The following is a 288358-nucleotide window of genomic DNA, read 5'->3' on the forward strand; positions in this document are numbered from 1 at the left end:
TAAAAGGAGTTTTGTTGTTTCTACTTAAGACTTGAAAACATCAGAACCCAGTAGGGAATATTCCCGACTGGCCGCTAGCTACTCAATAGTTGGTTCTTACTTCAGCCCGCAGTGGAAAAATCACATAGCCAGAAAGAGAAATTAAACAGGCTGCCCTGTCCTCCAAAATGGAAAAAAAAATCTTCCTCTGATGAAAGCCATTTGCTGTGGTCTCACACAGAACGTCGCTTCATCAAAACCCTGTACAAACAAATTAGTCCTTACAACCCTTTTACAGGTTGGGAAACTGAGGCACGGCGAACTGAAATGATTTACGGACGTCACACAAGTCTGTGCCAAAGCCAACACTAAATTTCCAGAGCTCCCGACGCCCAGTCCTCCAGACCACACTGACTCCAACTGTCTTCTGAATTTTCCACCTCGCTGTAGCCGTAGGAGCCTGTGCGGTTGTTTGTGTACACCCGTGTAGTTCCCTGTTGGTACAATAGAAATGCATTCCTACAGCAGATACTCACTTCAAAGGGCCTGTCTGTATTTCTAAGGGGGGTTTGATGCCAGGACTATAGACACAGTGAGCTTGCTTCAGCTTCCAATTGAAGTCAATGGCAGTTTTGCAAAGGGGGTTATTTAACAGGCCAGTAATATTAACTCGTGTAGAACTTTACCGTGAATTTGCTTAGGGGAGCCACAAATGAATATGATTTCGATAGGCTTTTCTAACCCTCCGAGAGGGGACTCTTCCTATGGCCCCAATTCAGCAGGGTGCTTGAGCACGTCCGTAGCTTAAAGGCGACAGAAAGCCAAGTGTGTGAATGAAGAGAAAATAACAGTCAGCGGGATAAAAGCTGCCCCTGGAAAAGGCGAGGCACAGTGACAACCCCCGTTCCCCCGCACCCAGCCCCTCAGACACCGTGTTCAACACTTCAAAGGGTTGGGGGAATCCTGCACCAAGCTCAGGCTGATGCTGAGCCCTGGGTCGGTCTCCCGGCGCCTGCAATTCCGCTGCTACATGTCCCCAGCATGTTCCACCCGGACACCACGTGTCAGCCATGTCAACCGGTGACAGTCGGCGTGAAATCAGCTGTAGACACGCCCCGCATCCCCAGAGGTGGCTGTGCCCGAGGAGTGAGCGGGACCGCTGGAAACGGACGGGCTGCAGGGCCGCTGCAGTGCACAGCACCAGACAGGCTCCCTTATCGCCCTCCACTAACCGCTAATTACCACCGCACTGATAACGCGGGCAGCCCTAACAGCCTGCGGTCCCAGGCGTGGAAGCCGGTGGGTTGCTAAAAACAAACGGGCAACAACACAAAAGACTCCCTAGACACGCCGTAAAAGGCGTCATTTGCTAGTGGCTCTTGGGGTTCCAGGCTAACTAGTGGGTTACAACAGCTTCTGGGGTGCGGCAAAGGGTTAAATGTACCAGGATCCCCCACCTCTAGCCCCCACTGTGCCCAAGAGACATTAAATCCTTCCTGCAACCCATGTTCCCCTCTGGATTAGCATTCGGGTGTTAATCAGTGTAAAGGTCACGACTCCCTAGTTTATCGGCTCCAGCGTCCTCTCAGGCTGGTTTAGACAAAAGCCCCTCTTCTGTGCCAGGAGGCGAGGTTATTTGCGTATGGAGGCTCGGGGCATGCCAGGTTTCGTCTGTCCCTGTTCACGTAACGCACTCAAACCCCAGGGGTCAGTGCAGACCGCTGCCAGCGGTCTGTAGGCATTCAACCCAAATCTCTCTCTGAAGAGCCAAATTCCGCAGCTTTTCCTCGAGAAAACGCCCGCAGACTTCACTACATGATCACCAAGACCGTAGACTGCAGGCATTGAGCGAAGAGCGAGCACCATTGCTGGCAATGGGGACTCGTTTCAAAACCGATGACACAACGCGCCCCGCTGGCTTTAATGGGAGTTTAGCTTGGATACGAGTCTGATTTTGGCCCTCAGTAAACTTTCCCACCTCCTGTCCTACAGACAACAAACCTTCCCCCAAATCCGCACGCTGCCCTTTTGCCAAGTGCTCACCCAGTTACTTTAGTGTTACTCACAGGAGAATCTTTTTAATTAAAAACAAAAATCCCGTCACAAAATCCCCACGCCCAAGGAAAACAATTTTGCTAACAAAGTTAGGAGCTTGTGTTTCTGTTTAAAAGAAGGCTTATTAAACAAAGACAACTTAGAGGTGTCAACTTTTCAGACATTGTGCTGTGTTTTATTTTGATTTTTGTAAATGTTGCCAGGTTTATAGAGTGCAGATTATTTTTTTAATGTTGATAGATGTGCAGAAAGATCGTTCCAGCGCTGATTCTATTAAATGGTGGTGGTTGGGCATGAACTAAGCTGTGGAAAGGCAGCGTTTGCGCTGCGAAGTTGATCGCTGTTCCTGTTGGGGCTCTGGGATGGCAATTGCTTTTGTATGTCCGTATCCGTCACGAAAAAAAGCCCGATACATAATTAATACAGCCATTGTAACTAACTGTTAATCTGATTTTTATTGATGGGAACTTCGTTTCTGCATCTTAAAAAGAAACTTGCCAAAATTCCCAGTCACTGGGGAATTCTGCCTTGAAGAAAATCCAACAATCTACAAGGCTTTTCGCAGGTTCTCCTTTCTCTCTCCCATTCCTTTCTCTCGTTAATAAACTCTTAAAATCACCTTTATCCTTCCGCTCTCCTTTCACCCTCACTGAGCCCTGGGTGCACGGGTTTTATTCAAGTATATTCCTATTGATCCGGTTGCTTGAATAACTCTCCCCAAAACCATTTATTTTTGGAAGCGTCTCTCTTCTAACCGTTTTCGTTCTAATTGGTTTACTGGACCCAAGGAAATACGCCTCTGAGGATAATTCGGGGTTTTGCCTATCTTCTAAATTACAAAGCATCAAAACCTGAATGCTTGTGCAGTTCTCTTAACCGGGAAAATGTCTCAATCGTTGTCCAAATGAAATAAATAATCTCTCCTGCTGCCTCTTCTTCGAAACTCTTTACAAACAGTAATTGCTTAACTGCCCCTGCCCAAGTGCGCGGTAAAGCACCTCTGGAGGTCGAAGGTGCAGCGTTAGGCGCTAGTTGCAAGCATTATAAAGCCTGGCCGGGCGAAAGGGCAGGTGTTTCTCTTGATACGGACTTTTCGCCTTCGCTTAATTGACCCTTTCCTATGCAGGGGAGGCGGCTCTGTCCCGGCACCAGTTCTGGTGGTCGGACCCGTTCCCAGCCCATTGTTTGAGTTAACAGGGACGCTTAAAACCGCTGGTAAGTTTCACACCAGCCACGACGATCCAGGCAGTAGCTGGTTGCTTGATTTTGCTGTTCAGTTGCAGCCAGTGTATTTAGTTTTCCCACTTTCTAGTGGGCTCCGTTTCAATAATTTGTTTTTCTGCCCCCTTCCCAAAAAAAATAAAATAAACCCCTTGGTTAACCCTGTTTGCAAATGTGGGGTTCCGCGTGAGAGGAGAGAAAAATAACCCCCTCAAATCGTCAGGTCGAGCCTAAACTCCTTCGGTCTTTCTAGCCAAATTAAAAGATCCCACTCGCTGACTTTCCTCTCAGTTCGATTTGTCTAACGGAACCGGCGCTCGGATGCATACAAAACCACAGCTCCTCAGCGGCTCTAAATCAGCCTAGCTCCGTGGAAATCAATGGCCGATTTACACCAGCTGAGGAGCTGCTGCTGCTTCCTTCAAGGACTTCGGATTTAAGTCTGGGGCTAATAAACCGAATTGATGACTCGTCCCTCTCTCGATAGTGTCACCACCCTCTGGGTGTGTAAACTGCCGTTCACCAAACAAACGAACAAGAGCTCTTCAAAAAATGGATCGAGATGTCTTAGTTAAAATGCTGAACCCCCCCAAAACCCGCCCAAAACAAAAACCAACACGCGGAAACTAGATTCTTCTTATGCGCACACACAATTAACTGGCTTGAGATGCAATATTAAATATACAAACACATATTTGCGTTGTTACATTGGTGAAATGGACACCTGTGTTTACTGCACAAAACACTGCGGAGACTCAATGATAGATCAATTCATAACGAGGAGCCTTTGTTGACAAAAAACGGGAATTTCCACACACGCTTTTCTGGCTACATTTTGATCAAAATTCTGTCGTCGGAACCTGGGAGCATTGAGTGACAGGAGAAACTGAACTAGGGACAATTAATTATAATTGCCAGGCTAACAATTAATAACGGGTGGCGGGGATATTTCTTCTCCATCCAGAGAGACTAGCACGGAATATAAATATGTCCCAGGCGCAAATATGCAGAGGGAAGTGAAATCATTAAAATCGTGTCTCTACATTTGAGCCTTCCCCACAGCTCTTACTGAGTCCTGCTGGAGGAAGCAGAGTTGCAAGGTTCAGTGCCTGTTTTCCATGTGTACCGCAGAAGTGATTTTCGCTATCCCTTCGGCAGCCGATTTCCCATGGCTCCTGGGCAGCCGGTTCTGTTACATACCGGGCCATGGATCCGCTCGCTTTCCCCACTGCCGTGGAGACGCGCGGAGGAAATAGGTAGAGAGACCCCAACCCAGGAAAAATATTTCGAAGTCTAGACATCCGTGTAGCTGTCCGCCCGGATTCCCCCCTCCCCTCTCAGCCCCAGCCTAGCTAATACCCCCGGGAGAGGGCTCCCCTGGTGGCGTGCATGGGATTTCGTGAGTGACTGAGGACAGAAAGGTTCCAGTCTGAGTCGCGTCTCCCGTGACAGGGCAGCGTCCGGGGACAGCAGCCAAGACAAGAGATAACATGACCTAGCCCAGCGGATTTCAGTCCCTGACACTGATAACTCCGGAAGGGGGATGGGAGAGGGGGTTATTTAAGCAAACGCTATCGGGTGCTTTATCTTCCCGGATGGGAAGTAACTTTCAGGAGGAGAAAAGATCTGGGTTAACAGAGACTAATCAACAGCTTGTGTTCGACGTGGCTACAAACCTCCCGCTTTTCCCTGCCCTAGAAGTGTGTTAGTTTGCGGTTCTTGTTTTAGTCGTTAGTCATGTGGGTCCGGCGCATGGAGGACGCTGAGCCAGATCGCTTGTCTACCTCGGCTGTTTCCCGGGATTTGGGAGGCCGGGGGCCTGGAACCCAGCAGCTGTTTCTGTGCTACTGACTGTAACCTCGTAGCACGGAACCCTGAGGCTGGAGCTGGGCTCAGCCCCGCCCTGCTCTCGTCACAGTGGAAAGCACGCACTGTGACATCGCAAGACTGATCGGATTTGCACGGCCAGAAGGAAGTATCCAAAAAGTCAGAGCTTTATCTCCTCTGGAAAACATCGTGTGGACAGACAAGCTGCAAACACCCTGAGATCCTTGCACAGACGTCAGGCTTCCCAGCCAAGCGCTTGACCCAATTCCCGCTGAAGCCGAAGGGGAATCTTTCCATGGCATGGGAGTTAGATCAGGCCACAGTTAAGAAGGGAAGGGAGGGGAGCAGTTTGTCTTACAAACCTCATAACCCTACAAGCCTGCTAGGTGTATAGTTTTCTCCTTCAAAACAAGCCCCCTCTAAGGGGCTTTGTGAGGTATTTCATTTCCAACCATTTTTCCTGTGCATCCATAGAAACAGGTGTATCCCAGAAGTTGGACTTTTCTTACAAACAATTGCAGCCCTTCCCCCTTTTAATTCAGTTATTGTGAAAGTTACTGGGTTTTATTGGGCCCAGGAATAACAATTTTTTCTCCCCCTTGTGTGTTTCCATTTGAAACATAGCTGATAATTACTTTTTAATAAGCTGCCAATGGTCAAGCAGGAAAAAGCAGAAATAAATGGTGTATTGAAATAACTGTTAAACACAGGGATGGACAAGTGCCATATTGGGTCTTCACTTGAAAAAAATGCAGGAAGACATGTTTAAAAGATCCTTCTGTCCCCATCCTCATTCTCTACACAACAGGCCACTGAAGTGCAATTACAGTCAGAAGAATGGCATTTACAAAGGAGGCCTTTAACTCAACTGACCCACTCCCAGCTGCATTTCCTTTCACCAAGAAAAATAAGTCTCTGTTATTGTTTGATGGCAATGCACACAGCTATGGGAGGGTGAGCTGGCCTCACCTATCATGGCCCCTGTGATCAGCCTTAGCCCTGGGATGCACAAAGCAGGACAGGCAACTTGATGGACTGATCCCAGGTTGAGTGCCCAGTAGTAACAGTCACAATGGGATTTATTAACCTAGTAAGACTGATGAAGCCATCGAGAGAAAACAAATACCAAGGAACCTCATGGCCACTTTTGTGCTATATCCACAGTGTAAGGACAGGCCCCTGAGGACCTACAAAGTTCCCTATTTTATGTTTGGCTTCAGCTGTCCGGGTGCATGACATGCACATTGCTATTTTGTATGTTTACATGTTGTGCCTTAAATGGAGGGCCTGACTTCTATTATTTGTAGATTATAATTTCCACTGAGAGCACATGGATGGGGGATGAATCATTGCCATTAACTAGTCTGTCATGGTGCAGCTGTGAAATGTGTTTTATACAGGGATTCTGGGATCAGATGATTACAGGTATTAACAAAGTAGTATTGTGGTAGGTCCAGGAGCCCTGGTCATGGACCCAGATGCCACTCTGCTAGGCTCTGTACAAAGACAGAACAAGGAGACCATTCCTGACCCACAGACCTTACAAGCTATATAATAATACTTAGTAATTATGATGTCTGATGGGTGATAATGATTTTTACTCCTTTACTATTAAGCCATCAGCTACCCTAGCCAGTGGCTGTCCTGATTAACTGTGCAAGTTCTGTAGTTTGTAGCTGGGGAGATTACAGCTCTATTGTGCCTTAAGCCTGGTCTACACTTAAAAATTATATTGACCTCACTATCTTGCTAAGGTCTGATGTGAAAGATTTCCCACCTGGGTCACCTAGTTAGGTGACTTAACCCCTGGTGCAGGTAGGTGCATGGAAGAATCCCAGTGTGTGCACTATGTGTAGACTGTGTAGAATTGTAGCATGTGCAAAAGTGAATGGGAGGTGGCAGCCCTGACAAAGGGATCCACACAACAGCTCATAATCAGAGGAGGGATCCTGCTGCCCTCGAAGACAATGGAAACATTCCAATTTTCTTGACTAGAAACTGGATAAGACCCTAGAGGGAAAGGGCCTTTAGAATTCAAAACCATTCACAAACCCTCACTAGAAGTAGTGAGCTGGTCATCCAGAAAAGGGTCCCTTATTAGAAAACATTAAAGCAAAATGGATAGTTTAAAAATGTAACAGGAAAGGAGCCTCTCCTAGACAGGCTGCAAGCATGACTTGCTTGGACAGCTCCATTTTCCTCTACAGAAAGCTAGAAGCAGGCAAGAAACCACTACTGTCTTCGTGTCAAAAACACCAAGTTAGCAACATAAAGCTTAAGGATATATACATGTTAATGCCTCTGATGTAAGCCTGCATTGGAAGCCCCAAAATGCTCTCCCAGAATCTCTCTCTTCCCTGACTCTAAAGATTCAGGCCAAATTTTCAAGATCAGGTGCCTAAAGTTAGGCACCTAACTTCAGCTTTAGATGCCTACATAAGTGGCCTGCTCTGCAAAGATGCCTACATAAGTGACCCGCTTCCTTTAATGGGTCCTACCCTCACTGTTTCGAGTTTGTAGAATTTGACTTCTAGATGCTAAAATTAACACATATAGCACTTCACATCTTCAAAAAACTCTACACACATTCACCAATGAATCCTCAAAATGAAATGACAATATCCCCATTTTACAGAGGCAGAGAAGTTAAGTGTCTTGCCTAGAGTCAGCTGGCAACAGACCCCAACTGTTCTTAATTCCCAGTCCCTGATCAGACTTCAGACCACCCCACCTATCTATTTGTCTCAGTTGCCGATTGAACATTCATTTAACAGTAATAAAAGAGGCACAACTTACATGATAATTTAAGTTAGAATTGTCCAACTATTATTATTTTATATCAAGCTCTTTCCAACCTTTGTTCTCTTGCAGAGTTATGTTTAAAAATCTCTCTAACTGTATAAAACAGAGAACTAAGGACAAAATCAGGAAGCCAGAAGTCACCGATACAGACCCCAGGACAATTTATCCAGTAGCTTCTGCAGCCAACAAGGGGGTAACTAGGAGATTTGCAAAAGTTTACTCAAGGAAACCCTAATAGCCTATTTCTGGAATACTAGCTCTTAATAAATATACTGCACCTTAAGTGTTAGCACTCAATTAGTGACAAGGTTTCAAACCCCCAGCGTTTAAACAGAGTCCTCCAACAGATAGCAGCAAATTCAAAGGGCAGCGGGGAGCACGAGTTAGACATTTACACCAACTGGGATTAAAAACAAAATAAAATCAACTGTCTAAAACGAGAGGTTTCAACATCTTAAAAGAGAGAGTGAGAGAGAGATGTTTATTTCCTAAACTGACTGCAGTAAAAAAAAGTTAAAAGCAAGGGAGGTGGCAGCCCTGACAAAGGGAGTTTAAAAATCAACTGTATTTAAAATCAAACCTAGACATTGTTCTATGCCGCAAACAGACGGTCTGCAGATGAACAAGTGTGAACGCTACCTATATGTACTATAAGGAATGAAGGTCTGGCTCCTGTTTATACCAAGGTCCGGATAAAGGGCAGCTTTGACTCATCAAGGAGTGCCCATATATTATGTTGGGTTTTGAGTTGGTAGGTTTTTTTGTTTGTTTGTTTTATTCATTTTCCCCCAAATGTTGAAGAGTTGATTCTGTACGGCTGCTTTCTGCTGGACTCGGAATGAGAAATTGCTACAGGATATTTATCAGATTCTGTGTTTTCAGTTATTCTCTTTGTATATATATCTGCGACCTGATTCTACTGTCATGTTTACCGCCCTGAATCAGAAGTAACTCAATTGAAGTCAATAGTGACAACGAAAAAACCTGCATACTTGAGATCAGAATCAGGCCCTGACTTCCCTATTAAGGAATCCGGATTAGGTATAATCACGGTGACTACCCTGATGTTGTCCATTGTCTGCTTTTTACAGAGTAAGCCGATGCCATAAAACTGAACAAGAGTAAAAACTAAGCTAATTTGTGCGAAATAAGGAGGATGCAGTTAAAAACACTGGGGTCTTTGGCAATTAGTGCCATCTTCTTCGGCTGAACTGAATACCCCTGTGACTAAGGAAATTGATTTTAGATCAATCATTTTTGGGTCACGGCTTGCATTCCTTAAAGCCCTAACTCCTACTGAAAGCAGAGACAGGTAACTCAGGACCTGACCCTTCAAGTGGAACAACAACAAAGATAATGTCCAAAATATTGGCCAAAAGCAAAGAAAGAACAGAACCAGGGGAAAGCAGGTGAGTGCTGGAGAGTAGGAACTCTTATGGGTATATTAATGCCACTTCCAATGCCTAAATAGTGGGCGGATGGACACAGCAGATACAGCTAAAAGAACGCTGCAGCAACTCCAATCGCACACCCACTCCCCTGTTCCGCATTGGACTTGCTTATGCCAAGGTTAGCCTATAAGGCCTTGCCTTGAGGGAGGGATTCCTGTTTGGCATAGGTCACAGACTGTCCTACACCAATGCTGTATCGGAGTTTCTTTGGCTAAGGCAGAATGGCTCTTAAATGTTTTCCTACTGAAGGACTGATTGCCCAGCCCCGCTTGCTAAGTCACTAACTCGGCTTTGGGTCCATCTACATGAGGGGAGCTCTCCTGGAACTCAGAACAAGGCTGGGTGCTCTGGTTCCCCTTCTCCCTCTGTCCTCCCAACACCTCCCTCTTGCATGCTTAGTGGACTGGGGGAATTATTTCAGCGGGATGAGGGGATTTAGGGGAGGAGGGTGATGAGCCCCGACCCGGAAAGTCCGTGAGCTGCTGTATGTCAGTGGCTTATTCATCAATCAGCCGGACACAGAGCAGACCCGGCCTCTCTTTACGGAGTGTTTGCTTTTTCACCAATTATTGCGGCCCTGCAGCTCTTTTTGTTGATACAGTAGTTTTAAAAAGTGCTAATGTTCATTTATCAGGGGGCCGAGCCCGGGACTCCCACTCCTTGTGATTCTTCCAAAAATATAAACACGGCAGGGCAGGGCTGAGTCGAAAGCCCCCATTTGTTTCTAAACTGCAGTATTAAAAGGGATGCATTGTTGAAGATAAAGCGGAGGATAACGCTGTCTGTCTCCAGCGAATGTCTCGCTAAAGCATTAATGACATTCCAAATGAGCGCTCCGGCTTATCTTTCAATTAATCACATCTACCGCTGCAGCCGGGGCCCTATCGATTGGGAGGGAGGGTGTGATTCGGGCCCGCTAGGAACTCTACAGTTTCCAGTTCATAATATTTTATATGCAGGCAGCTTTCATCTCTAGTACACAAAGGCCGCGCTAGCTACAGACTCCGCATGAAGTGAAGACCGACGGAAGCTGCAAGCGCATAGCAAGGACAACACGCGCCCGGATGCCGGGGGAAAGTTTGAGAACCTCTGACCCTGCAAAGACGGTGGGAGCGCCTAGTGAGCCCAGCCGAGAACAGAGCCCCATTGGGCGAGACACTGCACAAACGCACTGCAAGGGCTGGTCCCTGCCCCAAAGATCTTACAATCTAAACAAATAAGACCTAGGAAGGGTGGGAGATAGGGGGCACTAACAGCCCCATGTAGAGATGGGGAGCTGAGCACAGAGCAGTCTATACAGAGAAACGCAAGCGCAAGCAAAGACAAAATGTTTCGTCCTGACATAGGACGGAACCGGAGAGGAGTTTGCACAGACCTAGCATACTGTATTCTGAAGCGAAGTTTTCCCGCTAAAAGAAAGAGGGATGCCCTCTAAAGAAGAAAAGACCGCAAACATGTTAGTTCAGGAAAGCTCTTCACTTCATGCAGCGTTAGGAAGACGAGAGAGAGAGAAGCAGAGAGACTTTGATATTTTCGCTGGGCTAAACTGTATAGTCATAGAATAGGATACTAGACTAGTCACAGCAATTCCTGTGATCCTAAACGTTATGTCCCTATACGTATTTTTAAATGTTAGTCAGATGTATGTATATATGTTTGGGGAGAAGCACCCTAAACGCGGAGTTTGCATTATTTCCCACGCTGCTACCCGATGAAGTCGCATTTATTTTGCACACCCGCACCCGCGCACACACCCGCCTCAGAGGGACTAGCGATGCAAGGGCAGCCTTAATAGTGGAGTTTATACATTCTAGATGGAACCAACCTATGAAGGCGTCTGGAGGGTTATATTTAGTCTCTCCATATATTGATGTATATACACACACCATCCGCACCCTATTTTTGAATAGTCGCTCGAATTGATCTAAGAGTTGCTCTTAATTCCGTCTACATGAATTTTCTAGAGAAGTGTCAAACATTTTCTGGGAAAGAATAGCTGAAAATAAGCGAGCTGTAATGGTTGCGTTTCCCTCCATTAAATAGCAACATTTCAGGCCTCTCTGTACACTCTAATCTCTTACACTGTCATAGCAAGTTCCAGCTCGGATTCACCAACGAAAAGGTACCAGGACACTAGCAATCCTTTGCAGCAACAATTTTAATTGAACCGGATGTTGTTCCTTCATCGAATAGCAGCAACTTAGGAGATAAAGCGAACTCCACATTCAGGGAGCTTTGACCCAGGCTGCGAGAGTCGATACACTGCAGGCTAGAGCGAGTTAATTATTTTTCTCGTTGGAGAGAAAGTTACATTTCCGCCTTAAGAACCAGGAGTGCTTGTGGCACCTTGGAGACTAACAAATTTATCTGAGTATAAGCTTTCCTGGGCTAAAGCCCACTTCATCAGATGCATGCAGTGGGCTTTAGGTAGGAAGTAGGAATATATATACAAAGAGAACATACAAAATGGATGTTGCCATACCAATTCTAAAGAGACTAATTAAGGTGGGCTATTATCAGCAGGAGGAAACAAATTGTAGAAAATACAAACACATCTGAAGCCACTAGGGCGGAGGGGCTGGTAAACGACAGATAAATGTCAGACTCCAGATCCCCCATGGGAAAGAGAAGAAATTGGGCCGCTCTTCGGATAAAGTGGCTGATCAAACAGAAAGAGATAGACAATAAGCTCCTCGCCATCGAGTCTAGTTCGCTGGAGGGAAAAACCATTTTTTATAAATAGGGGCAGGTGCTTCTGGGTAAGGTTGTTATACCGCACGTGTTCGTGGGCAGCTGGGGCTGGCTCCTCTTGCTGCTCTTCCTACATTAGCTCTTTCTGGCTCTGATCACGCACCCGCCTTTCCCCCGTGGCCAAGCACCCGCTGCCCAACACAAGGGCCCCGTCCAGTAACGCTAAATTCCACCGCAAAGCCTAAAGCGCCGGGGACATCCACATTAGCACCGGGTGGCTTCACCCCGGGCAGTTCCATGACAAGAAATGCCAGGCGAGTTACTGGAGAAGAGGCGATGCTATGTCAGGCCGGGGAGCTGGGTTTTCATACACCCCAAACAAACGTCTCTTCTCGTTTTATTGCCAATCGGAATAAAAACCCGAGAGATGCCTTCGGCCATTCTCCCTTCTTACAGATGGCTGCAGTCGGCGCCCTAGCACGAAGGCATAGATGGACATATTCAAAATGGCTCTGCTGCTGCACAAGAGCTGAGACATTACCCCTCTCCGCCTCCTAAAAATCCTGACTCTGCCTTAGGGGGAAAAAATAGACTGGCCACCCCCCTTCACTAGTATCTCTGCCCAGGAAGGATATGTCAAAGGCCAGGCGAACTCACCATATCACCCGAAGACTCTTTTCCGCTCCACTTTTCCACATGGAGCCACAAGTCCGTTTCCTTATCTCTTATCACCCTGGATTGAATTAAGAGATCATTAGGGAGATGTGCCTGGGAAGAGCTGCTTTCCAGTTGCCTTTTAGAACCTGCTCTTCTCCCCATGCAGTTCTGGGGATTCCACACACCAAATACTTTCCCCAAGAAGTTACTTACATGTTTTTGGGTTGTGTGTGTGTGTGTGTTTTTTTAATTGAAAGCATCGCAACGCCCCCTCCCCCAGCCGAATCCTTCGGAAGGATTTGCTGCTGCGGTTTATTTTAGTGGCAATAAGTGCATGAAATTAATGGGCTCTCACTTCTGGTCCTTGAATACAAGGAGCTGCAGTGATCCACAGTCATAGCATTCCACTTATGGAAAGCCAGGCCCCGAGACTGGGATTCAGATATTTACTCTCCAAGGCAGATAATAGAGATTAATTTTCCAATTTGTATTTGCAAAGAGCCCATACTTTAGTTGTTCGCTGCTGAGCGGTTGTTTGTGTTAGCGAACACAGTGTTTTCCTTAACAGCTGCTGTACTTAGTGCTTTTGCATCACATATATCTTGCCTCTGATTTCCACAGTCACCACAAAGTTGCACTTTATTGCTTATTTATCTCATAACCCGCTCTTTAAATGCGCTGAATTACTAATATTGACCCTGAGTCCGCTGCATTGCAGAACACTGGGTGGCAAACGTTAAAAGAGAACAATTACAAGCGGTAATTTTTACAGGAAAAAACAGAGTCTTGATAGTTTTTGTCCTGAACAGAGTTACAATCAAACGGATGAAAAAGAACCACGTGTGGTCTCTTTGGCTACCTTGCTATACACCATACACTGGCGTTGTAGATAATATGCCTCACTAGAATCTCATCGATTTCTTCTTCAATTGCAGACGTAAATTTCCCCTTAAATGTGTCCCAATGAATGGTGCAGGCTCTTCTGTTATCATTTGGATCACATAGTGCAGATTACTAAAATCCAAACTTCCATTTTTTAAATTGATGTCAGCACATATTTGCTTGATGGTTTCCTCCAGGCCTGTTTATTTAATCTGACTGTATGATAGATGGCATCAGATAGGGGGTTTGTACACATAAGGCCTTTCGGAATTTTTTTGTTAAAAGATCAACAAAGTCTGCGGGGGAAAGCTGGATAAATACAATGCTGCCCCTTTAAATGAGTGGGGATGTTTTTGAGTTGTATTACTATATTAGGTGACATGGAACTTTGCATCTTTTATTCCATCACTGCTCAGTTAGCCAATGGAAAGCTAAAGTCACCCCCAAACTGCCTAGTCCCTCCTTCTTTTCCTTTATGGTCTGGTTCTACCTGCCTCCAGTCCACAAGTCAAGGCTAATTGCTGGAATGCTATGTGCCCCTTTGGAGAGCTCAGGAGTCACCACCGCTGCAGGTTGGTTGTTTCCAATCCACCTTTACATGAAGCTGGGCTCTGGTCGCTGCCTCACTTGCCCCCACAATGTTTCCTAGTCCCGTGACTACTACGCCCTTTTCTGTCAAGGATATTTTGAATCTGGAGCAGCATCAGACTGGCCTGGCTTCGATGGAGCTCTCCACTCTGTCCTCCTCCTCCTCCTGCATGCTGTCAACCTTCAAACAGGAGACGTACACGGCAGAGACGACAGTCCTCCCTGAACTCAGTGAGAAGCAGACTCAGACTCACCCTTCCAAAAACTCCACCACCTTCCCCAGCTCCTTCTATGTTAAAAGCTACATGGAAGTGGACTCGGCCAAGGACTCTAAAGTGGACAAGAAAGGTAAAAGGGCACCACTCCGAGGAGTGTTTCCAATAACACCGTGGGGGGCTCTTGTGAAAGTACAACCCCAGGCCTTCATTGGCAACTGGCTGAGGGTTGTTATCTAGCGGTGAGACCGTTTATTGGGGCGCGGGAGGATTTTTAGATGCTCTGGTAAGGTAAAGCCTCCAAACAATGTCTATCTAGTTTTCTTTCCCTACCACCGGCCATCAGACCCAAGCTGCTAAAAAGGAGAGGAAAGTTATAGGGGAGAAGAGATCACTTAGCGGCTTCCACTGCATATGACTGAGGGAAAAGGCCAGACCCCTGGACACTCCTCAGCTCAGAGTGATGGAGGGGAAGGGGGTTGTCTCCTGATAGCAATGTTTGTCAGTAATTCTTTCTGAAGTAAATTAAAGCAGATTACTTACATAATAGCTCCAAGAATATAAATAGAGACGTACAGGTAGGTAGAGCAATTATTAAATAGTACCAGAGAAAACAGTCTATCTTTTTGATCTTTCCGAGAAATAGGACCGGTTATTTTAGCGATTCCAGACCAACCCCCGTGGAAAGGCCATTTTGACTGAATTCTGGGCAGTGTCTTGCTGCTTGTAAGATTGTCCCGTTTACAGGGAATGCTACTGGAAGGAGAGACAAGGAGATAGTACACGAAGAATATTATCCTTTTTTTCATCTCTGTGGAGCCTTCCAGACTATGATCTGCGGGCGCTCAGCAACTCCTGTTTGCTAGCTAGCTGGATCCTTCGAGCAGGGGACTGGAGAGGCTTAAGATTTTGGGGTGGGGTAGCAGGAAAAAGAGAGAATGTTGCCGAGAAGTTTCCTGTTACCTGTAACTTGTTTCCAGACTCGTTTACAAGAAGATTTTTGGTACAACAGCAAAAATGAAACGGTGTGTTATGAATTGCGAGCGAAGTGAACTATCTGGCAAACGGAAAACAACGATCAGCTAGTAAAATCAAATGAATTGCAAACTGGCAACTTTTAATTCTGGAGAATAATTCCAAAAGCTATTACTCACTCAACATTTTTTCTGCTGAAAGAATCATAGCCAGTCCCTGCTCTTTAATGTTCATAGTATCAGTAAGGGATATCCGTGGTTGCCCGGTTTACATTTAAGGCCCGCAGCATTTTGAAAACTACTAACAAAAAAAAAGCGACAGACATTATTCCTGTGCAATTAAGAAACAACTGAACCGATTTCAGTGCGGTCGGTGGATACTCGCTACAAATACAGTATAAAACGAATCAACTCTGAATAAACAGATTAAAGATCGAAATAGTCGTTCCGATTTTTAAGTAATTACCCATTAATCTAATTTCTCGCTTACTATGGCGCTTTCATAAATGTAGTAACATTTAATAATATATTTTAAGAACTCCACAATGGAAATAACATCTTGGAGAAACTCCAGCGGCAACGAACGGGCTTTTGAAAGTTATTTGGAGTCTGTAGCTCAAACAGAAGCAGAGTTTAGTTTAGTGGAAAGTCTGTGATACTCATTTACACGGGTTACAACGATTCACATACATTGATTATTGTGTGTTGGTTTCTTTGCTTTGCTTCAGAACTGTGCTCTCTTCACAAGACCCTGGAACAGGAGAAAGGGGGCTTGGAGGATCCAGAGCGCCCCAGACAAAGGAAGAGGAGAAAACCCCGCGTCCTCTTCTCTCAAGCTCAAGTCTATGAACTGGAGAGAAGGTTTAAGCAACAGAAGTACCTCTCGGCCCCCGAGAGAGACCATTTAGCGAACGTCCTAAAGCTCACCTCCACCCAGGTCAAAATTTGGTTCCAGAATAGAAGGTATAAATGCAAAAGGCAGAGACAGGATCAGACCCTAGAAATGGTCGGGATCCCTCCACCGAGGAGGATAGCCGTGCCTGTTCTGGTAAGAGATGGAAAGCCCTGCTTAGGGGAATCTTCCCCCTACAGTTCACCCTACAATGTCAGCATTAACCCCTATAGCTACAACGCCTACCCTGCTTACACGAATTACAACAGCGCAGCCTGCAATGCCAACTACAATTGCAACTACCCTTCCATGCAGACCATGCAGCCTGCTGCAGCCGGCAACAATTTCATGAACTTCAGCGTAGGGGACTTGAATTCAGTGCAAACATCGAGTCCGCAGGGTAACGCAGGGATTTCCACGTTGCATGGGATCAGAGCCTGGTAGACTTACTTCACCCATCCCTATTCTAGACCTCAGCGCAACGGTAAAATGAGGACAATGTTTCACATGGACTGTAAACTGATCAATGGACCGAACAGCGAGACGTTGGACTTGAGGCTAAGGGAAAGGACAGGCTTCCCCCACCCTGCCTGGGATCCCTCAGAGAAGCAAACAAGCAAGTGTCTCGATATATTTTCAAACTGCTGGGAGGACTGGGAGGGAATGGGCCTCTTGCAGGTTAATGTAGTGTCCTCGAGAAATTCACCAGCATGCTTGTCGGCATCTCCAGTTGGAAGTTTTGAAAGTTCTTTGTACAGATTATTCTACCCCATGTAAGTTAAAGAGCACACGCACATACACACATACAAACACACAATTAGATGTGGGGGTTTATATTAAAATTGCCAGGGGCTTTGGAGAGCACATTACCTATCCCATTTAAAGCTACACACAGATCCCTCCTAGCTTCTCTCAGAAAAGCTGTAGGAAGCCTTGAGAGCTGAGAAGGTCTTGCACCGTTCGCCTATCCAACACTGGGCCGTTTTGCGCTACAGGAATGGCTCCTTCAAAAAGAGTTTGAACAATATTGCCGTGGCAAACTCTTCGATTTATTTAAAAAATCAAAGTTCATGTTTCATTTTGCACTTCCTGCATGGACACCAGATTTCGAAGAGTCCTTAAAGTTAAGTGTATCGCTTGTCCTAGATCTTCAAAAGCGGCCTTTTGGTGAAAACCATGCGGTCTGCTATTTTATTTAAGATGTAACTTTCCTTGCCCCAGAGATAGAGTGGGAGAGTATATCGTGTATATAGATCTCACCAACACACAAAGACTAAAGACAAAGCCCCGAAATGAAGGAATTCAGATGCTGTTACATGCTAGATCCCCGTAGGGTTATGCACTAAAACGTGATTTAGTATTTAAATACACTGTCTGTTCCTTGTCCAGCCGCCAGTTTGTGTCTCCCTTGGCTGTGCAAGCTGATGGAACTCGGTGACTTGTCATTAAAGAGAGTGGCTTAATGTTGCACGGCTCCTTTGCTTTCATTCTAGCCATTATTACTCCCGTTGCTAGCTTAGTACTTCTGGGGTGTGCAGAGGGAAAAGGCATTTCTCTACACTGCGCCGGGGCAGGTCCACACCAGCGCAGGAGACTGAGGCCTATTTGCCCTCAGTTAATTCACTGGGTCAGATTCGTCTCGAATGTAATTGAAGGAGTGAAGCCAGACGGATTTAGCTCATAGCACAGTGTCCCGGGCGGCATCCCCTTGCAGCATTTGTACTTTACCTGTCTTAAGTCTGCATCTGTGTTTACAGCAACGCAGGAGACAAAGCCAGGAGAGGTGTCTGTGTTCATTATTTGGGGGCTGGGGTGAAAAACTGTATTTCATTTGCTTTGGGTCTCTCACATTTTACTCCCTGATTTCATCAGATCGGAATAATTATATATATATAAACTCTGTATTTTGTAACTTGTTCTGCGTGAAAACCAAAGCAGTAACATTTTTGCTGCGGATAAATCCCGGACCTGTGGAAATGCCGCTAACTTCACTATTCAATTTTTAAATCTCCGTTTGGAACAAGAACTCGTTATATATAACATCCATTCTGGGAGAAATCACACCCCAGACTTATTCATATCAACATTTTCAATCCCTTTTCATTCTGGGGCGATTGACTATCCAAAGTGCTAACAGCTTCTGCATTTATGTAGGTGGCTTTCTAGTTCTATTTCTGATTAATTGCATGGCGATGGTTATGATTGTATCTATGGCCCCTCAAAAAATCTCTGGGTGAAGCCCTTTGGAGTTCCGAAACATGGTTTGTGCATCGGGGAATTAGAGATTTTAAGTCGAAACGTCTGTTTTACAAAATATGACTAGAGCAGACAGCTCGGGACACGGTATTCAGCGAAGGCACGAATTATAAATAATACGCAAGTCCTAGTGAGATTTCAATAGCCTCTGGACTAGACACTGACACAAACCCTAGTAATTTTCCCATTCTTTTCGTCTAGTCACTTTCCATTCATTGCCAGTTCAGCTTTTACCCCCCTCTCTCCTAGTTGAAACTCAATTTCTTTTCAGGACACGGACGTGAGCTTTACAGAAGGGGTGGGGATGACACAACCGTTCACACTGGTTTAACATCAGGAGTGGGTCCCAACAGCAGCTATCGGTTGGGCATTAAAAGCGCTATCTTGCTGAAACAAGCATTGAAGAACGGATCCCAAAAGTTCGCTCGCGGGGCGAGCAAGCAGAAGTCTTCCCAACAGGGAGGCTTCTTCCCCCAGCTGTGGAGGTGAGCGCGGGCCACAAGGATCGGAAGAGCAGATGCTCTATCCAACCCGGCGTTTTTACAGTAGTCGCTATCAAATGTCAATTATTGGAGTGAGAAACAACAAACCTTGTAATTCAGCGCAGTCAAAACATCCTCTAAGTGTCTGAGATTGTGCCGGTTGTTGATAAGGCAATTAGGGGAACCTGCAGCCTCTCTCCCGGGCTCACCATATCGGCCCCATCAGTAAACAGGGATGGAGACAGGGTGGCTGTGGCCCTAGGACACAGGATGAAAGGTTGCCAATACATGGAGATCTTCTGCCGCCACTAATTCCCCTCACTCCCCGAACGGGACCGATCCGCCCCCCCCCCGCCCCCCAGCAGGTAGGATTGCAGAGATAAGGAGGTCGGGGGATGGTTTCTATTTGCAATCAGTGCTGCAGCTCGAGCCCCTGGTGGTCTACAGTGCATTCACCTGTCTAGGCCTCAGGGGTTTTCCACCTTTGGAAACCGTCTGTCGGGCTCCCTCTATCTTTCAAACATAATTCTGTTTACATATGTTGGAGGGATTGCCACAGACAGAGGCACAATGACTTCGGAATCCCGCTCAGAAAAAGCTGAGAGCCACCTCTTTAAAATATCCTGTAAAGAGGAGGCAGTGCGGAGAAGCTAAGAATGACTGGCCATTCGGGAGCTGATCAGCACAATACAATTCCTATATTTCTGACTGGAAAAAGCAAATGATGCTACTCTCCGGGCAGGGACAAGGATTCCATTGCTGCAGTTCCCTAACCCTGAACATTCATATCAGAGCGTTTGATCAGGGTTACAACTCCTGAGGTCTTTACCCAGGCAAAACTCCTGTGAACTTCAAGCCAGTTTTCTCCAGTAAGGAGCAGTAGTTTAATGAAAGAGGATTACATTGCAAAGAGGTCACTGGGTGCTTCCTTTGTGTATCCCCAGGCAAACACATGCTCCCTGCTCTAATTCCAGGAGTCTGTGAATAGGGCACATGCAGTGAATTCAGGGCCCCTGCACCTTCTGCAGCCAATGCAGAATTTAACCAGGATGGGAGTTCCATTTAACATAGGGAAACCCTCAAAATTTACATTAAGAGCAAGTAGTGAACTGCTTAACCCAGGGGAAAGGCAGTGGGAATTTGGCCAAGTGAAGACTGAGCGATGCCCACAGAATCTGATCCTTAAAGAGTCTCTCAGAATCCAGCATACTAATATCTGAGGGCAAGAAAAATGGTCCAAAAAGAGTAAGGGAAAGAAGAGGCTTCCCAGAGCAACAGGTCATGATGGGATTCTCACTCCAGCAGTGCTCTAGGCAGTAATGTCCTTAACATACACTGGGGATGTGGTGGGATTGCCTCCTGTTTCATCCTTTCTTGGCTGCACTTGTAATCCCATGCGAATTTTTCAGTGGCAGATGTCTACTACTAGCCAGTTAAATCCCATCTCTGACTCTACAGTACAAAATCAACTCTCAGCCCAGTGTTTGGGACTGATTTCTAGTGCTGCACTAGGCTCATGGCTCAGAGGGATCAATGCAGGAGGCAGTGTGCCATGTATTGCTACAGGCTCTGCCTACAAGGCCTCTCACATTCTCCCCTCCTCTCCATACTTCCCAGTTCCTGTGGGAATTGCATCACAAACAGATGCAGAGCAGGATAAGACAGGGACTTGGAAAAGCAACCGGAGCCTTGGAGCTGGTTCAGAAAGCAATTTAGGCAGAGGACACAACTGCAGCTGGCTGGAACAGTGTCCTGTATTCCAGCCTGAACCTGGCAGCAGATCAGGGATCCGCAGAATGAGGCATAGTGTGAGACTTTGATTACAGGGATTCCTTGTTAAACTGCAGGGATTGATCACAGGGATCCCTTCTTAAATTTAATACCAGGAGAGAGTGCTCACTGCCCCCACCACCTGCCCAGGAGCTGAGCCACCTTGCTTCTATTTTGGGCCAAATTCATCTCGGCCATCAATCCTCTGCAGCCAGTGGAATGGCACCGGGGACCAATCTGACTGGATGGCTCCGCACTGTTACAAAGACTATAGTGGCGTTTCTCAAAGTTGTTTAGGGTATTTCGACACCCAATTCCCATTCCTTGTAATGACTAGTCAGCTTTGAAAATCTGAATGTATGTAGATAAATTGATTTCTCTGTCTGAGCCAGCATCATTTTACACCCATAGGATATTGCAACAGACCCCTGTACCTACAATAACCTATTTTAGAGGAGAGTGTGGGGCAGCAGGGTTTCCACTGGGACCTTCCACACTCCAGATACTATAGTAATGCTGTGGGCTCCTGGCAGGGCAGGGAGTATAACAAAGGGAGACCGATTGCAGTTTGGATTTGAGGTCCCCACTCCTCCTTAATTGTACACTTTAGGCCAGATTTTCAGGGGCCCTGAGCATTTACTTCTCAATCTGAAATCAACTGGAGTAAATATTGCTCAGCATTACTTGACTTCATAGGACAAGTGAGCTATAAAGTTAAGGGCTTTATATAAAAAAGCTAGAACTCACCCAGTTGTTAAAGTAATATGTTGAATAGGGAATGACAGGAGACTGCATTTTTGCCTTTTGCAGTTCTCCCCAAATAATAGCTACGTAGTTTTCAAACTGTGTTATAAATCAGGATTTTATTTCTTGAGTCCCGTAACTCCCTGCACCTTGTGTGGAAAGTTACTCTGTTGGAAGAAATGTAATTCCTGGGGTTTTTGCCTGCATTCCTGCAACACAATACAAGGAGCCCTGGTTCTGGCAAAAATTAAGTAAAGTAGCTTAGTGTTCTTGAACACGCCAACTAAAAAAACCCTCTGCTTACTCCACCCAAAGTGCAGCAAACAGTACTGATCATAAGCAATATCTAATGAATATCATCAATTATTCTAATCAGGATTGTTTAAAAGGAGTAATATCTTTAAGAGAATCTTGCAAATATCTCTGAGTGAGAAAGGCAAAGTGCTTGCAGACTGGGATTTGAATCTCCATTGTTTTACACCTTGGTCAGTCATTTACACCAGTATAAACAGAAATGCTGCCATTTTGATATGGTAGCATTTTCTAATCAGTTTCTACTCATGGAAATTACTAACCAAGGTGTAGGATAAGGGAGAATCAGGCCCAAGGAATTAAAACCGTTTCCCCCAACATAAACAAGAATCAGAACATTCTCAGTTGCTCAGACATCAGAGTTTCTTTTCTCTCTCCTGCTCAGTTTAGAGACAGAGGGCAATGGAGGCCTCCACGCAGGACTGAACACTAGTACCGTATATTTGAAAATTAATCAAATCAAGCAAATTTTTGTGAAGTGTCCCAGTGGGAGAACATTGAATACTATTTAATGAAACAGTATATTCCATTTGGCAGCCACCAGCAGCCTCTCAAAAGAATTTTAAGTCCTGCATCCTCACAATCAGAGAAGGCTCCATTGAATGACAGACTCATCAGGTACAGGACCAATCATCCAAAAGGCATCTCCAACACATTCTCCTACCTCGCTTCCTTTTTCCACAGAGAAAGGAATCTGAATACTGTTAATTAGCCTCACCGATTATTTTCTATAAAAAATCCATTGTTGTTGGACTGGAAACAGCTCCAGCCTGCATGCAGATCACAGTATTGCTACAGCTTGTGCAACTTGCTAGGTGACATATTGTCTTATGCAGTTCCCTCCTCCCATACACCAAGAAAGGAAACATTTTTGTAGATCAGCCAAACTCATTTATTTTCTTTTGCGCTGCATTTTCGGCACTAGCCCTGAGAAATGCAGTCAGACAGCAGAACAAGAAAATGTATTTTATTTTATTTTATTTTATTTTATTTTACAAATCAGAGGCACCAACTGTAAAATAGATTAAATTGTTACCGCTGATTCTAGATACGGTGAAAGCTGCACTAAGAACTGTCTCCCCTACCATAAGGGACAGTTTTAAAATACCCCTGACATTTCCAGCACATATTTGGTTGACTTTTAGGTGAGAACAGCCCCTGCAGCTGGCCAGTTTTTGCTGGTCTTACTCTATTAGGTGTGTACCTACTATTGGCTGTTGTCAGAGACAGTGTACTATGGACCAATGGTCTAATCTGGTAAGGCAAATCTTATGCTATTTTTCCTAATTTTGGCCACCTGTATATCTTGGTCATGCCAAAAGAGATTCTGGAACTGAAAACCGTGTGTGAGTGAAATTATGTTGGTCGGTCCTGACTTAAAAACAGTAAGAAGGGGGGGTGAGACAGAAAATCAACTATTTCCAGGACACGGAATAAAGAGAAAAGCTATGGAGATCCAGAAAAATAATTTAAAAAAAAAGAGAGAAACAAAGCAGCTCTACATTCTGAACAATTGACACACCAGCCCCAGTGAGAAATATCTGTTAAGCCATCCCTGCTTAAAATAACATTTGTTTGGTGCCACCGAAGGAGCATTGGCTAAAGCACAGGATTATGATTCAGGAGGTCTGGGCAGTTTTCCCAGCTTTGCTATAGACTTAGGTCCCGAGCCTGCAACTGGATCAGTGAGGGCAGACTCTTAGATTTTCACAGGATTCAGTGGAGCTCCACCTGGGTCATGGGGTTCATCCACATGACTTCTGCAAAACTTACCCATTTGCTTAACTATATACATCTGAGAAGTCCCATCGAGCTGAATGGAACTGCCCATGACTGTAAAGTTAAAGATGTCTCCAGGATCAGGACCTTGCTGTGTGGCCTAAGTCATTACAGCACTTGAGCCTCATTTTCCCTTTTCTAAAATGGGGATAATATTTACCAAATTCATGGGGATGTTGTGAAGTTGAATTAATTTCTGTGAAACACTCAGAGCTTTGGGTGGAAGGTGCTATAGACTGCTAAAGGCAAATGCTAGCAAACTTACACTGGACAAGAAACTATGTTTGAAAAGTGCTTTGAATGATGAGAAGTACAGTGAGGGCGAAGTATTAATTATTAAGAGGAATGGAATTTCAAAATACATTGGAGTGATTTTTGTCCTAGATCCAACTAATCAGTTTAACAACTAACAATACTTAAAAAATTGAAAAAAATTGATGTTCAGAAACACTTTCTAGACCTTCTACCTATTTGGGAATAGTAGTTAGAAATGCATGCTGCTGCCCCAAAAATATACCATGGTTTATTTTAGTACAACAGATGTTTCCTAAACAGATTGCATTATCCTTTGTATATTTCAGCATAAGCTTTGAGTAAGTCCCAGTACCAGCTCCTAGAAACTGGCCCCAAATCCCATCTTCCTGACCAGTATATTATATACTGTCCCTCTTATTATCGGCAAGAGATAACAGCAGCTTTCAAAGTGCCCTTTGCAGTCTGAGGAGGCTGCAGTGTACAAATGTGCACTGCCCACTCTGTGAGTCTGTCATCAGGAAGGTTTCAGAAAAAGGCTATCAAAAACTTTCAGTCCAATGAGTTGCCAAAAAGCTGTAAAATACTAACAAAACATTAGAGCCAAATACTAGCTTATGATGATAGCTCTATTGATTGATCTCAGTGACACTACTTGTGTGAGTAACAAAAGCAGGACTTGATTCTTCCTGACTTGGGTTCAGTGGATTAGTCAGTACATTTTGCAGCTGCTTGTCTTACATGCAGATTTAGGCCCAGATCCTGCACACAGGTACACAAACACATAACTTTGTGCACATGGGTAGTCCCACTAAAGTCAATGGGACTGCTCGTGCATAAAATTACGCTTGTGAGTAACTGCAGGATCTGGGCCTTATTTTATATATTGGCTTTCTTACAAACAAGCTCCCAAAATAGTTTGCAGAGGTAAATAATAGTTCTGAAATTAGCTCCTGATCCTGAAAACCCTTTGCACCCAGAACTCCCATTGGAGTCAATCCACAGATAGAACACTTACTGCAACAGACAATTATATGGTAGAAGAGGGGAAGAAAAATGAAGTGATACAGAGCAATAAGAGATGCCAAGATTTCATTGGAGATTGAAACAAGATGGAGAATTGATGAAGTAGGAGGGGCTGCAGAGAAGATTCTCTTACCAACAGTGGACAGAATGTGTTATGGATCAGAGAGAAAGTCAGTGAAAGACAAGCAGACAGACATGCTTACACCAGTCTGTGGCATCCTTCTGGGTGAGGCTTTATTTTCAGTTTAAGCTATTTATTTCTGGCTGCTGGGTAAACAGAGAATTTTTCTGCACTCCCCCTGGGATCTATTTGGGTCTGTCTAGCTATGTTTGAAATTCTTCTTCCAGTTACTCTGTATAAAGGTGCTCTGAGGGTTTCAAGTCTGAACACATATATAAAAATTGTTCATGGTCGGGTAGTAAATAAAAGGTCCAACCCTGCAGCCATTCCTTGTGCAGAAGTCCTGTTGACTTCAGTAGTTACGCTGTGTGCAGATGCGAGGGGTAGAGACACCCCCACAACTCCCTCCTATTTGGACAGGCTTTTTAAAGTTATGTAAAAACAAACTGTTTTGCCCAATTGTAACTCTGAAAACACCTGTGTACAATTTCTACAATTGAAAATGATAGTTCTACAGCTCCTTTCATCAAACAATCACAGGATACTCAACATACTGATTTATGATCTATGGGATAAATTCTTCCTTGAGATGCATGTATGCAGGTTTCAGTTAAGTCAATGGGAGCCATGGGTGCTCAGAACCACAGAAAATCAGGTCCAAGATGTCTTGATTTGTCCATCCAAAAAATGAGGTTTCCAAATCTTCCACTTTTGAAGATTTGGACCTAAGTGCCTTGCCTCAAGTTACACAAAGAATCAGTCAGAAACAGAGCTAGTTTCCTGATGAAGTTCCCTGCTTTAATTGCTAAGCACAACTGCCTCTCTCTATATATACACAAGGATTACTTCATCCAGCAATGAAATGTAGCCATTTCTTGGGTGAAACACATCAACTATTTAACAGCGCACAATACAAAAACACCACACTGTAGGATACAAACTACAGAGGCAATTTTAGGTTAGTTTTCAAATGACCTATTTTTCTTCCTCAATCCCAATCACAGTTTTTGGTCTTATTTGTCTCAATATTGTGCCTATAAAAACACTACTTTCTGCCCTTTGATCAGCTAATGAAAAGCCCTTTCATGTCCTGCTGTCTTCATTAGCTTACATTCTAACTGCTGGCCTTGTACAGGACAGGCAGTGTTACAAGGTCAAAACAGGGGATGATGGATGACTTTTGGCATTTCGTGTCCAGATTACATATACTGAAATCAGCGTACAAGGCAGCAATCTGTAGTGCATTGTAAGGTCAGCTGTGCATGCATAATTCCCAGAGGCCATGTTCACCAAACATAGAACAGTTTAACTGCTGCTGTTTCAGATCCAAATAGAAAACAATAATGCTCTACATTTCTCCCCATCCTCTCACCCTAGGATCTCAAAGCACCAGACAAACATTAGTGAACTAAGCACCATAGCGTCCATGGAAGGTAAGGGGTACTATTGTTATCACCCTTTTACACATGGGGAAAGTGAGGCACAGAGAAGCTAAGGGACTTACTCAGAGGTACTCTGCAGGTCTGTGAGAGAGCCAGGGATAGAACCCAGAAGTCCTAGCTCCTAAGCTCCTGCATTAACCACTGAGCCTGGGTATTTCAGATCTCATTTTTATTTTACATGCATTTACAGGATCCCCGCTTAAGTAACCATTTTGAATACAAACCTCTGGTGATGTGGAAAAAAGTGAGAATGGGGAGCTTACATTGCCCCTTACACACAAGCGTGGGAAGACAAAGCCAATTTAAGTTTTCTTGGATGATAACATTTCTTTGCTGCAGTCAATAACATCCAGTAGGTTGGACTTGGTCACATTCAAGCTCTGTATCTCTTTACACTAACATTGGGCAAGTGTGGATGCCGTTCCCCATCACAATACATAAGATAATTTGACAGAAAAGGCATCTTACCCAGCCTGCCTAGTTTCTGGTTAGGACAGGAATCAAATCTAGGCTGTGGAGAGGACAGTCCTAAATGTGGACCAGTAGGCTTCTGTACTGTACTGGCACACTACAAGTCCCCTGTAAACAGATAAGTGACAAGAGAACAGAAAGGGGAAAGATGGTTTGGCCTGTGATATACAGGAGCTCAGACTAGATGATTATAAAGGTCTCTTCTGGCCTTAAAATCTATGACTCTATGATACAAAGAGAGCAAGTGGTCCTCAGAAGTGAAATTTAGACCCAGATCTTACTTTTTCAAAAGCAAGGGGAGTTTGGCCCCAGAACTTTAGTTCATGGCCCACCTCTAGTTTTGCACCAACATACAATCTAGTCTTGGTTCTAGTGATCACTCTGCAAAGAGTGAAGCTGTTCTGGGAAAAACTGGATTGACTATAACTAGCTTGCACTGCATGGAAAACTAATTTTGATGTTTGCTGAATAGCAGATCTCCTCTGAATAATCACAACAAAAAGGGAGGAGTTATGCTGTTAAAATCTGACATTCATTTGCTTCTAATAATAAAACCTGTCCTTATTATAGAAGCAAGATTAATATGTATAAGGAGTCTTCCCAGGAAAGCTAGCTAGTTGGCCCTCCAGGAATCATCTTGAAAGGCAGAAAGCCTAGATTGAATATGTAGTATAAGGAAAGGCCTCCTAACCATTCTCTCCCCCTTCCCCTATTCCAGATGGTCATTCTTTTCATTTTCTGAGCAGGTTTGTTCTCTACATACAGCTGTTCCAAACTGCAGCTGAAATCGAGATGTTGGAACTCATTAGCTCTACTCTGTTCTTTCATCCAGAAGTCAACGTGGCACGTTGAGAGAGCATAAACGACAGGAGTCAAGTTTAGGCTGAAGTACAGGTGTCTGGGGCTGGAGAGGCCATGCAAGCAATTAGTTCCCACTTACACCATCTTGTTGCTTTTTATGTTCAAAAGCATTACACCAGAAACCTTGCAGATTTCGGTGTGTGCCAGTTGAAGAACATCATCCTCTTAAGAATGCATTAGACAGTCAGATGTTTTCAAACCAAAGGTCTTCTTTGAGACCATTTCCTCTGCTATTGTATCAACAAAGATACTAGAATACCATTTGGCCACTAGAGGAAAATGAAAATGCTTAACAGCACAGGTTCAAAATCAGGTGGGAAGAATCACATAACTAGCATAACCTCCTTCATGAAATCTGCTTGTAACAGAAACTAGCCCACTTTCAGTTTGAAATACTTTTAAGAAGTGGCTAATGTCCCGTGGAAAACTTTGAAAATCATTCTATTAATATATTTCCTATTGTATATATTTTCTGTGTTCTCTTTCTGTATTTTGGTATTGTCATGGTATTGGGTTTTTATAAGTCCATCAAAGAGGCAGTGAGGGCTCAGCATGGATTGAATGGAGTCACTAAATTTCAAGTTCTAATCCTGGTTCTGACACTAACTTGCTGCAGTGTCTTGGGCAAGTCACTAAACTGAACTATCATGACACAAGCAGAGTTTAATAACCTCAGGTGAGGAATTGATGCTGCACAAAACACAGAGAGAGATATTATCCGTGCTTCAAGGTGCTTGCATTCTAAATACATAGGCAAAATGAAAAACTCTGGGCAATCCAGACAAACCCCAGAAGTAATACACAGTAGAGAGGTTTAGGATTAATTTTTATGATAAAATACGTGATATTCTGTAGGGGCAAAACTGTTGCATAGATCTATAAGTCACTGGTGAGATAATGAGATAAATCATTAGTTAATTCCAAGTAGTCCTGAAAACACACCAGGGGACCAATTCTTTCCCCACAACAAGCAGTGATTCCCCTTCGAGGGTCAATCTACCTGCCACACTAATTAATAATAGAACTATAGCCCAAAGTAACGCAGATGCATTTTTGTTTTATCTCTTTGACTTTTGACCTTGAAATGGTCATTTGACACGCCCTGCCACGAATACTATTTCCTTCCATCTCAGACCATACTCCTCAAAAGGAGAATCCTAGTGATAGATCAGTTGAGACCAGGGGTCAAGTTTATGTTGATCTACAGGTGTCAGAAGTGTATTAATCTAATGATAAAAGTCCCTGAAAAGTCACCATAAATCCTCATACCATACAACTTACTTGCAGATGTTACAGAAGTAGCCAGATAAGGTAAAGCGACTACCATAGTAAATGCTGACAGGAAAAGGTAGAGCAACAGGTGATGCCACAATGTTATTTCCTGTAAGCCAGGATATCTAAACATACAGGAAGGTGAAAACTGCAAGTTATTAAAGCTCCTGTCAGTAGAAAATAAGAACTTTTCTTTCAGAATAACATAGGTTGTAACTTCAGGAGGACTAACTGGCTCACACCATACATGAGACACTGTTTAATACAAATATCTTGCCCTTGTTGCCCAAGGTTTTTCATACACCTTACTAATGTTAGTTGATTAAGCTTAACACTCCTCCTGTAGTGAACAGAACTATTTTACAGATAGGGAAATTGTTGCTCAAGGTCATAAAGACAGTAAATGGCAGAGTCAGGAATGGAATCTAGCTGTCCTGAGTCCCAGTCCTCTGCCTACCCACTTTTAGACCATTTTTTTCAAAAGTAGCCAATGAGATTGAGTGCCCAATATGAGATACATTGAGCGTGCCTGATTGTCACAGATTATTAAGCACCAAAAGCGCAGGTTGAAGCAGTGAGTGGCTGGTAGTTCCGGAAATCAGTAGCCCAAGGCCCATAATATAAGTGGCTACTTCTGAACATTTTGTTTCATGTAGCAGTGTATTACATTATCATTTAAGCTCTACTTATGGCAGAGTTCAATGAGCATTCTGCCCAGAAATTGGTGGCATGGTATGGCTTATGGTGCATACAGAAAATTACAGATTTTACAGTCAATGGCACTGCTGTTGTGTGTAAAGGTAAGCACATGCACAAGTGTCTCCAGGATTGGCGACCCAGTCTGTTTCTTTAGTCAAAGTCAGGTGAACTGTAAAAAATTAACAAAATCCATAAATGATGACAAGTCAATTTTATTTTAAAAATTCTTTCAGGGTTAATAATCAAAGATGTTTTATGATGATGCAGTAAAGAGCCTCTTTTGCATGCAGTTTTTAACCTGATAGTGTTCCTTTAAAAGAATACTAGTTAACACGATAAATCACATGTGTAAATTTCCCTGGGCATCAAGCCAAATCAAAATCAGAAAGAAAAATCAAACGAGAAATAAAATTGATCCCTTTAGTATAAGTATCTGACAGGGGAATAAATCTGCCACTATATAAGAATTAACACATCTCCCAAACTAAAACGGATGTCCAAAAGGAATATATATGTTTGACTGCAATCTGTGTACAAATCAAACCAAATTACCTTGCTATAAACAGAGGCTTTCTACATGGACAACTCTGAGGGGGAAAGACCTTTTATAGGAATCCTGTTCAATAAATTAATCAATGCAGCATATTTCAGTTATACTAATGAGATGTCACAATGAAAGCATGAAGTCTAATCATTTATATTTAACAGGTCTCAGCTCCACCTTTAATTGAGTTTCTGCAGTCAGCTGCAAGCACAATTAATTGTCAGCTAAAATGGCAGCATTTTGGCCCTAATCGCCCAGGCATGTACTTAACTTTAAGTATGTGAGGTGTCTGAGAACACCTTGCTGAACAGGGGCCTTATTCATTTAATATCTGAATGGTAGCTTTTGCACCTACAGCTAATTTGGTCTGCAGTTAACTGTGACACAACATTAGAGGATGTTTAAGAAAAATGTAGCCCTTTATTGTGTGTGTATGCTTACACTTCCCCTGTCTTATTTGCACCATGACAATCCAGGAATTTTGGGATCCAATTCTTTGTTCTGATGTACTGAGATTGGTTTAGACAAAGTATTAAAATCTTGTGGGATTGGGTGGAACTTTATTTTGCAGTGCCACCTAGTGGTTTCTAGGCTAAGAACATCAGCCGTCCAATAAGGACATGCAACATACAAACTCAATACAAATATGCCACTTGACAAGGTCTAACTCCGGTGAACAGTTACAGTTGCCTGGGAAATGTGCGAACTACTGTATTTAAGTTGAAGCTGATAGGAGGAAAAATCATAAGGACACTTGCAATCAAACCAAGATATTTCTGAGTGCACAGTGTACATTCACCTGTACAACACATTATAGTGAACATCAGGACAGCCAGAATTTTCAATAGCTAACCAGAACTTTCTTTCATAATTAGGGTGACCAAATGTCCCGATTTTATAGGGACAGTCCTGATTTTGGTAGCTTTTTCTTATATAGGCACTTACTCCCTACCCCTGTCCCAATTTTTTACACTTGCTATCTGGTCACCCTATTCATAATCATCAGAGGCATGTTAGAGAGTAGACTGGGAGTCAAGACTCATGAGTTCTAATAGTTTCTCTGACCTGATGTCTGCCGTCAGCAAGTCACTTCAACTGTCTGTGTTTCAATTTCCTGTGTCAATACATTGTGACCTACAGATGAGAAAGGCTAAATATAATTAGGAATTGTATACTCACATATTCACATATAAATGAATAAACAGAATAGACAGACAGACAATGGCTGACTGTAATTTGGCAATAGTAACATTTGTATAAGCCCACTAACCACTTAACATAAAACAGATAATCTCCTGCTGATAGCAGGACACACTTGATGTATTTGTATAATTATCCAAGGATGTTTATCTCATGTGAATTAAACCCTGACGTAATTTTCATGTGATGCTATCATTCCGCAGGGTTAAAAAAGAATTGATCTCAAATCTAATCATAAATTTTCCTTGTGTATATAAACTAAGGGACTAAACCATCCAGGAGCCAGATGGGGCAGAGTGCAGCTAGTCTGATCTATGAGTGGATCATGGGAACGTAAAGCAGTTTTATTTACTCAGAGAACTTTCTTCCCCTCTAAGTCATGGATAAGATGTCTCATAGGAAGAAATGGATTTATATATTTTAATGAACAATAAATAGTCTGGTTATTGGTACAGCAACTCTAAAAAATATCCAAAGTGTTGAGATGAAGGTTTATAGGCCACTGTAGAAAGGACTGTATCTGTTGGCTTTAATCCACAAAAAATAGCTCTGCCTCTGGTCTCTGCAGCCCCAGTTGCTAAACATTACTCAAGAGTTAAACATTTATTTGGCTGGGGTTTTTCTGCATTCACTCTGCTTATTGTTTTAGCTATTAGCACGGTAAGTCCCTGCATCCTCTTTTTGCAGAATCTCTCAGTGAAGTTATAATTTATAAAGCCATCCTAATCTACTTCTGAATAGGAGGGAAAGATGCGGGGGGTGAGATGGGTGTGGGAGGGGGATGGGAGGGGGTTAAAACTTTGTTTAAATACACAGGCCCAAATTCAGTGCTGACTTACTCCCTCCATACATACTGAAGGTAATGAGGTTCTATGTATTGAGGGAGTATAAATTCCCAACCCTTGACTTTAAGTATGTGCATAGTCCCAGTGAGTTCAACTGACCATGTATGTGCTTAAAGTTAAGCAAGAGTGTCAATTTTTTCAAGATCAGGGCCTAAATTAGCACAGGAATTGACCCAAAGAGCTTCAGGAATTGGCAAATCTGACAACAGGTATTTTAAACAAATCAAAGGGGAAAGGGAGATGAGCTGATATTTGTGAGTATGAAAGTCCCTTTTAATTTTTTTAAAAAGGTTTCTTATTAACAAGCAAACAGATTGCAGGCAGAAACCACTTATATTCAATGAATGCCTGGAGAAGCCAGGATTTAGCTGCCCATATTTTCTCTCTAGGTGTTTTCAAATACTGTGGCTTTAGTTTTAAAAAGCATAACAACATTATGACCCTTAGCAGAATTTGTAGTTATACATCCTAAGGAAAGTAATCAAATTTTACGCTTCAAGGAACAGGGGTCAGGAAAGAATTCTCCCTTTATCCAATTCAAAATGTGCGGTATTGTACAAGAAACCAGCTTCATGATGATGTTTTTCATCTTTCTTAGAAGCATTGGTCAATGATCTGATTCAATATTGCAAATCCTGTACTAACCATGGATGACCTTGCACTAACATCAGCACCTAGATACCACAGAGACTGGTGTCTTTATAAATATCTAGCCTGACTGAAGTAAAAGCTAGTTGTGTGTTTTCTCCCCCAGGTAATGTTGTGATGCCTCTTAAAGGGCAACTATCCCAGCAGAAAAACTGCATTTTATTTTACTATTAAGTTTGAAGGTAAAGAGAAATCCTTCTACAACTGTCTCTTCTTGGTGAGTACATGTATCAAGTCTACAAAAACAAATGTATTTGCAGTATGTATCAATTTCATTTTCAAATAGCCATCCCCTCCCCCTCTTCTAGTTTAGGATAATGTGAACTGAAGGACTTGTGGATACAGAAAGACCAGACCCTTGGAAGGGTCAGGTTAAAAAGCGTCACTGTATGTGATACTTAACCATCATGCTGTTGAAAAGAAGAAAGTGAAAAGCTTTCATGTTGTTCTATATATATGTGGTTCTATCTATAGGGCCTGGTGTGTACTGATCCCTGAGGAGACGTTTTCTCTGCTTGCCCTTTGGGCACTTATCACAGGAACAGAGGGACACATGCAGCATTATCGCCAGCCAAGGCTCAGAACAGCCGAGTGGCATTTTCCTTTCATGCATAAACTGACACCAAATGCAGAACAAAATGATTCTCAGCACAACACCACAGTTTGTGACCCCAGCTGGAGAGTCTAAAAGCTGGAGATATGCAAGTTGGTTCTGATGTTGCAGTAGAAGAGAAAGGTCAACAATGATAATATCTGATCAGTCTCACATTGTGTGTTTAAAAATAAAAGGATGCCTGAAAGGAAGAAAGAAACTGCGACCGCCTTAATTATGGAGAAAATCACATCTCTGAACCAAGTTTATTCTTCATGAAACCTCTGCCAAAATTATTATTGAACATCACTTTATATCTGTATAGACTAATAGATGTACTCTGGTCTTTGCCATCTGACACTGGTCACTTAAAAATACAGATAGATACATACAAATAAGAACCCAATCATGACTAAGATATTACAGCAGTGTCTAGAGGTCCCAACTGGGACTAGAGCACCATTGTGGTAGGCACTGCACAAGCAAAGAGGCCCAGATTCTACGTTTTTACTCACACTGTGTAAATGGACTATTCATAGAGTGAGGTGCTACTCAGCATAAACAGTATTGGCAACAGCAAGTATTCAAAAATTGTGAGTTAGGATCGCACAAGATTGGCTTAAAAATGATGATGTAAAAAATTTTTGCTTCTTTTTATTTGACTTCTAGTTTTTGAACCTTTGTGTTTCATTGTCAAGGTTTTAGCTACAACCATGAGGGCTAAAAACTTTCTATTTTATATGAAATCTGTGATTTATATGATCACACGATTCCAGGAGCTGTGGGATTATATCAAATATTGTAAGAGCTGGCAACACTAAAGAGTGGTAAAACCCAGCCCAAAGTACAAGATTTGTTCACCCTGAGTTTGCAGGCTAAGTGCCCAAATCTCCATTCTACTGCACTATGTGTAGCCATTTACACCTGTACAAAGTTGGCAAAAAAATCCTTCCAAACCAAAATGGTAACATTTACCCCCCCACTTTACAATGGTGCAAACAACTATAGATTGTGCAGGGCAATAGAGACTCAGGCCCTAATAATAATTTCTCTTGTAATCTTCTGCTTTTATCAGATGTTTATCTGAGTTCAGACAGAACAAAAACAAATGGCCAAATCCTTGCTAACACCTGCAATGTATAATTCATATTTTGGAGAACAGAAGTTCGTTAAAGATTCAACACTTCTCACCTCCTCAAGGTGTGAGAGATCACGATATGCATCCTCTGAAACCCTCAAAAAGTCATCCAGCAAACCCAGGAAAGATCACAGTTGACATCCCTGATATTTGTAATGTAAAAAACAAGCAAAAAACCCCAAACAAATCTCATCATTCATAAAGCAGAAATAGCACAAGCCCAGTATTTAAAAAAAAATCCTTTGCAGGTCACTTTTAAGGTGCAATAGCAGTGGCTATAACAGTCATAGAGTAACATTGTAACTTCACCTAAATATTCCTGAAAGAGCTTTGATCAGTATTATTTATATTGCAACAGCAGAGAGAAGCCAACCAGGTCAGGGCCATGCTGTGGGAGGTGCTGTTCAAACATTTAGTAAATGACAGTCCCTGCCCCACTGAGCTTGCCCTTTTAAATCTCTCTCACTGACAGACAGTTTGGCAGAAGTCATTCAGGTGACATCAGGTGACATATCACAGAATGAAATAAAAACCACTTTGTGTTACAGCTGTGCCTAGGGTTGAACCTCTGGGTCTCTTCTCACTTAGGGACTGATCCAAAGCCCAGGCCCTTTGGATCAGGCCCTTAGTATGATGTAAATCAAGAGCAATTCTACTGAAGTCAATGGTGTCACAAGGGGTGTAAAACCAATGTAAGAGGTAATGCGAATTAAGCACAAAGACTCAAAGATAGCTCTCTTTTTCCCCAGGGAGAATTCTTTCATGGAAAAACTGAAAAATAAATCCTGCTTCTTACATGGAGTGATACTTCAATACCCACTTTATGATTCATTCCTCTCCTGCATAGCAATAAAATGTGCTTCTTGCACAGGAGAGGTGATCTACTGAATATTTCTGTTTTAACTGTGATAATTTCACCCTGTTCATGTTGCAAGGACATATAGGAATTGCCATTCCAAAAAAGACCAATAGCTCATATAGCCTGGTGTCCTATCTTTCTGCTCATGTTCATTGTCAGCTCCTGGATGTTTAGTAGGACTTGCTGTTAGGAGACATCTCCATCAATTCCTGGCATTTTTTTTTTCCATAGTGCCATGTGCTTCCCATTTCAGAAAGCCAAACCTGAGTTTCAGAAGTTCAGATGGACATTAAACTTGCAAGATGCAGTTCAGCTGTTCCAGGCCAGCTATGAATTTAGAAAAGAAATTCACTTCATCACAGTAACTCCTCAGTTTGTTTATGAGAAGATGCACTTCTAGCTAGAGCTTTTGAAACCGCTGTAAAAGCTGCTGCTGTGGAGCTCATGCGGATGACTATGATGGATGAAATGTCAGGAACAATGGAGATTTACAGCAGAGTAATTAGCGAGAAGCAGAAAGGAGGTCTTCTATCTCTATTAGATCTTCAGTTTCTTAGATGCCTTTCATTCTAGTTATCATAGGCCTGAACCCTTGTGCTCAACCACTGGTAAGTGCAGAGCCATTTCTGCATAAGGGTAGAGGGAAACAACAACCCATGGCTCTATCTTATGTGACTGAGAAATGCCAGTGGTGCCATGAGATGTAGACAAAGGTTGGAACAGAACTAATAGGTCATTTCATTCCTGGCCACTGACAGTGCCTGGATAAGAGTACATTGGAACAGCCTGTAAGTGCATATTTGAAGAGGACCACTAGTTATTTACTGGAACATATGTGTCCTCCTCGGTTGACATCAAACAGCCAGCTTGGTGAGTCTCCTTTTAACATCACAGTATTCTCTCAAAACCTGAAGTAGAGGCTACAAGAATATTACCCCTTGGAGTGAGGACATAATTCCCTTACCCCTGTTTAGGGGCAAGTAGACTAGATCTCATCTACATTCTGACTACCTATCAGCCTCATTCTCTGCTGGAGTTTGTCACATAGAGAGTGGGAGAGGAGAGAAGGCTTATCCCTGCAGATAACTGAACTAACTGTATAAAATAATCTTCTTCTGTCCCCTAGAATGGATGAACTACATAGGCCATATAAGGTCTTTTCCACCTCTAGCATCCATGATTCTATGACATGGAGCTAGAAATGTAAATAACTGAAAAGCAAAGGTGACTTTTCTGTCTGCAGCTTCTCTTTTCTGTTTCTTCCCTGAATGGGAATCTTTCTTAAGAAGGTTGCAACATAGCAAATGTGATCACAGCTATTGACAACATATTGGTGGTGTTTATATTTTTCAATGTTCCTGTCTAAGTCATCCAGATATGCAAGTATTTATTCTTGGCGTCTTCTCTTCTTTCAGTCTTCCTTATTAGTCCATCCTTATCTCTTCTAGCCCAGAGAGATGATTAAAATTAAATCTACTTGGTAGGGATACTGAATGTCACCTGAAATCTGTTGTTACAGTTTGAAACGCCAGCTAAAATACTCCTGTGACGATTACACAAATGTTACCCTGTTTCCTAAAGCTATTATTGATTTTTATTATTATTACAGTAGTACTGACAGTCCCCAGACGAGAGTGGGCCCCATTGTGCTAGATTCTGTACATACCTAGTCAGAGCCACTCCCTTCCCCAAAGACCTTTCAAGTTAGAGACAAGACAAACAAAGGGTGAGAGGGGAAGTGATTTGCCCAAGGTCACTCAGCAGATTAGTGGCAGAGCTAGGAACAGAACCTTTGTCTCCTGATTCCTAGTCCAGAGACCTAGTCACTACAATTCCCTACTGTTTCTCTATTTAAAGAGTGGGTGATACCACTGGGGTTTTTATGCATTTGCAAGGTTTTTAATTAATCTGAATTTCATTGGGTGAATAATTCATCAGAAATAATTTATTCATATAATTTTGCTTTCTCATCTGTTTGCAAAGTGCTCCCAAGCTTCTCAAATGTGTCCATTATTAAAATGATAAATTTGTGAATTTCTTCAGAATTCCCTTCTCCCATTCCCTATTAATAGCTGACAGCCCGTTTGTGGTGAATATTTATTTGAAATGCACACTGGGTTGGTTAATTACTGAAGTCGGTTGGTATTGTTTCTGTTCCCTAACTGGATTGCTTCTGTAACTGACTAACCCAATGTAAATTGCAAACATGTCATTCAAAAATTGCTTTCAGCAACCATTTGTGCTTAAAAAATTCACTATTCCCAATATTTGTGCTAGCTAACCCTGAGCACTGAAATGTTCACAAAGGTAAACATGAGTCATAATAAACTCAATTGTCAATAAATTTTGGAATCAAAACATACTTGCAAACAATTTTTTCCATTATTTGCTCAGCTATAATCTGAACCTACTAGCTCCTTGCACAATGCAAGATTCTATAACTGCAGTGTTCCAAGCCACAACAGGATTAAGTTTTTGATAACTGATCCCATTATTTCTTGAATAAACATGTCTCAAGGTTGACAAGACTGAACAATATTTAGATGAAATATGAGCTGTGCATTCAGAAGAAAGAAAGAGCTAAATATTGCATTAAACTCCTACAATATTTAATACAGGGTTGTTGTTTTTTTCTTTTAAAAAAAAAAAGCTGGACATTTCTTGATGAGCATAAAAAAATTACACTCCATAGCACAAATTACTGGCAAATATATCCAGTGTAAAATATGCTCCTTCATGGAAGGTCAAATGAATTATTAAGAGACTTAATGTTTTTACAACAAAGCAGAAGTGCTTCTAATTGATGTGCGAACACTTTTTTTACACTTTAATTGTTAATTTAGGACTTGCAAGAGATGCCAGAAGGGAAATAAATCTAATTCATGTCAGCTGCCTTGCATACAATATTTTTACCTACGTGAATGTTTTATTTTTGCCACATAGGATCTTTTGCACATCTGAGCTCTTACACTAATGTTTTGCAATCTGTTTTCTACTTTTGTATGTTTGATCAATCAATGAGATTCAAGATGTCATATTACATACATAGAAACACACATTTTATATATATGTACATATGACCCATAAAATAAATAATACCTATCTTGTATATAGTACTTTTCATACATAAACCTCAAAGTGATTTACAAAGTAGGAATCGTTATCTCCCATACTGATTGGGAAACTAAGGCATGGAGAAGTTAAATGACTTATCCAAGGTCATCCAGCAGGTCAGTGGAAAGCCAAGAATAGAACCCAACTTTCCTGAAACACAGTCCAGTACTCAATTCACTGGAACACAGTACTCCCTTTAGGTTGTAAACTAGAAAGAAAAGAAAGAAAGAAAATGAAAGACAGATCTCTTCTGAACATCACCAGGGATTGGGGGAGGGGAGAAGGGGTGGAATGAGAAGAGGGGAATAGAAATTGCAGAAAGAGTTGATTAAAAGTGCAGGGAATTTTGCTATTTTTTGTAGAACATTACATAAGAACGGCCATCCTGGGTTAGACCAAAGGTCCATCTAGCCCAGTACTCTGTCTTCCAACCGTGGCCAATGCCAGGTGCTTCAGAGGGAATGAACAGAAAAGATAATCATCAAGTGATACATCCCCTGTTGCCCATTCCCAGCTTCTGGCAAACAGAGGCTAGGAACACCATCTCTGCCCATCCTGGCTGACATGCATCCGATGAAGTGGGTGTTCACCCACGAAAGCTCATGCTCCAATACGTCTGTTAGTCTATAAGGTGCCACAGGACTCTTTGCTGCTTTTACAGATCCAGACTAACATGGCTACCCCTCTAATACTGGACATTGATGGACCTATCCTTCATTAATTTATCTAGTTCTTTTTTGAACCGTTATAGTCTTGGCCTTCACAACATCCTCTGGCAATGAGTTCCACAGGTTGACTGTGCATTGTGTAAAGCAATATTTCCTTTTGTTTTAAACCTGCTGCCTATTAATTTCATTTGGTGACCCCTAGGTGCTTGTGTTATGAGAAGGAGTAAATAAAACTTCCTTATTTAATTTCTCCACACCAGTCATGATTTTATAGACCGCTGCCATATACCCCCTTAGTTGTCTCTTTTCCAAGCTGAAAAGTCCCCATCTAATTAATCTCTCCTCATATGAAAACTGTTCCATACCCTTATTTTTACAATATACCATTACATTATTTGGAAAAACACCTCAGCCAAAAAGCCTTGGGAACATTTCCTAGCCCTAAAATATATGTTAGTGAGACATTGATAAAATCATATCTATCTATTTGGAGATGTATATTAATACTCATTGTTTTGGCATCTAAGTGCTTTGTCTTCAGTAACAGCAGAATATAATGAAGCTCCCCACTGTTTGCCAAAACAAAAACTCTTTGATTATTTTTTATAATAAACTCCTGGCCAAACAAATAATGGTTACACAATGCCCTGCCTCACCAACCCCAGGCTCTAACAAGCCCCCAGAGGGAGCAGTTTTCAGAGGTGTGGGCCCTTCACTGACATCTCCCTGTGCAGGCCGTGGGGAGATTAAACCTGAATCCAACAAGGAGAATAACACCGAGGGTCTCTGTCAGGTAATTGGGGCTATCCCAGTACAGTTAAGGCAACCTCACTAAATTCTACTCCACCATTTGCTCTCGTTGAATTTTTGTTTTGTTTTTAAATGAGTTTAAAATAATCCTTTTTAAAAATCATTATTGTGGTAAAGACCCATTTTCATGATTTTTTGCAAAGTTAACTGAGTGATTATTGATTATAACCAACATCCTTGAACTGTAGCCTAAAGCAGACCGGGTAGCTGGTATGGATCGTGCAGCACTGGAGATACATGAGAAGAACAGTTTCTTCCACTATTTTAGATACGTTGCTAAGCTTCATAGTATTTTGAAAGCATGTAGCATCTTTCAATTGAAAGGATTCAAAAACACCTTACAAACGATATAATTTTATAAATGTAGTTATGTTGGATGGTGTTAACGGTTTCCATCAATCACAGATCTGGGTAGGGTCAATGGGTATACTGAACACCTTCATTCAGGCTAAAAGAATGAGCAATTAAGTGCCCCTTTGTGTTGAGAGACATGAAACAATAGAAGCCACTCCCAAAGCACTGACCAGCGTAGCAAACTGAGCAGAAGCTATACCATGTGAGCCAATGGTTTTTCCTGTGGACTGATTGCAAGTGCAGAAGCTGGGGCATTAACTGGTTGCAGCTTTCTGTGTCTAGGTGCGTCAGAGGCAGAAAGAGAAGCAGTTGTAAGCATGGTTCTGAGAAAGAGCAAATAAAGAGCATCTTGGGGCACAGGACTCTTTGGAAAGACAGGGCTGTAAACTACAAGCAGGAAACTGCATGTTGTTGCTGCTGTTGTACTCAGAGAAACGGGACTTTGTGCACATTGTTTGTAAATAATTAGGATTTCACTGAAGAAATATCTGGTGCCTATTAAATTTCTCATCAATGGAAACAACCCAGCACGGCCCTGAATACTGGCTAATTACTCGAGTTCATGGGCAACTACTGAATATATATCACCCCTCCCTACTACAGGTATGCAGCCACCCAGCAGTAGCAGCCAGGGTGACACCAACAAATGTCAACAGTGCGCTAAGGAAAATTTTGACCAAGGACAATGGAGAACACTCACACTTATTGTAAGTGTCCTGGAATATGAACTGAATGTTGAAATTCTCTTCTTTAGTAGATTCCTATCTATCTAAACTACCTGAGAAAGATGAAGGGCTGCCTCAATCCCACAAAGATTAGAAAGGAGTCTCAGTATTTAACCCCTGATGTTTATGTCTCTAATCACCTCCAAATGACCATTATTGCAGATACCACCTTGGGTTTACAATGTATTTGGTTCATTGCGCAACCAGTACTATGAATGAATAGTTAGATAATAGCTCACACGAACTAGAAACCTGGTAAAAATTCAGCTAGAAATTATTCAAAAGGATTGATGGCTGGGTGCACTCTACGGCTACAATGAATTTTAAAGACCCTGCATAACCTGTATTTGCCAGATTTTTTTTTTTTCCATTTGGGGGATTTCAGGCAACAAAAAATGAAGGCAAAGCAACATTCTGGATTCACCGTTCCTCTCTCTTGAAAAGGAGTTCTGCATATTTGCAGACAAGTATGCACATGCATCCTGGATATTCTCAGCCCCCAAAGATTCCAGACTGACTTGCCTAGCCCTCTTCCTGCTAGCATGTGTCTCTGGGCCACTTGGCATGCGATAGCAGCCACACACATTTAGTGATGACATTTTTAAAAGTTTTCAAGCTATGAATTCACCCTTCCATTCTGGTAAAGCCCATTATGTGGAAAGCATTTAAAAACAGTTCAAATATGTACTTAGATTTTTCCTTCAATTGGTTTAAAAATCATATTCACTTTCCACATAATTTATTTACTCCCATGCACAGAGTTATCCCTACACTGTTTTTATATCAGTCTACTCTGTAACTGAAGTCAAACAATGCTTCCGATGCAGTGATTTTGCAAATCAAGTAAAACCTCAGGCTTTTCAGCATAGCTACACTGGAACTGTTTCTATTTATTTCCTCCCGATTCTAATACAGTAGAATTGTAGTCTGGTAGGAAGCCATTCAAAGTTCACTCCTCCCCTCATGGAAACACAGATTTTCACAAGTAGTTCAGAAAGAGCTATTTCAATGTCCTAGGACAGGCAGTTTCCCTTGGATACATCCCTCTGTACACAGCCTTCTCTTCGGCACCAATCTCAACTGTAGTAGTCTGCCTGTGAGCCCCACTGAAGTTAATTTAGGCTCTGCATGGGAGCAAGGATCAGTCCACATGTATGAGCTTGTAGGATTAGAAAAAGTCCAGACATACTCAATATTTGGAGCAAAATATGTATTGAAATTCCCAGACATTTCTCTCCCGACCCTGCAATTGCCCATGTTGTTACAATGTATCAATGTGGGGGAAGAAAGTAAGGATGTAATGGACCCCTGCTAAGAAGTCACAGATACGGCTGTGCCTGAATTAGGATTTCCCTCCGATAGCCATACTAGGGAAGGGAGAGCAGAACATAGCTCTAAATGAAACTGCAGCTTTGGTCAATAATCATTTACGGTACTGTGCATGCTTGACAATTAATTAGCTTCAAACATTTGCTAATAAAGAAGCCTGGAGATACCTGCAAAGCTTGTTTCTTCTTGAACTGTAGACCTCACTGCAGTGAGGCATTATTAGACAGAACAATGCAAACAAAATAAAAATCATGTTGCTATCAATACACCAGTCTAAAATCCCAACAGTAACTCCCATGACTTTTTGTTGTCTTATTCCAGTCTGTACCTTGTCTCCTTACTCTTTTCTGGCCAGAGATCATGTCTTCTTAGTCCTCTATAAAGCACTGATCACACAGGTAAATAAATGATCTGACGGAGCGTGGGCGCTATCAAGCCCCTCATGAACAGGGGTTTATTCTCAACTCAGTTTCCCCCTCCTCTCACACAGCTGTGCATAAGAAGGGCCTGGGAAACAATGCATGGTCGTGTGGACGCTTATTACCTCCCAAGCACCCCCTCATGGCAAGGGGTACCTCTGAAGTACTCTACCTCTGTTGTCTCTTTCACAGGTCTCCTTAAACAAATTCCACACAGTCCAAAGGAAAATTAAAACATTCCCCACCTAGACTCTAATGTATTTAGTCTTCAGGTGCACAATGGACCCTCCAGACCCCAATACCAGTTCAGAGTTTCTCTCTCTCTCACTTTCTCCCCTTAATTGGGAGGGTTTCCAACCCTCTTCCTCAGACCTGGGTCATAGTTCAATGTTTCTGCAGTAGACATGCTTGCTAGCATGGATGGTGTTGTGGGGTGGCAGGGAGGGGCATTACACACACACCCCCACCAAACTGCAAGCCTCAGGGCTTGTCTACATCAGAAAGTTGCAGCGCTGGTGAGGGAGTTACAGCGCTGCAACTTAGGAGGTGTACACATCTGCAGGGCACCACCAGCGCTGCAACTCCCTGTTTGCAGCGCTGGCCGTACTCCCGTTTTGTCTCGGGTGTAGAGGATCCAGCGCTGGTGATCCAGCGCTGGTAATCAAGTATAGTCACTTACCAGCGCTTTTCTTGACCTCCGTGGAATAAGCAGGTATCCCAGCATACCTGAGGAAGCCTCTGGTAATCAAGCTGGTCTCCTTCCCCGGCTTGCTCTCGCGTTCCCCGAACCCCGAGCAAGCAGGTCTCCTTCCCTGAGGTTTGCTGGGTGGTTCCGGGAAGGCGAGAGCAAACCGGGGAAGGAGACCAGCTTCGCCGCGGTTTGCTCTCGCGTTCCCCGAACCCCGAGCAAGCAGGTCTCCTTCCCTGAGGTTTGCTGGGTGGTTCCGGGAACGCGAGAGCAAACCGGGGAAGGAGACCAGCTTCGCCGCGGTTTGCTCTCTCGTTCCCCGAACCCCGAGCAAGCAGGTCTCCTTCCCTGAGGTTTGCTGGGTGGTTCCGGGAACGCGAGAGCAAACCGGGGAAGGAGACCAGCTTCGCCGCGGTTTGCTCTCGCGTTCCGCGAACCACCCTGCAAACCGCAGGGAAGGAGACCTGCTTGTTCGGGGAACGCGAGAGCAAACCGCGGCGAAGCTGGTCTCCTTCCCCGGTTTGCTCTCGCGTTCGCCGAACCCCCGAGCAAGCAGGTCTCCTTCCCTGCGGTTTGCAGGGTGGTTCGCGGAACGCGAGAGCAAACCGCGGCGAAGCTGGTCTCCTTCCCCGGTTTGCTCTCGCCTTCCCCAAAACCCCTTGAAGCCGCCCAACAGCGCTGCAGTGTGGCCACATCTAACACCACTTGCAGCGCTGGTTGCTGTAAGTGTGGCCACTCTGCAGCGCTGGCCCTATACAGCTGTACTAATACAGCTGTAACAACCAGCGCTGCAAAATTTTAGATGTAGACATGGCCTCAGGCAGGCAGCCTGAGTGTGCAATGTAATGAGTTCTGCAGAGGAGACTTCTCCCAGTGTGGGCCTCTGAGGCAGAGAGTCAGAATTTTGTTTATAAACACAGTGATTAACAGGTGATTAAGATAAGAAAGGGCTGTTAGGATGTTTCCCAAAGCTAAATGATCTCTTCCAAGCTTGGGGAACTGCAAAAAGCAAGTAGCCTAAATGATAGAAAGTAATTGTAGATTTTTCTACAATTGTTTCATTTGTTGGATTCAAGAGGTAGTAAAACTAATATCTATCTTTTTTTGAGAAAATAACTGATTTTTTAGGCAAAGGAAATGCAGTAGATTTAATCTACCTGGATAACAGTAAGGCATTTGTTACAGTTCCACATGAGAAATTATTAAACTGGAGAAGACGGGGATTAATAGGAGAACTGAAAGGTGGATAATGACCTGGTTGAAGGGGAGACTGCAATGGGTCATACTGAAAGGTGAATTGTCAGGCTAGGGAAGGTTACTAGTGGAGTTCCTCAAGGATCAGTCTTCAGAATAATCTTATTTAATTTATTACTGACCTTGGCACAAAAAGTGGGTGTGTATTATTAAAATGTGCAGATGACACAAATTTGGGTTGTATTGCAAATATGGAGGAGGAACAGAATATCATACAAGAAGATCTGGATGACCTAGTAAACTGGAGTGATAGAAATGGGATGATATTGCAAGTGCAAGGTCATGCAGTTAGGGACTAACAAAAAGATTTTTTGCTATAAACAGAGGACATATCAATTGGAAGTGACAGAGGAGGAGTAAGATCTGGGTGTATTGGTTGATCACAGGATGACTATGAGCCGTCAATGTGATGTGGCTGTGAAAAAGGCTAACATGGTCCTGGGGTGCATCAGGTGAGGTATTTCCAGTAGAGATAGGGAAGTGTTAGTACCATTATACAAAGCCCTGGTGAGACCTCATCTGGAGGTTGCACTGTGTGCAATTTTGCTCTCCCATGTTTAAGAAAGAGGAATTCAAACTGGAACAGGTGCAGAAAAGGGCTACTAGGATGATCTGAGGAATGAAAAAACCTACCTTATGAGAGCAGACAGAGAGCTTAGCTTGTTTAGCCTAACCAAAAGAAGGTTGAGGGGCGATAAGATTGCTCTCTATAAATGCATCAGAGGGATAAATACCAGGCAGGGAGAGGAGTTATTTAAGTTAAGCACCAATGTGAACCTCAGAACAAATGGATATAAACTTGCCATCAACAAGTTTAGGCTTCAAATTAGGTGAAGGTTTCTAACCATCAGAGGAGTGAAATTCTGGAGCAGCCTCTCAAGGGGAGCAGTGGGGGCAAAAAGCCTGTCTTCAAGACTGAGCTTCATAATTTTATGGAGGGGATGGTAGACAAGACTGCGTACAATGGCCCATCAGCAACTGCCTGTAGCCAAAATCCCCAATGGCTAGAGATGAGACACTAGATGGGGAGAGCTCTGAGTTACTATAGAGAATTTTTTCCCAGGAATCTTCCTGGTGGATCTTGCCCACATGCTCAGGGTCTTTCTGATCACCATATTAGTGGGCAGAGAGGAATTTTCCCCAGATCAGATTGGCAGACACATTGGTGGTTTTTCACTTCCTCTGAAGCACGGGGCATGGGTCACTTGCAGGTTTAAACTAGTGTAAATGGTGAATTCTCTGTAACTTGAAGTCTTTAAATCATGATTTGAGAACTTCTGTAACTCAGTTAGGGGGTCTATTACAGGAGTGAATGGGTGGTATTCTATGGCCTGAAACATGCAGGTCAGACCAGATGATCATGATGGTCCCTTTTGACTTTAGTAAGAGTATCTGAGAAAGAACATACATTACAATTTTAAACCAAACCAGTCCCTTAAGTGACTTGCCACAAGATGTCAGAACATGTTAGTATTAGAGCTGAGTGGGAATAATATTTATTTTATTTTATTTCTTGATATAGGAATTAGATACGTTGCTCCTGCCAGATAATTTCTAAGTTATCTGCAAAAAAAAAAATATAGTATTCAGTTGCCTCAGTAGCCCCTGGAATCATGGTTAAAGTTGCCCCATCCCCTGAAAAATCTGAAATGGTGCCCCTGTGGACCAAACCAGAATTTGTCCCTTCCACACCCCCATGCGGCTGGACTGGAGCCGCACTCCCAAATATGGAAGTCTAACTATGCTTGCTAGCTACATCTCCTCAGGTTTCTGTTTCCTGAGCATCCCCGAGCTTTCTACCTCTGGCAGCCTCAACAACCCTTTTTGAGCCACACCCCTGCCTTGAATCTGCCTGCTGTCTTTTCAGTTGGAATCTCCTGACTCCTCTCAGTCTCACCTTGTAATAAAGGCTGGCTTAGCCCCAGCCTCTCCAATCCAATTACAAGCCACCCTGTTACTCTGGGGAAAGACATTGCCTTTGGACAGATAGGCCTCCATAGCCAGGGCCATATGAGTGGGTTAACCTCTAGGGAGCTTTTCTGTTTAGTAGTTTCTGCTCAGGTTAACTGGCTTCAATTTCTTAGCAGAAACATTGTTTCTTGATAAAAAGCTTGACTACAGTGAGTCATGCTGCCAGCTTACAATGACTGATACACATCTTGTGGCAGACAGTCTAAACTACAGGAGTGCATCTGACCCACTTCTATTACATATCTCTATTTTTGTAATGCTAAGTGCCATCACAGTAGTACCTAGGTGCCATATACAGTACAAAAGTAAATCACATTTTATGTCTCCAAAAGGATTTAATTTTCACTAGCTAGAGTGTCATTGTTCTAGTCCAGTGGTTCCCAAACTTTAACAACCTGTGATCTCCTTTCAATAAAATGTCAAGTCTCGTGAACCCCCTCCTAAAAATGAATATTTCCAGGAATTTTCTCCTTTACCTGACTACAAATTATAAAAGAAGTGATATTGGAAATATAAAATTTGTTTTATGACATGCTTATTACACACTATTTATAATTATTTATCATCACAGTATTTTTATTACATTATGAAAATGGCAAAACTCTTTCAAGATCTCACTTCCATAGCTTGTATCACTTTGAATAAACGTGTTATAAGACAGGGCTCCTATGTTTCATCAAGGTGTATCAGATGTGAAACAGCATGAAGATACTTAGGAAGCCAAATCAAAGAGTTCCTCCTACACAAGCATTCAGGTCTTGAGCAGTCCAGGCAAACAAACAAAGCTTAAACTTGTTCTTCATAATAATTTTAAAAACAATACTAGCTGCTTATTTAATTTTAAAAACAGCAAAAAATATCCACCTCCCTTTCCATTTTGTAAAAGGAGTCTTGAAGTTTAAATTTCCTAAGTGAGATAGATATGCTTGCTTTGATCTGCTTCGCTCTTGGAAGTCCAGGGGCTCTGGGCTACTGGCCCTGTGCTGCCCAAGGTCCCTAGGGACAGCTCTGTCTGCCATTAGGGAATTTTTTCCTGAGAATCCCCTGTAACATTCAGCAAACCCCCAGCGGTTCATGAGCCCCAGTTTGGGAACCAGCCATAGACTTCGGGAAAGCCAAAGCTGAGCTGTTCCATAGATTTGTTAGTGGGGAAAGGCCTCCTCTAATTATCACCTAAATTGTGATGATTTGGAATACAATGACTTCATTCCACACTTCTGGAGAGCATTACATTCCACTTTAATATCACATCAATAATATTCTTATTGTATAGTTTGTAGTCCATTGGTGGTCTGGCACCATTCTTGATGGTCTGTAGAATAAAATTTCTTGAAAATCAAGCAGTGATGGAATGGCATAATGGGAGAAGACTTGGGTCAAAGAGCAGCTCACATGCTCTCTCACTCTCTCTCAAAGGATCTAGTTGGTCATGGCTGCTGTATGACCATTTTGCACTAGTATAAATCCCCCAGCTTCTGGAGAGTACAAATCTAATACATTAAAAAAAGACTAGAAACCTTTTTTTTTTTTAAATGAAAGCTAATGCCATGAAAAGGGCTCATAATTGTAGTTGGCCTTTTTTTATTCCTACGATATTCTAATTGCCTATTTCTGGGATCCATAACTCAGTAATATCAAGTCACAAAGCCAACAGAGAAACAGGACAGGAGCATTTAACAATGGATTTTTACTAAATTGCTACATTTTCAATCTCCATCAGGAAAGTCTGAACTCCTTATAAAACAAAAGTTAGTGAATCCCACAGTGCTCTGCGGAGGCCATTTCTTTTATGAGATACATTTATCTTCTGTACTGAGAGGGCAAAGCAGATAAACCACAAACTTCCTGCAGGGAGAGTTGCACTTCATCATTACTTACAGCATGGCTCTACTGTCTGCTCAGCATTCCACTATCTCAGAGATTAAGAGCAATCTATTTTTATACTGCTCTCACATTAGGGAGGAAACATTGAATCAGCTGTAATGTTTGACCACCTGCAGGCATTGTGCTTTTAGAACATAAGACCATTTCCCCCAAGGCAAGTCAAATCAATGAAGCAAAACTGCTACAGCTGGTCCAGAAACTTAGCAGGCTGGAAGGGAGAATTCTTCTCACTTCTTTAAACATGTATAAGATGGTATTGCATTACTAAATCAGAAGCCAGAGACTCTGCTGCACGGAGGGTCAACTAGAATTTTCTATATTTAAGCAGTGCTTTTCAACATCAAGGACAGAGACCACTTTCATTTAGTTGTGATGTTGTATACATTTTTGATGCTTCTGCATTCAGAATACAATAGTTCATGTTTTCCTTTACTGCCCAAAAGAACCAAACCTCAATCTGCTCATGAGAACTCCCCTAATAAAACACATAAAGGCAATCTTGGGACTTTTAACTATTTTCTGTATATAATAAATACATCTATTTGTGATGAAAATGAAGAATTTCCTCCTTTATTCAGGAATGGAACATTCTTAATATCACTTTGTTCTAAACTCTAAGTCCCCTAGGATGCAGCTATAGTGGAAAGCTTCATGTCAACTGCCCCCATGAGGGATAATATAGAAAATCCTACACTAGATAGATAGGCGGTGTATACATGCCGAGATAAGATTGTATACATGCCGAGATAAGATACAGATAGGATCTGACTGCGTGAAAAACAGTAACTGTTTCATGATTCACCTCATAAGAAAGGCTCATTACATGTGCACACAATACTGCCCTCTACTGGATGTAACAGGAGGCCTGCTGGCATATTTATCACTTCTTTTTCTCCCCATGAAGGACTGGCACAGCTCTTTCAACTCACCACCCAGAGGCCTCTATTTTTGGAGCTGCTGATGAAAAATTCTAGCTCCTATTCCATGCTGGCAGTACCTGCTCATAATGGCAACTGTTTAGAGGTGTTGGCTTAAATGATAATATACTTTGGTCCACCCTCATTACATTCTATTTCTTACCAAACTCAAACGCATGTTGACAGTTGGCAAAAAGGGGAAATTATGCCAGCTGGTAAAATCTGGTAAGGGAATTTTACAAAGACAGGCCCACTTTGAGGAGTTAGTGCCACTTCCTCTTTCAAGGTCTCCCAAATGGAACCCAGCCTTTAAAGGGATGTCATGCTGGATTTAGCCCAAAATCTGATATCCACTAGAATACTGAAATGTAACTGGATTATCTAGATTCTATTTGGAAGGGCCTTGGTTTTTATTTAACTTAAGTTCTAAACAACTGATTAAAAAAAAAATAGCCACCAGTTTCAGACATCCCTGTACAAAAACAGCATTTCAGGTGTTCCTACTGGTGCTAAGGCAGCAGTTAAATACTTTTCCTAGAGCTACACAGACATCAGTTGAAGGTTCAGCTCAAAGTTCTTTCGGTATAAGTTGCTACATCGAGTACTGCATATTGATAATGGTGCTGTTAAACCAAACAGGCACGTTCATTTTTGCTCCATTCAGAACACAGGGGAGAGGAAGGCAACTCAAGTTTGCCAGTCAAAAAAGGTCAAACTGTAGGAGGAAGGAGGAAACATTTTCACATGTACAAGCAGACAGCACTCTGAAGATGTAAATATTAAGAGGAAATGTATAAAGGGAAACTAAGACAAAAGACTACAGAAAAATTTCCTTGACAATGTGCTTTTAATAAAACATTGCACCAGTAAGAAGAGCTATAACAGACTTCTGTTTGTACTTTGGTCTTTTGATAAATGCAAAATTCTTTTTTAAATGTCAAGAGATGTAATGACCAAAGATATACTCCAAGTGGACTCCAGGGTTCATGTTGAGAAATACATGATTTTCTGCTGTGGTTTTTCTAAGTTTTTTTTGTATCCTCCACTGAAATCTCTTTTTTGTAACTCCAATGTACTCCTTAGGAATTAATAATATGAAATACACTCCTATGCCTCTTACACAAGCTGTGCTGAATCAAGGCAAATGGGCCTTTCGACTCAAATATCAACTGGAGTTCTCCAAGTGCAGCCCTGAAATGAAGCCACAGAACATATCTGAACTACATTCTCAAAGAAAGACAGTAACTTTGGCCTCAAGAAGGCACAAGATGCATTTCCCATATTATAAGACTCTAAATTTTGGAACTCGACTTGCAAAAAGGTGGCATGACAGTTTTCATTCTATTTCATTTCACTCCTGTAGCAGCCATCTTTGTAAGTCAAAGGCAGATTCAGTTTTAAAGGCAGAAAGACCTTGTATATACAATTCAGTCTCCTTCAATACAGGTGTAATTCCTTCTTTTAAATAAGACTCAATTCATGCAGACACTATAAATAGTTTATTAAAGGAATGTATCTAAGTTTGGGGGTTTTTGTTTATTTGCATCCATCCTCTTTTCTCTTCTCATGTTCCTCAGCTTAATTCTCAACATCTTACATACAGCTGATAAGGCACCTCCTGATCAGATCGTTAAGAGACAGGTCATTTCATGCAGAGATGGGAAAAGGGTTGAAAATTAAGACTAGCACCTGTCTGGATCACGAAGTGCTTCTCTGTTTCCCCAACCCAGCAGAGAAAAGGGTGTTGCTTCTGTCCACCTCATTCTTTCTGCTCCTGCCCCTACATGTGTGAGCAAGCTTGCTTGATATTTTAGCCAGTATCATACTCCATATGATAAAGACCTGTCTGCTCTAACCCTCTTTCAGCTAGAACAGTGCTTGATCCTAGTTACACTGAACTTCATCATTATTACCCCATCTCCCTTTCTGGTCTTTCATAATATTTGGTAATCCATGAGCTTTGGAATTTTACAAAAATGGAAAGAGTCTCTTTTTCAGGATGTAGAGCACAGTGGCCAAAAATAAGGCCAGGGCAAGAAAAATGAGCAGCTTATCAGTCAGTTCTCTGCGGTTGTACTTTGTAATGAGCTTTCGCCCCAACTGTATTGTTCCCGACATGGACTTAAATTCATCATTCGCATCCAGGATGGTTCGTGAAGAATTGGCTGAAATGAGAAAGTGTAAAGTTTCAGCTGAGTGTGCTTCAAAACATCTTACAAAGGAAACATGCATAAAGGAAACTACAGATAGCGATACCCCCATGAGTTAGTCTGACTAGTGGTGACATCAATGCAGATCATGTTCCTGCAGAATCTTTGACCACAAAGGAGCCCTAATATGCCTTGGAAAAGAACACAAAGCAAAATAAACTAGGAGGGCTGGATGGTTCGCAGATTTGGTAACAGGATACAGGACCATTCATTTTTAGATTACTGGATCATCAAATCTAGTTCAGGTCAATTGTGAACAAAGGTCATTGCCTTTTAAGGTCTGTGTGAAACAAGTTTGGTGGATTTAGCTCCATTCTTACTAGAGAGAAACTGCCATCACAACTGGCACCATTACTGGCAACTTCAGGGCAGGCCAGCATCTCAGTATGGTCATGGAAACCAAATTGCTCTCTCACCACTAGAAGTGTCCCTCTGAGCCAGGACAATAGTTCGATGAAAGTCAGGAGGAGTGATGAGTCATGAAGCAGTTAGGGCCTCAAGGGATTCCTTAATGGTTCACTTCCAAACATTTGGCTTTCTTTTTAAAAAATGTACAATTTCTTTGTAAAAATTTTAATCTTAGGGAGCTGGACTCCATTGAACAAAGAGTTAGTCTGAGAACATAAAATAATGACATGGCATACAGGGGCTTTTCAGCTTGTGTTTTTGCAAAATAATTCTTTCTTTAGATTATTAAATGATGAAAAGCAGAAGCCTGAGTCTCCATTTTCTTGCATTATAAAATCCACATCCTGTAACTGAGAAAATGCAGTTAAATGTGTACAGAGCTAAATGAATAAAAAAGGTCAAACTTCAAATGTGCTGTTCACTTATATGAGCTTGTAATATCTTATGAAAGAAATATTATCATAATCCATCGTATCACAAACTTTGATGTCCCATCCTTAAAGAAAAGTCCTTGATCCAAGTGGCAAAGGGAAAATTGTTGTTGTTTCCCATGGTTAGTGACAAAGCATGGCTTCCTTGCTCCACAATCAAATACTGGAAAAAGGACTGCTATTTTTTAGAAATTAAAATTCTAATTACAGACTCAAAATCTGCAGCTGGTTTTCTCACAGCAGACAATCTTTGATAGCTCCTCCCATGACAAACTGTAAGCACTATTCAGCCAGAAAATGGGTGACAGAGTGACTGCCAAAACTGTCTTATTTAAAAGGAAAAGAAACATACTTTTTCCGCATGCGGGAACTGTGCACAGCTGCCATCCCCAGATGGGAGTAGATAGTGAGGGGGAGAAAGTTGCATTATCTAGCCTATCCTTTAAATCCCACTCTCTTTCTTCTTTCTTTCTTTCTTTCTCCAAGCACAGCAAATATAAGAGGCCCAGCTGGCACACATCCGACTTCTAAATGGTTCATGAATCATCAATTTTGACAGTCCACTTAATTTATTGTTTTAGGGTCTAAAGGAAAGAGCTGGCCAAATCCTGGTTTCCTAGTCCTAGACGCATTACTGACACAGCATGTGACCTTGGGTACATATCACTTGATCTCCTCCTGCCTTAGTCAACCCAGCTGGAGGGCTGGGTATAAGCAATCTTCTTGTATCCATTAAACTTCCTTCTGTGTGTGGGTATGTGCCTCTATTTAAACAGACACACCCACACACCATATTTTCATATTTCTTTGATACTACACCGTGCATGCTAGGAAAACAGTGTAAACTAATAGCAAACCTACTGTCCCTGACAAACACTAACCAAACTTGTTGCTGTCCCATCAAATTTGCTGTGGAATGCCAGTGATCTCATATCACAGAAAAGATTTTACACAGAACCAAGTGTCTCCAATCAGCTTCTTCCTCTTTCTTCTTTTTCTCAGACGATTTTACAAAACTTGCCACCAGTCAGGAGGATGGTCTGAAACACAACTCCAAGCCACAGCCAGTTGTTATTCTCTGTTCTGTGTGAAAATGTTAGCCCCGGTGACAGGTACTGACTGAAAGTCCTGAAACAGAAGTCGTCTATGTATCTGCAAAATAAGTTCATCATGGGCAGCAGCACAAGTTTCCACTGCACCCTGCCAAGTTTTCTCACTCTATCCTGGAAGAATCACCTCTAGGAATAGAGCATCATTCTCCTTTAAAACAGGTTTGAACCCAGGTCTCCAGAGGTAAAAGACTACTGCAATAATCCTATCCAAAAGAACAGCCATATTGTGTCCCACCAAAGGTCCATCTAGCCCAGAATCCTGTCTTCCAACAGAGGCCAATGCCAGGTGCTTCAGAGGGAATGAACAGAACAGGCAATCATCAACAGATCCATCCTGTTGTCCACTCCGACCTTCTGGCAATCAGAGGCTTGGGACACCCACAGCATGGGGTTGCATCCCTGACCACCCTCGTTAATAGCCATTGATAGACTTATCCTCCACAAACTTATCTAATTCTTTTTTGAACTCTGTTATAGTTTTGGCCTTCACAACATCCCCTGGCAATGAGTTCCACAGACTGACTGTGTGTTGTGCGAATAAATACTTCCTTTAGTTTGTTTTAAACCTGCTGCCTATTAATTTCAATCAATTTTTTATAATCCATAACCAAAGACTTGGATTGCATCTGTACCTAGTGTTTGCATGGTCTCCTCACTCTGCTTGACCTGCTGAGACATCATCCTGCTAATAGCCATCAGGTTCTCTGTAATTGTACTTGCATTCTCTGCCAGGCTTTCCTTTGTGGTTTTTCTGAAGGAAGAAAGGAAAAATAAAATGGTAAGGAATAAAATCATGTCTTAGGGAGTTTGATGCTTGCTGCTTCTGATAGCAATAGGGTGTTTAGAGCTGGAATTTGGAGCCAACCGCAGCCGTCTTCAGATGTACAAAGCACACAAACATATTATTTTAATGTGCTCATTCAAATGAGGTAGTAGATTTTGGTTTGCACCCAAAATCCTCACTAAAGCCCAAAGTCACTGAATTTTAGAGCAGCAGCCCCTGAGACAGTTACTGGGCAATGGCTGAGAGAAAGGGTCCAAGTGTCATCAGGTGCTGGTCCACAAATACATTATTTCATGACACAATATAGAAACACTGATGAAAGCCATCACATTGTTACCTTTTATATCTAGTTTGATGTTCCTCACTGATTAAATAAGACACGTGTTTAATTCACAAATTATATAAAACAATCCAATTTTTGGCATGAAATAATGATAGCAGGTAGATTTGTAACTTGTACTTTATGTCTACGACGTACTTGATGTAAATCACACAAACTTTGGAGCAGTCTAACACTTTCCTCCTTCCTAACAAGCCAAAGGTGGGAGAATGTATAGTTTAACTGAATATTACAAATCAACCACACCTTTATTTACACAGAAGTTAATAGGTGTTAATAAAAGACCCACTTTCTAAATCAAACCATGTAGTTTACAGTACACATATACACACACAATGTATCACTATTTCTTTTTAGAATAACTGGATACAGCATCTATTGTTTAAATTCTCTAATTACAAAGGAAAGATTTAGTACCTTTGTCTTAATGAGTCTCCTCCTGGCAGCAGTTCATCCTTCTCAGAGTTGTCTATAGCAATTTTGCAAGCTAGATTTGCCTTTCTCCAAGCTGTCTGATTGCTGAAATCACAAGTATACAATGTTTTGGAATGATGGCAACAGTTTGCAAAGCTAGAAAGATTTTCAGGTGCCAGACAGATAATCAGAAGGCAGTTGGGCACAAATAAATACTGCACCCCAAATACTGCATCCCACCTGCTTATCAGCAACAATTAACCACATGTAAGATATATTATGTTAACAACTTCTACATCATGCTAAGAGTAGAAATATCCCATTCCCTCATCCATTTCTCCTCTTCTGTATGTTTAGAGAGCAAGGCAAAGAAGAATATTGTGCAAGTTGTTGAAAATCTAATTATATTCCATCCCTGTTCTGCGTGTCATCAGGAATAACTATTCAAACACAATTCCATTTGACAGAAAGGTATATCCATAAAACACAACTGGGAGATTTGAACAAGAGACTGTGCCTCAGGAGATCTGAGTTCTATTCTTGACTCTATCATTGATTTATTCTGTGACCTTGTGCAAGTCACTTCACCTAGGTCAGTGGTTTTCAAACTTTTTTTTCTAGCAACCCAATTGAAGAAAATTGTTGACACCTGTGAACCAGTGGAGCTGGGAATGAGGGGTTTGGGAGGGGGTCAGGGCTCTGGGCTGGGGGTGCAGGCTCTGGGGTGATGCCAGGAATGAGGGGCTTGGGGTGCAGGAGGGGGCTCCGGGTTTGGGAGAGGCTCAGGGCTGGGGTGCCGGCTTACCTCTGGCCGTTCTCGGTCAGCGGCACAGCCAGGGTGCAGAGACAGGCTTCCCACCTGTCCTGGCACTGTGGACTGTGCTGCGCCCTGGAAGCGGTCAGCAGCAGGTCCAGCTCCTAAGTGGAGGTGCGCAAGCAGTTCCCTTCCAGTGGTAGTGCAGAGCCGATTCTCGGGGCAGCGTGCAGAGCCACGTGGCCCCCTGCCTAGGAGCTGGAACTACTACTGGCTGCTTCCAGAGCGCAGCACGGTGTCAGAACAGGTAGGGACTAGCCGAGCAGCACTGCCAACAGGACTTTTAATGGCCCGGTCGGCAGTGCTGATCAGAGCTGCTGCAACCAATGCCTTACATTCCGTGACCTGGTACTGGGTTGCAACCCACAGTTTGAAAACCGCTGACCTAGGTGACCCCATCTGTAAAATGAGGGTAATGATGCTCACCCACTTTTGTAAAGTGCTTTGAGATCCTAAGAGTGTATGATTAAATGAAGAATCCGTATATACTATCATCTTTACCTACCTGAGCATTTGTTTTTTATGGTTCTCTACTTCTTGGAGTAAGGCTTGTTTCTCTGATTCTTTATCTTGCTCCTTAGCCATCTGCTCAAGCTCCTTCGATATAAAAGCAGACATACTAAAATCTGAGCATAAGCTGTCATCATCTACAGTCATTACTTTTTTCTCAGTCAGAGAGGATAACCGATTCTGTAAATTAGCAACTAACTGGATACTGCTGATACCTTTGGTTTGGATCTAGATTAGCTTAGAATGACTAGTCATGTGCATCCTAACCAGCTGGCTCTGAAAGGTCCCCAATAACAAGACAAGAATCAACTCTCTATCACATAAGCCAGAGAACACAGAGCAATAAGAATGAATGAAGTAGACTGGCAGGACAACTTCATTCCTGCTTTACAGCAGACTACTGGCAACAATGGAAATGACAAGAATCATGCCAGTTTCCCTCTGCTGATTTTAGAGAAAGCTATGAGTCTCAGCCCATTTCGAAGGTTACCACTCTAACTAGTGTTTAGGAATTAAATTTTTCTTTTAGAAGTAAATTTAATTTCTGCAGAATTTGTCAGGGAAAGTATACTTGCAAGACACATATTTGTAGGATGAGACTTCAGAATTAACTATTTTTACGTATCATGCTCAATATATAAACAATTAGAAATTCTCAATATTACGGTTTATAAATGGCTCCAAGACACTAGTTCTGCAGTGTCACCCTGGTACATTTTAACCTTCATTCTACCTAACGCACAGGCAAATAAGACTTCTGTTTCTCTAGAAAATCCGGTAAAACTCTAGTACAAACACCATTAACACTGTTGCTGTTACCTGCCAGCACCTCATTTTTGTGGTTATTTTGTGCCTCACCTGTATTCTGAGACGTAAATGTTGAAACTTTTCCTTTACTCTGGCATTTAATTCTGTAAGCACACTTAAGGGCCCTTGACAATCACTGATATCCTAAAAGAAATAACAGACATGACCACCATGCTAGATTAGGAGCAGTTGGTTATGTAATGTAATTGAATTTGCTTATTAATTTATTTAATTCGTTTTTGAGAAGGGTGTCTGCTGAATGACATACAGACAGAAACGCAGGACTTTTCAATTTGTGGGGAATGTGAATGTTTGCAATGTGATTAACAATGAAGAACGGGATTCCCCCGTGGGATCAATATAAACATTATCAGTATTATGTTTTTGGTTGATTTTTTTTCCACCAGGGACACAGGGCCCATTGCACTAGGCACTGCACAAACACACAACCAATGGTTTTGAAATGCTCAATTAACCTTTTAGTGGGGCAGAACTGACACAATTTGTGAAAATTAGTTAGCCTGGGCACATCTGAGGACCAGGCACCAGAGAATTAAACTAACGTTTTTACTCTCCTTCCACAGACCTGCAGGCTCCTAAATGTCAGTTCTCCAACCCCTGCCAAAGGAACATGACCAGGGCAGAGAGGTTCACAAGAGACATGGGTTCACATATCTATTTGCAAAGACCCTAGCTGGTGGGTGGGGAAGGATCAAGTTTTTGGGAGAGGTTTCTGGACTAGGAAGAGGTCAGGGTACTGGCCAACTCCACAGAGGCGACCCCCCCCCAATCCCAAATGTAGTAGGAGACCAGTGGGCTGAGAGCTGCTGCCCAGGGGTCACCCCCCACCTACTAGGAAGGAGGTGGAAGGAGGACGGGGCTCTGGGCGAACTCCTCAGAGGTGACCCCCCCCCCATATGGCAGCACTGCAGGGCGCTAAGCGAGCTCCCCAGCGGCGACCTCCCCCCCAGGTATGGAGGGAGGTTCAGGGCGCTGAGCGAGCTCCCCAGCGGTGACACTCCAGGTATGGCGGGAGAGCCGGGCGCTGAGCGAGCTCCCCAGAGGTGACCCCCCCCCCAGGTATGGCGGGAGAGCCGGGCGCTGAGCGAGCTCCCCAGCGGTGACCCCCCCCTCCCAGGTATGGCGGGAGGGCCGGGCGCTGAGCGAGCTCCCCAGCGGTGAGCTCCACGGTGGTGACACCCCCCCCAGGTATGGCGGGAGAGCCGGGCACTGGGCCCAGCTGCCCCGAGGTGACCCCCCCCACACGGGGAGGGGGGTGGCAGGAGAGTAGGGAGCCGGACCCGGGCTCTAACTGGGCGGGAGCCATGGGGCCGTGACCCCTTCTCCAGGAAGGTGCCGTGGGGGCGGTGTCTGAGGGGGCGCAGGAAATGGGCTCAGGGGATGCGGAGACGGTACCTGCACCGTCGCTTTAATCTCCAAGTCGAATTTGACAATCTCCTGGTTACAGGCCCGCACAGGCACGTCCCCGGCCGCCGCCATCTTGAGAACTACAGGGAGCTAGAGGGATCAAAATCAAGACGGAATCCCCTCTCCCGCCTCGGGCGGCAGCCCCGCCATCTAGTGGCAGCGCCCTGGAGGCGCGGGATGCGAATACAGCGCCTCCTTTCCTGGTCCTAGGAATGTACTTGCCTGCGACCGCTGCCCCAGGGCTGTGGGCGGCAGGAGCAGGGTCTGGGCCCAGCTGCTTAAGTACAGCGGAGAATAGTAATGGTTGCAAACCAGCCCCAAATAAATTCAGGGGGTGATGCCACTTTAGGGTGACCAGATGTCCTGATTTTATAGGGACAGTTCTGATTTTTGGGTCTTTTTTCCTCACATAGGCACCTATTAACTCCCACCTCCTGTCCTGACTTTTGACACATGCTAGCTGGTCAGCCTAGGCCACTTTCTGTCCAGATACCGAAGTTTCAAAATCTTGATATTGCTACTTCCAGGCCCATCATGAGCCAGGCACTTGGCTTAAAAAAAAAAAAAAATTTCTGTGACTAAGTTTCAAGCTTTTTTTCTCCCACAACCAGGAGCGTTTGAACCATATTTGTTTTTTAATTTAAAGATGGGATTCTCATGCAACCTCCTGGTTCCAGCAACTGAAAAACATCAACTGATTGAAAGACTCCTGATAAACCTCCAGGATTGTGGCAGGGGAGATTCTACATTTGTCCTTCAGAAGGGCTAACAGAATGTTGTGAATCATTAAGAAAGGGATACCCAATAAGACAGAAGATATCATATTGCGTCTATATAAATCCACGGTATGCCCACATCTTGAATACTGCATGCAGATGTGGTCATCCCATCTCAAAAAAGATATATTGGAATTGGAAAAGAGCAACAAAAAGAGCAGACAAGAACAACAAAAATGATTAGAGGTATGGAATGGCTGTTACACACTCTCCACCTGAGAATACAAAAAGACAAGAGTGTGAGGATCCTGCTTTTTCACCACCTCATCCTAGCATGCATAAAGGGATTCCTCCCAGCCTATAGTATGCAGTTTGCTAAACATACCTTGAAAGGGCAGCAGAGACCAAAGTCCACAGGGACCATATCATAGCCGTTTTGTGGTTTTTGTAAAATAACTTGGTGGTTCCAGTCTAGGTTCTGCTGGAGAACTGTCCACATCACTCTAGCACCCTTTCAGCTAGTTGCTATTACTATGCCAAGGACTGAATGGGCCTAGAGATTAAATTATCCTCATATCTAGTAATGGTCCCTCCAAGAGGAATATTGAAGCATGATAGTGGGGCAATGGGAGGAGCTTACCCTGTTGATGACTGTGCTGTCCCTGTTCTATGGGGGCGGGGAAAAGGGTTGCAAGCTTCCTGCAATGTCACTACAACATTCTACAGGGGAAACCCACGTAATTTTACTGGAGAACTATAGAAACAATGCCTCAGCTGATGCACTGCGGGAGAGAGAACATACCAAATGGGAAGCACAAGAATTTGAGAACTGTTTTTTCTCCACAATTTTTTATTTTAAATTACAAAGGATGTTGCATACATTGATGAGTTTGTATCTGAAGAGAAGTGCTAGGGCTCCAGGGTGACAGAGTAAACAAAAATCAGTATTTTAATTGTGCCTCTTTAAAAAGAAAACTGTACAACTATTAACCAACATTAAACATTGCAACTCTTAACAGATCATGCTTTTAACAAGGAAAAAATATTTTCTGACAGAGACACAAGACTTTCAGTAAGTTTTTCTGAGCTCCAGTTGGAAATTGACTACAGAATATTGAGGACAGCATTACAAACATGACCCCAAGCATAAGCAGAGCAGGTTGCCACGTTTTGTTAAAAAAATATTGTAATTTTTGCCTTTCAGTCAGTTCACTAAATCCACCATGTGCCATCAGCCTTAGAGTTCATTCTTAGCCACAATTACTGAACTACAAGACATCTTTTAGACAGATGGAAGTTTTCTAAAAAGGAGAGGGGAAAAGGGTGGTTCAATCAACAGAAATGCAGTTAGTAGAACATAGTGTTCTAAGAAAGATTAAAAAAAAGCAGCTACATTTCTACCACTACATTTGTTTGGTTTTTCCTGTCTCTTCTCCATGAAGAGACAGGAAAAAAAGAGGAAGTATTGTGGTAGAAGATGCATTTGTAATTATGAAGTCCAAGCCAAGAGAATCCTACTCTAACCATTCTATGCACCCAAGTTTGGCTTATCCAGATGTTCTTAACCCATTCAATCTTTAAATGCTAATACAGTACTACAGTATATATTGCTTGCTTAAAATAAAGAGTTTAGGATTTTTGTCCAGATTAAACAATAAAATTGAGATTTGTCTTAAATGGATCTGGCTTTATTTTTGGCTCCATTGCTCAACAGAACGACAGTTAATAAATGCATAATCAGCATTTGTCTTTGTGTAAGTTCATGAATGTCTAAGATGCTGAGAGGTATAAATTCAGCACACACACTTTACCATGCTATATCCATTAAAAATCATGGCCTATTGTATAATGTAAATCAATCAGCAGCAGCAAGGTATCATTCAGTTTTTGGATGCAGGGAAAAAAAAATACTCTAGAGTACCACTTACGCCATGTGGACATTGAAATATCTCCAATGTAAACTGGGATATTAAAAAAAGTGGTGTTTTCTCAACATGATAATACCCTTTATATGGTTACAACAAGAATCAGCCACTTCAGCAGTAACTATTTGAAATGTATTTTGCATGATCCCTAGGGTAAACAAAATGAACTGCAGCTCTGTGAATAAGTGAAGGTTTCATCTGGTAGCATACTGAACTAGTGGTACTCAACTGAAACCTTTAATTTTAAAATAAAAAAAAAAAAATCATGATTAGACACATTCTTGAAATTCAGGTCCCAAGGCCAAATAAAGATACAAACATTCATGCTATGTAACTGGGCTATGCCTCAACACAATTTCAGGAAGACTGCTAAGCAAGTTTGAGGAACAAAATTATATTTGCTATTTCTGCTGAAGGCAACTGTATACAACCCTTTCAAAGTAGGTGGAAAAATCTTAGTTTTTTAAAAATATGTTTTAAAAAGATTTATGGAAGATAAAAGCACATCCATTCTTGACATTTTTGTGAATAAATTAATAGTTTTATTAAATAAAGGCAAACATCAGATAATGGTATAGATTTTAAAAATGAAACCCAAACTGGCAGTATTGAATTTCAGAAATATGTCTGGTCCTTTAGATTACTTAAAAGACCTGCCATGGATTTTATAAAGGAAGAATTTTGCTTTTTACTGCTATTTTTCTTTAAACTGGAAAAAGAGCTTACTAAACTTCAAGCTGATGAACTGAGCACACCTGCACCCGATCCTCACATCACTTTTACATCAATGTATATCACGGATGTCAGTGTTGTTATTCTTGATTTATACTTCTATGGGAGGAGAATCAAGCACATCCACATCTATCTGGAGACTTAATAAGCACCCCCCAAAAAATAAATCAGAAAACGTGTTTGATACACTCATGAAAGTCAGAGAAAGCATTAGCTGAAGGGATGTAGTGGAAAATATTTTTTATTTTATTTGTTTAGCCCTAGCACCCCCATCTCCCAAGGCCATTCAAAATTGCTCTTCCATACAAATACAAAGTAACTATTAAGAGAATTTGAAATCAGATTCATCTGAAGTTCCTTCATGATGCTTTTATCATAGTTCTGATTTTGCTTTCAAAAGGGTCAAAGGATTTAATAGATTCAGGGGAATGAAAAATACAAACATTTAGTTCTAAATGTACAAGTAAGGCACAATATAAAGCCACATCATAATCTGGCATGAAGGAAATAGGAACAGACAAGAATCATACATGGTACAGTAGAACACGCAGTCCATCATACTGATTCAAAAAGTGTGGCACCCAAATTCAGGCTGACAAGATCTTAACAAGAGCAGTTTGACAGCATGCTTTAATATGGAAACAAATTCTAGAGAATCCAGTGTATCAGAAAAAAAGGAAGAACTTTTAGTTTTTATTAAATCAAAATGTATAACTGGTTTTGGATGACAGAATTAAAGTGAATATTCACAATGCCTACACTCAAAAATATTCAAGGACTTCATTAAGATCCACATACCATGTATGAATGCTGAAAGCCTTTAGAGAACTATTCTCTAAAGATCATCCAAAAATGCATGCCACAATTTCCAAAAAACAGAACATGTACATTTGTATTTTTACCCTTATAAGATTTGTTTGTGATAAGAATACACTAAACATATATATTTTAATGACACTAGAGGAAGCAGATTGTTACTGGCATTAAAGTACAACCATTTCTAGACGGTTTAAATGCCACAGAGTCCCCTGGTTAAAATGTAAAGCTGCACAGCTTGCCTATGTCATCTTTATGATAAAGTTAAACCAGCAAAGGTCTTAACTTTACTCTACATTTTACTGCCAGGTTTTATTTAGATCAAGTATCGCTGCAGCATTCTGACCAGCCCAGAGTTAGCAGCAAATGGCAGGAATCATATAAAAATGCATTTTTCTTCTTCTTCTTTTTAAACAAAGTGCTTTTCTAAGATATACATACTTATATAAATAGGTACAAAATAAAGTGTCAACATTAAAAAGCTCAACTATTTAAAAGCTTTTAACTATTTAACTTAAAATAATACATAGAAAACACTGAAATGCAAGGGTACGGAATCCGCTAAAGAGATTCAAAGTCTTTTTTGAAATGCTAGACCAAAATCATATTCTGGTTTTCAGACAAAATAAAAACTATAAAGCAATGTTAGCTCAGTATTCCTGAGCAGCTAGAAAAGGGCATTTTTCTACCTTATCGTCAGTTTAATTTGTCATGTAAATCCTACCTGATTGCAAAACTGCTGTCATTGTATTTTAAAATACTGCCTTGTCTATACAGTTCTGATACAGCGTTTGCACCTTTCTAGCATCACAAATGTTTAAACACCAGAGAGGACTAACATTAATTCAAATTTAAGTATAGCCATGACTTTAAATTTACATGACATTGACATTCTTTGTCAAGATTTCAATGGCCAAATGCATCTCTGGTATAACTCTTGGTATTGGCAGAATTACAGCAGGGATGCATCTGACCCAATATGTTCTGTTCTGAAGCTACAAACCTGTGCTTCTCCTCCCACCACATTAAAAAAAAACAAACACACACACACACACACACACCATCCCCCCCCCTCAAACATACAAGACAGTTTTGCTAATCCTTTAAGAGAATTTTCTAAGTTTTGACTAGATAGTATTGGGTACTTTTTCACAAGTCTTGAAAGAAAAACTTGTGACACAGTTCAGTGGTATTTTGGCTTCCTCCACCCTTTTAAAATTTTCAAAATATCAAGCTGTAGCATAAGTTGTGGACACACTACAAGCATGTAGCAGGATTTCCATTTTCATCTTCCACTCTTTAGTTTACTACTTTTGATTCAGACCTTCTTACACTAAAAGTTTAGGTATAAAAATAATCCTACCTATACATAAAAGGAGTCACAGTACAAACTTAGATAAGCTACATGAAGGAGAGAGATTTCCCCAAAGGGAGTGGAAAGAAAACCTTCATGGACTTTTTTATTTCCTTTCCATTTTTTCAGTAGCTACATTTTAAAGTATTTGGTATTTCTATTCTCAGTAGACAGTGTTTTGTCATTATCTTTAAATAAAAAGGAAAGGGGAGAAAAAAAGGGGTCCATGAAACCAGAGAATGATCTTGCCTTGACATAAAGGACTTTCTCGTCAAGAGATAAAGCTTTTCATTTATACTCTAAACACTAACAAAGCAAACTCTTATGAGCAGAAGAGCAAATAAGAACTAACGTGTGTTAGTATTTCCTAATCATAGAAACTACTGAATTAAGAATAAGTCACATATAAGTTTGAAGAAGCTAGTTTTGAAATTTCTGTACAAAAATATAAAAGAAAACTATAAATTTTGTTTTTGTTTTAAGCCTGTGCTGATCCTTTGAAACATCACATGCATAATAATACATCAACTGGAAAAGTGGCAACTAAGGAATTAGATTATTTGTAGCTCTTTTTCTTCTTTACATATATACATATTACAATAAAAATAATTTTATTTTGGTTGTTTGGTGGAAGTATCCTACAACAAGCTAAATAATTTTTTTTAAATTCTCAAAGTTGAAAACTATTTTTCCAATAGCCTTCTAAAATCCACATATATTAAAAATTTCCTACAGCAAATGCAGAGAAAAAAAAAGATTGAAAGACTTCGAGATGGTCATCAACTTATCTACTATGGAAGCGAACTAGAAGAACAGCAAAATAATATTATGTATGAATGCTCCTTCTGTAGATAATTGGACCCAAACAAAAAAAAATTCACAGTTCAGTAAGATCCCTAACCCTGACCTTTAATTTTTTTTTCTTTTTTTTGTTTTTTTACATTCAGTACAGTATCATGTAAGCTGTGCAAAACTTTACTTAGACTGGCAGTTTGCCATATCAGTTGCATTTGTCTTTGGTACAAAAATAAACAATCGCATTAATGTGCAAGTATTTGTTTTCTTCCGGCCAAGTACCGAAATTGAATTTTCTAGAGCCATCTTTTATACAATACATAGACTCTGTGGCATATATCTACATTTTCAACATATTCTTATATACATTCAAAAATTTGTAAGAGCTGGAACAAATACATGAAACCCCATAATCTTACCATCTATACATCTTGTTTTTTCCTCAGGGTTTTCATCGTACAAAAACTTTACTAGCTTATATTTATAGCTCTCCCCCAAAATACAAGGCACAAAGAATATACGTTTTTTCTCCTCTTACTTTCACAGACATTTAAATACAATATTAAGCTCAGAAAATTAAAAAGTCTTATATGGCACACTAGCTCTAAAGCCGTGTGCACTATGTACAAGTTAATGGGTGCAAAGAAAGCTTATTGGTTTTATTTTTCAGAAGAAAAAAAGCAGTAATTCTAAAAAAACCCACTAAACTTTGACAGTTTACAAAGAATGCTTCCTCTTAATTTTTAATTTTACTCAGAGCATAAACCTGCCACAATGTTCAGCATTTTGCTAAAATTTTCACTAGCACAAAATGTGTTTTTGCTTCTAAAGCAAATTATATGATCTGGTTCTAGGTTTAAAAACACCTAATCTCTGTATTTGTGCCTGAAGCAGCTTTAATACTATATGGTTTATGCTCCAAAAATGCTAATTAAGCATTTTATATCGTGCGTTTACTTATCCTGTTACATTGTTATTAAAAAACTATGGAACCTAATTTTAAGTGTTTACATAATGCTAAACTGACATGCAGACCAGAATGAAATTTACAGTGGAGTACTTAACACAGGTAGAGCTCTGACCAATGAGATTAGGTGAAATGATATCTGTTAAACTTTTGATGTTGGTATTCGCAGCCCTACAAGGCCACCAGTGGGGTCTCCTTCCGCAGTTTTCTCTAAAACTTGGTTCACAAATTCTGATGTTTGACCAGCTACAGGTAGTCCTGGAAAGGAAAATTAGGGATGTACTTTAAGATCTCTTTTATTCCCACACGTGTATATTTTAATTAATACAAAACCTCTCAGAATTCCTGTTGTTGGTCAGTAACCAAGCAGAATGCCTAAAGCTCTGTGATAATTGGGCAACTGCTCCCATAGAAATACTAGGCTGAAGGGACTCAACACTTGCTACATAACAGTTTTGGAGTATGTAGTTGATTAAGTTTATTCCTTACCAAGAGTATCTTTAATAAGTACATCAAGCTTCTGTTCCATGTTGGTTCCTCTGTCATCTTTAGGACTCTGCACTCGATTAACAATTTCTTGTTTGATAGAGTTGATCACAAACAACAAATTATCTACAGAAAAAGACAACATTGGATCACATAGTAATCTCTCTGGGGCAGGAACTGTGTTTCCCTATGTGTATGTACTACACTTTATAGCAATGGGCCCTATAATAGCACTACCACAACACAAATAACTAATCAAAAGCAAACCAAAATATCTTTAAGCACTACCTACAAGTTAAATACCAACACCCTTTTCTGCATGAAAAAATGTCCAAAGTATGACTCTGGTGACATGAAAATACAGAACATACAACCGTTTGTATTAAGACAAAGGGAAAATTGCGAAAGTGAAAAAAGTTAATTACCATATTCTGTGTTGAGACCCCATAGCTTCACTTTGTTGGCTTCATACTGGGCTTTCTTCTTTAGTCTGCAAGCCCTGTAATGGAGAGAGTCAATATGCCTCTAATCGCTATAGAACATTCATTACCAATAACTTCCATCCGTGCTGCCAGAGACTGTGGCTTATTATCTGCTCCCACGTCGTCTCTACAACCACTGCTTGTATTTGGTATTACTCAAACACAAATAAATGCAATATGGCAGCAGTTCCTGTAGCCTCTCAGATTCCTGTTAGTTAAGTTAACAGGATGGCTTTCTGAGTCTGTGTCAAAATCTATCAGCTAGGCCTGCTTCCACTGGAAAGAAAGTACAATTTAGTTTGCATTTTTCAATGTGAATCAGATGCCATGGTTGTTTTGGGGGATTGTTTTTATTTTTTTTGTTAAAGCAATACTAACCTTACAATGCTTGTCAAGGATGAAGCAGCCTCTCTAAGAAATTCAAAGAGGTCTCACTTGTAAAGCATATGTCTAGAATAATCCCAAATAGGATTAATTCACACAGGTAAAAGCCATTTAAAGTTTACCTGGAAGCTAGTTTGTTCTTTTCTTTTCTTGACCTCGGTCTGGCAGTTAAGGGAAGTTCACTGACTGGTGTCAGGTCACTAATCACCTTATTCAGTTTCCTTAGTTCATTGCCAATCTGGAGAAGTTTTTTGGGGTTAGGAGTCAGGTCTTCCACATCAGTCCTCCGTGACTTCTTTACTGCGTATTTTCCTATTTGAATACACAGATGACAGGGCTGAGGGGTGTTAGAATACAGAGACATACAACTGAAAAACATTCTTAAAAACTGTATCTGGGGAGAAGGTTGTGTGCATCTGGGGAGTAGGTTATGTTTTCATCACTGGAGACCTGGGTGCAACCTGTCAGGTCCCTGTGACCTTCTGCAATATAAACAGGACCACCACACAATTTGGCACTACTGACAATCCATCCAGAACCAGGACAGCAAACACTGCTGGTTAGGACTGAGATACAGGAGCAGTGATGGGTGGGATGCAGGATAATCTTTGAACTGTGGATGCTACACGTCAGCAAGGACTGGCACTATCTCTTCCCTGGATGCACTACAGATTCCAAACAGTTAAATAAAAGTTATACTGTTTCAGTGATTCCTTCTCATATAGCATAACAAGAGCTCCCTTACATGAAGTCAGAGACAGCATCGGTATGTGAAGATGACAGCATCAAAGACGCTAACTGGTTACTAGAGAACTACTCTTACCATGATGGAGCCCATTCTTCTGATACATGTTACTTGGTAGCGTATCTCGACTCCACTCCGACGGCCTCAGCATTCTTTCTTGTTGCGATGGTGTCAGTTGCTCACTATATTCCCAAAAGTATCTTCGTTTGCCTCTTTTTCGGCAAGATACTGCAGCACTTTCTTTTAGGTCTTCCACCGAATCATTTTCGTATCCTACAGGGATAAATTGCATTAGTCAGCTTATAAACTCAAGGTTGGAAATATTCTAATGTGTCTACAGGTACCAAACAAGCCTTCAAGAAACTACAAGTGAGAAGACTTTTAGTTAATGTCCCAAGACACAAGGAGAACAGAAAAAAGTTACCAAACATAGATTCTCCAGATAATGACATGGTGGGGTAAATATTAGACATTCAGGGCATTCTGTAAAACAGATGGATTATTAGTTTTTAGTTAGTTGGACCCATTTTTTTCAAGAGTTGCTTTACAAGATGATGTATTGGGACCACTGGGGAGGGAAGGGAAGAGAAAATGATCCAGTTTGATTTTGACCCTGCCTAGATCAAGTCATTCCAGAGGGGCAGTTATCAACGCAAGTGCCCTCAGTTTAGAGTCTAGTACAGGATTTCTCAAATTGGGGTCTGCGAGTCATGTCCAGGGCTTCCAGCCCCACTGATCAACTCCTCCCCCTCTCTCCCAGTGCCTCCTGCATGCCATGGAAGAGCTGTTCAGCGGTGTGCAGGAGGCGTTGGGAGGGAGGGGGAGGAGGTGGAAAGAGATGGGGAAGAGGAGGGGCAGAGGTGGGGCCTTGGGGGAAGGGGTGGACTGGGGATCCGTGACAAATTTTAAATCAAAATGGTGGTCCTCGGGTTGCTGAAGTTTGAGAACTGCTGGACTAGTATAAGAAATGGGTACTGAACATTAAGAATATGATCAACCCTACCAAATACATTCTCTGCTACATCCTATGTGCAAGAGTAAGGAAGTCTGCATCCCATAAGCTACCCGCAATAATCAAGAGAAGCATCTTTCCTCAAATCAGTGGTTTCCAAACTTTTTGAGCTGTGCTCCCCTTTGAGTTACAATTTCTAGTTGTGTCCCCCAACCCAGATAGAAATAGACACAATACCTGCCCCTCCCATCCTAGGTTCTCAGGGTGGGGAAAAAGCACGTGAGATGGTCTGTGGGGGAGGAGCCAGTGCTGGGCACGGAGTCTGCCATGAGCGGAATTCTGCTCAGCTGCAGCAGATGTTGACACTGACCCATAGGGTGGCCCTCTGAGATGAGTCAGGGAGTGGAGGTGGAGCTCCTTCCCCGAGCCCTGACACATGGGGCTGGAGTCACCACTTACCCCCCTGAATGTTCCTCCATTTCCCTGTAGGTTGGCACGTGCCACTATTTGAAAACCTCTGCCTCACAAGTCTCAAAAAGCTTTGCACATATTAAGTGATTTAGCCTTGCAACACCATATTGAGGTAGAAAAGTATTTTACCAAGACAGAAACTGAAGTACAGATAAGTTAAGAGACTTACCCAATGTCACACAAAGTTAGTGTCTAAGCCAGAGAACATGATCTCTTAACCATCAATTGTGCATTGTAAAAAACAACTACAACAAAAAAGAGTCCACAAACAAAAAACCCAGACATGTATGTCTGGTAAATTTTTCCTGAACAGTGTATGAGCCATCACCCTAATCCCAAAAATCACACATAATTCACGGTAAGGATAAGGAAAGACCCTTGCACTCTTGTTTAGGATTTAAAATGCACTCTGTGACCTACCCCATTTTGTTTCCCTATAACTACCCAGTATTATTAGGGTTCAGGGATTTGAAAAAGAAGTATACAAGTCTGTAGAAATCCTTCTGGACCTGGTTTTCTGGCAAGAACATTTTGGAGCTTGAGAAACTTTGTAGGGTGAATAAAAATGGATAATTTAAAAACAAGTATTTTACTCATACTTTAAAAATAAACTTATTTAAAATTAAATTTGAAATGCTAACCCAGCATTTGACACCAGTAGTAGCTTCTGCAGGTTCAGAGAGAATATTTTTTAATTTCAGTTTGTTCAACTACGTCAGTTCAATGACTAATTCATTAAAAGTCAAGAAACTGAGTGGGAGCTGCATGAGATCTACTAGTTCTAAAATCTTGAAGAACACAGTGATAAGAAAATCATTTCAATTCACTAACTACAGATAAGACTTTATTTAATAAATCAGTTTGAAATATCAAAACATGTTTTCATAAATCTTTCTTATGTACCCAGAACATTTTAGGTAGGTTTTTTTTAAACTAATAAAAATATTGTGCAGTTTTGGGGCATTTTAATTGAATTCCTATTTCCATCCAAATGCATCTGGACACAAATCATGAACAACATATTAATCTAGTAAATAATATATGTGTCATTCATCATTTTCTAACATAACAAAATGTAATAATTAAGATACTGAACAAATGTATTTATTTAAGCAATTGTATAACTTAACATATGTATAGTTATGCTCCTGGCTATTCAAAGGATCTATTAAATGTAGCCATTACACTAAATTTAACTAGTAAGTTACCATTAAAAATGTTGATCTGCAACTAATAAGAATCAACCTTTCTTTAGAAAAATAACTGAGTAAAATGCAGATCAAGATTAAATGTTTCTTGCTTGCTGATCTATATCATGATTGAAAGTTAAATCAATCCACCCTGACATCTTGCTAAATCAGCAGTTCCCAGTCTTTCTAAGCAATTTACCAGCTAGACTTCAGATGAACCAGCTAGTGCCTCCTCTTATTCTACTGAATATTCTAATCCAGCATGGAGCTTTGGCCACTCCAAAGTGTATCCTAGCCTAAATACTCCTAGGTCGGTAGGAGAAAGTGGTGCTGCATCAATTCTCAGTATTATAGGAAAGTAGAGCCTAGAATGCCCAGAAATGGTACATATATCAATTTAGGAAATAGTGCCCTAGTTCTATTACCTGTATAATGGAAAAGGCATAGAGAAATTCTGTTTTAAAAACAGCTGGTCCTCTATTAGCTAGTGTGAGAGAGAACCTAGACAACCCACCTGGAATCCCATGCAATGTCAGTTGACCTTTGCTGAAGTTTGGGCTCCTAATGCTCTTACCATACATTAGCTACACTCCTGCCCTCCATGGCAGAAAGGCAGCTCAGTGCTGGCCTGACAAAAGGAGAATGTAGTTAAATAGACTGAGTCACCAACCCCTGCCCAAAGTGTAAATTTCATTTTATACTAGATTATCCCTCTTTTCAGCTGCAGATGCAGTGCACATAAGATGTGCCTCTGCAATGACTGGGTGAGGAGGATAAGACCTCAAAACAGTTGTTGCTCAATAGAGAATGGCCATCCACTTTTAGGATGTCCTTTAAAGCAGTGCTTCTCAAAGCCGGTCCGCTGCTTGTTCAGGGAAAGCCCCTGGCGGTCCGGGCCAGTTTGTTTACCTGCCGTGTTCACAGGTTTCGCCAATTGCGGCTCCCACTGGCTGCAGTTCGCCACTCCAGGCCAATGGGGGCTGTGGGAAGCGGTGCGGGACAAGGGATGTGCTGGCTGTGGCTTCCCGCAGCCCCCATTGGCCTGGAGCAGTGAACTGCAGCCAGTGGGAGCCACAATTGGCCAAACCTGCGGATGCAGCAGGTAAACAAACCAGCCCGGACTGCCAGGGGCTTTCCCTGAACAAGAGGCGGACCAGCTTTGAGAAGCACTGCTTTAAACTATGGATAATGAAGGAGCATGCAGATTATTAATTTATCATTGTTTCAGATGAGTCAGTGCTTCATAAACCCACAGAAATACAGTGCGGGGAGTGGTGGAGGGAAAGGTGAATCAAAGTAGAAAATATACATGATAGGAGTCAATAAAAACAGTATGTTCTTTGTCCTTTCAGTGAAATGCATCTCTGTATCAAAATTAACTCTCTACCTTTAGTTTCAATATAACAGAATGAAAAACCTTTCTGCTCTATGCTTGTTTCACCACTCCTTCCTTCCCATCTAGGTGTGTTTAGCCTGGGATACACTTTAGCGAAGCCAAAGCTCCATGCAGGATTAGAAAAATAAAGAAGCAACACAAATCCTGGTACAGTGTAATTAGACTAGATAGTGATTTAATCTTTTAGTTCCACGCTTGGAATAAATGACCTTCATTATTTACTTGAAGCTCCAGTGAGCTTTTATAGGCCAAGAGGTTTTTTTGTTTCTTAGTTATGCTGCATGTAAGAGCAGTAGTATTTAAGAGAAGGTGGAATGGATTGCTGGTCAGAAAAAAAACTTTCAAAAGAGCAATTAAAGCAATGCCACTAACTGAAATTCTAGCAATTAAAAAAAAATCCTTTTCAAGATTACATATTATTAAACATGGGAACCTAATAATGTGGCACAGTGGTCCAGGAGTTATACAGTACGGTAATCAAGTCAGACCACACAAAAATGTAACAGAAGCCACTCAATGCTTCAGAAAGAGAATAAGTTGCGTGGATTCCCTAAAGAAGCAACGAAGAGGGAAAGCTTAGAGGATGTTAATAAAGACCCGTAATGTACATGCAGAAGTAATATAGAGCATACTGAATACCCAATACACTGTTTTATACAAGGTCTACTCATGACTTCTTCCTTACAAACGTGCTTGACTGAGATTGCTGATTTAAAGTGGAATTTTTTAACTGCCTTTTGAGTTTCCTCCCCAAAGTTATATATTGTCAAGTGTCTGTAAAAGCTGTTAATGTCTATTCTATGCTAGAAAGTTGTAAGCCCACTAATAAAACTAAGCCCCTTAACTACAGGCCTCTTTCCTTACAGTTAACCTTTACAGTAACAGTTACTGCATTGTCACCTTCCAGATGAGGGTTAGTTCTCTGTTTTCTACTTGCAAATCAGAGAAGAGTTCTGTCTCCACAGTCCCACTGAATGCTTGGTCTCGGAGACTGACAACAGCAGGCCAATTAGGGACAATTATAGGATTGATCTGTGTATTATGGACAATTGTCCAGTAGGATCTAGACCAGGGGTCTCAAAACATGCAGCCCGGGGAGTTATTTCCTGCAGCCTGCCATAGGCGCCGACTCCACCAGCAGCCAAGCTCCCCCCCCCAGACCACATAAGGAATAGTTTCAGGTGCTTATATTTTATTAAAACCCGCTTCACATTACAGTTTTTAAAAAGTTAATATATTGACTTTTAATAGCATACTATATTACTTTTCATTTCTTTCATTTTTGACTATACTTTTGTATCGTTGCATGAAAAGGTTTCAGAGATGCAGCCCTCGGGCCAATGTACTAGTCCTCATGTGGCCCTCGTGGTGATTTGAGTTTGAGACCCCTGATCTAGACAGACTATCAACTGATTTCACATGGGCTACCCAGGCAACTGTCAGGAGATAAAAATTCTCTTGATACACTAAGAGAAACAACCTATCACAGAGCTGTAAGGCTCCGTGTATCCCACTATCAAGAGATTGACTCAATACATCCCAGCCCAGGAAAGGGATGGATAGACACATGCAGTAGTGTCTAGTAAGCTGGGAGTCAAGAATTCTACACTCTCTTCCTGATTTTACTACTGACTGTGTGACCCTGACCTTCTCTGTGAAACAGGTAGAATACCTACCTAATGGGGTGCTCTGAGGTTTCATGTTTGCATCTGAAATCCTTGGATGGAAGATCCTATGTAAGAGTAAAGTGTTGCCATCTATATCTATAAATCATCCAAAGCATATTTCCCCCCAATACTTGCTTGGCAGAAAGAGCTGCCCACCTCTTAATATACCACAAAATTCAACAAACCTGGTTCAGAGAAAGTATCACTGATGTCATCATCTTTGTCTTCCTCATAATCTTCTTCCTCATCATCATTTTCAGACAGTTCATGCTCACTGCCAAACCCCTCATCATGGTCCTCATCTTCAATATCTTCCTCATCCTCCTCATCCTCTTCAGGGTCTCCTTTGGTTGGCTGCTCACCCAAACCGTCTGTGACAAAGAGAGAATAATTGTGCTCTTCTTTCTTCTGTGAAGGATCTGAGACAGATGTGCTGGCAGAAAGGCTGCTCTCCCCCACGACTAGCCCTGGAGGTTCCTGGGGTGGGCTGAGGAGCAGCTCCTGAGTCTCTTTAAAAGGCAAAATAGGCGTATTATGACTCTGAAGGGAATCTATCCCTTTCCTCTCTTGTCTCTTTGCTACAGCTCCACAATAGCAGGTATTCTCCTTTGCCGCATCTGCATGTGCCTGGCTCAACACTGGTCTGCTTTGTGGTAATGGACTGATCTTTACTTTTGCCTTTTTAACATAGTCTTTACATTCCACATGACTGTTCACCTTCTCATTATTGTACACATTGGTCTTCATGATTTGTGTGCTTGAAGTGGGCTTGCTTGCCTTTTGAACATAGTCTGACAAAGGTGCCTCAGCCTGAATGTTCTTTGAGGAACACACAGGGGCTGCAGCTCTACTTGTGATTTTTTTCCCAGGTAACAGAGAAGTTAAAGGGTTTTGTTTTACACTGAAGAGTGAATCTGAGTAATAAAGTGAATCTGACACAGGTTGAGAGTCCTCACTGTTAAGCTGGGCCAGAGTTGGAGTTTTACTTATCACCTCTTCATCTTGGTATGGGCTTGAGAAATCATCAAGGCCCAGGTAATCCACTTCCTTTGTTCCCCAGATGTCACAGCTGGTTAGTTTGGTGTACTTAGTTAAGTCTTCACAGTTTGTGTCCCACTGCTCCCAGTTTGAGGTGAAAGCAGCTTCACTATCCAGGACGTCTGTAAAAGACTCTAGATTTTCAATATCTTTGCAGTCCTCCATAGAAAAGAAGTTGTCTCTGGAGGTCTGCTGATAGTCCATTTCTCTGTCCTGTGCATAATAAAACAAGTTAACAAGGCACACTTTATAGACCATCCAGCTGCCTGGTCTATAAAAACAAACAAAAAAATCCCCAAAAACAAACAAAGAACCCTCCCCAAACACTGAGTGATGGTGAAGTGTACCAGCCTGATGGCACATGAGGCCTTTTTATCCCCAAACCAGACATAGCACAAGTAGCTCAGCATTGAGCTAAAGCAGGGGTGTGCAAACTACGGCCTGTGGTACTGCCCCCCCGTGGCACCGCAGGCCTGGCGCCACTCTCAGAAGTGGCCCCTGGGCGGGGGGGGGGGGGGCAGAGGGCTCTGCGTGCATTGCCCTTGCCACCAAGCACTGCCCCCCCTACAGCTCCCACTGGCTGGGAATGGGGAACCGTGGCAAATGGGAGCTTCTGGGAAGGTACCTGGAGGCATGGTAAGGGCAGTGCACACAGAGCCCTCCGTCTCCCTACCCCCCAACTCCCTGCCCTAAGCGCCCTGCCTGCACCTCGCACCCCTCCTGCACCCCAACTCTGTGCCCTGAGCCTCCCCACACACCTCTCCTGCACGCCATCTCCATGCCCTGAGCTCCCTGCTGCACCCTGCACCCCTGTGCACCCCAACCCCCTGCTCTGAGCCCCCTGCCGCACCCTGAACCTCTCCTGCACCCCACCCCCCTGCTCTGAGCCCCCTGCCACACCCTGAACCCCTCCTGCACCCCAACCACCTTCTCTGAGCCCCCTCATACACTCTGCAGCCCATCTCTGCCCCAATCCCTTGCCCTGAGCCCCTTCCTGCACCCCCCTCCCACACCTCACACTCCTTCCTGCACCCCAACCCCCTGCCCCAGCCCTGCATACAATTTCCCCATCAAGATGTGGCCCTCAGCCCAAAAAGTTTGCCCACCCCTGAGCTAAAGAATCTTTTTACGAGAAAGGCAGGAGCATAGTTTCCATGCACCATCAATTCTGGGCTTCTCTGCTGAGACTGCCAACAAGGGTACTGGCCAATTGTGCTATGGGGTTTTGCACACCTGGCCACTGGGAACTGGACTAAGACCAACAATTCATTTCATATATAAAAAAGCCAGCAGATGGAAATTACTTTAGTTCCCTACTCACCTGGGTCAGATTTATACAAGTGACCAAGAAAAGCAGGGCTCCACATACCAGCCATTACCAATGCCAGATATCCCAACCCTGAAGAATCTTGTTCTAGCCAGATCAGTCAAATAATGAATATGAGCAATCTTTTTCCCTAGTCCATGTAGGTCTGGTATAGGAAAAATTAGTTATTTCCAACATAAGCTTAGTTTACATTTTGTTCTGTTCATGTGTCATCCTCAACTTGGGGGAATGTAATGTCTTTCCTAGACAAGACTACATTGCTTGGGACTTATGTCTGCAAACAACATCCCAGCAGCGATACACCTATCTGTCAATCTGAGGCTCCTGAACATAAAGCCTCTGCTGATGGTTAGTTTTAACAGCTTCCTGTAAGTGAAACATCCCAGTTGGTGGCCTGGTGGTTGGGGGCTAAGTCAGAAATAAGTGAATAATCAGACAGCAGACCTTCACTGAACAGCTCCCTATAGACCATCCCCTCATTTACATAGGAAAGAAAGGTGTAACCCAAAGGGAAAAAACAAAGTAACTTACTAGTTCATACATGAAGTCTGGATCTGAACTATTTGCCAAGAGATCTGTGCTCGTCAGCGTCTGTTCTGAAAATGTGTGGCATTGAAAGGCATCCCCAAAAGGAGGGTCCATTCCGCTCACACTGGGCTACAACAAAATCGTTTGATTTTGTTAAGCAAGCTACGAAAGTTATATAAATATATACATATTATATTATATGCGCACTCCTACACCCCATATACTTCAACTTTGAACTTGTTCTATACTTGCATTTGGAAGACTTTTAGATAAACAAATAAGCAAACAGCCAGTAAACGATATCCAGTGCTTTTACCCACATGAGACACTAAAATTTGTATCCACTATGTAGCTGCTAGATAGTTGCTCATTTATTCTTTTTGTTGTTGACTTGAAATTCTCAGTTGTTTGGTGAGTTTAGTGAAATTTTAGTGCTTGTAGAAGTGCCAGACTAGTACCCCTGGCTCTAGCCAATACTCTTGTGAATGGGCACTATCTAAGTTTTTCATCCACTGCTTCATCAGTGGGCCTTAATCTTGCCTTGCAGCACTCTTACTATTCTAGTCCTGGAAGCTTTAAGTACACCTCAGTTATTTCAATCCTGGGGAGAGATTGATGATTTTACCAACTTGTTCCATTACAAACCAATTGCACACGTACTGGGGGAATAGGTGGAACTTTGCGTAGAAACATTTTGCAGTTAGGTTAGGATTACAGGCCACAGAAATTATAAGTAACAAGACTACTTCCTGCTTTTTGCCCTTAGTCCTTATTTTTTACTCCTGCTTTACTGTTTCCACCCTGTCCCCAAAGAGACATCACTCATTAGTCCTGGGAGCTAGGGAGGAAGCAGCATTGGATTACTCTCACTCTCACCTAGAGCTGGGCTGGTATGTGAATCATTGCAGTAATAAAAGGCTGTTCCAGGCACCTACCCTCATCAGGAAGACAACTTTGCTGAATCCTGTTTTGTGACAGAGACTACATGACCAGTCATATCACCACCAGGGCCCAGAAATTCTATGGAATTTCTATACTGATTTTCGCAGCAAGGGTAAGCATTTAGTGCAGTATTCCCAGAGAAGTCACACTGGGATACAAGACTGTCAGAGAACGAGACCAATTATATCTCCGTATTTGTGTGCACAAGCATGGGGCAGTGTAATGCTCCGTCAAAACCAACAGCCAATTTAAAAACAAACAAAACAAACTGAAACAATGCTATGAAGCAATGGCAGCTAAGGTTGAAATAAGTTACTGCTACAAGCCTGATTTTTGGTCTCCCTCTAAAATCCACAAAAGAAGTCACACTGGACTCAGACTGGTAGAAGTCAAAATTTCTTCTATACAATTTGAAATGAACTGGACAAGAGGTTTCTGAATTAGGACACTAGCAGGTCATAATTTGTGGTGTTTGCCTGAAAACCCACCTTGCTAGTAGGTGGTGATCTTGCTGGAACATGATAAGTGTGTTTCACTGGCTCACTCTGCAGGTGGCTCCTACGCCCACAGACAGAGAGGTAAAAGTGGCTCTCTAGAATGAGTACCTAGAGTATGGGTTAAGCAGCCATGAGTTAACAACTCTAAGAGCGGTCAAACCGGAGGAGAAAACTTGAGTTTTTAGTTTTGTTTGTCCATTGATGATTACTTTATTATTAAATAAAGTCAAATCCGAGAAGGGGACAGTTTTGACTCTACCCAGCATCTTGGCTTTAACTTAAAGCAGATTGGGAAAGGCATCTCACTGGTTATAATTTATACTCTTCTTCTGAAGGTTCCTCATTGGCTCAAAAGAATCCTGTAATTCAACTGTACTTTTAAAAATACAGCCGTGTATGCATGTGGAGGGAATACTTTACGTAAGTAAATCAACCATAACACGCACACCAGGCTTACCTGAGGCATTTCCAAGCCCAGATCCCCCAAATCCAATTCCAAACTTCTTGTTTTCTTCACTTTTGGATTCCTTTCCAGCTTTACTTCAGTGTCAGTGGGTAGCATATAACTCATGCAATGAAAGGGATAGAGGTTTTCCCTGAAATAACTTCAGTTCACACACATGGAGCTCTTCTCTCTTTGTAGACTTCTGTGTAAAATGAACAGACCAAACACCAAAAGTTAACCTTTATTACACTACAAATTAAAGAGCCACAAAAAAAAAAAAGAAAGAAAGAAAGAAAGAAAAATACAGGTGCTTTTTTTTCCCCTTCAGAAAAAAAGTTATTATCCCAACATGATCATTTCTGAGGAGGCAAAAAACAAAAATCCCCCGCAAAACTGAATAGACCTCATGCTGGAACATGCTACAAGAATTAGTTCTCCTCTCCTCCCACACCCTAGTGTAAATGAAAAAGCCTGGAACAAACAATACCTGTGCAAACCTTACTGCTAGTTCAGACTGTTTTCCATTACCTTTTGCCTCACTGTGTTTGTATGTCCTCTAGCTAGACTGCGAGCTCTTCAGGGTAGAGACTGTCTTTTCACATGTCTGGAAAGTGCCCAGCATAGTTTTGGGTCAATACAAACAACAGTCTTCATACAGTTAACAACACAAAGTCAATAAATTCTAGAATGAGACTCATGTAATCATCATCTTTTCCAAAGTGGATATTGAGGGCATACCTGTTTTAGTGTTTCCCCCATCCTTCTCTTACAAGTTCAGCCCATCCACCTCCTGCTACAGTTTAATCAGTTTCTCATGCAGTAATATCTAGTGCCAGAAGGGAAGTGTAGCAGACACACTCACTATTAAAAAGGGGAACTTCCTTATTGGAACTTTAAGTCTGGGCCAATTCCAATTTCGTTACTCTTCCACTGACTTCTGCCTGGGCCTGGATTGTTTTGATCCAATTTATTCAATAGTAATTTCCTTGACTCAGTATCTTCTGTAATCCCTTGGATAGTTCAAATGCATGATTGGAAAGGAGATCTTATTTAGACAATCCTGCATTTGTAACAGCATGAGGAAGCAAGGCTATGAAAAAGCGAAGTACTTGGTGCAAATATGACAAAAAGCTCAGAAGATAAATGATGGTGAGTGCAGGAGAAACCGATTTATACATCAGAACTAAAGAGCCATATTCATTCCTGGTGTAATTCCACTGACAAAGGCTGTTACAGTGGGAATGAATTTGGCCAAATATTTATTGGCCTTCCTTCTCACACCCCCAAAAACATGAAAGTCTCTTCAAGGAATGATATGCAATGCCTAGATAAATCAGACAGCAGCAGTGTTGTATGAGTATTGAACCAAAATCCCAACTATGAGCCTTGAAACAACAGTGCAGGAATATCAGTTGAAACATATTTCCATTTCTTTGAATGTAATTTTTTTATTTTGCACACAATTCCCTTTTAAAAGTTTGTCGTTTTTTAAACGCAGAAATAGCACTAGACATGTTCTAGAACAGCAGAGTAAACATAGCAGGAAAAAAAGAACCCCTTTATAGACAAACTAACACAGGAAGGTAAATTATTCCTTCCCACTGAGTTAGTCTAACATTTTGTATATTGAATTTAGTATTTTTAAAAAGTCATTTATATCTTAAGGTAAGTGAAACAGAATGCAAATAAAGCTCGTGCCACCGCAAAATAAAGTGGTTTTTAAATCACAGAGTCACAAATATAAAACAAACATAAAAACCCACAAAGTTAAACATAGCCCAAATTTTAACTTGGTAAGACAGGTCCTCAGTAAGACAATGCAAATGCTTCCAATGAAGCTACCCCTTTTAGGGCCTAGATGTCAAATAAAAACCAGCCAGTCTTTTCTGAAGTAAGCTTTTCTTTCTACCCTCATATTTCCAACAATCTCTTATTTTTGTGTCAACTGATGTTTAAACTTTTTGGCAGACTACCTCAGGGCATCACGTCTGCAGCCCTTGTCTGTCTCAGTGCACTGAAAAGAGACATCTACAGAGCCGGCTTGCTCAATGCTGTGAAATTTCACATTAGGTCGCAAAATAGATTTGCTCATTCATCTAATGCAGGAGCAAAACTTTGCACTTTAATTTTAAAAAAAGTATGGAAACTCATTTTGGAGCCTCGCTTTTAATATTTGTAGCGGGGGGGGGGCACAAGGGTTCAGGAAATGGATCTCGTCTTTCAATACCAATCTGCATGTCAGAGTCTCTTTGAAATTCTGTATGTTCAAAGGGATCAATTTTATCTTCTATAAACTTAATATGCCAGCATCTAATGATTTTTGGCATCCAGAATATCTGAAACTGCAAGTCTATGGAGTGTTAAGGTCAAATTCTGCCTTTTTACAATCCAAAAAACTTCACTGCCTTTGATACACAAGGTATAAAGTTGGGACAGAATTTTGCCCAAGCCCTATCACAATGGGTTCAGTAACGATTTGACACTTCCCAAAAACTTCTCTGCTCCTCAATCTCCTGAGTCTGCAAGTGTTATGATGGTTATTAAGAAACATATCAAATTCTCATAAATTTAAGTACGGTAGTTGTTGATCTCCAACATAAACTCATAGCATCATATTCTCAAACATCTTGTGCCCTTACTTGACTAGGCAGAATGTATTCAAATAATCATTCTTTTTCATATACAAATACAAATTTGAATGAATGAAAGACCTGAAGGGGGGCCTACAATAGGAGTATAAGTAATAGTGAAGATCAGCACACTTGCAGAGTTGTATGGGAGCACTTGCCCTTTAAGAGAGTTCCATTAATTCCTTAAATAAACATTAAAGGATGCTGGGCATTGGTAATGTAATACACCCTTTCACTTCTAAATCACTGATGCCCCACGTGGATTGTGATCATAAAGTTATAACCAACCCCTGTTCAATAGAGTTTGTAAAAAGGAAATATTAATGTAAAATCAGTTCCTAAACATAAAAACACACTTTTCTAACTGATTATCTTGCTGGTGATCTTAACAGAAATGCTAAATGAACCACAGAGACAACTTTCAAGCTGGACCCTCCAATGTCAGGGTTGTTACACTACTGTGGTAGTGCAGGGGAGCTCCCATTGCCACTTCCTGTGTTGTATTTTATTCTCCCAGGTCGTAAATCCATCACCTTTCACCAGCATTAAATTCACTCAAAAGAAACCCCAAAGAGAAATTTCCAAACAACTGCAGGATAATCTAGCTGAATGGCTTTACAAAATACAGTGCACCTCAATTTGCAATATGAATTTTGTACTTTAATTAGTTATGAGCAAGATTGCTATTTCATGTTTGTGATGTTAGATGCACATTTGGTACAGTTTGAAAATAGTAAGTATAGCTATATCTTTTGTTAAGGACTTGCACAGTGTCTATTATCACAGCAGCTAAGCACTTAGTTACAGAGTTAAAGTGCATTACATAAACAATTACATTTTCACTATCATGAGAAGTGTTTCAGCTGCTATTAATGTCAAAGTTCCATTTTTAATACCAGAAGAAAGGCAGGAGAAAACAAGTTTTCATGACTTCCCATGTGTACTAATCAATATTTTATTGATATTAATATTTGTATATGATTTGGAAGATGAAGAAATATAGTTTGAAAGTTTCCCCAAACACCTATTAGGCTGAGGACGAAGCCTACCAGCATAGTGAAGAATGCCAGAGATGTCACATCCCCAAATACTATGTCCATGTCATTTACGAAGAACAACAGTATATACTAGGTGTGTGTACTGTACTTAGCTGTAGCATTAACAATCTTTTTTTTTTTCCCCAAGTTAACTAGATTTGTCTCCTGTGTTTTTGTTACAGCTTCTTTCCTCTTCCTGAGTTTATTTCACTTTGTTTTCTGTTATGGACAACATTATCCATATCTTCCCCCTGACCCCCATTTGTCTCCCTACATTAAGTTCTATTCTATACCTCTTCTCTTATATTTTAAGTCTCACTCCTGTTTCTCTCCCCAACCCACTCAAGATGGATCTTTTTTTTCTAGGGTGGAATGTCTTCCTCCAACAACAGGTGATCATGATGGTCCCTTCTCGCCTTAATGTCTATGAGTTTATAAATACATGTTGAAACTTCCCCCTGCCAAACCTGTATATGCATCCACCTGCACCTGCATAGAGGCTCATTTCCCTCACCTCCTCCAACACCAAGATCCTGATAAAACTGCAGCAGCACAATCTGAACCACTGTGCCTTTTGGCTTCTCCTCCCACCCTGAAAAGCAAGCAACAGCTCAGGACACTCTACTCCCCAGCTCTCCTCCCACATTTTAAGAAAATGCTGCACTGCTGAACTCTTCTGCTAGCAAATTCTTCCACTCTTCATCTTAAAGTAGTAGGCCCTAGCATCATATTACTTCCAGGTTTGCCTTTTTCCCTCAGAAGAAGGAACCAGCAGCTCCAGTTGCTTTGCCCCCTCTCCCAAGTGAGATTACGCTCCCAACATTTCTATTTGACAAAATCAGACTGATTTTTGAGATCTGTAAATGATACTATTAAACCAGGGTGGGCAACCTGCAGCCCATCAAGATAATCTGCTGGTGGGCCACCAGACAGTTTGTTTATATTTGCACGGCCACCCACAGCTCCCAATGGGCCGCAGTTCGCCGTTCCCAGCCAATGGGAGCTGTGGGAAGCGGCAGCCAGCATGTCCCGGCCACTGGGAACTGTGGGCAGCCATGCAAATGTAAACAAACTGTCTGGCGGCCTGCCAGCAGATTACCCTGACGGGCCATGCGCAGCCCGTGGGCCATGGGTTGGCCACCACTGTATTAAACAGAACGCTTTGTCTGCAAGCAGGCATCCACTGGGCTATAACTGCACAAAACAGTGATCCATACTATTAATAACTTTAACGACTACAACAAATAAGAAGAGTATGGTACTAGATTATTAAGACTAAATTCATAGTTTATTTGAACGCATATCCTTATGCAAGAATTTCAGCCAAATAGCTCAAAGGTTATTTGGGCATGCTTAATTTCTGCATATTACATAAGCAGACTAACAGATGCCAGCAACTGATCACTGCTTTTTCACTGCATGTCATATTTCAAAGAGACTTTAAACAATACTGTTACACTTAAGATTCTTAAAAAACCCTCCAACCACCTATCCCTTTTGTAATAAAGTGTTAACTTTTCTGTGCATTTTGGGGTGGGCAAAGGGGCTTGATGTTTGAACAGACATATCGGACTAATTAATATTTTTAAATCATTGAGCACCACCTGCCTCACTGTTTTGCTGCTGTACGTGCTAATAGCAACATATTTCAAACAGTAGCATCTTACGCCCAAGGATCTCAAAAGGTAAGCATCATTATCCCTCTTATAAAAAGATAGGGAATTTGAAGTACAGGGAAGTTAAGTGATTTGTTCCAGGTCACGGCAAGTCTGTGAAAGAATTGAGGATAGTACCCAGATATCTTGATTCATATTCTTGCTATAACCACTACACTATATTCATCTTTAAACTCTAATACTACCAGCACCACTTTCCTTTGAACACCTGCTGCATGGACATCTTAGTCAAGAAAAACCTCATCAGACCAAGAGGAAAACTGCAGCAGGTTAGGTGCAACAGTGAAAGTCTGTTTTGTATTTTCATCTGTATTCAAGTACTAGAGATTACACTATTTTCAGGCAAGTTATTAAGAGCTTTCAATTAATTCTTAAGATCTTTTTATACTTTTAGGAATCAATTTTAACTGTGAAAGGGATTAATTAGTATATGGATTTTACCAAAGTATTGTAAAACTAGAAAAAAAAGAGTTACTTTCACAAGAGATAATGATTTAACTGGTTTCTTCTGCTTACGTTTCAAGGGAATTCACTGTTAGAAACAGAACAATGAAGAGAGGAAACTAAAACAAAACTAGGCAATTATATAACTGATCTTTTGGAAGGCGTGTCCTAGCATAAGCAATGCTATAGAGATGTAGAATATGAAGTCATTGTCTCCACTCTTCTGCCAGTGCAGGGTACAGGGTGTAGAGCAGAGTCTTTGAGGAGGATGTGAGGGGCGCAAAGAAGGAAGAAATCCTTAAGCTCAGAAAACCCCTGAGTAAAGGGAAATGTAAACTTATTCTAAGTCCTCCTATTGTGGAATTATATTTTATATTTACAGAAACAAAAAAAAAAAAGTTATGAGATTAATTGCGGTCAACACAAAATGCTTCAAACTCACATATTTTATAGCCAAGAAGTATGAAAGTGTAGTCAATTTATCCATTAACAACTCATAAAAATATAATCCAATTGCCTATGCCATCCAAAAACCTGTAGGAAATGTAAATGAACAAAAACTGAAGTGTTTATTTTTTCTTAACATGAGTTATGGCACAGGATACACTTAAAAGCCTAAGGCAATAAATTCAAGTAATCATCCCCTAGCACCAATCCGTTAGGCAGATTTTCCTAGATATTGGTTATTCTCTGTTGTAATAGAACCTCGGAGTTACAGACACCTTGGGAATGGAGGTTGTTCCTAACTCTGAAAAGTTTGGAACTCTGAACAAAGAGTTATGGTTGTTCTTTCAAAAGTTACACCTGAAAAATAACAATACAGCTTTGAAACTTTACCATGCAGAAGAAAAATGCTGTTTTTAAACCATCTTAATTTAAACAAAACAAGCACAGAAACAGTTTCCTTACGATATCAAATCTTTTTAAACATTCACTTTATTTTTAGTAGTTTGTATTTAACACAGTACTGTACAATATTTGCTTTTTTTGGTCTCTGCTGCCTGATTGCATACTTCCAGTTCCAAATGAGGTATGTGATTGATCGGTCAGTTCCTAACTCTGGTGTTCGTAACTCTGAGGTTCCACTGTACCTCAAATAAATGCTCTCATAGAGTTTTATATGCTTGATCCTCAAGGAATCTCTCTGATGCAGATAAATAATTTTTTCATTATACAGTTGGGAAAACTGGGGTATACGGTTAAGTGGTAGGATGAATCAGAGATGGTCTCCTCTGACCACTAAATAATTCCTCTATCAAACATGGATAATCCTTTATAAGTTAGCTAGTGTTTGTACAGCACTCGAAAAGTACTCAGAATTATAACTCATTTCTCACTCCAGGAGCTATACCATCAAGCAATGAGTTTTATAGACCATGTGATCATAATCCACTGTCCTTCAACATCAACTATACCAGGTTAGTTGACAATCCCAAGTATACCAACCACCTAAAATATCTCAGACCTAGCAGTTTCCACCCCTTATTTAGGCTGCTCACAATGAACATGCACCAGGTCCCCCACCAAAAAAAACTTCTGTATCTACATCCATTATTCTTACTCAAAAAAAAGAAAAGAAAGTGTAAATGTTATAATTAAAAAACCCAGTACTTCAGCTGTGCTCAGACGCAAGCTGTCTGACATATGCAACCTAGATGTCAGCCCACCTTTTTATTACTCTGTTTCGAATTCAAGTCTCTTACAGCTTGAAAGACCGTAGAGTCGAGTCTCATCACACTTATACCGGTTTTACACCAGTGTGACTTCAAGGAGTTACCCCTGATTTACACTGTGAACAAAACAGGCCTAATGTGCTTTCAATCCAGAAATTAATATTTCAGTATGGACAGTTAAAAACTTAAAATAAAGAATCTAGTCTGTACTGGAGTTTGAAAAAAGTGGAACGTTTTAATTGGTTAGTTCAGAATGAAAGGTAGCAGAACTCTGGTCCTGAAATTAAAACACTAATTATTGGATCAATTACTGAAAATAATCCTCTAAAAAAATAGTGTGCCTCACCTATGCACATGCCACAGTTGTATTAAGGAACTGTTAAATCACATGGATGAGATTAGGGCAGGGGTAGGCAACCTATGGCATACGTGCTGAAGGCGGCACGCAAGCTGATTTTCAGTGGCACTCACACTGCCCAGTTCCTGGCCACAAGTCTGGGGGGCTCTGCATTTTAATTTAATTTTAAATGAAGCTTCTTAAACATTTAAAAAACCTTATTTACTTTACATACAATGATAGTTTAGTTATACGTTATAGACGTATAGAAAGAGACCTTCTAAAAATGTTAAAATGTATTACTGGCACGCGAAACCTTAAATTAGAGTGAATAAATGAAGACTCGGCACACCACTTCTGAAAGGTTGCTGACCCCTGAATTAAGGCATGCTCTTAACTCAAAGGGACGGAGTAATTCAGTAGGAAGGCCCTAATCATACAAAAAGCTCCCTGGCAAGCAGATGCCAGCTGAAAGCCCACTGAAGTAGAGGAGAGTCCTTGTAGGTGCAGAAGTCTACCTATTTGGTGACCCATTGATTTGAAAGAGGTTCTGTGCCAGGATCCATCAACACAACGCTCCTTATAGGAATGATCTCATGGAATGTTAATATTTGCTTATTTATAAGAAAAGAAGGACGATCAGAAAACTCATGCTTAGATAAACACCTTAATTTGTTTTAAAAGGGAAGTGATTCAGATTAATATTGAATTAAACTCCACATTCCTAGAATAGTTAGCGAACAGTTTATGACATTTTCTGAATTTTAGATCAAACTTTTTTTGTAGAACATCAATATTGTGTATGATTATTCCTCATTTACAAAAGCCAGAAGTGAACAGACTCATGAGGGAAGGAGGGAGGGTTTAAGTATGCAAAGAGAGAGAACATAACTTTAAAGAACTAAGTTATGGAGAATCTGTCTCCTTAACAATAAATGAAGATGTTTTACCCTCAGTTTTCTGATACAAACAAACAATATTAATGATGAGAAGTCCTGCGAGCGACAGCAGAGAATTAGGGCTGCCCTGAGTCTGAGGGTAACTAGGGGAACCGGTCTGGATATGTGTGGGGTAGTCAGAAGAAGGGGGTGTTCCCAGTTTTGTAAATTACTTCTTGTCCAGCATGTGCCTCCTGACACCCCCTTGGCTTCAGACAGCAGGAGCTCAACCTTCCAGCCCAATCACCTGGATCAGGCATGTCCCCCTTCTGCATCGTCCCGGAGCCCTATCTGTGCCTCTCCCCACCACCTCAAAGGGGAAGGGAACTACCATTCCTAGCACATCCCTGGCTGCGCCCCCCTGCATCCCCCACCTCCGACCCAGCCCCCACAGGCGCTGTCTCCCCTCGCCAACCCCTTATGCCTGGGCCTCGCCCCCTGCTCCTGACCCACTAACACACCTCCCAGCCAACATGGCCGCCCCACCAACCAGCACAGAGCGCAGCCTAACCCGTGACACAGCCAGCCCCACCCCCTCCCCACCCTGATTGGCCAAACAATCTCCCAAGCTCGCACCCATTGGCCTGCACCGCCGCCACTCAGCCGCCCAGCGGCTCTTTCAAGCTAGTGTGAGGCAACATGTAAACAAATCACTTTCATAGGCTCCTCAGCTAGGCAGTGCCGCTCCCCCACTTCCAAAGGAAAGGAAGAGGAGGGGGAACTACTTCGCTTCAGAGGGAAGGGATAATGGAACCTACTCTCACCAGCTACAGCCTCCAGGCATGGGGGGCTGCCCTCGCCCCCTGGGGTGCCCGTAGGCAGCAACTCTTCTCTCCTGGAGGAGGAAGACGGGGCAGGAGGCTCGCAGGCAGCTAGGTTCGCCCCACAAATCCCCCTATAGGGGAGGAAATAAGGACGGCTCTCCAGCTGCTTTCCAGGCCTGTCACAAGCCTATGATTCCTCCAGGAACCCACGGATCCCCCGCCCCACAACCACAAACTAGATACACAGAGTCACAGGGCTGAGTTGGGAGACTCCCTCACCCGTTTCCCACCCAGTTGTCGCCTGTCTCCCCTGTTTGCACTGATCCCTTATATACTGAGGGCTAAGCAACTCGTTCATCCATACTACCAGAACCCACAAAGCCCCTGGAGGGAAGGTGCTTTAATCCCCATGATCCTACAGTGCAGGCTCTGCTCCCCTTGCCACGGCACAGACGCCTGGTAGACGTAGCTTGCAATGGACGCCGACAAGCCACTGCTAACTTAGTGCACGCCCTGCATGCTGCTGCTTTCCTTTACAGTCTCTTTCAACTCCTTCTGCTACTAACTTGCAGTCATTCATTTCAAAACATACCAAAGGCCTAAGAAACGACAGCAGTACAATCAACTGTGCCAACGGATCAGAAATCTCGAAAGCAGAGAAACTCAGACATCTGCCTAGCACGGGGCTGTTCCTATCATACTACCAACAACTACCCCCTTGAATGAGCACGGGGAAGTGTCTGCTGCCCTCCACATCTCTATCAGCGTGGCACCTCCCCCATCCCATGCGCCTCTCCAAAACCAGGAGAGGGAATCGGAGGCAGACACACCCCTTTTTCATCCTGGGATTGCCCTGGCCTCAGAACCCTAGTCCTTGCTTGTATGTATCAGCGACTCTCCTGACCTACTCTGTATGCAGCCCCTGTACCCCTCTGCTGGGTTAAAAGGACAATAAATGCAGCCCCCCTCCCGCCTCGCCAAGGACTGTACCAGCCTCCACACCGCTGCCCCCAGCCCTTGTCCTACCATGGGCTACTAGAGCAACAGTCTCTATAGCCTCCGCCCAGTCAGAGGCTGCTGCTACCGCCACCCCCACGACCCCTCCCTGCCCAGCCTGTCCCTCACCTGGCGTCCCCCCGACCCAGCGGGGGAAAGGGATGTCTCAGTAGGGGGCGCCGCCCATCCCGCTCGAGCCCGGACCCTCCATGCTGCTTTGGGGTTTGTTTTGTTTATGTCTCTTCCTGACGGGTTCCCGGAAATCGCGTGACTCGCCCTCCTCACGTGGGAAGGGGGGGGTCTGAGAGCAGGCCAATCAATGCACAGGGTCTCTCTGAAGCTGCATAGCAGGGACTCCTCTGTCATGTGATATGGATAAGTCTGTGGAGGGGGTGTGTGTGTGATTAGTGCCTCTACCCATACAGGATATTCCAGGAGAGGCCAAAGTTCCTCACCCTTGAATTCTGAGCTGCATATAACAATCTTCAGAAGTGCAAGTGCTGGAGTACGCCTGCCAGGGTTGGGGGGTTAAGCTTTGCAGGGGCTTCAGCCCCATGGGAGGGATCTGCTGGGGCTTGGGGCGCCCCTGTGGGAGGCACCTACAAGGGCTCGGGTTTTCAGACCTGCAGGAGGCACATGCTGGGGCTGCGGGGGCTTTAGCCTTGCTCCTGCTGAAGTCCCCAGCCTCAGCAGGTGCACTCCACAGGCTGAATCTCTGAGACCCTCATACCTGCAGGGTGGAAGGCCCTAACTCTACCACCACTGTGAGGTCTTCCAGGGAGTCACTGGAGGGGAGTCAGGGCTATGGGACGCCAGGGAGTTACTGGTGGGGATTATTTTGATGTAGCTTAAAACCTTAAACCCAAGAATCGTATTTCTGTTGCTCTGTTGAACTTTTGTCCTCTTTATCCCTGTACCTATATGGCAGTGGTCCCCAAACTTTTAAGGGTTATGCACCCCTTTACCCCAGTGTGCCCCTAACCCCCAGGAGTAGGGGCAGAGGCTGGGGCCACGGCTGGGAGTGTGGCTGCAGCCAGGGGCCAAGGCTAGGGGCAGGAGCAGGAGCTGAGCCATGGACAGGCTGCAGTGAGGGCTGGCAGCCAGGCCCCCAGCCTTGGTTCCGGAGCTGGGGACAGCATATGACACAGTAGGGTGACCAGATGTCCTGAATTTATAGAGATAGTCCTGATTTTTGGGTCTTTTTCTTATATAGGCATTTATTACCCCACCCGCACCCCCAGTCCCGATTTTTCACATTTGCTGTCTGGTCACCCTAGGACACAGTAGGGGTGAGACTAGAGCAGAACTAGGGGTGAGGGGGCCTGCTGGGTGTTGCTCTCTCATCACCCCCCCTGGGGCTTGCCCAGGCCCCACCAGATGTTCCTCCACCCCTCCTTAGGTTGGGCATGCCCCACAGTTTGGGGACCTCTGCCGTATGGTATAAACCCTCAATAAAAAAAAAAAAGTTGAAAGTTGGAGCCACATTTGGTACCTAAATCTCTCCTGCAGCTGCTGCTGCTGCAGCCTATAAGCAAAGGCTCTGAAGTTAGTGTGTATTGTAGTAATATGTGAGTTTATATATTTTTTCATTTATTTCTTTCCTGGCCTCCACCCTGTTAAATCCAGATGGGCATTAAACAGACAAGCAAACCCCAGTCCTCACCAGCTTTTCATCCATTTATAGCTCTCTGACTTGGAGAATGAATGGGTTTTGACTTAAAATCGTTTGATCTCAAAGTAAACTGTAAATTAAAAGACACCTACTCAGCTGTGGACAACATTACACATTTTATCCACTCGTATCCTATTTCTGCTCCTCAGTGCTGGCTGCTCAAACTCAGTATTTCCTGTTGGCTAGATGCAAGTGGATGCCTATATTGTTTACTGATTAATTTAATTCTATTGCCTATAAGTCTAGGTCTATTAAATAAAGAAGATGTAAAAAAGAGTGAAAAAATCATTGTCAGCTTCAAAAAGCCTTCCAGGTCTTACTAATTACTCCTTAGATTAAAACCAATATATTTGGAAAACCTTATTTACTTTCTGCTGTTTAGACTGCTGTTTACTTTTGCACTTACTTCACACAGGCCAACACAATTATTAGTATTTATTTGACACTACCCAAGAATGTGTGAGGCAACTATCAGTACAAACAGGAAGACGTAGTCACTGTCTTGAAGATCTTTAAATCTATTGCCCCAGTTCTGCAATGCGCAAGGCACGACCGCAGCAATCTCCTTACACACTACTTCTTGTTGGCTCCAGACCTCATTTCAAATGGAGGAGTAACAAAACAGTAATGAGAAAAAGGGAGGATGGACAGAGTTAACATCAATAAAATAACGTTATCAGAAAAAGCTTATGCACACCATGATGGAGCAAATAATTATTAAGAATAAATAAATGTCTCTCTCTCATCACAGGTCAAAGAGGAGAGGTTAGTGGCTTGGCAGACTAGTTCAAAAGGGCATTGCATGCATAGAAGACAGTGTGGGTAAAGCAGCGCAAAGAGAAGTAGACAATAGGACAAGAGTTATCTGTAGAAATGGTGACCACATGCACCCTGTATTCACACTCTACACATCACTGTAATAATCTTTGTACAAAATATGCTTTGGTATTGTTTGAAAACTAAAAGCTTGCTGGCTAATAATATCATGGTGGAATGCATGCAGCTATATGTTAGTTTGTGAACAAAAGGTGAAATCATGACTGAAGTGTGTTTTCCAGACAAGCCTGGGGAGTGGGTAAACCTGTTTCTCAAAGACAAAGAACAAGTTGAAACCTCTACCCAGGTGTCACTAAAGCTGATAGGTAATCACCTACCAAGTGGCTATTCTTGAGAAAGGAAGCAAGGCAGGAACAAACAGATCTGCATCTTAGCAAACAGCAGCATGGAGATTGTTTTCACCACCAGTCTCTTTGGCTATTGTCTACACTATGCACCTTTTAGTGACACGCTCGTGCCACTACAGCCATGCTCCTAAAAGGCACACAGTGTAGTCGCTGTTTGTCGGCAGGAGACAGCACTCCCGCAGACAAAAAAACTTCCACCCTCAACGAGCGGCTGGAGACCTCCTGCCGACAAAGCACTGTTCACACCCCCAGTTTTCATCGACAAAACTTTTGGCGTTCACAGGTGGTTCCCCCCCTCAAAAGTTCTGTCATTCAGGTTCCAGTGTAGACAAAGCCTTAATCTCCATCCTCACAGCAGGAATGAACTTTATCTAGGGATAACCCTCAGGAAAACGCAATTTCAAAGGGTGACTGAATTATAAAAAAAGTAAAAACACCCCAAGTTCTCTTTCCTTATCTCTTTCTCTCTCTCTTTTCCATGTAAGATGACAAAGAAACAGCCTATGGACTTTTGGAGCAGATTGTGACCTGAAATTTGGTCAGCCCTGTTGCTGGGAGCTTATGGTAAGAATTTCACTTTGAACCAAGTCTGGTTTGTTAAGTTTGGAAAGCATTTTATCTTTATTTTTCTTGTAACCATTTCTAACTTTAATGCCTTATACTTGCACTCACTTAATTTCTTTATAATTAAACAAACTTGTTTTATTATTTAATTAAAACTAATCCAGCATCATCTTTAAACTGAACCACGTAGGTAATTCCAATCATGGTAGCAAATGTTTGTATATTGATATCCTTAGAGGGGCAATGGACCTAGTATTGTCCAGAACACACATTTTGGGGGGAGAAATCCAGGACTGGGAGTGTGTTGGTTTCACCCAGCTAGTGGTAACCAAGGCTGCAGAATGCCAGAGTATAGCTGGTGTTTGCTAAAAGGCAGCTGGGGTCAAAGTTGCTAGACCAGTTTATGGCTAAATACAGACACTAAGGGTGTACCTGCATCCTGTTTGGCTGTTTGTGAGGAGCCCCAGCAGCAAAGCATTGAGAGACACCCAGGGTTGCAGAGAAGAGGTGACAGCCTATCACTGGTCTGGATTGCACAGCACAATGAGGGGAAAGAGGTGAAGAGAAAAGCAGACAAATAGGACAAAATAGTCATCTATAGAGATGGCTGCAGAAACAGAGAAAGCCATATTCTGTCGGAATATTCAGTTCTGTCAAAACTGAAACACTTCACAAAATTGATTTAGTTTTAATGGAATTTCATTTCAGAAGAAAACCAATGATGTCAAAATGTCCTGTTTTGACATTTTCAGAACAAGACATTGTTATTTTTTGTTTTGAAATGACTTTTCATTGCGCATTTTTGAATTTTGTCTTGTATCACACACAATTTAAAAAAGACAAAATTAAAGAATATTTTAATTGACCCAAAACAATTTTTTTTAATTTCCTTTATGAGGGATTTTGGAATTTTTGGGTTTCATTCCAATTTGGAATGGAAGTCAAATTTCAAAATCCTTTAGGAAATGGGATTTCATCCTCTGCACAGCTCTATTATTCTGCTTATAAGTTAGTTTCAGTTTTGTATTTTCATCTACCCATACTATAGTGCCACACTGTATGGGTTGCAAATAGTTCAGAAAAAAATCTAAATCCAAACAGTTTTAACTGATGTTTACATTTTTTTAATGAATTTTATTAATTTCAAATGATTTTGCAAAAATAACTGTTAGCAAGACAAGATCAACAGAAACAATAGCATCAAAATAAATAAAAAAAATCGGGCTTCAGAGAGAAAACAGTACTTGGAAATCTTGAACAGACACCAACTTTAAAAACAAGTTGAACATAATCAGCAAAGGTTAGCTGGTCTAGTTTTAGACTTAACTATATTAAATGGCAGAAAAAACAATGGTGTTAATAGGCAGTTTTGTAAATCTTTTACAAAATTTACATTTTGGGCTTCAAACTACCTGTCAATGTACAAAGTATGAGATAAAAAGAATAAAGTTCATGGGATGGGTTTCACCTGTGATGACTTTGAAACAGAGAAGTATCTCCAGAGTCCAGCTGAGTGAGCCTCAGAAATTCATCTGAAGAAAAATAAATACCAGATTGAGGAATTTCCCTATATTTTATGCATCGGCAGGGTGAGCTAACACTTCCTCTGACAGCTGTCAGATAGTTAATGTGAAGAACATTGGAGATATCTGCATTTTTTTTAAAAATGAGTATTATGTGGATCTCTCTTTGATTACTATCATGCTGTCTGCTGCATGGGTGCAATGAGTTAACACAGTCCTGGATGGCTTTTTGCATGTCTGCAGGAAGCCAAAGTCAATAGCTTTAGACAGCCCTAAGTACTAGTGCTTAGCAAACACTACAGGTGTCAAGGCCTTTAACAGTGTGTCTATCCAAGTTGAGCACAGCACCCCGCTACCATATGGCAAAGGGGGGAGGGGAGTTTATGGATCACCCTAACTGATCACTCTCCTTACAGTGTGTATGGTAACACCCATTGTTTCATGTTCTCTGTGTGTATATCTCTTCCTACTGTATTTTCCACTACATGCATCCGATGAAGTGGGCTGTAGCCCATGAAAGCTTATGCTCAAATAAATTTGTTAATCTCTAAGGTGCCATAAGTATTCCTGTTCTTTTTAAAGAAAAGGGAGTTGCCTGGTTTTAAAAAGAGATTCTCCTTGAAACTGAGAAGAGACTTAATAAAAATTTGCATGCAGTTAACCAACTTGTATACTCCCCTTTGAATAATAAATTATAGGAACATTATTTGCCTACACAAAAGCCTGCTTTGTGACTATTGCCATGGTTTCCCACTTCACCAATCCACCACTTTCCTCATTCAAATTCCTCCTAAACTCTCATCTGATACCTCCGAGTAGTTAATTTTGTAAAAGCACTGAATTATATCCTGTTCCCTAGCATGCCTCTTCATTTGTTGCTCAGACTGTAATATATGCATGCTAACAGCTGTCTTTGTGTTGTTTTGTAATACAAAGGGGTGAATATCATCATAATCACAGATTGTATTTTAGGCTTATGTATAATGGAGATGCCCCTTCAGCTCTATATAGATGTGGCTAATTGCAATGGTCACAAAATCCTGGACATGTTTTAAATAGGAAGGAGGGTAAGTGTGTCAAACCCATGTAGGCATGAACTGGGATTTTGATTACACCCTGCATAGAAGAGGTTTGTTCCCAATTTCCTGCACCTCAGTGGTTTCCAATCTCAGGTAGTACTAGATTAATCTCTCCTCATGGAGGCCCAGCTGATATACATGGCTTTCACCAGTTATGTCTTTTTTCACATTTGGCCTAGGATTGGCATGATCTCTGTTTAGAATTAGAACACCTTTGAGGATTACTTGGAAACATCAGCTAGTACAAAATAAATGTAGTCCTTGTGCTTTCTGCTCTGTACTGGGTCAATCTAAAGGGTTTGATACCATCAATACCCCCAAAAGTCCTGGCATCAAGTTAGCCAAGTAACAGTATCTCCACTTATGCCTTATTGAAATTGGCTCTCTAATCTCCAAGATCAAATTCCTAGCATCAGGCAATAGAACATTCTGGGAGGGATGCTCAGCTCTAGAACTCATTTACTCTGAAGGGTCTTTCACATAATGTCTATTTCTAAGGCACATGCATATATCTATATCTAGTATTTTTCCCTACTTGCAGTCTTTATCATTAGATAGGGTTGGTTGCTGTAGCATAACTTAAGGCAGTTTATTATTAGGACAGTGGCTTTCTATACTAACTCTTGATGGTGCTTTAGCCCAAAGCACCAAGCTCTATTTTGTCATAGGCCTTTACTATATATCATGGAAAATATAGATACTGAAGTTGAACAACTTGAAACACTACAAGAAAGGATTCAGAGGGAAAGCAGCCGCGTAATTTTCCTCAGTATAGATCACCAGCTGGGGAGTTGGAGTCAGCTAGATAAGAACTCTTACATTCAGATGGCATAGTGAAACAACAAGCAATATTAGATACAGACATACTGAAAGCTCTGAAAGTTTCAGAAGTTGAACTCTTTGACTAACTAAGCAAGATTAACATTACAGAAGTCTACCCAAAACAACTATACAACCATTAGATACTTCCCAAGAATGTTTCATATAAAGCAGCAGATTCATTTTATTCCCATGTACACAGAAATTTAAGATTAAACGTTTGAGAATACAATCCATTGTAAAAATAAATGCCATAAACACGTGGCAGCATCTCCCAGTCACCAGCTTTGTTGTACACTTTATTTTATGCAATTGTAGTCAGACAGAAAATGCCTGTGTATTACACTATAAATAGACAGCCTAGTGTGTGGAAGTTTCATGAAGCTCATGGAGAATGTGCAACACCGAGGACAAGGAAGAGGCTGCCCTCAAACTCACATATCCCAGAAAAAAAATTATAAAACTTAACTTTCAAGTGTAATTGAAACAAGTAGAAGTATATAGTACAGAAAAAGAGGTATAAATCTTACGTATTAGGCACATTGTTAAACAGTTAAAAAGGAAACCAGGAGAAAAATATAAGGCTTTGAACAAGCCATTTTAAGCACAATACAAACATTAAGGCATTAAGCAGGTTTGGTATCCAACCAGCTATGTTAAGGGCATCTTTGGATCAATGTAGTTTTTACATCTAGAGGAAATATCTTCTTTACCTGCAAAGCAAAAGGCAATTCAGTCACTCTCTTTCATAGAGGCAATTTACTAGCTGAAGATCTGCTCAGTGAATTAACCATGGCTGTTTGCTTTCTAGGAAGATACCATGCTGTAAAGAAACAGTTGTAGCCAAGTAACTGTACAGCAGAGGTGGCCAACTTGAGCCTAAGAAGGAGCCAGAATTTACCAACGTACATTGCCAAAGAGCCACAGTAATATGTCAGCTGCCCCCATTAGCTCCCCCCACGCTCCCAGTGCCTCCCACCCACCAGCAGCGCCACCAGTCATGCATCCCCTTCCCTCCCCATCAGCTGTTTCTTGGCACACAGGAGGCTCTGGGGTGGGGTGAGGGGAAGGACAAAGGGCATGGCAGGCTCAAGGGAGTGGGCGGGAAGGGGTGGAGTAGGGGCAGGGCCTCTGGCAGAGCCAGGAGTTGAGCATTGAACACCCTCCCGCACAAAGTTGGTGCCTGTAGCTCTCACTCCAGAGTTGATGCCTATACAAGGAGCCACATATTAACTTCTTAAGAGCTGCATGTGGCTCTGGAGCAACAGGTTGGCCACCCAGCTATATAGAGTATGGACAGAATTCGTCAGCTTAGGTGTTTGAAAGTTCTTTCTGCAGAAATCTATCCCCAAACCAGCATCATCTATGGTGTTAGTACATGTATCATGTTTAATTGGGTCACATTAGAAGCTACCAGCTGTGAAGTTGTGCAGTTTTATAAATGGGTCTGATGAGAATTCTGGCAGGTGCCCTGGATGTTAGTAGTGTGTGCACAGAATCTCCAAAGTAACGCCAGGGATGCACATCCAAGATCTCTTTCAGTTTCAGTCTGTATAGCAAGCTTGTTCTGGAGCAAGAAGCCCACTGAAGGTTGTGTGGCTCCATAGGTACACTGATGGCAGAAGAAATTGGTCAATACCCAGCATGGTTGCTACCAGTTTCTTCTGGTCACACAGGCAAGAATACACATGTGTAACTCAGTGATACCACATAAGCTGAAGGTTAAAAACCCACAAAAGTTGCTTTATAGCTACTTATCACAGGAATTCAAGCAGAAAGGCCCTCAAATCAGTAATTTGGATTCTCTGGCAGCATAATTTGACTGGATTCGAACTTGCTCTCTCACCATCCCTTCAGATGAGGGACTGTCTGGTCATTCTATCACAGGGGTGGGCAATAATTTTTGCAGGGGGAGGCCACTCCATGAATTTTGGAAAGTTGTCACAGGCCGTACATTTCTACTATATTAATGGAGAGGGTGCGGGGTCTGGGAGGGAGCTTGGGTAGAGGAGGGAGCTCTCGGCTGGTACACAGTGTTGGGGTGCAGGAGAGGGTGAGGACTCTGGGACGGAGTTTGGTGCAGGAGGCGGTTGTGACCTGGGGCAGGGGTGCGAGGTATAGGCTCTGGCCGAGAGGCACTTACCACAGGCGGCTCCCATGCTGCTCCTGGAAGTGGCTACAGCTGGCTGCTGCTCGTATGTCTCTGGGCACCCCTTGTATGTAGGGGGGCAGCAGGTCTACGTGTGCTGCCTGCGCCTGCAAGCACCACCCTTGCAGCTCCCATTGACTGGATTATGGTCAACGGGAGCTGTGAGGACGGTGCTGGGGGCGGGAGCAGCACACAGAGCCGCCTCTCCCCTGCCAGGGTCGTGGACAGATGTGCCAGCAGCAGCCAGCCACTTCCAGGAGCGGCGTGGGGCCACAGCAGTCAGGTAGCCTGCCTGAGTACCCCACTGTGCCGCAGGACTTTTAGCGTCCTGGACTCAGAGATCGCAAGGGGGCAGAGGAGGCTGGACAGAAATGTTAGACGGGCCACATCTGGCCTGCAGGCCGTATTTTGCCCACCCCCGTTCTATCAGACATTAATCCCCCTTCTCCTCAGTATCAATTTATTTGTAATGGTTTGGGATGCTACTCCACTAAAAGGGAAACATCTTCCAACAGATATTCTCTGGATAGCCTTACCTAGATTCCATCTCTCACTCCAGCTTGTTCTGGCTGGTAGTGGCAGCACACTCCATGGAGCAGACGGCTCATTATTAGTTAAAAGCAAGGCCCACCCTCTAGTCTGAAGTGTCCATCCTATGTAGGTGATTATATTCCAATTCCAATCCCAATCCCCTGGCCTTCTGGGAATATGCCAGCCCTTCTGCCTGTGGTCAAGGTCATTACTCAGCAGAAACAAAATCCAGCACAATCACATCAAACAAATCCAGCTTGGCCGCTGTACACTGTTAGAGCTTTCTATCTGCAGCAGATCCCAGCCTACCTTTGGCTTCTACTGAAAAAGTAGGAAACAGACTTACATACACCACAGTCTGATACTATTCAGGCTCAGCCTGATTTGGAAACACTAGAGTTATGCTTAAGGGTTAGTACTCAACAAGCTTTACAACCAACATCCAATTGAGCAGCACTGTCAGCTATCATCCAGATACTGCTGTTCAATTCTTTCAAAACATAGAAAATTATAGTAGTGAGGGGGGATTAAAGCTGCAAGACAAAGGCAGTAGAACACAGTGCTTTGAATTATTCATTCAATTCCATGGCTTTTTTTTTTTTATGTTGATGAAACTGGTCCCCACTGTGTGCTGAGACACTGCCTGTCATGCTGACAAATGCCGTCTTTTGTCTTATACTTAGAATATATCTACACTAGAAACTTAAGTTGACCTATATTAGGTCAACTTACACCACTGCATACTATGGTGGCTATATGTCCATACTACCCTCCTTGGGTCAGTGGCACACATCCTCACCAGGAGGGCTTGCAATGACCTAAGAGGACAGTGTGGGGAGCAGAGTGCCTGGCGCCTCAGCTCCACTGGCAGCTCTCTGTCAGGAGCCCAGCTGCTCTACAGGCTCCTGGTGGGCTACCTAGGGTGGTGGTAGGGGGGGTTTCATCGAGGGGAGGGGCTGAACAGGAGCAGGAGGAGGGACCCTGGGCTGTAGCTGCCCTGCTTTCTTGTCAATTTCATGTCTCCTGCCCTAAAATTGACAAGACAACCAACAGCCAATGTAAGTAACACAGCGTTTACATAGACACTGCATCGTCCTAACTACACTGACATAAGCCCTACGCCTGTCGTGGAGATGGAGTATGGCACTTGCATTGGGGAGCAAGGCTGTAATGTAGACATTAACATAATTAGGTAGATGTAAGTTGCCTTATGTCAACCTAAATGGGTAGTGTAGACCAGCCCTCAGATTGTAAGATTTTTTGGGCAGGAACCATCTTTTTGTTCTGTGTTTGTATAGAGCCTAACATAATGGGGTCCTGGTCCATGACTTGGGCTCCTAGGCACAACAATAATACAAATGATAATAATGTTACTCTGGAGAGTTAAGGTTGGAGGATTACCTGCTCTGCAGGAAGATAGTCAGGTCACCTCAACCATAATAGTGTAAGGACTTGAAGATTGTTAAAAAACAAAACCAACTTATGATAAGTGTTAAAGAAAACAAAGATATCCCTCGCCCTCTATACCCATTTTCAGGACTCTCATTTTGTTGCTAGGAGGAACAGATGGTTCCCCCAAAACCACCTGCTGTCACATGGTGTGGCACTCCCCTCTCCATCCTTTCAGAAATCAAGCATCCTAGTTCTAACATCTCAGTCTCCAAATGAGATTAAAAGCACCCAGTCCCAAACTCAAATCCTTCTTTGTTACAGACTGCGAAAACACTGCTTCCTCTTATGAAACTACCCACCCGTTATCCATGCTATTGCTTAAGTTTTCACTGAGCATTTAACAAACCCAAAGACATAACTGGAGAAGGTCTCCAACCATATTTACCTAGTCCACAAAAAAAAGGCAGCAGAGAGGACAGACATCTTTAAGGCCAGTGATACTGAAGATACCAGATTGTTTCATTGCTTAACTGTGGACCAAAGAGAGGGTTGAGCTGGGCCAGGATCGCGATCAGCCAACTGCAAGGGAAAAAAAAAACAAAAAAACGACATCAAGAGTATGGATGACTTCGCCAAAGCATAAAGGCTATCAGGAGACAGTAAGACAGCATCGCTAAAGGTCTAACATCAAGTCAAAATGCTGCTAAACCCAAACTCCTAAAGGTCTCACATTAATGGAAGAGCTCTAGCACTGTATTACACCTCAGAAGACTGTAGCATGTTTAGACTGAGAACTATCCTGTTCAATTTAAAGTAACACTGTCAGTTGGATTTTATAGCATCTTTTTAATTCGCTGCTGCTGCTGCTTCTTGAAAGGTGAAGTGCTCTGGGACACATTCCCATCCTCTGGGCCCATGTTTCAACAACACTGCCTCTAGAGCTGCTCAAGGCCTCCCTGAATGGCAGTAGAAGTCAGAGGGTTACTAAAGGACATCACCTTCCAAATAAGGAGTATGTGTCTCATTTACTTTAACCGTCACTATGCCAAAATGTTTAGATATACAGAATACAGATGAAATTTAAATTGAAGGCAGAGCCTCTTTTATATCAATAAACATTATGACAAAGATTAAATTGGAGGGATAGAAGTACAATCTAGCAGTTAAAACAAGGAACAGGAATTGGGAAATTTTGATTGTATTCCTGCCCTACTATGCAACCTCTGTGCCTGAGACATTCCCCCCAATAAATCAGAGATACTAGGCTTGGCTTTACAAGGAACATTACGATCCAATAAAAGATCTTAATGAAATGTATTGAACACGTTCAAACCACCAGCCCCCAATATAATTCTTATAAGAGCCTGAACAAAAATAGAACAAATTGAGAATGGAAGTCAGAGAAATGGGTGTCTAGATCAAAAAGGTGCAAAGCTACTGAAACAACATCAATGACAGCAAAATCCAGATTAGCAGCAGCAGCCGCCTCTCCCTCAGAGCAGCTGAAAGACTAACTCAGCAGAAACCACAGCCAGAATGCAGAAGAAGAATTTGGGATGTGGAAGATATCCAGGAAAGCTGAACAGAAATAAATTTTTCAGTATTATAAAATGTTCTTGCTTTAGCTTTTTCTGAACTTGTAATATTTACAAAAGAAACCTTCTCATTTGCATGGATTTAGATCTAAGTAAAATACTAACTATATACACGTTTAGTGAACATACTGTCTTATTCATCAGCTATTTGTAGAATCTTTGTAAGGAGGAGAAAAAGCAGAGCAGCTTTGAATGGGAGCTGCCACAAATGCATCAAAGAGTTTAGGCAGTCATCGAAAATTCCACATAAACCTGGATGCTTTGACCAGCAAATGAAGTGCTGGTCAGGTCAGCTTCAAAATGGCTACAGAAGCCTTAGGCAAAAGATGCAGGGTTAGATAAAAGGAAGGTCAATCCTCTTGGCACTGACAAAATAAATATTTGTAAATTTTAGTGGTGTTAATACTAAAAAGTAACAAGATTAAGCAGGACACTAGCTAAAAATCAAGCAAATGCTGTGCCCATAGTGTTCTAACAACCCCTCACACCTTCAATAGTATTCTGAGTGTATATCAACAACTGAGACCAGTCACTCATGCTGATATGCACAATGGATATTATGAAGTGGGTAAATGTCCACCCAGGACCAGTAGGAAAATAGCCAATTTATTTTCACTTGTAAACTGAAGAACCAGAATACTCTTATTTTGTTATCCCTAGCTACCGCAGGGAAAGGGTCGCTCAGCATCACACGCATATTATGTTGAACGTAGCCTAATCATTTTACTATATCAAGAAAATCCCTCAAGCATTCATTGATTTGATAGAAATTCTCTCCTTCATCACCAGAACTCTGTGTGTAGCCCACTTACAAGTTATTTTTCAGATACAAAGGCAGATTAGAAGAGTACCAGAGTGCATTGTACCAACTGTCATTAACTTCCTGAACTAACAGTTGATTGCTGTTAAGGGATAATTTGCCTCTTTACCCTGTGCAGAGAAAAGAACTCCAGGCACCAATGCACACGCCCAGACCTCTCCCTATGTTCACGGAGATCAGACCCAAAACTGCTGTGAAATAAATGAGCTGGAAACTCATTCTGAATATTGACATGTCCACAGCTGTACAATTAGGCTCTAGGCAAACATTGTACTGGTTTCAAAAGCTATTTGTTCAGATCATGCTGTTTACAGAACTTCTGAAGCACAGTGGCATTATAGGTCAATACCCTGATTGCTCTTCAGCTCCATTACTTCCCTGTAGTGCTGGAGGTCTGATCACTGAGAACACAGTAGTAAAAGGTAGGGGAGCACAGAGTTCAGTGCTTTGAAAGACAATTGTGGAAAGCTTCCCCACACACATTTATCTTACACCAAGCTGCTTTACACTATAATCTATCACGACAAGGAACAACAAAATGGGGCATTCAGAGCACAATAAAGGAAACCTCTATATCCAACATATAATGTTTTAGTGTTGCTACATTCCACATGCTACCTCCTGCAACAGTCAACGTTAATTATCATGCTAACTCAAAGAAATTATGGTCCATCATGATCAAGGATAACCATGTCATTTTATTACTGTATAGACTTCAGAGCAATTTTAATTCTAATTCCATTCTAATGGGTTGAACACTACAATCTGTCTCTCTCTATAGCAGAATAAGAGGTCAGATTCTGGTTTCTATTTAGATTCTAATTTGGGTAATTACAGTCAGCCCATCCAGAATTCTCTTGCAGATGCAACTGATGTAGTATTCCAAAAACTTTCTTTTCTGAACTACTGGGTAGTACTGCTGTGTCCTCCTACACAGATTATATCTTTTATCTCAGAGGTGGCTTCAGTGATCTCAAAATAGATGTAGTTGAGCACCCTGGGTTTTTGATGGAAGGTACTACAGAAAGAAACTTCTTATCAAAAAGACAATAGGAAAAAAAGACCTGGAATGGTCATCTCAGGCTTTGCTTGTATCTGGTAGAGTATTATGAGCTAAAACTATTACAAAAATGAATTTAAAAACAAACAAACAAAACAAAAACAGTAGTACCACCACTATATACTCTGCTTTATACCACCATGCTCCTGAGGGTTTGGTTACACTTCTTTTAGCGAGGTACAGCATACAGCACATGCACAAAAGGATATACAGTAAATTGTGTAAAGTTTCCCACAAAGCAACTAAATTTGTACAGCACGGTCAACAAGCTTAATTGGGATGACCTCAACCAATTCCACACATAGAGGAAGCCAATTTATTTTATCAAATGGCAATGACTGTTTTTTAATTGAGATTAAATTGGAATAAATTCATTTTAATGTGGAGGTATTTGGCTAGTGCCAGGTAGTTAAGTGGCATTTAACAGATACAAAACTGAACTTCATTAAGACTGGTGCTATCAAATGTTAAAAGAAATTAAGATAATTTTTATACCTGCATTTTATTTAATCCAGAATTTCAAGACAAAAGGTTTTGTAAAAACTGCATAATAAGGAACAGCCACTTCAGCAGAGTGGTAGATCCTTTCAGGGGAATCTCATATATAGGGGAATACACTTGTGACAGTGCAGTTAACATCAATTTGACTCTGACACCAATATAATAAATACTTTCACACAAAGAACCTTTCATCTGAAATCCCAAAGCTTCAATAGGATTAACAAATGGAATGTAAGTGCAATATTTCCAGAAAGTATTTAAAAAAAACGAACAACAAATCCATAAATATGCAACACAAGGCAATTCCACCTTGGAGCATCAGAAGAGACAACAGTTCTCCTCCACATTCATAAAAATATAATCCAATCCAAAAATGCAATTCCATATGATTGACTGTGTATTCACTAAGACACTTAGGTTTTGTCTACAATAGCACTCGTTAGTCAGGGGTGTGAAAGAACACCTCACTGACTGACATAAGTTTCACCAACAGAAGTGCAGGTGTGGACAGCGCTAGGTCGGCGGGAGACACGCTCTCACCAGCATAGCTACTGCCGCTCATTGGGGTGGTTTAATTATGCCAGTGGGAATGCTCTCTCCTGCCGGCATAGAGTGGCTACACAGGAGATTTTACAGCAGTGCAGCTGCAGTGATACCTCTGTGAGGTCCGTAGTGTAGACATAGCCTTAGACATCACGTATGAAGACTTTAGCTTCTTCTACTTTTTCCTTCTTTGCAAGGTGCAACTGAGAATGTCAGAGAATAAATCCTGAGACCATGTTTATTTGCATTTATTCAGATTAGTCAATCTATCCCTCATTCCACAACACACAAGAGCAGATTACAAGTCATTTTAATGAAGAACAGTTTTACCACTGCCCTATTCCAGTACAGTAGTTGCTAACCTCTTTCAGTACTTCCACAACCACCTTTTCTTTGAGGATTTCAAAGCATTCAATCACGCCTCAGCCATTCTGTGAAGTAAATATTTCCATTTTACAGATAAGGCGTTTGACGCACAGAAAAGTAAAGAAACTCATTTCCAGGGATTCTGAGAACCCTTCAGTTTCATTAACTTCAAGGGGAATTGCCTGTGCTCAGTACCTAAAAAACAAACAAACAAACAAAAAAACTAGCCTTAAGTGGCTTGTCCAAGATTACACAGCAAATCAGTGGCAGGGCCAAAGTCAGAAATGTGGAATCGCAATTCCCACTCGCCTCAAACTTTCTGTTTTATTTTTTATTTTTAATCAAACTAGAGAGCAGAGACAAGCACAGTGCCTCAAAGCTAAATGGGCAGAATCACTGTACCCCAAAGACCATCAAACACAGCAAAGAGAGTTAGTTACTAGTGAAAGTGAGGACTTGCTTCTCAGTTTCGCTGGTACACATGTACAGAGCACCGCAGTCTTGTCAGGGCCTACCTGATTACTTCATAATGCACTGGATTGCTACGAAACTGAGAAGGATACTCAATGGCACTCCAAAATTCAAGTTATTGGGACCACAGCACTGCTCCTAAATACAAATAAATAAGCCATTCACATTTCCCTAGAAAGAGGCAGTGTGCTCCCTCTATTAGGAGCTATGAATCTCTCTCTAAAAATTAAGATGCTACAGCCATATCATGCTCCTCTTCTTTCAAATCATAATTTATTTCATCTGCTCATAGTCTAAATGCAATTTTCATGATGAAATAAGGGCAACACATCATGGATATTTAATTTGGCAAATATTCATGTTTACACATAAAGTCTAAGGAAGTTGAATAAAGATGCCTCCATTGACTTTCTATAGAATCACCTTTATGAATTCACAGCAGTTAAGTGTATGAGAGCGTGATTTCATTAACATTTTGTGGAATACAATTTCCACATATGCCAGCTGAAAATTCATCAGTATAGGCTTTTCATTACACTGCATCCAGTAATTCTCTGACAGCCAAGTATTAAATTCTACTTGTATGCATTTTTTAGAACACACCGCTTCCCCTACCACAATTAATACTTGCTTTTGACAAGTACAAGACAGCATGATCCAGGCACTCATCCTTAAATAGGCAGATACCCACACAAGAAATAGCTTAATATAAATGTTTAAAGTTATCTATTTGATGGCATCCATCAAAAGCCCTAAGGGTATTTCAGCCAGCCAATAAGTCAAGTTAGGTTAGTATATATTTTGTGAGAGCATAATTATGCAACTGGGTGGTTATTCCTATATGAACTGCAAGTGCGACGGACAGGGCTCCCAGTGCTTATGTATAGACATCTTTTCATATTTAAATAAAGATTTTTTTAAATGGTTTTTAAAAGATAGGATGTGTCCTGGTATAGCTGCTCTTTTCTAAAAGTCAGCCAGGAGACAGATTCCATAAGGCTTCACATGTGAAATATTTCAGGCCTGTTTAACTATAAACAGAAACTGGACCTTGCTTGTATAAAACCTGCATATCACAGCATTCAACCAAGCCAAACCCACACAAGCTTGTGTCCCAAACCAACTCAAGATGGAACAAGACAGACCTTACTTTAAACATGTCATCTACTACAAATAATGCAAACACTAAAAACATGGCTTTGTGCTGGCAATCCCTGCACTCAGAGTCCCAGAAATTGAGATGTATCTCTCTAAGAGGTTATTTATATTAAGCTCATCACCATGGTATGTTATGAGTGATGGCTTGCAAATAGAGAACGTGTGAACACTCCCAAGTGGACTTGTTCTGTCATTGAATTATGAACAAGTCACCTAGCAAGATGTACCCACAACAGGTATGTCAGTTTACTGTCTGTACCAGTCTGTACTTGTAGAGAAAAAAGTGCTGTGTAGAAATGGCCTGAAAGGTAGTTTGATCTCAATCACAAGTCTCTATCAAGAGGAAGAAATCATTTCACAGAATTAAAGGTTTTCACTGCACACTGTACCTATAACTCATCTATTTATTGGCCAGGAAAGATGATAAAGGAAGCAAAGAGGGTTGCAAAGTGTTTCCAGGAGCGCAGAGGCTGCTCATAGGTGGCTAAGAGAGAATTGTTATTAATACCATAAAATAAGGCATAATCAAGGAGCACATTGATTTCAGTGGAAGTCAAGGGCTCTTGGCACCTCAAAGGATTTAGGCATGGTTGACCTGCCACTCTATCACAATAGGTACATACAAATAGTTATTACAATTAATACAAATTATTCAGAAACTGAGAAATCCTCAAGAGGCTTAAGCTGAATAATTCAAGGTCTGTAAAACAGAAAACAATATCAAGATAAATCAATATAGAAGTACTAAAACTTTGGGTATATGTCAGATTCACTTTAATATATTATCCACTAAAGGGAATTTTTTCAAGATTGTTGAAGCTATTTAGGAGCAAGAGTTCCACTGACTTTCAAAGGGACTTGTGCTCCTAAATCCTTTTGGTACTTTGAAAATTCCCCCCTAAACATTTATTTACTTCACTGAAGAGGTCTTTTTCATTTTTATCAGGTGTGCCATTATTAGGAGCAGAGGCATTATTTATACTTACAAGAGGTAACAGCAAACGGCACAGGTCACCAGCATTGTGTTGATAACACTGCAGAAAGAAATAGGAAAAAGACAACTGATTAAGAGTCATAGGCACAGAAAATAAACCTAAGAATGCATTTGGCTATGATCACATGCAAGGTGACTCAAAATATGAATGTTCTAATGACAATCTAATTTCTTGTAATGTAACAGTATAACTGGAAGATAGATATGCCTCTCTAACCTAGTCTCTGCACAGATTTAGTTTGCCATTTGCAAATAAAAGCATCTCATTTTTGTTTGTAGTATAAATATGTAAATACAAAGCACAAGACCATACAGCCTTGTCTAAAAAGGCTGTTCCAAAGGGAAGGTCTCATATAAGAAGCTTTCTTCTTTTTTACAATTATCTCTATACAGTAAATCAGAACCAAATCCTAAAGCACCTTTTCTGTTAGATTTATATGTGAAAACCCAAAGGTACAGTTTATAGAATTCTTCATTTGGATACTCTGTTTGCAGAAAGTCTCACTGAAAACCAGGAAATTAAGAGCCAATTATTTTGTTTAAAGTGAATCTTGTGGACTGTAACTATTGTCAAATTAAAGATCTTTAAAAGGACAAACAAAATCTTGGAGATAATGACAGTTGCCCAGAATGGGAAGATCCTTATTGGAGGGGATTGTCGGAGCAGGTGTTACTAAAATGACAATAAAGAAACTGAAGCTGTAATGGTAAAATCGTGGCTGAACAAACATTTCAAAATCCTGTATAGATGAGAAAATTATGTTTTCCAAGAAAGAGTCATATGTTCTGCCCATGGAGCTCAATGGAAGATGGGTATTCTGTGTTATGATCTTTGCTTTTATTAAAAAAAAAAAAAAAGGAATTTCTCTATATGCAGGTTTTCAGTTGTGTAAGAAGAGTTCAACCTAGATAATAAAAATCCTAATCAGCACCGGAAATAGGTAGATCAAGTAACTCACTTCGGCTTCTTAAGCTATAAAATGCATAGATCTGCTCAAGAACAGTAACTTTAACATTAATGCTGGTGTTGTTTCTAAAAAGTAGAGTAAAACACAATACAATTATAATGTATAGAGTATCCATCAAATACACTGTACAAGAAATTTGAGAGATGCAAAATGGTGAATGGTCTATGTATTATATATGAGAAGATGATGATGGTGTTAATTGGGTGAATAATTTATTCAATTCTTGCAGCCACAGCATCATGGGCTGTGGATGAGGGCATGGGGGGCAAAGTAGCATCCCCTCCCACTCCCTGTTGCTCCTGGATGCACGGCCTTCGTGTTGGTTGCTAGGGCCACTCACAGGGGTTAGGCCCTGTCCCACCTCCGGAGACAGATGGGGCACAAGGCTGGAGGAAAAGGCAGCTGGTGAGTTCCCCACCTTCTCAGAGGTGGTGGGGCTCGGCCTTTGGGCTTCAGCCCCAGGCTTCAGGCGCCATCCCTGGGCCCCATCCTCCAGCTGCAGGGCTTTGGGCTCTTGCTGCAGGGCTTCGGGCTTCAGCCCTCCGCTGCCTCTCCCACCCACCCACCCCCAACACCCCTGTAGCCACCCCCAATCCTCCATCTGGGGCTTCATTTGTCCCCAGGTTTGCCAGAGCTGAGTAAGTCTGCTGTGGAAAGTGATACTTGTATGTTTGTTAATAACACTTTTCACAACAGGCTTACTAGCTATCAATAAATAAGTTACAATGATTTGGACATGTATCTGTGCATATTCATTGGGCTTTCCCAAAGCTAATTAAGTATTTTAGGAAAAAGTATGAGAGCAAGTGGTCACACTCTGAGGCCACCAAAAAAATTTGTCCTCAGAACCCCTGATAGGTGCTTATGTGCCCCTTCACCCTAGGAGCACTTCCCAAGTACATAAGAACAGAACAGCAACATCTTATGACCTGGCGGATAAATACAGGGAGAGCATGCCAGGAAGCAGGATGTACAGAGAAAAAGGTTCTTGTGTCATTAAAAGAAGCTAAAGAAAAGCTACACTACAACAGCAGCTACATATCGGGTCTCAGGCTCAGTCCCTGCAGATGGTCAGCGATCACAGCAAAGCAGCTCATTAGTCTGCACCCCCCAATCACATGACTCTGTTCAGGAGGAGCAAGACAGACACATTCAAGCAGACAGAAAATAAATAAATGGGGAACTACGATGAGCAAGTGGCACAAGACCACTTCTGTCTGTGCTACTGCGATGCAGCTGGACCCCCAAACCAGGCAGGCACCTGCTGCCCTCCCACTCTCCAGAAAGAAGGCTGTATTATTATATGAGGGTCGAAATAGTTATTGGCAAGGGCCCTTCGCTGGTTTTATCGACTATGCCCTGCCCGGCAGGCCGAGAGGGAAGATTCCTACAGGCTTGTGGGGGCGGGGGAGGAATGAAGGGGGAAGTTGGGCCCCGACGCCGATTTCAGTTGAAGGAAGAAGCGGACAAGAGGCCCCAGGGGAAGGAGCCAGATCCGCTCCCCAGATGTGGGGGGGCTATGAAGGTCACCAGAGCCAGGCCAGACTCACAGCCCTGCCTCAGGAGCCTTGTTCCCCTCACAGCTAGGGTGACCAGCTGTCCTGATTTTATAGGGACAGTCCCAATATTTGGGGCTTTGTCTTATAGGTTCCTATTCCCCCCACCCCCATGGCACACGGCCCTGCCCAGTCACGGGGGGGGGACACGGGGGCAGTTCCCCCATCGGAGTGCTCCGTCGCCGGAGGGTGGGGGACACTCTCCAGCCCAGGACAGGGTCAGGGTCCGCTCCCCTTCTCTCCAGGCGGCCTGTCACTCACCCGCGGTTGGGCCCCTTGGGCACGAGCCAGGGCAGGATGCCGCCGACTACCCCCCAGAAAACGCTCATGACGATGATGGGCACAGTGAGGCCGCCGTACGCCATGGCTGGGCTGGGGGCTTCACTCTGAGACACTCGCGATGGTACCACTCCGAGGTCCTGCGCGGCTCCCAGTCGGCCGCAGCCACAGTTGCTCGCGGAGCCCCGCCCCAGCCCGGCCGACCAACCAGCGCCCGGCCCGTGACACTGGCCTATGCCCGCCCTCCCCGGAACCCGCACTCGACCCGGCCCATAGTGGGGCGAGGCACGCGCGTGCCCGGGGTGGGGCTCACAGCGCCTGCGCGGTTGGTTTACCGAGCCCGTTCGGCAGTTAGAGGCGCGGCCTGGCCGTCGGCAGCAATGTTGGCTTCGGGCTGTCGCCCCCACACGCCCAGCAGGACACCCAGGTTTCCCGACATCGCCCTTGGGAATAGCTGGTTCCTGTAGCCCCGCAGCCACCACCTGCGGGGAGGAGCTCAGGTCCCCTGCAGCACAGCGCGAGTCCAGTTTAGGGCTCCTGTAGGCGGCTTCCCGATTCCTCTCAGCGAGGGACGTAAGGCAGGCAGTCCCCCAGCACCCGGGGAGAGGACAGAGCAGGGTCGGCTCCAGCCACCAGAAGCTGGAAGGCCGCACCCCTGCTGCTCATTCTTCACTGCACAGCTACAGGAAGCAGAGAGATTCCCGCTGCCAGGCAGTGCGAAGCAGCCCATACGGACTCTAGGCTTGAACAAGAAAGGGGACCCCGTGCCAGCTGTGGAAGTAGAGGAGGGCAAGCCGTACCCTCAAGAATTTAGTTTAAAGCAAGAAGCCACGAAATGGAACAGCTAGTGAAACTCTTCTGAGCGTGCTGTGCGCTCCAGGAGCAGCAAGTTCAATTGCTTTGTCCATAAGTGGTTTCAACTTGGATTCTCCATTTCAAATCTTAGATTGTAAGGGCAGAGACTATACTTCTGTACAGCACCTACTGTCGCAGGGGCCATATCTGCCACCATAACAAAATCGATGGGCCTTGGTTGGTATAGCACGCATAGGACTATATGTTTGGAGAATGTGAATATAATCCTATCACATATCAGTGGAAAAGTGGCCCTTTGGTCTAAAGCAGTGATTAGACCAAGTAACTTTGGATTCACTTCATAGACCTGACTGCCTCCCTGGATGGCTTGGGTAGATTACCTTACCTATGCATTTCACTTTCTCCATCTAAACTTTGAGATAAATACTATGTTTCAAAGATCAAAGGATAGAGATGGACTATTTTGCTAAAATAGCAGAAGTACTCTTCCCAGTTCTCCAACATGACTATGTCAGTTCAGTTTACCCATTCCCACATGAACATAAACTATACACTGTGTTTGTAAGCATGGAAAGAGGTCCACAAGGGTATGTCTACACTGCCTGTACCAACTGACTTGGGCTCAGGCTAAGGGGCTGTTTAATTATGGTGTAGATATTCCAGTTTGGGCTGAAGCCCAGATGCTAGGACAGTGAAGTTGGAGGTCAGAGCCCGGGCTAATCTATCTCTGCAATAAACAGCCACACAAGTCCAGTCAACTTGCACAGGGTGTCTAAGTGCAGTGTAGACATTCCGAAAGAGACTATGATGAGGCCTTAATTTATGCAACAGCAGTCTACAAATTATTTAAAACATTCCAAATTAATCTTTCCTCTGGATTCTTACTGCTTCCCGTTTCAGAGTAGCAGCCGTGTTAGTCTGTATCCGCAAAAAGAACAGGAGTACTTGTGGCACCTTAGAGACTAACCAATTTATTTAAGCATAAGCTTTCATGGGCTACAGCCCACTTCTTCGGATGCATGGAATGGAACATATATTGAGGAGATATATATACACACATACAGAGAGCATGAAAAGGTGGAAGTTGGCCTACCAACTCTAAGAGGCCAGTTAAGTAAGGGAAAAAAAAAAAAACCTTTAGAAGTGATAAACAAGATAGCCCAGTACAGTTTGATAAATGTGAGAATAAGCTGATAAGAACAGACACTATACTTTGATACTACAAGGGGAGATAGATTCAATGTTTGTAATGGCTCAGGCATTCCCAGTCCCTATTTAAACCTAAGGTGACTGTATCTAGTTTGCATATCATAATTTTCTTCCCATGTTTTAGATGGTAAATCTTCAAGGCAGGGGCTGAATTTTTGTCCAAGCCTATCAATGATTGATAAGTCATTCACTGTGCCACTTAGCTATCCAGTAAACGTGAACTGTTTTCACCTTTTCTGCAACAGCTTTTGGTCATTTCTATTACATTCATGTCAAAGCTCATGGAATTATGTTTTACTTACATAAACTCTGGTATAATTTCACAAAGAGGTGAAAATGAAGGAAGCCTGTCCTCAAACTTCAGTAATAATTTAAAGGCACATCACAACTAAGTAACTGCACAGAACTAAAATAAAGCTACCACAACAGGGTACTTCAATATCTTTGTCTGTCTTCTTCTACTTCCACTTCACTATATGCCACTGTAAAACTAATACGCAGACAAGCCCATTAACTTCTTTGAAGACAAAAGTTGGCTAGTGCAAGAGAATGTGGTTGCAAGCATTGCACTCATCTGCCTTGAAAGCAAATTTTTGTAGACACACCAATTTCTCCTACTTATTTTGCCAAGTATGTGGTACTTCAAACCAAATAACTTAATGTTCCTACATCGTTTTACACGTCTTAAAGTTTTATTTTATAGAGATGGAGAGGAGAAAAGACCCAGTACATGCACTGTTCATTCTAACCATGTGTTTTCTCCCCAGTTGTCCTTCCAGCCCCTCCAACTTTTCCTGCATCAACTCTTGCTACTGTTCTTGATTTCTTATACTGTAAACTCTTAGGTATAGCGTCTGTCTTTACTGGCTTCGTAAAAAGGCATACACATCTCTTGTACTACATAAAGGAATACAAGAATCAATGTGCATGCATGATGAGAAGATATTAAATTCGCTTTAACCAATTTAAAGCGCCCAATAGATAAGAAAACAAGCCTCTTTTAAATTAGTAGAAGTGCTTTTCTGAGCATCCAATATTAACATGTGAAAGCGGTATGAAGACAAACACCAATCCAGACAGACTGTACCAATGCTTCCAAAAGTAGAACACACAACAATAGGTTTCATTTTAGTAGTTCTTTTAATGGGTGACACACAGGAGATCATTCTATTCTTGCATCTTTTCAATGGTTTCTTCCTTGTATTTGCCCTTCTCCTTGCCAACCTGGCGAGACTTTGCTTTGCGTTCCAAGATCTTTTTGCGATCCTTGTCCAGTTTTAGCCTAGTGATCACCACCTAGAGAAAAAGGAGAAATAGTAAAAATCCGTAATATTAAACTTTGGCAGAGAACTGTTCAATCCTAACACCTTGAGGGTATCACAGTTAAACCTCTGCCTCCCCAGTGACAGGTCAGGTCCTCTTAATACACAGCATGAGAGAACCAGTGGAAAGCAACAAGGGGCATTAATCCAAGATTTTCCTGATGGCCATCTGATTTCTTCATTTACACTGAATTTTCATTTCCTTGTTTCACTTGCTAGCCTACAAGTTTTCCAGAGCCCAGAGTTTCATGTGAATTGGAAAACTGCATCACAAAGGCCAGCACATGGAACAAGCTCTAGAATTGTATGTATTCATGGACCCACACTAGACAAGGTGGGTGGGGTAATATCCTGGGTCCAACATATCTGCAAACAACAATGGACTGAAATAGACATATATTCAGGTATTTGGGAATTGATAGCCCTAGTGTGCTGCGATAAATTTAATTTATAGATCTTACTTTTAAAACTTGTCTTAGCTACAGGTAGAGGTTTTCTGGGTGCGAAGGTTATTGCAAACCAACCAGTCAAAGAATGAAATTATCACTGAGATACACGATAAGTTTATTGCTTGTATTATTACCAGATGCTATACAAGGTATGTGGCTTAGAGCTAAAAAGACTATATATTTTTAACCCTTTCCCTGCTATTCCCTCATTGCATCTGCTCTACTATGCAGAGTTTTCTTCAAAGTCTTAAAGAATGTTATCTGATGAAAACCAAACATGCAAATTCACAACGTGCATCAAGCTGGGATGTATAGAATTTGGAGCTAGTGGCCATTATACCATGTAAACTGACACTATATTTGCAGAACTGCAACTGATTACATGTAATGATCATACCTTCAGAGAGCTTCCTTCACCATTCACTAGCATAAGTACCAAAAATAAGCAATTTAAGCAAAGGTGTCCACAATAACAACTTCTTCCTCTTTACAGGGCACATAATGAGGTATCCCCATAATTTTGGAAAACACTGCTGCTGTTGGCCATGCTATTGGTTTAGTAACAAAACATTTAGCATGGCTAATCCATGTATTCAGTACAAAATATTTTCAAAATATAAACAAATATGTTGACAAGTTTAAAAGACAAAGATTATAAAATAAAATAGGTTAAAGAAAAGTAGCAATAACTGATGGTAAATATCATTCATACATACACTGGGTTTATTCAAATAAATCATTCAATAGAGGACCATCTTGGGCAGGATAATCATAGGTAGATTCTCAAACATTTTGATTAAAGATTACTTTCTTGCAATTATAAATCTGCATTTCCCTGTGCTCCAGCCTTGAATAAAGTTCTCTCTTTTAGAGATTCACTCGATAGCACAACCAGCCCAAGATCAGCAAACTGCATTGCTTGTACACCCTACAGTTAAATATCTTTCCAACCAAGTTCAGCTCTTAAGTCTGTTAGCAAGTTATAGAATAGCACTTCTCCAGAAACAAAAATAGTCCCATGTTTGCATAGTGGATAAAAAGCATCTGGGAAATAATACTAATGGGAAAAGTTTGTCATGCAAACAGTGGACAACATTGCAAATACAATTTTGCTGGTCCCCTTTCTTGGAATGCAAGAGCCACCAAGCTGTGTGCGCTCTGCTGTAAATGCATGGCTGCTGTCAAAAGGTTACAGTCTGGCAAGGCAGTTATCAAACCTTATTAACACATGGGTACATTACTGATTACTTGCCAAGCCCAATTTGTTTCCAGATTCCTGACGTTATTTCATAATAAGACAGTGATATACACAAGAGTTTGCAATGGGCACCTTTGGAGTTTCCAGACCCTTGCAGCAGCCTATTACTTTTCTGCCTCTCCAGCTGGCAAGGAAGTAACATAACTGGATTAAGCAGGGCTAGAAGCCCAATAAGCAGTGCTAGAAAAAACAGACACATAAACCCCTATATTTGTAAAGTAATGAGTTAATGAGATATCTACTGTATCTCCCATCAAGCAATATTTTGATACCATTTGCTTTAAAAAAATGCAACTCGGAGGATCTAGGACTAATACAGCCACACAGATCTGCAGCAGGGCTGTACAATCTAGCCAGTATTCATTCTGCTCCTGCCAGCATTGAAGAAATAAATGCATCATCAATGGGACAAAAGGAGGAATTTCTTCTGCCATAGTGAGAGGCAGAAAACTGCAGAATTCCTGTTATCTCCCTAGAACAGTGGTTCTCAAACTGTGGGTCACCAAGGCTGGCATTAGACTGGCTGTGGCTCAGGCTTCAGCTTCAGTCCTGGGCGATGGGGCTTAAGTATCGGGCCCCCTAGTCAGAGGATGATGCCCTTGGACTTTGGTTTTGGTCCTCCCTGCCCGGGGCGGCAGGGCTCAGACAGACTCAGGCTTCAGTCACTCTTCTTGGGGTTACGTAGAAATTATTTTCTGTTGTCAGTAGGGGGTCGCAGTGCAATGAAGTTTGAGGACCCCTGCCCTAGAAGTTTACTACATAACCAGACTGTTTTTTCTCCTCTTTTGTATTTGCAGCTGGTCATTTCCTTATGGAAACAGAGCCTCCTTAGGAGACACTGCTTTCTTGGGGGTGGCCCAAGACTGGAATTAATTCCTAAAGGAACTAAGGACCATTAGAAAACTCATTACTTTTCACTCTTAAGTACAAATCAACATCTTCCTCTGGGGGAAAGAATGACAGATGTTAGTCATTTTGCTTAATGCACTACTAGAAGACACACAGCTACTATAATGACGAATGCGCTATAAGAACCTATCTAGGATAGAATGGTAGATATGATGCATTACAGATGAGGTCATATTTCCACTGTGTGTAGATTTGTGGTGGAACCCATTAGTTCAAACCCAGTATCTGGATACAAAACTGTGTTCTTTGGATATAATTCTGTTCCCCCCTATCACATGCACAATTTGTTAGAGGTTTCAGGAAACCTGCCAGATCTGGGTTCACTCAAAACTACCCTTGCCTGGTCAGTGTGGGCCAGGCAAAAGTCTTGTTTTATCGGCTTCAAACTAGGTTTCTAGCTAGCTTTGCTGTTATTTCATTAGTTCCCTATATATTCTTAAATGCCTGTCTATAATGAGCAAAACAAGTATTTCCTTCATCTTCACTGAATACAAACCACCTTAAACCATATTAGGCTGAAGCCAGATTCAACCAACAATATTCTTCCTGGCAGCAACTCCTTAAGTTATGGAGGTGTATTTAGGTATTTTTAATGCATCCATCAGAGTGGCAGAAATGTCATATGGCAAGGCTGAAGGATGGATCAGATCAATCCACAATAGATGACAATCACATTTTCACTGCTGCAGGACTGATGTATGTGTTGGGGGGGAGGGGTTCCCCAACATGGCAGTTACTACAATGTGGATGTGCACTTACAGTATTTTTAAAAAGAAACAGTACTTTTGTTTTTAAATGACCGAGCTTTTTGGAAATTTTTACAAAAAGCTTTAGCCTTTCACAAGACCCTGCAGTTCAGATGCCAATAATTTCTTCATGGTCAATCAATTCACAGCAGGAAACAACCCCAGAATTCTGATTCCTACTTCCCTGCTGCAACTAGGACATTTCCTCACTGTATAGTTATGCCACTGCTACTGCTTCTCAAACTACTATGTGTGCTAGGATAGCACTCTACTTCTACAAATTACACCTATTTCCAGAGCTAGCAGAAATTCCTTTTGGGAAAGTTCAGTTCCCATGCACATATTATACCTTGCTAGGATGGATTCCAACATGGACTGTTGTGCCGTTGGCCTTCTCACGCTGTACGCGTTCAATGTAGATGACATATTTTTTTCTGTATACCTGGACTACCTTGCCGATTTGCTGGCCTTTATAATGTCCCCGGACAACCTGACCAAAAAAAACCAGAGCATTTAACTTTTTCAAGTTTCACAAACTCAGTCTCAGACATAAATAAGAACAGTAAGATCTTCACAGGCTGAAATCCCACTTTACCCCTTGTTTGCGACATTACAGTGAGATCTCATAGGATCTCACTATGGACAATATAATGTTCAGCTAGATATAACGGAAAGGAAGCGCACCCTGTTCTGTATTTCTCCTTCAGTAAACTAGATTCAGTGAACTCTAAACTGCTTGAAGTTTAAATTATTAAAGGAGTTGCTTTTTCTGTATTTGTCCTGTTTGAGGCCTGTAACCAAGTCTGGCTCTCAAAACACCTGTGTTCCACACATTTTTTTCCTTGACATCTCCCCCACCATAGCCTATCCTGCTATGAGATTAACTCCAAAGCCCTAACAGCTATTTAAAGTTGCCTGGTCCATCTCTCCTGATTCTATATAAAAACAAGATGTCCACAAGGCTCAAATTTCACAACAAGGACTACCTGGACTTCGTCATCTTTTCGGATAGGCATAGAGCGGACATTGTATTTCTGCCTTAGCTCCTTGGAAAGGGGAGAAGACATGATCTTCCTGCGAATGTGAGAAGGTGCATTGAAGTGCCTCTTGCGGTTCTTGCTGCGGTCCGAGGTCACAAAAGGATTGAACTTCATTTTGGCTGCACAAAGCAAAAAATTGAAACTCAGAAGCATTTATAGCAAAAACAAGCTAGGTGTGAAATTCTGCATATATTAGATATGACACTGTTCCAACTAGATTTCAACAAAGTCCTTTAAGCACTTACTTTAGTTTCCATCCACAAGACTCTAGCTTGCATTAGGTTGCAACAAGGTTATATAGCATGTTCCCTGACCAGTGCGGTGACAGTTCTTCCTGAAAAACCATACTGTGAACCATCACCCTGACAATCTATAGCACTATTTTATAACACTTCTTCTGACCCAAAACTCACTGTGCACACCAGTCAGGAAAACTGTACTAGTAATAACCATAATTAAGCATGGTAGTTGTAACCAGCACAGTTCTATTTCCAGTGCGGCCATAACCTAGATATTTGAGGGGGCTTGCAGAGCCAGGGATTGCATCTTTTTGTATGCTTTTATTAAAAAGAAAAATGAAAGTTTAGGGCATATAGCAATCCTGTAATTCAGGTATGTCTTGGACTTTTAGCAAATGTTTGTGACACCCACAATATCAGTAACTTCACATAGTGTTTTAAAGGTAAATTAAGTCCTCTGTGATGCAAACATGTGCCCTCTACCTGCCTATGTGTTCAAATGTGCATGTTCCAATTTGCACTGAGCTTGGGTTGCTCAGGAATACAAGACAGGACTTTGAAACAACCCAATTACAAATAAGATACTGGACCCTGAGGCTTAGTGCTGCCCAAGCTCAGTGGGAGACGAGAGAGCATGGAACTAAACAAGAGGCAGGAATAGCAGGCCACAACATAAAAGCTCATCAGCAGAAAAGAGAATACAGGAAAGGAGAGATCAAAGAGAATCAATTACAGAATTGAGGCATACAACAGTGAGGGGAATCTGGGGTCTACGAGTACCATTCAAAACACTCTCCAACGTGCACATTTTTGGAAACACTCCACCAGACATGACACAGGAGCAAGAGGTAACAGAATCTTGGAATCAGCCCAAAATAGGGGCAGCATCTCTCCCCGCGCGGCCGACACCTCGGGGGGATGTGCAGTCTCACAGCGGCGAAACAGACTACTCCGTGGGGCCTTTAATCTCGGCTCCCCGGCTTAAGGCATTTCCCGCAAAGAGGCTAGGCCCCCAGTAGGCGATCGCCCCCAGGGCAATGGGGAGAGAGGCTGCTCGCCGTGTTTTCCCTCCACCAGCCGAACGGCCCCTACTGACCACCCTCCCATTCCCTATTGGGCATAATCCCACCCCCACAAAGGCCCCAGGCATCTTCTGCAACCGGGAGCCCCCTCCTGCCCCGCCAGGCTCCCATACAAGCACTACTCTGTCGGCCGCACGGCTCCCGAGCTCCCCGCAACACCCCGGGCACGGGATCGACACCTCATGGAACGGATGGCGGCGGATTATACCGGCTCCCCCCAGCGCCTCCCTTACCCCGCTGCTGGCTCCACTATGGCCGCCAGGAAAGAGGAGTGGATGCTGTTTCCGCCTGCCCTCCGAACTCTCTAAGTTCTCGCGAGAATCAAAGGATGAGCTGGGGAGGAAAGGCGAGCAGCGCTACCAGGTGTTCGCCGAGCCAAACGGCACCTGCGGAAGACGGGCTGTTTAAAGCATTCAATCTATCACAGATCAACTATTCCATGTATTAGCATCTCATCAAGGCTTATATGCTTGTGTTATAGATGTCATAGAATCATAGGGGTGAAAGGTACCTCAGGAGGTCATCTAGTCCAACCCCCTGCTCAAAGCAGGACCAACCCCCACATTTTTGCCTCAGTTCCCCAAATGGCCCTCTCAAGGACTGAATTCACAACCCTGGGTTGAGCAGGCCAATGCTCAAACCACTGAGCTATTCCTCTTCCCCTATAGCATGTCCATTCTCCAGCTCTATGTGGAGGTGCAGCCTGGTGGCTCTGCACACTGCGACATCCACAGGCACCACCCCTACAGCTCCCATTGGAGCGTGTAGGAGCCAGAGTGGGGCCATGCTGGCGAGCGGGGCTAAGCCCGTGGCCTGGTTTAAAACGGCTCAGCCCGCAGGACGTAGTTTGCCCGCCCCTGCTGTAACTATAGGGCATCCTTGCAAACACTGTCACAGAAATTTACAGCTCAGGCCCAAAAATCTAGGTGCACGGAGAAAAATTGTGACTTCCACTTCCTCCTCACCCCCATCCCAAAGTAAAAAGCCATTTGCCTCAAAAGTGGGAGGGCATCTTTTGAAGTGCTACTCCAGATTTTCCAGGGGGGTGGAGGGTAGTTGGTGAGTTTAAAAAATAAATGGGTGGCAGGGAATATTAAGAAAAATCACAATTTACATTCTCCATAATTACCACCATAAAAATAACTTACCTGCATGCTGTACAGACACCCTTAAACTGCCACAGTCTTCAGTAAAGCTAATATTAGGTTGGCTACAGTTGAATGTATTCTGAGGCAAATAATGTCACAGTGATGGGAGGTAATGCCAGGTTATTAAAATCTGCAAAGCACTGTTTGCACAGCCATTTGGAACAATCCCTTGAGCCTGGCTCAATAGACTTTAGCTAGCAGGGCTTGCACAAGTGCTCTAAAAGTAGGTATACAGTACAGACAGCACTTTGAAATGGCCACTTGTGCTGGAGCTTGTGCTCTGAAACCTAAGGGAGGGATGGGTATCAGCGACACAGCTGGAGCTTCTACTGCGCTGTCTACACTATTTTTAGAGTACTAGCATGAGCCCCACTACCCCAACTGTGTCAACCTGGCTTAGAAGGCTTGCTCCAGACTGCTGTGTAGATATACCCTAAGAAATCCTCAAATGAAAAGTACTATAGAAGCATGACTTTGTTTTGCCCTACCTTGATGGGGCCACTTGTAAACTGATAGGTTGTAGTACTCAGATTTATAAAAACAGCTTCTGTACTACTCTCAATTTTCTTTTTAGCAGTATAGTGAGTTCATACACAGGACTGTCACTTCTGGAAACCTGAATTCAAAACCAGATTTGAGGTCAACTGCAAGCTGGCAGAGCCTGATCCTTTCTCAGTATTTTGAACTTTCACACAAGTATAGATATTAATAAACAATATGAAAGTTAAAGGGATTGTGGTGACTCAAACAAGACAATGATCATTGTCTACATCAGGGGTCGGCAACCTTTCAGAAGTGATGTGCCAAGTCTTCATTTATTCACTATAATTTAAGGTTTCACGTGCCAGTAATACATTTTAATGTTTTTAGAAAGTCACTTTCTATAACTCCATAATAGATAACTAAACTATTGTTGTATGTAAAGTAAATAAGGTTTTTAAAATGTTTAAGAAGCTTCATTTAAAATTAAATTAAAATGTAGAGCCCCCCCGAGACTGGTGGACAGAACCCGGGCAGTATGAGTGCCACTGAAAATCAGCTTGCGTGCCGTCTTTGGCACATGTGCCATAGGTTGCCTACCCCTGGTCTACATCATTTGATTTTATAAACACCTCTTCCCTTCAGCCTGACAAACTGTCTAGCTTAATTAATACAGTGGTTCAATCAATCATTGTAACCCTGTGTTGCAAAGGATTTAAAGAAAGAGAAAGTGCTTTCATACAGCAAGATCCATATTGAAAAGGGCCAGTAATGGAAGGTTCTGAGCATAACCTGCATTGTGCTGAGCAAACACTACTTCCACTAAAGTCAGCTGGAGTTGAGGAGACTGAGCACCTCCAAGATTGAGCCCTATCTATTTTTTATTCCCTGGTAGTGAGTCAGCGTCAATTAAAATTCAAGGAGGCTCCCGACTGTTTCAACTTTCCACCCACGTCAGAATGCTTACAATGATTTCACTATACACAGCTCATTGAAATAAACAAAACATTTACAAATGAAAAACTTCATCAAACTTGGTCTTGCAAAGCTAGTGGAATGAGAGGCAAACGGAAGTGAAGGTTTATGTGATTACATCCAAAAAGACAATGTTCTTTTAATGTAAATGCTGCTAAGTCAAGCACTCAAAAGTTAAGAAATGCTAGAATTAAAATTGCCTGTGCAACCCTGATTTGGCACCTTTATGCATATGCATTGTGAGAACCTTTAATTACATGACTGCATGCTATTTTTTCCACAGGGCCCTGCCTCATTCAGTGAACCTTTGTATCCAAAGCTTTTAAAAAAAATAAATCAGTATGAGGCAGATATCCAGCAAGGAAAATTTTAACCTGAACCATCTTTTTATGGCAAAGTTATAAGCAACTGAACAGCGGGTCTTAGTTATAATGAACAGCATTGGGGAACCTTAAGTATAGATGTTGGTATCTTAACTGCCTATAATGAATATTCAGTGATCTTACTTAGTCCAGCTGGTACTCTGTTAAACCCTGGTTTGCAAAACATCTGCAAACAGACATGCACAAACCTCTTCTGAGTATTTGTTTCCACCACTTCCAAACACTAGCACCACAAGAGAGCCCTGTGTCCCATTTTCCTCAGCACTCCATGTACATTTGAGGAAACACCATAAGGCCATGACTTTTCATGGATCTGGGAATTGAAATCCTGGTTGCTTCAGGATTAAGCAAAACTTTCTGGGCCCCCATTTCTTCAACTGCGTGATAGGGATAATGCAGGTTTCAGGGGGCCTATGAGGATTATTTAGTTACTGCGGAGATTAACATCTTAAAAAGTGCTAAATATTTATTTCTAGGGATGTCCCTCCAAGAAACGCTCAAATCAGTATTTTGATGGAGGTACATGTAAAAGCAAAGTGAGGGGAATGGAAAAGGAGCATCTATTAATGTAACAGCTTTGTGGAAACTTCTGCTTGAATTTTAGGGTATGCTTTGTTAGACATCAGACTAGTGGGGTTCCACTGACTGTTTTCTTGCCACGATGGCTTGGTTGAGTTTTGTTTTCATCATTGTGTAAAATATCACTAACAGTTAACTTATTTTAACTGGTGTCTCCTAGTGTACGGAAACAAAACAGAATAAAGGGGTGAGGAGGAGAGAGAGAGAGACTGCTACTGTAAAAGACAAGTGGCTGCTACAAGTCACCTTCTCTTTTGAGAGAGATGAACAGCAAACTCCTTTATTAAACATATTCTGACATCTGGTTTCATGTTGCCAAAATATGGGTCAGCTACAGCAAGGGAATGGGGATGCCTAGAACATACAGAGCATTGGTTTGGCAAAGCTTGAGAGGCTGTGGATCCATTGCCTAGAGACAGGTCTGAGCTGTGATGTCAAGATCTGGACATTCCCTTTTTCCAAATTCATCTGGCGTTTGAAAGGCTGTTGGGGTTCTATCTCTACCAAAAACAGCTCTTTGACTGGGTTAATTCAGTGGATTGTTTTGGAAAGAAAGCAGGTAAGCTGAAACCTATTTGAAAACCAACACAGCGCAATCGGCTGTCCTATAGCCAAGGACCTCCATTTTTAAAGGGTGGGACAAAGATGCGCTGTGCAAGATGCTAAAATCATATCCTTTTAATTCTTTAATCCAACAGGCTCTCAGCTAAAGTTCACCAAACGCAAGAGGAAAAATGAGAACGTTTGCTTTAAGCTTTGGTTGGGAACACTGAATTAGAGGAAATTCCTCAGCAGAACTGATCATACTAGAAAAATCCCATGTTCCCTCTGCAAAGCAACCTCCACCACCAAGTGGGCAAAAACACACAAACACACACACTGAAATGAAGACAAATGTACTGTTTTCAACTTGATTTCTATAAATGGAAAAAATGTATAAAATCCATCCATACATTAACAGATACAGGAAGTTACAAGATCCAATTCACACCTAAAATAATAGCAATCAGTTCATTAAAAAATCATGGGAAATTCCACCGCTGTCATTTTGCAGAAGTTACTACAGGGCAGGTACCAAAAGATTTTTGTCAATACAATTAAAAATTATTGGCTATCTTCCCTACTTCTAAAGCAATGAGACAATTTCAACAGACATACTGGGCAGATTGAAATGTTTCTGGCTCTTGCATCAATGTGGAATATTCAAGATGCATATAATTACAATGCTCTATTTGGACACTTTCACCTCCAGAAGAGGGCTAAGGACAATAGATACTACTCCAAAGAAAGCCTTAACCCATTCTAGAATCTGTAAAGCTGACACACTTGGAGTTTATTGTTTTATGATTTGCAGCAACCCAGGAACAATCAAAACGTGTGTCCCTCAAGTCACACAATTCACAAATTGTGCAAGGACTTAAGGGATGTTTAGGGGCCTATGGAGAACCCATGGTGGGTCAGTCCAGTTCCCAGTGGACTGACTGATGTTCACACATCACATACAAACTGTATCTGGCAGAAAATCTCCTCTCATACTCCCATTTGTTGGAGGTCTCAGACAGGTCAAGAATTAAATGAAGGACCTGGAAGCTGAGCTACCCTTTCATGCTTAGGGTTTAGGATTACTGGCAGGAGACAGTCTGTGAGGAAAGCTTGCCCCGTTACTGCCTGTGCCGTCTCTGTGACTAGACAGAGGACTTCAGTAACTGCCAGTCTAGGGCTGGTAAAAGATGCTGGTTCAGTTTATTTTTAAAAAAGTGCTGGGAATGCAGGCACCTCAAAATCCCAAAAGACAGGCTTCTTATGATTTACAGGTGTGCATCACATACACAGACAGCATAAGGCATCAAGCTGTGTACATCCACCCAAGACAGCACAGCATTTCTGTGAACAAGTAGTACGGGTGACCCTTTCCAAATAAATCAGATCAAATTGCAGACTCCAAACGAGGTGGTCTGTGTATAAAAAAGGCAGGAGAAACGGATACAAAGCTAGTGTTGCAATGACAACTATTCTCCTTCAAAACAAAAGGCCACATATAATAGTGTTACTCAATTTGGCCATCTGTAAACACAAGACTGCATATTCAGTTATTGGGAAGAAATGAAAATATTTTTACATCCAAAAGGAGTACAAGAGAGGCTGTCGCCTTCCCCAGTTACAGATAGTTTACCAAGGAGAAGGTGGTTGGGGAAAGGTTTCATCATAATTGCTCATTTCATCTAGAGAGGGTCATATCTACAGAGGAGCTTTTCAATAAAAAACAAAACATCTTGAAATCATTTTTGCCTCTCTCCCCTTGGGATTGCTGTGAGGACTAAACACATTCCATTCTTCATCAATGGACACATCACTCTTTTTGGCACTGTAGGCAGAATTTCTTCCTAATACATAATTTTGCCGTATAAAATACATGATTGTCTAGTCATGCAATTCCAATAGCATGAAAGAGCTGCAAGAGAATTCACATATCTTTGCAACCCCTACATAAGGGACCCTCCTGACACTAAAGTGTTACTCTATAGGATCCTGGAGAGTTAATTCATAAATGCAATTTCTACATTAAAAACCTTTTGGGGGGATTTGTGGGGAGGGAGCTGATGATGCAGAGCTTTGAAATGTAGACAGATTTTTGATTTGTTGAAAAAAAGGGCTTCACCAAATAACTTGACTAAAGAATAATGTATCGATTCAATCAAACAGAAGAAACAGAAACAGGTGTGTGTAGGCGGGTTCTCATTCTTCTCTCTTGCCCCTGGAGCCTTGGATAACGGTTTCATCGCTACTGCATTTTCCCTAATTGTATCTTCTTCCAGGCTTCAGAGGCTGTGAAAATGCATGAGTCAAGGATCCCAGCTACAGTAAATGTTCCTCCAATAATGGCGCAAATCTGAAATTTACAAAAAGAGAGAGTTTAGGGATTTGTTGATGAGACAGACCTTCACACAGCTTGAAACCCAGGGAAAAGGTAAGTGCTTACAGTTATTGTACTTGATGGAGTCAACGGGTTATTCTGAGGGGGATCAATGCTGGGGAGATAGTTACATGTCAAGGCATGGGAACTACCAGTCCTGTTGAAGAGGAAAGAAACTTCTTCACAATACTATTAGCCCATTCTCTCTGCCAGCCCTACTCAAGGATGAAGTCACCATGTTAAACACAATGTCACTCATTTGGTGTGTATTTACAAGAGTCCTCTCTTTATCCCCAGTATCACAAATACAATTGGATTTTCCTCTGGAGTGTACCTTGATCCCACTTTGTCTGAACTCCCTACTGCTGTTATCTACTTGAGTAAGTACCCAGCCCCTTCATACTCCAGGTCCACATATAAGACCATTTAAAATAGTTTCAATCTGGTACATTTCAATCCAGTAGCTACCCCAAGGAATACTCCAAGGATTCACCACAGTGCTGACATCAGGACACCTCAGTCATTGCTTTTGAAATGTGCACCTGCTATGTAGGGGAGCTCTGAAGCAGGCCCTCACTGTTCCCCAGCCCACCTCAGAGAGTGTTAATATACTAGCACAAGGAAGAAAAGAATTTAAGGCAAAGGAATCTGACCCACCAGCTTCTATCATATGTTCCAATAAAAAGTACAGCCATCTCAAATGTCTAATGAAGCGCCCTTGTCTCACCTTTGTCCCTTCCCATACTCTGCCACTATTTCAGAGACAAATATCTGAGCAGCCTCCCAAGACAGTGGTAGAAACTCTATCACTTAGCACATGTTAAATACGTCTGGATAGAACACTAAAAAATGTGCCACAGGGAACAATGCTGCATTGGACCCCAAGTAACGGGAAAGACTTGTCACATCATAAATCCATCTCTAACTTTTAGAATTCTGGAATATGAATCTCTCTTCCCCTGGATGTATGCAGTATTGCTGTAGCCATGTTAGTCCCAGGATATTAAAGAGATAAGGTGGGTGAGGTAATATCTTTTATTGGACCAATTTCTGCTGGTGAGCGAGACAAGCTTTTGAACTTACACAGAGCTCTTCTTCAGGTAACCAGAATAGCTCTGTGTAGCTCAAAAGCTTGTCTCGCTCACCAACAGAAGTTGGTACAATTAAGTCTATAATATATAACTAAACTATAGTTGGTCCGCCAAGTTACTACCTCATCCACCTTGTCTTCCTCTGGATCATCATCTACGCAGAGTAGCCCTCTGGAATCTCACTACTCTCCCTTCCTGCTGACTCACTGGCCTAGTGGTGATTCTGTCCCTCCACACTCTCACCTCACTTTGGTGATTCTGTCCCTCCGTAGTCTTACTGATGGTACAATATTCTTTCCTAATGCAACTCTTATTGACTGAAACAGCCTCTCTCTGCTTCATAGACAGCTATTTTCAAATCTCGGCAGAAAACATTTCTTCTCTCTTATCGCTCTTAAATCCCCCACCCACCACCTACTAGCTTTAGTATGATGGCTTTTAACTAGGCTTGGCAGGACTTGATTTAAATGATTAGTTGACAGTAAAAGTCGATTTCACCTGACACTCTAAAATATCCATCGGTAACAATCAGCAAATGCAGCCTCCCTCACGCCTTGTGTCTGCAAAGATCCAGCGTCACCAGCCCTGCGGCCATGCATGGAGCCCCCTACCGCCAAGCTGTCATGGCCCCACTCACTCGTACACTGGCTGGGAGTGTGGGGGGCTATCCTCAGAGAGAGCCATTCAACAGCAGGATGGCCTCCCGTGGCCAGGGACTCATCCTCCTCCTTGCAGTCATCTGCTTTGCCCTGCCAGGACTGCGACCGTTCCCTCACCTTGTGCTTGCAGGGATCCAGAGTCACCAGCCCTGCAGGGCACCCCTTGCAGCCCTGCTGTCATGGCCCCCTGCAGTCCCGCTATCAATGCCCCACCATGGTTGCACAGGGAGCCTCCTGCAGCACTGCTGTGAAACTGATTGACTGAACACTGATTTAAAATCAATCAGAAAAAGGTTAAAAATAAAAATCTGTATCAGCCACTGAACTTACAAAAAAATAAAAATAAAATTCTGGCAAGCCGACTTTCAATTTAGTCACCACACAACATCTGTCCACTGCAGCTTTCTATCATCCATAGCAGTCTGCCTTCCCTTCTTTATTGTAGAGCATTTTGCAATGCAGGGTGAATGTGTGTTGTTCAGCTCGTAAAGGACGGAGCCTAATAAGAGGTAGAGCTGGCAGCGACACAATAGTTAAGGCCACCTAACACTTTCCATTGTAAGAGCCCATTTTCAGTTGTTTATGACTTTGCCAAACTAACTGTTCAGGCTGAAGTTTTCCATGCTGGGTGTTTAACTCAGGCTGAATTATTTAATTAATTAAATCAACACAAAAAGAAAGAAAAACAAGCTTAGGGGAAAATGTTTTTCTACTGTTAAACTCACAACTATTTCACTGAGAAGCTCTAGCACCTTCATGCTTTGGAGCAAGGACTAGAAATTTCACAGGAGAGCTGCCTTCGAAGTCAGAGGTGTTTTTTGGTGTCCCTATGAAAACGTACCCAATTTGTCTGAATTCTAAGCTTTGGAAAATCACCAATTGTACTTTCTCACTAGAAGTTTGCTAAGAGCTTGACAGCAAAATTCTCTGAACATTCCATCCCCACAGAGCTCTGGAACAATCCTGCTGAGCATACTCCACCCCGCCCAGACCTCTCAGCATTCTCTGGCCTGGGGCGGAGCAGGACTTTCTTTGCAACTGCTTCTCACAGCTGTTGGGGGGCACTGTGGTGCCCAGCCCCAGAACGGAGACCATGGCCACTGCCTTTCCTGTGCTCTCAGTGCTCCCACGCTGGTGCCCGGGCAGCGTGGAGAAGAAGGAAACCTGACTCGGGGAGGGTAGAGGATTAAAGTGAGGGCAGGAGCAGAGGAGGAATGTGACAGAAGGAAACAATTTGGGGAGGGCTGGGGACATGCTAGGGCAGGGGTTGGCAACCTTTCAGAAGTGGTGTGCCAAGTCTTCATTTATTCACTCTAATTTAAGGTTTCACATGCCAGTAATACATTTTAAGGTTTTTAGAAGGTCTCTTTCTCTAAGTCTATAATATATAACTAAACTATTGTTCTATGCAAAGTAAATAAGGTTTTTAAAATGTTTAAGAAGCTTCATTTAAAATTAAATTAAAATGCAGAGCCCCCCGAACTGGTGGCCACGACCCAGGCAGTGTGAGTGCCACTGAAAATCAAGGTGGCACGCATGCCATAGGTTGCCTCCCCCTGTGCTAGGGGACAGAATCAGAAGACCCTGTAATTACTAGAGCATATTCTTCTCCAGAACCTGGGATTCCAGAGTCCCAATATTCCTCTGTTGGCAAATACCTGTAAAACCACTAATACAGTGTGTCATCACATTCTAGTAGCTGGTCCACACAGCAATAGCAGGCCATAATCATCTCTCTCAATTAGCTTAAAGGGCAGATGTCTACTGTGGAACTAATGGTTCCAATTGTGCCAATGGCCCATGATGGTATAGAGATCAATATGGTTCCACATGTTTTTTTTTCCAGATTGCTTTTTGAAAATTTTGGGAAATTACATGAAAAACCCTATGTTAAAAGAACACTTAAGTTTAATAGTCACGTGCTCAAAAATTAGGAAACAACAGCACTAAGGTTGCTTACACAACTCTAATTCCCACCCTGCCCACTCTATCTGCATATATATGAACTTTGATATAGTCTTTAATTACATGATCACATACTATTTTTCACAAGACCTCTACCTCATTCAGGCACAGGATGGATGGTGTTCCAGGAATGAATTAGGGCTGTCTAGTTAATGAGACTGTTGGCTCCGCCTGCTTCATTTGTTTCAGAAGTTGCAAAGTGTGCAGTGAATGAGGCAGGGGACTACAAGAAAAAATAAGTAGTGGGTTTTATGGTTAAGGAAGTCAAACGCCACCTTGGAGAAATGGATTCTTATCCCTGCCTCTACCAGAAGTTCCAATGGGATGCTGGGCAAGTCACAACCAAACTTTTCACAAGGGGCCACTAGCTGTGTGTTCCTCATTTTCTGAGTGCCCACCTTGAATCACTTATGGCCTGATTTGTGGAAGTCCTGGGTGCTCATGGCTGTGGCTAAAAATTAATAGGAGGTGTTTTGTGATCATCTAAAATGTTAAGTACTCTGAAAAGTCAGGCCCTATGTGTGTTAGTGAGGGCATCTAAAATTAGTAGACAAGAAGTTTGGCCTTCATCTCTCTTTTATATCAATATGTCTCCTTTATATTGCTTCAGCTCCCCATCTGTAAAATGAGGTTGATACCAATCTTGCTACAGAGGGATGCTGTGAGGATAAAACAAATAAATATTTGTGAAGCATTCAATACTATAATGATGAGCACCACAGAAAAGCCCAGGAGGAAATTAATAATTCTGTATTCAATGCTAGGTTTAAACTGTATGCAGTAAATAAACAATGGGTCAGACCTGAATGATGGGGATAAAAAGAAATATTGAATAGATATCCCATCCATCCTGGGCAACAAATGAGGCAGTAAAAATACTATGTGATCATGTAATGAAAGACTGTATAATAACGCATACACACAAGGGGCCCAAATGAAAGTTGCTAAGGTTTCCAACTTATGTGTGCTTGCCTTTGCAACTTTAATATTCTTTTAATGTAGTCTTTTTGTATGTCATTCAGAGCAGCCTGGGGTGGCTCACTGAACGATAGTGACTCTTGGAGCTGGTGAAAGGTGAACGAACTGCAATGCTTCATTTGCTCAGGAAGAAGGAGGATCCTAGAGATGGATGGGAAAACGGAATAAGATTATTTAAAGCTTCAGAGCAAAGGGTCAGCAGCGATAGGGAAGTTAGCTGTGCAATTTCCCTGGGAGGAAGCCAACCCCGATTTGGGCCTATTGCACCATATCCGATTTGCCACAGAACAAATCCCACTGCTTCGCCACACGGATGAGCAGCAGTGGCGGAGTTAGGCAGGGAGTTTTTTAGAGTAATAAACAGCTCTAATAATAGACTAATGATGAGAGAGGGCAGTGGGGAAGAAATCACTCATTTATAAACATATTTATAACCAATGATATTTGTGTCCTATGAGCTCAGTGAAACAGCGAGATGCCTCAATGACGGTGGGGCCGGGTGATGTGTTTCTTGCAGCACAGCTGGCATTCTGGCAGATGAAAGCCTCGGAAACCAGAGCACCTGTCAGAGACTTAATTCATATTTTTGGGGAGCGAGTACACTCTTCGCACTCTGCCCCCCTCCCTTGCCACCCCTCTGAATGTGACGCATGGTGACTTCTCAGGGAAAGTGATAGCTGAGGTGGTGGGCTATTTCAATCCACAGGGGATCAGCTGACAGGAGATTTTACACCACAAAAAATGCTTTTAGAGTTTGCATCAGATGGTAGGAAAATCTGACTTTAGTGCCGCCACACAAGGGGGGGTGAGGAAAACCCACAGAAAAATACATATTAATCTGCACAGCTCTGTGCCGCTGAGTGCTTATGACTCACACACACCTGGCATTTGATTGGACTTTGCCTCCTAGTACACACACAACTTTTGAGTTTGCTGTGACCAACAAAAAAGGTGACACACAAGGTCTCTCTCAGGGTCAATACAGAAGTGATGCTATGTAATTTATTTATCAGATAGTCCATCAGTGAGGTTCTAATATGTGCTCAGAGTCCCAGTCTATGGTGGGATTCATGGGAAGCAGGCACCACACTGTTATTTATTTGTGTAGTGCCATGGGGGCAAAGGAGCTTTATAGATAGAAGACCAGTAGCTGCCTTAAGGAGATATTTAAGCCTACCCCACCAAGGGGGAAGACAAATAAAGGAATGGGAGTAAGGGAGGAGAGAGACAACATGTGATGATAACATGGGCACCACATTAGAGTTTTAACAGATATGATTAAGGGACTACAGTGCAGCCATTGGTAACAGAAGGCTGCATGGGTATAATGAGGGGAAGATGAAAGAAGGGCAATGGCAACATGGCTGTCTCTTCCCAAAGTGAAATACCATACTGAGGATCTTCAGGGTTTCTTCATGATCACATTTTAAGAGCAGAAGGGGTCATTGTAATCATGTAGTCTGAGCTCCTCCATAAAACAGGCAATATATGTTCATCCAGTAATCCTTGCACTGAGCTCAGTAACTTTTTGTTGAGCTAGCGCATATGTATTTAAAATCAAAACTGGGTGTTTTTCTAAGACAGCTCATGTGATGCGGAGTCCACCACGTTCCTCAGCAAGCCGTCCTGATGCTTAATTGCTGTCACTGCTAAAAATTTGCACCATATTTCCAGTTTGAACTTTTCTAGCTTTGACTTCTACACATTGGATCTTCTTATGCCTTTGCCCACTAGAATGAAGAGCCCTCTAATACTAGGCATCTTTTCCTAATCTTCCCTTGGGATTGCTCCTTTGTAACTCTCTCTGTTTACTCCTCCCACAAAGCTAACCCTGTGTACTAAAAGGCTGCTCTCTGGCTAACCACCTAGGGGAGTTCACAACTGATAAAGTGTGAAATGTTGCACACACATACACCTTTATCCACCAATGACTTGTCTACACTGCGAAATGTCACTGTGTTAACCAACACATTAACTATCATGATGTTAAAGACTCTTTAGACAAGGATTGTCAAGTTTAACGTTTTGTGTCAGCTGTTTGTGACTAACCGCAGGGTTCACAACCAGTTGACATGATGGTAATCATGGTAGCCCTGGTCTTCACTTAGTGCTAAGTTGTGCTTAACATTATATTTGTTAAAATGGGATACTTAAACCATTTTTTAGCACAGTGCTTTTTGCAATGTATAGATTAGGCCTCTTGCATGTCACAGAATGAAGTTCTTAATGCCCCTGGAAACAAAAGGTGCGGCCACAAACTAACAAGTGTTACACTAAACAGCATTACAGTTCGGATGGTAGTACTGAAGGCCAGGGCCAGCTTTAGGCCAATTTGCCCGATTCCCTGGAATCGGGCCCCGCGCTGGCGCATTTCTAATTTTTACTCACCCGGCAGCGCTCTGGGGGGTCTTCAGTGGTATTTCGGCGATGGGCCCTTCACTCGCTCTGGGTCTTCGGTGGCATTTCTGCAGTGGGTCTTTGAGTGCTGCCGAAGACCTGGAGTAAGTGAAGGACCCGCTGCCGAAGTGCCGCTGAAGACCCGAAGCACTGCCGGGTGAGTACAAATCGAGCCTCGCACTTGCTAAAGCCGGCCCTGCTGAAAGCCATAACATATGGTACAGTGCTGTGTGTTCAGATATATCAATCTCAGCTCCTTTGGGATTTTAAAAAGAAATTCCATGCTCATGCAAAATGTCAGACATCCTCTGTTTATCCACAGAACAACAGCAGCACAAGAGTCCACTGAAACTATATTGCGTAGTCCCAACACTTCTTTCTGACCTGACTTCCCAGAACCTCCCTACACACAGCTGGTAGATCTTAGCACCCACCATTCAACATCTACATCATTCTCCCAACATACACCCATGCTTAGGGTTCCCACAGACTCAGAAATTAAAAATTCAGCTGCCTTTGTGGCAACAAACAGGTTTACATTTACAACCCTGCCAAAGCCTCTCACAGCCCAACAAGGTCTTTTCCCAGCTACAACTCCAAGAACATATTTCAGTTCAACAGTGTTTTGGTGATGATTGTGTGAGCATGGTCTAGTAAACAGGCTGCTCAATACGGAATGGCAGGTGCTCCCTCTATAGCCCCCTTCTGTGGTTTTTAACCAAGCATCTGCTGCATAGCAAGAGCCTAGGGGTTTCCGAAGCCTGCCCCACTCAACAATAACTCCAGCTGTCACAAGCAGATAATCTTCTGTTGGATCAGAATGCTGTGGCTTCAGCACACCAGTGACGACAAACCAGTCTCCGGGGCAATCATGATGCAAAAGGCTAGGCTGGTAATACTACTAGGAAGAGCTAGAATGATGGGAATGACAACAGATCAGAGATTGTCATTGAGATAGGAAAAGAAAGCTGAGGACCAAGGCATCTTAATCCCCAGCAACCCTGTTCTCCCTGATCCTTTCACAAAGCTTCCCCACACCTGCATTGAGAAACCTAAGAAGCCAGCACACGCACACACAGGGGATCAAACCAAAGCTTAGAGTTCTCTGCCTAGATATACATAAAGGGGACATGACCTGGAACTGCATCTTGGCTAGAGGGTCCCATTGATATAGCAAAGATCTGCATGATAGGTAAATGCAAAAGGTCTGACACACAAGTTACATCAGTCACCCTCAAGTGACAGGACTAAAGCTGCCATGGATGTACTGTTACCCGCAGTCTCAACATAACAAAAATTAACACACACCAGCCCAAATGGAGCCACCTAAACTCAGGAGGCTAATTTGGTGGTAGTCAGGGGAGGAAAGAGAAATGTCTGGAACATTCTCCCCACCAGCTATTTACACAATTTTGAAGCACAGTGTTTTAGTTAACACAGGTGCTACAACTGTTCCCAAACATGAGATGACCTCTTAGCAACAAGCAAATAGACATGACAGTGAACAGCAGTGCAGAGTACTGGAGTATGGACTGGTCCCAGGTTCCAAACCATGTTACCTACCTCCCCCAAAAAGAAAAGACCATGGGACCATAATTTGGGAGGGAGAAGGACAGCAAGAAGCATTTGCAAACAGGTTAGTAAGCCTTAATGTTTTAACCTATTGACCACACTTTGAGACCAGGAAGACATGCTAATTAAAGAAGGGCCCAAACCATGAAGTTCTGGATCTCAACTCTTCTGCCTCAGAGTTTGGGGGTGTTTTGATCCATCTCTAACGCTGACTGAATGTTTATTGAGAACTCCAAAAACCAAACCTCCTAGGGACAGAGCACAGCACAACTGATAAAGCACCATTTATGTTTACAATTCAAATATTCAAACCCCAGTTCCAAAGTACAGGTCTTGGGCGCCACCAAAGTCAGGTTATTTCAGTCAGTTTATCATAGACACATGGAGCTTGTGTGTCCTGGCATGTAATGCTACACATTTTTCTGAGTAGCCACGGTACCCAGCACGATGGGTCCTATAATCTGTACATGCTAGCTCCCATTATTTGAGAGGAGGTCTGCTGCAATCTGCTCTTATTGTGTATCAGTTAGGTTTTGCCCCCATGTTCCTGGCATATTGCCAGTGTACCTCCTTTCCCCCCACAAGCCAATGGGCAAACAGCATGGGTACCGCTGGTGCAGGATATTTGTCTGTCTTTTATGCCAAAGCGGTTAAATCAAACCATCAAAGGTTGGTTCTCTCTTATCGGATGCTCCACTTTTCCCTCCAATTTCGATGTGTGTGAGCTGGCTAAGGCAAAGGCGGAGCTCAGCTTTACTCTCAGCTCATGTCACAGTGCTCAAGCAGGAACTCAGTTGCCAGATTGGGCAAGGAGGGCACGGGAAGAGCAGGAGAGGGCAAGAAGGAAGAGTCATAGGCTTAAAGTAACTCACCGATGTGATAAACCTGTACAAAGGTTGCCGCCTCTCTGTATATTTCACCGTGATGGGGCTCAGATCATAGCGAAACCAGATAGCGGGGATAATGCGGCCAGTGTGACTATAGGCAACATACTCCTGGAAAAGAGAGTGGGGAGAGAGGAAGGCAGAAAGCATGAGCAATTTAATTTTAAAGTTGATCTCAGAACTGACTCCCTTCCCACTAGGCTGCTCCTCATTCCTATTGGGAAATTTGCAACATACTATCAGGAGATAGTAATTACCCATAATGATTACACTAAGAAGAGTAACTTGTTCATTTCTGAATGACTATAAATCAACAATACTGACTGCCTGGTGATGTGGCGTAGAACAAAAAATGCCACTCAGTATGACCCTAATCCAAAGTCCATTGAAGTCAATGAAAAAAAGACAGACAGTTTTGGATCAGCCCCAAGTGGATACATGGATTTTCCAAGTGGTTGTAGATAGAGAGTTCTAGCACTATTAAAATTAAAAACTGCAGCTAACCCACTGGTAAGTTAAGCAATACAAAAGGAATTTGACTTACACCAGCTTGTCGGCCTGCCCCATGCATTCAGAACAACAAAGCATTTCCTGTGTCTGAGGCCCCATTCACGCTGGGATAAAAACAGTTTTAACGCTTTTTGTCGGCCCAGTGCAAATAGGACAGAACTGTGTTTAAACCATGTTAAGAAACTTGCTCTAGGCAAGGAGGGGAACTAACGTAGCAGAGAGTTTGCAAACACCATTTTAAATCTGTTCAGCAGAGAGACTCTTAGCTCCACTGTGGTCACAACTTTTTAATCCACTTCTTATAGAGCAGGTACGTGTGAAGTATCAGCCAAAGGGCAGCTCTCCAGATCATCCACCGTTATGGAGAAATCAGCACTGTGAAAGGGATTTCTAAAACCTGCTTTGAAAATACATCTTAGTTCTATCAGGTCTTACCAAGAAAATATTTAGTTGTTTTGCTGTATAATATTTTAACTGTGCCCTCAACACGAAGAGAAACACCAGCCATTGATATGAGCAGACAGACAAACAAGTAGAGGAGGAGAGTCAGCTTTGGGATACAGCAAACCTTTGAGAAATGCCTGAGCATGCTCTGCACATTCCGGCCCTTATTTCAGCAGATACCCCTTCCCTATCCCTGTGACAAGTGTGCCACTTTTGACTGATAGACCCAACTCTTCAGGAGGCAGGGACAACAACCACCCTAAAGAGATGGATGAAGCACTAACAAAGGCATGTCCACAGGTACAACAGCAACAGGACGATCTCTTCTCAGCAAAGGGAGCTGAAGCTGAGGCAGCACCATCATGCTCCATCAACCCCACTGGGATTTTTCCTCCTTTTTGAAGTCTCTTCCAGAGTTGGTGGACTGATCTTCAATGGACAGAATAGGAGGGGACCCATACCAGCTTATTTTAAGGGCTCCTAGCACAACTAATTGGTTGATGCCAGAACTGTAGTGGTGGCTTTGGGTGGAGAGAAAACAGAAGATCTAGGAGATAACATGGGAGAGGAGACAGACAGTCCACACACATCACTATCATGGTAGAGAACCACCTCATGCTAGGGCATCTATGCCAGACCATTCCAAAGACTTCCTTCCGATTCCTGCTTCCCTCTTATCAGCATGGGAGTTTAGAGCAGAGGCAGGAATCAGAGACCTTTTTAAAATGCACAGAAAATGCAGACACAGCTCCATTTGCTTGCACTCTGGTTATGAAGAGAACAGTTTTGACAGAACTGACCTCATTTTTTCCTTCCTTACCCTCCGCCCTCAGCAACACAGTCCTGATGATTCAGTCTTGGCTAAGGGCCCCAGTTGCAATCCTGCTCACTGAAGTATCAAGATCAGCAGCTCAGGCTGTACGTTTTCCCAATTAATTTCAGAACGTGTGTTGCAAGAGAATCTTATCAGAAGAGTGGTTGTAACATTAAATAGAAAGAATACATTCTATCCAGGGAGAGAAAGCTATCCAGACCCTTAGGACACTTTGTACAGCACAACCAGAAAGCACAGGAGACTATTGCTAGTCTTGGCACAGCTCAGGAGAGCATAATAAATAAGTGAATATTTTAGCAGAATGGCAGCCTCAGAACCCTCAAGTAGAATAGACACAATAAATCCACATGCGAAAGGTCTGAAGGGAAGTAAGAGCCACTCGATGCTCCACTGGGCCAATGCAATCGAGAGCTATCCTGCACAGACATCCACAGACACGAAGAGCAACAACCCTGCCCAATTTCGAGCAACTAGCAAAGGGCAGTACTCCCATAAACAATGCATTACATTTGCTCTGTGTGTTAAAATAACTGTTAATTTTTAGAGTCTTAAGGCTCTTTAAAGGGCAAATAATTAGACCCCAACCAATTCAGTTATGGGAAAGGCCTGCCAGGTACCCACACTATAAAAAAAAAAAAAAGAGTACCAGGCAATAAATCTCTCTGAAATCTCTTTAGCAAGAGAATTAGGATCTAGAATTACTTCAGGCTATGAAGGTTTTCGTACAATATATATCGGGACTTGAGTCAGTTAAGCTCACATAGGAGAGAGTCAGCTGCAAGGCAACAATTCTTCAGAGAAAGAATAATTAGCACCAGGCGCTGAGAAAAATTCCATGCTACTATAATGTAGCTGCTGCTAAGTCTAGAAGACATGACTGCAAGAGTCCTCGTTCTAAAGCAATTCAGTTCCTCACTCTTCCAGCAGAGGCTACTGCATGCCTACCAAACACAAATGCTTTATACCAGAGCGCAATACCAACAGCATGGATTGAGTTTTAAGTAAAGAGCTTCCTATGAACTCATTGGGTTTTTCTTCCCCAATGGCAAGACTACGTAACAGTCACCTCCAGCCTTACCTTGTTTGCTACAGTATACTGGTATGAGTACCGCTGTTTGCCGCTCATATCTTCATACACGGTGGGGACTATCTTCAATATATAATCGTGAGAGGCAAGGGCTATGAGTCAGAAAGGGAAAGGATAGATTAGCCAGTGAAAAAGCCCATGCCCCCAGAAGGAGGGTGGGAACTCATGACAGCTATTAGTAAAGGATAGGGGTGATTTTGGTGGTAATGGTGGTACCGGGTGGGGGTCAGAAGAGCAGTATACAGATGCAAATACCATAAGCCCCCTGCTCAGACTTGCTACAATCCATGTGATACCAACCTAATCCCTCTTGCAGCAGGTGATCATAATCAAGCTGCAGAAAATGCCAGCGACAACAAAATCCAGGGTGCAAGAGAGAGGTAGCAAAGGACCCTGTGGACTAGGCTTTCCCTAGGGCCAGGGGTGGGAATCGAAATCCCATTCACTGATGCCTGGGTCCCTTTGGTTGCTTATCTGGCCCCATAAACAGTGTTGCATTAATATCCTGGTTTTCATTTTGCTTTTGCCCACTATCAGTGGGCTGGCTAAGCCCTGGAAGCACTGACAATACATACGGTTTGAGCTGAGCTTGTCTGCTCCCCCCAGAGCATTGAATGCTCCATGAATGTTCTGGACCTGGAGAGCAAGAAGACACATACAGTGGTTATATTCTATACTTGGTTCTTTTGGCTTTTGCTTCCCCACCTTTGAAGGTTCCAGTTTGACTCAGTGTTCCCAAATGCAAAGCCTCAACCCAATGAGAAAAAGGCACAAATTATTCTCAGTGGCCATTACCACAAGGCTTGGCTCCAATTGGTGAGGTTGTAAGATCAACCTCCAAAGATCTAACATTAATGTCCACTCTAAACTGCTTCAGCCAAGGGAGCACTCCCCGAATGGAAGTGACTGGTGGGGAAACACAAGTCAGTCTGAAGCTTTGAGGTGAGTCTCCATGGCAAACTATGACATCATTGCACACCAGTCTGCGCTGGTGGGTGGTGTCATCCCATAATTAGGATCAATCTCCCAGCTGGAGAATAAAAGCTTGCACTAGCAAGCTCTCATCATTCTATCTCATGCATATACAATGTAGAGACTATAGCCTGCTGGGAGTCACACTTTAAGATTCAAATTCAGGGCAGAACTTGGAGCTGCCTACTTTCTACTCAGATGCATCCCTAGAACAACACACACTATGTCTTGGAAGAAGGGAAGGAGACATGCCAGCTAGGCCATCCATTCCTTAGCAGTTGGTTCCAGGCACGCAAGTGTTAGGCATTCCCAACCCCTCACCACAGATCAATTGGATTTCCCCATTACTCCCCACTCCTCTAAGGTAGAGGCTAATGGAATTAGTTGAAAACAATAAGCACCAACATCCACCAATAGAATGATTGATTTGGGAAATTTCTGGAATGGTGAAAGCTATACAGAAGTCCTGCAACTGTAGTCAGAGTTGCAATGTAATACATGCCACATTAAGATATACAGAAGGAGAAGAGATATCCACTAGCTGGGAAATTACTGACAGACAACAGATAAGCAGTTTTGTTTGGAGGAAGAGTTGTGTCCTTCTAGCTTTCACTGCATTAACAAGTCGCAGCACCAATTTGCATTGTCCACTGTCCTTCCAACAGCTATAAGCATTTGACTGCATAGGACATCCACCTCGTCCTACGGCATGTTTCCGTGATCACTATTCCACAGAAAGATGGTTTGGGAAAGAAATAAGCTAACAAGGTTCCTTATCAATATCTTAGGAAAGAAAATTCTAGCAAGACAAATTCCTTGTTTTTCATCAAATTGAACTGATTGAACAGGTAACATGCAGGTGACAAATATAATTGGAACCACAAATGGGTTTTCTATAATGCCTTCCAGACTGCTGGTATCTCAAATAGCTTACACAGTGCTGAGTTGGATAGTAGCAATAACTAGGCAGGCAGACAGCATTCTGTGCTACAGCTCACACATCCTTGGACATCAGTTCATCTAGAGAGAGGGGATATTTGACTTGGCAACAGGATTAACCCCAGCTCTTCTTGGTACATGCAATAGGAGTTAAAATTCTACTAGGAAAACCCTTTGAGACAGGCAGAAAGGGCATCAAGGTCTCATTTGAAAGATGGCACCTTCTTATGACACAGCAGCTCTTCCAACCACTCTTTCAGCATCAACTTCCAGTACAAGTCCTGGCAGAGAAAAAGAAGCCTGAAGCCTCAGCTCAGAGGGTAGAGCACGTCAATAGCTGAATAGTTAATCCTGGAAGAATCAAGTACTTTTTGAAGACAACCCGGAATACCTCCCTTCTCCAAAAGGAGCCACCTGCCGAAGTGACCCCATGAAGGAATTAATGGTCAAGCAGAAGTGTCCTCATATTACGGGATACTTTGGGGACAGCTCAGGACAGGAGTCTGCCTAACAACAGTGATCTCTACATAATCTAAAGAGGGAGCACGTCAGTGGGAGAGCATACATGCTTGATTTACATAAGCTGCTAGCTGCACTACAAGCGACCGACCAGCGCAATCAAGCCTCACCACTGCAACATGCCAGCATAATACCTGGCGGTTTTCAATGTCATAATATCTTGAAGAGGTGGAAAAGCAAGGCAGCTGGCAGTGTGATTAGCAGGCATAGGAGCATGGATGTGTGTATGGAATGCTGGTTTAGCTCAGCATATTTACAGGCAGCTGTGGTACTTCAAAACTAGTTCAGAAAGGATGAGCTCAGGTAAACATCTATTTCAGAGGATTGTCTGTGCATTACATAACTCCATAAACTGTCTAACCCTTCCTGAGGTACACACAAGACATCAGAGTTAAGTTTAAACTACCAGGTTAAGGGCAGGGCAAGATTTTGTCACTCAGTAATAGTTCTGACACATTATACATATAAAAGTTCCCCCAATGTCCTTGATCTTAGTGGGCAGCATGTCACCTGCTTCTGCTCCACTTGGTACTTTGGCCTGGTCTACCCTAGGGAAATTTACAAAAAGTTTCCCACCAATTCAGCTTAAGCCACTACTAAAACCAATAGGAAATGTCGTTTAGACAAGGTTCCAGCAGCCAGACCAGTCTTTAAACCACTATTTCAATTAGACTGACTTTTCAGAAAGGTTAGCTAAAATATTAGTAAAAATGGGTTGCTAGATCCTTGGCTGAACTCTGGTGATCATCTGTTTTGATGACAGTTCAGCTGAGACCGTGCTAAAACTGGTGGGATACTTTTTGTAAGATTGCCTAGTGCAGACAAGGCCTAGGAGACCATGCACAACAGCACACAGCCAAGGCACAAACAACAGACTTTGAGGGCAAACGTCCAGCATCTGAAAAACATTCCCCAAGTTTTTCCAATGTCAAAAACCCACAAGCTTTAGGTATAACGTCCTGCGAGGTGTCCTGCGTTCAAGATGGCATAGTTACTATACAAAAAAACTGCCCTTTAAATTACTTCATTCTTCTCTCTAAACAAGAAGAGCGAGGATCCCAGACCTGCACAGTTTACTGAGAGCGATGTCTCATTTTTGTGCCAAAAGTAGGTGGTGCGTGGAAGATTCCACTCCCCCACCCCAACGCACATCCCAAATTGGGCAGAAGCTAAGCCCAAGGATCCATGCAATCATATTAACAGTGAGTGGCATCTCATTTTGGTGGCTCACATGGACAGAGCTTATTTTGTGGGCACAGCTTGGAGGAGTACCACCACCATTTCCCAGCCACCCTCCAATCTGGTCACTGGTGGCAGGAGATATCCCCATTTTGCAGACAGAGAAACCGAAGCACAGAGTTGTTAAATGATTTACCAAGGTCACAAAACATCTGTATGATACAGATAAGTGACAAGACCCTGATCTACTGAACACCAGTCCCATCCTCTAACAACTAGAGCATGCTGTCATCCGGTGTGCTGGAGAGAACACCCCACCCCATTTCGAGCTCGCAGGAACTACTGAGATGAAATGTAGAAAAGGTTAATGAAGCCTAAAGTAGCACAGCCTCTGAGACTCCAGTGAGCTTTTCACTATTGGAGAGAGGGGATAAATATTCTCCTAGTCTGTCAGCAAAAGGAGAGGGGAGATCCCTTGAGGGATAAACTGCGAAGTTTTTGCAATTAGCGTTTATGAAAGACCAACATTTCAGGACATGACAAAGTAAGGAACAAAGGAATCAGGCAAGCTCTTCAACCCATTATTAGATCAGCAGATACCCTAAGATGGAGACAGGTGAAACCAAAAATAAACATTGAACAAAGAATGCTCACCTATATCCAGACCACATTAAAATAATCCACACACACCCCCTCACGAAATCACTCTGGATATGTCTTTTGCTGTAGCTGGGAGTATGCGTCCCACAGTGCAGACGCACTAGCTCCACTTCAACTAGGATGCTTAAAAAACAGGGTGGCTGTGGTGGTGGCTCAGGCTAGCCACCCAAGTACATACCCAGGAGGTCAGGTGAGCTTGTGCATGGTTGGCTAACATGAGCTGCTGTTCATGCTACCGTGGCTACACTGCTATTTTTAGCACACTAGCTCAAGCAGAACTAGTGCAACTAGTGCCTGCTCTGAGAACACCACACTGGCTGCAGCGCAGACATACCCTCAGTAGCTCTCACCAGTGCTTGCTCAGTCTAGCTAGAAGCAGAGTAGTGAACATCTCCTCCCATGTCACATGCCCTTTAGCTCATGGTTTTGCTTACTGTGCCAGCAGCACGTGAGCACACATGCATGAAGAGATAGAGGTGACTGAACAGCATGTGTTATTTAGCAGGGCCGCCCGGGGGGAGGCAAGAGGGGCAATTTGCCCCAGGCCCCGGGCCCTGCAGGGGCCCCCACGAGAGTTTTTCGAGGCCCCTGGAGCAGTGTCCCTCACTCACTCCGGGGACCCCAGAAAACTCTCAAGGCGCCCGGGCCCCCGGAGCTTCTTCTGCTCCAGGTCATAGTCAGCAATTTAGCAGCGGGGCATCCTTCCGCCCCAGGACCCGCCGCCGAAGTGCGCCAAAGACCCGTAGCGGGGGGTCCTTCCAGCAATTCAGTGGCGGGTGAATCCTCTGGGCGGCCCTGTTATTTAGAGGCTTGAGATTTCTGAATCAACTTGTAATGGCACACACCTATAGCCAGCTACATCTGGGAGAGTGGCAGACTACATGATGTGCTAAATACTTCTATGCTGGGGGACACAACGTCTGCAATCAGACATCTTCTGCCTGTTCCACTCCGTGCTCAAAGCCCTCCCATTGCCCAGCCTTCCTACCACATTCATGCTAACACTCTCCAAAGACTGCAGGATGCAGTGGTGGGAATATTCCCGTATAGGACACGTTTCCTGTGAAGTCAGCAGCAGTCCCTATTAGCACCTACCATAGTGAACCACCATGTCTACTAAAGTTAAGATTTATTTTTCATATTTTTCAAAGTGCTTTACAGACATGAAACCAACTAATCAATATGCTAATATTTCAATGCTCCAACACAAGACATGTCCTAGAGTGGTTTGAGCATTGGCCTGCTAAACCCAGGGTTATGAGTTCAGTCTTTGAGGGGGCCATTTAGGGAACTGGGGTAAAAATTTGTCTGGGGATTGGCCCTGCTTTGAGCAGCGGGGTTGGACTAGATGACCTCCTGAGGTCCCTTCCAACCTTGATATTCTATGATTGTAAAGGAAGCTGGAGCAGAATGAAATAGAGGATTACAAAGCAATGCTTCAGACTCATTAGCATTACAAAGATTTTGGAGTAAACAGGCATGTGTGGAACAGGGAGCAACGTAATGAAATGTCTGTGTTGAGGAACCAGAATTACAGAGAGGCTCTGTTTAAGCCATGTTGGGAGGTAAATCACGGAATAGGTGTGTGCACGCACCTTTGTATCCATATGAACTCAGCTTTCTGGAAGCAAGTTACAGAGGTGCAGGGCTGAGAGTTGTCTCCATTGAGAAATCAGGAATTATGTAATAACATAGCACACCAGGTGAAACCCTAGCCATAGGGCAAATGCACATATTCACCTTCTCCCCAGCTGTAGGCTGGCAGCTTTGAACAACCGCTCAATTTGTCCTATGAGAAGGGGGAAGTTGCTAGATGTCTCATTTTCTAATCTTTGATCTCCATTAGAAGCATAGTGGAAGGAAGGGTGATATGGGGCTAGAATTTGTTGCAGTACCATATGCTCTCAACCACCACTCCTGTGGTATTGTAGTCCCTTGATAAACATGCCTAGCCAGCACAAAGCCACTAACTGAAGCTACATGTGCAAAATGAATATTCAAAGCAACTTGCCAAGTGCTGTAGTAGGGAATCTGGAGTCAGGATTCCTAGGTTCTATTCCTAGTGATGCCAGTGACATCACAACCTTTTTGTGCCTCCATTTCCCACCACCATCTGTACAGTAAGCATAGGGCTACTTATCCATCTTTTCAAAAGCACTGTGAGATCTATAGATGAGAAACAGCCACAGAAGTTCTCTATTGTGAATGAGAATACAGCTCCTCCCTGACCTTCCCCACCACACTCAGCCCTTTTGTAAAATGCTCCAAAATGTAGTAAAAAGAAGACTGGTTCCTCTGCCCCTGTAGACAGCAAGATGGCCTGGAGGGAGGACTCACCTGTAACTTATCCCCAAATGAGAGTTTGTGGATGATGTGCGTCATGTCAGGATTCTGAGGCTGTGCAGTGGCACTGTGTGTTGACACGTGAAAGTTACCTGGAACCTGCAGTCAGCCAATCATTAACATAACAAAACAAAACAAAAACAAACACATGACTCTATATTTTATTTCCCTAGGTAACTGGTGTTTGAGATGTGTTGCTCATGTCTATTTCATATTATGTGTGTTTGCTTGCCACATGCACCGGTGCCGGAAGTTTTTCCCTTAGCAGTATTTGTAGGAGACTGGCTCTGGCACCCTCTGGAATGGCGCCCATATGGCACAGTATAAGGTTGCTGCCAGCTCCTCTCACCCTCAGTTCCTTCTTGCCAGAAACTCCGACAGTGGGGAAGGAGATGGGTTGTGGAATGGACGTGAGCAACACATCTCGAACACCAGTTATGGAAAAGGTAACTGTCTTTTCTTTGAGTGCTTGCTCATGTCCATTCCATATTAGGTGACTCCAAAGCAGTACCCCTGGAGATAGGTAGGAGTTCACAGACATGCAGATTGCAACACCACTCTGCTGAACAGGGCCAGCTCCAGGCACCAGCTAAAGAAGCAGGTGCTTGGGGCGGCCAATACCAAGGGGCGGCACTCCAGCCACTATCTGGGTGGCACGTCCGGGTCTTCGGCGGCGGGTCCCTCAGGCCCTCTCGGAGCGAAGGACCTGCTGCCGGATTGCTACCGAAGAGTGGAGTGGCGTGATCGCACTGCCGCGGCTTACCTTTTTTTTTTTCCTCCAATTTTGGCCGCCTGGGGCACGTTGCAGCTCTACAAATGTCCTGGATAGTGACATACACCAGGAAGGCCACTAAAGATGCCTGCATCTCATCGAGCGGCCTCTGACAATCGGCGGCAGCAGAACCCTCATCAGGTCGTAAAAGATGCCTCTTGGAAGAGAGTCGACAAACATGCTCCCCCTTGCCTGCTGATATAGAATATAGAGGCCGTGTTGTCCTTCAGAACTCTCACCACCTTGCCCGACAGGTGAGGTAGGAAAACTCCGTATGCCAAGCGGACCGCCCTGAGTTCTTTGACGTTTATGTATAATGTCATCTCCTCCAGGGACCACATACCCTAGGTCTGGAGGTCATCAAGGTGCACGCTCCAGCTGAAGTCCGAGGCATCTGATACCAACTCAATAGTGTGATGGGAGGTGTCGAACAGAACCTCCTCTAGGACTATCTTATGATTGGCCCACCATCGCAGTGAGGCAAGTACTGTTGGGAGAATGGTAATGACCTTATCCAGGTGATCTCTGGACTGGGAATAGATCATCGCCAGCCATTGCTGCAGGGGCCACATCTGGAACCTGGCATGACGGACAACGTATGTGCAAGCTGCCATCTGACCCAGCAGGTGCAGACAAACCCTGGCTGTAATAGGAGGAAATGCAGAGACCTCCAAGATGAGGTCCATCAGTGTCTGGAACCTTTCTTGTGGCAGGAACACTCTGGCACAGGTAAAGTCGAGCACTCCTCCGATGAACTCTGTCCTTTGCATTGGAACTAACAGACTTTTTGTTGTTCACCAGTAGGCCCAGAGAGTGGCATGCAGCTTGAAGCACCACGACATCCTTGTGGACCTGAGACCTGTAGTTGCCCTTGACTAGCCAGTCGTCAAAACACAGGTACATCTGGATACCCCAATGCCCAAGGTAAGCAGCAACCACCGACATGCACTTCGTAAACACTCTGGGTGCTGTTGCCAGGCCAAACGGAAGGACCATAAACTGGTAGTAGTGGGGCTCCAGCATAAATGGGAGGAAGCCTCTGTGACCTTGAAAGATGACTATGTGCAAGTATGCGTCCTTCAAGTCAAGGGCAGCATACCAGTCTCTCGGATCCAGGGAGGAGATGATAGAAGCCAAGGAGACCATGCAGAACTTTAGCCAAAGAGACCATGCAGAACATCAGGTCCAGGATGGGACACAGACTGTCCTTGGCCTTTGGGATTAAGAAATACCAGGAACAGAACCCCTTGTTCCTGTACTCGAGAGGAACTTCTTCCACCGCACCCAATTGTAGCAACCCCTTTATCTCCTGCGCGAGGAGACTCTCATGAGAAGGATCCTGAAGAGGTACAGGGAAGGGGGTGGTGGAAGTAAACTGTAGGGTATAACCCTCCGCCAGAGTATTGAGGACCCAGAGGTCTGAAGTTATAGCTGTCCATGCGGGGAGGAAAAAAGAAAGGCAGTTGGAGAACAGCAGGACAGACAGATCTGGGGTAAAGTCTGGTAGGTCACCCTCGAGTGCACCCTCAAAACGCCTGTTTGCTCCCCCTGCTTATTGTGGGTCAAGCCTGACTGGGCAGAGGGAGGAGGTGGGTGGCTCAGGTGGCACTTGTAGTCCCAACTCTTCTTATGGGGGGGCTCCTGGCGGGTTTGACTCCCTTGGCCCTGAGATTGTTGTGGTCTGAACCACTTACGGGCTAGACCGGCAAGGTACTGTGGCAGTGCAGGAGTCCTTAAAGCCATGCAGCTTACTGTCCATCTGTTCTGCAAACAGAGCCTGGCCGTCGAAGGGAAGTCCTGCATTGATTGCTGAGTCTCCCTTGACAGACCTGAGAGGAGCAGCCAGGATGCCCTTTGCATGGAGATGGCTGAGGCTGCTTGGAGGGCCACTCTTGCTGCAGCAGTGCCCTCTTCAAGGGTTGCCCAGAATTCCTTCTTGGACCCTTCGGGCAGTGAGACTTCAAATTTGGTCATAGGCTGCCACATATTGTAGTCATAGCGGCCAAGGAAGGTTTGGTGATTGGCCACTCTCAACTGAAGGCTGGAAGATTAATATATTTTTTGCCCAAACAGATCCAGTCACTGTGAGTCTTTATTCTCGGGCATAGTCCTGGGTTGACCCTGCCTCTCCCTCTGGTTAACGACCTCAGCTACCAGGGAGTTTGGGGTCAGGGGTGTATAGAGATACTCATGGCCTTTAGCTGGCACAAAATATTTGCGCTCAGTCCTTTTTCAGATGGATGGCAGGGAGGAGGGGATTTGCCATAGGGTATTAATTATTTTCAATATCTCCTTGCGTAGGGGTAAAGCCACTAGTGCGTGCCATGAAGCAAAGGACGTTGAACAGAGTCCGATGGCTCCTCAAGTTCCTCTGCCCAGAGCCCCAGGTTAGAGGTGACCCTCTTTAAAGGTTCCTGATGAGCCTTGGCGTTATTTTGCGGAACTGGGTGAAGGGGACCCATAATCGCTTTGTCTGGCAATGATAAGGACGAAGCCAGCACCAAGGGATCCACATCTCCTGATGTTCCAACTGGCTGCTCCCCTAGTTCCTCATGGCCCTGGTGGGGGGGTCTTCCCCTGTGGGGCTTCTACCTCCGGAGGGCGGGATGCTGCCGCCGATGGCCTATCTGAGGCCCCCACCACTGATCAAGTGGCCTGGGAAGGCTGGGTGAAACCATGCTGTCGGCCATTGGCTCGGAGGCCACAGACTCGATTGCAGTGCCAAGGAGGCTGACTGTACCACTGGTGCCGGGGCCTGTCCTGCTGCCAGGGACTCCTGATCAGCACCAGAGTCATAAGCAGAATGGACGCTGCGGAATGAACATGAGCAGCTGGCCCGGCGGCCCTCCTCACCGCAGTGCTGGCCGCTGTGCCTCGACGCTGACCTGTCCTGTCGGGAGATGTTCCTCCCGTAGGACCCTGGGGATCTTCGGCATTTGGTGGATCTGCGTCAGTAGACCGCTGACCTATGTCTCACACTGCTTGAGCTGTACTGGGATCTAAATAGGACTGGGAGTCTGAGCGGGCTGGTCGTCGACAGAATCTCCTCAACTGAGGGGGTTCGCATCTCAGTGACAGGTGCCATTGAGCAGGTGACCGGTGACCCTATTCTGCCAATCGGTCGCAGGACCAGTGCTGAGGCATTGGAGACCCGAGGAATCGGTCTCGACACTCATGTTGGGGGGCATGTGCCTCCGCAAGTCTGCACCAGGGTACCTGCAAGCCACACCTCAAATCCTGCTGTCGGTGTCCAGAGACGGAAGAGGGCTTCTCTGGGCCTGCCTCCCAATGTCCAAGGCATGATGCTCTGTGCAGGCAACTGCTGGCGGGATGTCCCCCACAATGGGGAGAGACGCTGCTGAGGCAGGGACACTAGGAACGGTCCCAAAGCAGGTTTACCCCGGGGTTGGGTACCGCCAGAGCTGGTGTAGGTGGCACCGGTAGCATCAGAATCTCCTGCGCTGCCTGCAGGGCCTCGGGCATCGACAGAACTTGGAGTTGACAGAGACTCTCGTCACTGTCCAGTGTGACAGGCATAGTACGGGAGGGGCTCGACCGCTTGACATGAGCTGGGGCCCAACTCCCTCACAGAGATGTTGAGCCACCCAGCACAGATCTTGGCGCTCCTCTTGCCCTCTCCTTTCCCTTATGGGAAGTGGGAAATCTTCCCCTTGTGGACCTCTTGGGCTTCTTGGCTGAGGCTGGGGAGGGGAATCGGTGTCGGCTCGTAGACAGCACCAGCGGGGCACTCCGTACCGACGCTGCACTGCTCAGGGCTGAGTCAGACCTCTGCTCCGGTGCCGGGGTCAGCATCGACTCCATCAGGAGTGCCCTGAGACGGATGTGGCTCTCATTTTTCATTCTGGGTTTGAACAACTTACAGATGCGACACTTATCACTTATGTGTCCTTCTCCTAGATACCTTAAACAGCTAACGTGCAGGTTACTGATGGGCATAGGCCACTTAAAACAATCGCATGGTTTAAAGCCTGAGGATCGGGGCATGCCCTGTCCCTAGTGGGAGTGCCGTCCGGGACCAGCTAACTAGAACTAATACAAAGAGTAAATACTTAGATAATGTTTTCACCCCTCACTAAACTATATATAACTATTTTACAAAGAAATATTTGGGAGACACACTGAACTAAGTGAAAGCTAGCCGAAGCAGCAGAAGTTCCAGCACTATCACTGACGGCAAGAAGGAACTGAGGGTGGGGGGGAACCGTCCGCACCCCTTATATCACACCATGCGGGTGCCACTCCAGAGGGTGCCTGATCCGGTCCCCTACAGATACTGCTCAGGGGAAAAACTTCCGGTACCGGTGCATGTGGTGAGCACACATACCTAATATGGAATGGACATGAGCAAGTACTCTAAGAACAGTAACTTCTGCATACACAGATCTCACCTAAGGGCTTTAGTTGCCATGACAATGTAAAGCAGCCGCTCTCATGTCATTTTTGATTGGATCACTCTGGAATTCAAAGATACTTCAGAATGTGATTACCAGAACTGCACCATGAAGCCTTTCAACAGAGTCAATGCAACTGCTGCTCTGGAAGGGCCAGGTAAATCTTCCTTCGCAGCTCAGGGCAAAGGACTCGTTGTCAGAACAAAAGGATCTTGAGTGCTGATGTGGTTGGCAACACCTAGCAACAACTGATGCATTGTAGAACAGTACAATGTTCACTGCTGCTTTCTGTGCTCCCTCCCATTCACTTGTACCCACTGTTTGTCTTGCTATATGCTATCATACACTTGTTAGGCTCCTACAGAGCAAACATTTAAGCATATGCTTAACTTTACACACACAAGCTGTCCCACTGAAGTCAACAGGACTAGTCACATATACAGAGTTCAGAGAGGCTTAGCCGTTTGCAGGATCAGAGCCTGCAATTGTAAGATCATGCCTTCATTCTGTGCGTGTAGTGTCGAGCACAATGAGATCTAAATCCCCAACTCTGGCCTCTAGCCCCTACCATAATGCAAATTAACCCATCCTTACACAGCGTGGCTTGTCTGCTTCTAGTGGCTGGATCCAAGAGGTTCGTAAGTCCATACAACCTTTTTGCTAATAGACTGGGATCTTTTAGCTCAGGCAGTAGAGGTTCATGCTTTTAGAGCCAGAGTTCCTGGGTTTGACCCCTGCCCCAAGACTGATGTATTACCCAAATAACAAAAACAAAAATTAAATAGAGAGAGTAAGGCAGATCACCCTATTCCTACTTTGTGAAAGAAGAACATACAGCAAGTCTCCTGGCTGTGACCTGTGCCAGAAAGCAGACACATTACACGTACTGGACAGGAGTTAACTACCTTAGCCCTACACTTCAGGGAGCTCTCCGACTTTCAGAACAAAAAGATGAAACTGCACCGAGCCCTACCCCAGCTTAGTATCTAGTCAGTCATGAGTCTCGTTGCCTGCTCAATGTGGGAGAGAAGGGTAAAAAGACTATGCTTCAAGAAACAAGCAAGTCTAAATCATTTTCATGCCCCAGCGTAAGCAAGGGGTTCTGTCTGTTATTTTTAGATGTGATTTAACATGATCTGGGAGGGGGAGAAGGAAGCAGGATTTGGCTGCCTCTGTGGTACATGACAAGGCATGAATAAAGCTGCTAGTGAACCACACCCTCCCAATCCTCACACCCCTTTTAGTCATCTGCAGCATTACATAGCAAGAATAACCAGTTCTGGACACACCCATCCCAGAGAGGAACCTCCCTAGGCCTGTATATTCATTCCCTCAGAGCATGCCAGAGCTCCATTTCTACACAGCACATAGGTGTGCACGAATGGACGCACATTTAGATGAGGTGGCATGAACACACAAGCCATTTCTGTCAAGCTGGCATCCCCAAGGGGCAAACATTCCAATCACTCTGCAGTCCTTGGACTAGGAGAGAGTTTGGATCTAAATGTGCCAAAGCTCTTTGCACAGCAGTGAGTCATATACTGGAGGTACTGCGGAGGGACAGCTCAGTGGTTTGAGCATTAGCCTGCTAAACCCAGGGTTGTGAGCTCAATCCTTGAAGGGGTCATTTAGGGAACTGGGGTAAAAATCTGGTCCTGCTTTGAGCATGGGATTGGACTAGATGACCTCCTGAGGTCCCTTCCAACCCTGATATTTTATGATTATGGAGGAAAAACACAGCAGCCATTCTGCATTCCCCAATAGCTCACACACAAACTAAGACATTAAAGCCTGTTTTAATGAAAGGGGCTGTTGGCCACAACACAGACCTATTTTCCACTATTCAAGAGGTGACACCTGGAATGTCGTTCTAGACAAGGGTATATGGGTGCTTGATTTAATATTTCTATTGGTCTAACTGCGCAGCCTCTCCTCCTAGTAGTATATCGCAGCATCAGGGAGCTGAGCTCACGTCCTGATTTGAAACCACAATAACTGCAAAACCATTCAGATGTAGGCTTTCATGAGTGCTTTGCATATGGGGCTTGCCAGCTGCTCCTGAACCACCCTACACCCACAACATGTGTCGTTCACACTCACCTTGTTGATGCTGAAGTGACCCTCAAACCTGCAGCCATCCCCATTATTGAGAGGTACTTTCATTGAATTGTCAATATGACCAACCTCGTGCCTTCCCATTTCATCCTGAATGTCCAGTCCAACCACTACCCAGTTGGGAGGGGGGAAAAGGAAAGAAACACAGAGAAAGTTATGAGAAGGAACAGGTGTGCACAATTCTTTGTGGGCACAAACAACTTTTTCCGGGCATTTGACAGAATCATTCAAGTAAATTCACCTGTAAAATAAACATCATTGCTGCCCATCAGCAGTGATGGAATAATCACCAAAGAACTTTTCAGCTTCAGAATATTTTATGAATATTAATTTAGACATTACACCATTGGGAGATAGGCCTAATTCTCATTTTTCAGATTGAGAAAGTGAGGCAGAGAAGTTAGGTGCTTTGCCAAAGGCCAAATGTGACATCTGAGTCAGACAGCTGTGATTAGAACTCAAAGGTTTCTTACTCCCAGACACAAAAGAGCAGACCATGAAATAGGAAACCAGATTTAGTGAGATCTCACTAAGGGAGGTGGGTCATTAGTCTGAACAGAAGGAGGACAGAGTCATATTCCATTGCTAGGTAAGATTGCAAGAAAAAGATGACTTGGCTTAGCATGTGAAGTAGTAAGGTATTTACAGAGATTCAGCCACTGCAGAAATCTGACCTCCCTCCCAAACCTGGATTGTATAAACATGGGCCACTGGATTGTGTAAACATGGGTACAACTGATGCCCTATAGTGATGACAACACATATAGAAAAGCCTCTTTCTACAGTCATACTACCCAGAAAGGGAAGAACAATACACTGGACAAGGTAGAGTTTTTATTTCTTCCCTACAAGAAAAGGGCAACAACATTTCACCAAAATATAGGGTGGGGATTGCTCTCAGATCTCATGTTAAAAGAGTAAACTTAGAGCTTTGCTCTAGAAATACAGCAAGAAATCTAGGCCTGAACAGAGACACTTACATTCACAGTGTAGGTTCGGCAAGCTGATGTTCAGATTCACTTCTATTTTACCTCCGCTCTCTTTGTCCGGGTCGTCTACGTAGAGCTCGTTAACTCTGCAGGGAGATGAGCACAGACGGTTTCACTTTGTAACTCACAGACACAGCTACTGTTCAGTAGGGGAATTTGCACAGGAAGGGAAAGTTCAGGTTAGTTTGTGTGACACGTGCTAAAAAGGCTCAGAAATTAAGTGAGAAGAAAGCCTTTCAGAGGAGATGTGAAATCAGATGGGTACGGACACTAGCAACCTGACTCTACAACTTGCACACAGCAATGGCAGGACAGAGGGGCTTTACCCACCTCACTCACTCCAGTAGGAAACAAAGTCAACTCACTTTCTCTAATTAAAAAAAAAAAAGTTGTAGACTCCCCCCCACAAGGGGTTTCCACTCGTGACATGAAACAAGATTGCTTTTTCTAGAGGTGAAAGGCACTAGCCGTCTGCATTATGGCGCTCCTACCCCCCTTAGGAAGAAGGGGAAGCCTATAATCTGAAAGATACAAAGTTGTAGCCATGACTGTCCCAGATATCTTGGATGTAAGATGTTCTGAAGAAGAGCTCTCTGTGGCTCAAAAGCTTGTCTCTCACCAACAGAAGTTAGTCCAATAAAAGATATTATTGGAGAGTCAAGGGGGGTGAGGTAATATCTTTTATTAGACCAACATTTGTTGGTGAGAGACAAGCTTTTCAGCCATACAGAACTCCTCTGAGGCCTTGTCTACACTAAAGAATTTTGTTGACAAAAGGCAGCTTTTGTCAACAAAACAGTGAATGCATCCACACTGCAATGTGACCTGTGGCAGCAAAAGTGCTTGGTTTTGGAGAGAAAATACAACCACCTCGATAAGAGACATAAGGCTTTTTGCACAATTTTTTTGTCCCATGCAGCACAATCAGAAGTCTTTTCCGTGCCCTCCCCCCAAACTCCAACAGCACAGTCCTGTCCACTTTCCAGGACTTCTCGGTTTCCCCTTCACTCCACCCCCTCAGACAACTTTCATAATGATAGCTGGATCTACATGCAGATCTGAAAGTCTGCGCTTCCCTGGTTCCTCCTTTCCCACCAAGCCTCTTTGTGTGTGTGTGCGTGCGCGCGCGTGTGTGAGCGCGCTGTTTCTTGTGCAATAAAAGTAAAGTTTTTGAAAGGTAACTCATCTTTATTTGTTTCCTACGAACTGAGATAGCAGGCACTACCAATACATACACAGGCAGTTTAACCATTTGCTTACTGGAATGTAAGGCCCCAAATTTCACCATTGCTTCTTAGGAAAACTACATGTAATATAATATTGCAGCACCAATCACAGATATACACATTACTGGTTCTCATTTTCAAAAACTGTTGCCTCAAAGCCTCTCTGATTCAAATTGCCCCCCTCTGGGCCCCTCTGATAGCCCTGGTATTTGGCTGCTCAAAATCAGCAGCCGAGCCGTCTGCCTCAACACTCCACCTCGGAGCAAACCTTTTACCATCAGCTTCACAAAGATTATGCAATGTACATGACACAGCTATGACCATGGGAATATTATCTTCACTGAGGTCTAACCTTCCATAAAGGCATTGCCAGTGCACTTTTAATCTGCCAAAGGCACATTCCACGGTCATCCAGCACCTACTCAGCCTGTTGTTGAACTGCTCCTTACTGCTGTCCAGGCTTCCTGTGTAAGGTTCCACGAGCAAGGACTATAAGGGGTATGCTGGGTCTCCCAGGATCACTATGGGCATTTCAACATCCCCCACTGTAATCATCTGATTTGGAAAGAAAGTCACCGCTTGTAGCTTTCTGTACAGGCCAGTGTTCCTGAAGACGCGTGCATCATGCACCTTCCTGGACCACCCCGCGTTGATGTCAGTGAAATGCCCACGGTCATCCACAAGCACCTGCAATACTATGGAGAAGTACCCCTTCCTACTGATGTACTCTGTCGCAAGATGGTCTGGTGGCAAAACTGGAACACGCGATTAATTGCCCTGCACACTTGCATTAACGCAGCCTCAACTGTTGACTTCCCCACTCCAAATTGATTCGCAACCAAGCAGTAGCAGTCTGGAGTCACCAGCTTCCACACAGCTATTGCCATGCGCTTCTCCACCAATAGGCAGTTCTTATTCCAGTGTCCTTGAGCCGCAGTTCTGGGGCGAGCTCCACACACAGTTCCAGGAAGGTGGCTTTCCACATCCCAAAGTTCTGTAGCCACTGCTCACATCCCAGACCTGCATAACGATACAATCCCACCATTCGGTGCTTATTTCCAGAACCCAAAAGTGACAGTCCACTGTCTGCAGCTCTTCCGTGAATGCCAAAAACAATCTGAAGTTGGTCCTATCCATATCACACAGCATGTCAGGCAACTGGGATTCTTGCCACGAAAGAAAGCTGGAAGCCCACAGAATGCTGGGATGGAAAACAATGCATCATGGGACATTAAGCCCGGTCCTAGATGCACCGCGATCCACTCTGCTTTCCCACAAGATCTAGTGGCAGAAGGTGTCGAGCTGGACTGTGGGAAAGGTACCCACAGTGCATTGCTCACACTGTCAATGATAGTGCCCCAGTTGTGGATGCACTCTGCCAACAGAGGAAGTGAGTGTGAACATGCAATACTGATTATTATAGCGCTTTTTGAGTGTCGACATAATTTTTGTTGACAAAACTATGTAGTGTAGACAAGGCCTTAGTCTTCATAGCAAATGCAAGGTGAAACAGATTGTTTAGCATAAGTAGTTGGCACATATTGTAAGAGACCATTCAAGGTAGAGTGGTCTGTTAATACCTCTGTAGTCAATAAAAGATATTACCTCACCCACCTTGTCTCTCAAACAACCTGGGACTGACACAGCTATAACATATAATCTGATACATCAGAAATGGTTTTAGAGAAAGGAGACAGCCACCTATCCCATAAGTGCATGTCTACACTGCCTACGTTACAGCGTGGCCGTGGAAGCACTGTGATGTGGGCAGTGATGTGTGATGCTTTATCACCGGGGGAGAGCTCTCCTGGCGATAAAAAAAACAAACCACCCCGAACGAGCAGTGGTAGCTTTATTGCCGTCAGCACATCTCCTGGCGATAAAGCACTGTCTATACTGGTGCTTTTCAGCACTAAAACTTTTGTCGCTCAGGGGTGTGTGGTTTTTTTTTCCACACCACTGAACGACTAAAGTTTTAGCGCTGAACGTGGCAGTGTAGAGACAGCCTTAGAAAGGCCCATTTGTGCAGCTGATAATAATCCATTTTTGCCACCCACATTGGGTGGTAGAAGCAGGGGCAGTTTGTGAGATGAGACATTTAGGATTAGTCTCACCTGTGATTAATCCTGCCTGTGCTGGAAAGCTGTCTGAGCTCCTTGCTGGAGGGGAGAAGTGTTTTAGGTTTCTCCAATTCACATGATTCCTAACTTTCGACCCTTTCTTTTTGGCCAGTGTGCCCCTCTCCCAGCTCTTCAATTACATCTCGTTCCTCTGGTGATTCACTTGGAAGTCTGCATAGCAATTCAAAACAATGGCATGAAATTGAGATGAAGAGCATTTAGGCTAGAAAATACATGGGAGAAGATTCCTGGATAGCGAAATCCAATAAACTCTGGAACAGTTTTCTGTGTGTGGTAATATTATATTATAGCATCAGGCACCTCACATGTCAGATGACAAAACACAGACTCAGGTTGGAAGAAAGAATACAAGAAAACAATGGAACATTTAGGTTGGCATAAGTCTTGTTAGTTCCAACATTTATGCTTATTTTGATCACTTAAAATATGGCAACAAACACCATGCAGATACAGTTGGGAGCCCATTTGCTTGGGAGATTTAAAAACCAGTCTAGATAAAGCTCTGGAGAAAATATTGTAGGGGAAAATCCTGCACTGGACCAAATAGATAGATAAGATTACCTAGGACAGTGCTTCCCAACATGGTGCCTGTGGGCACCATGGCGCTCACCAGGGCATCTGTGAGTGCCCCCCTACTGTGCCCCGCTGCCAAGGAGCACGGCCACTGTACAAACAGCTGCCGAAATGCCACCGAAATGCTGCTGCTTCTTGGCAGCATTTTGGTGGCAACACCTCTTGATGATGATGCTTCTCGGTGGCATTTCGGCGGCGATGCTTCTTGGTGTTGCCGCTTGTCAGCCGCATTTCAGCAGCTGCTTGTCCGGTGGCCACGCTCCTCGATGGCATTTCAGCGGCTAGTCGTCCAGCGCCCGCGCACACTGAAAGTTTGGGGACCACTGACCTAGGAGATCTTTTCGATCTGTGCTATCCAGCCACACCAGATAAGCACATTAGTGGCTGTATCTGCCAATATGTAATATATATGATATAACAGTCTATTTTTTGCAGATATGCTTTACCATCTTCAGCAGTGAGAACGCCACATTGTTTTTTATCTAGTGCTCAAAAGTGTGCTAAGCTCTTTTGACAAACAAAACGAAAAAAGGTCCCTGGCCAGAAGAGCTAACAGACGATACAGATGAAGGGTGCTAAAAGATGAGTCAAAAGTGCTTTTGCTCTGAGGGCCCATCTCTGGGCCATAAGCTTCTAGCTGGTGAATGGCATGACTTATTTATCCAGTAGGGAGTGCAGAGAGAGACGGGTTTGCCTATAGGGAAACAGGTAACTACAAGTTTGGTTGAGAAGATAATGATCACCGCATCAGTGAATCTGATTGGCATTTGATTGAAACCAAAACAGTGTTGGTGTTCAGCTCCACATTGCTACGATCTCCTCTCTGTTAACTGGCCTGACAAGCTGTTGGTAATAGTTACCTAACATATATTTCATGCGATTAATAAAAATGACACAGAGGGAAGGGCAAGTTTGCTCATCTGTGACCTGGTTAGAAGCTTCTTGGCTGGGAGCTCCCCTTCCTGACAGAAGGTATTAAACCTTCTATGTATTTATTATTGAAAGATTAAGTAGTGCCAAAAATTAAGTCATAGCTGTGACATGGATTCCAGGAGTGACCTCAGCCAAGAGAGGCATTAATCCTAACAGAAATGTTGCAGCTTTCTACACCCCATAAGTACTTCCAGCAGGATCCCAGTCTACCAGTCAGTCAGTCAGTTTCATAATAGTGTCTGGCTTTCTCCCAGCTCTTCTCTGCTGTCTGAGATTTGGGCCACACCCCATCACTGCTTTGGACAGTTTAACATTACCAATGAAAAGACGCTTCCATGCCTGAGCTAGCAATGGAATGTGTATCAGGTTAAAAAATTCATTGATCACTTCAAAGAGCTGTGGTATACTCCCAGGATATCAATATTTTTATTAAACATTTTCAGGTTATGAGCCAACAAGAAAGTCAAATGCAGCTTCATACATGATTAACCTTAATTCTCTCCAAGGTCAATTATAATAGGGTACTGGAATAGTTCACATGATATAATTTGTGCTTACATAATGCTTTTTCATCGTGGCTCTCAAAGCTCTTTACAAAGGGAAAAAAGCAGTAGAATCACTCCCATTTTACAAACAGGATACCTGTGGCAGAGAAGTATGACAATCTGCCCAAGGGTGCACAGCCAGTGACAGAGTCAGGAACAGAATCTAGGACTCCTCACTCCCCATCCCATGCTCCATCCACCAGGCCACAGCTGCACACCTAATAATGAGCTATGGGCTTAGCTTGCTAGGGGAAGGCCTCAAAGAAAATGTCATCCCCCTTCACTGAACTGGAAGTTTCACTCCCAGAAGAGACACTGGAAACATGTAGCTAAAGCAGAGCGCCCATATCAAGGTCATTCTTTCTATAAACTCCCCCTGAGCCACTACTAGGGTCTTCATGGAACTGGCAGATTTCTGTATTATGCCCCTTTATTTAAGGGCACGTCTTCACTACCCGCCGGAACGGTGGGTAGAGATCGATCTATTGGGGATCGATTTATCGTGTCTCATCTAGACGTGGATAAATCGATCCCCGAACGCGTTCCCCATTGACTCCGAACTCCAGCTCACAAGAGGCGGAAGCGGAGTCGACAGGCGAGCGGTAGCGGTCGACTCGCCGCCGTCCTCATGGCCAGGTAAATTGACCTAAGATGCGCCGACTTCAGCTATGCTATTTGCGTAGCTGAAGTTGCATATCTTAGGTTGATCCCCCACAGTGTAGACCAGGGCTAAGGCAGTCACTGTCCAGCTGCCATTTCTCCCTCTAAGGCCAAGAAGGGGAATTAAGAGTCTCATGGGTTTTTCCCATTATTTAATCACTCAACACTGATGTGAAGTGGGAAATAATATGTGCAGTTTGTGACACAGTGAGTAGCAACCCTTGCTGGAGAGCTAGAGACTCCAGCAAAAGAAAAGGCTTCGGCCCAAGGGATTATGCCACCATGCACACAGCTACCCTTCTGGAGGGCAGGCAATGGGAACGTGAGACTCCTGCACCACGGCTTGGCTCAGACAGTCACAGAAACAATAAGCATGAAGTTGGGCAGAAGGAGTATTTCAGATGTGGATTCTAAAGAGGTGGCTGCCTGTAGGGCTGCACTGTAGCCTCAAAAGCAGAGAGGCAAGCACTGCTGCTTCACAGCTATTTCTGGTGGCAGGGCAGGGGTGGTGTTTTTTTAATTGGCTTTTCTTAGGGACTACTCCTGAGGTGTATGAAAGGGGCAAGCGAGGGCACAAGGGAAGGCGGAAGACGACACACCGCTCCCACCCCAAGTGCTCGCAGTCACGGTTTCAGGGGAAAGAATGAGAGAGCTTCCTTACATGGCATAAACCATGATCCACTCAGAAACAAATCTGATCTGCTTCTAGAAATATTTCAGATTCCTAGGAGATGTTGCTAAGCTCCTCGCTCCCTCATGCAGTTTGCTTACAAACTTGCAGCAGAAGGTTTCAGGGATTCTTTGGCAAGCCTGCAGACAGTGAAAACTGCACATGCAGATAGAGGGGACAGTAACAGAGCAGTTCGTTATCACTCAAGATTTCACCCAGATAAAACATGAGCCACTCCCCAAATTGGAGCCTTTAGAACTGACATTTGGGATACAACGGCTTTGTTTCTCCAACAAAAAGAGAATTATTTTTTCAAGCGTCCCTGGTCAGTAACATTAAACACTTCTGCACTTGTAGGTGTCCAGATGCCTATGATCCTTCAGACACAAAAGGAGACATGTTTAATCCTTCTGAACCTCAGTCTCTGTCCAAGCCCTCGCAAAGTGGCTTCACAGGAATCCAGCCTCTTCTGCTGCCTTCCTCAAAGCAAGCTGCCTTTCTTCTGATACGTTGTCTGCTCCCAGGCACCACAGCCTGTGTCTCACCCCAACAGTCTGAGAAAGGACACCATGCTGTCAGCGTGCTCCCACTTTGCATTGTTCTCTCAGGTCCAATAGGTGACAGTTAGCCTTGCTGGGATTTAAACATCGTGAAGAGAGGGGTCATCTCAAGAGATTTTCCATCTTTCCTAGGGGATGACCCTCATAGGCCTCTGCAGGCCTGCTCAGTGTCTCAGACACACTATCTGAGCCTACCCATTGTTTTCCTTGTCCACCTGATGCGCTCCCAGCAGTAGAGTCCGCTGCAAAGGCTGCTCAACAATCAGCTTCCTCTGTCTGTGGGCGGGAGAATCAGTATTTATACAATGTAATGTCTCATCTTCCCAATTCCTGATAAGGAATGAAAAGTGGGACAGCAAATTCTCTAATGCAAAATAAGTTGGACGTATGTTATTGCTCTGTCATTTGTAGTTTCCTGCTGTGCCTGCGTTCTGGTCATTTCCTCATTTAAAAGGTCACCGTCCGTCTCATTGCTAAGCCGAGAGGTGTCCAAAATACCTACAAAGGAAGGAAATGCAATTCTCAGGGAGGTGGGGAAGAGGGGAGATCCACATTAAAGATGTCAACATCCATTTGAGTCAGCCATTGTAAATGACATAATGGCACAACAGTCTGTATCCTGTTAACCCACAAACACATAGATTAGGATGAACAGCATAACAACTTCCCCACCATATAACACCTTTCATCAGAGAATCTCAATGTGTTAGGCAAACATTAAAAAGCCGATCAACACCCGTGGGAAGTAGGCAACTACGTATTATCATCTTCATTCTACAAGTTGGAACAATAAGCCATAGAAAAGTTATGTGACTTGCCCAAGGCCAATTAGTGGTAGAGTTAGGAATACAACCCAAGAGTCTTGAATGTCATTCTGTTTCCTCTTCTACAATAAGTCTGTTTTTATCATTTCCCCCAACTGGATGAACTAGTGGAACTGCACCTATAGCTCACTGACCTGGAATAGAAGGTCATGAGCTCTAGCCTCCTTGCTCCCTTTGTACAGTTTGGGCTACACAGCAAGTTACTGTGTGACAAACCCGGGTATGAATCTACACTGCATCAGCTTGCAACATCCCACATGGATACTGCTACAGTGCAAAATCCAGGAGTGCAGTTTAACATGCTATGCTTTCAAGGGGTAGTATGTTAAGCTATTCTCTGGGACCTTTCACTGTGCTGCAGCATTGTCCACTCAGAACATTATAGTGTGGCAATCTGGGACACCGCAGATTTACATCCCGGCTTGTGGTGCAATAACTTGCCATGTAGACAAGCCCTTAGTGACCAACAGTAGATGTATGTGAGCACTGTAAAATGTTGAATTGTCCCATCAGACATGTGCAGGATCTTTTATATGGGGAGAGGGAGAGGGAGAACAGGTGTCCCAGTGGTAAGACTCAAGCCCTGGAGAGAATGACAGATTTGGTTGCTGACTACTCATATTTTATGTGAAGGTAATTATTTTACTGTAGGTACTTTATCCAAGTAGTTGCCTCACAGTGGGCCACAAGCTTTCATTTGACAGAAAGTCACTAAAACCTAGCCAGTTACTTCAGAATTATATAACTAACTCCATCCTGGTGCTCTTAACGCAAGTTATTTGGTCAACAATAATTGATTTGCCATATTCACACATTTGTCATATTCGTAATGGAATCAAGGCCACACTTCCACTGCACAGCTGCCAATTACTGGCAGATCAACTGGGTTAATTACCTCATTCCCTCTAATTGTGAAATACTTGGAAACATTTCTTAACACTGCTCTACTCTGCGCTGGTTAGGCCTCAACTGGAGTATTGTGTCCAGTTCTGGGCACCGCATTTCAAGCAAGATGTGGAGAAATTGGAGAGGGTCCAGAGAAGAGCAACAAGAATGATTAAAGGTCTTGAGAACATGACCTAGGAAGGAAGGCTGAAAGAATTGGGTTTATTTAGTTTGGAAAAGAGAAGACTGAGAGGGGACATGATAGCAGTTTTCAGGTATCTAAAAGGGTGTCATCAGGAGGAGGGAGAAAACTTGCTCACCTTAGCCTCTAATGATAGAGCAAGAAGCAATGGGCTTAAACTGCAGCAAGGGAGATTTAGGTTGGACATTAGGAAAAAGTTCCTAACTGTCAGGGTAGTTAAACACTGGAATAAACTGCCTAGGGAAGTTGTGGAATCTCCATATCTGGAGATATTTAAGAGTAGGTTAGATAAATGTTTATCAGGGATGGTCTAGAAAGTATTTGGTCCTGCCATGAAGGCAGGGGACTAGACTCTATGACCTCTCGAGGTCCCTTCCAGTCCTAGAGTCTATGAATCACTTCTACAGAGTATTAATTAGGTCACATGATATATGACTTATCTCACCAGTTAGAATATTGTAATAATAATAATAACAACCATCTAGAACTAGATCTGGGTTAATTAAAAAAAGGGACAGATTATTTCTATGCTCTTAATTTATGATGTAACAGTGAGATGAGCTAGGAAGGCTGTTAAAATTATGATGAGCAACTCCTGGAGGTCCTCAGCCTGCAATCGATCCTGCCCAGGAAATACCAGAGGCATTCAGCACTTACAACTTTATTTTCCTAACTGTTTGAGTCATTTTCTCAGTGGGACAGGATATGCGTTTGTGACTGACAACTTAGTAAAAGCTCAAATATGAGACACTGACCTTCTTTTCTTTATTTATCCTTCTCTGCAGAGCCATGGAGCTCTCTTAATTTCTTGTGCCTTATTATTCACAAAGACTTCAGGTCACCACCATTCTCATCAGGAAGCCCCTTTTGAGCTAATCTCTGCTTCCCCCAGCTGGCAAGAGGTATTGCAGTTGAATAATGTAAGGTGCTGCCCTCTCTCACTATGGCTTAGGCATTCTATTTCTGCAGTATATGTAACCTCAGCCAGGAATTAAACCTGAATCTTCCATATGGCTGTGCAGAGAGCTAGCCACTAAGACTATCTAGCAGGTTTGGGAAAAGAAAAGGCCACAAAATCTCCAGCATACCTAGTGGTTACTGGTCTCACAGCCATGCTAGAGTTGAAGGTGCAATTTCTTTAATTTCCCAGATCAGTCTGTTGCTATACAGAGCATGCAAGCGAAATCAATGGGCAGGGTCAAAGATATTGACCTTTCAATGGGGGAAGAGAGTTATTGACATCAGACTTCAGATGGCAGTGGAAATTTAAAGAGCATATAAGAAGTTTTAGTTGTTACAGCAACAAGAAGGCAGAAGGAGATCCATGAATGGGGTAGTCTAACCCAGGCATTGAGGGGAGTAGTACACAGACAGCATCTCGCACAGGTTGTCTTCTTGCCTACACCCATGTGCACACATACTGCACATAGCCACTCTGCAGTAGGGGGACATTAGGTAAGCAATCATACATGATCAGGTATTTGCTAATAGGAGGATACTGGCATGCCTCTGGCTAAGGCGGCACACGGCCAAAGGCTTTGGATTTCTCTCAGCTATCCATACAGTGCAGATATTTCCATGTAACCTCACTTACGGAAAGGCTTTAATACGAGTTACTTTATTGCACAAGAGAAGACAGACTGATGCAGAGTCTCACAATACAGTTGATACAAGCAAAGAGGGTAAGCTCATAAACTCAGCTGATACATCTGCACACACCAGTCAATATTATAAACTAGCTGCCACTACGAAATTTCAAGCAGGAAAAGAGATTTGTTGTAGGAGATTTCCTTATTAAAAAAAGACAACAGAAGCCTGCAAGGTAACAAAAGCTGGTTGAAAATTAATTTGCAGTTAAATAATACTTTACATCTTCAAAGCACTTGACAGTGAGTTAATCAAACCTCACAACATCCCGGAGAGGTATCTCGGTATCCTCATGGCCATTTCACAGACGGTGACACACAGAGAGGGAGATGAGCGATATGTAACCTCACCCAATAAATGCTCAAGGACCACACAGAGCTGGAACTAGGACCCAGGAGTTCTGTGCTCCTAGGCCCATACTCCAAAACACTAAACTATGCCGCCTCAAATTGTAACATTAGTCTCAGGTTTCACAGGGAAGCGAAGAAACTGAGCCCTGGTCTACACTACAAGGTTAGGTCAAATTTAGCCACGTTAGGTCAATTTAAAAATGAATGCGTCCACACAACCAACTCCATTCCATTGACCAAAGGGATCTTAAAATCGACTTCTGTATTCCTCCTCGATGAGGGGAGTAGCGCTAAAATCTACCTTGCTGGGTCGAATTTGGGGTAACGTGGACACAAAATCGATGATATTGGCCTCCGGGAGCTATCCCAGAGTGCTCCATTGTGACCACTCTGGACAGCACTTTGAACTCCAATGCACTAGCCAGGTATACAGGAAAAGCCCTGGGAACTTCTGAATTTCATTTCCTGTTTGGTCAGCATGGCGAACTCAGCAGCACAGGTGACCATCCAGTCCCCCCAGAATCGTAGAGCGTAGAATGTTTCTACACTCCCCCTATCGTCTCCATCCCTGAGGCTATCGCAGATTAGAAGGCAAAAAAAAAAAAAAAAGGAACCCGCAATGACATGTTTTCCAAGCGCATGCAGTCCTCCCGCACTGATAGGGCACAGCTTAATGCATGGAGGCATTCAGTGGCAGAGGCCAGGAAAGAATTAAGTGAGCGCGAAGAGCAGAGGCAGGACGCGATGCTGAGGCTAATGGGAGAGCAAACAGACATGATGAAGCGTCTGTTGGAGCTGCAGGAAAGCCAACAAGAGCACAGACCCCCACTGCATCCACTGTATAAACGCCTACCCTCCTCCCCATGTTCCATAGTCTCCTCACCCAGACACCCAAGAACACGGGGGGGGAGGCTCCGAGCACCCAGCCACTCCACTCCAAAGGATGGCGCAAGCAACAGAAGGCTGTCATTCAAACAGTTTGATTTTTAGTGTGGCTACAAGCAGCAATGTGGACAAGCAATAAGCAATGTGGCCTTGTCCTTCCTTCCTCACACCGAAGCCTGTCCAATCATGAAACTGGTTTTCAAAGCCTCTCTGATGCACAGTGCACCTTGCCGTGCTCTTCTAATAGCCCTGGTGTCTGGCTGCTCAAAATCAGATGCCAGGCGATTTGCCTCAACCTCCCACCCCGCCATAAACATCTCCCCCTTACTCTCACAGATATCATGGAGCGCACAGCAAGCAGCAATAACAATGGGAATGCTGGTTGCGCTGAGGTCTGACCAACAGTGCCAGTGAGCTTTTAAACGTCCAAAGGCACATTCTACCACCATTCTGCGCTTGCTCAGCCTATAGCTGAACTGCTCCTTACTACTGTCCAGGTTTCATGAGCCACAGGAGCAAGGGGTAGACTAGGGTAGGTGCGACTGTGCAGTGCTGCTGGCTGGGAGAGCAGCTTGAGGCAGAAGCCTCCAGCTCGCAACAGCGGCGGTGATGGTGAGCTTAGCAGGGTCCATGCTTGCTTGCATGCTACGTCGTCTGCACAGGTAACGCAGGAAAAAACGTGCTAAAAAATTGCCTGCCGTTGCTTTCACGGAGGGAGGGGCGACTGACAACATGTAAAATCACCCACGACAATGTTTTTGCTCCATCAGGCATTGGGAGCTTAACCCAGAATGCACCACAGTGCACCAGTCTGTAGGTCGATGCTAGCCACTGTGAAAGAAGAATGAATTATATTGTAAAAATAAGAATGGATTAAAGAAATGTTGTATGTACCTTTAAGCAGAAATAAATGTTCAAATACAGGTGCCAGGAAAAGAAACATTAGGCATAAACAATGGTACTAATGGCGAAACATTAGCAGAAGATCGGTAATAGTAAGCAAGGAAATAAGATATGCATGCCTAGCCCAGGTAAACTTATCAGATTCTGCTTCCTTTGGGCTTGTCTACATCAGAAAGTTGCAGCGCTGGTGAGGGAGTTACAGCGCTGCAACTTAGGAGGTGTACACATCTGCAGGGCACCACCAGCGCTGCAACTCCCTGTTTGCAGCGCTGGCCGTACTCCCGTTTTGTCTCGGGTGGAGAGGATCCAGCGCTGGTGATCCAGCGCTGGTAATCAAGTATAGACACTTACCAGCGCTTTTCTTGACCTCTGTGGAATAAGCAGGTATCCCAGCGTACCTGAGGAAGCCTCTGGTAATCAAGCTGGTCTCCTTCCCCGGTTTGCTCTCGCGTTCCCCGAACCCCGAGCAAGCAGGTCTCCTTCCCTGCGGTTTGCAGGGGGGTTCGGGGAACGCGAGAGCAAACCGCGGCGAAGCTGGTCTCCTTCCCCGGTTTGCTCTCGCGTTCCCCGAACCCCGAGCAAGCAGGTCTCCTTCCCTGCGGTTTGCAGGGGGGTTCCGGGAACGCGAGAGCAAACCGGGGAAGGAGACCAGCTTCGCCGCGGTTTGCTCTCGCGTTCCCCGAACCACCCTGCGAACCGCAGGGAAGGAGACCTGCTTGTTCGGGGAACGCGAGAGCAAACCGCGGCGAAGCTGGTCTCCTTTCCCGGTTTGCTCTCGCGTTCGCCGAACCACCCTGCAAACCGCAGGGAAGGAGACCTGCTTGTTCGAGGAACGCGAGAGCAAACCGCGGCGAAGCTGGTCTCCTTTCCCGGTTTGCTCTCGCGTTCGCTGAACCACCCTGCAAACCGCAGGGAAGGAGACCTGCTTGCTCGGGGGTTCGGGGAACGAGAGAGCAAACCGGGAAAGGAGACCAGCTTCCCCGTGGTTTGCTCTCGCGTTCCCCGAACCTCCCTTGAAGCCGCCCAACAGCGCTGCAGTGTGGCCACATCTAACACCACTTGCAGCGCTGGTTGCTGTAAGTGTGGCCACTCTGCAGCGCTGGCCCTATACAGCTGTACTAATACAGCTGTAACAACCAGCGCTGCAAAATTTTAGATGTAGACATGGCCTTTGTTATCTTGTTAAGTTCTCGCCCTTTTATCTGTATAAATAAGATAGTTTGTGTCTTGCATGGTGCTCACATTATCTGGATGTTATTAGCAGAGCGCTGTGCTAATAAAACAGAGTGGTCTGACAAACTGTGAGTCCCGAGTCTAACTTTAACACCACGGTAGTGAGGATGCACTCTGCGGACTTAATGCACTTAGTGTGGACGTACACAATCAACTGTATAACATCGATTTCTAAAAATCGTCTTCTATAAAATCTACCTAATTTTGTAGTGTAAATATACTCTTAGTGTTATTAACACCTGCAATATACTGGGTTTCCCAGAAGGGAGAGTAATAAGTAAAACAAAAATGCCCAGTTCACCAGAATTTATGAACATGGAAGTATCTTGTTGCCTGATATCCTGTCATTTCCCTAGATGGAGAGGGAAATTCTTCACAAATACAGTGTCCCAGTCACTACCAGTAAGAGATCCTGTTGACACCATAACGAGCAGAAGTGGATTTTCGTATTCTCAGAATCCCATGCTGGTGGTCCACAGGGAATCAGCTCCCTGCAATTACTTTGGTCATCTCACCCTCTCCCATCATGTTCTGATCCCGATTTTACTGCATTATTTCTCACAAACACCTACTCCCAGAACAATTCCCCCTTTTGCTTCCCCATTCTTTGCCACCCCACTGGAGTCACCATCTATCACAGACTTTGAAAAGACAGTCTTGTATTCTGTCAGATGGGCTTTCAAGAGATCACGGCACCTGAAGTGTCTTTGAGAAGACACATCATCAGGCCGACAATGCCAGGATCTACATCAGTTTGACAAGAGCTCAAAGAGACTTTAGTTCTTGTCACTCTGAAGGAGCTCTTAAGCCAGGAAACAAATCTCTCCCTCTCTACCTCCCTCACCCATAATCACACACAAAAAATTGCTCAATTAAATTGGCTAAGGTCAGGAAAGAAGAGTTGTTTACGCTCCTTGAAATTTACATTTTAAAAATCAAACCAGACACGACTCAGGATAACCCAGGGGAAGAGAAGTAATGTGTTACTGGATGTAGTTCTGCCCTTTCTACCTGTTTAAATTTTGTTTTAAATTACGGTAACCCCAAAGACCGGGCTCTGAGATCAGGTGTTCCTGAGCATTTTATAGAACAATGAATTATTAACTGAAGAGAGAGGGAAAGGGAAACAGAAAACATCATCTACGAAGTAGGCCAGGGAGTAGGGTTGCCACCTCTCTAATTGCAGAAAACCAAGCACTCTTGCCACGCCCCCTGCCCGAGGCCCCATTCACTCCATCCCCCCCTCGTCCATCGCTCGCTCTCCCCACCCTTGCTCACTTTCACTAGGCTGGAGCAGGGGGTTGGGGTGTGTGTGGAAAGGTGAAATTCCAGCTGGGGGTGCAGGTTCTGGGGTGGGGCCGGGAATGAGGGGTTCAGGGTGCAAGAGAGAGAGTGCTCTGAGCTGGGGCCAAGGGGTTCAGAGTGTGGGAGTGGGCTCCAGGTTGGGGTGTGGGGGGGGTGAGGGCTTCAGCTTGGGGTGCGGGCTCTGCGGTGGGGCCAGGGATGAGGAGTTTAGGGTGCAGGAGTGGGCTCTGGGCTGGGGCCAAGGGGTTTGGAGTGTGTGTGGGGTTTTGGACTCCAGGAAGGAATTTGGGCACAGGGTGCAGGCTCCAGCAGAGAGTTTGCGTGTGTGAGGGGGCTCTGAGCTGGGGCAGGGGATTGGAGTGTGGGAGGGGGCTTGGGGTGTGGGCTCTGGGCGACTCCAGCTGGTATGGTTTGTGGGGGCTCTGGAAGGCACTGATGTCAGGGGTCCCCTTAAACAGCAGCTGCATCAGCGCTGCCCTGGCATTTCCTGGGCCTCAGAGGTTGCTCTATCTGCCATAAATCCTGGACATATGGCTAGGCCAGCACACCGATGACAAAAAGTTCTTCCTGTTCTCTGGAATGTGGGGCGTGGTGGGAGAACTCCCCACAATTGACGCACACACCCCACTGCTGCCCTTGGCTCGCTGCTCCCCCAGCATAGCCCAAATCGCAGCAGTTCTAGGGACAGCACTGCTGCAAGCCCCCTTCTCCTCCCCCCGCCACTTGCAGTGACCCCCCTCTCCTGCATGTGTCCACTGCCCGGTCGCTGGCTGGGGCCTCTGCATCCAGCTGCTGCCCGGGGCCTCTGCATCCAGCTGTTGCTCGACTCTGCTCGGACCCATTCCCGGGGAGAGGAGCCCAATTTTAGCCCCATGCATCCACGCAGTCCATTCATCCCTGGGAGGAGACTGACCAGCCACAGCCCCTTACCTGCTGGCCACGTGGTCCCGAAACAAGCCAGGCACAGCAGCTTCTGGGGAGCGGGCTGTGGGGCCTGGGGCAGGCAGCCCCAGGCCCCCTCCCCTGCCAACGGCTGCATGCCATCCCTGGGGAGCCAGGCCTGCTACTCTCTCCAGCAGGCGGGATAGGGAGGGGCTGAAGGCACTTCCTAAAGGCCACAATGCCTGCTCCACAGGGAGCCCCCAGCCACCGAGGAGGCTGCTGCCCGGTGTTAACCCTGCCAGCCCCAGCCTGCAGCCAAATGTCTCTCCCAGTCCCTCTGCTGGGATCCACCTCCTACCTGCTGGGGCTAACACCGCCCTGAGCTCCACAGAGAGCGCAGCTGCAGGCCCCCTCCTCATCCCGACGACTTTTAACAGGGTCCCTTTTCGACCGGGCATTCTGGTCAAAAAACAGACACCTGGCAACTCTACCAGGGAGACACATTAAAACAAGTTACAACCTAGATTTCACTACTATTTCTGATCACCCAAGGTTAAGGTTTTCAGGGAGAGTACATGCTTGTGCCAAGGTAGTAAACACTGGAAGAGGTAGTTATCTAACAGCCACACAACGAAGCCTGACACACTTTTTAAAGTCAAGAGGTGGCTAATCAGACTCATACAGCCTGGGGGAAACACATATCCTCCACCCCAGTGGCAGATTAGGTTGCTCTTGTTATCTGGTCTATCTTCTAAGCATTGCCTCTGATGGAAGTTCTGTATCCTGGTGAGATCATATGTAATATTAACAGGATGATAGTAAATGATTCCTGGAACATAGAATGTATTTTAACTATGTCAAATGTTGCTAAATAAAGTTTATTTTAGGATAGCAGAAAAATGAGGACAGGAAGGGAATTTCAGGTGAAACAGGAAGCAGTAACTCAGGAATTAAAACCCTTGGTATTCGTGCTAATTTAAAAGAAATTGTTCTCGTTTTATTCAGCGCATGTTTTTGAGAGGTCACAGACACACCGTCAACCATATTTCTGAGTAAAGTTTGTGGCAGGGACAAGAGGTAAGGGGAGATTTTAACAACTATGCCATGAGTAGAGCATGTCTCTGAGTATCAGAGATAGGACCCCAGCTCTATTTCAGCTGAACAGAAAAGCTTTCAGCATTAACATTTACTAATGACCATTTGCACATACATCATTCATCTCTTTCAAAAGGTCAGTCTCAGAGTGTTGTAAGAAGACGGACAAAGCATTATGCCCATTTTACAGATGGGGAAATGTGAAGAAGTAGTATCTTGCCTGAGGTCACGCAGTCATGAGCAGAGCTGGGAATGAAACCTGGAGTCACAGCTCATATGCCCCTGCTTTAACCACTAAGCACCATAACATCATTACATTTTGATGGGTTGAACACCACTCACCTTTAGTCAAAAGTGTGTAAAACAAGTTCACTGCACTAGGCTGGGGTTACAGGAAACAAGCTGCAGCAAAGCCAAGGGAACTCTTACTGCAGGAAAGAGAAGGCTCTGCAACTGCAGGATATCTGCCTTGTTTAACATTCATACTACCCTTTGACTAGTCATGAGATACTTTGAAAAGGGTTGGGTTTGTGTACAAACTACAGTCTGACTAACATAACCATCACACTCGACATGAAATCCAGTATGTTGCTGGAAAGAAAGGACTGGACAGGAAAGAAGCAGCTTTCCCTCAAAGGAATGAAAGTTTTCCTAAGATACACCATTAAATGAAAAAGATGAGTGAATGCTTGAGAATTTTGTTGGAACTAGCAGGATTCCAAACACTGTTAAACAATGAACTGGACTACTGTAGTGGAATTAGACACACAACACCAAGGTTACAGAGGGATGATTTGGTCAAAGAAGGAGAGGTTACTTAACTTGTACAATAACTTCGAGATGTGTCCCCCTACGTGCTCCACATCCAGTTGCATGCATGCCCAGGCACTCTAGAGCTGAGATTTTTGTCAGCACTACCCGCGGGTCTGCAAGTGCACCCTAGACATCCTAATGCTCCAGTACCAGGGTGTGTAGGGAAGGGCAGACTTGCTGCCACTCCAGTTCCTTCTCAACCACAAAAGTCTAGTGAGAGATTCTGAGGCAGAGAGGAAGGAAGAGAGGTAGTGGAACACCCACAGGGACACACATCTCGAAGAAATCCAGTTACTGTAAAAAGTAAGTAACCTCTCCTCCTTCGAGTAGTGTCGCTATGGGTGTTCCATGTCAGGAGACTCCCAAGCAGTACCTCAATTATAGAAGAGGGTGCCAAGGAGGTGGATTCAGTACAGATCATAGAACAGCATTGCCAAAAGCCACATCAGCTCTGTAACCGAGCATGACAGCGTAATGCACATAGTAATATATGTGTGGCAAAGACCAGGTGGCTGCCCTGCAAACATCCAAGATAGGTATATTTTTCAGGATGGCTACAGAGGTGGATTTAGCCCTGGTGGAGTAAGCAATAACTCTTGGAGGGGGATGAACCCCCAAGGCTTCGTAACAGGACAAGTCACATCCTGAAACCTATTTAGACAGTCTTTGGGTGGAGGTAGGACACCCTTTAATTTCTTCTGCAATGGAGACGAAGAGTCTAGTGGAACACCTAAAGGATCTAGTCCTGTCAAGGTAAAAGGCAAGAACTCTTTTCACATGTAGTGCATGGAAGCTTGTTCCTTCTCTTGAAGAGCAAGGCTTGGGATAAAACACTAGTAGGTGAATCTCCTGATTCAGGAGAATTATATAATGAGGATGTGGACATAGTGTCACCTTATCACAATAGAACACTGTGTATGGTGGACCAGACATCAAGGCTCCAAGTTCTCATACTCTCCTAGCTGAGGTGATGGCTATGAAGAGGAATGAAATCTTGGCCTCTAATGTGGGGTAGGATGTGCTGGCAAGAGTAATGAATCACTCTGAGGTCTAGTATATTGATATGCAGCATCACCTCCTCAGAGGTCCACTTGCCCTAAGCTGTGAGGTTCTGGGAATGCGCACTCCAACCTACCAGGGAGGGGTCTGTGGTGATGATCCTCATGGGAGGAAGCTGTAGGAATGCAACTCCCATGCATATCTTTTGTGGGTCCTTCCATCAATTGAGGACTGTCCATGTTAGACACTCATCTGGATAGACTGTGCTTGTTGGGGGCATGGACATTCGCAGCCAGGCTTGAAGATACCAAGACGTAGTCTTGCTAAGGGTGTCAAACATACAGGATACCATGTAGCCCAGAAGCTGTTGGCAAGCCCTTGCTAGGGTTTGCAGGTTCTGTTATGCTGTTGAAACAAGGTTGGACATTGTGGCAAATCTGTCCTTCGGCAAGTATGCTCTGGCGGTGGTGGAGGAATACAGAATGGCTCCAATGAAGTTTATGTATTGAGTGGCTGTGAGGGTAGACTCTTCTGCGTTAAGGCAGAGGCTCACTAAGTAGAACAGAGGCAGGGCTTTGCTGGTTGCTGTCTGTGCCTTGAGAAATAAGCAACCTTTCAGGTGCCAAACCTCCAAGTAGGGAAAGACAATTATTCCCATCTAGTAAAGATAGCCTGTGACAGCCAATAGGACCTTGGTAAAGACCCTTGGGACAGTGGAAAGGCTGAAGAGTATGATGCAATACAGGTAGTGGTCTCTGCCTACCACAAAATGTATGTATTGTCCAGGTGAGGGATGCATGACATTAAGTGTCCTGAAGGTTGAGAAGATAAACCAATCTTGCAGATCCAGAGAGTGAGTTATTGCAGTAGGATTGCCATTCTGAACTGCTGAGCATGGATGAAGGTGTTCAGAGTCCCAAAGTCCACAATTGGTCTCTATCCTCCATTTTTCATAGGGCCCCGGACACCGAGAATAGAACCCTTCTCCAATGAAGTTCAGTGGAACAGGTTTGATCAGGTATCAGAGGGATAGCCGTGTTAGCCTGGATCTGTAAAAGCAGCAAAGAATCCTGTGGCACCTTATAGACTAACAGACGTTTTGGAGCATGAGCTTTCGTGAGTGAATACCCACTTCGTCACATGCATCTGACGAAGTGGGTATTCACCCACGAAAGCTCATGCTCCAAAACGTCTGTTAGTCTATAAGATGCCACAGGATTCTTTGCTGCTTTTACAGGTTTGATCAGGTCCAGTGTTAGGAAGCCCGATACCTCCAGTCCCAAGAGATCCTCATGAAAAGGTTCTTGAAGAGGGATGGGGACAGGTGGGAGGGCAGTAAAGAGCTGAACTGGATGGCACTACCTGTAGAAATCACCCCCAAGGTTTGTCTGAGGTGACAAGCTCCCAGGGAGGTAGAAAATGGGAAAGTTGATCCCCATAAAGATGGAGGAGTGCAGCACAGGATCTGGATGGGAGACAGTTTGTCCTCAACCTGTGGGTCAAAACAGATGTTTTGAGGATGTCACTGACTAGGAGGTGATGGCTATGGAGGGCATTTTCTTAGTGAATCTGGGATTCTTCTAGGGGGTTCTTAGCCAGTCTCGTGGGCTGGTAGTGGACTGGACAAGATAATTTAGCTATTGGCAATCTGCTGTATTTTCTCTTCGTTTCAGATGTATACATGCCCAAGAATTGTAGTGGAGGGAGGGATAGCTTGGTGGTTTGGGCATTGGCCTGCTAAACCCAGGGTTGTGAGTTCAATCCTTGAGGGAGCCACTGAGGGATCTAGGGAAAAATCAGTTCTTGGTCCTGCTAGTGAAGGCAGGGGGCTGGACTTGATGATGATGTTTTGGGGTCCCTTCCAGTTCTATGAGAAGATAATAATAATAATAATAATAATGGAGCTATTACCTATTAATTATTATTATTATTATTATTTTAAAATAGTGTCACCTGGTAATCTTTCAGAGAATGAAGAGACTCATCTGTGGTGTCACTAAACAACTTGGGCCCTTGAAAGGAATGTCCAAAATTGTATTTATATCTCCCAGGAGAGGCCAGAGGACTGCTGTCAGGAGGCTTGGAACATGACTACTGTCACAGCCATGGAACATTCAGCTGTGTCGGCAGCACTGAGCAAGGCCTGGAGAGATGCTTGGCACCTGTCTAGCCTCCTGTAATGAGGGCCTGAAATTGTTCTCTCTGGTCCCGAAGCAAGTGTTCAATAAAAAGTGAGAACTTAAAATAGTATGTAAAATCACATTTTGCCATCACGGCTTGGTAACTGACTGCTACTAACCTCAAAGAGTCCAAGAAATAGCTCTGGCGGCTCAGAAGGTGTAGACATTTTGGCTCTTTGTGCGATAGTGTTCAATGGAACCCATGTTGCCTGTTTTGTTGGTCAATGGCCTCAACAACTAGAGAGTTGGATATTGGGTGGGAGAAAAAGTACTCCGAGCCTCTGGGTGGAATATATTTTGTTGGCCCATTTGCATGTAGGCAGGAGTTTGCTGGGCTGGGGCCAGCAGAGCATCATTGATGGGCAAGGCAGACTTGCCCCAAGGAGACAAAGGAAGGCTGTCAAAGAAGGAATGTTGGGGCTCCCATATCTCCTGGTAAAACATCTGCCACACGGTTCATAGGTTCTTGAAAGGCCTTGATATCATCAAGATAAGATGGTGAAGGAGGCATGACAGCCTTGTCCGGTGAGGAGGTTGTTTTTCTTTCTCCTCTCCAGAGGAGCTGGCTCTTGCTTCTCTGGGAGATGTGCCTGTGGGGCAAGGCTCAAGGCCATCTGTTGTTGCTTCTGCTGTGCCTTTTTACAAGATGGAACCCTGCAGAACTGGTTACCACACAGGGCCCACAGGAAGAAACCCAGAGTTGTCATTGCAAGGGTCTCTGGATGTATCTCCTGCTGAGAATTTCCTCCTCACGGTGAGCCTCAAGGAAGGGAGATCGGAAAGTAGAAGAACTTTGTATAGATGCCTCAGAGTCAGATGAGGTGTCATCCCCACGTCCATCTGAGGGGCAAGTGGTGCCGATACAAGTGGTCGAATTAGTGCTGGGCCCTGGGGAGGGACCTGAACTTTCACTGGTATTGAAGTTTCATGGGTGGTTACATGGTGAAGAGGTACCAGAGGATGTGCCAGTACTGGCTGGAAAGCTCTCTCAGTACCCTCAAAGAGCTTGCGTGGAGGCTGTGTCGGTACCAGAGGACATGTTGCCATTGAAGCTGTAGAGATGGAGGATAAGTAGGCTCTCTGGTAGAAAGTCTCTCTCAGTACCAGTCAGCAGCAGCAATTCAGGCTCTTCCAGGGTTCAAATGTCCTCACAGAATAGGAGGCTGGATGGCAGTGAGGACTCTGGATAGGAACTTCAGGAGTGTCTTGTGTAACACTGGAATAGGTACCAAAGTACAATTGGTACATGACGACGATTTTGGCTAGGCTCAGGAGTCCCTATGTTTAGGAGGGACTGAGTCTGGTGCCAATGTCAGTGCTGCTTCAGGTGGCTTGTCAGTACATAGCTTCTCCGCTGGTGCCATGGGATCAGTACTGGAAGAAATGGGAGCCTCAGTGGTACCCACATTGGGACACAAAGTCCCCAGAGGCCCAGATCAATGGTGACTTTCCCCTTCTCTTATCTCGCTCCGGAGAATAGGATCCTTTTAATTTGAGGGTGTGGATGGTACCGTAGGACCCCCAGAGTCTTTGCTTACTACCAGAGCAGAGGTGGTCAGTGGATCCAATGTACAAGAGAGTGACTCAAACCCTGCAGGTCTCCATCAAGAGGAGTTTTGTACTCCTTCAATTTCTTACATCTGCTCTTAAATGTTGAGCAGTTCTTACATTTGGAGGGGATGTAAGTGGAGGCAGCTTGAATGTCCATGGCAGTTCTGCAGGGTTTGAAGCCCAGGATCTTAGCCATAACCCATACTCAAGGCAGCAGTTTGAGGCCTGAGGGAAAAAAACAAAAACAAAGGCCCAGATGGGGCAAAGAAAGAAGGGAAAGGGAACCCCCACCTCCCAAAAAAAAGTACAAACTGTGCTAAATAACAGAAAACATAATTAAAATAATGTAAGTAAAGAAAAACACTAGAGAACAAGGAAAAATAAGCAAGAAGCACTGCAAGCCGCACGGCTAGGTAATGAACACAGCGACACTCCACCTCAAGCTACAAGTGGTTGATAAGGTGCTAGAGTGGTGGTGGGTGCGCCCCTCCCTATATGCCCTCATACCAGAGCACAAGGACATCTAGCGTGCAGGCATGGACCGATGGACACTGCTAATGAAAATCTGCTATCAAGAGTGCCTGGGTACATGCACAGCTTGGTGCAGAGCACTCATCGGGACACTACCCAAAGAAGAATCACTTGAAAAAAAAAACCTATAAAACAAACTTTCAATAGCTTTTACTTACATTTCAGTAGCTATGAATCCGGTGAGCTCAGACAGGAAAAGAAACAGTATGAAGAGACAGCAGCAGACAGAAACTGGAAGAGATAGGTGTTGGGAGAAGGTTAGTTTAAAAAACTGTCACAAGATTTTGATTTTCATACACACACCGGTTTGCCACTGGTTTCCCCACCCCCTATTACTCTGCCCCCTAGGTATAGGTGGGAGCTACCACCCTGTTCAGGGGCATCAATTCAGGCTATGTCGGCAGAATATGATGACATCAGTAGGAAGCATGGTCTGGAATCTCAGCTCTGAATCAGAATGGAGATTCCTGATCAGTGCCTCTATTCTGAGGGCAACTTCCAGCCCTAGGTGTAATATCCACCCCCTACCCCACCTTTGACTCCCATTTTCTCCATCCTACAGCCCCTACTGCTGGCAGCCAACCCTCCCTCTGGAAAGACTGCTCCATTACATGCCTTCTTCAAAGCACTTGCCAATGACAGTAGGATAAGAGAATCTCCCGCATGGGGTTTGGAAGGAAACATCCTTTCCCCACACTGTTATAGCACTACACACTATCAAGTCACTGTCAAAGGCAGGTTCATAGATCAGACGAGTCAATGGTCTGAGACTGTGGGAGATGGAGATAACAGATTAGATGAGCTGAACCCCTACACCACTCAGTGCATCAACTCTACAATGACGGAAGATTCCCAGTAATCCAGAGAACAAGAGGCCTACAGTGACTCTGACAGCAGGTCTCTCAACAGGCCAGTGGTGTATATTTTCTCTCCTAACCTAGTGTGTATTCAGTCCAGAAGATATCTCATGGGGAGCCAAAAAAAGCAACCCTCCCTCTGTAGCTTGTGTATTATTAACTATTCCTTACCAGGACACTGGTCAGCACACTGTGCAAGCAGTCAGCCTCATGTGATAGTTACAGAGCCACTCACTCAAAGGGGTGGGGGGGACGGGAGGGAATGGGAGGAAAAAAGAGACTCAGGAGGGTAAGAGAGCCTGTAAGTGCTTGGGGAGTAGTAGGGAAGTGGAAAGGGGACACAGTGATGTGGCAACCATGGTCCGGACCTGGCTGGGATTTACATTTGTATTAAACAAACAAACATTCTCCACATTCCGGCTCCAGAGTGAATCACCACAAAGGAGTAGTTCAGGAAATGGCATGTAATCACAGAGGAACAATGAGAGCATTATGACCCCAGCTCACACTCCCTCAGTCCCTGGGAGTAACACTCCGTGGTGTAGGATCCCACCCATCAGTCCTACCAGCGTCTCAATGACTGAGCATTCCATGGTAATGACCACCTCACCCCAAAAACACAACCGCTGAGTACAGAGGACTGAGAACCATGTAGGGTGACTGTTCCCCTCAACTTTATTCCAGTTGGCTGATACAGCCTCAATTTCATTTCCATTCCCTCAGGAGACTCCCAGAATGGTTATCTGACAAAGGAAGGGGCTGTAACCACCATTGCTGTTCAAGACTGAGGTGAAGTTTGGAGGCAAGGAGAGGAAGGAGGAGATAGTTGAGGCAAAACACCAAGACGGAGTCCAGATGTCTCAAAGCTTTGTGCCTCATCCTTCCAATCCATCAGCCCTACAACTCTGTGGAAAGGCAAATTCCTGCCTTGCTTCCCCCTTCCTCAGTCGTGTCATCTCAGAGCTCACTCACGCTCTAGCAGGCGGAAGGACTAACAGAGATGGCAAAAGCCATTAAATGGGTCATTCTTTAAACAGGAAAAAGAAAGAGGAAAGGAAAACTAAGCCTGAGAATAGTAGGAAGATGGGAAAGAGAGGAGAGACTTCAAGGGAAACCTTCACAGATGTGCACACACAGTTCCTTCCATCTCTGTGCCTTTGGCAGGGAGAAGAATTCAACATTCCACTGCTACCCCAGGAAGCCTCTGGCCTGGTGCACAACAATGGGTGTTAGGAGAGGAAGCTTTTACCTAGAGCACCAAGGGAAATTCCTAGGAGAAGTACCGGGAGACCTTTGTTCACACCTAACTGAACCAGCACAAACTGGTTGGTCAGGATGCTTCTTATTCATAAGCAACCAAACAGCAGGGAGGTCAGGTCAGTGATAGGGCCACAAGTCCTTGGCAGTACACACAGGAAGTCTCTATTGCACATACTGCATACAGCACATCAGTCAGAATTTTAAACAGATAAACCCTTTGCACTGAAATCACAATGAGAGACTGGTAAAATCACCTGCCACCCGCTACTTACATGACTCTCTTCCTCAATTCCCTTCACAGGCTTCCCCTTCTCTTCCACATCCCATTCAAGACTCTTGTCTTCTTATAAAGCTCCTCCACAACACCATGCCTGGATCTTTCTCTGCTCTCATTCCCTCTTACTCAAACCCTAAGATGCTCTCTGCAACACTTCTTTTGTAAGTATCTTTCACTTCCACCTTCACACCTTCTTCTGTGCCATTATCTTTGGAACATTTTACCTTCCCCCTTCCAGAAACACCAAACATCTGTCCTCTCGCAAATCTTCCCTTCAAACCTGCTCCTCCACTGAAGATTTGCAGCACTAAACAAATAAAGTAGAGGTAAATAGTACTGGCCTAAGTTTTTAAACATAATTAGTGAGTTTGGGTGCCCAGCCTGAGCTACCTTGCAGGGGCCTGATTTTCAGAGGACAAGTGCTCAACACTTCCTGAAAAATCACACAGCTGAAGTTGCACACCCAAAAATCACTAAGTCACTTCTGAACATTTGGGCTACTATATAATTACACACACGCATGCTGTTTGGAAATGGGACCTTCCTCTGAACACCCTGTTTACCTGTATTGTATTGTCTGTCTAATTTATAACAGAAGCCTTACAGGCATAGAACATAAGTTCCTCCATACTTGCAGAATACCAAGCACACAGAACACTCCCATAATGAAGGCCTGCACAATTTACTTCAGTCAGTTATTTAACAAGGGAATCCTCTATCTGCCTCTACATGAATGTGCGATTCCCTAGGTCACACATTTGTTATGCTTGGAATAGTAGTTAAAAGTCTAGAGGCAGATAAAGAAGCTAGCTGCTTTATTACAGCAGTTAATTCAATTGCAGGAGAATGCATACTGCACTGTTCCCCTAGAGCTGTCAAGAACCAGCTCTGACCTGTTGTCATAGAACCAGTGATTTGGAGCAATCAAATTTTTGAATTGCTCCGTTCCAGCTCCGCTCTAGTTCCGAGAGAAAACCTACTGCTTCGCGCTCCAGTTCCACGCTCTGCTCCAAAGCCCTGCATAGAACTCTGCCTACAAAACTCCAAATATATTAAAGTTTAAAAGCATTATTAGCATTGAAACCTACTGCTATTGGCTGACTAGAAAACTTAAGTAGAGCTGAGTGAGAAACTGTTTTCCCCTAAAAGTTTTAGTTGTTTTTTTTAAATTTCCATATTCAATTGAGATGAAAAGTCAAAGCCTCAAATGTTCACAAACCAAAAATGCAAAATAAAATTGGTTCGGGTCCAAATGTTTAGGTTTTGGTTATTCTTTTACCCTACTTTGCTTAATTTTTAAAACAAAACTGGTTTCAAAATAGAAAACTAATCTTTCATTTAGAAAAATGTCAAAACAGACATTTTTTGATTATTTCTAAAACTTTTTTCCCAAAAGCTTTCAGTCAAGGAATTAGTTGAAACTAATCCTTTCTTCATGAGAAGTTTGGGTTTAGACAAATTGTCATTTTTCAGCTAAAAAACTCTGTCAGAAAAATTCCTGAGCAGCTCTAACCTGGAGGACAGGATGCTTGCTAGGCAACTTTTCAGCACTGCCTTTTTCAAGCTAACTCTTCTATATGTATCACATGCAACAAGCACCTCCACCTATGCACCCTAGTCCCTTTTTTCCATCCTCTTTTTAAAAAAAAAAATGACAACATTCAAAGCAAAAGCAGATTAATGTTTAATTAATGAATGCAGACTGAGAACACAGATACATGTCTGTATTATGGCATACACCAACTGCAGGCATATGTCCAATTATATAAACTGCTAGGAAGTGCAAGGAGGGGCCAAGTCACAGTTGCCATGCGAGTCATAAGTGATATTTCATGATGTGTATTAAAACTCCAGCCTGTAGAACATTACCCAGTGTGTACAACACATACATGTAAGCTATGCATTCACACCGACTGTTAAATCATAGGATTGGTAGAGTTGTTGTCTGAACTGCAGACCCCATGACGATGTCAGGCAGCTCATGCCCATCCAGATACCAGCTATCAGACTGCCCAGGCATGTGCTGCTGCAGTCAACATACCCAAACATGGCCAGTTTGTCACAGTGATACTTAGGTCTGCTGAAATGACTGTTCACTAGCACTACAGACACTGCAACAGAGGGAGGGAGACAATGTTGACACAGGGACTTAATGGAGTGGCACATGTACTGTTCACTGGTTTAGAGGATAGAAAGTAAAAAGACTACTCAATGAAGGAGGTTTTAACTGAGGTACAATATGAGGGCCTGAAACTACTATATACAAATCATCTCCAGAAACTCTATGCACTGATAAAGGAGGCAGTGGGTGTTTAGGTTTTTCCAGACCTCATCTCACCATATCTTAGTGGACTGCTCTAGTTCCTCCAGTTCTAATGAAGTTTAGATTTATATTAATGTTTGTTTTTACCTGTGGTAGGAATGATTGCATTGTGAATCTCAGACACCTCTGTTGTATGCCGTACCCATTAAATCCCCTGTGATTGCAAAGCTGTGCGTGTCAGATTATACCTCTCCCCAATATTGGGTTTCTAGCGATTAGTGACTGGCACTGCCCTGCAGGAGCACAGGTGTGATTCCCAGTCATTGTCAAGGACCTATCTCTTATTTGTGAGACAGCAGGGATAGAGTAGTAAGCATTAACACTGTGCATGAATCAGGGGACTGCTGTTCAATGCTACATCCTACTGCTACTCAGAGATTTCTAACATATGTCACGGAGCAGCTGGTTCTATTTAAAGAAGGAAATGGATGAGGAGGAGAAACAACTGTCTTATCTGTTTCTGGAAGGGAATATTTGAATGAATGAGAGCTCTTTGGCTAACACTACAAGAGCAACCAGTGCTTTGGCACTATAGACCCCAAACAAACCTGTCCACCTCTGCCCCAGTATCTGAGGTGGTGCTTTAAACGTTTCTTCCTCCCTCTTAATTGCAATCAGCAGGTCCTCACTGCACTTCAACTCCAACTTCAAGGTCACTCCATTCAGAGCAGGTAGAGCAGCCTCTCAGCAGCAGCTTTCCACTTGTGACTCTGCTGAAGTAGTGATGGCTAAGCATATGACACTGGTACTCTTCAGGGCATCTACAGCCACATCAGCTGTCATTGGAAACTCATGGACTCTGGGTGCTGGCTTCTCCTCAGTGGGACTCAGGGAGGCGTCACCAACAGCAGCACTGTGGTCGTTTTCGTCAGTGGGAATGTTGTAAAGTACGTCAGTGCAAGCACAGGCAAGCTGCAGGGCAGTACAGCAGCAGCCACTTACTGTTCATGGACTGCTTGAGGAAGGAGATATCTGAGGAGGTTGTCAAACCCTCCCTCTACACCACTGCCAGAAGTGCCTGGTCCACATAGAATAATCAAAAGGTAGACAGACACCAAAGAAACCCATCAGCTGGCTCCTGAACATCCCCTGTGTTTTAACGTGCCCCTGCCCATCGTATCAATATGGGCTAGCACACTCCCATCAAGATAGGGATGGACTTCAGCACTTTCCATGCTGGATGCTTCTGTCTCCCAGAACCTGATCAGTTCAACATTCCCTAGTGCAGGCAGCACTGAGACACCAAACCTTCCAGTAAGCTGCCATAGTGAGAAGCAGCATTTTACAACTCAAAAGTGACTGTGGGAGTCTGGCTGACAAACACGTTTCTATTCCAGAAAGCTTCAGCACCATGCAAGTTCCCTTCCAGAGGCAACACTGGACCAGTGCCTAGGCAGCATTTACATGGGACGTGCAGGAGTGTAAGCAATCAGCTGCTACAAACTGTTTTAGAACTTCAAGCAAGTAGGATGTTCAGAGATGCAACCACATTTCTATCTATTCTAGTATCATAGTCCTTTCATTTATTCTAGTGACCTAGTAAAAATTCTTTATGGGGAATTAATCATCCAGCACACACATAATCCCCTAAATACGATTATTACAACCCAAATCCCATAAAATATTTATCACAAAATCCTGCTGTCCTGACAGGCTGCAAACTGGTACATTATACTCTAGGTAGGGCAGTTGACTTGTCTCACTCCTGACTTCCATAAAAAGCCTGCAAAGCTTAGAGATGCTGGTTTTACAATCAAGAGAGTCACAGGCTGAGTCAGACAGGCAACCCATTGAGAAGGCTGTATACAGAGATCGCCACACACAGAAGTGCCAGCTGGTTTTGCATGTTGACCACCTGATTGCTGTACGCTTTCCAATCCCCTCCACAACGGGAGGGTGGCAGGCAGGAGATGTGAAGTGGTTAGAGAGGAAACTGTCAAGGGAAAGGGAGGCTTGATAAGCCAGGTACAAGGAGAAATGAGTCAGTTGATTATTTTAGTAAGGTCACTGGCCTCCAAAGTTTTCCATGACAAACTTACTGCACTAATGAAATGTCACAGATCAGAGAGGGGCACACTATCCCAGCTCTAAAAGAGTTTTTTAAAAGCTCCTTTTCAGGTGACACGGAGACAAGTGCACTACGGGACAAGCTCCCAAATGGAATCAAGATGAGGTGTGGCACTGTCACTTCCCAAATGGAAGGTAAGTTTTGGGGCCTTGACATACAACAGATCTTAGGGGCCTCCAAACTTATCAACAGGTTCATGTAGACCTTATGGCTGTGCTTGTTGGGGAGAGAGGGTGTCTATACAAACTACTGTGCTGGCACATTCGGAATAATCTTAGCAGCTGCACCATGACTACAGGAGAGCAGGGTCAATGCTGGAGGAATTCAGATGTTTGGGAGAGCCAGAGAGGCATGGAGCCTCTGAAAAAAAATGGTTCAGTGACACCAAATGTTTGGTAAAATGTCTCATCCCATCTTTGGTCAGGAGTCTCCCCAGCTCACACAGCCCTTCACTTCACATTCTTTTGATTCACTATTACTGACTCAGTTCTATTCAGCGCCCGTCGCCACCGAGGGATATGACATCACTTGCATCAGCAATGAGTGCAGAGCCACTAACCCAAACTCAGAGGGTGAGTGAATGGGGCACAACTACGTGATCAAAGGGAGTCAGTGGGAAACGGAACAGGAAAGCCGCATTAGGCATCTAATTACAAATTTGGCAGGATCAGCTAGATCTGTATTTACTGCTCTATGCAGAGCACTCAGTGATAATGATGGTGTGAAATTACATTACTCAGTCAATCTGAAAAGGAGGAAGGAAGAAGAAAAGCCCAAGGCAAGAAATTTACATCAGCCAAAAACTATGCACAGATACATGGGGTGGGGAGTGGATTGTTATAGGTAGGGCCCTACCAAATTCATGGTCCATTTTGGTCAATTTCATGGTCATAGGATTTTTAAAATTGTATATTTCATGATTTCAGGTATTCAGAGCTGAAATTACATGGTGTTGTAATTGTAGAGGTCCTGACCCAAAAGCGGTGGGTGGCCAAGGTTATTGTAGGGGAGATTGGGGAGATTGCAGTACTGCTACCCTTACTTCTGTGCTTCTGGAGGCCGTGCTGACACCAGAGCTGAGTGGCTGGAAAGCCACAGCTGCTGGCTGGGAGCCCAGCTCTGAAGGCAGAGCTGCCACCAGCAGCAGCACAGAAGGATGGCAGGGTATGGTATTGCCATCCTTACTTCTGCGCTGCTGCCTTCAGAGCTGGGCCCTTGGTCAGCAGCCACCACTCTCTCTGGCCACTCAGATCTGAAGGCAGCAGCAGAAATGTAAGGGTGGCAATACTGCAATCCCCCTAAAATAACTTTGTCACCCCCCTGCAACTCCCTTTTTGGTGAAGATCCCAACTTGAAAAACGCTGGTCTCCCCTGTGAAATCTGTACAGTATAGCATAAAAGCACACAAAAGACTAGATTTCAAGGAGGAAGATCAGCATTTGTCAAATTGGGAGTCCTGACCCAAAAGGGAGTTGCAGGGGGGGCAAAGTTATTTTAGGGGGATTGCAGTATTGTCACCCTTACTTCTCTGCTGCTGCCAGATTTCACAGGGGGAGGCCAGATTTCACGGTCCATGACATTTTTCATGGTGTGAATTTGGTAGGACCCTAGTTATAGGCAAAGTGAAAAATAAACAAAAATATTGCAGAAAATAAGTCATATTGGGCGCTCTTCACCTTGACAGCCCCATCTCTGATCCCAGAGGAATCCCATCTTTATTGCCAGCCCACCATCCCAGCTCTCTCCTGACTGATAACAGGATTGTAAAATGCTAAGGAATGTTAAAGAGGCTACAAGAGCATAAAACACAACAATAATGGGTGATTTCAACGGCTTCATATTGATTGGGTAAATGTCACCTCAGGACATAATGGAAAGTTAAAATTTTTAGATACCATAATGACTGTTTCATGGAACAGCTAGTCCCGGAACCCACAAGGGGAAAGGCAATTCTTGATTTAGTCTTAAGTGGAGCACAAGATTTGGCTCAAGAGGTGACTATAGCTGAACTGCTCGGTAATAGTGACCATCATATAATTAACTTTAACATTCTTGTGAGGGAGAGAATATTGAAGAGACCCAACACTAAAAGCAGGAACGACATAAAAATATGGTCACTTGTTAGATGGAAATTAAATGGAGCTGCCACAAAGGTAAAATGCCTGCAAACAGCATGGGGACTATTTAAAAAGACCACGACAAAGACTCAGAGTAAATGCGTACCTCAAATCTGAAAAGACTATAAAAGGACCAAAAGAATCCCACTCTGGCTAAACAGCACAGTAACGAAGGCCATTAGAGGCAAAAAAGCATCCTTTAAAATTTGGAAGTCAAATCCTAGATGCACAAACTCTGGAAGATAAAATGTAAAAGTACAATAAGACAGGCTAAGAAGGAATTTGAGAAGCAACTTGTTTAAGATGCAAAATCTAGTAGTAAGGTTTTTGGGTTTTGTTTTTTTTTTGAAAGTATATCAGAAACAGGAAGCCTGCCTGTGGCAAAGTACCTGTCTCTCTTCTCCTAGCTCAGTCCTCCTCAGCCTTGGAGACACAGGCTTGGGCAAAGCAAAAGCCCTTCACAGTCGCGCAGGGTCTGGCTGATCCCTTCTCAGTCAGGCCCTTGTTCTGTTTTCCTCTCCTTCTGGGGAGAGTGCAACCTGCCTTGCAAGAAAAGTTTTTAGAGTTCAGCTGCCTCTACTCGCTGGCAGCTACTCTACTTCTCTCCTCCCCCCCTGCTTCCCTGCCAGTGAGGGTTTAAAAAGGTCTCCAGCCATTGAGGCCAGCTGAAACTAATTACCTTCCTGGTAACCCCTGTTCCAGCTGAACCTTATTCCTCCATGGTTAAGCCTTCTGGGACTAATTACTACTCCACGCTTGGTAGCTAAGTGTCCTGAGTTTGCCACATATCCCCCCCCCCCGCTCAACACTATGGGGTTGGGCTACTTGGGTCAGAAAGCAGTGCACCCTTGTCAAGCCATCCGCATTGCCATGTTGGGCTCCCGACCTGTGTCGTACCGTGAAGTGGAAGGGTTGAAGCGATAGGAACCATCTCGTTACTCTCGCATCTTTGTCCTTGTTTTGGTGCATCCACTGCAACGGAGCATGGTCCGTGACCAGGGTAAACCTCCGTCCGAGTAGATAGTAGCAGAGGCTTTCAACGGCCCATTTTACCGCCAAGCATTCATTTTCCACTATGGCGTACTTCCGTTCCCTAGGCAGGAGCTTTCTACTGAGGAAGAGGACGGGGTGTTCGTCATCTCCGACCATTTGTGAGAGCACCGCCCCCAGCCCTACTTCAGAGGCATCTGTTTGCAGGATAAACTTCTCCCTCCAGTCTGGGGCTATCAGCACGGGGTCTGTGCAGAGGGCCGTTCGCAGATCTGCAAAAGTGGCTTCGGCCTCAGCAGACCATTTTACTATATCTGGGCCCCGAGCCTTGGTCAGGTCCGTGAGTGGGCATGCCCTGGTGGCGAAGTGGGGAATGAAACGTCTATAGTACTCCACGAGTCCCAGGAATGCTCGGACCTGTTTTTTCCGGAGTGGTTGGGGCCACTTCTGTATAGCGTCTAGCTTGTTGAGTTGGGGCCTCACCACGCCCCTCCCCACAATATATCCAAGGTATTTGGCCTCAGCTAATCCGATCGAACATTTGGAGGGATTCGCAGTCAGTCCGGCCTTTCTCAGGGTATCCAGGACTGCCTCTACCTTTCTTAGGTGCGTCTCCCAGTCGGGGCTATATATGATGATGTCATCAAGATAGGCAGCAGCGTACTCCCGATGGGACCGTAACAGTTTGTCCATCAGCCGCTAGAAGGTAGCGGGGGCCCCATGCAATCCAAAAGGAAGAACAGTATACTGATATAGTCCTTCTGGGGTTGCAAAGGCCGTCTTCTCCTTGTCGGCTTTAGCCAGAGGGATCTGCCAATAGCCCTTAGTAAGATCAAGGGTAGACATGAAACGGGCTTTTCCCAGTTTGTCAATCAGCTCGTCTATCCTGGGTAAAGGGTAGGCGTCAAATCGGGACACCTCGTTTAGCTTGCGGAAGTCATTGCAGAACCTCATACTGCCGTCTGGCTTAGGCACTAAAACCACAGGACTAGACTATTGACTATGAGACTCTTCAATGACTCCTAAGGCCAGCATCTTCCTGACCTCTTTCGTAATCTCTTCTCTCTTGGCCTCTGGGATCCGGTATGGCTTAACGTGCACCTTCACTCCAGGTTCTGTGAAGATGTGATGGTGAACCTCAGTAGTCCTGCCTGGCTTTTCTGAGAACACATCTTGGTTGCGTTTGATCAGGCTGATCACTTCGGATCGTTGTTCCGGGGTCAGCTCTAGGGATATTCCAGGTTGGGCTGATCACCTTTAGGGGATGGTGCCCCTAGCACAGCTACCAGAGCTTCTCTATCCCGCCAAGGTTTCAGCAGATTTATATGGTAGATCTGCTCCTGCTTCCGGCGACCTGGCTGCCGGACCTTATAGTCAACTTCTTCTACGGCTTCGATTACCTCATAGGGCCCCTGCCATCTGGCCAGGAGCTTGCTCTCCGCCGTGGGTATGAGCAGCATCACCTGGTCCTGCACCTGGAACTTCCGGGACCGTGCTTGACGATTGTAGTACGTCCGTTGCATCCCTTGGGCCTTCTCCATGTGTTCGCGCACAAGAGGGGTGACTCGGGCTATTCGGTCTTTCATTTGCAGCACATGTTCCACAACGTTTCTCCCTGGGTTCGGCTGCTCTTCCCAGTCTTCTTTAGCCAGGTCCAGTATGCCCCTGGGGTGTCGACCATATAACAGCTCGAAGGGAGAGAATCCAGTGGAAGCCTGAGGAACTTCCCGTACGGCAAACAGTACATAAGGTAGCAGGGCATCCCAGTCTTTTCCGTCGCGGCTAATCACCTTCCGTAACAGGCTCTTCAACGTCCTATTAAAACGTTCAACGAGGCCATTGGTCTAGGGGTGGTAGACCGACGTTCTGAGGGTCCGTATGTGGAGCATGGTACACAAGTCCGTCATCAGTTTAGAAACAAAGGGGGTCCCTTGGTCCGTCAGGATCTCCTTAGGTATCCCTACTCTGGAGAATATCTGGACTAGCTCTTTGGCTATGGTCTTGGACATGGCATTCCGTAGGGGGATGGCCTCGGGGTATCGGGTGGCGTAATCTAGTACTACCAGGATGTATTGATGGCCCCGGGCCGACTTCTCCAATGGCCCCACTATGTCCATAGCTATTCGTTCGAATGGAACCTCAATAATTGGCAGAGGTACCAGAGGGGCCCTTAAGTATGGTCTGGGCCCATGTATTTGGCACTCCGGAAAGGAGGAACAATATCGCCGGACGGCCGCATAAATACCAGGCCAAAAAAACCTCTGTAGGATCCGATCAAGGGTCTTATCCATCCCTAGGTGGGCCCCAAATAGATGACTGTGGGCCAGATCCATAACCGCTTTTTGATGCTTCCGGGGGACCAAGAGTTGTTCGATGACTTGCTCTTGGACGCGGACTACTCTATACAGAAGATCTTTTTTAATCATATAATACGGCCCTGGGCCCTTAGTTCTCCCCTGCACTGGGACCCCATTTCCCTCGACTACTTCCTTAAAAATGTTGTGGTATATGGGATCATTGGCCTGATCCTGACCAAAAGTCCCACGCGCGGTCCCTATTGGCCCTATTTCGGGGGGGTCTACCTCCGTTTCTCCCTCAGGGACAGAGCCTGGGGAACCTGGTCCAACAATTGGGTTGTAGTTGGCCGACCCCGTCCCACTGTCAGTTGAGTTCCTTCTTTCTCCTGCTAGTGTAGGTGTCAGGTACTGTGTCAGGATCCTCGTCCCCTTCCTTTTATCCGCCCTCTGTTCCCTCCGAGTCTTCCTGGACTTCCCCGGTGGGGAGAACACATCCTGGCTAAACTCGTGGAAGGTGGGGAGAGGGTCCCCGATCTGGGCCACCCTTTGGATCCCAGAGTCCTTCTTTCCTTCTCCCTCGTCCCCGGGGAGTAGGCCATCAAACCCTGGGAAGTCTCGTCCGATAAGGACAGGGTAAGGGAGTTTCGGGACGACTCCCACTGTCAACTCAGCGGGGTTCCCTAGAACTTCTATGCGTACGGGGACAGTCAGGCAATAGCTGATATCCCCATGTACACAGGATATTCCCGAGCGCTTGGCCTGGGATAGTTGGTCCGGCCTGACCAGCTTCCCTGAGACCAGTGTGACTGCACTCCCCGAGTCTATTAAAGCTGTGGTCTCTATACCAATCAGCTTAACGGGCCTAGTGTACCTATGGGGGACCATCGCAACCCCGACTAGACTTATTAGCTCGCATGGTCCCCCTATATCTCCCAGTTAACACTGCATGGGCTCTCCTAGATTAGGGCATTGGGCAGCAATATGCCTTAAATCACCACAGGCGTAACAGCGGTACTTCCCTCGGGGCAGCCCCCTATTTTTCGGGCTGCTGGGATTTATCCTCTGAGCCTTTCTTCCCCAGTCCTCCCGTCTCTCCGGGACTGCCGGCGGCTCTTCCGCCTCCTGCCTCCCCTCCATTTTCCGGCCTGGAGCTGGGGCAAACCGGGGCCTCGGTGCAGAAGCTGGTCTCCGATACTGGCGCCTTCCTCCCTCGGGGGTCGGAGAAAGTTCTTGGGCTGCCAAATGCCTCTCCACGAGAGCAACTAGATCGTCATAAGAGGAGGGATCATTTAGGCGGACCCACCCCCGTATGTCCAGCGGCAATTCTCTCATGTACCTGTCCAATATCAGGGTCTCTACTACCTTCTCCGGCCCACGGGCCTCGGGGCGGAGCCACTTCCGCGCAAGGTGTATCAAATCAAATAGCTGGGACCTCGGTGGTTTGTCCTCCCGGTACTTCCACTCGTGGAAGCGCTGGGCCCTTATGGCTGGCGTCACGCCTGCCCTCGCCAGGATTTCCGCCTTCAGCCGAGGGTAATCCATAGATGCTTCTGCGGTCATGTCGAAGTAGGCTTTCTGGGCCTCCCCACACAGGAATGGAGCCAGCAGACCTGCCCACTGGTCTTGGGGCCAGGCCTCCCGTAGTGCCATCCTCTCGAACGCGAGGAGATACGCCTCTATATCGTCATCCGTTGTCATCTCCTGTAAGTAGTTGCTTGCCCGTAGCGGCCAGGTCCCCTGGGCCGCGTGCGTCATCGTAGTCAGGGCCTTCAACCGGTTCACTACCTCGGTCAGGGTGGCTCGATCTTGGGCCGCCTGGCTCATCAGCAGCTGGTTGGTCTCCTGTTGCACCTGCACGGACTCTCGCTGGGCCGTCACCTGTACTCGGGTAGCCTCCTGCTGAGCCGCGGTGGCCTGCATCAACGCCTTCAGCACATCCTCCATTTTTCCCCAAAGAAAAAAAATTTTTTTTTCCTCTCTCTTTTTTTTTTTTTTTTTTTTTACACCTTGCCCTGTGATGGCTTGCCACCGAGCCACACTCACTAGTACATCCTACTCCTGACACCACGTGTGGCAAAGTACCTGTCTCTCCTCTCCTAGCTCAGTCCTCCTCAGCCTTGGAGACACAGGCTTGGGCAAAGCAAAAGCCCTTCACAGTCGTGCAGGGTCTGGCTGATCCCTTCTCAGTCAGGCCCTTGTTCTGTTTTCCTCTCCTTCTGGGGAGAGTGCAACCTGCCTTGCAAGAAAAGTTTTTAGAGTTCAGCTGCCTCTACTCGCTGGCAGCTACTCTACTTCTCTCCTCCCCCCTGCTTCCCTGCCAGTGAGGGTTTAAAAAGGTTTCCAGCCATTGGGGCCAGCTGAAACTAATTACCTCCCTGGTAACCCCTGTTCCAGCTGAACCTTATTCCTCCATGGTTAAGCCTTCTGGGATTTATTACTACCCACGCTTGGTAGCTAAGTGTCCTGAGTTTGCCACACTGCCAAACCGGCAGTGGGGCCACTAGACAGCCAAGGTGTTAAAAGAGCACTCAAGGAAGACAAGGCCATTGCAGAGAAGCTAAATGAGTTCTTTGTATTGATCTTCACTGCAGAGGATGTGCAGGAAGATTCCCATATGAGCGGTGTTCTTTTCAGGTGACAAATGTGCAGTATTGTCCCACATTGTAGGGGGTAAATTGGTAGAAACTATAGTAAAGAACAGAATTTTCAAATACATACGTAAATATGATTTGTTGGGAAGAGTCAATATGGCTTTTGTAAAGGGAAGTCATGCATCACCAATCTATTAGAGCTCTCTGAGAGAGTCAACAAGCGTGTGGATAAGGCTGATCCAGTCGATATGGTGTATCCAGATTGTCAGAAAGCCTATGACAAGGTCCCTCATCAAAGGCTCTTAAGGAAACTAGGTAGTCATAGGATAACAGGGAAGATCCTCTCCCAGATCAGTAACTGGTTAAAACATAGGAAAGAAAGGGTAGAAATAAATGATCAGTTTTCACAATGGAGAGAGGTGTCTATATTGGAACCTGTGCTGTTCAACATATTCATTGATGATCCAGAAAAGCGGTCAATTAATTAATGATCCAGAAGCGGCAAAGTCTCCAGACTATACAAAATTATTTAAAAATAGCTGAGTCCAAAGCTAGGGTTGCCAGGTGTTCCTAGAGGAACCCAGTCAGCAGGGCTGACTGTTGGCCACAGTAACCGGTCTCCATCACTCAGGGGTAGGAAGAGCAGCAGCTGGAGCCAAATGGAGGAGCTGCTCTCTGCTCAGCTGCTAACACCTGACAGAGAGCAGTGGCTGGCTTCCAGACCAGCCTCCAAGAGGTAGGTGCCATCGCCGGGGGGGAGGAACTTCTCCACCCTCCCCTTCTGCCTCGATTGCCCCAGCCCTCGCCCCTTGCTACGGGGACTGATCCCTCCCCGCCTCAGCCCCTTGCTCTGGGGACCAACCCCCCGCTGTGCCCCGATTGGGCAGGTGGGCAGGCTCCACGTCAGCTCCTCCTAGCCTGGCTCTGCAGGGAGCTGGTGAGTCCTGGGAGCGCTGGGAGTGAGAGTGGAGAACAAGTGATGGGGGGGTGTGGAGGAAGAGAAGTGAGCAGGGGGTAAGCCGTTGAGGGAAGAGGCAGGGCAGGAGGAGGGGCAAGAATTGCAAAGTCTGTTTGGAGCAGGCACACACCCATCAAGGGAGGGAGCTAGCAGCTCCCTATCTACTTCAGCCTGGGTCAGAGATAATTGTTTGTAATTCAGAGCCTGCAAAATTTTAACAGCTCCCTTTCTGACATTTTCCGTCCATATAGTTCTAAAACAAATTGCCGTCACAGCTCCTCCGTACAAGAGCACAGACTCGTCACAGCAAGCTGCCTCAGCTACAGAAGACGTCTTTTCTCATGTGTTTAATATCCCTTTAAAAAAATCATACCTTTTAGAGGGAGGCCAGAAGAAATACTAATTTTAGACCGGGGTATGCACAGGCAGCAATGAGAGCTGGTACTTACTAATAGCTCCTGTGTAGGTTGGCTGTGTGAGGTCTTTTGGCACCTTCCTGTAGATATCAAACCTGAAAGAGGAAAAGCAACAGCCATAAACCAGGTGGAATATTTCAATATACTTCATGTCCCTGCAGGGTTCAATGATACTCAGGATTTTTCCATTCAGGTTTCCAACAACATTTTTCATTTTGCAGAAGTACATGAAAAAAACCACAAAGCCTTTTCCTTTTGTACAGTTATGTAACTTCGTTACTTTTTGGCTCCACCTTTGCAAGCTCTCTCCTCTACTTCCCTTGCCTTGCTCTCATGGGTCTCTGCACTCTAGCTAGTTAGCTAGCATTGGAGGGAAATAGGTTATGGTGGATAAATTATAGACCATTGTATAATCAATGATGTCATCAGAAAGAGTATTCTTTTCCCTTTTCAAATTTTTTGTATTCAAACTATGGGCTCATGAATGCAAGGAACTCAGTACAAACCAGGCAGGCTCTCCACACACATGCTCACCCCCAAAGCTCCCCTGTCCTCACCAACAGCACCCACTTTGGACAGGGATGGAATATCAGACAGGCTGCTAGTGTCATGGGACTGGACAGTCACTTTCGAGGTACTGAAAAGCATACCCAGGGACTAGGAGAAGAATACATACATATATTTTCATTTAGGGAAATAAAGTTTTGAATCCAGATCTCTGGAGACTAAAAGTCTGCACATTAACCTACTGGGCCCGGTCTTTTTCTGTTTTTCACAGCACGATCCACAGAACAGATTTTCTAAAAGGAGCATCTCCCAAGCCCCAAACCTGAATTACAGAAACAATTGTCTCTTTTAAATTAATCCTGCTGTAACGAGCAAAGCTGTTCAGTCAATTAGCTCCTATGAACTAGGAAGAAAAATGCAGAAAGGCAACCTAATTAAAGAATAGGTCTGTTAAGACTGAAGAGCTCCTTTCACATGGGAACCTGAGTGGGTTCAGGTGGAACGGGGAGCAGGTATTTAGACCTTCCCCTAGCTGAAATCAATAAAACCAAAGAACCGTGACATGGCAGCAGAGATTCATGGAAGAAGCCTGGAAAAAACTCCAGGAAGCTTTGGCTTCAGTTGCCAGGAAACTTAAGGGGCAACATTCATCCAGCTGACTTCAGTGGAGTTACACCAAGGTTGTATGTGCTACAATGAGACAAACGTAAACGACTGCCAGAAATCCACAAAGCAACTTATAACTTGTGGGCTTGGGGAGGGGGGGGGGGCTGCAAACACCTATCTCCCAGCAATAATAAAAAAAAAAAGAAAAAGTCAAGGTATTGAGGTAAGAAACCTATACTTGGACAACAAATATTGGGAGAGAAACCAGCCAAGCATTTTGCTTCCTCCCTCAAGAAAAGAAAACTAGTTTAATATTAGACCATTATTTCTATTCAGTCATGTGTTTTAATATCAACATGGCTCAGCTTTGCTATTTTAAACTCCCATAGTTAAACTTTCACTGCCTTATGATCATGGCTATATAATTTCCAATCAACTTGAGCTCCACCATGCCCTGCTGCAATGCAGGTCTGACATCAGATTTTCCAGCACTCAATAAAAATTAATTAGTCCATTGAAAAAACCTTACACCATGAAGTGTGAAATGACTGCTTCCCCTCAAAAATAGCCTTGGGGTTTTTCTGTTTGTTTGTTTTTCAATTCCCTAGTGGTGCAATGAGGTTTGATGGTTCACCCTGAAGTCCTTGTTTCCAGCTGCAGCGAGATAGATAAGACCTTTCCAATCCCAAACTGGACACTATAATAACCTGCATTTTCACACAGAGAAGATACAAGGCTAAGATTCATTTTTCCACCCTCTCTTTGACTTTCTAAAATTCAATAGGTAGCTTCCTTTTAAAACACTAGTTAAAGTATTTTGTTTATAGTCAACCTCAGTATTTATCTAAGGGTCTCAAAGCACTTCACAGCACCCTGTGAGGTAAGGAAGCAACATCATCCCCATTTTTCAGATGGGGGACACAGTGGTACAGAGAAGTTAAATGACTTGCACAAGGTGACACGACAAACTTGGCAGAGCCAGAAAAAGTCTCCCACTCTAGCAATTAGCTGCCATGGCCTTGCTGTATTTTATCTACCCACTCTGGACTAGTTTAATTAATCTATGGACCAGCAGCACTTACCTAGCCTCCCACCTAGAGGGGATCTCTTTTTGAGCACTGAGAGCTCAGAGTGGAAGACCTTCACTCTGCTGCTGCAATCTGTGCTATGCCTATTATGGGTCAGAGGCCACCAGCTCCAAAATTACCTATCCAGCACCTTTCACTAGCACCAAATCTGCTATTTTGGGGGGGATTGTGAAAACAACTAGAATGCCTTTTGGGATTCTTTCATCATTAGTTTGACTAGAACATCCGCATAACAAGCTCCTTAGTCACCACTTGGAGGCAGAATGGGTTAACAAAGACTAGCACCTGCCTGCCACAGACTTACTAGAATACTTTTCTATTGTTTAATTTTATCCGGGGTTCAAAGTTGGGGGTGATGGTTTGGGAGGGAGAGAGGGAGGAGAAACAGGAAAGTATAATAATAAAAATAATCTTATGGTTAAGGCCCTGGGAACATCACGTATCTGGGTTCAGTGCCTGACTAAGCCACAAAACAAATCACTTAATCATCCACTGTCCCAGTTACCCACCTGTGAAATCCTCCCTGGTGTGCTAGGAGGCTAAACTCATTAGTGTCTATGAGATGCTCAGATACTGCACCAATGAGACCATATACATACACAGCAGGAACTGCCCCCCCCCCCCCTTGCCAGCTTTTGCTCATATGTGATGTAACTAACAGCACATGCTGTGCTGGATGCTTATAGCACTATACATTTTTATTACTCTAATCACTGCCACCCCCTAAACACATTACTAATGCTCCTGAACTAAACAGCCCATTTATGGGTCTGCAGCCACCCTGAGAACATCTGGAAAGCGCTGTTTACATTCTTTCCACATGCACCAAAGCAACAGCAGCAGCAGATGATAAAGTGACCCAGAACAGCTGATGACATCATGGTCTCACAGGAGGAGGAAATAGCTGAACTTCCTGCTCACGGCCCATTAAACGCTCAACACTGGCGTCGTCTCACTGAAATCACAATAATGGATTGGCAAGGCGAGAAAGTCAATGGAGAGAGAGGCACAGCAACGGCTTTGGAGTGTTACTGAACAACTGGAAAATAGGAAATAGTTCTATGCTGAATGTAGTAAAACCACCGCCATGTGTACACTATAAAAGGAAGCCTGTTTTTAGAGTGAGAAATGTTCACTAGTTTTAAAGTTATGACCCATCGCAGGATAAAAATAAATGCAGAATATACAGGTATTTGAATACGAGAAAAGCTGCTTTCAAAATAGCGCCCTCTCCCATTTTAGTCACCTAAATGGCACCCACCTCCTTAAGGCCTCTTTACAGTCCCCTCCCCCTCCAAAACCAAATATTTTTAGATTTATTTATACAGGAAATCTCTAAAGAGGGACAGAGTCAAAGTTGGTGGGACAAACCACCAACATAAACTGACCTGTGACCTGTCACGAGCATTTATCTATCTGCTGGCTGTAATCACCTACTGAAAAATAAATCAAGTCTCTCCATTTTCTAAGCTGCTTGAGTTGTATTCCCAATCCTCTCCCATTTAATAAAATCATAACTAGAGACAGAACTGAGCCAAAACTCTGGATCTTAAATATCCCTCAACTCCGCAAGCCTTTGGAGCCAGATCCAGACTTCAGGGCCCAAGCCTCTCTGATCACAACACTTTGTACCTCTATAGTACCTGTCACATGAGAATCTCAAAGCACTTTACAAACATTTAATACCCAAGCACGGCACAACAGACAAAGTGCACCAAGAAAATCAAGCCCTAGCCTGAGGAGCTCACAGTCTGAAGACACATGATGTCTACACAGCATTTTGGAGCTCAAGGAAGCAAGCCTCAGAGCCCAGGCCAACAGACTCATGGGCTCATGTTAGAGCTCTAAAAATAGCTCTGTAGACAGTGCTTTGACGTTTCAGTTCAGGCTGGAGCTTGGGCTTTGAAAGCTGGGGAGAGGGACAGGCTTCAGAGCCCCAGCTCCAGCCCAAGCTGCAACTTCAAAGCAAAGTCTAAACAGTTATTTTTAGAGCTCTAGCATGAGCCCTGCTACCCTGAGTCTGTTGACCCAGGCTGGGAGGCTCACTCCCATGGACTCCAAAATACTGTACAGACATACCCATATGCAAAGTGCAGTACAGAGCAAAGTGAATGGATTGCATCTGATAAGAGGAATGCTTTGTGGAACTGGCAAGCTTTTAGAAGGGGATAGGAAGGGGTCCCATAACAAACCGTGGAGGAAGGACACAAAAAGAGTGGTGAGAGGCGCTTGGATTGTAGGCAGAAAGGAGAACTTAGGGAGGTAGTACAAGTTTTAAACTTCACATGGGGCAAACGCTGATATGTGGCCTGAGTAGCAGAAAAGGTAGGTGAACTAGGCAACTACATTTAGGGGTTGGAGCAGGATGCTGCAACGGTCAAGACAGAAAGCAGCACTGGCAGGAGGGACCACACCTCTAGGGATGGATCTGGAGAGAAAACACACCACAGTTAGCCAGCAGAACTCAAGACCACACAGAAGTCATTGAGGCCAAGAGCCTAGCAGGACTGGGGTGGGGGTGGGGGGGGAAAAGAGATTGGAGATGTATAAATAAGTCTAACTTATCTCTGCAAGTGCTCACAAATTTGTAAGACATTATGCTCTAGATCATAAAGGTTTGTAAGCCAACCACTAGATATAAATAATTAATAATTATTCCCATAGCACCTACGGCCCCATTGTACTAGGCTTACAATCTACATCTGGCAACAATCCTGGATGGAGGCCACCTCTAGAGGAAAAGTTGCAATACTTGGCATTGTCCTTAGTAGCAAGCAAGTCTATTATGGAGGATCCCCAATAACGGAATATTGGTCCTGTGATGGATCTGTGCAAGGACCATTTACAATTGGTCACAGATTGCCTACTCAGGAAGTCCATTAGGCCAGTGGCTCTCAACCTTTCCAGACTACTCTACTCCTTTCAGGAGTCTGATTTGTCTTCCATACCCCCAAGTTTCACCTCACTTTTACTTGCTTACAAAATCAGACATAAAAATATAGAAGTGTCACAGCACACTATTATGGGAAAATTGCTTACTTTCTTATTATTACCATATAATTATAAAATAAATCAACTGGAATATAAATATTGTACTTACATTTCAGTGTATTGTATATAGAGTAGTATAAACAAGTCATTGTCTGTATGAAATTTTAGTTTGTACTGACTTCGCTAATGCGTTTTATGTAGTCTGTTGTCAAATTAAGCAAATATCTAGATGAGCTGATGTACACCCTGGAAGACCTTTGCATACCCTTAGGGGTACTGCTGTCCCCGATTGAGAACCACTGCACTAGGCTATCGCTGACTCCTAGGAGGTGCAGGGACTTTGGGGTTGCCGCACTCACACTGCTTTGACAGTGGAAACCATACCACAGGGATGTCAGCTACCAGCCCTCAGGTCACTCTCAGAAGACAGGCATCCTTGCTCGACACCACAGGGAAGGCATAATCCAGCAGCAGTGAAGAAAATATGACTCTTTGAACACCGATGTTGTGGAATAATATTTCAGCTCCAGTTCCGGGCATCTCTCTGGTACAGACTGTGTCTCTGCAAGGGATCTCAATAATTCTGTGAGGGCACATCACTGACCCATAATTGGCACAGTCTGCATCTAAGTCTGTACTAGTTCACTGTGCATCATTCCTGACCTAACGGCAGACTTCAATGCCTTGCCTTTGGAGCGAAGCTTCTCCCCTCCTTACAGCATGACATCTCCCTATGCCTGAATCCATGCTTGGGCTCTGCTCAGCTCTCTTTCAGTCTCACCTTTGTCAGCTCTAATAACGACATTGTTGGCATCAGGAGTGCTGGCCCTGAAACCAGCGCTGACATAAAGGCAACTCGCACTGGGGCAGTCAGCGCAGTTGGTGCCAGTTCTGACTGCATCTTCTTTCCTGCCTTCCTTTCGCTGAACCCTAAGGCAGTGTGTGTGCTCACGAGAGCTGTCACTGAAATAGACCCTTTCAGTCATTCTTTGGAGGCAGCTACCTTCTCTGAGTCTGAAGTGACAAGTATTGAATGTTTGAGTAGATGCAGCTTTAATCACATGTCCCTAGATGTACGAGCTCTCAAAAGAGAAGGATTTACACACTGAGCACCTATCTGGGATGTGACTCTCCCACAGAGAGAACAGGCATCAACTGTGCCCATCAACCAGAACGCGAGTCCATTGCAGGCTGTGCAGGATTCAGACTCAGATGATCTGGAGTCTGTCACATTAGTTGGCATGAAGCACTTTACCCCACTGTACAGAGGAGTGTACAGGGCTTTTTGGGGTGGGAGGAGTGTATATTACTGACCTGACACTTGCACAGCAGCTGCCAATCCAAAGGATCCCAAAGTATTTTAAATAAATTCAAAGGCCACACCATCGGTATGTGGCATGTAAACAACTCAGTGGTACACCTTACAGCTTTTGTAAGAGTGACATGAAATTCTGCAATAACATCCCTTTAAGATACAGTGATCTTCGTACACAAAAAAAGAAGTGCACACCTAAGAGAGTACGAAGTGTCAACAAAGGAAAAGAAATCAAGCTGCCTGGTGGGTAAGTATTAGCAGCAGAGGGGACCCTTGGCATCTGGAGGAATTTATTTGACAGGAATCAAGATGTTCTCCTCCCTACATCTAGATGAGTATCTCTGGGTAAATCTTCACTCTATTTTAAAACCAGTGCAAGCGAGTCACAGAGCTTGAGTCTGCTGATTTGGGGTTGTGCTTTTGCACTAAAAACACCTGTGCAGACTTTGCGCTTGTGATCTGAACCCCATCCCTACTGCAGGCTACAGAGTGAATGCTGTAGCCCAAGGTCAAATGTCTACACAGCTGTTTTTAGCACCGTAGTGTGAGCCCTGCAAGCCTGAGTCTGTAGACCTGGGGGCTCTAAGACTTGCAGCCACATGTTTAAAAACTCAGTGTAGACATACCCTCACTACCTAGTATACAGGAGCTGCTCCTGTCAACACATGCAGGAATAGTGAGGTTTGCAGATCCCCTCATTGGACCTGGAGGCAAACTATGGGCCCCACCATAAAGGAATGCACATGGGGAGAACAGAATAGCAGCCTCCAGACCAGAAAGGGCAAGCGATGCTAAGCATGCCACCCAATCCAGCCTTTCAGAGTAGTTAAGTGACTCTTGGGGTCAGTCTATTTCCACGCACTAGTGAATCATTCTGGTGAGTCACTACAGAGAGACATTAAATTCCTTAACCACCTACTCTCAGCAAGACCGCAGACAAAACTGAGGTTGGGGGAGGAGGAAGATGTACACACACATCTATGCTTGTTTACTGAATTTTGGGGGGTGGAAGAGATGTTCTACTTTTTGTTTATAGCGCTGCATTTTATATCTCTCAAAATTATCTCAGCAGCCAAGCAAAACCACAACACACACAACCCAGTTGCAGAATAGAATTCACACACCAGCAAATACTATCAAAGACATAAATAAATGATGAGATTTGCAAAGAGATGATTCCCTTCCCCCATCACATTTCATATGATTCAGATTTGACTTTAATGCTTACAGTAGGCTGAGCTGTTTCTTTTCCCCACTATAAGTGAAGTGTATTTATCCAAAGCAGAACTGTATGTTAAAGATCAGCTTCCTCTTCCCCATCCACCTGCTTTTTGATAGACACTGGGCCCAGAGTGGCTGGTCTTGAATTAGCACAACATGTACTGAGAAAGGAAGATGCCTAGGAAATGTGGTCAGGGCAAAGCATTGTTCTTCCCCTATTCCCCATGCTAAGAGTGGTTGTCCATTTCATTAGGACAAATTATGTATCTGATGTCACTGAAATGAAAAAAAAAATTGATTACACTGGGGCTGATGTATCTATGGCCGATCAGTGAAACTGTCATAAACCAAGCCACCTGAATTCCATGCCTATAAGAACATAAGAATATGGATGGTGAAAGAACCATGGAGTCGCCACCTTCTGCAGTAACCAGCTCCTGGCAATAGTACTACTTTTCAGCAAGTACCGTTACTTCTCATCCAGAAATGAATCCATCCTGGATTTAGAACAACAGGCTCAGGTCAAGTTTAGCCTGAAATACAGGCTGCATTAAGACAAGCTTTTTACAAAACTTCACACCATGAAAAATGTTTATTTTATTCTTCTTTTACAGAAAGTTTAAACAACATACATTCCCCCATAACAACTGCAACCCAAGCACCATACCACCATGCTAGTGCTGGAGTACCTGAAAGTAAAATGGACTAGTCTCTTTTAATTGGGTGAAATGAAGGGAATGCAAATGCACAGTCGAATAATAGATTTGTGATATCTTTCCGTTTTAATAAACAAAGGTGGTATTTGTAAGGATTTTTAAGTCAGAGTGTCCCTGTTAATTAGTTAAATATTAATAATCCCTAGACATCACCTAATGTGTGTGTTAACTATCCTCTGGGTGAAAATGCTCAGACAATTTTGGGCACGAGTGCCATAGGGCAGAGAAAAAAAAGTACGACTATGTGCAGCAGCTATATTCATAGTCAAGCAGGTCACTAATTCCTGGTGTCTCTTGTCACTCTCAAAGCCCACACTAGCACAGAGTGAAAAATAACAATTTAGAACAATCAGTAACCTTGGGATCAGTCTGTAAACACGAAAAAGGTGACATTTGCTGAATCAATCTGTGAATTTCTTTAGCAATTAACTCTTAACTTTCTAGTATCAGATTTCACAGTCAAAATCTGCTTTCATATAATATTTGAGCTAAACATTTTGTTGACCAAGTTGAGCTGGAAATTAAAGTAGAGTTCAAAAACAGGATTTTATTGAATTAAGGTATGAAAATGGATGATACAAGCATTACAATATTCCCCAGGTTAGGATATTTCAGTATAAAATTCAGGTTGCCCCTACATTTTCATTAGGCTGCACACTGTTGTACTGACCGTGCAGAACAACACTGTAGGCATTTGTATTCCGCCATGCATGCTGTGTTCTTGAGGCCTGGTGCTGGCAGAGAGTCCATCACAATCCCTGGTTCTGTAATATAGATTTAATTTAAATAACTAGTGATTGGCAAAGGTTGATTTCACCTGACACACTGAAATAGATGAAAAAAAGTCTATTGGTAACAGTTGGCAGGTGCTCTAGAGCCTACAGTGATTCAGCTTCACTGGCCCCGTGACAGCATCACTGGCCCCATCTGCAGCCCTGGTCACTGGCTCACCAGCTGGGAGCTCCGTGGCCATTCCCAGGAAAGGGCCATTTCAGCAGTGGAGTGGCCTCCCATGCAGCAGGAGGCGTGTCCTCCTTCTCACAGTTCTGGCCAGGGGTCTCTGCTCTGCCAAGCCAGGACCCTCACCTTGCGCCTGCAGGAATCAGGTATCAGAGGGGTAGCCGTGTTAGTCTGGATCTGTAAAAGCAGCAAAGAATCCTATGGCACCTTATAGACTAACAGACGTCTGTTAGTCTATAAGGTGCCACAGGATTCTTTGCTGCTTTTGCAGGAATCAGGTGTCACAGACCCTGTGGCCGTGCAGGGAGCCCCCTGCAGTACCACTGTGAAAGTTTATTTAAAGATAAAAATCAGAAAAAAAACCTATAATTAACCATCAAATTTACAAAAAAATAAAAATTTAATTCCGCCAGCTCAATATATACAAGGCCTCCAGAGGAATAAACAGAAAAATAGGATAAAACCTGGTAAGGGAAAAAACTGTGAAACTTAATACTTTGAACTGCCCCCAAAAATTTCTGGTTCAGGAACATTCTCAGTCCTCTTGCATCCTCCCTGGGTAGAATAAACTAAACTGAGTCAAGGATAGGCTCCTGCTCAGGGAGAGGGGATGTTGGTGATCAACAAGGTAGTGGTGGTGATGGTGAGGGGGAAGACAGCTGCAACATACACAGAATAAGGTTTTTTAAATAAAAAGAGACACGACTCTATGCTAGTCATGCTGAGCCTGCTTCCTGGACAGAAGTGCTCAAACATCAGGCGGGAGTCACGCAGCTCACTGTAGTGAAGTGTGTAATGAGGGTGGTGGAAAACCCACTTCACAGTGACACATCTGCACTCAAGAGGGAAGCTGAAGAGTCATCGAGCCCACACACTGCAAGGGCACTACAGTCTGTCATGACAGAACTCAGAACTCTCTAGGGCTGGTTATTGGCATTGCTTAATGGGAGGCCCCTGGGGCTCCCCCACATCACAGAACCACACAGTATTGTCTGCCCAGGATTATTTCACCTTTACGCAGTGGGACGGGGAACAAGAGCAAGAAGAGCACTGCATTTTCTGAACTCATTCACAAACGTTCTCATATCACTGGACCATTTATACACCGAGAAAGCAAGCTCCAAAACCTGGCATGCTTGCTGTCATTGAATGTTTAGGCCACACTATCCAGGATAATAATAAAAAAAAAAAAACCCAAACCAGGTTAGTAAACTGGCTTTAAAAAGTTTCATCCAAGCGCAATTTTGTTGCCAGCATGGAGGGGGGCACAATTTGGTTAAAGCCATTTTCAGAACCTGGCTGCTCTTAGGCCCTTACCCCTGGATGGAACTGTGCTATTCACAACTTTGTTCAGAAATAGCTGGCACAGCTCTGCTCCTGTGTAGGTTCATAACATTGCAAAAGAGAAGGTTTCAATGAATTCAACATACATGAAGTAGATTTTGTTAAACAAAGCCTACGTAGGACACAATCAGCTTGAAATCTTGTCAATTAAAACAAAAAGTATGATTACAAATAGTTTCAGATGAAACAAGTATTTGCCCTCGGATTCCCTGGCCCTTTTTCGTCGCCTTACAGACATTTGGGGAAACGGTCGGACAGAGACACACACAAATGCAACTCTGTAGCTGTGTGAAAGAGCCACACCAACAGGGGATGTTATTATAAAAAGGAGAAATGCAATAAACCTGACAAAATATAATCACAGAATCACAGGGTTGGAAGGGACCTCAGGAGGTCATCTAGTCTAACTCAAAGCAGGACCAATCCCCAGGCAGATTTTTACCCCAGACCTCTAAATGGCCCCCTCAAGGATTTAGCTCACAACCCTGGGTTTAGCAGGCCAATGCTCAAACCACTGAGCTATCCCTCCTCCTCACTTTATCAATCACTTTATCAATTGCATAATGTAAAATTTAATATAAAAATATTTCAATCTACTTTAGTTCTAGTAACTTTAGTTCTTCTTTCACCTATTAATATTACATTTTCAGACTGAAATGTGTTTTTTACATTTTTAAATTGTCACGTGTTCCTTTCACCTAAACTGGCAGTTTCCTTTTTGCTTACAAATCAGACAGTTTTTCTCCCTTTAGAAGCACTCAAGGGCATTTGGACTGGATTTTTGACAAACCTTCATACCAGAAAAGATTCAGATCTATGGAACCAAAGAATCCAGATTCATGGAACCAAAGAAAGATGAAATGGTATACAGTACAACTGCACTAGCAGTAGTCTCTTGAATAGAACTGGGTAGTGTATCCATCTCAAATACTGTTTTTTCCCTATTGCCCCCTCACCCTGTCAAATCTTTCCTGCAAACAAGAGAAGATGTGTGTGCATGTTTATGTATTCATGTCCATCCTTGACAGTCAGATTAAGGGAGAAACCTCCAATACCTAGAGCCTCGCTGCAAACCAAAAAGAGCTTAACCAAACAGTATTTTTCCACAGACCTCTTATATCAAGAATCCAGCAAGGCTTGAGCATAATGTTTCCTTTTTATAAAACGTTTGAATGATAAAAATGCATCTAGGCATATGCCACTGCCTGGCTGACATGACAGGGAGCATGCTCATTTCTTACAGAGAGCTCACTCATTAAAACATACTGGTCAGTTTTCTTTTGGTCACATAAATACCCCCTATACCAGAAACCTACTGACCACTATACTTACCTACATGCCTCCAGCTTCCATCCAGGACACACCACACGATCCATTGTCTACAGCCAAGCTCTAAGATACAACTGCATTTGCTCCAATCCCCCAGACAAACACCTACAAGATCTCTATCAAGCATTCTTAAAACTTCAATAACCTACCTGCTGAAGTGAAAAAAACAGATTGACAGAGCCAGAAGAGTACCTAGAAGTCACCTATTACAGGACAGGCCCAACAAAGAAAGTAACAGAATGCCATTAGCCGTCACCTTCAGCCCCCAACTAAAACCTCTCCAGTGCATCATCAAATATCTACAACCTATCCTGAAAGATGTTCCCTCACTCTGACAGATCTTGGGAGACAGACCTGTCCTCGCTTACAGACAACCCCCGAACCTGAAGCAAATACTCACCAGCAACCTCTACTAATGTGATATATGCCATCATGTGCCAGCAATGTCCCTCTGCCACATACATTGGCCAAACCAGACAGTCTCTACGCAAAAGAATAAATGGACACAAATCTGACATCAGGAATCATAACATTCAAAAACCAGTGGGAGAACACTTCAACTTCTCTGGCCATTCAGTAACAGATTTAAAGGTGGCTATCTTGCAACAGAAAAGCTTCAAAAACAGACTCTAACAAGAAACTGCTCAACTTGAATTAATATGCAAACCATCAGTTTAGGCTTGAAGAGAGACTGGGAATGGCTGAGCTATTACACACATTGAATCTATTTCCCCATGTTAAGTATCCTCACATCTTCTTGTCAAACTGGCCATCTTGATTGCCACTACAAAAGTATTTTTTTTTCTCCTGATGATAATTGCTCATCTTAATTAATTAGCCTCTTAGAGCTGATAGGGCAACTCCTACCTTTTCATGTTCTCTGCATGTATATATATCTCCTTACTATATGTTCCATTCTATGCATCCGATGAGGTGGGCTGTAGCCCATGAAAGCTTATACTCATATCAATGTGTTAGTCTCTAAGGTGCCACAAGTACTCCTGTTCTTTTTGCAGATACAGATAACACGGCTGCTACTCTGAAACTTAAACTTTGGCTTGTTTATAATCAGTTTTTAGATCACATCCTTCTAGACTACAAAACTATCTGTAATTATTCATGTAACAACTGCATAAGGACAAAGCTCAACAACTGCTGGTGAACTCGACCAAGAAACTATGTCTATTTAGCTGTCATGGAAGACACACAAATCATCTTTTAAAATTAAGCAAGAGAATGAATTTAGCCTCAAAACAAGAAAAACACAGAATCTTGGAGTTTGTCAGCCTCCCCTTCACCCAATGCACCATCCTCGCCAACTACTGTCTCTGCCTCCTTCCCTGGGCATTTCTGTCGCACTGTTGTATCATGAGGGTGCCACTCAGAAAGCGGAGTTGGGTCAATCAATCCAGATATCATATACCCAGCCAGGACAACTAATCAACTCTCCCAAGATCAGTGTAGTAGTTCCTATTTTTATATTTGCCATTTCACGATACAGAAGATCACTAGCAATTCATCAAATTAGACATCTGTGTAACACACAGGCTGTTTCTGAGGGAAAACTGAGCAACCACAATCCCAATTTAGAAAGCATTTATAAGAATATTAGTTCAGGAGGATTTCTGTTCAGGTAAAGTGAGCTGAAATGATGGCCCTACAAAAACAAGTTTTCCATTTGTCCAAAGAACAGGCTGCACCTACATAGCCACCACCACCTCAAAATTTTTCTGGAGGGAGCACCTCTAGCGCCAAGAAAGGAATTCACAGACCATGGCTCATTCAGTCTCTGCTTCTGTTCAGACTTCCTACCAAGGTGCCGCCTGTTTGTGTGGATACCTGTCCATTTGGAATTTAGAATCCACCAGCTCATTTTGCATAAATCATACAACTAATAATTTGAGGATTGGAGACAGGGAGCACAGAGAAAAAAATCACTATAAATTTGGGCCAGATTAAGTCAGAATGATTTGTAGGCTAAAGGCTCCATTCATAATTCTATTTCCAGAAAGGGTTTTATCAAAGGCTGGATATTGTATGGAGGAGATTAGAGTCATCACCAAGTTTCCTTGAGAAGTTTCCTCCTTCCCCCAAACTTCAGCGTATTTATGGCAGGGGTGGGCAAACTTTTTGGCCCGAGGGCCACATCAAGAAATAGAAATTGTATGGTGGGCCATGAACGCTCATGAAATTGGGGTTGCGGTGTGGGAGAGTGTGCAGGTTCTGGGGTGGGGCTGGAGATGAGGAGTTTGGGCTGTAGGAGGATGCTCTGCGCTGGGACCAAGGGGTTCAGAGGTCAGAAGAGGGATCAGGGCTGGGGCAGAGTTGCGGGAATTGGTGCACGTTCTGGCTGGGGGTACAGGCTCTAGGCTGGGGTTAGGGATGAGAGGTTTGGGGTGCAGAAGGGTGCTCTGAGCTGCAGTCGAGGGGTTTGGAGAGCAGGAGGGGCATGGGGAGAAACTCAATGGATGCAGGCTCTGAGTGGCGCTTGCCTCTAGCAGTTCCCGGAAGCAGCAGCATGTCTCTTCTCTGGCTCCTATGCGGAGGCACGGCAAGGTGGCTCTGCACTCTGCCCCATCCACAAGCACGGCCCCTGCAGCTCCCATTGGAGCGCATAGGTGCCGGAGCGGAGTCATACCATGGCTTCCGGGAGCCGCATGGTGCAGCCCCCAACCCTGTGCCCTAGGTGGAGTGCCAAGCAGGACCGAGCCGCATGGTGCAGCTCGCGGGCCGGCTTAAAACAGATCGTGGGCCAGATCCAGCCTACAGTTTGCCCACCCCTGATTTAGGGGGCAGAGGAGAGGAGAGGAGAGGAAAGAAGGACTGACTATATTTTTTTCCACCTTCTACATGTTTCATGGAATCACAGTAGGCCTGAGTTTAGGAGGAGGCCTTTTTCAGTCTCAGGGGACAGTCATACTGAGGGCAGAGTTGGTGTGAGAGGCACGACCTTCTTCCTAACTCCCTATGGTATTTCTGGGGCCTCCATTCTGTATCTGCTAGCTGATTTACTGAACAGCATTTGTACCCCTATGGTACATCAGCTACCTGGGCACAGAGAAAGTCATAACAGGTCAGAGAAACAAAGGACAGTCAGGGAATAAAGTAAAGTATTATAGGAATTGGAAGCAAGAAGGAGCATGAGTTAAAAGCCTACCTCCAGCTCCTCAACAATTTGAGGTACGAGGGGAAGAATGCTCACCACCATTTAAATTCAAAGAAAAACGCCCTTCACTAATGTTTTGCCAGGTAGTTCAGCATGCAAGATGGTCAGTGGAGGGCATGTGTGTACAACGCATGTGCACACACAACACATGTGCACGCTTGTTTCCCTCCTCCCACCATATCTTCTAGGGAATATAAAAGAGTAATGCAGATTTTCATGGCACAACTCCATGAAAGGAGGGGGTGTGGAGGTGCCTAATGTTCCATCATTACAACTACCTCTTCTGCCAAGACACCAAAAAATGAAACAAAACACACAAAAAAAGATGATAAATTATAGAGTTCTAGAAAAACTATATAAAGGGAGACAAGAAAAAGGAACAAGAACATATACATAAACCTTCTAGTGCTCCTCGGAGAGCAGATTTTACAACACAAAGCAAGCCACACAATGCAGGGCTAGAAAAACAAGTTGTGAAGAACCACCAACTGTTCTTTCATTTCCTTGGGTCACTGCTCTGAAACAATGACTTTGGAACAATTCATCTTTGCTTTGTCAGTAATGGTGGGCTAACAGTCCTTGAATGCTAGACAATTAGAGCAGTCCCATCAATGCCCAATGAATAACAGGGCTGCTACACACTCTACCACAGGTGGCCATCTTGAGTGGCTTATAACTAAGGGCTTGTCTACATCAGAAAGTTGCAGCGCTGGTGAGGGAGTTACAGCGCTGCAACTTAGGAGGTGTACACATCGGCAGGGCACCACCAGCGCTGCAACTCCCTGTTTGTAGCGCTGGCCGTACTCCCGTTTTGTCTCGGGTGTAGAGGATCCAGCGCTGGTGATCCAGCGCTGGTAATCAAGTATAGACACTTACCAGCGCTTTTCTTGACCTCCGTGGAATAAGCAGGTATCCCAGCATACCTGAGGAAGCCTCTGGTAATCAAGCTGGTCTCCTTCCCCGGCTTGCTCTCGCGTTCCCCAAACCCCGAGCAAGCAGGTCTCCTTCCCTGAGGTTTGCTGGGTGGTTCCGGGAACGCGAGAGCAAACCGCGGCGAAGCTGGTCTCCTTTCCCGGTTTGCTCTCTCGTTCCCCGAACCCCCGAACAAGCAGGTCTCCTTCCCTGCGGTTTGCAGGGTGGTTCGGGGAATGCGAGAGCAAACCGGGAAAGGAGACCAGCTTCGCCGCGGTTTGCTCTCGCGTTCCCCGAACAAGCAGGTCTCCTTCCCTGCGGTTTGCAGGGGGGTTCGGGGAACGCGAGAGCAAACCGCGGCGAAGCTGGTCTCCTTCCCCGGTTTGCTCTCGCGTTCCCCGAACAAGCAGGTCTCCTTCCCTGCGGTTTGCAGGGTGGTTCGGGGAACGCGAGAGCAAACCGCGGCGAAGCTGGTCTCCTTTCCCGGTTTGCTCTCTCGTTCCCCGAACCCCCGAGCAAGCAGGTCTCCTTCCCTGCGGTTTGCAGGGTGGTTCGGGGAACGCGAGAGCAAACCGCGGCGAAGCTGGTCTCCTTTCCCGGTTTGCTCTCGCGTTCCCCGAACCCCCCTTGAAGCCGCCCAACAGCGCTGCAGTGTGGCCACATCTAACACCACTTGCAGCGCTGGTTGCTGTAAGTGTGGCCACTCTGCAGCGCTGGCCCTATACAGCTGTACTAATACAGCTGTAACAACCAGCGCTGCAAAATTTTAGATGTAGACATGGCCATAGACTACGTTTTAGTCATGGGCATTTTTAGTGAAAGTCATGGACAGGTCACAGCATATAAACAAAAATTCACAGCCCGGGACCTGTCCATAATTTGTATTATACCCCTGACTAAATCTTGGGAGTGCCGTGGGTGCTCGTGGGAGCAGCCCAGGTGGCGCCACAGGTGCTGGAGGAGTAGCAGCCTGGCGGGGAGGGCAGTTCAGGGGGAGCTGCAAGTGCTGGGGGGGGGGACTGCCCAGGGTGCACTGTGGGTATGCGGGGTTGGGGGAGGGCTATGGGTGTACAGCCTTCCCTTTTTACTTCCCTAGCTGCTTCTTACAAAAAGGAGGAGAGTGTCAGGTAAAACATTTTTTAAAAGCAAATTTCTTACCATTATTATTACTAAGAACAAATGTTAAAAAAACCTTATTTACTTTTCAACATTTATGACAACTGTCCAACCTGAGGGAAAAAGAAAAGGTAAAACAATCAGAACAGTTGTGTCCAATTCACGTTGAGATTACCATGCACAAGCACAGTGCAATCTGAATCATAGAATTTAAGGTCAAAAGGGACCCTCAGATCATCTAGTCTGACCTCCTGTATCATACCACCAACACCACCCAGCACCCACACACTAAACCCAACAACCAAAATTAGACCAAAGTGTTATAACCCACGGGAGATGAAATTATTACGTGTCACAGGCAGAGAACAGAAGAGACTGAGATGGACCAATGCCTGAAGCCCCCGTAATGGAACGGAAATGGTTATGTGAACTATACCCAGATAATTCTGGCAGGTGCCCTGCACCCACACGCAGCAAAGGAAGGTGAAAAAACCCCAGTGTCACTGCCATTCTGACCAGGGGGGAAATTCCTTCCCAACCCCATGTATATGAGCACGATCAAGCTACCCAAGCACCTGAGAAAGAGTATGTCTGGTGCCACCTTAGAGTCCTCCCTGTCCAATGTCCTGTATCTAGCCATGGCCATCCGTGATGCTTCAGAGGAAAGACTTTAAAAAAAAAAAAAATCCCTTCCTGACCCATACAGGTGGCCAGCAGACACCCTGAAACACGAACTTTCAGGATCAATTTAAAGAAAAACACAGACACACTTCTGAAGGGTTTGATGGTGGGGGCGTGTTCATTTTTTTTTTGTTGTTGTTGTTTGTCTACGATTGCTGCAAGCTGTATTTAAAGTCACAGTGACTCAGATTAGAGAAAAGGTTACTATTTTTCCAGTTTCTTTACTTCGTGAATTTTACAGCAGTCTGGGTAGGGTTAGGGTTACTTTTCCTCCTCATTTGGGTGCTTCACATAGCAAATGCGGAAGAGGGGGAAAAAAAAGTGTGATTCAAAAAAAAAAACAAAAAAAACAAAAGCCCACATTTCTCAGGGAGGGTTAGTGGTGTAGTGTCTTTTTTTATTTTTAATGGTTAAATTTCAAGTTGAAGGTGTCCCTTTGGCCATGGCTACACTGGCGCTTTACAGCGCTGCAACTTTCACGCTCAGGGGTGTGAAAAAAACACCCCCCTGAGCGCTGCAAGATATAGCGCTGTAAAGCCTCAGTGTAAACAGCGCTGCAAGCTACACCTGTAGAGGATGTGGAGTACGTGCAGCGCTGGGAGAGCTCTCTTCCAGAGCTGGCGCTGCGACCACACTCGAAACTTCAAAGCGCTTTGAAGTGCAAGTGTAGCCATACTCTTTAAATCAGGGGTTGTCAACCTTTCAGAGGTGGTGTGCCGAGTCTTCATTTATTCACTCTAATTTAAGGTTTTGCGTGCTGGTAATACATTTTAACATTTTTAGAAGGTCTCTTTCTATAAGTCTATAATATATAACTAAACTATTGTTGTACGTAAAGTAAATAAGGTTTTTAAAATGTTTAAGAAGCTTCATTTAAAATTCAATTAAAATGCAGAGCCCCCTAGACCAGTGACCAGGACCCATGCAGTGTGAGTGCCACTGAAAATCAGCTCGCGTGCCGCCTTCGGCACACGTGCCATAGCTTGCCTATCCCTGCTTTAAATACAAACAAAATGTTAATGGGGAAAATGGTTTAGTTATCTATTTTTTTTCCCAAACTATTGCTATCCATGTTGTACCTATTCTGGGGATAGATCTAGGATTTCACTCGCCAGAGCTGTTAAAAACCCAGAACATACCTTTCAACAGTACTGAATTCTCTTACAAAAAGCAGAGAGGAAAAAGACAAATGCCTTAGCCTATTGCCTTAGTTTAAACTATGTGCCAAAGGTAAGCTATAGCTGTACAAACCACTTTTTCCAATCTTTAGGAAAATAGTAATTTAAGATTTTATTTTGAGATCCTTTGTTTCCAGGAAGTTCCTTTGTTTCCTATCCAAAGTCAGCTATCAGCTCTGACACACAGGGAAGAACATCTTGCACTTCTAATATAATGCTTGATAAATACTAATTATTCTTCCTGCAATTAAGTTGGCAAATGTTACCATCCCCATTTTACAGATGAGGAAACAGACACTGAGAGGTTAAGGGACTTGCCCAATATTACACAGGAAATCAGTAGCAGACCCAGAATAAGAACTCAGGAGTTCATTGTTCTTACTACTACTTCTCCTTGTTTAGACAACAGTTTCCATATTTCCCATCTAATGGGAGGGGAGAGTGTAACATGAGGGAGAGGTGGTCAGGAGAGAGGTGGGAACATATAAAGGGAGTGTGGTCCTGTGGTTATGAAGAAGGACTGGAAGTTAGTAGATCTGATTCTATTCTATTCTCAGCACTGATTCACTGTGTGATTTTGGTCAAGTCACTTAACCTTTGTTCTTCACTTTTTCCACCTGTAGAGTGGGGCTAACAACACACCTCTACCCCGATATAAAACGCTGTCCTCAGGAGCCAAAAAAATCTTACTGTGTTATATGTGAAACCACGTTATATCGAACTTGCTTTGATCCGCCGGAGCACTGCTTTACCACGTTATATCCGAATTTGTGTTATATCAGGTTGCGTTATATCAGGGTAGAGGTGTAAAGTGCTTTGAGATCTACAAATGAAAAGCTCCGTAAGTGCTAAATGTCTAAGATCAAAGGTCTATTTTTTTTAATAAATACTTTGGAAGGTCTTTACTAGGGAAACTTAAGGAGTTTGTGAAAACCTCATGATACATGTACTTTAAGAGCCGTGGCCTTGATTCATGACAGCACTTAAACATATGCATTAACCATAAATGTCATCACGAACAGGGATGCTTTCCTGAACAGAGGTCCAGTTTTCAAAAGGGTGTAAGCTAAACTGCATGTTCCTGTAAATCAAAATTTACACATGCAAACTAGACAGAGACAGAGTCTTGCCCTGACTATTTGAGTGAAGATGGACAAACACCCATTCAAAGCAGAATGAATAAGTTGCTTATTAAATACACCAGCAAGTTATTAAAACACATTTTGAAATTAGCACCCGTATAAGAGTTGATAAAATGCAAATATCTTAAGCAACCAACTGGCCTTATTTACAATACTGCATTAAATATGTACTTCAAAAGGCCAGTTTTAGAAGAATGATCTTTTTCCAGTTTCAGAATTACACAATGAAAATAGTTTATTCTGAACTGCTTGAAGCAAGTTCCAATATGTACTGGAAAATTCAGGGAGGCGGAGGGTTTAATGTAGTTTTAAATTAACTTGTTTGTTTTAAAAATAGATGAGGCTGATACTGGCACAAGACAAGTCACCTACACATGATCTTAGCCAAAAGGCCTGTCACCTCACCACTTCTCAACAGTGCCATTCCTCTTTGATTTGATAGCTCTTTGCCCTTTTAGGTCTGGGGTAAAGGACAGGAATAAATTTCTCTGCCAGCCAGTCCCTTCCTCTTAATGCTGATTCCAAAGACACATTAAAACAGAGGAAGTTTCTCAAACAAGGAGTAGTACTGAGAACAAGCTAAGGAGGTTAACACTATATAGGACTGGCACATTCCGTTTTAATACAGACAGTACATTCATTACAAGTTCAGCCTGTAGATAACTGGACTGTAAGGGAACAGGGAGGAGAGGACATCAGAAACACTCTTGGCAGTAGTGTGGGTGCTTACATAGTACAGTGGTACCCAGATTGCAGTGCCATTATTTAGATAACCTGCACCCACTGTCTATCTTCATACAGAACTCCTAGAACAATGGTCACCAACCGGTCGATCACAATCTCTGGTGGCACAGCGGGGCTGCTGCTAAGACAGGCTCCCTGCCTGCCCTGGCCCCATGCCACTCCTGGAAGTGGCCAGCATGGCCCTGGGGGCAGGCAGACAAGGGGTCTCCCTTCACGCACTGCTGCTGCCTGCAAGCACCGCCCCCACAGCTCCCATTGGCCAGGAACAGGGAGCTGTGGCCAATGGGAGCTGCAGGGGCAGTGCTTGCAGAGACAGGCAGCGTGCAGAGCCACATGTCACCACCCCCAGGGGGCACAGGGGCACGTTGGCCACTTCCGTGAGTGGCGTGGATCCAGAGTAGGCAGGGACCCTGCCTTAGCAGCAGCCACACTGTACCACCAACTGGGAGCTGCCAGAGGTTAGTGCTGCCTGGCAGGAGGCTGAACCCCAATGCCCAAACCTCTTGGAGTCAGCACCCCCAATCCCAGCCCCAACCCTCCTTCCAGAGCCAGCACCCCATACCCCCTCCTGCACTCCAACACCCTGCCCAGTCCTGATCCCCCTCCCAGAGCCAGCACCATGTACCCCTTCCTGCACCCCAACACTCTGCCCCAGACCAGAGCCCCCTCCTGCCCCCCAAACCACTGCCCCAGGCTCAGCCCAAAGCCCGCTCCACACTGAGAACCCCTCAGTTCCAGCCCAGAGCCTGCACCCCCCTTCCAAGCCCCTACCCCAACCCAGTGAAAGTGAGTGGGGAGGGAGAGCCAGTGAGGGGGGGTGCTTTGGGGAAGGGGCTGGGTAGATCCTGGGTTGCCCTTAAATTCAAAAAGCGATCTTGGGTGTAAAAAGGTTGGAGACCACTGTCCTAGATACATCTGCCTATAGAAAAAAATATACAAAACTAAACAAGTTACTTTTAGAACAAAGATACATTCACCACCACTTGGACACTTCAGTAAGAGGGTGCAAAAAACTAAGCAAATTCTCTGTTCCTTTATTGAACTGACTTCTTTGCCAACAACCTAGTTCTCCTACCCCTGCTCCTCCACCAGTCAGATTATTCTGTATTATGCCTTATTTGCCAACTATATTATGAGTTTGGAGATCTTGGTCTTCAAGTGCTTGTGTGGGTTGCTCTCCATCCTCCAGGAATATCAAATAAATCACCGTCATTGAAATTGTGCCAACAGAACAAATTGTTTCAGAGGTTGGAAAGAATGGAAAAAAGAGAGGGCTACGGGGAAGCAGAAGAACACATAATTTCAAAGGAAAAATATATTAAGCACAACTATATTTCAGTGGAAATTAGGAGGGAGACTGTATTTGTAGACTGAGAAAGACATGGCTGTGGATTCATGCCAAGGAGTGATTTTTTTTCCTTTTAGGCAGTGAGACTAAAATGTCAAAATGAGGGATGGCAGAGTGTGAGGGAGAGATTTTTTTTTTTTTTAAATAAAGTGAGCAAACCACACTGTGCTTCATCAAAACAGGAGAAAAAATGTAATGAAGAAAAAATGTTCAAGTAAGGGGACCAGTATTTAAAAGGAACCAAACCCACTGCTGGACTGAAAGCAAGAGAGAACGTAATTCTGAGTGAAGCAATTAACACAACCAACAGGCAGGATGTCCACTTGGTCTTTAGGAGCCAAGACTAAAAAGCGTTAGATTCCACTGCTGTCCTGCACTCTACAATGCCATGAAACAAAATCTGATCCAATAAAGAAAGCATCAGTACCACACAAGAACTGAAAACATGTTAAGTGTGGTACATAGCTGTTGCTAGTACTAACTTCACATAGTCTTCCTGAACAATGAAGGACAGTATTGTGTCAGGGGAATGGGACATGAGAGGGATGCTAAGAGGTGAGGAAGACAGAGGAACACTCACCTGTAGATGTGGTTTGGACAGCCATGGTTTGCAGAGAAACCATGCTCCACTCAAGGAGACAAAGATTTCTCCACACCAACAGGGAAACTGCTAGAGCTCTGCGACCTACAACTGATTATGCTCCTACCGTACAATGCCAAATACGACATTTCTTACCCCAGAGAGACAAGAACTTTGAGAACTTCAAATGAAAGGTGCTCTGCAAGTAATATGTCCCTTTCAGACATCAGATAACTGAGGCACACAAAGGTGAAATTCGTTGCTCAAGGCTACAAAGAGCTGAGTGAGTCAGGAATGAGTCCCAGGAGTCCAGACACCTTGTCCCTTGTTCCAGGGACTACTAGACAATGCTGCCTCACCGTATACACCCTGTAACCTATAGCTAGAAAGGGCTAAGCAGTTCACAGGCTAATTGACCCAGCTTCAGCCTTTTTTTATTGAGGTGTAGACACACCCAGAGAGGCCTCTTTATACCAGCTGAGGATCTCTCCAATAACTTTATTTATTATGTCCTCTATAATGAAATAGTACTAGATATAGATATTAATATTTATCAGGAGTAAATTATGGAACCAGACCCAAGTTGCATAGTGTTTACTCACATGATTAGTCCCATTGACTTCAATTTAAGTAAGGGTTGCAGAATTGGGCTATTTATTTATAGCAAGAGCTGTGTGCTAGGCCATTGTCTGATTTTTATTGGCCAAATTCATGCCCAGGTTTGATTTTGGCTATGATCTTCAGGAAGGACTATATATTTTTGGGTGCCCAACCAAAGATATCTTAAAAGAGCCTGATTTTCCAGAATTGCCAGTTGGGAGCCCAAAAATGGAGACACCCAAAATCACTAGTCGTCATCTTAAAAAATCTTGGCCATTGATTTAAGTGGAGATACACCAGAGATGAATTTGGTGCACTCATGTCTGTGCTGGAGGACCATGGATATTTTCGGGATGGAAGAAAGAGACAAAGCAGCATGCACCCATTCAAATGGCTAGCTATATCCCAATACCCTTCACTTATGTATTTCTATTTTACATAGAATGAGAAATATAGGACTGGAATCTTAATAGGTCATCTAGTCCAGCCCCCAGCATTGGGGAAGGACTATGTATTATCTAGAAGACCATCTGTATCTATTGGGTTTCCGGGAATGTTAGAAAAGTATGTAAACAGTAATTAGGGCCATTCCATGTTAGATAGGCTAGAACTCTGAAACGCAAACCTGTATTGTTAGAGAATTAGAGGCCATACTAATTGTATGTGTTTACTTATATCTTGTTAGATGTTAGCCATGTAAACAGACAGTTCCTGTCAATTACTATAGCTATTGATTCAGAGATCAAAGGGAGTATTAACATTTAGATGAATCTTGGGTGAAATAATGTCACTGTATATATCTCTCTATAAAGTTTGTGATAAATGGCTTAATGGATAAATTGCCTTATGTTAATCCGTGTAGCTAATTACTAGTGATGCTTAGGAAAATAGGTCTACTTCAGAGAGAGTCTCTATGATTGCCTATTGTTCGCCTAAGTACTGTATGGTCAAGAAGCTGCTAGAAATCTGTATAAATGACTCTTCAGTCCTGATCCTTTCATCTCAGATTTGCTTGATACTTTATGCAGGGGAAGTCTGAGTCATAAGATTGAGATCTCCAGTCCAATCTGGATCACACTGAATATTAACATTGGATTTATAACTTATGGACTAATCTGAAAGAACCCTTTGCAACTACAAAGCTAATCATCTCTACTATAAAACTGATCTCAGAATGGTACTCATGTCTGTATGCATACTGATCTTTTAATCAATTCTCTCTTTTCTAATAAATTTTAGTTTTGTTAATAAGAATTGGCTGTAAGCATGTACTTGAGTAAGATCTCAAATATTCATTAACTTGGGAGGTAATGAGTCTGATCCTTTGGAATTGGTAGAAGTTTCTTATATGATGAATAAGATTTTCAGTAATTCTCATCATATTTGACTTGTGTGTCTGTGTGGAGGCGTAAGGCTGGGTTGCTTTAAGGGAACTGTGTTATGGTTTCTGGGTAACCAGTAAGATATTACAGAAGCTGTTTTGAGGCTAGCTTGGTGTATCTAAGTACTGGAATGACCACCAGCTTTGGGGATTGTCTGCCCCATTCTTTACAGTTTCCCCTAATCAGGAAACCTCAGTGTGGCTCCTGTGGGACCCCAGCCACACACCCAAAGCACTGCAGAGTGCCCCTGCGTTCCTAAAGTAAAATGGGATAATATTGTATGGACAAAAGCCATTCCCAATATGCAAGATTTCAGGCCACAACACACCCCTTTCCCCAGGGACACCAAGATGGCTCCAAATATTTTCTGGCTACTGGTATATCAAGCAGCATCTCAGTTAAGTATCCTGCAACAAAGTTCAAAAGGTGCAGCTACTAGATAAGGTTCTCTTACCTGCCACCCTCTTCCCTTTCAGACCAATTAGAATTTAATTCCTGAGCACCCTTCTATGATCTTTGTATTCTTTTCCATTTACAGAGAATTCAACTTGGTAACCATCCATCTAAATTAACATGAACAAGTTCAGCTGGACCATCTTTTAAACTTCTTTTAAAGGCTTAGCTGGGGCCCAGTATTGGGGTCCCAGCTTACCTACCAGAAAAGAAAGACATGATAGTTATATAGGATCTCAATTTCACTATGGCCTCCCCACAAAATCCACACCTCTTAATTTATTCTCCTGTACCGGCTGTGCTACAGCCATCTATTGAAGCCAATGGAACATTAGGAGTTGTGGTTCAGTAACATTCCCTATCTGAGCCATTGCTTGTCTGCTATGGAACATTTACTTCAGCAATGTTGCTGTCACAAACATTTTGCAGCAATGAAGACAGGCAGGACTAAAAAATTTAGGTGAAACACAAAGCTAAGAGTTCCACTTACTGTGTTCAAACCCTGTGAGCTGCTTCTGAGGCACAGGCAGTGGGAGTACCTTTGATTTCCTTTTGAAACTGACTGCATTACCACAGGATTAGCTCAGATCAGACACAGCATCTGGCTTTCTGTGCGGTTCCTGTTTCTGACCCAGTTTCCAAGAAAAGTTTACGAAGGTGCTAGGCACACTCTAAAATGCCAACGAGGGAGAGGAGACAGTTATATCTTATAATTTGGATGGGACTTAATCAGTGCTCTCCAACCGGGCTAAATTTTATGACAGTCCACAGGCCCAGTTATAATCTGTGAAGTTACTCCCAATTTACACCAAACATCGGTATCAGTCCCCAAGGCTTCACCCCGGTTAGGAAACATGGTTACAAACAGATCTACACTGTAAGTTGCAACAATGTTTTAGCAGGATCCCCAAAAGTATTTTATCTGGAGCATGGATTGGCCTATAGGCAGATGGCAGGAAGAAAGGGGGCAAATGTCTCACTATTTCAAACTAAAATTGCAGAGAGATTTGAGAAAGTGGATTTGTTACTTTAACATGGATTTGTGCCCACTGCAAAGTGTTCATTCGTTATAAAAATCAAATCTATATTTCTGGCTCCTTGTGCATTTTCCTGATAAAAATTTAAAATATGCTTCATTAAGGAAGATTTTTCTTATATGCTACAACAACCTGCAAAACCAGTTCAAAAGCTGCCAGCCTTTTATCACACACTCTCCAACTGAAGTCTCTGGCTACATCTACACTACAGGATAAATTCGAATTAGCTTAAACCGATTTTATAAAACAAGATATTATAAAGTCAATTGTGCGCGTCCACACTAGGCACATTAATTCGGTGGTGTGCGTCCATGGTCCGAGGCTAGCGTCGATTTCTGGAGCGGTTCACTGTGGGTAGCTACTGTAAAATAATGAGGCCAATAACTTCGATTTGTGTCCACCCTAACCCTAATCCGATATAGTAATATCGATTTTAGCATTACTCCTCTCATTTTGTAGGAGTACAGAAATCGATTTAAAGAGCCCTTTAAATCGATATAAAGAGCAGTGTAGTGTGGACGGGTACAGCGTTAAATCGATTTAACGCTGTTAAAATCGATTTAACCAGCATAGTGTGGACCAGGCCTCTCTTTACAATGAGTGTTATCAGTCACTGAACAGCAAACTATCTCAGAGTTATTAGCCAATTAACTCTGATTTCAGAGCACTGATCACTATCCACACATTCAAGAGTTTAGAAAACTGCTTTAGGACATGGGACATTTTGCAGTGTGGATGGGGAAAAGATTATTTCAACCAGCCTTTCACAGATTAAGTTTTCCCTGCTTTTGTGCTCAATACAGTAGTAACTGGATGAAGTGCTGTGGCCTCTGCCATACAGGAGGTCAGACCGATCTAATGGTCTCTTCTGGCCATAAAAATCTATGAATCTTTTCAATAGGTTGTACATATGTTTTACACTTAAGCTCTCTCAGCTTCCACTACTCTTGCTTAATTCATGCAGCGTTGCTACAATCCTGTGTGCACTATCTGATGCGACTGTTTTTTTTTTTTAATGTAAAATCTAGAGGTTTATTCATAAAAAGAAAGAGATATAGATGAGAGTTAAAATTGGTTAAATGGAATCAAATACATACAACAATTGCAAGCTTTGCAAGTCATTTAACTGTGATGTCACAAAGGGAAGATTGTGGCTTCAATGAATGAACCGAGAAAGACAAATACCTTGGTAAAGTGAAGTCACGAATAAACAAGCCAAAGCTAACTGAAACGTAATATTTTTCTTCTGTGTTTGGAGTAAAAACCTTGACTTGAGCAATTAGATTTTAGAAGGAATAGAGAGGTATTAAGAATACCTGGAAAGAAAGTAGTATTTATATATGGATACATGGACATATGTAATCACATTACCTACGCCACAAGATTCACTAAAGTTCTTGACACTTCTAGAGGTTCTGCACATCCCAATACTTGCTCAGGTTCTCGCTTGTCTAGTTAACTCCCAAGATTCCACAATAATTCCCCTCAATTCTCCACCAACGGTATCTTGTTTATCTTAAACAAAGTTGAGGGCAAGGCAGTATCCTGACTGATATCAAACTCTGGCAATTACATAGGGTGCCCGCATCAGGTGCATTTGGAGAGGTTGTGTGTCACTCTACATTGTGCTGTATCACTGGTGAACACATACCCCTTTCCACCCCAGTGGTGACTGTGTTATCATATAAAAAATATGGAATGACAAGTACTGTGTAACCAAGTGCTTAGTTATCACTTTAACAGCTAATAAAAAGGCAGCTATCTCTGGAGTGTAAAGCAGAAGCTACTTAACAGCACAGAGCAACAATACAGTTTTTACTTATACATGCATGAATTAGGTCAGGGAGAGAAGAGTACAGCATCCAACTGAATCATATACAAGAGTCCATGGAGGACCTTTACCAATTCTGCTGAATAAAGGCATGATATGAACATCAGGAATTATTGTCACTGAAAGAAAAAAAAAAAAAGAGGCCTTGTGGCATCTTAGAGACTAACAAATTTATTTGGGCATAAGCTTTTGTGGGCTAGAACCCACTTCATCAGCAGTATGAAGTAAAAAATACAGGAGCAGGTATAAATACATGAAAGGATGGGGGTGCTTTACCAAGTATTAGGTCAGTCTAATGAAATAAATCAATTAACAGCAGGATACCAAGCGAGGTAAAATAACTTCTGAAGTGGTAAGAGAGTGGCTCATTACAGACAGTTGACAAGAAGGTGAGAGTAACAATAGGGAGAAATTAGTATTGGGGAAATTAAGTTCAGGCTTTGTAATGACCCAGCCACTCCCAGTCTTTATTCAGGCCTAATCTCATGGTATCTAGTTTGCAAATTAATTCCAGTTCTGCAGCTTCACGTTGGAGTCTGTTTTTGAAATTTTTTTGTTGAAGAATTGCCACTTTGAGGTTAATTTACTATAGGGCACATACCAACGTTTACACACTGTGTGATTCTAAAGCAAAAAAATAAGCCCAACATATCTCATCAGCAAAAAGCCATAGAAGTGGAAAGCTGGCATTAATTCCCCACCCTTACAGAAATACACACCCACTGCTACCTAGCACCAGCACTTTATATTCTACACAAAGGGCACCCAGAGCTCGCTTGAAAAAGTGTGTTTTTGCCAAATGAACTACCACTGTGCATTAATGCAGCTAGTTAAACAATACACAGCAAGAGCAAACAGATAAATTGGTGCAGTGCAAACTACTACTGGGCTATCAGCAATACAGACTCATTTGAGTCCCTACCAAGCACCTTGGAGACTCCAAATTAAAACTATCGACCAACTACGTACATTTCCATTAAGCATTTGATATTGACCTGGAAATAGCGATGCGTCATTTGGTCAGGAAGTCTATTCAAAAATACACCAATGGTGAATTTATAGAAAAGGGGATATGGAAAAGATGTTCACCCAACTCCCAACTAACCAGCACTTTGAGTGTCACATCAGGATTTTGAGCTGCAACCCTTATGAGTCTGTCAAAGAAAAGAGTGTCCAGAAGGAAAGTTGTGTGTGTCTTCTTCAGATGTTTGAGGACTGAAAACAAAGCTCTTTCCTTGGGGCTCACAAGTGAATGCAGAAGTTCTTCATGGAATCTCAGAATTCAGAAGAGAAATTTTGTAAGATTTTATAGTCAATAATCTGTCAGTTTGAAGCCACTGTTTAATATTTGGGGTACAGGGGGAGAGAAGAAGGGCAACATAACACTGCCCTATAATTCCTGCTGCAGTCTGCTTCACCAGTTTCTCAAATACTCCAGGCTGGCTAATTCAAGCATCACTTTGTCCATTAGCCATCACAATGGATGGTTTAAGCTTTAAGAAAAAAACACCACCACACATATATGCTTTACCCTCCACTAAAAGCAACAAGGTTGAAAACACGTCAACTTCAATTTGAGATGGTCCTACTGGCTTAGGAAAGACAAACAGAAACTGAAGCAAACATTTGCTCATCCTCCAACAAAAAATATGTTTTAAAGTGTGGATTACAATAGTCATCCCAGAGACAGCCTCCTTTAAAAAAAAACAAACAAACCACACCACATTTATTACAGTTGTGCTTAGGGCCAACTGAGAATAGGGCTCCATTGTGCTAGGCTCCATACTAACAGAATAAGAGACAGTTCCTGCCTCTGAGCACTTCCAGTCTAAAGCCAAGTCTACACTAGAAACTTCTGCTAGTACAATATATAGTAATTTTGGTTAAGGAGTGTGACTTTTTTTATACCGGCAAAAGCCCTGGTATAGATACAGTCATACTTGTACAAAAATGCTTTTGCCAGTACAGCTCACTTTGCTCAGGGAACTCAGTTAAGCTATACAGGCAAAAAATGAGAGGATTTGCCAATATAGCTATACAGGTAAAGGCAAACCTTTTCTAGTGTAGACTAGGCCTTAACATTTAAATCTAAATCCGCTGTAAATCTGGCTCCTTCCCCATGCCTCTGAAACCTGTGCCCAATGTACTGGTGAGCTCTATTATTCCACTCACATCATCAAGCAATAAAAAAAACCAGCAAAATTATTAAATGATGGGAAGTAAGTTCTGAATTGCTCCATTAGCTATAAATGGTGATTTACTATCCAATGCCAGAATAGCAGAGCACTTGGATCTGTTGCACATAACTTCGGAATTGCCCAGTTAAAACAAGATCCGAGTTACAGTTCCTCTAGTTTATACTTGCTCATAGGCTGAATAATAGCAGTTTAATGGTCTTGAAAGAATTCAAAAGCCTCAGCAGCTACTCCACCGCCATCTGTGACTTGCTTTGAAATGAGAACTGCCAGACACCAGAAAAGCAGTCAGCCACAAGGACAACAATAATACATGTGGCAGTTTCTCTCTCCACCTTGTTACCTAGTTCCCAATGCACAGACACGATGATATTTTTGACTTGTTCATTGTCCTGAGAATTAAGAAGAACATTTAAAACGCCAAGATCTCTTTCCTCTCAGAGATGCTGCTCTCTGCAGAAGCAGCTAATGCAAGTTGTTACATCATGCATTAAACAAGTTTTTGCCCTACCATCCCCATTCAAGATGGGCTAAAATTACATTTTAACTTAGGCTTGCTTCTAACTTTCACAGAAGTTGCACATGGAGGCAGCCTGGGTCCCTAGAAACATCTGCAGCTCCCCATAAAACCTGCAGCCCCAGTTGTTTGGCAATTGTAGTAGAAAGGGTGGTGTAGGATGCAGATGTTTTGACATGAAAAACAGAGATTGGGGTACATGTGGAAACATTTATATTCCATTTGTAGCCAAATTTTGGCTGAGAAAATAAAAAGGCAGGGAGGCTGTGTGCATTACTACGATAAGATGTTCTGTTAGATGGGTATGTACCTGAATGACATGTGCTTCAGTCTTAACAATGCAGATGCAAAGCAGTATGCACCAAAGATTTCAACCTATAAAGTAAGGCTTAATTGCTTACCTATTTCACAGACAGGTTGCAGGATTAGTCACTATGTATAAAATGCTGTGAAGATGAAAAGCACTAGATAAGTGCTCAAGTATTATTAAAACGCTAATACTCTCTGGGCCAGAGTGCTTGTTCATTCATTCCAAACTAATTTCGTTATATTTTAAATTGAAATGAATTTGGTGTTCTTGAAAATGGACAGCTTGACAGCACAGGAGATAAAAGGTCTATTTATCCACAGACAGATACTGCACGGAGCACAGGCAACAGCACAAGCTTTCCCCAGACTGCCCCTTGCCAATGCACTTGAATCCTGGTGAGGTGTTCAATCTTCATAGGCTCTTCAGGCTTTGGCCTCTCATGCAATTACTAGTATCCAGGGCCGGCGCTACCATTTAGGCAGCCCAGGCAATCACCTAGGGCGCCAGAATAATTGGTGGGCGGCATTTTGCTGGAGGGGGCGGCAGGCAGCTCAGGTGGAGCTGCCGCAGTGGTGCCTGCGGAGAGTCCGTTGGTCCACAGCTCCGGTGGAGCTGCCGCAGTCGTGCCTGCGGACGGTCGGCTCCTCGCGGGGCTCCAGTGGACCTCCTGCAGGCACGACTGCAGCAGCTCCACCGGAGCCGCGGAGCACTGGACCCTCCACAGGCACCACTTAGGCAGCTCCACCGGAGCCACGGGACCAGCGCGCGGGGCAGCGAAATTGCTGTCTGCCTAGGGGCTCAAACCCCTAGCGCCGGTCCTGCTAGTATCTGTGGCCTTGTCTACGCTACAGAGTTGCAGCGCTGGTGAGGGGGTTACAGCGCTGCAACTTAGGATGTGTACACACTTGCACAGCACGGCCAGCGCTGCAACTCCCTGTTTGCAGCGCTGGCTGTACACCCGGTTGAGCCTCGGGTGTAGAGGATCCAGCGCTGGTGATCCAGCGCTGGTCAGCAAGTGTAGACACCCACCAGCGTTTTTATTGACCTCCGTGGCATAAGCAGGTATCCCAGCATACCTTAGAAGCCTCTCTGGTAATCATGCAAACTCCACTGCCCTGGGCTCACCTGACCCCTCCTTTAAATGCCCCGGGAATTTTAAAAATCCCCTTCCTGTTTGCTCAGCCAGGTGTGGAGTGCAATTAAGCAATCAATCACTCAGCGACCATGCCTCCACGCACCAAACGAGCCCCAGCATGGACCAATGCAGAGCTGCAGGACCTCATAAGTGTTTTGGGAGAGGAGGCTGTGCAAGCACAGCTGCGCTCCAGAAGGAGAAATTATGATACCTATGGGCAGATATCGCAGTCCTTGATGAGAAGGGGCCATGAACGGGACGCGTTGCAGTGCAGGGTCAAAATTAAAGAGCTGAGGAGTGCTTACTGCAAAGCTCGTGAGGGAAATCGCTGCTCAGGAGCTGCCCCCACGACCTGCCGTTTTTACCAGGAGCTGGATGCCATACTTGGGTGTGACCCCACTGCCAATCCTAGGAGCATGATGGAGAGTTCAGAGCAGGGAGAAGTGGGGGAGGTTGTAGAGGACGGCGACAGTGAGGCTACTGGCGTGGAGGGAGACACCCCGGAGTCCCAGTACACATGCAGCCAGGAGCTCTTCTCAAGCCAGGAGGAGGCTAGCCAGTCGCAGCAGCTGGAAGTTGATGGTGAGGAAGAAGCTGAGGATCGTGCTCAGGGTAAGTAGATTTTTATGTTTTGGGAGAGGAGGGTTTTGGTTATGGCTGCCTGCATGCATGCCTAAACGTGGAATAGCCCATTGATTCGCTCTATCACATCTCTGTAATCTGCCTCGGTAATCTCTTGAAAAGTTTCAGCAAGAGCGTTTGCAATCTGCTTTCTCAAGTTGATCGGGAGAGCCACCGTGGTCCCTGTCCCGGTCAGGTTAACTCGTCCGATCCACTGTGCAGCGAGGGGTGGGGGGACCATGGCTGCACACAGGCAAGCTGCATAGGGGCCAGGGCGGTATCCACATTCCTGTAGAAGACCCTCCCTCTCTTCCCAGGTAACACGCAGCAGTGATATGTCTGGCAGTAGGAAACCCTGTTGAGAGTTTAGGGATACTTGAGTGCAGGGCGCCAGGTTCGCGTTTCCCCAGCCCATGGCGCTCTGTTGTTAAACCCCCCTCCCCCCAGCACGTAGCCAGCCACGTGGTGCGCTCCGGTGTTCCCCACCCCCCCTCCAAGCAGGCTTCCAGCTCCGCGGTGTGCTCCTGTGTTCCCCAACCCCCCTCCAAGCAGGCATCCAGCTCAGCGGTGTGCTCCGGTGTTCCCCACCACCCCTCCAAGCAGGCATCCAGCTCCGCGGTGTGCTCCTGTGTTCCCCACCCCCCCTCCAAGCAGGCATCCAGCTCCGTGGTGTGCTCCGGTGTTCCCCACCCCCCCTCCAAGCAGGCATCCAGCACCGCGGTGCTTCCCCCCCCCCTTACCAGCAGGACAGCGTGAACGCGGACCAAAGAACACTCCCCCCCCCCCCCCCCCCCCAAGCAGCTCAACACCTTCCTGTTCACTACTGTTTCCTCTTCAGGACACCAGCGACCTCCTGTACCCATTGCTGATGAACCCTAGTGACCCATTGGTCAATTCCCACTCCCAAGGGGAAATAGGGGCAAAACCACTCACCCCATTGCTCGCCATGACTTAGCTTGCCTGCCCTCTCTGTGTTATGTGAGGTATGTGAGAAGGATGCTACCAAAAGTCTAAAAAGTCCTTCAACGTGTGATAATAAACAATGTAGCCTCTGTGTATTACATGGTTCTATCTCTCTTTTTTCTAGTGACCTGGACTACTGCAGCCGGATTACCGGCCTCACGTAGGTTGCAGAACTTGAGACGGAATCCTAGAAAATCAAAAGAGGAATTGATCAAATCTGTTATGAGCCACTACAACAGAGAAAGTAGGAAGACACAGGAATGGAGAGAGAAGACGTATGAATGGAGAGAGAGTGTACATGAATGGAGAAAGAGTGTACATGAATGGAGGCAAACAGAAAGCAGGAGAAAGGAATTGTCTGCCAAAAAACCACAAAGCAGATGATAAGCCTCCTGGCTCGCCAAACTGAGTCTTTCGAGTCTCTTGTAGCCATGCAGACAAATATGTACCGTGGTAACCCACAGCCCTCTTCCTTGTTCCCCAGTATTTCCACAAAACAACTTTCTCCAGCAGCCAGTTCCTTATTATCCCCAGCTGCCCCCAACACCTGTACGATCACCTACCAGCCCTGATAACTATAATTCTTACCCTGTTCACTCCACCCCCATTATTCTGCAGCATAGTAATCCTGAAGTGCAGCAGATATTGAATAGTGATCAAAATAGGGCATATTCAAACCTGTGAATGTACAGTCCACCACCCCAACCCCCTTGCCTGTTATGTACTGTATGTTGAATAAAGGTTTTTTTTCTTTTTCACTACGTTATATTATTGCTGTAAGTGGTAAATATTATATACCAAGGTAAAGCAAAGCACATCAAATGCATCAAACATTACTGTTGGCTCTCAGCATCAAATTGTTCCCTTAAAGCATCCCTAATCCTTGAAGCCCTTTCCTGGGCCTCCCTATTAGCCCTGCTCTCTGGCTGAGCAAACTCATCCTCTAGGCGTCGAACCTCGGAGGTCCATTCCTCACTGAATCTTTCACCCTTCCCTTCAGAAATATTATGGAGGGTACAGCACGCGGATATAACAGCGGTGATGCTGCTTTCCACCAAATCTAGCTTCCCATAAAGACAGCGCCAGCGTGCTTTCAAACGGCCAAAAGCACACTCCACAGTCATTCTGCACTGACTCAGCCTGTAGTTGAACCGGTCCTTGCTCCTGTCAAGCTTCCCTGTATATGGTTTCATGAGCCAGGGCATTAAGGGGTAAGCGGGGTCTCCAAGGATCACAATGGGCATTTCGACATCCCCTACTGTGATCTTGCGGTCTGGGAAAAAAGTCCCGGCCCTCAGCCTCCTGAACAGGGAACTGTTCCTAAAGATGCGTGCATCGTGCACCTTTCCAGGCCATCCTGAGTAAATGTCAGTGAAACGCCCACGGTGATCCACAAGCACTTGCAGAACCACGGAGAAATACCCCTTGCGATTAACGTACTCTGATGCCAGGTGGGGTGGTGACAGAATAGGAATATGCGTCCCATCTATTGCCCCTCCACAGTTAGGGAACCCCATTTCTGCAAAGCCATCCACAATGTCCTGCACGTTCCCCAGAGTCACAGTTCTTCTTAGCAGGGTGCGATTAATGGCTGTGCAAACTTGCATCAGCACCATTCCAACGGTGGACTTTCCTACTCCAAACTGGTTCGCCACCGATCTGAAGCAGTCTGGAGTTGCCAGCTTCCAGATTGCAATAGCCACCCGCTTCTCCACTGGCAGGGCAGCTCTCAATCTCGTGTCCCTGCGCCGCAGGGTGGGGGCGAGCTCAGCACAAAGTGCCATGAAAGTGGCTTTTCTCATCCGAAAGTTCTGCAGCCACTGCTAGTCATCCCAGGATTGCAGGACGATTTGTTCCCACCACTGAGTGCTGGTTTCCCGAGCCCAAACGCGCCAGTCCATGGAGCTGAGCACGTCTGTTACTGCCACAAGCAATTTACTGTCTTCACAGTGAGGCGATTCAATATTATCGTCCGACTCCTCACTGTCACTGTCACTCTCACTTTGCAGCTGAAGGAATAGCTCCACTGCCATGCGCGATGTGCTGGCAACATTCATCAATAAGGTCGTCAGCTGCTTAGGATCCATTTATAACAAAAATCGCAGAAAAAGCGCTGTAGAATCACAATGCCGCCAAACTGCTCGGAATGTGTAGCAAAGCACCACGGGGCGTTGGAACAGGAAGCGGAAAGACACTCACACTTCCTTCCCCTTCCCACAAGCCACAGCGCCAAAATGGGACGAGGTGCTCTGTGGGATAGCTGCCCACAATGCACCACTCCCAACAGCGCTGCAAGTGCTGTAAATGTGGCCACACTGCAGCGCTGGTGGCAGTAAGTGTGGCCACCCTGCAGCGCTGGCCCTATACAGCTGTACTAACACAGCTGTAACTACCAGCGCTGCAAAACTGTAAGTGTAGGCATGGCCTGTGACGTATCCATGTCCACTAGCAGATGGATTGGGACTCACCAACTCATTGTATATGCTGGTTGCTGAAAAGCTGTGAAAGGGCCAATTTTGGTCATTACTGATCTAAGAGATAAGACCAACTACACCCACAGCTTCTCAAGATGATTTGTAGTCTTGGTCTCATCTCTATTCAGGGCAGCAAATACACATTCTTTCATGTTTTGATGGCCAAAAAGTGTTTTTTTCCTGGCAGATGAAGACGTCACTCCACTCATACCTTTATCTTCTCCAGTCCAGACTACTGCAATCCACTCTATCTAGAGCTTTTTTACAGGGCAACATAGTTCTTACAGAAGGGCTCTGTGTAGTTTGAAAACTTGTCTCTCACCAACAGAAGTTGGTCCAATAAAAGATATTACCTCACACACCTTGTCTCGCTAATATCCTGGGACCAACATGGCTTCAACACTGTATAGTTTTATTTTATCAGACATGACAATTAATTTCTGTACCATAAAACGACTGGCTTCTGGGATATACCAGTTTGACAATTTTATGATTGTCATCTTAGATGAAAGCTAAACAGTTTTCTTTTTTTAGTTTACATTATGTAAGATGACGCGTTAAAAGAAGTCTAATTTTAGCCCTCTGGGTTGCCAAGAAACAAAGAATGCAAAGTTTATCTGTGACTTTGAAGTCTCAAAAAATAGCTCTGAACCAACACCCCCACATTTTAGGGAAGTTTGGATCAAACCTTATAACCCCACATTTATTTAATTTCTCTGTCTCATTCTGCTGTGAACCATCAGTCCTTTCTTTTATTTTAGTGAGCTTGTGTTTCCACATGGGTTTTGAAACTTTGGAACAAGAGGAATTGCATTTATCAAGCCACCTGAAACACACTTCCCTCACATACTATTATAGCAGTTGCTCCAGCTCCCATTATAAGCCCTATTTTTCCACACACTTCTACTGTCTGCAAATAGAGGCCTATGAGGTTTGCAATTGGCAGCCCATCTCCAAAGCTGAGGAATAATTCTATCACCAAGCGTCATGCAAATCAGACAGGGAGCTTTGAAGTCACACACCCCCCAAAATCTAGTAGGACTCAGTGAAATTGCATTGTTTCCAGCTAAGCAACAATCTGTTGTGCTCATTCCACCAGAAGCAATTACCCACTGGATCAATAGTGCCTCACAGAACACAAAGAGAATCCCACTGAACTGTATAAATAAGAGTCCTGATTTCAAGTTATGGTGGGCACAGAGAAAATGACAGTTTTGTTTGGGTGATGTTCCCAGTTCCTCCGAGCATCTCATCTCCTGAAATCAAAGGTATCCCAAAGGGGGGCTCAACTAAGGTTCTATAGCTTCTTAAGTGGGAAATATCATCTTAACTTTACTTTTCTAAGTTCTCCAATGTTTACTCTGCATTTTTAATTGTAAGCCCAACACTCTTGTAAGGGACACATGAGGACACCTTAACTGCACATTTTCTGTTCTTCCACTGCAAGTTTGGGGAATTAAAAGCTCATGCTCAGGAAGAGCACAAGGACCACAGGGAACGATTTTGCCAATGCAACCTCGAGTCCATGTTAACCAAGCTTTTTAAATCAGGGGGTAGCCATGTCTGTATCCACAAAAACAACACGGAGTCCAGTGGCACCTTAAAGGTTAATCTTTAAGGTGCCACCAGACTCCTCGTTGTTTTTCAAGTTTTTGAGTATGAATCTAAGTATCTATGAGGCTATATGAAGCATGCATGGCAATCTCTTTTATAGGTCTGTGTCTCAAGACAGTTTATCTAACACGAATGCAGGTGAGTACAAGTTGAGATGTCCATGCTGTTTTGATTGATGAAAATTTCTATGCTGTCACTTTAGTTACATGTAGCCTTATTTTATCAGGCAGCCCCCTAGAGAAGCTTTAGCTTGGTAAGAGCATTATACTGGGATCTCCTTGCAAGGAGAGGAAGAGAAGGCAGAGTGCTCAACTCAACTCTTTTGTTACTGTCTGTGTCTAAAGTAATGAAGCATCCTCTCCACTGAGCCAGCTTAGGAATCATACAAAGGGTTCTACCTCCCAACCCAGCATGCCCACATGCCCTCAAAATGCTCTACAAAGATCCTTGACACCCTCTTTACACAACATTATTACATAACAGCACTGTTGGAAGAACCTCCAACTTCCCATGCACCTTCCCTCTCAAAACCTAGTCCCCTTCCCCTGGCATCCTACCCACCCCAGCCTCAAGGTGGCTTCCACACCCTATCCCCAACCTGCTCTGCAGCTTGTTTCATTTCAGCCCATGTGAGGTCATAAGCAATTTGGGTCAGGACCTCACCTTGTTTTTGCAAAGCGCGGGGCACATTTATGGTGTTATATAACAACATGTTTTCTTGCACAAATATCACACCCCTACCTCTGCTTCAGCGAGCACTACCCACTGCCTACGAGACACTCGCACAGATTGCACCCTGGGAACTAACGTACACGTGGGAGGAAGCGCTCAGCGGGTGGGGGCGTTCAGCGTCCCCAGATGAAGCCAGGCCAGGTTTAGCTGGTGAAAGGACACAACTGTGCTCTGCACCCTGCAAGGGAAGACTGTCCCTGAAGAACAAGTCACCAGCTCGGGGAGGAGGAGCAGCAGCCCCAAGGTGCCGAGGGCTGCAAGGATCCTGTGGCTCTTTTCCTCCCCCACACCATGCACGGCTGGAGGGAAGGGGCTACATCGACCCCTCCCCCAGCGCGTGACGCCCCGGCAGATCTCGCCGCGGACAGCATGGGACGTCACGGGTGTCCCCCGCCCCCGTGCACTAGGGGCCCTAGAGCCCGGGCTCGCGCCGCGGTACGATCCGCGCGCACGGAGCCCCCGGGCTCCTCCCCGCGCGCTGGGGGGCGGGACGGGGGCGCCTCGCACTCACCTCCTGAAGTCAAAGGGCATGTTGGTGGCGGGTGCGGCGCAGCCTCCGGCCCCTCCCCCGGCGCGGCTCCCTCAGCCTCGCTCGTGCCGGCCCGGCTGCAGGGCCAGGAAGTGATGGGCCGCGAACCGCATCCCCATTGGGCAGCCGGCACCGGCCACGGCAGCCGCTTCCGCCGGCGAGTTAAAGGGCCAGGAGAGGCCGGTCCGCGGCCTAGAGGAGCCGCTCCCTGGTCCCGGGCTGGCACTCAGGAGAGCTAGCTGTGCCACTGCCCTGCTGGGGGACCCTGGGCAAGGGCCTTCCCTCTCTGTGCCTCTGCTGGCCTCTCCCCGCCCTCCGGCTTCATGAGCTCTTCGGGGTAAGCACTGCGTGTTTGTACAGCGCCTAGCACAGGGGGCCTTACCTCCCTAGGGGCCTTTTAGCTCAAACTATAAATACTATAATCATCACTCTCTTTACATAATGAGCAACCCCAGGAGTAGTTGGGGCTGCACTGCAGGGAGAGCATGGGCCCAGTAATGCCTGCAGCCTGTCTCTGATGGGGATGCTTCAGATCAGCTCTGTGTCCAGCAGTAAGTGAAAACTGAAAAAGCAGCTGAGGCTTCAGAGGAAGGTGTAAGGATAATCCCAGGCCTTTTGCTGGCTACGGGCTAACTTTGGAAAGAGGGTTGACAAAGTGGTCTAACCTACAGCACAAGTTAGATCACAGCACAGAAAAGTATCGGGGTAGCTGTATTAGTCTGGATCTGTAAAAACAGCTAAGAGTCCTGTGGCATCTTATAGACTAACAGACATATTGGAGCATAAGCTTTCATGAGGGAATACCCACTTCGTCAGATGCATGGCAGTGTGACGATGCGGTTCTGGCGGGACCCAACTGAGAGTGCCAGTTCAGGACTAATTGCTTAAACAGGGCAGTTACAGCCCTAGGCTGGGGTTTTTCAACCTCTAAGGCAAACCAAACCAGCCAGACAAAAAGGACTTCGGTTTCACCCCACTGGCTAACCACAAGTCACACATGCAATTTCCTTAGACACTCCAGTCTCCCAGTATCACCACCAATGCCACCCGTCCTGGGGATGAATAGTTATGAAAACCAACACCCCAGTAAAAGAAAAAGGTTCTCTTGATCCCAAAGGACCAAGCCCCAGACCCAGGTCAATATACACATCAGATCTTACCCACAAATCACGCTGTTGCCAATCCTTTAGAATCTAAAATCTAAAGGTTTATTCGTAAAAGGAAAAAGATAGAGATGAGAGCTAGAATTGGTTAAATGGAATCAATTACATACAGTAATGGCAAAGTTCTTAGTTCAGGCTTGTAGCAGTGATGGAGTAAACTGCAGGTTCAAATTAAGTCTCTGGAGAACATCCCCTGCTAGGATGGGTCATCAGTCCTTTGTGTAGAGCTTCAGTTTGTAGCAAAGTCCCTCCAGAGATAGGAAGCAGGATTGAAGACAAGATGGAGATGAGGCATTAGCCTTATATAGGCACTTCTAGGTGTAAGAACACTTCTTTGTTCTTACTGTGGAAAATTACAGCAAAATGAAGTTTAGAGTCACATGGGCAAGTCCCTGCATACTTTGCTGAGTCACAAGGCGTATCTGCCTCCTGTCAGTGGGTCAGTTGTGTAGCTGATGGTCCTTAATGGGCCATCAAGCAGGCTAAGCGGAGCTAACACCAACTTGTCTGGGGAGTTTCCCAGAACTGCAGCACCAATTTGAAATACAGACAGTACATAGCCAATACTTATAACTTCAACTACATAATGATACAGACAAACAGACAGCACAATCATAACCAGCAACTCATAACCTGATCTTAGACACCTTATATGACCCCCTTTACATAGGATTTGGTGCCACTACAGGACCTTGGTTGCAAACCATGTTCTATATGGTCCCAGTTTATATCAATAAAATCACAGGCAGACGTCTGACGAAGTGGTTGTTCACCCACGAAAGTTTATGCTCCAATACATATTAGTTTATAAGGTGCCACAGGACTCTTTGTTGCTTATCGCAGAAAAGAAACATGGTTACAGCCAAAATACCTTCCCTTGGTGGTTAATCAAGAAAAGGGATCCAGGGGAAGAGGAAATGCACAGAACTCTGTGCATGCCACATTGCCTTCCATGGTGGTTCCACCACTTTCATCATCTTCTCATGGCTCTTGCCATCTGCCTCCTCCCCAGTGACCCACCTCTCTCCATTTTACCCTTCTCTGGTGGCTCAGCAGGAAACCAAGGCTATGGTTAGAAGCAAGAGTCTTTTGGGCTGGAACATGCAGAGAAACACTTCTTAATGCTGAGATCCATTAGGCTGTGAAATAGGTTCCTAAAGGAAGGGGTGAAAACTTTAATACGGAGCAAACTGATTGAAACTATAGTAAATAACAGAATTGTCATACACATAGATGAATACAATTTGTTGGGGAAGAGTCAACATGGTTTTTGGAAAGGGAAATCATGCCTCACCAATCTACTAGAATTCTTTGAGGGGTCAATGAGCATGTGGACAAGGGGAATCCAGTGGATACAGTGTGTTTAGATTTTCAGAAAGCATTTGACAAGATCCCTCACCAAAGACTCTTAAGCAAAGTAAGCTATGATGGGATAAGAGGGAAGGTCCTCTTATCGATTAGTAACTGGTTAAAAGATAGGAAACAAAGGGTAGGAATAAATGGTCAGTTTTCAGAATGGAGAGAGGTAGATAGTGGTGTCCTCCAGGAGTCTGTACTGGTCTCAGTCCTATTCAACATATTCATAAATGATCTGGAAAATGGGGTAAACCATGAGGTGGCAAAATTTGCAGATGATACAAAACTATTCACGATTGTTAAGTTCCAAGCAGACTGCAAAGAGTCACAAAAGGATCTCTCAAAACTGGGTTACTGGGCAACAAAATGGCAGATGAAATTCAAGGTTGATAAATGCAAAGTAATGCACACTGGAAAACATAATCCCAAACTATACATATAAAATGATGGGGTCTAAATTAGCTGTTACCACTCAAGAGAGAGATCTTGGAGTCATTGTGGATAGTTCTCTAAAAACATCCACTCAATGTACAGCGGCATTAAAAAAAGTGAACAGAATGTTGGGAATCATTAAGAAAGGGATAATAAGGAAAATACAATATTGCCTCTATATAAATCCATGATACACTCACATTCTGAATATTGCATGCAGATGTGGTTGCCCCATCTCAAAAAAGATATATTGGAATTGGAAAAGATTCAGAAAAGGGTAACAAAAATGATTAGGGATATGGAACAGCTGCCATATGAAGAGCGATTAATAAGACTGGGACTTTTCAGCTTGGAAAAAAGATGACTAAGGGGGGATATGATAAGAGGGCTATAAAATCATGACTGTGTGGAGAAAGTAAATAAGGAAGTGTTATTTACTCCTCATAACACAAGAACTAGCGGCCACCAAATATAATTAATAAGCAGCAGGTTTAAAACAAACAAAAGGAAGTATATTTTCACACAACGCACAGTCAGCCTATGGAACTCCTTGCCAGAGGATATTGTGAAGGCCAAGACTATAACAGGATTCAAAAAAGAACTAGATAAATTCATGGAGGATAGGTCCATCAATGGCTATTAGCCAGAATGGGTAGGGATGGTTCCCTAGCCTCTGTTCATTCCCTCTGGGGCACCTGGCATTGGCCACTTTCAGAAAACAGGATACTGGGCTGGATGAACCTTTGGTCTGACCCAATATGGCCATTCTTATGTTCCTTTCTTGGGATATGTGAAACTAGACTGGGGGAAGCCCTAGAGATTAGACTGTAAGGCGCAATCCTGCAAAAGCCCCTGGGAATAAGTAAAAAAATTTTGAATAGATCTTTTGTAACTCAGACATCTATATTATCTGACCATATTGTACAAGCACATTAGTGGGACATTTCTCTTAAATGATTAGCAGTGAGCTAGTTAACATACTCAGCTGAAATTTAACAGCCCATCTAAATTAATAGGGCGATTTCCATCTCTCATAAGGTAGAGCTGGTTAGATAGGCTTGGCTAGAGGGTCCTATAGCAAAACAAAAAACAAAACAAAAAAAAAAACACCCAATGCTGATTTAGATACAGCCTAGAATATATACTAGCAAGAACCAAACAGTGTTAGCTGCTACAGTCACCTAGTATTAGCCATATTGTGTTGAAGACATAAACCAGGTAAGCCATGCAAGTTACTAAACTGGTTACAAACTCAAAAACTGTAATGTACACAGATCTTTAGGCAACCTAAAACAGTAGCTCTGACTATATATTTAGGAATACATACAACACAGCAATAGGTCACATTAGGAAGGTTTTATTTGAAACAAAAAGGTCAAATTCCGAAGAAACTGATGAGGCCACCACAGCATGCCAGAATGGCTTTACGGCCTGATATAGCTCACAGTCCTGCCAAGGAAAGGAGAACTTAATGCCCTGAGATAAGACCCCTCGTCATTACATTGTTTAATTACATAAGGCTTTTAGAAAGCTAGAGATAAGAACAGGAATTTGACTGCAGTCCAGCTGGGTGCGGTTGCTTAGATCATACTGTGTGTTAGAATAAGAACTAAAAGCAAGAGTTTATGTGGCATGACTATAGCATAACTGGAGTTGAAATAAGTAAGCTGATACTGATGACTGGATCTGAAAGTAACTATCTTTTTAATAAATAAACAATAAATTATCACTCTCCTGATGATAGTAATCTTAATACTACCTCATGTTTCTCTTCAAAGTGCTTTTCTACCATTAACTGATCCTCATAACTCCTTTGAAGTTGGTGAGTAAATAACATTATGACCATTTTTCAGATGAAGAAACCCAGGCAGAGAGGTGAAATTACTCACCTAGGAGCAACGTAGGGTCTGTTTCACAGCCAAGATTAGCAACCAGGAGTTTCTAGCTCCTAGGTCTATGTTCACAAAAGTATGAAAAGTAACATTCCATATTCCTGACCGCTTTCTTACAGATGAAACAGATCACTGGTGACTCTCTCTGGATTCATAACCACTGTCTCATAGATTAAAGATAGAGAAATAATAAAATGGTCTTGTAATTAAGGTGAGATTGCCACTTCCTCCCAGATGAATTCAGTACCATTCTACTCCAGCAGTAGAACAGGAGACTTGCTTTGATGATTGGGTGTTATTGTTGGATTCCAAAGTTCCCTGGGAGGTAAATCCATCCCTACCTAATGATGAGAAAACAGACCCAGAGAGAGGTTCACAACCAGAGCAAGTGACAGCTAGAAAGAGAACTTGGGTTTTCTAGACTCTCCAACATTGGCTTGTACCCCCTGTCTATACTGTCTCCCAGAAAAAAACTATTTGTCACCCAAAATCATAGACACTAGAGAAGGAAAAACATCTTTATCTCTCTGTTCAGGATTTTTCTAGTCTTTTGCTCAATCTGATTTTAAAAGTCCCAAATGATGGGACTTTTTTTCTTTCCATGGGAGACTATTCCCCGGCCAAATAAATTTCATTGTCAAGAAACTGTTACCGATGTTCAGCTTACATTTTCCTTTATTTTATTTTTAGTAATTGTGGAGCTGTGATGATTTACACAAGCTAAGGATCTGGCCCAGAACTGGGCTTAAGTGTTTATGCCTTAGCCAATCTTTTATAGACTGTTATGTATCTTCAGTTATTGTTAACCACTAGACATATTTATCTTAATCAGTCTTCACAAGTCAATCCCTCTAGTTCTCTGATTGTTGCCATTCTCTGCATTCTCTCCAGTTTGCTAATATCTTTCTGATAACATGAAGTCCAGAATTCTTTATATGATTTGCTTCAATCACCTGCCTCAATCATTTATTCCATAAACTTGTTTCTCCTGGTAAGAAGATGTATGCCTAAATTACCTAGGTTCTCCTAGTATGTAGATTATATGACATCCCTTATTTTTAACTCCTCATTAATGAATCTCTATACATTATACTGATTTTTCATAATTTCATAATCTCTAGTGTATCAACCCAAAGTCCCTTCTTTTCTAAACAGAGTAATCCCAATTCTCCTAATCATTCTGTACAAATCTGTATAATAAATATTCTGTAAGGCTCACATCAAATGGTCACTTTTTTCTTTTGAGATCCCTTACTCATTGTTCAGTGCTATTTGATAACCTCTGGCTTGGGCTCTGGTGCTCAAGCATGAATTGGGAATGTACTATAGCAGTTATTATGTGTCAAAGTATATCTGTGAAGTGTTGTTCTTGAGCTCTATCTGTACAGTCACTATTCAGCTCAATTACATTTTGTTCAAAGGTTGGTACGCACAGTCATTGATCTTATTCAGTCATGCACCCTCTTCTGTTGCTTAGGAGTGTATGCTAGCTGGTGAACTTTACTAGCCCTTCATGTGGGAGTGTATGCCAGGGTGTATGCTCTACTGTTTTGTCATTGTGCATTTATTAACCAGGTATATGTGTAGTCCTCATGTCACCACAGGTTTATGTAAGTGCATTTGTTTTCAGGGTGTGTTTACTTGAGTCCCTCTTGAATTCTACAGGGTGTGTCAGTGACTGCATGATGTGTCAAACAAATGACATTGAGGAAGAGAAAATAGTTCAGAGAAGCAAAAAGAAAAGGTTAAAAATGTACTTTTTAAAAGTAAATGGAGAAATGTATGTGAGTGAACAAGTCGGGGGAGAGTTAGCAGTTAGGTGAGGACCTGGTTATTAATATTGTTTATTGAATTCACATAGCATGCTTAGTACTGACAAGCGTGAAGGCTCAGTCCCTGCCCCCAGGCACTCACAATCTAAACTGGCCGTGGACAATATTGTTCAGGCACATAAAAGACCAAAACCTAGGTCTAATTTTCATGTAGTACAGAAATTTATCATTATATTTTTAAATCACTGGTGAATTAATGGTAGAAGTAGATTTTAAATTAATATTAGAATAAATTACTATAAACTTACCTGCCTGTCTAGGTGCCTAAATGATCCCACAGCTGTAGTATCTGACCATCTGCCCTGTGTAGACAACATAACCACAATCTCTCCTTTTTCTTTCCCACCCTGAAGAAGTAACAATTATTTCATAGCTTGTGTGAGTGTGTGAAGAATTTACTAAGGGAAAGCCACATTGACAAGATGAGTTTTGCATTTAGTTCTCACCACACTGCAGTCTATGGTCACTCTTATCCCTTGTAAGAATGAGATCCATAGACTAGCTCTAGCTGCTGTGACAGCTCTGCCTCCTGCATTCACAAGCACACACACCCATTAGTCACCATTTTCTTGATCCAGTAGAATGTAGTGGTCCCAAGAGGACGTGGCCAGAAGGAGATGCAATCACTCAGTTAGCTGGATCCAATCCAACAGAGACCTTTAAATAACAGGGCAGAGCTCTTGAACAGCATCTTGTTCAATGAGGAGCCAGTGCAGACAGCCAAATGGTGGGGTAGTGTATTCACAGGGTGTAGGTGAACAGCTGCACGAAGGACCAGATTTTCCAGGATATGGCTTCTTTCTTAGACAGCAGCTGCAACATCCTTGCAAGTCATGAATGCATGGATCAGCCTGTAGCCAGGACTACATCTGACAGGTGGGAGTGGGCTCATCTGGCCAATTTTATATTGAAATGGATGGGGGGAAGAGTGGTGTTGTTTGGTGGTAGAATGGCTATCTGAGCATTTTGTACTATTGAGGAGTCCAAGAACACCCCATGGCAGCAAGCCCATTTATCAACCTGAGAGCAGAGATCCATACTAGAGGAGAATTTTTCATAGGAGACAATTTATTGGCAGCACTCCCTAGTCTACCACCATCACTTCAGTCTTCCCCAGAATCAACTTTAGGCAGCTGCACTTTATTAAGGTGCTGATTTCAGCTAAGGTGTGATGCTGTTTACATTTGATGTAAAGGAGATGGAGAGCAGAGTGTCATCCACTTACTGTTGACACTTCAGCCTTTGTTGTCATAGCAGCTCTCCCATGGGTTTTCTTCGGGGAGTGGACCAAACCTTGTGGGACTTCATAGTTGAGGGCCTTGGAAGTGGATCTCTTTGCCTTTTTCACTGTAGTGACATAGGCCCGTAATAATTCCTCATATACAAGACAGTCTGTAGCAGGCAGCATTTTCTGCCATTTCAGTTTTCTTTTCTCATTTGTTGTCTTGCAGATTATATGAAAACCATAGTGATTTGTGGGACCCTTGGAATGGGAGGGGGCACTTCAGTCAATACTAGAAGTCAGAGCACATGTAGTGAGTCTTTTAAAGAGAGAGTATTTGCCGGGGCCTTATTTTCAGAGATGCTGAGCAGCCACAGCTTCCAATGATTTCCACTAGAGTTTTGGTCACTACCTACTTCTGAAATGTAGCTGTAAGAGCTTGATTTTCAGACATGGACAGTGATTTGGAATGATTGTTTTTGGGTGCCCAGCTTGACAGACCTTGCAGAAATGCCAAGCACCAGCAACTCCCATTGACTTCAATTTGGAGCTGTGGGTGTTCAGTTAGGCCAAAATTATCAGTTTGGGCTTTCAAATGGTCACCCCAAATCTGTTACCACTTTTGAAAGTGTTGGCTTCTGCTTAGAGTGAGCACCAAAGACAGGAGACACATAGAAAAGTAGCTTAAAAGGAGTGTGGCCAGCAGGAAGCTGAGTAGGAGGTAATGAGAGCAGAGGCATAGGCAGAGGCAGATTTGTCCAGGTCTAAGAAAGTGAGAATAAGAAGCCTGAATATGATGTAGTAAGAAAGAAACAAGTCTAAGCCAGTGGGCTCACTCCTCAGAAACAAAACAAGTACAGTCAAGCAAAGCTTTCCTTCAGAGGAGCCTGTTTATAAAACAAAAGTGTAACAAAACTCCCTCAGCCTGCAGTTCAAGGTTCCTGGGTGCAAAATTACCTCCTAAAGGAATCATTCTCCTGTGCCTCCCAAGAAGCCAGTTGATGGTTCTTCCCCAAGTATCTGGATTAAGGGAGGAGCAAAACTGAGTTGAAATAACCCCTTATTCACTGGAGACCTCATGGAACCCCTGCACCCTCTCACACTGTGCTAGAGAAACTGCAGTAGAGATTACTGTGTTTTAATTGGATCAGTCTCACTTTTTGTCGTACTTCAAAGTTTCTGAACAGAAAGGATCCAAGTTGGGTTGCCACGTGTCCAGTTTTGGACTGGACTGGACAGTCCAGTCGAAAAGAGGACCTGGCAGTAGCCAGTCAGCACTGCTGACTGGACACCAAAAGTCCAGTTACCAGCATAACTGCAATCAACCTCCCTGCTGAGAGGGCAGGAAGAACAACAACTGCTCAGCTGCTGCTGCTGATAGAGAGAACTGGTTGGCTCCCAGACACGGCTCCAGCCTCCAGCCTCTCCAGCGGAGAGGTAGATATCACCGCTGCCCGGGGTTGGATGACCAGATGTCCAGTTTTTAAAGGGACAGTCCCTTTTTGGGGACTTTTTCTTATATAGATGCCTATTACCCCCCCACCCCCATCCCATTTTTTCACAGTTGCTATCTGATAACCCTACACAGTGGGGATCCTGTCCACAAAACAAATCTTACTGTGCATAACGTGCCAGAAGCCAAAAAAATTGTACCAAATTGAGATTCTAAAACAGAAACAAGATGATTAGGACTGTGGAAAATGGGGCGATAGCTAGCAGCAACCTGGCAAATGGGTTGGTGCATTTTATAACAGAATTATATATGCTGTCCATTTTGTTTGGCATTTTCTTGAGATACTATGTTTGTGGAACTTCTCATTTGCCCTCACCCAAAGAAAAAACTCACATTCCTGTATTGGTTGGTATTTAATAGCACAAAGAAAAGAGGTGGAATGGGCTTTTAACCAAGTTATAGGAAGATTTTTTAACTTTGCTTTTGGATATTAGTTATGGATGTTATTGGTACTTCTCACTTAATGTAGATGCACTTAAACCTGTTTAATACTCACTTAAATCAGTTTAAATAAATTTAGTAATTTACTAGTACATGCTAAACAAGAATTAAATGGGTTTAGATGCATCTACATTAGGGGGTATCACCTATTTAACTACACAGACCTCAAATTAATTTAGTTAAGACTTTACAACTTTTCTAATATAGATAAGCCTGAAGTATTAGAACACAATTACAAAGAGATGCACATTGAGTAAATGTTGATATGTATTTGTATAATACAGTGCTGAACCTGCTCCTTAGGTTTGCTTCATTTGAGTGTGCAATCAGTTTTCTCTTTTAAAAAGTCCTTGAGAAGGTGTGTGGGGAAAGCCTACCTACAGAAACGGTGAGACATTTAATGAACGCTCCTAAGGCTGGATCGTTTTTCTACATGAATTTTCTGTGGAGAATTTTGTTGTAGGAAGGAATCAAGTATGAGAAAAAAAGTTTTCCAAAAGGGAAAGAACAAACACCTCTTTTAAACGTCTCATGCTGTTCTAAGTCTCAAGAATCAGCTTACTCAGTCACAGCTTGGGTGGGGGCAGGTTTCAGAGTGGTAGCCATGTTAGTCTGTATCAGCAAAAAGAACGAGGAGTACTTGTGGCACTTAGAGACTAACATAAGCATAAGCTTTCATGGGCTAAAACCCACTTCATCAGATGCATGCAGTGGAAAATACAGTAGGAAGATATATATACACAGAGAACATGAAAAAATGGGTGTTGCCATACCAACTGTAATGCGAGTAATTAATTAAGATGAGCAATTAGCAGGAGGGGAAAAAAAACTTTTTTAGTGATAATCAGGATGGCCCATTTCCAACAGTTGACAAGAAGGTGTGAGTAACAGTAGGGGGAAAAATAGCATGGGGAAATAGGTTTTACTTTATGTAATGACCCATCCACTCCCAGTCTTTATTCAAGCCTAATTTAATGGTGTCCAGTTTGCAAATTAATTCTAATTCTGCAGTTTCTCACTGGAGTCTGTTTTTGAAGATTTTTTTTGTTGGAGAATTGATGTCTGTAATTGAGCGACCAGGGAGGTTGAAGTGTTCTATGACTGGTTTTTTAATGTTATAATTCTTGACGCCTGATTTGTGTCCATTTATTCTTTTACATAGAGACTGTCCGGTTTGGCCAATCTACATGGGAGAGGGGCATTGCTGGCACATGATGGCATATATCACATTGGTAGATGTGCAGGTGAACAAGCCTCTGATAGTGTGGCTGATGTGATTAGGTCCTATGATGGTGTCCCCTGAATAGATATGTGGACAGAGTTGTCAATGGGCTTTGTTGCAAGGATAGGTTCCTGGGTTAGTGTTTTGTTGTGTGGTTGCTGGTGAGTATTTGCTTCAGGTTGGGAGGCTGTCTGTAGGCGAGGACTGGCCTGTCTCCCAAGATCTGTGAGAGTAAGGGATCATCCTTCAGGATAGGTTGTAGATCCTTGATGATGCACTGGAGAGGTTTTAGTTAAGGGCTGAAGGTGATGGCTAGTGGCATTGTTACTTTCTTTGTTGGGCCTGTCCTGTAGTAGGTGACTTCTGGGTACTCTTCTGGCTCTGTCAATCTGTTTTTTCACTTCAGCAGGTGGGTATTGTAGTTTTAAGAATGCTTGACAGAGATCGTGTAAGTGTTTGTCTGAGGGGTTGGAGCAAATGCAGTTGTATATTAGAGCTTGGCTGTAGACAATGGATCGTATGGTGTGGTCTGGATGAAAGCGGGAAGCATGTAGGTAAGTATAGTGGTCAGTAGGTCTCTGGTATAGGATGGTGTTTATGTGACCATCGCTTATTAGCACTGTAGTGTCCAGGAAGTGGATCTCTTGTGTGGACTGGTCCAGGCTGAGGTTGATGGTGGGATGGAAATTGTTGAAATCATGGTGGAATTCCTCAAGGGCTTCTTTTCCATGGGTCCAGATGATAAAGATGTCATCAATGTAGCGCAAGCAGAGTAGTGGCATTAGGGGACAAAAGCTGAGAAAGCATTGTTCTAAGTCAGCCATACAAATGTTGGCATACTGTGGGGCCATGCGGGTACCCATTGCAGTGTCGCTGACTTTAAGGTATACATTGTCCCCAAATGTGAAATAGTTGTGGGTGAGGACAAAGTCACAAAGTTCAGCCACCAGGTTTGCCGTGATATTATCAGGGATACTGTTCTTGACGGTGAGCAGGGGAGGGCCCTCAGGGGGAAAAGCAGGGAGGTGAGGGGCGTGGCCTCAGGAAGAGGCAGAGCATGGGTGTCTGGTTTTCAACAATTAGAAAGTTGGCAACCCTAGATCCAACTGACTAATTTAGGGACTAGATTAGTTGCAAGAACTGATCTTAGCTATTGTAGGTTAATGCAGTAACTCTGTGCCACAATTTAGGGTGTATGTACGGTTTACCTGTCCCCTGTGAGGGCCATCAAAAGGGAACATATCACAACTGGTGGCATCCTGAAGGTATCAGACTTCCTGAACTTATCAAATCATTGAATCAGATCCTGCAAGAAACAAGTGGGCTCAGAAGATTCTGTGCTACTAAAATACTCCAAAAGTTGACATTTTATTAAACTATATTATTGTCTGCCTGTGACAGGGCACCATCCACCAAGCAGGCCCATTTGTGGTATGGCCCTGCAGGCCCACTGCCTTCCTTCTCTCCTCCTTACAGTGCTCTACTTCCAGACTAGAGTACTTATACCAAGGTTCCGTCTTTGTGGGGCTTATTTATTAACTCTCATATAGCATACAAACTCTTTAGACCCTCAAGACCCTTGTCTTCTGTAAGCTTCAGTACTAGAGTAGGTAGGCAGGTATCCCCTCCTAAGTTCAGGAATCCCGCAGACTCTTACTGGCCTGTCTAATAACTCAGGTAGGCTTACCCTCCTTACATGCAGGAGTACCACAGCTCTCCTCCCAGACCTGGGTTGTGACTCAGGCCAGCTGCAGGCCTCAGCCAGCTTCTCTCAAGCTGAGCCATTTTCTGCAGGCTTGGAGAGATCAGTCAGTAGGCAGGCATCTGCTACTAGCTTCTGTGGTAGCTCTTATCTTTAGAAGCACCCTCCTTCAGTTGTGCTCTGGTAGACATTTATTGGGCCCAGGAGCTCTGGGACCCTCCCACCCCACAGGATCCTAGAGCCCAAGCTCCAGCCCAAGCCCAGAATGAAACAGCCCCACAGCCCAAGCCTCACGAGCCTGAATTGACTGGCATGGACCAGCCATGGGTTTTTCTTTGCTGTATAGACATACCCTTGGTTACTTACAAGTGAGGCAGGAGCATTGTTCTTCTTTAAAAAGTCAGAGGTAGAGTGGGCCAGTCACCCTGTGATACTGCCAAAATGATAGTCATGGAGTACCCGTGAAATTCTTTGGCCTGTGTAGGAGTTCAGACTAGATGATCTAATGGTCCCTTCTGGCCCTAAAAATCCATGGATCTGTAGGTCACAGGGGCCCAGCTGACCTTGCGATCTGTTTGCAGTTCACAAAGATGGCCATTCTATTAATTATGGTTTTTCCCCAAATCCTAAAGAATGTTTTCCTCAGCACATTTATATTTCGCTTCCCTTTATTGCATTTTTTAGAAGCCTCCCACACTCTCATTTAAATTCTGTTTCTGTCATTTCTAAGTTTGTCTTTTTTTTTTTGAAGGTTTATTCTGAAATAATGTGGTGACTTCCCAGATTCACCCCTACTTACTCAGTCTCCTCCCTGAAATCTTGATGGAAACACACTCATATACCATAAGATAGAGGGAGGTTTCCAATTCCATTTGCTCCAGTGGAAATTGCCTGCTGTGCCCTTTCCATTTCAGTAGATGGTTGTTGCTGGTAAGAGCAGTGACAATAACATCAAAGTCTGAAAATAAAATGCTGAAGAGTAAAATCTACCCCTAACTTCAGAGGAGTTACAATAGGGATGAATTTAGCCAATTATTACTAGTTGTACTATCACAAACATATTGGCCTCTTATAGTTACAGGGAGAAATGAGATTGCCTTTCTCTGCATGGATGCCCTAAACTAGGTAACTGGAAACCAGGTAACTGAAAGCCAGGACTCCTGTGTTCACTTTGGAACTCTCACAGTGAGTTTCTGAGCAGCCTTGGGAAAGACAGCTCCATGCCTCCGTTTTCCGATCTGTAAAATGGTGTGAAAATAAATTATGTTAATTAATGTAAGACCCTTTGAAAATTGGCAAAGTAATGTATATGAGGGGATAGGTAGGCAAGAATGGATATATAAGGTTTATGTTTAAGCCATCAGCTTGGGAATAACTTGAGCTATTAGTGAATAACTCTCACCAACAATAACAGAAGCCATGCACATAACTTTCCCCACACCACAGGGAAATTTCACCTTCTGAATGTTTGCACATTTCCCTGAACCAGACACTGATCAAGTCACATGGATGCTGCGTGAGCGTGTGACCAGCAGCCGATGTGCTCACTTACCGCCCAAAAGCTCGTCACAGTGACAAGCTGAAGCTGTGAAAGAAAAAATGACTCATAGTTTGAACTTTATGTAAATGAGAAGTCTCTGTTGCCATTTCCTGTTTTCCCAACAAGCCAGGCTGAGTTCAGTTCAGTTACAAGATGTACTGTGCTCCCTCTCTCTTCTTCTCGGAGCAGTGCTATTATGGGTGGGAGGCCATGGTTCTCCAACTGCACAGCATTGTTGATGGGGCAATGAGGCAGAATGGCAAGTCATTCTGAATGTGAAGGTCTCTTGGAATGCTGGCCTGACTATACAGTCCTGGTGGTTGCTTTGGATTGCAAAAGTCACTGAATCTCTACATGCTGACTGTAAATGTTGAGTTGGAATTGAAAAACGAGAAGTTGTGGACTGCAATAAAGCCTTCTCCCCACTGGGAACCTATCACTTTTGGTTAGTTTGAAGGGTAGCTTTTTCTTGTTAGAGTCCCTCATTTAGTTCAGTAATGACATAAAAAAAAGTCCTGCTGTTGCGGGGCACCACATTGCGTGCCATCTCCTAACAAACCTCACACAGGCAGCGTACTCCAGGCAATGGCAGTGATGATGAGCAGTGAAAGCAGCCGAATGCACCAGGTGTGAAGTGTCTGACCCCACAAACCCATCAGATAATATTTTTCAAGAAAGAGGGTCTGATTATTCTCTCAAAGCAGAACTCCACTGAAGTCCATGGAGTTACATGAGTGTAAAACTGATGTAACTAAACAGGAGGAGAATCAGGCCCAGGCCCAAAGACTTTGACCCTTTCAGCTATTCTTGTTTCTACTGTGCATCATCCAGTGACCCATATGTGTACATATTGCCAGCAGATATAGCGTAGCAGTGTCTACTGTGGAGGACTGAACTTTGGAGAACCAAAAGGCATGATAAACTCTGGCAAACTAGAACACATTTGCCTTGTATTGGGTACATTGGGTAGAATTATAGAAAGAATTCTAAGATCCTTACACAGGCGAAATTTAATTGACTTCACCGGGAGTTTTACTTGAGGAAGGACTTCATGATCTGAAATTAGAGATGAAAAAGACGTTACTCTTCTTTTCCATCCCCAGAGATCATAGAAGGATTGTTCCCTGCAGTTGATTCTCCAGAGTTTTGCTCAATCAGTTGAAACCAGCACAAGTCTTTCACTACTTCCCTTTGGAGATTATAAAACTATCTAGCAGATTTCACTGTGAGAAACCATTTCCTGTTATTCAGCCTATTTTTACGTATATGTCACTTCATCCTTTTATTTGTGGATATCCCCCTACTCCCCAGCTCGAACCACTTTAACCAGTTCCTTTCGCACCCAGCAGGCACTATAGAAAAGTATCATAATCTACCATAGTCTTAGTTTCCTAAAGTTCTGTGTATTTAGTTCTGTAATCCTTTCCTCATTAGTTAATCATCCAATCCACTGCCCCAATTCAAGCCTCCGTAATAGCAAGCCAATATCAATTATTTTAACCTTAGTCTCGCTGGACTTCTGTCTACATTGATTTGCATGCAGTAAAGCTTCCCGACAAAAGTGAATTGGTGCCCTGATTAAAGGCAGCATTTCCTATTTGTTTTAAGGGTCATACTCATGACCTTTAAAGTCCCTCCATGAGCTGAGTCCTTTATATATTTTTGTTGCCTGTTCTCCAACAGACTCCACAGATTAAAGGCTAAAAACTGTGCCATCTTTCTGTCTGCAGGCCGTTGGGGTATGTCATTTTCTCAATGGACACCTCATCCATGGAGCATGCTGTCTCCAATTTTCAGAAATGTAATTCTCTAATGAATTGTGCAAGTACCATAGATCAAAATTCTGTTCTCCCAGCCTGGCCTTCAGTTAGTGTTTGCTAAGTCTTCTGCATCTGGTGTTTTAGTTATATCTCATAAGGTTCTGTGAGATACAGTAACACTCTGTACAAGTAGCTTCTTTTTCTTTTTTTTTACAAGTAGTATTTGTTACCTGAAATTGGGCCAGCTAGTAAACTTAGGGAGGACTAATGACCCACTAGAGTTTGGCAGAAAGCAGCACGTTTATTATACTGATAGCTAAGCTAAAAAAGAGGTGTGGGGAGGGGTCACACTCGCTCTCGAATACTCACGCTTCCAGGACAGGCACGGCACTGGAGATGTCAGGATCCTTCAAGGTAAGTGTCCCACAGCACAGCGATGGATGGTGCAATGAAGGTAAGTCTTCCCAAGGCACAATGGAATGCAATGTGATGAACCACTGGCTAGGTGGTCTGGGCAAAGGGCCTTCACGGGAAGTACAAGCTTGTGAGTGCACACCTGTTCCTCCTGGCCTGTGACTGGAGATGACTTGGCTGCGTCTTGTTGGTCATAGATGCCAACTCAATGGGTGCTTCGGGGCTGGAGCACCCACAGGGGAAAATTGGTGGGTGTCTGCACCCACTGGCAGTTCCTGACCCATCCCCCCACCCCAGCTCATCTCAGCTTCCTCCTCTGAGTGCGCCCGCGTCCTTCTTCTCCCCCCTCCCTCCCAGCTCTTGCACTGCAAAACAGTTGTTTCACGCGGCAAGCACTGGGGGGGGGGGGAGGAGGAATGCGGCACACTCAGGGAAGAGGGGGGGCTGGGGTGGGGATTTGGGGAGGGTCCAATAGGGCGGGAGGCAAAGTCGGGGCGCAAGCACCCACTGGCGCCAATGAAAGTTGGTGCCTGAGTGGTTGGTCACACTCCACCTCGGGCAGTGTCCATGCATTGGGTGTATGAGCGCTGCCTAATCAGAGTGTCATGGCCTGCGACTAGAGGTGACTTGGCTGCATCTGGTTGGTTACACTCCACCTTGGGCAGTGTCCATGCATTGGGTGTGTGAGTGCTGCCTAATTAGAGTCCCAGACACCTTGTCTCTTGCACCTTTCATCGGAGGATCTTAATGTACTTTACATAAATTAATTAATTCTCATAATGCTTCTTCAGAGATAGTTTAATGTTATTGTTCCCAGTTTACAAATGTAGAAACCAAGTGATAGAGAGGTTAAGTGATATAACCAGTGCCCCGCAGGTAGGCAGTGGTAGTTTTGTGGATGGAACCCAGGAGTTCTGTTCACTTCTCATATGTATGGAGTGTAGTTGTAGCCATGTCAGTCCCAGGATATTAGAGATATAAAATGAGTGAGTCTGGGCTATACACCTTCACACAGTTAAAACTGCCTTCACCAAACAAGGCCACTCCACCACAGAAGTAGATCGAATCATGGAATGGGTCAACCAAATACCCCGAGAGAGTATTTCTTCAACACAGAAATAAAAACCCCTTTGACCGTATATCCCTAATTGTCACTGATCACACCACACTGGAACCCATATGGGATATCTTCAGACAACTGCAACTCCTACTCAGTGGGGATCCCATCTGGAAATCTTTCCTGAACCCCTACCCCTAGCCTTCAAACAACCCTGCAGCCTCTCCAAGCTCATCATCAGAAGAAAGCTCCCCACAGATCAGGACAAACCAACTCAAGATAGCTCCAGACCCTGCCAGAACAACAGATGCAAAACCTGCAGACATATCTTGACTGCTACAATGAGCAACACCTCCCTCAACACGGTTTTTAAGATCCCTGGGTCTTACACACACCTCTCATAATATGTAGTGTACCTCATCCGGTGCACTAAATGTCCCAGTAACAACTATGAAGGTGAAACCAGACAATCACTACGCTCTCAAATTAACTCACACAGGAAAATTATAAAAAACAAAAACACCACATCACCTGTGAGTGAACACCTTTCACAAAGTGATCGCTCTATATCTGACCTATAAGTCGTCACCCTCAATGGAAACATGTGCAACACTTTCAAAAGATGGGCATGGAAGCTTAATTTCATTACTCTGCTAGACACTAAAAATCATGGACTGAACAGACACTGAATTTATGGCTTACTACAACAATCTGTAACCAGCTAACCCTCTCTCTTTGTCCTACGACTGCAGAGGTGTTAATGGGCCACTTTGCCTTGAATGGTCCCTTATAGTATTGTGAAAGTAGAATGAATTATATTGTGAAAATAGAAAGGATTAAAGAAATGCTGTCTGTATCTTTAAGCAAAATTGTTGGAATGCTGCAATCCAGGTGTCAGGAATACAGACATTAACATAGAACAGTTGCACCGTTTAAGGGCAATTGGTGAAGTATTAGCCTTAGATCGATAAGAGTTAGTAAGGAAGTAGGATATGCATGCTGTGCCCCAGGTGAATTTTACTGTTTTGCTTTCTTTGTCCCTTTGTCTAATTCCCGCTCTTTTATCTGTATAAATAAGATAGTTTGTGTCTTACATGGTGCTCACATTATCTGGATGTTATTAGCAGAGCGCTGTGCTAATAAAACAGAGTGGTCTGACAAACTGTGAGTCCTGAGTCTAACTTTGACAGTATGTGCTAACTACTTACGATAAACAATCTGCTCCACCTTGAATTTTTCTGTGATGCTGGGAATATCTTCCCCAGACCTGAAGAAGAGCTCTGCGTGGCTTGAAACCTTGTCTCTCTCACCAACAGAAGTTGGTCCTATAAAAGATATTACATCACCTAGCTTGTCTCACTTCTTATATGGTGATATTCTTAATCAAAGATATTGTGGTATTCACAGTGATTGATCTGTTTCAGTGGTAGCCATGTTAGTCTGTATCTGCAAAAAAAAACAGGATTCCTTGTGGCACCTTAGGGCTTGGCTACACTGGAGAGTTGCAGCGCTGGTGAGGGGGTTACAGCGCTGCAACTCAGGATGTGGCCACACTTGCAAAGCACAGCCAGCGCTGCAACTCCTTGGTTGCAGAGCTGGCTGTACACCCGGTTGTGCCTCGGGTGTAGCGATTCCAGCGCTGGTGATGCAGCGCTGGTCAGCAAGTGTGGACACCACCAGCGCTTTTATTGGCCTCCGGGGTATAAGGAGGTATCCCAGAATTCCTGTCCACAACAAACCGGAAGAAAGGGGGAGCTCGGAGTTCAGCCAAACTGCTTATTTAAAAAACAAACACAGCTCCTGTTTGCTGAGCGAGCGGAGGCAGGCAGGGGAATTACTTTGGAATGTTCACAGCTGTTTGCTTGAAGAGAGAAACGCACGCTCACGCGGCAGAGGCGGAGGGGGAAGTCCGTGTTGAGCAGATGCTTATCTGGTCTGACGGCTATTTAGGAGTGCATAATTTGCATTTAGTGAATAAGAGAGGGGTGGGGAAAGGGGTCAGAACTTTTAAAATGATTGAAGGTAGGCACTGTGTGTCTTCCAGTCCTTAGAACTTGCAAGGCAGAGAGCTGAGAACAGTGTCAGCTCCAAAAATCCACTCTGTCTCCCCCACGCTCCCTGTCACATTCCACCCCACCCCCCTCTTGAAAAGCACGTTGCAGCCACTTGAATGCTGGGATAGCTGCCCACAATGCACCACTCCCAACAGCGCTGCAAATGCTGCAAATGTGGCCACACTGCAGCGCTGGTAGCTGTCAGTGTGGCCACACTGCAGCGCTGGCCCTACACAGCTGTACGAACACAGCTGTAACTACCAGCGCTGCAGAACTGTAAGTGTAGCCATGGCCTTAGAGACTAACAAATTTCTTTGGGCATAAGCTTTCATGGGCTAGAACCCACTTCATCAGATGTATGAAGTAAAAAATACAGGAGTAGGTATAAATACATGAAAGGATGGGGGTGCTTTACCTAGTGTTAGGTCAGTCTAATGAGATAAATCAATTAACAGCAGGATACCAAGCGAGGAAAAATAACTTTTGAAGTGGTAAGAGAGTGGCCCATTACTGACAGTTGACAAGAAGGTGTGAGTAACAATAGGGAGAAATTAGTATTGGGGAAATTAAGTTTAGATTTTGTAATGACCCAGCCACTCCCAGTCTTTATTCAGGCCTAATCTGACGGTATCTAGTTTGCAAATTAATTCCAGTTCTGCAGCTTCACATTGGAGTCTGTTTTCCAAGTTTTTTTGTTGAAGAATTGTCACTTTGAAGTCTGTTATTGAGTGACCAGAGAGATTGAAGTGTTCTCTTACTGGTTTTTGAATGTTATGATTCCTGATGTCAGATTTGTGTCCATTTATTCTTTTGCATAGAGACTGTCCAGTTTGGCCAATATATAACTCTGTGTTACATCAAAGTGAATGGACACCTGTCTGGATTCTCTCTGACTTACAGGGTTGTCACCTGTTCTCCATTTTAACAGGAGAGTCCAACTTTTCACAAGTCCTATTAATCTGGGCTTGCAGGATATTCCTATGGGGGTCTTGAATCATCCTGACACCAACAGAAGGTGGATCATTTGACATGATGAAGTTGCATCAGTATGGGAAAATGCAAACGTTGCAACACTGTGACACAGTTATTTTGTATGTAATTACTTAAATGAGGATGTGTTGCTGTAAGGTGTGTGTAACCCATGGTCAGTTATGTTCCCACAGTCACCCAATGATCTTGCAATCTTTCTGTCCTCTTCCTGCAGACTTTGGGAAGTTATAACTTATGATGGAAACAAAATTGAATTGTAACATGTATGTCTGCACTGAAGAGTTACTACTGGATGACCTTTTCAGTTTGAGCAAATACACTAATTTCCTTTGCGATACTTACTGTTTTCTTTCAAAGCTTAGCATAATAGGAAATCTTCTGCAATTGTTCACTTTAATCAGCATCTTGGTTGTGCTGGCTTCTGTTCCATTAAATGAACTGTGCAGTATATCTTGATGATATCTGAGCATGCCCCGAGTTGGAATTGCATTTTCTTTGCTGTCAAGCGTATGTGCCCTAGAAATTTGAATGTTTCGGTTCAGCAGTTGTAGACTAGAGAATACCACAAACAGAATATGCTAAACTCTGCACACTTGTCAAAAGACAATAAGGAAGCAGCACTCTTTTTTTGGACTTCAAGAACAGAATAGGCACCCAGTCAGTTTTAGAGTAACACTTACCAATGCTGATAATTTGACCTGGCTGATTAATGAAAAAGCCGGGTTTGCTCCATGGTTGTAATATTATTTGTTGTCATGTTATTGTTAGTATTTGGATGACCACTCAGTATTTTTAAAAAATGCTCATGAATCCTGGGAGTTACACAGATGTTAGCACAAGTAATTATTTTTCCACTAATTCATTCTGAAATACATATTAATTGCAATTTAAGAACATAAGAACATAAGAACGGCTGTACTGGGTCAGACCAAAGGTCCATCTAGCCCAGTATCTGTCTACCAACAGTGGCGAATGCTAGGTGCCCCAGAGGGAGTGAACCTAACAGGCAACGATCAAGTGATCTCTCTCCTGCCATCCATCTTCATCCTCTGACAAACAGAGACTAGGGACACCATTCCTTACCCATCCTGGCTAATAGCCATTAATGGACTTAACCTCCATGAATTTATCCAGTTCTCTTTTAAACACTGTTATAGTCCTAACCTTCACAACCTCCTCAGGAAAGGAGTTCCACAAGTTGACTGTGCGCTGCATGAAGAAGAACTTCCTTTTATTTGTTTTAAACCTGCTGCCTATTAATTTCATTTGGTGACCCCTAGTTCTTGTATTATGTGAATAAGTAAATAACTTTTCCTTATCCACTTTCTCCACATCACTCATGATTTTATATACCTCTATCAAATCCCCCCCTTAGTCTCCTCTTTTCCAAGCTGAAGAGTCTTTAACCTTTCCTTATATGGGACCCTCCCCAAACCCCTAATCATTTTAGCTGCCCTTTTCAGAACCTTTTAAATTGCCAGTATAACTTTTTTGAGGTGAGGAGACCACATCTGTATGCAGTATTCGAGATGTGGGCGTACCATGGATTTATATAAGGGCAATAATATATTCTCAGTCTTATTCTCTATCCCCTTTTTAATGATTCTTAACATCCTATTTGCTTTTTTGACTGCCTCTGCACACTGCGTGGACATCTTCAGAGAACTATCCACGATGACTCCAAGATCTTTTTCCTGACTCGTTGTAGCTAAATTTGCTATTTGTCTTTCATCCTCAATTTTCTGACTTTAAAATTTCAATCATTCAGCCAGGGAGCAGAAGCTATACCACCATTACTACACAATTCAAATAACAAACAGTGTAAGTGAGCGGTGTGCAAACATCCCATAGGCTAAAAATTGTTTTTCCAAATTATTAGGTAAATATTTAGCAATAACAGATGCATTCACAGAATGTCGAATTGGTTCATAAGATAGAAAAAAGGGCTAAAACGTGCAAAAAATAGTTTTGTCAACTGTACTTGTAAGAGTCTGTGCTTTATAAAACATAAACAAAGAACTGAACAGCTGCTCAACCTTTGGGAAAGGTTTATGTTGCACCATGTCTTATCTGCTACTTCCTGTTTCAGCACAGTAATGTTGATTTCACATCATTGGCACATGCAATGTACAAAAGGTTCAGGGGTTGCAATTCACTGGTGACACAAGTAAACAACAATGTAGTTTGCTCCTGCTGTTCTGGTTTATTAGAGAGACAAGCTGATTGTGATGCTTCCCACCTGTGAGGCACCTCACTACCATCCGTGTTTAGTGTGAGGAAACCTTGTCTGTGCCTGCCATGGTTCAACTCCACTGGCCATGGGCAATACAGGCGCTCCCCTCTAGACATACACAGGTCCCGCTGTCTCTCTGTTGGTTAGCAATAGGCATGATGCAACCCCTGAGCCCTCCAAACATCTCCCTGAAGTGTCCAGCCTCTACTCCATTGGACACTCACAGTATTCACAGATTTGCTGCTCCCAAAAGAGCAGCTCAGCCCAACTTACAGTTACACCTCAGATCACCACTCTGCTAAACACACAGCACCCAGATATGTTTATAGTGAAAACAAGTATAAGTTTATTTAACAAAGGATAAAGAGTCTAGTAATAGCAAGTAGAAGTTGTGATATTACACAGAGTACAATCTGGACCAATGAACAGCTGTGTCCCCTTAATTCTCTAACCTGGGGTGCCTTTTATACTGCTTCGCCATGAGAGTTACCAGTCCTGGTCTCCTCACACACAGCCTCCAGTATGTAAATTACTCCCAATTATATTGTATGAGTTTTATAGTCAATCAATTGTGAATTACACTGTAGAGCAACACCAGCAAATTCCTAGTCCCCGACTTTCTCCCAGAAATGTGGATCTTGTACTGCCCAGCTCTCTCTGGACAATACAAGCTCATATAAAGTCCGTCCTTTTATTAACAGAAAATGATATGCACAAATCCTGTTATCTCAAATGGAGTTTCTCAGATACTTAAGTCTAAACACTCTGATTTAGATAAAACAACAAAACACGTTTATTAACTATAAAAGATAGATTTTAAGTGATTACAAGTAATGAGGCATAAAAGTCAGAATTGGTTACAAGAAAATAAAACTAAAACTCAACTAATACCTAACTTAACAAGCTAAGTGAATTCAAAGAAAAAGTCTCTCTCACCATGTTACAGCAATCTTGCTGGCTAAATTCCTTTCAGTCAGGATCCTTCCCCTAGTCCAGAGCTATTTCCTTTGTTCTTCAGGCATTGTGGATGCCATGGGTAGAAAGGGAGGAAGAAATAATTTGGGGTGCGTCCTCTCTCCTCTGGTAGTCTTTCTCTTCTTTGAGAATCATCTCCAGCTGAAGTTCAGGAGACAGAAAGTTTGTGTGAACAGGAACTTCCAGCTTCTTTCTTTGTAAAGATGTAGATTTTTACCCACATCTGGCAGTCCTTACTCAGTTTGTATTCCTCCCTTATTAAGGCAAAACTTCCCGTGAAGACAATGGAGGTTGCTTGACTATAATTTTAAATCAAACAGAGTAAGAATCCCAGGAGTTGGTCCTGTGTATCTATATTTGAGTTTAATTCTTTAGGAAAATTAATTTATTTCTGATAATGATGACTGATTACATTTTGCACTCTAACTATAGACTAAATAGCAGGACAGACTTCCCATCAACAGGATGTATTTGACTATGGAGCAGTCTCTCAAGGGAAGTGATGGAAACTCCATTTCCTGGGACTTTTTAAAAATAGACTGGACAACGGATTAAAGATTGCACTGAAAGGAACAATCCTGTATTGTCCCCAGGGAGCCAGATAAATAATCTCTAACTTCCATAATTCCATAGTGCTTTCCATGTGAAAGGCTCAGACATTAATAAATAGGGCCCTACCAAATTCATGACCATGAAACACACGTCATGGACCGTGAAATCCGGTCTCCTCCTATGAAATCTGGTCTTTTGTGTGCTTTTGCCCTATACTATACAGATTTCATGGGGGGAGACCAGCGTTTCTCAAATTGGGGGTCCTGACCAAAAAAGCAGTTGAAAGGGGGGGTCATTAGGTCATGGTTTTGCCACTCTTGCTTCTGTGCTTCCTTCAGAGCTGGGTGGCCAGAGAATGGTGGCTGTTTACTGGTGCCCAGCTAAGAAGGCAGCACCTTGTCAGCAGCAGCACAGAAGTAAGGGTGGCAATACCATACCATGCCATCTTTACTTCTGCGCTGCTGCCTTCAGAGTTGGATGGTTGGAGAATGGCGGTTACTGACCAAGGGCACAGATCTGCAGGCAGGAGCGCAGAAGTAAAGGTGGCAATACCATACCATGCCACCTTACTTCTTCGCTGCTGCTGGTGGCAGCTCTGCCTTCCCAGCTGGGGTGTCTGGCCAGCAGCCGCCACTTTCCGGACACTCAGCTCTGAAGGCAGCACCGCCTTGCCAGCAGCAGTGCAGAAGTAAGGGTAGCAGTACAGCAATCCCCCCTACAATAATCTTGCAACACCCCCCACCCACTCCTTTTTGGGTCAGGACACCAACAATTACAACATGGTGAAATTTCAGATTTAAATGTCTGAAATCATGACATTTATTATTTTTAAAATTATTTTTAAAATCCTATGATTGTGAAACTGAGCAAAATGAACCGTGATTTTTTCAGGTACAAAAAATGTTGTATTGGCAGCCCTGAAGACTAATGGCTTCTACTTCTCAACAGACTAGGGATATCATGCTGTCCTCTGTGGACACACTTCAACCCTGACATGGGAGGAGGAGGAGATAGCTTTGTCACATTGTTTTATTATTGCCCATAAAAGTTGGCACTGCACACATTTGTTTAACTGTTCATAAAGTGCTGGGACTCTGCCCACTTGTTTGTTATTAATGGGTTATTTATGAATGCTGAGCAAAGGAAAATTATAATTGTTCAGAAACAGCATCCCAGAAACCACCTATCCCTACAACCCATCACTGTTACTGAGAGAAGTGGCTTTTTGGTAATTGCTGAACTGCTTTGTTGGGAGTGTGGGGGGTGGAAACTGGCTGAACCAGTGCAGTTGCAATGCTTATGGCTTCTTGTTCACACCAGGAAGAAACCATTGTAGATGTCACCATGTTACACTTTTTCAGCTAGTATAGGAGGGGCTGGGCAGTCCTAGAGGGGAAGGCTGGGTTAGTGGTTAACCTAGGACTTGAGCAACCAGGTTTAATTCTCTGTTTTGCCACAGACTTCCTGTATGACCATGGGCAAGCCACTTAGAGTACGTCTATGCTGCAAAAGAAACCGCACAGCAACAAGTCTCAGAGCCTGCATTAATTGACTCGGGTTCATGCTATGGGGCTAAAAATAGCAGTGTAGACATTCCTGCTCAGGCTACAGCCTGGGCTCTGAAACCTGGGGAGGAAGGAGGGTCTGAGCCTAGATTCCAGCTCAGTGGGAATATCTACACAGCTAATTTTAGTCCTGTGAACCTGAGTCAGTTCACCCAGGCTCTGAGTCTCACTGCTGCAGGGTTTTGGGGGTTTTGCAGAGTAGATGTACCCTTAGCTTCTCTGTGCCCCTGTTCCCCATCTGTGAAATGGTGACAGGGCCCATTATTGGAGTACCAGCATTGAGGAATATAGCTTGTTCCAGAAAGATAGGTATGGGGAAAAAGAAGAGGTGTTGTGCTGTATGTCCAGAATGTATACACTTGCTCCAAAGTCCAAGAGGAAGTGAGCAACAGACCTACTTAGTGAGGATAACAAGGGGAAAGAACAGTAACAATGTTCTGGTGGGAATCTGTTGTAGACCACCAAATCAGGAAGAGGAAGTGGATGAGTCATTCTACAAGCAGGGAACAAGATTAGCTAACACACATGAGCTAGTATAAATGGGGGATGTTAACTTCCCTGATATCTGTTGGAAGACTATTGCAGCAAAATATAATACACTCTGAAAATTCTTAGCGTGCGTAGGGGGCTGCTTTCTGATTCAGAAAGTTGAGGAAACAGGAGGTCGTCCATTTTGGATCTGGTTTTAATCAGCAGAGATGAATTAGTTGTGAAGATGATCAGGAACTTGGGAGGAAGTGATCATGATCTGATAGAATTCAAGATCCTATTGAAAGGAGGACATGAAAACGGGGGGAGACCAGATTTCATGGTCTGTGACATGTTTTTCATAGCTGTGAATTTGGTAGGGCCCTATTTATATCTAGCTCCCCATAGTTCCAAGGAGTGTTCCAGCCACAGGATTGCCAGCACCCCTTCAGTGCTCCCTTTCTTCTGTAAATGCCCCCTACACCAGAAGCCAGGGTGGGGGGAAAAAGGAGCTGCAGCCACACAGGGATTCTCTGTACTATCTAGGTATTTATACAGCCCTCAGCACCATAGTTTCTGAGCACCTCACAACCATTAGTAGATTTTATCCTCACATATCCCTGTGACTAAGGGCAAGTCTACACTACAGCGCTACATTGACGCAGCTGCACCGCTGTAGCACATCTGGTGAAGACGCGCTATGCCGATGGGAGAGTGCTCTCCCGTTGGCATAATTACTCCACCTCCGTGAGAGGTGAAGATATGTCTATGGGAGAGTGTCTCCTGCTGACATAGCGCCGATGTGGACAGCGCTTAAGTTGATGTAACTTGTGTCGCTCAGGGGAGTGACTATTTCACACCCCTGTGCAACGTAAGTTACATCAACTGAAGCAGTAATGTAGACCAGCCCATAGTGTGTACTATGCCCATTTTAAAGACAGGCAACTGAGGCACATGTAGATTAAGTGACTTGAAGACACAGGAATTGAAGGCAGGTCTCCTGCATCCCTGTCCAGTGCTCCCACTAAATCAACTAGATGACCTTTCCTCCCTACACAGGGGAAATCCTGAGAGGGCTAAATCCAGTTGGTTTCCAACATACTTTGTAGAACCAGAGCAGAGCAAAACATCTGATATGGACCTAAAAATCAGGTGACTAAGAATGGCTCATAAAAATAGACTCTATTCAGAGTGCAATGAGCAAAGGTCATTCTCTTGTTTGTGCATTATTTACACAAGTGACTGTGCCACACAGAGTCATAAACACACCGGTGAGGTATCTGAACAACTCAATATTGCGTGAGTTGGCTACACTGAATCAGCCACAATCAGTTCTCAGGAGAACAAGCAATTAGAAAGGATTCAAGGCAGGTAGTTCTGAAAGAGTGTATGCTCAATTTCAGATCACACATCAGGATAAACACCCGCTTCTTTGCTTTTCAGGGTAAAGAAATTCTTGTGAGTGTTATCTGAGTGTGCTGATGTGTATTTAACTGCAAACTTTACTCAGCTTCACACTCCTATCTTACATGTCCCAATGTCCCTGGGTCCTTATGGAAAATCCTGTCTTAATCATCCTGTAGCTACACTCATTCAGTCCTTTTCACAGATTTACTGGAAATGAACTCAGTTTCCTCTCTAACAATAGACAAGTTTTGGTAGAAATGGCATATTTGAATTTAATTTTAAATATCTGGCATCAGTCAGTGCACTGAGGCCCCATGTCTTTAATATCTTCATTTTCACAACATCCCTGTGAGGTAGAGCAATGCTGTTATAAAATCATAGACTCATAGGGCTAGAAGGGACCACATGAATCATCTAGTCTAACCCTCTGCCAAGATGCAGGATTTGTTGTGTTTACACCATCCCAGATAGATGGCCAGCCTCCTTTGGAAAACCTCCAGTAAAGAAGCTTCCACAACCTCCAGAGACAGTCTGTTCCATTGTCCTACTGTTTTTACAGTTGGAAATTTTTCCTGAGATTTAATCTAAATCTGCTATGCTGTAGTTTAAACCCATTCTCTCTTGTCCTGCCCTCTGGGGCAAAGGAGGACAACTTTTTTCCATCTTTTTTTATGGCAGTCTTTTAAGTATCTGAAGACCGCTATCATATCCTCCCTTAATCTCCTCTTTTCCAAACTAATCATACCCAGTTCCTTCAGCCTTTGCTCATATTGCTTGTATTTCATCCCTTTGATCATCTTTATCGCTTGCCTCTGGATCCTTTCCAGTTTCTCTGCATCCTTTCTATACATTGGTGACCAAAACTGGACCCAGTACTCCAGCTGAGGCCTAACCAGTGCCAACTAGAGCGGAACTGTCACCTCCCATTACTTGCATGCTATACCTCTATTAATACAACCTAAAATTGTATTTGCTTTTTTTGCAAGAGCATTGCACTGCTGACTCATCTTGAGGTTGTGATCCACCACAACTCCCAGATCCTTCTCAGCAAGGCTGCTGCCAAGCTAGTTTTCTCTCATTCTGTATTTATGCATTTGGTTTTTCTTCCCTAAGTGTAGCACCCTACATTTGCCTTTCTTGAATTTCATTTTGTTGGCTCTAACCCAGTTCTCCAATTTATCAGATCCCTCTGAATTTTAGTTCTATCCTCCAAAGTGTTGGCAACTCCCACAGCTTTGTCATCTGCAAATTTGATCAGTATGCTCTCTATACCTATATCCACGTCATTAATACAGATGTTAAACAACACCAGACCCAGAATAGATCCCTGTGGAACCCCAGTCGAGACCTCCCTCCAATTCCCCAGCTCTGAAGGCAGCAACCCAGCAGCAGCAGCAGCACTGAAGTAAGGGTGGCAATACCATACCCTGCCATCCTTCTGCGCTGCTGCTGGTGGCAGCTCTGCCTTTAGGACTGCATGCCTGGCCAGTAGCTGCCATTCTCTGGCCACCCAGCTCTGAAGGCAGCACTACCTCGCCAGCAGTAGTGCAGAAGTAAGGGTAGCAGTTCAGCAAGCCCGCTAAAATAACCTTGCGACCTTCCCACTCCTTTTTGTGTCAGGACACTAACAATTACAACATGGTGAAATTTCAGATCTAAATATCTGAAATCATGAAATTTATGATTTTTAAAATCCTATGACCATGAAACTGTCCAAAATAGATCTTAAATTTGGTAGGGCCCTACATATAAGACAGAGCGGCCTTCAGAGTCCCATTTGATATATATGTCCTGGTAACATAATCCCCAAGGTAAAGGTCATATACCATTTTCAATCTGAGGATTTCTCTGAAAGAACTTTACAACTGAAGCTAAGTATAATTAACCCTGTTTTACAGTTGGAGAAACTGAGGCACATGGAATCTGAGGGACTTGTCTCAGGTCACACAGCAAGTAAGAGGCTGGAATAGAACCCAGCAGACTTCATTTCTTCTCCCCTGCAAGAATCCCTAGACACACTGTCTTCCATAATAATGCTTATCACAGAGTATTAATTAATTAATATGTAAAATACTTAGAGTCCCTTTAAACTAATACCTCCAATTGTTATACAGTAGTGAGGTGAATGATGAGTAACAACTACAGAAATTTGCTATTTTGGGAAACAACAGAGTATTTCATTCCAGCTGTTTTAAGTCACAAACATTTTTGAGAGGATTTAATGTTTCTGTTGAAAGACTGAAAAGAATGCAAATAAGCAAACATACAGTGTGTTCTGGGACAATAACTTTGCAGGAGAGAGTCCCCCCAGGAGAGTGACTAACAGCTGGATGCAGGACACAATTTACATGTTCTCTGACTCTGGTGCAATCACTGGGATACTTGAATTACTCACACCACAGCAGTCATCCATTCCTTAATCTGACAGTACTGCTGAAAATCACATATCTCTTGACTGGAATAGGGTAGAGGAGTTAGTGTTGTTTCAAGGAAATCGTTTAGAGTTATTTCAAGAAAAAGAAGTATCAGTGTATCAGAAGATCTGGAATCTATCACCGAACAGGGTTGTTTTTTTAGTTCTGTTTACATATTCTGTGACATTTTCTTAGTAACTGTTGGTTTCAGTTAGTGCTGCTACATTCCCTACAGTGAAAAGTGCCTGTCAGAGGTTGTCCCTGACTGGAGCATCCTCCAGTGGCAGGCCACAGTACAACAGGCATGCCTGCCTCAGTTTCCCTCCGTCAAAGTCCCAAAAAATGGCCTAAACAGTTTCTGAGTACAGATGGCCCTTGTGGGGTTAGTTTATTGCAAAAGAAAGCCCCATGTACATAAACCATAAGAAAACAAGTTCCATCACCAATAAGAAAACAAGTTCCATCACCAAGAACACAACAATAGTCCAGACTGTACACCAAGTGATGCCGTGGCATCCCTCATCACTCCTCAACTTTCCAGCACAGCCATGGCATCCCTCACTGTGCCCCGGCTCTCCAGCTCAGACCTGGCATCCCTCACTGTGCCCCAGCTCTCCAGCTCAGACTCGGCATCCCCCACCAGGTCCCAGTTCTCCAGCTCAGACCTGACATCCCTCACCCTCCCCCTACAGTCTTCATTCCTTCTGGCCTTGGCTCATTGGCTCAGGAAGAACATCCAGCTAGCCTCTCCACTGGTCTCCTACCCTTACACTCTTTTCAGGCTCCCAGCACTGGCTTTGGCTCCTGAAAGTCAGCAGGTTAACATAAGAACATAAGAACGGCCGTACCGGGTCAGACCAAAGGTCCATCTAGCCCAGTATCTGTCTACCAACAGTGGCCAATGCCAGGTGCCCCAGAGGAAGTGAAGCTAACAGGCAATGATCAAGTGATCTCTCTCCTGCCATCCATCTCCATCCTCTGATGAACAGAGGCTAGGGACACCATTCTTTACCCTTCCTGGCTAATAGCCATTTATGGACTTAGCCACCATGAATTTATGAATTTAGGTTAGCCCCTCTGCTGACTTTCTGATCATTCCTTTCTCTTTCCAGGGAGGGCCTGTAGCGACTTTTCTGCTCTCTGCAGCTCTTCGTAGAGACCTCCTCTCCAGTCTCCTAACACTGCAGCCCTAACTCAGCAGGTCACTGTCTCTTACTGGGTCTCTCCCCCTCAGATTCTCCCTCATCCTTCATAGCCCGAGGTCTGTTCCAGTCCCACACTCTCAATTGGCCAATGAGAGCGCCTGTTCTGGCATGGGGATGTTGGACCGCCTTCATTTACTGGGGCCAGCCATCCTGTGACAGTGTCATTTTGTCAGCCCTCAACAATTGAATCCTCTATTATCCATAGAGCAAGTACGTCATGGGAAGTGTTAAGGCAAGTGTCCCATACTCTGCCCCACCGACGTGCCTCTAGCTTGCTATAGAAGGACAATTTGTCAGGGTAAATGAGAAGTTCACTCTCTTCTCTGTTGTCCATTAAACCCTTGTTTTTTCCACTAAGACCAGGGAGCCAATGAGTGTTCTTTGTGTTGTGAACACCTGTCCCACTAGGAAATAGACTGAAACCCATCAATTCATTCTTCATAGGCCACCAAACACCTACCAAAAGGTAAGAACATTTGGTCAGTATCTGAACTATGTTTCTCTGTAACAGGATGCTGGCCAGGAGGTCCTGAGCCAGGCCCCTGTTAGCCCAGCTCCAATTAAGAAGTATTAATTAGGGCTGGCTGAGTATGCCACACCTAATTGCTAGAAGAGAAGCACCCGTGGGCCTTATTACCCACGGGACTATGTGAGGCTGGCAGGCAGGTAGGCAGGAAGGAAGTGAAGGCGGGAGGGGAGAGAATGGGAAAGGAAAGGGCAGGTCAGGTCAGGGCAGGGCTGTGCGTCCCTGCTGGCTGGAGACACTAGCTGTCCCCCAGATGGCTGGTTTGGAGAACACTGTAAATAGAAGGTGGTGGGAGCTGACACTAAAAATAAAAAGGCACTGGTGATTGCACTCAGAAGAGGTCTCTGGCTGATTTATTCCAAGGGCAAATGAATGCCTCGTTACACCCTCCATCCAGTCCCACATCTCGGCCATGCTGACAACTCCTTTGGGATGTGTCCAAATTAAATTTAATGAGACCAAAAGTGAATGTCATTACTTTCCTCTGAAACCTTCCTTTCTCTATCACTGTTGGCAGAATCACATCTTCCAAGACATTTAGGTTCCTTAGCTGGTGGTTATCTTGGACCGCTGTCTAGTAGACCAACTCATGCAGGCCATTCCCAGACCTCACCACTTGGTCGTCCATAACATATCCAAGATCTGGCTTCTTTTTTTCTCTCCAGCTGACCAACTTTCTCATCCAGGCCTCAGCATCTCCCAACTCGATTACTGTAATCTCCTCCCCTCTGGGCTTTCTGACAGCCTCTTGTCCTTGTTAGGGGCCATCCAAACTGCTGCAGCTAAAATCATCTTCCCTGCATTCAACCCACCTCTTTAAGTCTTTCTGCAGGCTCGCTCTCCTCCACCACATGAAATGCAAATATCTTGTTGTCACTTTCAAGCTCTTCACAACTCTGCCCCTCCCTAGTTATCCATGCTGGTATCTTATCCCGAAACCCCTGCTCCCTCTAATCCACTAAGGGTGTCAGCTTTGATGGACTATTTGTTCACTTCTTCCACAAGTGCCTTTGTGTTTTCTTTCACAAGAACTTTTATGCATTGAACGCTCCCTCAAATTAGTCTGTAAAACTCTTACCCAGTCCTCCTCAAATCCCTCTCAAAACCCACTTCTTTCATGGTGCCTATTGGAAATTCCCAACTGATAATGGGTAGGAAGATGGCCAGCAGGAACTATATATGGGCCGCAAATCCTTTTACTTAGGAATTGTGTGTGTGACCAGAATTTCACCTTTCAGCTCTCTATGCCTCATTTTCCTCTCTGTGGGCTTGGCTACACTGGAGAGTTGCAGCTCTGGTGGTGGGTTTACAGCGCTGCAACTTAGTAACTGTCCACACCTGCAAGGCACATCCAGCGCTGCAACACCCTGGCTGCAGCGCTGGCTGTACACCTGGTCTGCTTGGGGTGTAACGATTGCAGCGCTGGTGATGCAGCGCTGCTCATCAAGTATGGCCACCAAAAGCGCTGTTATTGGCCTCCAGGGTATTAGGAGGTATCCCAGAATGCCTAAACTCCGAGCTCCCCCGACCTGCTTATCTAAAAAACAAACACAGCTCCTGTTTGCTCGATCAAGCAGAGGCAGGCAGGGGAATTGCTTTGGAAGGTTCACAGCTGTTTGCTTGAAGAAAGAAGTCACATGGCAGAGGGGTAGGGGGGAGTCCGTGTTGAGCAGCTGCTTATGTGGTCTGAAGGCTATTTAGGAATGCATAATTTGCATTTAGTGAATAAGAGAGGGGTGGGGGAATGTCTCAAAACTTTTGAATTGATTGCAGGTTGGTGCTGTATATCTTCCAGTCCTTAGAACTTGCAAGGCAGGGAGCTGACACAGTGTCACCTCCAAAAATCCACTCTCTCTGTCTCCCCCACGCTCCCTGTCACACTCCACCCCACTCCCCTCTTTTGAAAAGCATGTTGCAGCCACTTGAACGCTGGGATAGCAGCCCATAATGCACCACTCCCAACAGCGCTGCAAATGTGGTCACACTGCAGCGCTGGTAGCTGTCAGTGTGACCACACTGCAGTGCTTTCCCTACACAGCTGTACGAAGACAGCTGTAACTCCCAGCGCTGTACAACTGTAAGTGTAGCCATACCCTGTAATCGTAACAGTTTACCTATCTCCAGGAGTGCTGAGAGGGTCCAATAGTTGCTGTTTGTAAAGCACTTTGAAAATATTGTTGACTCTGGAAGTGCAAGGTATCTTCCCCACCCTGGTTGAAGTAACATTCTTGACTTTGGATTATTTGTGTAAATGCTGTGAAATCATTGACTGCATTATACATGATCCCTGCAAGCTCTGCACTCACTTCACAGCACTGAGCTAATTCTAACGAAGTCCTTGAAGCAAGAAGCAAGGGAGAAACTCATCTCATAACTGAAAAGAAATAGATAAGTGAAAATGAAAACCAGGTAGCCCTAAACTGTTTAATGAGGTTTCTTACTGTGACTATGAACACTGGAAGCACTTGTGCAGAAGAGGTAACAAGGCTGTTCGGAGAGATTTGTAATGACTGTCCCCAGGGGCAATCAGATGAGCTGCAAATCTGCACGTACCAGCTGTCATAACGCTGGACTCACTTACTTCAGGCTTTTCTGAATAGGAAATGTAATGATCAAAATCCAAACTAAGAATCACATGGAGTTTCCTGGTGCTGGGGGGCATTCTCCACCCCTGTTACTCATAGATTCAAGACTCTTAATTTTAAGGTATAGGCTAGGTAGTGGCAGACTATGCATGGGTGCACAAGGGGTAGGGCAGAGGGCACAAGGATTTTTCTCCCGTTTGTGCCTCAGGGCAGGGGCTCGGCACACCTAGTGCCTTGCTTGCACTATAGAGCACCTCTCTCACTCCATGCTGATCCCATTCTGTTAGCCAGTGGGGCTCAGTCAGCTGATGGGAAGCACACACTGAGCCTTTATAAAGAGCATAGTACTTCTGGAGGCATTATCCCCAAGTACAGTGCCTCTCGGAACTCCCACTGGGGCAATGATTCCCTGAACCATCCCATGCTACAGGCATTGAGCTTTCCTTGCCCTAAGCATGGAAAAGAGAGAATTGATTGACTGATTTGGACTGAAGCCTGAAAGCTCCAGGCCGCAATGAAGAAATGAAAATATTTTTCTTCAGATTTACATTTTTTTCCTCCCAGTGCTCTGGAAACAGCTGGAGCTTTCTGGTTGACTGTCAGTGATGTCGTCCCCAAGTGTATAGGCACTGCTAATGCCAAATCTCTTTTCATAACATAAGAACGGGCGTACCGGGTCAGACCAAAGGTCCATCTAGCCCAGTATCCTGTCTACCGACAGTGGCCAATGCCTGGTGCCCCAGAGGGAGTGAACCTAACAGGTAATGATCAAGTGATCTCTCTCCTGCCATCCATCTCCATCCTCTGACAAACAGAAGCTAGGGACACCATTCCTTACCCATCCTGGCTAATAACCATTAATGGACTTCACCACCACGAATTTATCCAGTTCTCTTTTAAACGCTGTTATAGTCCTAGCCTTCGCAACCTCCTCAGGTAAGGAGTTCCACAAGTTGACTGTGCGCTGCGTGAAGAACTTCCTTGTATTTGTTTTAAACCTGCTGCCCAATAATTTCATTTGGTGACCCCTAGTTCTTATATTATGGGAATAATTAAATAACTTTTCCTTATCCACTTTTTCCTTGATTCAGAGCCTGAATTCCATATCATAGAAGCAATAAGACCCTCCCAAGCTACTATAACTCTAAATGGATGACCATGTGCCTTGTGACCAGGGCCGGTAGAAGGCACATTTCTGCCCCTCCTTGGAGATATATGGGTAAGGATCTATACATATAAGTTGCATGATCTGTCTCTCAATCCCGCTTCCTCTAGACCAGAATCAGATCCTTAGCTGGTAACAATTGGTGTAATGCTAATGAATTAAACCTTCTGTATGGTACTCCTATTCACTTCAGTGGAGTTACACATATTTACACCAGCTCAGGATCTTGCCTTATCTATCTATCTATCTATCTATCTATCTATCTATCTAGTCACAGATTTATGACCAAAAGAAACCATTTTGGGTTAGGTATTAAATATGAATCATGCCCCATTGCTAAGTAAAAAGGCATCATGAAACCCTCAGTGGGAAAAGTTCTGAGTAATAGCAATGGTGCGGGGACTAGAATCCAACCAAAGTTCAAGTGACTGTCCACAAAAACATTTCTAACTTACAAAGGTGGCATAAGCATGATTTTAAAAAAACCTAGAAAACTAAATCTAGTTTTAAAAAAGCAAAGTGAAATATTTTTAGCCTTGCTGGTCTCCTGATCTTACACTAGTGGGAACCACATGTATTGGGATTGGCTGACATTCTTGGTAAATTACATCGCTGCAGCATTCCAGATGTTCTGCGGGGTTCTTTGGGAATGAGTGTTTGTCTTTTTGTTTGTCACCCTTATTTTCTGCCTTTCCTGGCCATCTGTAACTTACCTTCAAAGGCACCTGAGGGAGTTAGACACCCAAAACCTATTGAAATGTATTGGGAACTGGGCACCTAGCTCCAGCTGGCTCCATTGAAAATCCTAGCTTATAAAACAGAGATTCTGACTTTTAATAATGAGAGTTATTTAGTATGGCAAAGGAATGGAGCCCAGTGGTTGTATTGTGTTGGTATTGCTGTGAAACAGCTGCCTTGTTACACCCCGAAGGTGGCTGCTCTTCAGGAGTGGATGAAAAATCCCCTAATTATAGGGGTTGATTGAGCTGTGCTTAGCCCAGGAATGGAGCAAGGGGTAAAGGGGAGTTTAAGCCCGCTTTGTACCTTCCCACACTCTAGGACTGTACTAGGGCTTGCCTGGAGCCTAGTGTAAGTTAGAACAGCATTGGGGATGCTCTAACTTATACTCAGCTACAAACTAGTAGCTAAGAACAGCCAAAGTGCAACCATTCCCATCCCCTAGCCATGATCTCATCATAATGCCTACACCAGGAGCTATGAGGAAGCAGTGAAGAGCTATCATAGCTAGCACCACATCATCCAGGGAAACCCCTATACTAGGGATATTCTCCAGTGAGTATATCCTCTACTTTTATGGCCTCTTTACCAAGGCAGCAGCATAAAGTTGTCACAGGGCAAAAGAGAACCTGGCCTGTAGTTTCTAAAGTACTTTGGGTTGGAAGGTGCCATGTAGAGATAAGCTACAGCATTGTTATTATTATCACAACATACTTCCCATTTCCAGTGAGCTCTTACTAGCTGGCACATGCTACAAATCTAGTTGAACACAGTGTTTTGAGAAAGTCATCATACTGATCTGAAAGATAACTTCCATCACAGAAGTTGGTCCAATAAAAGATATTACCTCACCCACAGGGCCGGCTCCAGGCACCAGTGAAGGAAGCAGGTGCCTGGGGCAGCCAATAAAAAGGGGTGGCACTCTGGCCATTATTGGGGCGGCATGTCCAGGTATTCGGCGGCACTTCGGCGGCAGCTCAACCGCTCCACGTTAGTCTTCGGCGGCAGGTCCTTCTCTTCCTCTCTGGCAACACCTCAACTGGGTTTTCCTTTTTTTTCTTTTTTTTCTTTTTTGTCTTCGCTGCTTGGGGCGGAAAAAAAGCTGGAACCGGCCCTGCTCACCCACCTTGTTTCTCTCATATTCTGGGACCAGCACAGCTACAACACTGCATACAACTTCCATCAAGTTAGTTTCATAACCAAGGTTTTCTGAGGTTGGGGGTTTTGTGTGTGTTAATGCTGGTAATGTGACTGAAATATTCTGGTGATTCATTTTTAGTCCAGAGCGCTGAATCAACCATGTAGAACACAGCTTTCTTCTCCCAAACCACTATCTTTTCCATCCTTCCTCGTCATTTCTGCAAGAGGATGATTCATGACTCTTATTTACTATTTCAGAATCTGCTTCAGGCTTTTATCAAATTTCACTTCTTCTTCCTCTTTTTCATGAGAACAATCAGACCTGGGAGAAGGAAACCAATCACCGGGCACTGAGATATCAGGTTGAGGCTCATGGTATATAAACTTGAATAGAATAGACTAGAATAGAATAGAGGGAGAAATCCTGTAACTAATTAAACAAATCATGGGCCCAAGAGTCAAAATTCAGATACCGAGCTGCATTCTCTGTGTTCCAAACTTCCAGGGTGCTCAAGTCTGGTTTTTTTTTCAAGCCCAGCTCCAATAAAACCATTTTGAAGTCGGAGCTACACAGATTCCAAGGCTTTTACATACAGTCCCTTTTGACTTGCTTCTGCTTTCCTCATTTGTTTCTTATGGAGGCTGATTCTGTCTGGGTGGTTCTGACTGGTGGAGGTAATGCTAGAGTTTTATTTATTAATTTATTTGAATTTATTATAAATCTGCCCATCCTTGGCTCTGGGCATAAATGCACAAGAGTCTGCTGTAAAATCCGTATGCAAACCCTCTAGAAAATACCTGAACTCATATTCTCCCACCCATCCACACTACCTGGAAAAAGGTCTAGGACAAAGGTTCTCAAACTGTGGTCCATGGATCACTAGTGGTCCGCAAGCTCCATTCAGGTGGTCCGCAGATAGTTCCCTCTAAGGCAGTTGTTCCCAAACTGGGGTTCATGAACCCCGGGGGGTTCGCGAAATGTTACAGGGGGTTCTTGTAAATTCCCTAATGGCAGACAGAGCTGTCCCTAGGGACCCCGAGCAGCACAGGGCCAGTAGCCAGGAGACCCTGGACTTCCAAGAGCTAAGCAGATCAAAGCAAGCATATCTATCACACAGAGGAGATTTAAACTTCAAGACTCCTTATAAGAAAGGGAGGTGGATATTTTTTGCTATTTTTAAAATGAAATAGGCAGCTAGTATTGTTTTTTAAATTATTATGACAAACAAGTTTAAGCTTTGTTGTAACGTGCGCTGTTTCCCTGGACTGCTCAAGACCTGAATGCTTGTGTAGGAGGAACTCTTTGAGTTGGCTTCTTAAATACCTTCATGCTGTTTCATATCTGATACTCCTTGATGAAACATAGGAGCCTTATGTTATAACAGGCTTATTCAAAGTGATACAAGCTACGAAAGTGAGATCTTGGAAAAGTGTTGCCATTTTCATCATGTAATAAAAATATTGTAATGATAAATAATAATTAATAATAAATTGTGTGTAATAAGCATGTCATAAAAACAAATTTTATATTTCCAAGATCACTGCTTTTATAATTTATACTCAGGCACAGGAGAAAATCCCTGGAAATATTCATTTGTTGGAGGGGGTTCGCAAGACTTGACATTTTAGTGAAAGGAGTTCAAGGTTGTTAAAGTTTGGGAACCACTGCTCTAAGATGCGCGTCTGGGCAGTCACACATGAGAGAATGAAGGGCCACTCACCTAGTTAGTGAAGCTGCGCAGGCACGGCTCCACTAATTAGGTGCCTGGACCCTGGAGAAGACGCACATGTAAGGTGAGGGGTAGCCTTGTGGGGGAATAGGGGGTGGGGTGAGAAGAGGGGGTGGGGGAATTTGGGATGTGCAGGGCTGCGGCAGCCAGGGAAAGAGGCGACTTACCCCAGCTCCAGGGCTGTGGCTGCCGGGAAGAGACGGCCCTCCTTCCCAGATTCAGCTCTGTGGCTGCTGTGGCAGGGGAGATACCCCACTCCTTCCCAGCCCCAGCTTGGGGGCTGCTACAGTGGGGGAGAGAGGGAGAGACCGCCCCGCCTTTGCAGCCCCAGCTCAGGGGCTGCCACGGCAGGGGAGAGTGGGCACATCCATGGCATTAAAAATGTAAGACTACTGATATTAAAATATAAGTTGTGCTTTTATTTGTAGAACAAAAAAAATTAATTATTATTAAGGTTTAGCACTTTACAATAGTTAGCTAACGGTACAAACAACAATTGGAAAGATCATTAAGTGGTCCGCCAAGACCCTCAGTAATTTTCAAGTGGTCCATGAAAAAAAAAAGTTTGAGAATCACTGGTCTAGGATAACTGGCTTTTTATCATGATCTTAAGGTAATCAAATCCAGCGGGGGAGTGAATTCAAGAATCAGAGACTCCCAAGAATGTATGCCCTCCCACCCACTCCTTCCAGTTCAAACCAAGGAGCTATCAGTCTGAGTGCCTCAGCTGATCACAGTAAGCGCAGTGTGACACAGGAAAAGATGTACCTCTCAGATGAGCCTCTAAATCACTGTTTTGAATCTGCCTTTAAATCAGAAATGACTGAAAGATGTTATCATCTCGGGGGACTTTGGTGGCTCATACGAAATGACAACTAATGTCTGATCCAAAGCTTGCTTAAATCAATGAAAAGATTCCAGCTGAGCATGCTGGCTCTATGGTTTTCCTACTTGCTTTGTTAGCAAGAGTGTTTTTGACTCTACAGGAGTGGTAAAACTTGCTCTGTAGGAAGCATAGTCCTATTAAACTCCTTCTGTTGGGCCTCTATCTAAATAGACCTGCGCAGAGTATGAGGTGAAATCACACTTTGCAGCTGGTTCCAGGATCCACAGAACGTTTGGAATATGAGTCCAACCCCCCTGAGGAATGTGCCATGTTTGGTAAAATTCATTTCAGCCAGATCTTTCTTATGACTTCATTGCTTATTCATTCCAGTTGGGAAACAAAGTGTTTGCCAAAAGCACAGGAGAAAACTAGCAAGATGATATTTTGTAAGCTTACCTGAGGCAAAAGGATCTTGTGGGAGGGTAATATCTCAGGTAGATTAGATCAGGTAAACACTGACTTGTATAAAGTCAGGTAGGTAGTGAGGTGGCATTGACAAGGCACAGGGACAATGACAGGACATCACATGAGCAAAGAATTGTATGAATAAACCACATTGTTCCATTAGAGGCAATAGACACAGAACACCACATGTGTGAGTCAGTCCCCATGTATTCAAATGTGCTTTAAGAAACAAAACAGGAGGATAAGGTTTGACTTTTTTCACCAGCCTAAAGTTTTTCATATTCAAAACAGCCAAGCACTGTTCCCGGCAATGACTAATCTTGTGTTTTCACTAGCTTCTCTCTTACACACAACCATCACCTCACACTATCACATGAGAATCAAGTCACAGTGCAAATATGTTAACACATTTTATAGTGAAAATGAAAAAGCTGTTCTGTGTTAACTGATACTGTCTTTTTTTTGTTTAACAGACAATCAGAAGGTGCTACTCAAAGATTAGCTATTCACATGGGTAAACTCAAAAGATACTACAGAAAAAAGGAGATAAGGTAACTAAATAGATTCAGAGGGGATGCAGACAGTAGTGTAAATTGAACTCCCTTTATGCTTGGACTCCCCTACACTCAGATTCCCTTAGACCAACTCACATCAACTGACCAACTGTCAGACTGTCTAAGCTGGTGTAACTTACACACTAAGGACTTAACTACACTACCCGGCGGATCAGCGGGCAGTGATCAATCCAGCGGGGGTCGATTTATCACATAGATGTGATAAATCGACCACTGAGCACTCTCACGTCGATTCTGGTACTCCACCAGAATGAGGAGCACAAGCGGAGTTGACGGGAGAGCGTCAGCTGTCGATTTACTGCAGTCAAGACACCGCGGTAAGTAGCTCTAAGTACATCAACTTCAGCTATGCTATTCACGTAGCTGACGTTGCGTATCTTCAATCGACCCCTTGCAGTAGTATAGACAAGCCCTAATTAGGCAGAAGCTATGAAATTAAATAGACGAGCATTTTAGCTTACACCTCCCTACATCCTCCTGCTAGTTGATTTTGCTGCTACCTTCTTCTCTTCATCCCCTCAGCCGCTACGCCTCCTTACACTCCATTAGACATACTGGGACAAGTGTAGGGGTGATGTGCAGTGCTTCCATTATTGGAAAAAAGTAGATGGGCCCTGAATGTCAAGTGGCTTGCTTTAATGTAAACAATATTAAGAAGTAAGGGGGCCATAAGACAGAAGTGCAGGAGCCACTAACAGTACTAAGGGGGACAAGTCCCCCTACATCAGGCTTCCCTGAAATTCGAGCATTGGTGATGTGTGAGGCAGAGGGTTTTGCTTAGATGTTGGTAAGTGTATTTAAGTGTAAAGTGCCATGATTCCTGGGATCAGTGGAGATGCATTGGCATAGGACCTCAGAGGGAGGCAAAAGTGGCTTTACATCACATTGGCAGCTGCCCAATTCTACAGATGGCCCCTGACTCTTGTAAATGACTCCCAGCTGCCTATGGCTCCCAGGGGCTGTTCTGGCAGCCATCAGTAGCTAGATCACATAGGAGCTCTGGTCATGTCCTTTCTTTCTTCCTCAGCAATGCTTCCTAAGATGGGGGAATTTGGGGGTAGCTGGTTAAACTGGCTTTATGGCTCCACTGCATCAGTAGACCAGTGGAAACAGTTGTATCTTATGGAGAACTGGGCCCAGGAATGCAGAGGAAACCTAAATTGGTATAATAGATGCATTGAGGGGACCAGAAAGTGTAAGTTACATCAAATTAGAGTCCTTCCTCCTTTTAGGCTTACTTAGATTCACATCTGAATCAGGGCCCTGGTTTGTAAATTCTTCATTACAGGTACCATTGAGTCATATTCATAGAATCCTAGAATATCAGGGTTGAAAGGGACCTCAGGAGGTCATCTAGTCCAACCCCCTGCTCAAAACAGGACCAATCCCCAGGCAGATCTTTGCCCCAGATCCCTAAATGGCCCCCTCATGACCTGAGCTCACAACCCTGGGTTTAGCAGGCCAATGCTCAAACCACTGAGCTATCCCTTTGAGCTCATTCACCCTGGAGAGTTACTCCTCTTTTATACCACTGTTACTGAAATCAGAATCTGACCCTATACTTTTCTCTTGTCTACTAAATACCATGCACATTTATGGAGCTAAATTTGTAATCAATAATAACAACAAAAGGGAGAAAGTCAGAAGAGCAACCTACAGTTTACATTGCCCCAAGGGACGTCATTACAATCTTTGCTACACAGCTGCTGATTTCAGAGCTTAGGAACTCACATATGATCACTGCACCCACAGGATGCTGGAATCAGCTGACTAACAATAGATCCATGTCTCATATTTCTGCATGAGAGCAACACACTTCTTACCGCTATCTGGTTACAAGGTACGTCACTCATTTTCTATTCAAATCTACCTCCCTTCCACAAAAACTTGCTCATCAGTGTATGTTACTAATAAATGGGTAGCGGGGATGAATTATTGGATACCATTAGAGAGAATGGTCACCCCTATTTAGGGTACTCACAGGAGGAGGGCTCCCCAGGCAGCAAGCCAGAATCTTTAGCCCAGTTCTTTGAATATTAACCTGGCCCTGAATAAGTAATAAGTAATGTATGTGTAGTATGTTAAAGTTTTATTGTAACTTTGCCTTAATAAAAAGTTTCAAAGAGAGAATGACCTAGTGTAAATGCATTTTACACAGGGCTTAATTTCCAAAGACAGAGGTGCTGGGGCTCTAGCAATAACAATGGCGTCCCCCACACAGTGTGACCTCACACATGAACATATGTGTGTAGTCGTGCTGCAGGGAAGGTAACATTCTATTTTACAAAATGGCATCCTCTGCCCAGAGTAACCTTGCATGCACCATATGTATGAGGTCACGCTTTGCATGCCCCTAACAGAAGAGGTGCAGGGGCTGCGGCTTGACATGAAAGGATGCTGGGGCTGAGCTCCAGCAAGTCCCGGCACAAATTATGCTCTGATATATCCAGTGCCTTTCATTCTGAAGGATCCCAGCTTTACAAATACTGTAGCTTCACAACCACTATCAGATGAATAATGCCTACGTCCAGTACATTTCATGTTTCACTGAAGATGATTACAGTTAATTAACTGTAATGCTAATCTGGCTAAAATCATGAGTACTGCTGCCCTGATCCTGCCAGGTGCTGAGTGCCTGCTGAATGGTGCTATTCTCCAACAGATTTCAACCAGAGGGACAGTGCTTAGCATTTCTGAAAATCAAGGCCAAGGTATCCCAAGCTGGACACCCAAAATCAGGGGCTGCTTTTGAAAATTGGCCCTTAAGTGACTTGCTCAAGGCTACACAGTAATTCAGTGTCAGAGTAAGGAATAGAAGCTCTATCTCCTGGCTCCCAGGACCAGTTCAAGCAAATCTTGGATCTGCTGTAAAACCATTCTCTTGGGCCATCCCCATCTGCAAGGGCCAAATATCAGTGTATATGTCCTTTTTTTTCCATACCTGCCCCAAACTAGACTTTGGAGGCAGTGATCATTCTTGGGCTAGACAGATGATGTGTCCAGAACTGGTATTTTAGTGCAGGTATTTAGTGGAACAGTGGGTGGGGGTTGTCTGCTGAACAAGAGAAGAGGAAGTCTAAGATATGCCCCAGCAAGGGCTGAGATAAAGGAGGAGATGTTGTTATTCCCTAAAGGGGGGGTCTACTTGTCTGTATGCCAGTCATATTCCTTACCATAATCACTGTACCACTGAACCTCTATATCACTGAGCTTCCAGTTAGTAAGAAGCAGTTCACACTGCACACAACCAGACATGAGCATATACAGAAAATACCATATTGGATTTTCAGCTTCCCTTTCATCGGATAAGACCCCCAACCCAGGGCCTCCTGTTGCATTGTCTGGACTGGCCCTGTGAACAATTAAACAGATTCCCCACCCTCACCTCTGTAACACTATGAAGTTGATAAAATTAGAACTTGACCAGAACTCAACAAGAAGATGCAGTCCTCAACCTGGATTTAAATGTGTAAAGAAATCTAGTTATCTGTAGTGTATCTGATTGATAATTCTATATTGATTATATTTTACCTGTTAATTCCTTTCATCCCTTTTTCCCCCTCCCACTTGTTAATTTGTCTTGATATATACAAGATCAACATAATTATTTATAAACAGAAATGCTGGGCTGTGAAACTGAATTTAGAGAAAATGTTACAAATGCTAAAGAAATGAATCCAGCACCGTTTCCAGTTTCCCCGACATGTCTGTCTCACTGTAGAATTGATCTTGCATATCTTTACTCAGGAAAAGGACATGCTGAAGTCAGTAAAGCACAAAAGGTCACATCTAAACCTGCTATAATTCTGATTTTCGTGGAGTTTCACTCACTTACATTAGGTCTGAATTTGGCCCTGAGTCACCACTTCAGAAGTCTTTGTCACCGATTTAGCTCTCTACAGATTGAAAGCTAAGAAGGAGAATACCATGTGTATGGTAGAAATCTGTATAGGTGGAAGGATCCCGGCTCAGAGGTTATCTGTGATAGTCACAGGATTGCTAAACAAATCAGCATCAGAGTCGGTCAGTGTAAAGTTTTCCATGGTCTTTTAATTATTACACTCCCAGATAAGTGTCAGGTTGGAATGTGAAGCCCCTTTACGCTGAAAAAAGATAATTTAATCTTCCCTCCCACTGTCCATACGCACAAAGAGACAGAAAACATGTAAAGGCACAACAAATGTGACTATGAATTCATGGTGATGTCACTGAATCATGAGTATCCTACCCCATGAGCATGGTATCATCTTCATGTGGTTTTCATGTCTACAGACTTGTTAGAGGTACTGTAAAACAACCGTGATTTCACAGTCCCACAACTCTAAGGTTAAAATAATGTGGAATAATGCGAGCCACCCAGATGCTCAAATTAAAGAGCCACCTTCCTCCTTTGCACCAGTGCACTGTCCTTTTCTGTTGTTTGTTGTTGTTGTTGTTGTTGTTGTTATTTTCCCAATGACATTTTAGCCTGATTGGAAACAGGGACTTGTTTAGGAGCGAGGGGTTAAGCTGGAATTTCCTGACTTTTTTTAAGCCAGGATGTCAAACCCTAATTTAAGTGAATTGAGTTAACTCTTTAAATGTGACTTTAACACTCTGTTTTGTGCTTTCATTACCTTAGCTTTTAAAGGATGTTTATTTTTAATAAATGAAAGACAAAGGCAAGGAAATTATTCTTTGGTGCTATCAGAGCTTAATTTTCTTCCTACTGACACAGGTTTTACACTGGTGTCATTCCATTTATCTTGATCGTGTGCCTCCTGCTTTGTTGTAGTGTAAACATGGTCAGAATCAAAGCTCTCCTCCTTTGATGACAAAACCAACAGGCACAACTGATACTGCCCTCATTTGGGTGGATTCCCCTAGGATACAGGATGCCATAGTGGCATGGACAGTGTTTTTTTTGCACCACCCTACAGCAGCTAGAGTGTGTCTGGCCCAATATTTAATATTCTGGTGCTGATTAATAACGATGTTTTGGAAAAGGCTAATTGCTATTGAGGTGCATTCTAACTATTGTACAAAGACCAGAGATATGATTCTTCATATAAGCTCAGGAAAAGTAAAGCCTTCCTAGATGGAAAAAAAGCCATTTTTATTTTACTTTTACTCTCAAGTAATTTTAAAACAGCCAATCCTCAAGTTGTTAAATTTGGTTAAATCAGTGAAAAGAAAATGTGCCCCCAGGCTGACACCTGGCAGGATAATATTGGTATAGCTAAGTTATAGCTGAAGCAATGCTACCTTGGGTTGTGATCTTGTCTGATCTCACAGGGCTGGTCCTAATCAGTCCTTGAATTGGAAACCTCCAAGGAAGAATCCAGAATTTTGGAGGAAATAGTGTTGCGAAATGGCCCTTGTGCCTTTGGGTCAGTGTTGGCCCAGTGCCCTAGCATGGCGCTAAGGGGCACTGTGCTGCTGACAGTGCCATCCTTCAGATGAAACATTAAAATGAGGTTTGTGGTTACTAATGGCATGTCTACAGTACAAAATTAAGTCGACATAACTTACATTGGCATACAGCTGCCACAGTAATTACATTGCTTGTATGTGTCTACACGTTACTCCTTGTGTCGTTGATGTGCATCCTCACCAGAAACACTTATACCAATTGTACTGTCAGTGTGGAGCATTGTGGGATGGCTTCTAAAAGCCAATAGCAGTTGATGTAAGCAACACTGTGTCTACACTGACACTGCATCGCCCTAACTACATGAACATTGATTCTATGCCTCTCATGAGGTGGAGTTATTAAGTCGGTGTAGCACGGCAGTTACGTTGGTGGAAGTGAATTTTTAGTGTAGACACTTACTTAGTTAGGTTGATCTAAACTGCCTTGCGTCGACTTAACTCTGCACTGTAGATCAGGCCTAACAATTCCATTGGTGCTTTTTGGAACTGGTGAGGTATTAAAAGCCCAGTATTCTAGTCAAGTTCCATTTCAGAATTACATTCTCCTTTCCTGCTGTATTTTCAGCTGGATAGGGGGTTCTTGCAGAAACAAGGTGGGTGAGGTAATATCTTTTATTGGACCAACTTCTGTTGGTGAGAGAGACAAGATTTTGAGCCACATGGATCTCTTCTTCAGGTCTGGAAAAGATACTCCCATCATTACAGCAAAATGCAAGGTGGAACAGATTGTTTGGCATATAAGTAGGTAGCACATACTGTAAGGGAACATTTTAGGCCCATTAACACCTCTGCAGATATAGGACAAAAAGAGGGGATTAGTTGGTTACAGATTGTTGTAACAGGCCATAAATCCAATGTCTCTGTTCAGTCCGTGATTTTTAGTGTCTAGCAGAGTAATGAAATTAAGTTCCCAGGCTCGTCTTTTTAAAGTGTTGTGCAGGTTTCCTTTGAGGATGAGGACTGATATAGCTTGATTGCTTTGTAAAAAGTGTTCACCCACAGGTGACGTGGTGCTTTTGTCTTTTATGTTTTTCCTGTGAGTTCATTCAAGAGTGTAGTGCTTGTCTAGTTTCACCCACATATTAAACTATTGTAGTGTGCCACATTAAACTACTGCTGCATTCCACCCTCCTCCTGCCTGACATGGTTCCCGTGTTTATACTTGTATATGCAGTAAGTAGGAGTTCTGCCAAGACAATAAACTCTAAATAAGAGTCTCAGCTCTTTGCCTATCCTTTCTTGACTGCTTTATTTTGTGAAAAGGCTATTAATTAATTATTAATAATTATCACTATTATTATTCCCCTAAAAGAGATTTGTGGATGCCTAGTCAGTAAAAGTTTGATAGGAGCATTGTAAAGGCTGAGGGTTATAAATAATAACCTTGCTAATGGCAGCATCTTATGCAGCACATCCAACAGACTATGTGACCTGTTCTAACCGAATGGCCACTCTACTGTGAGCACAATATTTCACTGATCATGCTGCATGGGCATTAATGATTCACTGGAAACGATTAGTTATAAACTGCTTCTACAGTTCTAGTAAGTGAATAGTTCATAGGGGGCTGAAACATCAAGCATTGAAACATATGAATCCTTCACTCACAATCTGTCTCTCAGTCATGGTGTTATTATAATTGCAATAATAAATAAATAGAAATGAAAAAGTGCAGCTCTGTGTTTATTTTGAAGGGAAAAAAACAGATTTGCTTTGAGTCTGCAGCTTTGGCAGACGTCATGGTTTGGCAGGATAGATGCAATTGCACAATCAGTTAATCAATTTCAGACTGGCAATTAGTACCTCACCAGCTATCTAAGGAGAAGATTCTGGATGGCTCTGGGGCACTTGATCAGATACAGATCAGCAGGGAATGCAAGACATTCTAGAAGGTTGCAGGGCACTTTGTTGTTTATGGACTATCAGAGACTTACTGAGAAGCTTCTGGAACATTCTGAGGCAGTTGGCCGGTAATAGTTTGTCAGGAGCCCAAGGAGAAAGTTCTGGAAAGTCCCAGAAAAGTGTGGCTGTCTGGGAGTTAGATAGTGTGAGAGGGAGTTCAAAGCAGTTTGAGGGAGTTTGAGGAAATGAGAACAGGGAAAGTTTGTGTTGAAAGGAGCAGCTGGAGAAGAGGACTAGTAAGAGAGTACTGCTGCGTGGCGGGGGAAGGAACAAGGCAGAGAAGAGAAAAGCAGTTGTACGGGGACAATATTGGGAGAGAAGCAGGAGTCACAAGTGGGCAGTAGGGAAAAGAGAAGGTAGAGAGACAAGAGGAATCTCCTCCCTCATCAGGAGGGATAGAGAAAACACACAGCAAGGGAAAAACAGGCTGTGAGAGACCATATTAGAAGCCAGGCACCCAGGAAGGGGAAGCAAACGCAACTGTGATTGGAAGCCCTGAGTAAGAAATACCCCAGTGGGTTGCTTAAAGCTGATCATTCAGGGAAAAATAACTTTTGGGAAGCCTTGCTACATTTGTGAAGGGGAAAAAATCAGAGAGTGAACTGCTCTACTGCCAGTTATTTGGTAGCCCTGATTTCAGTGGGAATTTTGAGTACGCAAAGAATACAGTCCTAGGCCTAGAGTTTAGTTGTGTTGCTCTTTCTTCCATACAAAAATTCCTGTTCTGTCCACACTGTGATGCTTTTCTCAAAACCCCTTTCACATACCAGACCTAGGAGATTACATGAAACAGTAAATGTCAGTAGGGGTGTGTGTGTAAGCGTAAAGACAAATAATATGAAGAGTCTGTGCCTGCAGTCACATTTCTAATCTATAAAGGAACATGGACATGAACTAATATTGTTTTGAAGACAGGAGGAATCACTGCCACTTGTGCTTTAAAAGAACCTCACTTAGCTTTTTAGCAGTGTGGGGTCTATGACACTGAGTGGCAGAGTTCTAGTTCCACCCAGCAGAGGGCAGTTAGAGAGTTATACAGCCTAGCCATGCCATCGCACTAGGCACAAGGTGAGTGTGTGGGAATTCTTACCTGCCAAATGGATTAGAGAATGTGGAGCAGTACCTACTATGAAGGAAGAGTGTATATCATGGGTCAGCAACCTTTCAGAAGTGGTATGCCCTGTCGTCATTTATTCACTCTAATTTAAGATTTTGCATGCCAGTAATAAATGTTAACGTTTTTAGAAGGTCTCTTTCTATAAGTCTATAATATATAACTAAACTATTGTTGTTGTATGTAAATAAGGTCTTTAAAATGTATAAGAAGCTTCATTTAAAATTAAATTGAAATGCAGAGCCCCCCACCCCCCGACCAGTGGCCAGTGTGTGTGTCCCCTTCGGCACACAGGTTGCCTACCCCTGATGTATATGTTCTTCAGCTTTCCGCTGTACATTGTGTGCCTTTTCATCACTGCCAGGAGGCCAGGTTGTTTCTGCCCGCAGCGCTGGGGAGCGTAGGGTTGCATCAGTTGATTTCCTGCCTGATCAGGATGGAAGTTTTGTATGTGTGTGTGTGTGTTTTGCATTCAAGGACTGCAAAAGTGCCGATGACGTGAGTACCCCTGGGCAGGGAGTGTCTGCTCTACACCCCGGCAAGTGACGTCTTGCCTGAAGCAGTCATGTGACCCAGTCTCATTCACAAAAAAAGGGGAGGGAGCGGGCAGCAAGCTGACTATATAAGGCCACGCGCAAGGCTGCGGCGAGCAAGGAAACTGCTAATACCGAGGAAGCACAAAGAGCGGCTACTGAAGTGAGGCGCCAGCCGCAAATCAAGCTGCCCCCTCCGACCCGGACTCTGCCTTGGCGATACAGCGGGGGGTGGCTGGAGTTAAAAAAAGAATTTTACAAGAAGCGCTGGCAGCTTTTTTTAAAAGAAACTCTAATAGTAGAAACCAAGTAACCCCCGAGAAGAAACAAAGGAGCCGGGAGAGGAACCAGCCCCCAGGCACAGACAAAGGGGACTCGCCTTCTCCCATCCGAACGAGCACTTTGGCCTTGAAAGAAACCAACAACCTACCCCCCTCTCTCCCCGCCGGCGTCCTGCAGCTGGGGGCCCGACCAGCCGCTCCGAGCTCTCCTCCCTGCCGCTCCTCTCCCGCCGTGCACCGAGCTATGGTCAACATGCAAGTGTGCGCCCTGGATTGCGAGACGCTCCGGGGGCTCCTGCAGGAGCGGGCTGCCCAGTGCCTGGTGCTGGACTGCCGTTCCTTCTTCTCCTTCAACTCCGCGCACATCCTGGGCTCCGCCAACGTCCGCTTCAGCACCATCGTGAAGCGGCGGGCCAAGGGGGCCATGGGGCTGGAGCACATCATCCCCAACGAGGAGCTGCGGGGCCGCCTGCTCAGCGGGGGATACCACGCCGTGGTGCTGCTAGACGAGCGCAGCTCGGACCTGGAGCTGCCCAAGCGGGACAGCACCATCATGCTGGCCGTGAACACCCTCTGCAGGGAGGCCAGGGACACCCGCATCTGCTTCCTCAAGGGTGAGTCCCGGGAGGGCTCAGGGCACGGGTGGCATCAGTGGTGAGCCTGGGGGGAAGGAGATTCTGGCTGACACAATCCAGCCTGGGTGTTTTCAGGGAGGCGCAGAGAATTTATGTCTCACCAAGGCTAACAAGATCTTTTCCCTCTTTTTTTCCCCCTTGCCATTCCAGGAGGGTATGAAGCCTTCTCTTCTGCGTACGCTGAGCTATGCACCAAGCCAACTGCTCCCACCGGCCTGAGCCTGCCTCTGAGTGTCAACAGCGTGCCCAACAGTGCGGATTCTGGCTGCAGCTCCTGTGGCACCCCGCTCCATGACCAGGTCAGTAGGAAATGGGCAAAGAAATAAGGGATAATTTGAACTGAGGGTAGCCCTGGAGGCTGAGTATCTCCAGAGGTGATGCCCAGATACAGATACATTTACTAAAACCATGTAAAGAGACAAACATCTGCTTGCCTGCATGTAACAGAAAAGAAGGAGGCTATTTTAAATCACAGAGTGCAATTAACTGATCCTCTTCCTTTGTCTCTTCTCTTTTAGGGTGGGCCGGTGGAAATCCTACCATTTCTCTACTTGGGCAGTGCCTATCATGCCTCCAGAAAGGACATGCTGGATGCTTTGGGGATCACAGCCTTAATTAACGTCTCGGCAAACTGCCCCAACCATTTTGAGGGGCATTACCAGTACAAAAGCATCCCAGTGGAGGACAACCACAAGGCTGACATCAGCTCCTGGTTTAATGAAGCCATTGACTTCATAGGTAAATGAATGCTCTCTGCAGCCTGTGCTTCCAAAGAATCAGTTTGTGTTAGCCTTGAGGCAGAAATCTCAGTGGAAAACTCTAGCCCAGTTTAATTTTAAAATACCTGGGAAACTGTTTACTCTGCGATTAAAGTAATACGAAATAAATCTGTAGCTATTTTATTAGAGTCAGTACTCCCTACGAGGCCGTATTGCTAAATGCGGAGAGAGCCTTAACTTTATAAAGCTGTCTGAAATATTGAATCCCATAACAGAAAGTAGTTAGTAACTTAGTCTAGTGTTCCACCAATACATTTTTATTTTTTTAAATAGAGATGACTGCTTCAAACAAATATCAGTGGCTGAAGGAAACTATTTGTATTATTGGAATTAGAGTTTAGTATAGAAATCCCTACATTGCTTTTCCCTCAGGACAAGAGTCTCCTTTGTCTATGAAGTGCCATGCACAGCTAGAGTGTTATGGAAAGAACAAATTTAAAAAAAGACGTGAAATAGCAGCTTGTATTTATGTAGCATTGCAGCAGCCTGACCCATGTGTTAACCATGTCATTGAATTGATTATTTCAGATTCTGTTAAAAAAGATGGCGGAAGGGTATTTGTGCACTGCCAGGCTGGCATCTCCCGCTCAGCAACTATCTGCCTTGCTTATCTGATGAGGACCAACCGAGTCAAACTAGATGAGGCCTTTGAGTTTGTGAAGCAGAGGAGAAGCATCATCTCCCCAAATTTCAGCTTCATGGGGCAGCTACTTCAGTTTGAGTCTCAAGTCCTAGCCCCTAACTGCTCAGCAGAGGCTGGAAGCCCTGCCATGTCTGTATTGGATAGAGGAACATCAACCACCACTGTCTTTAACTTCCCAGTCTCTATCCCTGTACACCCTTCTTCCAGTGCTTTAAGCTATCTACAGAGTCCCATCACCACTTCTCCGAGCTGCTGAAGGGTAGATGAACATTTATTCAGAACACAAAAACTTGACTCTTGTCTAAAAAGTGCAATAACCCTAGGGACAGTGTCTTCAGTCATTTTGGTTCACATGGGATTCCATCCATCCCAGAACACATTGTCACAAACACAGAGGGGCTGACTTGACTCCAGAGAGCTAGTCCTTTCTTGAGTTTGTTGGCATATTTTCCACCAATATCTGGATATCTACAAGGGAGACAAAGAACACAGAACATTGCTTTCTTCTCCTGAGTTATTTCTCCTTTGTCTGTCAGTTCTAAGAGACTAGTCCTTGTTAAATAGCATACCGACCGGTATTACCATTTCTGGACATTCTAAGCAACAGTGATGCTGTCCTCTTTTATATGAAAGTCCTGTTATTTATTTATTTTTGTGTAGATGCATTGTTCTTGCCTTCACAAGCCTGAAGTTTCATTTCTAGAGAAACCAAATACCTCAGTATTTTTTGGGTACTGTAATCCTGTAAATACATCTTAAACTGTTTCCTAAGCACTGACGTGAAAGCACCAGATGAGTGCTTTTTTTTTAGTTGCCCAGGGTTGTATGTTTGCTGATTTTATTTATGATGTGAAATAATATATTTCTTCTTAGGAAAGAAGACATGGTTTTGTTACGTGATTATGACTTTTTATACAAACAGAATAAATTATGACATTTCTATTGAAATCTGGATGTATAAAGTCTTATGTTTTCAGGATGTAGGGTTAAACCTCACCTAGGCTGTCTCCCAGCTAGGGCTGCAGCATACAGCACAGGAGAAAAGTATTGAGTTCAAGTCCTTCTGCTTAACTTTGTGACAGCAAGCAAATAACTCAACCCCCTGCTGGAAAAATGGGTTTGTGAAAGGGCAGGGACCTCACTGAAAACCAGATTCTGCTCCTGAGCTAAGCTCGACATGGGTATGTAAATGATCAATAAACCTGTGGTTCAGATTGTGGTATAATAGCAATACTCTGTCCCCTGCTTTAATAAATCATGTTATAAACACTCCAGGCCACCTTTTCAGCAGTGTGAAGTGGTGTTAGCTGCATTGATATCAACAGAGCTGTGCCAATTTAAATCAGCGGAGAAACTGGTAGATGACTAGCAGGCACCCTGCTGCAAAACAAAATAGATCCCTTTTTTGAGGACCTTCCTTATTACTTATTTACTCGTAACACTTTAAACATTAAGTCTAAAATCTGGCCCACCACTGACAATTGGCCCATATTTGTAAAGCTCCCCTTAAGGAGTGTAGTGGCTTTCTTTGTCACCCTGAATGTTTCTCTGTCCAGCCCAGAATATTTCTATTACCCCAAATGAAATGCCTGCCCTCTTGTTCCATGCATTGTACACAAATCTGGCCATATCTACAACAGGAGATAGTTTAAACAAATTGCACTGTGTTTAGAGCACATATTTTATTTCTCACACACTATGTCAAATTCTGCTCTCTTCCTGCATGTCTCTTTTGACTCCAGGGGAGTTAGTCTGCATTTATATTGATGTAACAGAGCAGAAGCTATTTCATTATGTGCTGTAACAGAGACAGGAATTTTAGCCAATGAATATTCATGCCACCTTGAAGGTAAGACCTACAACAACCTATAACTACAATAAACAGTATGAGATTAGTTGTGCGCAGCCCTGTGGGTGTTGTAGCATCAGGCTATCCCACTGGGAGTTGTGGGAGAGATTGTACATTCAGGACCGCAGCTGCTGTGCCACCCGTATACTTCCCGCTGAGACAAGGTAATGCTGGAGGTACAGGGTGGGTATGGGTATTTCCCCACCTGTTTCCCTCTATATTTAGAGTAGTTAATAACACTAGCAATGCTAGCCTTGTGCTCAGAAGAGTGCCAGAACTGCAACTGTGACTGGCTTCTTGCACCAACTGGACATGATCAGGCACTGTATCTTTAAAATCCAATGGATCTAATTCTCCTGGATATTATGCAGCCTCATTGAAGATGAGTTTGCACAGATGCAGATAGAAGTAGAATTTGACCTTGTCTCTTTACTTGAAATGAAGGCACTTATCATTAAAATAGATGCTGAAGTCCAAGGTTATCGTGAGCTCTTATTGAGTATATAATAGCTGCTGTTTGCCTACACAACCAGTGCTGAATCAGACACCACATAATTTGTTGCTTTGTAAAGCCCTGTGAGATAACTGAAGTGTTCATGTAAATCCATTCTATGTAAAATCCAGTTCTGATCTCTTGGGAGGAGATACCCTTAAAAGTTAATCTGATTGCACAGCTAGGTCTGAAATTCTCCCAGATGAAATATTCCACAGACGCTGCTCTGCCTGCAGGAATATATGTTAGCAATCAGTGGGCCACAACCTGACCCCAAGGGACAAAAACAAATGGAAAGCAAAAGGGAAGTAAACGAACATCTCTATTCACTGACAACTGAAGCGAAAACCCTTCCCCCTTCCTCCCCACAATTCATTGCATACATGACCCTCCTACTGGTATTGAATTATCCACCCCCAGAGCCTCTCCCACTCCCCAAATCCCGGAATGCTACCCACCCCCTTTCCTTGTTCCATGGAAATGAACTTGGAAGGTCTTATTGTTCCATGGAATTACACCCACCGGCACATTCCCTGACAAACTATTTCTGAATATGTGAGCCTTGTTACACCTGCAGTGATCAGGGGAACATGCATTCACCTTCAAAGCAAAGCTTATTCAGTGGAAAAATACAACCTTGGCTGCGGTACAACTGACAAAAACAAAAAAAAAGAATCCCACCCATGAATCACCGTTCAAACAGAATTCCGCTCCCCATCAGGCATGGAGGTTTGTTTATATGTTTCTGGGAACAATAAAACTCATTACCTGGCAGCTGGTTGTTTTTGCAACCTAAACAGGCACCTGAGAGAGGGGCACAAAAAGAGCTGCTTCAGCACAAATCACGTTTCTGAAAAACAAGCCAATTCAAGCTGGTTAAAACGTTCTCTGCAAGGCAAAAAATACATTTCTAGTTCTGAAGGGTTGCAATATATGCCCATAATCTTAAACATAGTTATTACAGTAGTGCTTAGGGACCAACCAAGATTGGGTCCCCCTTGTGCTAGGTGCTGTACAAACGCAGAGTAGTAGACAGGCTCTGCCCCAAAGAAGAGGAAGTCCAAATAGATAAAGAACTGGGGATACAACAT

The 288358-nt window shown here is 43.9% G+C and overlaps 7 protein-coding genes across 11 annotated transcripts; 2 read left to right on the forward strand and 5 right to left on the reverse strand.

Moving 5' to 3' along the window:
- The first annotated feature begins 14092 nt into the window (after positions 1–14092).
- On the forward strand, positions 14093–17687 carry NKX2-5 (NK2 homeobox 5). Its single transcript, XM_050962808.1, has 2 exons — positions 14093–14501; positions 16071–17687. The coding sequence occupies exons 1-2, from the start codon at positions 14204–14206 to the stop codon at positions 16676–16678; spliced, it is 906 nt and encodes a 301-aa protein (XP_050818765.1). The 5' UTR covers positions 14093–14203; the 3' UTR covers positions 16679–17687.
- A 33852-nt stretch (positions 17688–51539) lies between these two features.
- On the reverse strand, positions 51540–59041 carry BNIP1 (BCL2 interacting protein 1). Its single transcript, XM_050962847.1, has 6 exons — positions 58927–59041; positions 57562–57654; positions 56699–56790; positions 55383–55484; positions 54474–54592; positions 51540–51845 (listed from the first exon to the last, which is right to left on the reverse strand). Exons 1-6 carry the CDS (start codon positions 59008–59010, stop codon positions 51649–51651), a joined length of 687 nt encoding a protein of 228 aa, XP_050818804.1. The 5' UTR covers positions 59011–59041; the 3' UTR covers positions 51540–51648.
- Positions 59042–60484: 1443 nt separating this feature from the next.
- Positions 60485–89555, reverse strand: CREBRF (CREB3 regulatory factor). Of its 2 annotated transcripts, XM_050962654.1 has the most exons (10): positions 89418–89555; positions 79322–79397; positions 78806–78995; positions 76913–77038; positions 74202–75267; positions 68419–68613; positions 67718–67907; positions 67155–67228; positions 66733–66855; positions 60485–66501 (listed from the first exon to the last, which is right to left on the reverse strand). In XM_050962654.1, the coding sequence occupies exons 3-10, from the start codon at positions 78917–78919 to the stop codon at positions 66386–66388; spliced, it is 2004 nt and encodes a 667-aa protein (XP_050818611.1). In that variant the 5' UTR covers positions 78920–78995; positions 79322–79397; positions 89418–89555; the 3' UTR covers positions 60485–66385. The 2 variants fall into 2 exon arrangements, with proteins under 2 accessions (XP_050818611.1, XP_050818610.1); XM_050962653.1 differs by lacking the exon at positions 79322–79397.
- Positions 89556–96285: 6730 nt separating this feature from the next.
- On the reverse strand, positions 96286–110713 carry ATP6V0E1 (ATPase H+ transporting V0 subunit e1). Its single transcript, XM_050962899.1, has 4 exons — positions 110495–110713; positions 107702–107749; positions 100647–100780; positions 96286–96842 (listed from the first exon to the last, which is right to left on the reverse strand). The coding sequence occupies exons 1-3, from the start codon at positions 110596–110598 to the stop codon at positions 100687–100689; spliced, it is 246 nt and encodes an 81-aa protein (XP_050818856.1). The 5' UTR covers positions 110599–110713; the 3' UTR covers positions 96286–96842; positions 100647–100686.
- A 2945-nt stretch (positions 110714–113658) lies between these two features.
- On the reverse strand, positions 113659–119922 carry RPL26L1 (ribosomal protein L26 like 1). Its single transcript, XM_050962887.1, has 4 exons — positions 119816–119922; positions 118208–118380; positions 117571–117711; positions 113659–113833 (listed from the first exon to the last, which is right to left on the reverse strand). Exons 2-4 carry the CDS (start codon positions 118373–118375, stop codon positions 113705–113707), a joined length of 438 nt encoding a protein of 145 aa, XP_050818844.1. The 5' UTR covers positions 118376–118380; positions 119816–119922; the 3' UTR covers positions 113659–113704.
- A 4105-nt stretch (positions 119923–124027) lies between these two features.
- Positions 124028–232542, reverse strand: ERGIC1 (endoplasmic reticulum-golgi intermediate compartment 1). Of its 4 annotated transcripts, XM_050962784.1 has the most exons (12): positions 232450–232500; positions 193665–193787; positions 193164–193225; positions 177135–177207; positions 170166–170294; positions 153375–153469; positions 152380–152504; positions 145090–145194; positions 139059–139119; positions 138475–138575; positions 135596–135718; positions 124028–126037 (listed from the first exon to the last, which is right to left on the reverse strand). In XM_050962784.1, exons 2-12 carry the CDS (start codon positions 193739–193741, stop codon positions 125930–125932), a joined length of 1059 nt encoding a protein of 352 aa, XP_050818741.1. In that variant the 5' UTR covers positions 193742–193787; positions 232450–232500; the 3' UTR covers positions 124028–125929. The 4 variants fall into 4 exon arrangements, with proteins under 4 accessions (XP_050818741.1, XP_050818742.1, XP_050818743.1 ...); XM_050962785.1 differs by lacking the exon at positions 193665–193787 and having other exon boundaries at positions 232450–232542; XM_050962786.1 differs by lacking the exon at positions 170166–170294 and having other exon boundaries at positions 232450–232492.
- Positions 232543–282687: 50145 nt separating this feature from the next.
- Positions 282688–286027, forward strand: DUSP1 (dual specificity phosphatase 1). The gene is made up of 4 exons (XM_050962778.1): positions 282688–283482; positions 283654–283802; positions 284022–284241; positions 284811–286027. Exons 1-4 carry the CDS (start codon positions 283113–283115, stop codon positions 285179–285181), a joined length of 1110 nt encoding a protein of 369 aa, XP_050818735.1. The 5' UTR covers positions 282688–283112; the 3' UTR covers positions 285182–286027.
- Positions 286028–288358: the final 2331 nt, after the last annotated feature.

This window comes from Gopherus flavomarginatus, chromosome 7, assembly GCF_025201925.1.
Source record: "Gopherus flavomarginatus isolate rGopFla2 chromosome 7, rGopFla2.mat.asm, whole genome shotgun sequence".
Lineage (NCBI taxonomy): Eukaryota > Metazoa > Chordata > Testudines > Testudinidae > Gopherus > Gopherus flavomarginatus.

Coding starts and splice junctions, on each gene's coding strand:
- ERGIC1 (XM_050962784.1), bottom strand. CDS start 193,741: ATGACACTAGCAGCCTGTCTGATATTCCATCCCTGTCCAAAGTGGGTG. Junction 139,120..145,089: donor CATTTGGGGATAAGTTACAG/GTGAGTCCTCCC, acceptor CTTGCTCTCCAG/GTCCAGAACATTCATGGAGC. Junction 126,038..135,595: donor TGTACAGGTTTATCACATCG/GTGAGTTACTTT, acceptor TGTAAATTTCAG/ATTTGCGCCATTATTGGAGG.
- ATP6V0E1 (XM_050962899.1), bottom strand. CDS start 110,598: ATGGCGTACGGCGGCCTCACTGTGCCCATCATCGTCATGAGCGTTTTC. Junction 107,750..110,494: donor CCCAAGGGGCCCAACCGCGG/GTGAGTGACAGG, acceptor TTCTTTCTGCAG/TGTTATCAACACAATGCTGG. Junction 100,781..107,701: donor GCCGTTTGCTGTTACCTCTT/GTAAGTATAAAT, acceptor TTTCCCTTGCAG/TTGGCTGATCGCGATCCTGG.
- DUSP1 (XM_050962778.1), top strand. CDS start 283,113: ATGGTCAACATGCAAGTGTGCGCCCTGGATTGCGAGACGCTCCGGGGG. Junction 283,803..284,021: donor GCACCCCGCTCCATGACCAG/GTCAGTAGGAAA, acceptor CTTCTCTTTTAG/GGTGGGCCGGTGGAAATCCT. Junction 284,242..284,810: donor TGAAGCCATTGACTTCATAG/GTAAATGAATGC, acceptor TGATTATTTCAG/ATTCTGTTAAAAAAGATGGC.
- NKX2-5 (XM_050962808.1), top strand. CDS start 14,204: ATGTTTCCTAGTCCCGTGACTACTACGCCCTTTTCTGTCAAGGATATT. Junction 14,502..16,070: donor CTCTAAAGTGGACAAGAAAG/GTAAAAGGGCAC, acceptor GCTTTGCTTCAG/AACTGTGCTCTCTTCACAAG.
- BNIP1 (XM_050962847.1), bottom strand. CDS start 59,010: ATGGCGGCGGCCGGGGACGTGCCTGTGCGGGCCTGTAACCAGGAGATT. Junction 57,655..58,926: donor AGATTAAAGCGACGGTGCAG/GTACCGTCTCCG, acceptor TATTTCTTTTAG/GATATCAGTGATTGTCAAGG. Junction 54,593..55,382: donor GGAGACTCATTAAGACAAAG/GTACTAAATCTT, acceptor TTCTTCCTTCAG/AAAAACCACAAAGGAAAGCC.
- CREBRF (XM_050962653.1), bottom strand. CDS start 78,919: ATGAGTTATATGCTACCCACTGACACTGAAGTAAAGCTGGAAAGGAAT. Junction 68,614..74,201: donor TGATACTTTCTCTGAACCAG/GTTTGTTGAATT, acceptor TTATCCCTGTAG/GATACGAAAATGATTCGGTG. Junction 67,908..68,418: donor GAAGAATGGGCTCCATCATG/GTAAGAGTAGTT, acceptor GTATTCAAATAG/GAAAATACGCAGTAAAGAAG.
- RPL26L1 (XM_050962887.1), bottom strand. CDS start 118,375: ATGAAGTTCAATCCTTTTGTGACCTCGGACCGCAGCAAGAACCGCAAG. Junction 117,712..118,207: donor GAAAAGATGACGAAGTCCAG/GTAGTCCTTGTT, acceptor TTTTTTGGTCAG/GTTGTCCGGGGACATTATAA. Junction 113,834..117,570: donor TTGGAATCCATCCTAGCAAG/GTATAATATGTG, acceptor CTTTTTCTCTAG/GTGGTGATCACTAGGCTAAA.